Below are 286941 nucleotides of genomic sequence, written 5' to 3'. Positions count from 1 at the left end.
TCTCATTTGAGGGGGAAAGGCCAGTGATATTTATTTTACAGCTGGGAGAAAGTAAACGGGGGGATGGGGGGGGTGGGGAGTGGGGGGTGGGGGGGGGTGGGGGCGAGTCCAGGACAATTAAAATATTGACTGAACAAGGGTGACATCTCAGACATGGGTCTTTTTTATTTTAACGCCTGCCCACAGGGGAATGAGCTGAGATCACCTGAGATTTCAGGAATACAGCTGAGGAGAATCTTCCTGCATGGTGACACCAGTACAAACCAAGAAAGGGCCACCCAGTCCGGTCTCATGTCTGCTCAGGACCACTGGCTTCCCTGCCAGAAGCCTGTGTTGTGTCCCCCCAGAGAGGTGATCAAGTAGAAATCCAGGCTCTGTTTCCCTCTTCCGAGGCTGCCCCGATGCTCAGCCCAAGATCTCTGCGCCAGCTTGTCCCTGGGTACCGAGGAGATGCGAGGGGTCTGGGGTGAGGAGGGCTGAGCGGCACGGAGCACACACCACATCCCATCGCTCCGGTTCCGTGCTGTTGCTGACCTACTCTGCAGCCCCTGGCAGCACCCGGAGATGTGCTGTGGGTTTTAGCGCCTGGCTGTATCCTTAGAGGGGGGGCTGTCACAGCTTCTGAGACAGGGGATGCGGGGGGTGGAGGGCTGTGGGGCGTGGGACAGCATGAGCGTTACTGCGGGCTGCGGGGCTGCGTGTCCCTTCTCCTGCCCAACGAGCGCCGGGCGCGGAGCCTGCCAGGCTGCTGTCTGCGGGGACCGGCGCGGGAGGGGGAATGGGGACAATTCCTGCTGCTGGCTGTGCTCTTGGTCCCGGGAGACATCCCAGCACCGGAGCCTAAGGAGCCCCATCTCTCAGCCCCGTGCCCGGAGGGGGACACACGTCCCTCCCCCGCGGGTCGCGGAGCTGCCCGGGAGGCTGCCCACCTCGGGGAAGGATGCTGCGGAGGGAGGAGAAGCTCCGGCACAGGAGCTGACAAGGCTGTCTGCTGGCAGGCGGCTGTCTCCAGGGTGGCTGCAGCACTGCAGCATCAATTAACCTTTGGGGGGAACTTCTGCCAGGGCCGCTGGGGCGCAGCAGCGGCTCCCCGGAGCCGAGCGGCGGGGCGCGGGGGTGCCGCAAGGCTCAGGGCCACGACAAAAGCCCGACAAGGAGCCAGCCACCTGAGCCGAAGTGCCGCTGCCTCGCTCCCCAGCCTGCGCTAAGTGCTTTTATCTCCTCTCCTCGTGTTTACGAGGGTGGCTCTCTCCTCCGCGGCGGCGGTGCCGCTGAATGCTAATGGAGAGCGAGCGGCGGCTGCCCTCCGCAGTCCTTGGCAGGCAATTTCCGAAGGGCCGGGGCCCCGACCTGGCTCTGCGGGGTGGGGTGGTGGTGGGGGAGCAGCGCACCCGCTGTCCCGCAGCACCGTACCCCTGCCAGCACCCACCCTGCTCCGCGGGGCAGTGCGCAAACAGTAGTTCTCCCCACCCCCCAACCCACAAACCCCCAAACCCAAGGGATCCTGGGCAGTCTGAGCCCTTGCTGATGCCTGAGGCTGCGCAGCGTGGAGCCCTCCCCATCGCAGCCTTGCTGCAGCCCGTGGGGAGGCCGGGCTGGTGGAGCTGGGTGGGGGGGTGGGGGTCTCAGAGAGGCATGCTGGCCCCCCAGGCCACGGTGGAATGCTGGCTCCTGCATCCCCCTCCGGTGAGCACTGTGCTTTGTGTGTGCTTGAGGCACCTCTGTGTGTCTGGGAAGATGTTTCTGGTCCGGAGGTTAGTGGGCAGAATGGTATGAGAGGGGAAGGGACAGACAAAGACCACACGGTTTTCAACAGAGCAGCAGGACCCGGAGGTGTTCTGTAGGGAGGAGTCTGGTCAGGCTTGTCCATGAATCATGTGTGTTCCTGCACACCACTGCTCGCCTCTGCTCTTTAGGGAGCACGAGACGGCTTGGTCAGAGCCCTCTGAGGGTGGTCAGGCATCAAAATCCTGAAAACATGGGCTAAAAACATTCCCTGCATGTTGACAGGGTCCCTCATCCAGGCCTGATGCCGTGATGCTGCTGTCAGTGCAAAGGGACAGCCAGGGTGAGTCCAGGCACCTCTGGCACATGCTGCTGTCACTTCAGATGCTGTGGCAGAGATGTGCCGTGCTTCCCACAGCCACCCCCAGCCAGGCAAGCAGCAGCAGGAACCCCCTCTTTCACCCTGAAAGAGACCGGCTCTTTCAGGTCCAGGGACACCATGTCAGAGGTTTTGTGGTAGGGATGCAGGATGCCCTGGGTCCTGTATCACCACTCCCCAGGGCAGCTTCCCCAGGAGTTATGGGCTGCTGCCACACAGCCAGCACTGTCCCTCAGCTATTGCCCTGCGTGCAGCTCTGCTGGGGCAGTGTCCATACATGTTCCTCAGGACCCATCTCCTCTCTGCAGTAGCACCTGGCTTCTTCCAGTGCCCAGCCTGAAGGTGCCTTCACAGACCTCACCTGAACCCAGGCCCTGCCAGGACCCTGCTCTTTCATGAAGAGGGCCACACTGGCCACTTTTCCTGTCATCTGACCCTGGCCAGCACTGTGACTCATTGGAAATGTGGTACCTCTGGGGCTAAGCCAATGGAAAGACCACCAAGGTCCCTGGGACCAGCCTAAGCACTGGTGTTTCAGTGGGAAGACTGCACCCTTTGCAGAGGGGGACAGTGTGTCCCCTCCCCTGCCCCACGAGGGCAGAAGCAGGGCTGGGCTCAGCTCCATGGTAAGCATGAGGGGAGCTGCCACAGTAGCTCTGCCCCTCCTGCATCCCTGGGCCACCAGTGTGATGATGCTGCATCCTCAGTGAAGAGCTTGGCTCCCATGGCACTGGGGGGGGGCATCACGCTTGACATCCCCTCTCTTGTCAGATGGTGAGTTATCAGCTTCGGGGCGGGAGGTGGAACTGGGGAGCAGGGGGGTGGCTGAGGGTCTGTGAGACTGCTACAGCGTAGTTTCCAGTACAGCTCATTCTTGCAGAGCATGGGGAGACTGGAGCTGGTAATACCCCCCTGCCCTTTGTCACCAGCAGCCACGGCAGAGCTGCCTAAGGTGGGGCTGGGCTTCCGCTACCGTGTAATTACTCACACTATGCAGATGTTTTCCGCGGGCCTGGTAATAAGCAGCTGAAAAGACAGCTCATTACTGGCAGTAACGAGGGAAAAGCAAAGCTGTCTTTCTGTGCAGCTCCACTCCTGGAGGTTTGTCCCCTCACTTTGTGAGTTAGGGGGTGCTGGCTGTTCTACAGACCCCCACGTACCCTGGTACCTCCTTGCCCCAGCCCTGTCAGAAGCTACCCCAGAGTCCTGCTGCTTGTGTTGCAGTGGGTGTCTCCTTCAAGGATGTATCTGCCAGGCTGGAAGCTGCCCATGAAACCTTGCTCTGACCACCAGTAAAGCACTACAGGGAGGTTCCAGTCTCTGTCTTGAAGGACATCAGTGCTTTGATGATGTACTGTGACATTTCTGATTGGATGTGAGTAAAGCTCCCCACACTGCTATCAGCCTGGGACAGTGCAAATGAGGCAAAGGGGACCATTAGGTCTCAGGACCTTACCTGAAAAATGGCAGATGCTGACTGGCACATGGCCTCTGTCACCATGGTGGGACAAATTCAGCGCTGACTGGTGGCAAAGAGTACAGACTACTGAAGTGCATATATACTTGGAGACATGATGTCTCTGGGGTAAGACTGTGCTCTGGGAAAGATCCTGTATTAAAGGCACCAGGATCTCAGGTAGGACTAGATTCCTTTCCCAAAGTGTTCATGGCAGCCTGATCTGTTCTTTGTCTTAGCTTTCCCAGGGAAGAACATGCTCCAAAGTCGACAGAGGATGTCACCTATAGATGGAAATTGCTTAGGTGGCTGTGGCAAGAGGGGAGGTTTAGGTTGGCTGTTAGGAAAAGGTTCTCCACTGAGAGAGTGGTTGGGCACTGGAACAGGGTCCCCAGAGAAGTGGTCACAGCACTGAGCTTGAGTTCAAGAAGTGTGTGGATGATGCCCTCAGCCCCATGCTCTGACTTGGCTGGTTCTGTGTGGAGCCAGGAGTTGGACATGATGATCCTTATGGGTTCCTTCCAACCCAGTGTATTATTCTATGGTCTACTCTTGCCCTAGGTAAGGTGATCAATTTTATACCCTGGAAGAAAAAATAGTCTGCAGGAGAGCCTTGGGCTCTGCAATCCAATTCCAAGAACTGGAATTGGATCTTAGCTATCACAGTAACCATCTCTATGGAAAGCCAACTGGCTTCCACCAAGTTCCAGGTCCAACTGAAGTCATGAGGTGAAGGGCAAGAACAGGAAGAGGCAGAAATAGCACAGCCTCCAATACATCAAGAGAGCAGCTTGGTGTGTATTCTTCTGCTCTCATCCTGTAAGACATCTGCGTTGGGCTGTACTTGGCCACATCAAGTGTTTGTCTCCTGGTTCCTGTTTTCATTAAAATGCCAAGCAGTGGGTTCACCGAAGCCTGCATCTAGTGATGTTTGTTCCTCTGTGCCTGTATTCTAAGGCAGATAAAGTTCCCTGCTCCTTAACTAGTCTCAACATCCATCCCATCACTGGACATCACTTTTCCTCCACAGTGAAGAGAGCTGAAACACCCCAAAATCTCTCTCTGGATCCTGGTGCTTCAGTAAGAGTGCTCTGAGGACACTGCAGGGGTCTGGTGACTGATGACAGGGAGTCTGGTACCTCCATGCACCAAGCCCATATGTTGCCTGATCTCAGCTCCTTTAAAGTGATGCAGTATGACATCATTATTACATCATGCTGCTGTCACACATGCTGGGTTTGCTCTCAGCAGAAGCTCAATTTCCAGAGGGTAGTATATCTTTTAAAACTAGGCTTAGCTAAACACTTGTCATATGAAGTTTATTAATGCTGAATACAAGCAACAATAGCTTCAGCTTCTTATGGACCTCATAAAGATCTGTGTGTGTGTGGCTTCCCCCACCAGCTCGGGCTGTTTTTCAGTCTGCTCCCCACACTACTCAGCAGTTGGCCCTTCTGCCACCTCTCAGGGGTAACCACATGTTTGCAGTGTATTCTGGAAATTCATGGTGTCACACATCCTTTGCCTTTGGAAGTCTGAGTATGGTTCCTGTGCTGGACACTATCATTGCATTTTGCTGCTGGCATTTGGAAATCTACCTTTCAAGGCTGGAAGAGCTTCTTGAAGCTCTGGCAAGTGATGTGCTAAAAGCCTTCTCAGCCCATGGACTGTCGTAGTTCTTCCATCTCTCCTTCTCCTCCCAGGTCTTGTTGTCTAATGCTTGTATTTCTAAGATGTTTCCTAGAACAGGGGTGCAGGCAGTGCTGCGTGGTGAGCTACTCGACTGCATGAGTAGATGTTCCTGTTCAAGAGCAGCAGGACTGATCCAGCCACAGTGGCCATTGGGATGTTGTGGGGAAAATGCTAGAGGGGCATTTCCAGACTTTGAAGGATTTCCATCAATGGCTTATAGGATTTATTGAGGCAGATGTGGTGTTGTCAAACACAGTCCATGTGCCTATCCTGCTTTGCAAAGAGCAAAACATCAGCCTGGCCTTTTCCACACCAAGTATGACATGGGGTCCTAAGTTTTATGTTTATAACCATGGAAGTGTCAAGTGTCACTGCTGGGCTGTGTCCAGACACTCACACAGCTGATGTCCTGGGCCTGTAGCTGTTCTTTCTGTACTGAAGTGTCCTCCTGTCTGTTTTCACAGAATCACTGGGGTTGGAAGGGGCCTCCAGAGCCCATGGGGTCCAACCCCCTGCCCAAGCAGGGTCCCTAGGACAGGGCACACAGGTCGGTGTCCAGACGGGGCTGGAATCTCTCCAGAGAAGGAGACTCCACACCCCCTGGGCAGCCTGTCCCAGGGCTCCCTCACCCTCACTGGGAAGAAGTTCTTCCCCAGATTGGGAGGAACTCCCTGTGCTCCAACTTGAGCCCATCGCCCCTTGTCCTGTCCCCACAGACACTGAGCAGAGGCTGCCCATGTCCCCCTGTGTCCCACCCTTCAGCTATTGATCCCCATTGATCAGATCCCCTCTCAGGCTTCTTCTCTCCAGGCTGACCAGCCCCAGCTCCCTCAGCCTTTCCTCACAGGGGTGGAGCCTTTCCCCATTTGCTATGTCACAGGGCAGAACCCTTGAGATGCTGTGAAGTGGCAGCAGCAACGCATTTTCACTGTTCTCAGCTATGACTCTGTTTCACGTCCCTTTTAAAATTCTCCCTTATGAAAACTTGCTGGATGTGGAAAGAGCTCTTCTCACTCTTGTTTTGGCAGTGGAACGGATGGCAGTTTGGGGGAAACACTAAAAATATCCTCGAGTCCTTTCTGTGATCTCTGGTGATTCCTGTGGTTCCTGGTGGTGCTTTCAAGAGTGTCTGATTGATAAGCACTCCATGCAATCACGAGTCCGGACACATTTTGGAGTGTTTACAGATGTGGGAGATAGCCTTTGATTATCCTAAATATCAAGTTGAGGGCTGGACTTAGTTTGATAACTCTGACTCCATCAAGGTCCACCATATCAGAGAGTCACAACTCAGCCAAGTGTTCATTTCCAAGGTGCTTTGGAGGATCATCTGCACAGATTTGTCTATTATTTTTAGGAGGGGATGGAGGATAACACTGATTTTGATGGCAAAAGACCCTTTATAAGACACTTTCTAGGTTTTGACAGATAATTAAAGAGATTAAAGCCATTTGGTTTTATAGGAAAGGTTATTTGGGTCTTTTGCAAGTGATCTTTTGGGATATCAGATGTGAAATGGCTTCTTAGAAAATTGTTGCAATTGACAGTTGACTCCATTTCATGGGTCTTTTAGTCACAAAATCACTGTCATGTTTCTGGTTAACACTTCCAATTATCATTAGATTTCTGTCTGCTGTGGAGAGTGACCTGCAAATCCAGGAATCTCTATGTTCTTCAATGATATTAATGAAGAAATATTTCCAATGAGTTTCTCCTGCAAAGCGATGGCTTGCTCCAGTTTGCTGTGAGTTAGGTGTCAAAAGTGCCTCTGAAACACCTTTTAAAGCTGTGGTCAGCAGAAGAGCCTATGCTTCAGAAGGACACTCCAGAAAGCAGCACGTGGTCCGTACGGCAGGACATCCATGTGAGTATCCATGTGAGCTCGTTACCTTCACCTCCCGCTGCTACCAACGGATGTAGATGTCTCCATATGGGGCACTGAAGGTGGAAGAGAAGGGGGGGGGGTCCTGAAAGATCCCCAGCTGTTTTTCTGCTCTTCCACACCTAAATGTCTGTTAGGTGTGTCCTACAGATATGTAGACCCTTGTTTTTTGTCTTCCAGCAGTCGAGCAATGCCCCTAAGCCCACCTCTTGATTCCAAGCAGCAGCCATGAGTAGGACAAGGGATCAAAACATCATTTTCCTCCCTGCCTTGTGAGGCCCCATCAGCATCTCTAGTGCTGTGGCATTCCCTTCCTGCAGTCTGGCTGCAGACACGCTGCTGGTTGGTGGTTCCTCCAGGCAGATAGAGGCTGCACTGGTGTATGAGGCACTGGGAGCACGTAGGCACGCTCCAGGTCATACAGGGACTTGGTTTTCAGAGCCTGATCCTGTGCCCACTCACTTCTTGGTTACCACAGCTCCCTGGTGCTGAGTTTGTTGGTTTTCTCCTGATGGCCACTGGCTGCAGGCAGAGCAGAACCTTCCCTCAGTGTCTGTATCTGACAAGTTCTCAGTTACCAACAGTCCCCTCCCCGTACTCCTCAGTGCACTCCAGAGCATTGTAATGGCTTAAGATGATGAATACTATGCAGACAACACACCCAGCTGTCCAAGCAGACAGTCAGTGGAGAAATGAAGATATGCCTGCCTAAGTAAAAGTTTGATTAATTGCATTAATTAGGCCCTAAGGTATGGTTCATAAAATAAGAGTACAACTGGTGTATTGGATCGGGGAATTGACTATGTGACAGGGAACAAACAGTGGTGTGAACAGGAACTCTTCTCTGTCTGGAATGGCGTGATAAATTATCAATTAAATAATGGAGAGTGACAAAGTTGCAGCCTGCAGTAGGCGACCTCCCAGTCCTGGTGCAGCCAGCCTGGGGGGGGTGACTTGGCAAGGTCTGGTGGTCTCCCAGTCTGGCCATGCAGGTTTTATTCTGTGCTGCTGCCAGCACAGAGTTGCAGCCAGTGTCTTGTGGGGTCAGGGTGGGTTGCTGCAGGCCAGGGGCTACTGGACTCTGACCAGGCTGTACCAGAGCCCTGGACATGCTCGTGGCTGCTGTTTGCTTCCTGCCATGGCAGCAGGACCACCATCCAGTGGGCAAAGTGGCAAAGAGGTGTTAGCGTGTCCCCAAGACACCAGCTTTGCAGCTCTGATGGGCCACACCCTCCCTTCTCAGTGTGTCTCCATCCTTTGGTGTCACCACACTTGCTCACCACAGTGCTGTCCCACTCAGAGACTCGTGGGGTTGCTCAAGCTCAAGGCCCAGCAGCATTTCTCTCCCCCTCACCCCCCAGATCCTGGGACTTTGTGCCAGCTCCTTGTGTGCACAGCCCTAGCTTCCTCATCCTCTCTCTTGCCCTCGCTGCTCTGAACGACGGGCACCTCACCGCTCTTCCTCCCCACCCTGCTGCAGCTCCGTGGGGACTGGCCTGCTCCCCAGACACAGGCTCATCCTCCCAGGTGCAGGCAGAGGAGAGTGGCTACTCTGTGTTTGGGGTGTGCTCCGCAGCCTCCACCTCCCGTTTACCACCCCAGTGGTTCAAGACCTGCACCAACATGCGGAAGAACTTTTTCACAGTGAGGGTGACGGAGCAGTGGAATAGGCTGCCCAGGGAGGTGGTTGAGTCTCCTTCTCTGGAGATATTCAAGTCTCGTCTGGATGCCTGTCTGTGTAATGTGAGATAGGGAGCCTGCTTTGGCAGGGGGGTTGGACCCGATGATCTCTTGAGGTCCCTTCCAACCCCTAAGATTCTGTGATTCTGTGAATCCCAGGGCCTGGCCTTGCTCTCACTGGTGTGTCAAACACTCAGGCACTGCTTTCTCTCCTGCCTCAGCGACTGCTGACGTCTGTGTGCCGCAGAGGCAGCTGTGCAGGAGGAGGCTCTCCTGATTCCTCGTTACCGGTTGTTATTAATGATCCTGCCTTTCCATGAAGCCAATAGCAGACCGGGACAGATATATCCCCTGCCCCAGAAAGCTTTGGAGAGACGCTGCCTCCCCGGTGGCACCAGTTCACAGTTTCTTCTCGGAGAAGGTTCCTTCAGGATTATTTCCACCAGCTCTCACTTTCCACAGCATTTTCTCACATTCTGCGTTATTTTCTGTTCCAAGATTTGTTCCATTATTATTTTTAGTACCACAGAAAGGCCTCGGCCGAGATCTAGGCTGCACTCTGACAGCACAATACCTACATGTAATGAAAGAGCAGGCTTGTTGCCAGCGCCCTTGGCACACATGATAGGAGGAACCCCAGGGGAACTTCAGCACTGACAGCGACGGCACAGGAGGTGGTGTGGGCTGAGCGGCTCAGCTCCTCTACCTTGGGGAACGATCACTGTAAACAGAGGGACCAGAGGAGGGGGAGAGAGGAAGCCCAGCAGTTCCACTCCCATGAGTGGCTGAATGAAGAAGCTGTAACCTGGCCATCAGTTGTGTTGTCTCCAGAGTGGGTGTCCAGACCACGTGAGACGTTGCCTGGGCACTTCTTTTGTCCTATCCCCTCAGCAGAGTGGGATGTTGGGAAAGTGAGAACTCTCTGGTGCACAGTGGCTTCTTCATGGCCAGATCATCATTAGGAACATCACCTCTCACCTCCTATCTTACCAGACCTCTCAGTCATCCATCTTGCATGTTCAGAGAGGACATACTCAGACAGACCAACTCTGACCTCAGTTGTTATACAGAAACATGTGTAGTCCAGAGTTTACTGAAATGGAGACAGTCTGTTTCTCCCCTTTTCCCTCCCCTCCCTCTGTTTCCACTTTTCCTGAGCTCCTGTGCTCCCTTGCTCTGGAGGGAGCATGGACAGTGAATTGTGACAGACCAAGTGCATGCATCAGTGTTTACTTTGTAAAGGCTTAAGAAGGACACACTCTTACCATAACTAAGCAGAGAAACAGCTCCTGTGCTTATGGTTGCCGTGCTGCAATAGGATCAGGAACAGGAGGAAAGCTAGAGGAAGACAAGAACTATAGTGGTGGGATCTCATTCACTTGGGTCCCACCTCTGTGCCTGATGTAAACACATCTCTACCAGTTATCTTAGTGACTGAGATGCTCACAGTATTTGTGTGTCCCTGTTCTTTGTGGAGATCACTCTTCTGTACCATTTTTGGAATTACAAGTTGTGGATTACTCCCTCCCTTCTCTTCAGCTTCCTCCAAGTCCTTTGTGTGCCCCTCTCCCAAGCTAAGCAGGGCTGTTATTTCTGGTCTGCTGTCTCCTATCACTGGTGGGGAGACCATCAGTGCCTTGTCTCTGCCTGGCTCTGACACAATTTCGGCAGGTTGCTCTTTGTTCCCTGGCACATCAGTTACTAGTGGGGATATTTGTGCAGTGGCATCCTTATCTTTTTCAGTATCAGGGAGTTTCTGGCACGATAGCTTGGAGAAGGGTGGCTGTTCCATGAATCTCTCTCCTCGTCTAGATGGTTGGGTTATATTAACTGTAGCACAGGCTGTAGATGAGATGCTGCTTTCCACAAAGTGTGTCCCCATTAAAAATTAACACACAAGTAGATTATCTTTCCATTTTGTTTTGAAAAAAACCCAACCCACTGCAATTACAAAGCCACAGTTTCTGTTAGAGAGGCTACACTCTCTAATTGTTGTCCTTGTCTCATCAGACTTCTTGCATAACAGGGCACAAAATCTCACCCTGACTTTCCTACTCAGTGAAACTGCAGTTGAGCTAAAACATGACTTTTTGAAAGATGCCCAGCCTAGAAGTTTTGGATGAGTCTATTTCCAACCACAGACAATCTGGTAAAGCATCCCTCTATTCAGCAAATGAACTAAGCTTTGAACTTGCTCTTGGAAACATGGAGAGCTACTGGCAACAGGCATGCTACAGCAAGCAAATCTATAGTTGATTCATCTGTCTCTCTGCTCCTGCTTTGGGTCCCCCTAGTGAGACAACCGGCTGGAAATTTGATTGGTGTCATCACAAAAAGTGGTGGATGTTTAACAAAAAGCTGTGAGAGCCCAGCTGCACTTGGCTCCAGCTAGGACATATTGCCTCTCTGTGCTCCCCTAGACCAGAGGTCCCCTTCTCCTCGAGGTTCCACAAGCAGGCATGCCCATCTGTGCCTGTTCACCAACACCCAGCGCTTTGGGACTTCCTACAGGGCCCTGTGACACCTACTGCTGCTGTCACTGCATGTGGCTGCCCTCCAGAAACTCACTGTCAGCCAAAGCCCTTTGGGGGAGCTCTCCTAATAGCCACAAGAAGCCCACCCTTGCTGCCACAGGACATCTGGCAGCCACGGTGTGGCTGTAGCTCGCGCATCCTGAGAGCAGTGTGGGCTCCCCCACGCACACACACGCTGGTGGGAGCTCTGTGCGTTGCCTTGCACAGCTTCTTCTTCACCTCATCTGTTGACAGCTTTCAGACAGGGCTGTATACAAGCCAGGCAGCCTCCTTCACCTGCCTCAAACCTCACTTGGGACAACAGCAGAGGGTTGCCACCGTAACCAAGTGGCCACACACATCTACCCTTGTTCCAGCCTCCCACAGGACTCCCCGTGCCTCCAGAGAACCGGTGACGAGTGACAGGCGTGGGCTTTGGGGTCTGGTAGATGAAAGCACATCTCCTAGCCTTATCAACCCCTCACTGCCTGTGTTAGCCCCAGAGGGACCTCCTATGCCAGGGCACTTTTTAGGTGGCAGACCAGATGAAAAGAGCCACGATCAAATGCAGCAATCCCCACCTCCCTTGCCTCGTACACGGCAGCTGGTGGATTCGTTGTGAAATGCCATCCACTGTCCTGTTTATTCCAGATGAAAGTCTCCTGCCCAGCAACTCTTTCCCCAGGAAGAATACTTCATCTGTGTAAGACAGAGGCAAGCAGCACTGAAACTAAACCCTGCCCTCTCATCATTGCTGAGGAGTCCAGCTAAAACTGCTATAGCATCCCTGGTTTACTTTCCAGGAGGAAAAGAGATCCTTCCCGTGGCAGGGAGACAGCTCTGCCAATGTTTCCTTCTCATACCTATCACTGGCAGTAATTTCAGCTGTGGCAAGATTCATCAAAGTTAATCATCTGACCCTCATCTACATGAGATAATTTTTCATCGAGCAGAATTTGCCAGTAGCCTCAGCTGGCATCACGCAGACCAACATGAGCAAATCACATCCTGTTCCAGGTCTGGCTTTCCAAATCCCAAGCAGGGAAAGAGAGTAGCGGGCGTCAGATCCTGAGGAAGACCTAGATTCAATTCAGTGCTTGGTGCTCGGCCATACGGCTGCCTCAGGTAGCTCTGCAGTGAAAATATGACAGTCCCAAAACTTCAGGAACACTTCTGTCCCCGAGCGGCTGGCGTCTTGCAGAACCTTCTGATCTGACAAGTTTGCCAACATCCTGAATGGTGAACATCTCATGGGGTAGGCGGTTCTTGGGAGGCTTCCATGCATCTTCTGTCGTCTCTGAAAACCTGCCTGAAAAAAAAAAACTGGTCTCCTTCTGGCTTTGCATTCAGCCCAGCACCGAACCTATGGAGGCAGGTTCAGTTGGAAAGGTCCCATCTCTGCAGGGGTTTTGAGCCAACCTTCTGATTTGATGTGAACAGTATGTACGAATGCCACTGAATGACATGTTTCCATGATAAAGAGTGTGGTGATGAAATTCTTCTGCGTGCCAAGGATGGAAACAAAAAAGTCGGTGGGCAGCTGCAACACATCACAAAAGCTGGAAAACAAAACCCTTTCTGATTCCCAGAGCAGTTCTTGAGGTACTTGGAAACCTCAGGTTCCTGTGAGGGACCTGTACTCCCCAGGTACAAGCAGACAGGCACCGTCACTGTATTAAAGCTGAGCAAATACTCCACATAGAATATGTTCATATAGGGAGATATTGTTCAAATGACAAAGGCTGATAAATCATTCTCTGGAGTTTTTCCTCTTTGTTTGGCTTCTTCCCATTGATCCATTGGAAATCGATGGGCCTTTGCGTGTGGGAATCCATAACCCAAGAGTCCATGCACCGATGGCTGTGAGCAAGTCATGTTCTCAGGTAACACACCATTTGCTTTGGGTGTGCATTAGCATTGTTCTTCTGTGAGCAGGAGGGTAAAGAAGGCTCAGGGTGATTTTTGAAGTGGGGACAACAAAGCTGATCTGTGTCCTCATGTTAAAGCAGGTCCCAGACCCATCCTGGAGACACGGGTACCACTCATGTGTCACCTGTGCCTGATCCCATTGGGAGCTGCAATGACTCGATAGCTCTCAGGCTCTTAGGGACCAAGAGCAGTCAGATGAACACATGGTATTGATGCAGGTGATAACTTCTGGAATGGAGTGTGCACCTGGGGGTTCGAGAGTTTAGCAGACACCTGAGGAGCTTGCTTTGTCTGCTCTGTCTTTGATCTTCACCCCATAGCTCCCCGTCTCCAAGAGAGGGATGTCAGCCCTCATGGTGGCCTCAGCACAGAAGGATCCTTTCTCAGCCTGAAGGCCACTGTGGTGGGTTGACCCTGGCCAGTAGCTAAGCACCCTGACAGCTGCTCACCAGCATCCCAGCAGGATGGGGGGAGAACAGGAAGAGCAAAAGTGAGAAAATTCATGGGTTGAGGTAAAGACTGCTGAAGAAGTGAAAAGAAGCTGTGCACTAGCAAAGGGAAATAAGGAATTCATCCATCCCCTGCCCATTGGCAGGCAGATGTCCAGCTGCTTCCTGGAGAGCAGGGCCTCAGTACACATGGCAGCTACTTGGAGAGGCAACCACCATAACCACAAACATCCTTGCTTCATCCTCCTTCCCCTGAGCTTTTACTGCCAACACCTTATGGTATGGAATATGCCTTTGGTTAGTTGGGGTCAGCTGTCCTGGCTCTGTCCCCTCCCAACTTCTTTCCCACCCCATGCCTGAGAGCAGAATGGGAAACAGATCCTCAACACAGTGCAAACACTGATGAGAAATAGCTGGGACACCAGTGTGCTATCAACACTCTTTTAGCCACAAATCCCAACCACCACCATACAGGCTGCTGTGAGGAAAGTTAATGCCCTCCCAGCCAGATCCAGTACACCCACAAAGCTTTAGCTCACAAAGCAGCACTGTACCTGGGGCATCACTTTCTCTCCAGCACAGAAAAAAAGCTTTGCAGGGCTCTAAAGATGCCATGTACAGAGACAGCTCAATCAGGACCACCTTCCCCTGCAAATCTTCTATTGATCCAAAGGGACGGACAGCTTGAGACTGGAAGGAAGAGCTAGTGGCTAGAATGTGCTTCAGTTTAGGAGACCAGAAGACCTCCATTTCATTTTGATGTCCTGACAAATGGTCACTTACCTTCCCTGTGCCTCATTTTCCCAGTGCTCAGGGCAGAAACTAGCACTGCTTGTCTCCCAGGGGTTAGTGGTGATGCAGGGACGTCAGGGAGGGAGATGGGCTGTTTGAAATCACTTGGTGCTGGCTCTGTTGCATAGATATTGTGTCGTCTCTCCTCTGCCCTTGTTTATCTTTGAGCTGCTTCTTCCACAAGATGTAACCTCCACCTGGATAGGGGCTGATTTGGTTTAAGAGTCACGGAAATTTCCCTGCAGATCTGTGCCACAAGATGTGATGTGACCCTGCACAACACACGGTTCAGATCTCCTTATTTCCTATAAAATGGGACTTAGCTCCATGACCCTGAACTAAACAGCCAGAGACACGAGCAGAACCAGAAGGGAGCATCACTGCTGCTCTCCTGCCACTTTTCTGGGTCGACATTGACTTACACACATTCCTGCACAGGCATTCAGCCATCAGCCAGTCTCACTCACCAAAACTCCTTTCCCAGTGCCCAAATGGAGATGACTGAGCCAGGTTTTGATTTACTCAGTTCCAGGAGGTGCACGGGGCAGCCCTTGTGCTGCCCTACAGCTCCAGTGTTGGGTTATACTGCACCAAGCAAGGTGCTTCTCAGCTTTGGGGGTCCAGAAAGCTCCGGAGTGAGTAACCAGCAGCTCTACTGACCTTGTGTTGGCAGGGGTGGGTGACATCCCCTCCCTGTGTCCAGCCAGCAGCTGGATGTACATACAGCTTTGGGTAATGAACTCACCCATGAGGGCTTCTCATTGTGGGGGATGTGCCCGGGCAGGCACAGGGGACTCTGCTACTCTTTGCTCTCTGGCTAGCCAACTCTTTGTCAGCCTCAGCCTTTCTGAGTTTGACCCATGCTTTCACACTCTTACCCATTAACCAGCTGTAGTTATTCAGCACTTATTTCCTCCCCCTTTTTTTCCCATTCTTGACTTTTAGATCAGTGCTACTTCAGGATTCAGCTGCTTTGGTTATTTGCTGTGTTTCCTTGCCTTACTTTGTACTTGTATCCTTAAGATCATTTCCGTAAGGAACTGTCAGCAGCCCTTGTTTCTGTCCCCTTAACCCCCTGGGAGCTCACCTCCTGGCTCTCCGAGGCTGCAGGAGACATCTCTCAAGCCCATTGTCTTTCTCTTGCCACTCTCCTGCCACTCTCCTGCCACTTCAGAGCTGTGAACTCTCCCAGCTGCTCTCACCCAAGGTGCCTCCCACTTTCTGTTTGCAAGGATCCCACATCAAATATATGCAGCCTAAAGCTAACAGATGTTTTTCCAGCCCATCAGCTCAGTAGGAAACTGAGCCACAGATATTTTTTCCATCTCTTGCACCACCAGCACTGAAGATTCTCGGGGATAAAAGCTGAGCACCCGCACAGCCCTTTGCCCTGTAGTCCTTCTATAAAGGTCTAGGCATGCTATTTCCTGGAAGATGCTGTCTTAGGATGCAGAGTTGAAAATATGTAACCTCAGCCATCCTAGACATCACTTACTTGTCTGATTACAGGTCTCTCTAGTGCTTCTCCAGGACTCCTGGACACATTTCCAGCTGAAACTGAATGCTACCTGACCGTGCCTCCCCACAGCTCACTGAAGAAAAAGGGATCCTCTTTACATCTTAGCTTAGGTGCCTGGAAAGAACAGTCACACTCATGAAGAACCACTGTTATTTTCCAGAGAGGAGCTGTGACTTCTGTGGTAAGACCAATCCATGGTGGATATCTCTTACTGGTCATAGAGGAAAATGTAAAGCACAGCAGAGAGTCCTTCTTAAAGGCATGGTGGTATGAGGGAAAGACCTGGAACTGTGCACTTCCAGGGCAGAAAGAGCCACCTCGTTCTTTGCAACAGCACTGGACCTGCTGTGGAGGGAAACCTGCCTTTCTGGCCCATGTGCATCAGCCAGCCAGCCAGGACCAGTCCTTCCTAGAGTGCCCCAGCCCACATCCTCACTGCCTCTTCCCAGCCCTGGCACCGCTCCTCTGTATTCGAGAGGGGAGCAAGAGGGGAAGGATGGGTGTAAAATGGAAACATGATGGTCACTTTTACCTACTCATAAAGGCATGGCTGCTCCATGGCCATCACCAGGGTCTGCACATGTGTGAAGGGTAGGTTGCTCTTTTTGATGATTCACCAGAAAAATGCACCCTCCCAGCTCCCGCCCCTGTAGCCAGCCCAGCTCTGTAGAGCTGTGAGTCATGCAAAGCAGCAGGATTTTATTCCTGTCACTACCACCTCAGTTCAGACTGATGCACAAGGGAGTTGGTGGGTTGAGTAAGAAGGTGCCATTTTTATGGCACATTTTTGCTCTCCAGACAGGAGCTGGACTTTCCTCACAGTCTTTTTTTACAGCATCTCAGGGTATAAAACTCTGAGCACAGAGGGTCAGGACACATTACGTATCAGTGAGGGGGATGTACACCAGAAATAAAACAGTCGCTGCCTTCTCTCATCTCCTGCCATCCCCTAGAGAAACCTGGACCTCAATGCTGGTATGTCTTGCTGCAGAGGTCTCCAGGAAGACACACAATACATCACGGAGCAGAGGGACACCTTCAGCTGTCAGTAGAGAAGGGAGTCCACAAAGGAACTGTTGGTGGGAAGGTGAATTTGGAAAGCTCTCCACAGCCACCTGCCTTTGGTGAAATACAAGCAGAGTTCCATGGGGATCTGGGAGAAGTAAGAATCCATCATCTGCCCATCCAAATCTACACATTCTCCAGCCAGCAACATCACTGTCAAAGAAGGATCACACTTAACTCTTTTCCAACAGCTGGGGAGTCTTTCTGTCCTGCCCTGTGGATCGCTCATCTGACTTCAGAAACCCAGAAGTTTCTTGTCAAAGTAAGGGACTCACTCACCTGGTCTCTTTGGTGAGGATGGGAGACCTCTCACCTCAGAGATCAGTTTGTCTCAAGCAGAAGAAAACACCAGCAGCTGCTTCTCTGGCTGTAATGGGAGCTGAGGCATCCACCTGTGATTTGGGTGAGGAGCTACTGAAGTTTGCTCGGGTAGCTCGTGGCTCTGTGGTGTGAGGGATGGGCTGCTCTCCCTTTTCCTCCACAAGCAGCTCCATGCTGCTTCTGCCCCTGACCTGGTCATATTTCACTCAAGAGGGCAGAAGCAAAAAGTGTCTGTGTAACAAATTCAGCAGCTTAGTGCTTCTTGAAGGGATTTTTACCCCTGACATCCAGAAACACCCCAATGCCTTTTCCAGGCCAGCCCTCATCTGACTGAGGGACCAGCTCGGTTTCTGGGCCCAGTGTTGGGAGATTCTCACACCCTTTAAGTTGACTGAGGACATGCCTAAATCAGGGTAAATCAGTTTTCCTGTAATTTGTGTATATAATTCCTAGATGTTGTGTTTTGCACAAACATGGTTTCTGCAATCCAAGAGTGGGCCAAGGCAAGGAAACAACAAAGAAAAGGGACCCATCAAAGCTTTGTTACTGAACAGAAAGGAAACCAATGGCTTCTCCACCCACATCCATCACAGACACAAAGAAATGTTCATGGGAAGGGACATCTGAAGAGTTCCAGTCCAATAAACTCAGAGCTGGAGCAAGGGCAGTGCCAGACCAGGTCATCTGTGGTTTGTTCTATGTGCTTTTGGAAAGCACCACTCCTCTGGTGACCTGCCCTGGGGAAGAAACACCCACATGGAGAAGACATTTTCCTACCAGAGTGTCTCAAACAACTTGTGTCCATTGTTCTTTGTTTTGATTGTCACTGACTGGCTACCTTCTCTCCTCCACAGGACTATACCACTCAGTGATGCTGAGGGAGTCCTTCTGCCTGTGTCCCGGTCGGTGTGTGTGCAGCTTCTAATGGCATCTTACTATAAGCATTGGGAAGCCACCAGAAAAAGCCTGTACTGACAGTCTCACCAGCCAGGCACTCAGGAGTCATGCCCTGACTGCAGAAGTAAGATGTGCCCAAACACTTAATGGGAGAGGATCCTACAGGCAGTGTTAAGCAGATTGCTGCTGGCAGCTCCTGACAGTATGGCAGGGCCACTTGAGTCCTGTCCAGTTTGCCTGTATCTGGGAAGACATTGTCAAAACCAAGGGCAGCTGCAAAAACAAGATTGCCAAGTACCTGCAGCTGGAAGAGTTTTGATGCTGCTGGGACCAAGGACAGGAGGTTCTGCAAGTGGCATTTCACTAAATCCTTCACTGAGAACACAGAGGAGAGAAAAGTGAGAGGAGAGGAACTTACTTTCTGGGGCTGGGCATGCATATACAGGCAGAAGAAGTGGCTCCAGACATGTCCCATTTGCTTATAGCCCCATGCATCAGTATTCCCCCTCCTGCTGGGTCTCCTTGCCCATGGCAAAAGCGGGCAAGAAGCTTCCTTGTGCTGGATAATTGAAGCCATGTGCTAGCAGTCATTATTTGGAGCTGGAGAGGCTGAGAAAATGCACGTGCTTTCTTACCTATTGGGAGGTGCAACATCATCTCCATCCAGAGGTGCTGGGACGGACTAGGGATTCTTGCAGTGAACTTCACAAGGAGTTCTGCAGCTTCCTCAGATCAGCTTCCCTGAGTTGAGAAGTGGTTTGAATGGTTGCCCGTGAGCACAGTAAAATTGCAAAGGTTTCCCCCAGAAAGTGTGCAGAAGACGTGAATTCATTTCCTAACACATCTATTTTTACTGGAACCCTCTTCAAAACTGTCCAAAATTTGTCATCAACCAAAAGGATTCTGTTTAAATACAGCTCCTGGAAAAGGTGGGTACTCATAATTCTGCAGAAAGAGGCAAATGTCACATTGAAATCATGCCAGCTCCCACTTATTTAATAAAAAGTGTCAATCTTTCTATTTAAATGAGCTCCTATCAAACATTTTGACCACTAACTGTTTATCCCACTGGTGCCCATCACATAAGCTGAGGTGAGGACACAGCACAGAGCCTTGCCTGCCCATGAAATCGAGGAGAGATGAGGAATTCCCTACCCCATGATAAAATCCCACCCGCTGCCGAGGAAGGCTCCTTGCTCAGACTTTACAACACTCCAGCTTGTGCTGAATTCGGGCACCGCAGTTCTCCTGCTGTGATGAGAAAGTGTCAGTCTTACTCCAGGCAAAGTAAAACTGGAAGCTTAGTGGAGCTGCCAGGGCCTGTCTTGCCACAGGAGCGATGCCTGGTCTGGAGCATCATGGTGGCAGCAGCGGGCATGGGGTCAGGCTGAGATCCCAGCCAGCTCAGACACGTAAGGGTGAGTTAGATGTGGGTGGGAGGAGGCATTTCTTTCTGTGCTGGGGAATCAGTCTGGCTTTATTTCACCTTAAGACAGGAAGTTATTTCCCTAGAGCGCAGACCAGTGTGATTAACCCACAAGGTCTCAATACAGTGGATGAGATAAGGAGAGGCAATGGCTACAGGCATTAGGAAGAATTTCTTTCCTGGCTGGGTGGCACAGCCCGGGGTCGGGTCACAGAGATGTGGGGTTTTGAAGACCTGGCCAAGGAATGCCACATCTGACTGTCCAGAGTCCTGCTCTAAGCAGAGGGCTGGATGAGAGACCTCCCAAAAGACCAGCTCTCTTGCAGGTTTTATTTCATGTCTCAGTTTGGCAGACTCTGTTCCACTGAGCTCAGGTGTAGCATCCTCTGCACGGGCTCCTGTGAGCAGGCAGACCTTGGGAAAACACCGAGCTGTTGATGTGCAATGCTTTTCGTTGGGGGGGGAACACACCCAGGCATGTTAAACACTGGAAGCATTTCTTAGCCTGCAGCCCGTGGCCTCACAATGCTTTGAAGAAATACCTTTCTCCCTGGGTCAGCTGAGATTGCCACAGCTGGGTGGGCTGTGGGACAGCAGCCCAGATCCACGCAGGACCATGGTGGGTCTTGACCTGAAGCCAGCTGAGATGGACCCTTCTCAGACCTCAGCCCCCACCCAGGCTCCCAGGCCAGTGGGTTGAATCATGCTTTGCCTTCAAACAAGGACAAATGAGGTGGAATTCAGAGAAGAGCAACAGGAATGATTATAGGGGTGGAGGTAATGGCTAAGGAGGAAAGGTTGTGAAATTTAAAGATGGATAGGTTACAAGCCTACATACAGAGACATCATCATCAGTCATTAAGCAACGCAATACTTCAGCCAGGGCAGGCTCATGATTCAAGACAGACCGGTCTCCAAAGTGCTGTAGCCCAGAGGACCAGCACAAGGACAGGAAGAAGGAGCCTATCCATGTGTGTGAGCACCAACATTTATTTACACATATACACACACACAGTCCAATACAACAGCTCCTATTAAGAAGGGAAATTCTGCTCAGCACTGGGCAGTATCATAGGGGCACCAGGGAAAGGGAACCTCAGGCATTGCATCATGGAGACTGTCTAGAAGCTGGAATTGACTTGGCATGGCAACGACCAGGCAGAGAAAGAGTCAGAGCCCTGCTGCTGAGGACACTGAAGTTAGACTGGACAAAGAATCAGCCAGTAGACAATGGTGAGTAACCTGCCACCGACCGGCAGCCGGACAGAGTGATGAGGGGAAGGCTTTTCCAGTGCAGATTTGGCAGGAGAAGGGCCAGATTGGCCTCTGGTGTAATCTTCACCTCTCTCTCTCTCTCTCTCTGAGAGGTGGTGTGCCAAGGCCTCCTCACACCTTCACACAGCGGAGGGCTGGGCTGCGCTCGCAGTGTGTTCACCCAAAGTTTGCAAACCGCGAATGTCACGCGGCGAGGCGGGGAGGGAGGAGAAAGGAGAGCAATTAATATGCAGCTGGTGCACGGGCTGGGCTGAAAGGAGCTGACGATGACCACCCGGAGCTGACGCTTAGAAACGCGTAATAAAAGCTGAACGGATGGCTGAATGCAAGACCCAGCAAATCAAAACAGATGCAATAAGCTGAGGCCGGTGGAACCAGCAGCCAACAATGACAGCAGAGCCCACGGGCTGGGGGGGGGCACGTGGTTGGCACAGAGAAAGGAGGAGGCCAGAGAGAAGCGCAGATGAGCGCTACCAAGGGAATGAAAAGCCTGCTGTTTCCAAAGCCAGAACAAACAGCAAGTGTGCTCCTGCCACACATGACATTGACAGGGGGAGCTGCGTGGTCCTCCATGTGCCTCCAGGAGCCACCCGGAGACAGGCTGCTTCCAGGCTCGGCGCAGTGTCCTCCATCATCCCTCCTGCCTTCCTCTGGGGACAGCTGCCCTCAGCTGTGCACTGCTGGGGGGACTTCAGGGGTTCCTCTCCCAAAGGGATCCTGCCCTGGAAATTCCTCTGTCCCCCAGCCCCCAAGTGCTTTCTGCCACCCCTCTGTCCACCCCTTGCCCAGTGGGGTTTGTGGATTTGGTCACTGGGAGAAGGGCTGCAGTTGCACAGCCCTATCTCAAACACCAGCTCGTGGCTTCCAGCTTGGTTCTGCTGTGTGGTGGGATGCATGTGAGGACTTAGGTGGGGAAGGAAAGGTACACACTGCTGAGGCCTCCTGTCCCTTGATGTGTTGGGGTGTCACACTGTGGGTTAGCACAGCAACTGACTCCATGAGCCAAGGACAATGTGACAGCACATTTCCTGAGAGCTGATTTTGTAGCCAAGGGTGCAGATGCCCAGCCCAGAATCTCTTCTGTTGGTGACATCCACGAATCCATGTAGGACACGTATGTGCACATGATTCATGTCCAATATCTGGGGCAGCAGATTTATGTACCTGCTGGGCAATGTGTGTGGTTTTTTGTAGCTGGAGCAAATCTGTAGGGGGTGTAAACCAGCACAGGGCTTCTGCAGAGCTGCCTTGCTTTGCAGAAGGGAGAACCTGGCCCCTAACTTCCCATGCAGGGGTGCAAAGGCTTCCTTGCAACACGAAAAGGACAGCAAGGCAAAGGCTGGGCATATCTGCACTCACACGATCTCCAGGACCAGTAAACTTGCCTTCACCATCTCAGGCCATATAAAGAAGGAAAAAAAACCAAACCCAAACAAACAAAACCAACCCACCTGAAAACCCCCTTTTGGCTTCTGGCATCTCACTGGTGTGTCTGTAGCTTCCCCTGTGAAAGGCCATGAAAGACATTCTTGCGAAGGGCAGGGCGGTGTTCTGAGACCCTTCTCGCTGCTCCCAATGCACAGCCCAATTTAGAAGAGTGTTGCTTCATCTCCCCAGCTCCTCACAGTTAACCTGTAGAGCAAGACAGACTCTGCAGTGCTGTAACAACCCATTAGACAGCCAGTCAATCATATCAGTGATCACTGTAATGGTACCTGCACCAGTGGAGGCTTCCCCAGCAGAGCTGGGCACAGCGGTACTCCAGCAGGTCCCCCCAGCACCTACCAAAGGATCAAAAGAGATTAAAGGGGTAAAAATAAAATACTCAATCTGACCTCTCCTCCAGATGCCTCTTCTTGCTGGTAGGAGCACCTTGACGATGCTGGGCTCATGTCAGACACTGCCCCTTCCAGCTGGTGCTCAGCTGTCTGGGCAGCCACTGTCCAAAGCCTCACCCTTCATCACCTCTCCAGTACCCTTTCCACACAAAGCCAGCATCTGACTGCAGGATGTGCTGAAGGAGGGGTCTCTGTCTCTGTTCCTGGTGTAGGGTTTCTTACCACCTGATCCCAGATGCTGTTGTGGAGACTGCAGGGATTCTCTCTCACTCACTTTGGCATTATGGCACCGTCTGGCTTCTCTGTCCTTTGACATTTGGTCGTGTCCTGTCCTCAGAGTGTGGTGGATACAGGGGCCAACTTCAGAGTTACCTCTTGGTTCCAGAGAAGATGCACTGTGTGGCAAATCCCTCAAAAACTAGCAGCAGACAGCTTTAGAAAAGCCTCAGTAGATGGTTTTGTATCTTCTCTGGCCTGAAGCCCTCTGAAGAGGTGTCTCCCACAGGCTTAAGCTCTTCTCAAGAAGTCTCAGACTAACTAAATTATAAATATGTGAAAGCAAGAGTCTCACATACCCCCAAGGCTCCCAAAAAAATCCCAAACCTTGCATTAAAATCAGTGAAACCAGCAAACTCTTGATGCTTCAAACAGAAGGCTTTTCTGGAGGGGAAACCTTGGGCCTTTCCATGTTCCTGGACATTGTGCAGGGGCAGCTGGATAAAACCCCGTGGACTCTGCCACTCAAAATGATCTGTTTCTGCTGGCCTTAGAACTCATTTATCAAAACCACACCGACTCTGCACTGTGCCAGAAAATCCTCTGTTATAGATATGGCAACAACGTGATCAAACCTCCAGTACCCATGGACACCCCCATGATCCACCTGCCATGGAAAACTCGGGTACAGGATGGGTACCTCTATAACAAGGAATATGGTATGTATAGAAATATGTGCAGGCTTCAGTACACAATAAATCAGTTGAGAACTCCTTAGTGTTTAGAGACAACCAAGCTCTGTTCTAGTCAATCAATCTGTTGCTGTAAATATTATTAATGCCTGGCACATGGATTTATGATGAAGGCTGGAGGGATGCAAAAGAAACGTTTGTTGGGGGGACTTTTTGATGACTGTGCTGAAATACCATGCAGTTGTGAAAGGAAAGCTAAACATAATCATCATGGTTATTTATCAGGGAATAGAGTCTTCTTCATCTCTTTGTTGCCCATGCATGACACCTGGTCTCTCTCCTCTCTCCTTTTGCCTTGAATGGGTAACAGCACACCCAGCACTGTGGCAGGACATTGTCACATCATTCCCAAGACATGTAAGGTCATCTAAGAGATGTGGGGTCTTGGTCTGTGTTCAGAACCTAAAGGCATAAATCCACCTCAGTGAGATCATCTGCATGTCTCCATGCAGGGATGGACACATGAGGACAGGAAAGGGAGCGGTCCCATTCCCCAGCCTTTGTTAAGCACTGTGGATGTGAAGCTCAAAAGAAACTTCTACAGAAGGTCTGTATGAAGAGCAGCTTATACCAGCATGAGCATTTCTGACACTGCCCATGTTTGTGAACTGATGCTCTTTCACTGTTCTCTTCACAGTGGTGCAACACCCAAGCTCTTCTCATGCCAGACCTGCTGGTCCCTTTTCCACGTTGCCACCACCAGCTTCCAGCTTGCCCCTGAGCGGCAGTCAAACTGTGGTATGGTGGTTCCTCCTCAGCAGCCAACTGTGAGCTGTCTGCAGTGTGGAAGAGCCAAGACATGATGTTAAGAAATCTTTGCCAGAAATGCACAGGAGATCATCCCATCCTGTGGGACACGGTCTCCAGCCTGCCCAGCATCCCCATGGACACGTCTAAATAGAAGCATGGAGAAGCAAGCACAAGATATGTCACTGTTTCCACAGCAGGAAGAGCTTATGATGGTGGAGAAGAACATCTCAACCATTCCTCCACTGTGCCAAGCAGACCAGCTCTAGGACCACTGCTCCAGCATCAGCCTTGAGCTGCGCTCTGCCCCTTCAATCCCAAGCCCCACCTTGCCTGGGCCAGCTCTCTGCCTGCTCAGCCTCCTCGTTTCCCTTTACTGCTGTTTTTGTTTTCGTTCCACAGCTCGTTTTCTCGGTCATCCATGTCTCTGTGCATAATATATCACACCCATGTGTCCGGAGGAAAGAAAGATCCCCTCCAACCCAGCAGCCCTGTAACGGATGGACCTTCCCGATTTGCAGCGAGCTGACAGCTTGTGAGAACAATAGCTTGAATTACTGAAAGAACTTTTCCCACTGAGTTAATCTGCAATGGATGTAGGTGACCTTCTAAAGGCATCTATTAATCAAAAAACCAGTGCCCATTCATCGTGCTAGGCTGAGCCCTTTGGGGGAGGGGGGGGGGGGTACTAATTTCCCTCTGAGATAAATCATAATTTGACAATAATCATCTGCCCTAATCACTCTGATTCTTGCCTTTAATTATTTGTACACACAGCAAATCCTGCCCGAGAAGCACAAAGGACGACGCCAACCATGGCGTCTGCGCTGGCGATGGGGAAGCACCATCACTTCAATCACTCTGTGAGGGGCAGAGCACAGGATGGAGTTTCGCTTCACCCAGCTCTGGTGTATCCTCACCCAGGGTGCAGGGACCAGGCTCTCCCAGAGAGGTGCCACTGCCTCCAGCCATGGGCACAGCAGTGGTCCTCAAGCCCTGGGACCAGCGCATCAAAGAGAGGGCTGCTGGAGAGGAGGCAGTGTGAGCAGAAGGGCTCTGAAGCTGTGCCAGTGGTCTGAGTTGACACTGCCCAGGCAACACCCATCCCCTGCATGCTTCCCACTTGGAGAGCTGTAGGAATAGTGAGGCTGCAGAAAAGGTGGGGTTAATCTCACATCAGTGCCCCTTGGATGCTGGGAGGAAGGGCTGTGTGCTGGGAAACTGGGGGGACTGTAGGTGAGAGGAAGGAGGGAGGGAGGAAGGGAGGGAAGTGAGGATTGGGTGGCCTTGGGCTGTGTGTTTGCCTGTGGCTGGTGAGGGGTCCCTGCCTGCGGTGAAACCCCAGCTTGGTCTGAGGGCAGGTACGGCAGGCACTGGCACCCCCCTGCCCTGGGAAGCTCTCAGGTGGTGCTGGAGTGAGGACGATGCCTGGCTGTGCTCTGCAGACCTAGAACAGGCAAGAGTTCCACTTCTCTGTGTTTCCTTTCATGCTAGCCACCAAACTGCAGGTGTGTGGAGCCAGGTCCCATTCCTGCCTCCAGCAGTCGGTCCCTTTGCACAGCTACCTCAGAGACATCACGGTCCCCAAGGCTTCTCTGATGCTCTGCTCCCTGCCAGAGACAATGGTACTGTGTCCCTGGGCACCCGTAAAAGCAGAGGGGATTTTGGCAAGGATCAGATGAGGTTTTGTGGGGTAAGAGAATAAACAGCAGCAGTGTCAGGATTCACCCATCACCATGGCTGAATTTGGGGCAGGTAGCTGGCTTTCCCCATGACAGCAAGGTCCTCTGGGTGTGACTGGCTAGAGGCTGCTCAGCAAAACTCTTTTTCAGTGGATTCGTGGGATGAGACAAACCGTGCATGTTGTCCCTGGGAAAATAGGACTCCTGCTTTATCTCCTTGGGAAGAAATTCTCTAAAACTGGAAACAGCCAGGAAACGCTGCGCAGCACCTCATGGGAAGTGAGATTTCTCACTGCACCCATCTCCTCTCCCACTGGTTTGCGCCCACAGCATCTCCCACACTGGGGGCACCAGCTGGGTGCACCAGCCCCTTGCCACCAGCCCCCCATGGGAAGTGCAGCCTGGAGATGCATGTCCCAGTGCAGGTACCCAAGATGGGCTCTGGTACACAGCAGCATCACTACAGAGACAGACACACTATTCACCCTCTGTGTGTGGGCAGGATTTTTTAGGCCTCCTAAAAGCCAAGCAAAACTGGAGTCAGCCCCCAAAAGCTTCCCAGTGCTACTGGGCTGACTTGTAGTAATTCCCTTAGCCCAGGTCAGTATGATGTCTTGCAAGCTATACCATGGACCTACAGCACCATATGCTGGTCTAGTTTAGCATCTACACAGCAGTACAGCCTGCCTCACTCAGTCCCTGATCCCTAAAAGGCAGAGGAAAGCTGGCTGCCTGGTCTGGGCCTGGGGAGGGCTGTAAATGGTTGGCACGCTCCCTACTCCCTGCAGCAGGGCCACCTCTGAGAAGGGACCCTGGCAGCACTGGATCAGGATCTGTGTGTGTGCTGTGCCCAGGAAGGAGAGCAGCTCCCCAGGATGCTCGCCCAGCTGGTGGGCACAGGCTGCCTGTGGGAGCAGGGGCAGGCTGGAGGGCAGCCTGTGCTGGGTGTCCGGGCGTTCGGGCCCTCCCTGACCTGCCCCTGACCTGTGCTGTGTCTGCCATGCCAGAGCCCAGCCTGCAGGAAAGCTCCTCACCACTGCCAGTGGTCCTGGGGGCAGTGGATCCCCCTCCTTCCTCCAGACCCCACCACTGCCCTAGGACTCCATGGGGACTTGTAGCTGCCCCATGGCGAGGCCAGCTGGGGCCAGCTTTGGATCCTGCCCCAGCAGCGCTCAGACCTGCCAGACTCAGCTCAGCTCATCATCCTCCCCCAGATGAGAGGGATGAAGTGACCCCGAGCAACTCTGAAAGTAACCACATTAACATTGAGCTGGGGAGGAGCAGGCTGGTTCCTGAAAGTCTAATCTGTGGGACTCCCTGCCAGGAGAGACCTGGTGATGAGAGCCAAGGAGGCAGAAAAAAAGACTGAGCACAACTGACGAGAACTAACGGCACCACTGAGAAGAAGAGGCACAGTGTTACCAGGAGCCTGGTACCTCTGCCTCCTGTTTCTCATCATGCAGCATCCTTGGGGCTGTCTGGCATTGACTGGGGAACCCTCACAGGTTCAGATTGCAGTGCTTATCTGTGGGGCAGCACAGCATCACTGAGGTGTCTCCTGCCATGGGGGACATCTCAGAGCTACTTGTTCCTCTGGAACAATTCTGGTAGCAGATCCTGAGAGTCTGGGGAGCATCTTGAGCTGTTTCTGAGATGTCTGCCATGGTCAGCTCCTACTAGACCCCTAGGCAGCTCTAAAACACATTCCCCTCTACAGCAGCACAGCCCAAACCAGGAACTGCTGGAAGAAACCTATCCTCATGCTTTGCAGTGTACCAGCTCCTGTCCCAGGGTCTGTGGGGGCAGAGATGGAGTTAGCAATGACCCACCCAGACTTTGCACATGTCTCATCAGGTCACCACATGCTCCAGCTGCCATTGCTTTGCAAAGGAACACGTCTCCCCGTTCTGACTGAGCCTCTCCTCCAGGCAGGTTGTGCCCCTGCGTGAGAACGTGTTTAATACGCAGCAAAGAGGGAGCTGACCTTGAGCTCCCACAGCCCCCGCTGCGTCCCTGTACCTGCACATCAGGTTTCCCACTAAGCTAGGGGAGCTCCTGTGGAGAAATGGAGACATTGCTTTGCCCCAGAGCCTGAAGATGGAAGAAAGCAAACCAAGTGCACGAGGCCAGCTAACCCCATGCAGCAATTAGCTCGGATGGGTGTGGAGGAGAGACTGAGACAGTGCAATTTATGGAGTCCAGGAGAGCGACTTCTCTAGGGGCACTGATTACGCACCATAAATACCTTCAAGGTAATGACATAAATGGAGGGAGTGAATTATTCACCAGCGCAGACGATGGGAGGGCAACAGGCAGTGACCCGCATCGGAGGAAAGGAGGTCTGGGAGGGAGGAAAGGTGGGCAGCAGGAACAGCCTGGCTTGGGATGCTCTCCTGTGAGTCTGACACATCCTCAGCCAGGCCCACGTCAGTCCTGGTGCTGCAGGGGCTGAGGCCAGCCTGTGGCGTGCTTGGGATCTCCCTGCCTGCGTGTTCCTCTTGGCTTGAGAGGGTAGGGGAAGTTTCCTGCATGGGATGGCTCTGACCCTCACACTGAGCCTGCTGCTTTCCCAGGGCTGCAACTGAGCAGGGAAACAACTTCTGCAAGAGACAACCATGGCTGCTCAGCCCCACATGGGCAGGGATGGATGGGCACCAGTGTGGTGCTTGTGACAGGCAGCAAGCTGGGCAAGTCAACAGGAGGGAGCTAGAAGAAGCTGTGGCTTTGACATGGAAAGAAGCAGGGTCTGGAAATGCAGCCTCCAACAAGAACATAGCATCATGGGCTAGTTGAGGCTGGCAGGGAAGTCTGGAGGTCATCTGGTCCAGCCCTGCCATCACCCAGATCACCAAGAGTCAGCTGCCAGGGTCAGTGACCAGATGGCTTCTGAATATCTCCAAGGATGGTGACTCCACAGCTGCTGCAGGCAACCTGTGCCCATGCTCAGTCACCCTCACAGTGAAAAAGTGTTTCCTGACGTCCAGAGTGAACCTCCTGAGCTTCAGTTTGTGCCCATGGCCTCTTGTCCTGTGACTGGGCCCCCCTGAAAAGCTCCTGGCTCCTGTCCTTTTTGCACTGTCCCCAAGGTATTTATGAACATTGATAAGATCCCCCTTCTTAGCCTAAAAGATGGAGATTTCCTGTGCACAGACAAGGAACCTTCTGCATGCTTCCAGGGTTATTTATCTGTCTGAGTCATGTGTGTCTCCATGGAAGGGTGATGACCACACTGAGATCACCCATATGATGCCTAGGAAAGCACTGTGCTTCTGCCAGTGCTCTTGGCACAGGCTGGAGTTCAGCCCTACTCCTGCTCCCCTCTGACTCTCAGCAAGGTGCCTCACACCTCCTCAGACTGGATTTCCCAGCACCTGCTTTTGTTCTTACTGCTGCTGGATCACAGCCTCATGCCACCAGGGAAATGGAGGGAAGGTGAGAGTAGTTCTGCTGTCCTCTTTTTCATAGTGACCAGGGAGGCAGGGGTGCCTTCTGCATTCTCTGGCAGCCTGGCACTCCCCTACACCCATCCTATGCCTCGTCCCTCCCAGGCTGCCAAGAGAGAAAGGTGGTAGAGAAATGCTGTCACTTTCTTTCCTGTCCCCACCAACTCAACCTTGATCTTCTTCTCACCTTGCAAGAGTCCAGCCTGACTGTGTGTATGCAAACACATACACTCTGGCTTGCACCTACTGAATCTATTCACACAGGGCAGAGAGATAGGAAACAAATGGCTGTGTGGCTCCTGGAGATCTGTCTCTATCAAGCTTTCCTGTCTGTAAGCAGCACCCAAACCCTAGGAACATGTGAGGAACTCAGACTTCTGGGCATTAAACCAGAGCATGTCCCTCACAAAGGGAAGATAACAGCCTGAAACCATGTGGAAAGTGAAATGTTGCAGCAGGCACCATCTAGGCACCTCTGATCCAACAGACGGGTTGTCATGATCAGGTGTGGAGGGGACCCATCGTGTTCACTAGGAGACCCACTTTGATCTCTGTAGCCTTTTCTCTCTGCAGGTGGGTTTGTTTTTATCTGCATCTGTCTTGGGGGGACTCTGCAAATGCCTGGCCATGGCCAGCAGGCCTGGAAGGCAGCTATGGGTCCCCCAGGACTGCTCATGGGGTCAGGGTGGCCCTGGGGTAGTCATCATCAGCCACCCACCAACCCCACTGCCAGCAGAGGCAGATGCTGGAAGAGAAGCAACCTGGGAGACAAGTGGGTCAGCTCGGGTGGTTCTTGCAGCCTCTCCAGAAGCCACTGAAGAAAGAGTGCTCTGACCTCCTACCACATCATGAGCCAGGGCCCTGTGTGCTGCCTGAGCCATGCTGGGCCAGGGACACACACAGGGCGACATCTCTTGCATTGCTCCTTCGAAGCCACATGCAGGAGGAGGCACGGGCTGGAATGGGTTCCAGAGCAGATTCTAGAGCTGGCTCTGTGACCCACAGAAACCACAGGGCCTCTGGTTCTCTCTTAGCACAGACAGGTAGCCATGGGCAGGGCGCTCAGCCTGACTGTCAGAAGAGGGAAGGTGAGATGGCCAGAACATTGCAGCTTGGCAGCCCTGGGCCAGCTGCCTGGCCCATGGAGAAGGGCTGTTGAATTCCCATTTTCTGGACACTGCAGTGGCAGGAAACCAGTGATCCCTTAGACCCTGGTCAGTTGTGTCCTGCACTGGCAGAGCTGGCATATGTGTCCCAGGCACTGGTGCTGTACGCAGAGAACAAGGACATGGGTCTGGTCCAACGTGGGGCAGGCAGCTTTACAAGCCAGAGCAAGAGGAAAAGCAAAGGAAACCGCCTTCTAAATGTGGAATAACTGGAGGCTGGCTCCAGACCCTCAAGACAAAGCTATAAATCTCCCTAGCCCTGCTGCGAAATCATCAGACACCCTGGAACAGCCACACGGCGTCACAGTGTCCTTGATCTCTGTTTTCTCTGCCATCCCTCCCTTTCATCCCCACCACCCCTGGAGGCACGTTCAGTCTCCTGGTGACTACAGCTTCTCAGCCTGCTCCAGCGCTGCTTGCTCCTGTCCTGCTGTGTTTTATAGCTGGCTGGGGCAGGCTGCAGTCACTAATAGCAGCGGCCTGGCTCCACGGGAGGGAGGGAGGGATGGAGGGAGGGCAGGCCCTGCTGAAGGACACGGGTTCCAGCAGGACAGGACGTGCTGCACCAGTTTTGGTGGCACTGGGGAGGACTGGCCTGTGTGGGGAATGCAAACTGGTGTTTCCCCTGGGGCTCGTGTTCGGTCATGAGGCTGACAGTGGTCTGGCACGTCCTGTCATGTGGTGGGGAGTGGGTCTGAGGTCATGCGTGACCCACAGCGGCGGTGGCCATGCAGCGTTGCCCCCAGGCTGGCTGTGGGTCACAGTACCCGTCCTGACAGCTCCAGACCCGTCTCTGTTTGCTGGGCTTGGATTTTCCTGGCAAGCTGAGATGAAAAGAGGAATTCTCCAGCTGCCCTGGGAAGGGAGAGCCACGCTGACTCCTCTTCCTAATGCGGGGCTGACACCGAGACGCCCCTTGGGAGATGGGACCTATCCCAGCTTCCCCACTGGCTTGAAAGCCACTCTGTTTTGAAGCCACAGACTGTCCCCCCCACTCCTCACCTCCTCCAACAACAAGCAAGGAGACAGTCTCAAAGGCTGCCCAAACCACATCCAGGCAAGGCCCTTGCCTGCTTGTCCCTGTTTGACCGTGCCCTGGACATCTTTGGGAAGGGAGGGAACAAAGCAGAGAGGCCATAAAGCCGTTGCCTTGCTCTCCCTGGGTTCAGCTCCACGGAGCGCAGGCAGAATCAGCACATGAGCCACAAAAAGTTTGGGCCACATTTGTCTCCTTTGTGTCTCTGGGTGTGCTGCACAAGGAGCAGGGGGAAGAGAAACACGTTGGGGCTGTAGCTAATGCTGGAGCTGAAAGAAATGGATCAATTCACCCCTGAACAATTTGCAATGCAAAGGGAGCAGCTCTCCTCCTGGTTTACTCCTCCCCACGCACAGGCACACATACAGCTCCTCTTTCCCTCATCCCTGCCTTGGGAGAAAAGTGCTCTGTTGCCCCAGGACGTGTAGAATACTCCAGCCCACTTGCTCCCACTGCTGACTGCCTGCTTGAGGATGCAAATCCCTGGCATGGGCACCCCGTGCCTGTCCACCCTTTGGCACAGGGAGTCAGGAGAAGTGAAGGCGGGGTGCCAGGGCAGGGGTAACCCCAGCACAGTGGCAGTGCTGCCCGTACATAGCTCAGCTCTCCGTGCCTCTCCCAAGGGTGCTTGATTAATTAGTAAATGGAGCCTAAACCTTTTGGTCTCCATCGATCTTATCTTTAAACCCTGCAGACAACAATTCCTCAATCGATACCTCATTTAATTGCTGCCACCAGGCTGACAGCTGGGGTTCTGGCTGTGCAAGCCTGACTGTCACATGGCAGGTTGCCAGTGCCACCTTCTAATCCCAAACTGATTTATCCTCAAGCAGATCCTCCCCTTCTTTCTTCTCCCCTTCCCCCCCCACTCCTCTTTCTGCCCCTCCCTCCCTGGGCAGGGGGTAGTATGCATCCCGGGCTGTGTGCATCCCTCATGCAGACATCACACCTCTGTGCTCTGGAGCGTAGCTGTGACCCAGCTGTCACGCTGAGGAATGCCTGAGCGTGAACATGCAGCTTCCACGCACGCTGCCGAGCCCTGCCACTGCCAGGTCCCAGCCCCACGAGCAGAGCCCTGCTGTGGGGGGTGGACCTGGGTGTCACACACAGTGTTTTCCAGACAGCTCACACTGGGGGACAGGCAGACAGGCAGGTCCTGCCCTGTGTTCTCCAAGGCATGCTCCAACTTGGCCTCCATGCATCCATATGGCAGCGCTGTCCTCTGCTGGGAGCCAGCATAGAATCACAGAATCACTTAGGTGGGAAGAGACCTTTAGGATCATCGAGTCCAACCACAGCCTAGCCCTGCCTAGTCCACCTCTAGACCATGTCCTCAAGCACAACATCTACACGCCTTTTAATCACCTCCAGGGATGGTGACCCCACCACCTCCCTGGGCAGCCTGTGCCAATGCCTGATAACTCTTTCAGTAAAGAAATTCTTCCTGATATCTGACCTAAATCTCCCCTGGGGCAATTTGAAACCATTTCTTCTCATCCCATTGCTTGTTATCTGAGAGAAGAGGTGGACCCCCACCTCTCTACACCCTCCTCACAGGTAGTTGTAGAGAGGGGTAAGGTCTCCCCTCACCCTCCTTTTCTTATGACTAAAAATCCCCAGCTCCCTCAGCTGCTCCTCATAGGACTTGTGCTTCAAACCCTTCAGCAGCTTTGTTGCCTTTCTCTGGACTTGCTCCAGCATCTCAACGTCTTTCTTGTCGTGAGGGGCCCAAACCTGGGCACAGCACTCGAGGTGTGGCCCGGAGCTGAGGGCAGTGGAACGATCACTCCCCTGCTCCTGCTGGTCTCACCATTCCTGGCACAGGCCAGGATGCTTTTGGCCTTCTTGCTGCCAGGGCACTCTGCTGGCTCAGTTCAGCTGGCTGTCCACTAACACACCCAGCCCCTTCTCCTCCAGGCAGCTCTCCAGCTGCTGCCCCAGACCTGTAGCACTGCCTGTTGTGATCAATGTGCAGGACCTGGCACTTGGCCTTGTTGAACCCCATATATTCAGCCTCTGCCCATTGATCCAGCCTGTCCAGGTCCCTCTGCAGAGCCCTCCTGCCTTCCAGATTGGCGCTCCCACACAATTTGGTGTCATCTGCAAACTTACTGAGGGTGCCTGTGCTGTTCTGCCCCAGGCTGCCTCATGGAGTCAGGCATCCCCTTCCCAGTTAAGAGCTCAGCTTGGGGCTGCGGGAGGTATTTCAAGGAGGTCAGTCTTCAGTGATGGGGTTCCACCCATGGCTGCTCTCTGTTGGCTCTGGCTCAGGTTTTGCTTGTGTTTTGGTCATGTTTTCTGCTGTAGTTTACTGGTGGTAGTTGGTGCATTTCCTTCAGTGGCAGATATATGAAAGCTGCAACCCCAATCTGTGAGTAGTGCTTGCCATCAGCACTTCTTCATGGTCTCTCTTTTTGGTGATGCTGATTTCTCTGCCCTTGTATCCTTAGGGAGCATTAGAGTGTGACTTGGCAAGAAACAGAGCTTGTGTGTGAACACATCACCAGCAAATGGAAATCGTGCCTCAAAATACCAGCCACAAGTCTGGGCTCAGCCCAGCAAGCAGGTGGATGCCTTGCTTTCAGTGATGCCTGTGTGATCAGCCCACCTGCAGCTCAGTCACTGAGACCCAATACAGCCCTGGTTGTGGTCACACCACCTTCCCAGCAGCATTACCTACAAATCCATGGTGTGAACCACACTGGAGATCCATCCCACTGCAGTCTGGGGGCCATGATTTTCTTCTTGCATACTCCTCATGAAGTCATTTGCTCCATCCCCAGCTTTATGCAGAGACAGCAACTTGTCCAGGCTCTGCTGAACACATCTTGGAAGGCTTCTCAGCTCAGATGCAGCAGGACTGCATGGTCTGCCAGCTGTGCTTCTGGTCGTGAGTCAGTGCCTGGGGCTGATCACTCACTTCCCTGAAGTCCCTGGAAGAAGAAGCTGTAGCAGAGAGCAGCTTCCAGACCTGCCTTCCAAAGGGTCACTTATCCACTGAGGAACACCAGTGACATTTTGGGTATATACCTGTTCTTACAGCTTTGAATTCCTCCACTCCATGGTGAACCAGCTGGTCTTCTCCAAGCAAGAGGATTTTCAGAGATGTAAAATAAATCATGGGAAAAACAGCTCCACTATTGTCCTTAACCAGCACCCCCTTTTTGTCCCTAAGAGGAGATGGGTCTGGGGTAACCCAAATGTCTTCCTAGCATCCAACAGAGAAGGGGAAATCTTTTCAAGGTGACCATTTTGGTACCATTTAGTCTTCACAGATCAGCCCCGAGGAACTGGTGCACTGGGAAAGCCAGAGGAATATGCTACCTGCTTACAGGGACAAATTCCACTCTGGTGTCAAGGGGTGCAAATGTCTTTGGCTCCCCTGGGCTAATTCAGGACACGGTGGCTGCTGCCAGGGGCTGGTGTCTCCTCCAGCCCATGGCAGGTGGTCTACATCACATCCCACACATCTACTCTTCCAGTTTGCTCTTCTCCTGTGACAGCTACTCCAAGGCAAAAATCCAGATTCTGCTCTTGGTGCAAAGCCCTGAGGCTGGAGGACATGGCAGAGGCCAGGCTGAAGGTACTGGTACCCAGCTCTCTGGGCCACAAACTGTTCCAGAGCCCCTGAGTCAGGACAGAATCCCACCTACATATCCAAGGTGTCCTACCACTGAGCTTGAACAGTGTCTGTGCAAGCAAGGCTGTGCCACGACGGGGTGCAATCTCAGGAGAAAGTCTGCCCTGTCCCCAGTCTCCCAGATCCCCAGTGAGCCATGGAGGGAGGTGAATGCTCAACAGCTCCACGAATGAAGGCTGTGAGAGCTTGTTGTCATGTCAGCAGGAGTGGGGGGGGCTCAGGTTATCAGCAAGCAAGTTGTCCCCACTGGCCTCTGCTGCCATCCAATAGTCTGTTTTACCCAGGACTGCTGCCTGCTGCAGCTTGCTCATGCCAGGCTGGAGCAGAGGGGATGCAGGCAGGCAGTCCTAGTGAGAGGGGTGACTAGAGGAGACCCCCGTGGGCAGGATGGGGCTTGGCTACCTGTGCAGGCAGCAGCAGGGGAGCCCCAGTCCCCGCAGTGATCCGCCTTGGTGTGAGAGGGTGCCTGACTCATGCTACTGGGAGATCAGCACTTGGCCCTGAGTGTGCCCCAGATGGTTTGATGCCAGGGTGTTTGCACACAGCTCTGCCATTTAATGGGGAGAGAACGCATAGCTGCTCCCAGCTGAAGCCATACACTAAAATGCTGACAGACTGTTTGTCGAGACACAAACATTGGCAAATGGCCCTGCTTGCCATATACTTAGAGTCATGGCAGAGAGGGAGGCAACCCAAGAACAGGGATGTCTCTGGCAGCAACTGAGAGTCCTCAAAGAGCAGCTCAGTGCATGCTTCTGGGGAAAGGGAAGTCACTTTCCTGGGAGATTGGAAGCATCCTTTTCTTAATGGCTGGAACTGGGATGCACAGGCTCTTAAAATGAGGCCAGGGGTGCTGGGGGCAGCTGGGTACATTCCTTCTGCAGCACAGTTTGGGGGATGGAGCATCTCTCCATCCAGCCAGGACAGTACCTCTTTAGTCCCTCAGGCTTGGTGCTTTCAGTGGTACTTCCCCAGAGAAAGCCAGGCCACCAGCATCTTGGTTGTGCCAGAGACTCCTCACAGAATCACAGCAACACAGAACGATGGGGGCTGGCAGGGACCTCTGGAGAGCATCTAGTCCAATCCCCCTGCCAGAGCAGGATCCCCTCAGTCAGGCTGCACAGGACCTGGCAGGTGATGCAGCACGCAGGGCTGTGATGGTGCTAAGCTGTGCTCAGCACCTTTCAGTAGGGCTGTGCCCAGTGCTCTGACCAGCTGTGTGACATGGACTGGAGGAGGAGGGGATGGGGGTGGTGAAGGTGACGATGAAAATGAGTCAGAGCTGGGTGGTGTGGGGCAGGAGCCAGGGACCAGCGCTGTGCCCAGTGCGTGGGACAGGTCTGCTCGCTTCAGGGTCAGGCTGTGACCTTCCCACAGCGGTGCCATGAGCTTACAGTGGTGCTGGGAAGGGAAGAATTGCTCCAAACAGCACCTGGGAAAGCCAGCTCACCTTACTGAGTTTACATCCCAGAACAGCCAGCTCTCAGGCAGCCTGGGTAGGAAGAGGTTCCTGAAGGCACTGACCTAAAGAGCTGTTTACAGCATCAAACTAGGGAAAGCAAGCACTGCTCCTAGGCCCATCTGGCCAGATTTTGGTCTAGCTTGATTATGCCAGCACCTGTCTCATAAGAGGCAAAAAACTGTAAGATGTCCCTAGTTGGAAGAAACTTTTGAACCTAATTGTTAACCCACCTGGGCCTCAGTACGAGATGAGTGACTTCTGCAAACAAGGAGCCCTGTGCTTCCAGAACCTTTGCCCTGCAGAATGCTGAATAAAGTCCCAGGGTGGGGCAGAGGGACACCCAGGGACAGAAAAACATGACCCCTGTGGGTGGGGGCACAGAGGAAGAAGGGTAATGAGGCAGGGAAGGAGCTATCACCTGGGAAGCGTTACTCTGGGGCAGCCTGACGTGAAAGGAATTCGTAGTTCTAAATTATTACTAATGACCACATCAAAGATGGCAAAGTTTGGGGTCAAGGTTCAGTGAACTAGTGAAGGACCCTTGTGGTTTGATCCTCTGCCTTGAGGATCCAACATGTACCAACTTCATAGTGAGGGTAGGAAGGATGCTGGGGAGTGTCCCTTTCAGCAAGCCCCTGTGGAGAGGGTGAGGTGCATCAGCCAGTGGCACGAGCAGCTCAGCACTAGTGACCAAACTGTGCAGTGGCACCCACTGACACCCCAGCCTGCAGCACCATCGACTGCTCAGGGCACCCACCTGGGGCCATGAAGGCTGGAAGAGCCCAGTAACTGCCTGCTCAGAGCAGCCACCCCCTAATAAGCTCTGTCACTGCAGCCTAGGACATCAAATTCAGCCGGAAGGCTCAGCGAGGCGATGCCAAAGGATGTAGGGTAAGGCTGTTTGTCTGTCTTATTCTGTGCTTCTCCTGGGGCCTCCTTGGTGCTGCCAACTTCAAAATACATAATTTAAAAAATAATAAACAAAATAAACCACACAATGGAAACTTTGGTCACCTCAAAAGCCAAGAGTTTCTCTCGTGAGAGTCACCGTGGAAGACATGAAAAGGGCTTGCTGACAGGTGGAGGGATGCCTGTTGTGATACTGAGGGGCAGCCACTCACCCTGGGCAGTGTCAGAGTGCGTGTCAGACACCTCACCCAGCTGTCCAGGTGACTCGCACAGGGGAAAGCCCTCTAAGACAGGCCCTGCATCACTTCTGGCCATCTTTCTCACCCACACCCTGCACTGGGTTTGGGATTCCTGGGGAATTTCTTGCCCACATCAAAGGAGGGGTGACAAAAAAAGGCCCAAAAAAAGGGGGTATCTCAGCCCAATGTGGACACCCCAGGGAGCAGCTCGCCCATTGCAGCTCCCAGCCCACTCCTCCTGCCCTCCTTGTGCCCCTGCCCTCCCCTCGGCCAGGCTGCCCGCTCAGCCTCCACCCTGCAGCTTGCACACGCCAGCTGCTCGCCCTCCATCCCCCCCCCCCCCAATCCCCCCCACCGAACGACCCGAGCGAGACCCGCCCCTCCGCAGCCCCGGGAGGGGGAACGGGCTGCTGACGGGAACGTCTCGCTTCAGCGTGATCTCCCTGACCTGCAAAGCCCCGGAGACGGCTCTGCGGATTAACCTCCTCCTGCCGATGCTGAGCTTTCCTCCCCGCCTCGCCCCCTTTCTCCCCACTTCAGAGGTTTCCCCGTGCCGGGTAGGGGGCTGTCTCTCGCCGTGCCTCCGCTGCAGCCTTTTGTGTCACCTTCCCCATCGGCCTGCCCTCATCCAGATGTTCCCCGGCGGCTGCATCCCCTCCCTCCCGCCGCTGCGGCGGGCTGGGCGGCTGGCACCGCAGCCTCCCGGGGGATCCCGTCTCCTAGCAACGCTCCAGCCCAGAAGGTAGATGCTGAGCACACGTCTGGGCCGTCGGGCCGCGGGGCTGCCGGCACAGGGCAGAGGGCAGCTGCTGCCTGGAGGGGAAGGGGATGTGTCATCCCCCACCCCACCCCACCCCACAGCACCTCCTCTCTCCCCTGTCCCTGGGAAATGGGTGAGGGGCACGGGAAGCTGACCACCAATGTGGGGTACCGCAGTCCACCCCCACTACCCTGCAGTCCTACCACCCTGCCTGTCTTTGCCCACCACTCCTCCAGCGCTAACAAGGTCCTGAGAAGGTGCTCAGACCACCCCCAGCTCAAGGGGTACCAGTGCCTCCTTCCCAACACCTCCCCCCTAAAAAGCCCCCGCTCACAGAACCAGAGTCACCAGGTTGGAAAAGACCTTTGAGATCATCAAGTCCAACTGTTCCTGTCCTGTGCTGTCCTATGGTGGATGAGAAACTTCCCCTGAGCCAGCAGTGGCTCCTGCAGCTGGGAAGGGTGATGGGATCCTGGGCTCCATCAGCAGAGGGGTGGCAGCAGGGACAGGGAGGGGATTGTCCTTCTCTGCTCTGCCCTGGGGAGGCCCCAGCTGGAGTCCTGTGTCCAGAGCTGGGGCCCAACACAAGGAAGATGTGGGGCTGTTGGAGAGGGGTCAGAGGAGCCACAGAGATGCTCGGAGGGCTGAAGCAGCTCCCCTATGGAGAGAGGCTGAGGGAGCTGGGCTGGGTCAGCCTGGAGAAGAGAAGGCTGTGGGGGGACCTCACTGCAGCCTCCCCGTCCCTGAAGGGAGCAGAGGAACAGGAGGGGAATCAGCTTGTTAAAGGGCAGAGACTGGCAGGACATGGGGGATGGATTAAAGCTAAAGGAAAGAAGGATTAAATTGGATATTAGGGGGAAGTTCTTTCCAGAGAGAGTGGTGAGGGGCTGGAAGGGGCTGCCCAGAGAGGGGGTGGGTGCCCCGTCCCTGGGGGTGTTCAAGGCCAGGTTGGATGGGGCCCTGGGCAACCTTGTGTAGCTCCAGGCGTGGAGGTTGGTGTCCCTGCCTGTGGCAGGGGGTTGGAGCTCTGTGACCCTTGGGGTCCCTTCCAACCCAGACCAGTCTGGGATTCTGTGACTCCATGCTAAACCAGATCCCTGAGCACCTCATCTACTGGTCTTTTAAAGACATCCAGGGTCCATGACTCAAACCCCTCCCTGGGCAGCCTGTGCCACAGCCCCACAACTCTGCCAGGGAAGAACTTTTCCCTCCCATCTGCTCTGACCCTGCCCTGGGGCAGCTTGAGCCCATTGCCCCTTGGCCCATCTCCTGTCCCCTGGCTGCAGAGACCATCGCCCACCTCTCTGCACCCTCCTGGCAGGGCAGTGGAGGTGGGGAGAAGGTCTCCCCTCAGCCTCCTCTTCTCCAGGCTCAACACCCCCAGCTCCCTCAGCTGCTCCTCAGTGGATTTGCCCTCCAGCCCCTTCCCCAGCCTGGTTGCCCTTCTCTGGACTCGCTCCAGGACCTCCATGTCCCCCCCCCCCCGCAACCCTCCGCCCGGCCGGGCGTTAGCGTGGGCTCCGGGCCGCCAGGGGGCGCCGTTCGCTAACGCCCGGCACGGGAGCCCGGGAAGGTGGGGGGTGAACACAGCGAGCGGAGCGGTGCGGGACGGAGCGGCTCCCCCATGGCCGCGGGGCCATGTGCCGGGCAGCGGCGCGGTGGGGCCGCGGAGGCGGAACGCTCCAGCTGGGCGCCGAGGTGCGGAGCGAGTGCGGGGGGGGGGGGGGGGGGGGGGGGGCAGCGCTCACCGGGAGCCGGTACGGGCTCTCGGGGTGGGCTTGGGGTGGGACACACACACACAGAGGGCTGCTCAACCCCCATCGTCCGTGCGAGGCGGGACCGGTGCCCCCGGGGTTGGGGGACGGGGCGGGGGGGGGTGTCCCGGGGCTGTGTTTGCCCCCCCTGTGCTGCGCCATCCCCTGTACCGGCAGCAGGCTGGGCAGTGCTTGGGGTGTTGCAGGGGCTCTCCGCCCTGCCCCCCCATCCTCCCAGGGGTGATGGTGGCCCCCGGGCTGGGAGAAGCCTGTCCCGCCCCGAAAGCCGCCGGGAAGGGCTTTCCTGGGGGATTAAGTGGTGTTGTGCTGTCTCCAAGGGGCTGCAGGTGCTCCTCAGGCTGCTCGGAGGAGGGCTGGCTGCGCGGGCTGGGGTGGTGGCTTTAGGCCTGGCAGAGGGTTTGCTGCGAGAATGGTCCCTGCTCCTGCCCGGCTCCTTCCTCCTTCAGCGCTGTCTGCAGCTCGCTTCTGGGTGGCAGGTTCAGCCTGGCAGCAGGGGACAGCCTTTCTGCGTCCCTCCAGGGAGGTGTAAGGCCCAAGCCAGAGGAGCAGCATCCCTGCCGGGCTCCTTCCTTTGCTGGGGTGTGGGTGAGAGGTCCCTGGGGCAGGGGGGAGGCTGCGAGGCAGCATTGGAAAGATGTGACCCCGGGCAACCCCAGTTCAGCCTGGGCTGGTGGGTAAGGGTGGCACTGTGAAGTTTCCAGGCCTTTCACGGCAGCGTGGCAGGCATGGGATGCTGAGGAGCAGTCCTCTAGTGCCATCCGATGTCTTCAGCCTCCAGTTCATTGTCGGTCCCTCTGGGTAGGAAAGGAAAGCAGACAGAGCTTGCCTGTTGCTTAGAGCTGAGTGTGTCAATGGACTTTAGGGCAGAGAGAGGGCAGGTTCAAGTGCATCAGAATATTTGGTAAATCAGGTGATTTTTTCCCTGAAATATCTTTTATTTTGTTAAAAAATTAAAGGGACGTGTTTTTCACATCTTCAGAACTAAGTGCTTGTCTGTGGGTCTGAGGTGATTCCATTTCCCAGGATGAAAGGCTCTGGAGTAAAACAAATAACAGTAATTGTCAGAGAGAGTGAGTACTTCTGGTTCTTTCTGCCTGGCAAAATCTGGCACCAGTATGGTAGGAAAAAGGGAGAGAAGGTTTCTGGTTTAAGTGGGAGGGAGAGAGCGGTTCTGGGGTTGTAGCCTGGGCTGGCTTCAGCCTGCACCCTGCTGTTGGCAAACCGAATTTCACTGCTGTGAGGTCAAAGGCAGCGCTCACCACCATCCTGGGACTCCAGTAGCCCTGGGCTGGACGTGATGGTCTCTTCCTTCCTGGTGTTTCCTGCCTCCCCTGGGCTTTCCCTGCCCAGCAGCATCGCTCACCAACCTGGGCATCTGCTCTGGAGCAGGGCAGGCAGACCAGCTCCCTCTTGTACTGCTGTGTCAGTGTGTCCTGCCTGATCCATAGAGGGACTGACTCCTCCTGCCCCAAATACCTTGTCCTCTCTTGAAGGCAAGCACTGAGCAAGCAGCCACTGTGACAGGTCTGCAAAGGCCAGGGAAACCTGTCTCCAGGTCTGAGGCTGATGTACAATCCCCCCAAGCCCAGGGTGAGCAGCAGGGCAGTTTAATCCCAGGCAAGGCAGGCAAAAGGCCATTGTGGGTGACTGATAATTTTGAGGTTAAAATGGGGATAGTTGCAAAACAAGCTTTTCTTGGGGTGGGCTGAGCTGTCAGGGTAGACCAGAAACACACAGCTCGGGTTAGGATCAGCTGAGGGGGCAGCTGCAGTTCCCACCTGAGTTGATGGCTGCCCCAGGCTGCCTTCTGCAAGTCTGAGTTGAAGAAAAATACCCACACCTGGCAGGGAGACCATTCCCCAGAGGAGCTCAAAGCTCTCTGCACAGGGACCTGGGACCTGGATGGTTTCCTACTGCCTCCTTTGAGAGCAGCAACTACAGGGAACAGGACTTTGAATGGTGTCCTGAGACCTGGTGCTCTGGGTTTCCGTTCCAGCTCAGGGTCCTAAGCCAAGAAAACTGCCTGTACTGCCAAGGCTGTGTAGGAAACTGGGAGCAGGCAGGCACCAGCGGGCCTTAACTCCTCTGCAAACAGCAGCCAGGCTCCTCTGATGAGCCATGCTATCTGTGGCCTTTACTTTCTTGCTTCTCTTTGGAAGACCCATCACGCCTGGCTTAGCTGCAGCTGGCTGGCTGGTGGGCTGTGAAGCTTCTGAAGATGCCAATACAAGTTCAGTGATGATCCTTAGTCACTTCTTTTGTCCTCTCAGCCCTCTGCTAGTGGGCTCAAAACCTGGCTGAGGGAAAGTTGCTGAGGTAGGAGGGATGGAGCCAAGGTAGGGGGCTGGAGGCATTTGTGGGGGGGGGATGGCCTCAACAGCAGGGACCCTTGAAGAAGTTTACAAGTATTGACCTTGTTCTGGCACCTCAGCAGCCAGGCAGAGCAGGAATCTTCATATGGTTTCTTGCTCAGGGATCATTTCTTGCAAAACCCTGGATCAGGTGGAAGGGATCAGCTGTGAGGTTTGGGCACACATATCCCATGGGCTCCTGGAGGCAGGGCACTGCTTCTAGCAGTCAGGTAGGCTGAGTGTCAGCAGCAAGTCTGGCAGCTGTCTGGGAGAGGGGGAGCAGCTCTGCTTTGACTGGGGACTGCTGGTCCCAGCTGCTGCCCTGCACAGGATGCTACAGGACTGCACGTCAGCCATCTCCCATCAGGCTGGGAGTGTGTGCGTGGACAAGCTGCACCCCTCTGTATTTACTCCTCCTGCTGTGGTGACCAGATGTCCTACTCTTTAGTGGTGTTGTCCTACTTTCAAGTAGGTTAATCTATTTTTGCCTGGCCCAGAGTGTTGGGCCGTCCTTAGTTGTGACTTTACCTTTCCACGTCCTGGCTCTCCCATGGAAGGGGTGGATCTGCAAGTGGGGGTCCCAAACCACTTTCTTTTGCTCTGTTTCTCTAGAACTTTGCACAGCAGCCAGCCTTGCAGATGGGTGGTGGGCTTTGGGGTCTGCTGTGGGGTTTTGAGCTCACCTTCTTAAAGATGACTAGATACTGGAGGTCCTCATAGGAAAGGGATGGGTTTCTGGGTTGCTATAAGGGTCTGGATGTTCTTGCAGTGGCTGGAAGCCATGTAAAGGTGGTTGTTCTTGTTTGCATGTCTTGTCTTCAAGCACTCTCAGGGTCTGGAAGGGATGTGTGAGCAGAGAAGAAAAGAAGGACTTTTAGGGCCGTGAGCAAGCTGGGGACAGGACTGGAGCCTTGTCCTGTAAACTGAAAGCAGAGGGCACCTAGAAGCCCAGGTACTGTAGGGAACCAACTCCAGCTCACAAGGCTTCCTCTGAAAATACCTTCTTTGGTTTGTGAACCCCTACTAACACTGGTCTCTGCTGGCTCTTCAGAACCATTAGTTCATTTACCCTTTGGCTTTAGTTTGAAAAAGTGTCTCCTTGTTCAAGCTAGCTGTGGCATGCTGAGGTCTGCATACCTGGAGGGTCTCTGAGCTGCCCAAGGTGGACTCCAAGTGTCCTGGCACAGATGCAAGGCTGTGGAAGAAGGAGTTTGTGGGGAAAAAAACAAGGGAGCTGAACTCCAAGGCCAGGTAGCTGTGCTGTAGCAGGGAGCATACAGGGTGGAAGCTGATGGCCAATGAGTTTTGGACCAGTGCTGCAGTTTATTTATGGCCTGCTTAGCAATCTCAGGCAGATAGCGTGGGTTAAGGCATCTCCTGTCCTGGATTGACAGTACGGATCCAATTAGCAGCAAAAGCCTCTAATTATTTGTCCTGAATTGCTCTGATGGTTACCAAGGCTCTGCTATCTCCTCCTTTTGTCTGTGTCCCAGCTGGAAATGCCCCAGTGTCCCTGCATCTAGAGCAGCAAGTGTGATGTGCGAGCAGAGTCAGCACAACCTAATCAAAGGAGACAGGTCCTGTGAGTTAATGAGGGGATGGACCTGCTTCGTTAACTTTGGGGGGGTTCTCTAAGCTCTGTCCTGAGAGACAAAGGGCTGGGATCACACGTAGCTAAGATAAGGCTTGTGTGAGGAATTGCTGTGGGAGAGCTGGATGGAGGGGCTGCAGACCATGGGGAGGGAGCGGGGTGGCTGTCAGAAAGGATTGGAAAGCAGGAGGTCCCTTGTATCTGTGCAAGGCAGGCACGTCCATCACTGAGTGCAGCATCTATGCCTGGACCAGGTCACTCCTTCCCATGTTTCATTCCTCCCTTCAAGGCTGTACTGCCAGGAGAGCCCTCAGGGGTCAGGAGAGTCCTCAGGGGTCAGAGATGGCAAATGGTGTCGTCTCTCTGTCCAGTCCCTGCTGCCCTTGCCTGGTCTCCAGGACTCCTTGTCTGCATGAACCATGCGTTCTCCTCTGCTTCAGCCCCCAGCCCTTCTTGCTACTTATCTTTGCCTGGTTCACTAGTGACCCAGTGCAGAAGGAACAGTTGGCTCTGCTGCTGGCAGGCTGCAGTGCATCAGCCTATGGAGCTGACCATCCTGGGGAAAGGACTCCAGCTCTCTGGGAGCTGGGGCTGTGCAGCTTGGCAACCCAACAGTGTTGTGGCAGGTTGGCAGCTGAGGGGGAAGCCATGGGCATGAGGTGGGGTTACACTGAGGGCTTCTTTTTTTCCCCAGACATGTTACAGCTGTGGATTCTCAACAAAAAAACCCTCTTTTAAGGTGCAAAAAAGCTTTACAGGGTGCTTATTACACCCTTCTGCTTGCTCTGGGTGCTCACTGTTCAAAAGAGGAGTCTCAGCTGTCTGTGAGAGAAAAATGTGTCATTTATGTTCTTAGTAACCTTAATTCTGACCTAAAATGACAGCAAATAGCTCTCACACAAGACAGGGCAACCAGCCTTCCTTCCAAAGCAGGATTTCCCACAGACACTATTCAGCTCCTGTACGAGGGGTCAGGGTGAACTTCCACTGTTGTTTGCAGGGTCCAAATCCAGGTTTCATGTCTTTGTCTTGAGATGCTGCCTGAAGACCAGACAGGTTTTGGCTCATCTTGTGCAGCTTTTCTCCACAGACTGGCCTGGCACATCCCCTTCTGCTGACATGACTCTGCCCCCAAGGAAGGGACACAGGGAGGATCAGCACGGGTACCCACCTTGGGAGATGCTGGGAGCTCCGGATGCACCTCTCTGACCTCCAGCCAAGAGACGTTCAGACAGCACTTGTCTGCCAAGGCCAGAGTGGGTCCAGCATGGCTAGGAACCAGCTGACACATCCTCAGTGTCCTTTCCTGCAGGCCAGGGGCGTGTGTGCCAAGCTGAAGCCAGAGAGCTCCCTCCATACAAATGGGGACTGGGACAAGGGGGGGGGCTGTTAATGCACAAACACTGTTTCTTTCCTCCCCGCTTGGGAAGTGGAGCTGTTGAATTTTAAGCAGCAAAGACAAAACCCTGCTGAAGAGGCCTCTTCTGTGCTTGCTTGGTAAAATCCCTGCTGGCAGTTGTGGGGAGGTCCAGGGAGATGCCAGGCTTGGCCTTACTAAGGGCTCTGTTGTTGCCTGCTCTAGTTCGTTGGCCTTTGCTCTGGGAGACGGTTTGCCCAAGCAGCAACTATTTTCCCCAGAGCAGCTTCCTCGTGAGCTGTGCTGTGGGGAGGGCTGGTCCTCTGCCAGGACAGGCTGCTGGCGTTGGCTCTCCCACCAGCCGGTGCAAGGGCTGAGCAGGCCGACCTGCCGTGCTCTGAGGACCTCCTGTATGGCCACAGACACCTCAACATGCCCCTGGAGGGGCCAGGGGAGAGAGCAGACAGAGAGTCTTTGTTCTCCTCTGGCTTTTCAGGGTGTCCACACCTTGGTACCCCCTGAGGAAGGGCACCTGTTTGCCTGCCAAGGTCTCTGCTCTGCCTGGCTTGGGACACGATTGCAGCCTGCCTCCTGTTTCCCACCCTGAGCTCAGAGCACTGGACCCTCTTGCCTGTGTTTTTCTCCTTGAACCACTTACTTTTAAAATAGAGCAATTATCTTCCTTCAAAAAGGAGCTCATTTGATCCAATCTAGGGCAGACTGACAGCACAGCAGCATGCACAGCTCTCTCTGGGAAGCACAGTGGTGTGCCCAGCATGGCTGTGGGCATGGGTGGTCGTGTCTGTGGCTTAGGGTGGTGGTTGGGGAGATGGCTTGGGGTCTGAGAAGGGGCATCACTGCAGCTGAGCAGTGAGGCTCCTCAATCTCAGTCTTTTCTTTGTAACCACACACATATCTGAGGGGTGCAGGCTTGGGTTCTTGGCAGCAAGGCCAAGAGGTGAATAATTTCAAGGCTATATTCTGATGGGTTTCACAGACTCTGAGGGCCAAACTCTGAGGGAACTCTAGATGAGGATGCTTACCTTTTTCCTGGGTCTACGTGATAAGAAAATACAGATATTCAGACTTTCACCTACATTTATATCAACAAGTGATAGATCTGTGAGGAAGGCAGGAGCTTTGAGAGGTGTCCTGGTCCAAACTCATGCCTGTAGATTGGACCAGTTCTTATGTAGGTCACTGCCAACAGAGGCAGTGGAGATCTTTTGTTCACAAACACAGATGACATCTTGTCAGAAGTCATAGAATCACAGAATCACAGGGGTGGGAAGGGACCTGGAGAGCCCATCGGGTCCAACCCCCCTGCCAAAGCAGCTCCCCAGCTCATATTGCACAGGGCAGCGTCCAGACAGGGCTGGAATCTCTCCAGAGAAGGAGACTCCACACACCCTGGGCAGCCTGTCCCAGGGCTCCCTCACCCTCACTGGGAAGAAGTTCTTTCACATGTTGGTGTGGAACTCCCTGTGCTCCAACTTGCAGCCATTGCCCCTTGTCCTGTCCCCACAGGCACTGAGAAGGGGCTGCCCATTTCCCCCCGTGTCCCACACTTCAGATATTTATAAACATTAATAATGTCCCCCTTAGTCTTCTCTTCTCAAGTCAATATCATACAGTACAACAGAATGAGAATCCTCCCTCCCCTCCCTGAAGGGATGGACAACAGGGCAGGGATTACATAAAACAAGTGTGGGTTCACATACACTGCCAGATGACCCCATCAGATGGCACAGGGGGACAGGGATGGGGGTCAGTTCCTCACAGACTGACCTCCTTCTTATCAAGGGACAGAAGGGCCATTCCTCACCCCCTTCCCCTGCTGCACCCTGGGGTCCCACCCATGGCAGACAGTCCCTCGTGAACATCTCCAACGTGAGTCCTTTCCCAGGGGCTTCAGCTCTTCCCCAGTTTACATTCCTGCATTACACAGATCCTGTGATCTCCGCTGTCTTGGGATCCTTCTGCTGCCTCACCAGCCTACACCCAGATGTTGTTTAATTAAAAAATAAGCAGGCAGGTATTCACAAGGAAAAGGAAGCTAGTTTATTCTTTTTGTGTCCTTGGTGCTCTCCTGACGTCTTGTCTGGGGATTCTAAGCCTTGAATTTGAATTTTTCTCTTGCAAAGCCAGTCATTTTAATTGGGAACAAAGGCATGGAATAGCAAATGTCCTATGCCAAGCAGATGCCATCATGTTAGAGAGGAATGATGCCTGCTTTCCTCTTTCCACTGCCTGATCACAAAATCATAGAATGGTCTGGGTTGGAAGGGACCCCAAGGGTCCCAGAGCTCCAACCCCCTGCCACAGGCAGGGCCACCAACCTCCAGGCCTGGAGCTACACAAGGTTGCCCAGGGCCCCATCCAACCTGGCCTTGAACACCCCCAGGGATGGGGCACCCACCCCCTCTCTGGGCAGCCTGTTCCAGCCCCTCACCCCTCTCTCTGCAAAGAACTTCCCCCTAATACCCAATTTAACCCTTCCTTCCTTCAGCTTCACTCCATCCCCCTTGTTCTGCCATCATCTACCCTTTAACAAGCTGATTCCCCTCCTGTTCCTCTGCTCCCTTCAGGGACTGGGAGGCTGCAGTGAGGTCCCCCCACAGCCTTCTCTTCTCCAGGCTGACCCAGCCCAGCTCCCTCAGCCTCTCTCCATAGGGGAGCTGCTCCAGCCCTCTGAGCATCTCCATGGCTCCTCTGACCCCTCTCCAACAGTCCCACATCTTCCTTGTGTTGGGCCCCAGCTCTGGACACAAGACTCCAGCTGGGGCCTCCCGAGGGCAGAGCAGAGAGGGACAATCCCCTCCCTGTCCCTGCTGCCACCCCTTTGCTGATGGACCCCAGGATCCCATCACCCTTCCCAGCTCCAGGAGCCACTGCTGGCTCATGTGCAGTTTCTCATCCACCAGAATCCCCAGGTCCTTCTCAGCAGGGCTGCTCTCCAGGAGCTCTTCTCCCAGTCTGTATCTGTGTCTGGGATTCCTCCAGCCCAAGTGCAACACCTGACACTTGGCAGTGTTGAACCTCATCAGGTTCACCCGGGCCCACCTTTCCAGCCTGTCAGGATCCCTCTGGATGGCTCCTTTCCTTCTGTTGTGTCAACAGATGTGCTGTGAGGTTCAGGTGATGTGGCTGTAGTTCATGTTCAGTGTTACCTTCTCAGTGACTACACATGCTTTCCTGTCTCTGTGCTTAGCCAGCCATGATACAACCATAACCCATGTTGTGCTGTGGTTGGGATGGGCAGGAGAACCAAAGAAGGACTGATGTAATGCATCCAGGGTGACATGGAAAAGCAGCATTAGACACTGATGTAGTGCAGTGGAGAAGAAGAACAAGCCAGCTAGAAGCTGGAGGCAGGGAGCCTGCCTTCATATCAGGGTGTTTGACTCTGGACACAAGGCCAACACAGACTGCGAGTGTTTTGGCTGAGTTTTGTTTCCTTTCAGTGAAGCTGGAGCTACAACCTGCATCACAGAAGTTGGGGACCTACAGAGGAGTCCCAGATGAGCTCTGAGGTACCACATGTCCATCCAGGCTTGACAAACCATGGGAGGAGACTGCAGGCATCTCCATATTCCCCGAGCCAGCAGAGCTTCTCCATCTGGTGCCTTTGGCTGAGGCATGGAAGAAAAAAAGGTAAATTTTCAGAGGTTGGGGCTGTTCAGTCTCCACAATTAAAGTACTGCAAAGCACTGTGATCATCAAGCCCACCCCAAGTGATTGTCTTAAGCCAAGCTTGGGAGATCTGAGTGGGGAGCCAAGGCTTCCTGATACACAAGACCCAAGCTTCCATGGACACCCTCTCCATGGATCAGCTGGGGCTGGGTTTAAGGCATAGCCCAGCTGAGGAAGAGTTTCCCCTGGGGCAGACAAACCAGGACAGGACTTCAAAGGCCTTTGAGGACTTCATTGCTTTGGACTGTCCCCACATGAGTGTCCAGCTTTCACCCCCAGATCACAGACCCTTCACACACAATCCAGGTTAACTTTGTAAACTGAATTACTCTGTTGCTACAGAGCAAAGGCTGTGGTACAGATCCAGCCAGGGCTTTGCTAATATCTGGAGGCATTTAGTGTCAATCTTTTCCTTGGCATGTGCCTTCTGGGGCATCTTTGACCAAGGATTCTCCACTGCACTCCTCCTACACCAGGTAAACTCAGGGATAGTGTGTATTTTTCACACTGGAAATGGAGATTTGCAAAGGTGAAGTTAGTGGGAGAGGAATTCAGAGTGGTGGGGAGGGAGAGGAGACACCAGGGAAGCTGTAAAGCTGTATGACACCCTGGGAACATCATCATTGTTGGAGCTGCCACCCCAGCTGCTCATCTAGTAGAAGCTGCTGGAGATTTGCAAGTAAACAAGGGACAATGTGGATTGAACCTGACACCCCATCAGATTCTCCTTCTCTTGGTCCCTGATTACTCTTCCATCTTGCACATAAGGTGACCTATTGTATAAATATTTAGTCACCCTGTTGGAGTCGTTAATGATAAACGGAGAAGCAGCTTCTGAAAGCTGCCTGTAGGTCTGGGCACCCAATTTCCATTCATTTTAATGAGAACCAGACATCCAAATCCCGTTGGGTGGCTTTGAGCATCTCAGGCAGGAAGCTTCATCTGACACTCCCCCTTTCTCCCCGCTCTGCAATCGAAGAGAGATTTGCAAATACCTCACAAATCCTGCGGATTCCCGAGTCGCCCTTGTGCCGTGCTGCTCTCCTCTGCTGAGGATGCTTGGCTGATAGCTCCAGAAGTATTTATAAGAAGTTCATTTAATCCATCCTGTTCTTTTCCTCCACTTCTCCCCCCCCATCCCCTCAACCCAGACCCCAGCATGGTGAAACAGAGATGCCTGCATGACCCCCCCCCCAGCCCACGTGGGTTTTGACAGAGCAGCTTTGATGCTTGAAAATGACAGCTGCGCCGATCAGGTCTGAAATGAATGATTGAGTTATCTGACTGATTAAAAACCTGCTGTGGCTCAGAAGATCTGAGAGCAGGCGTGCGTGGAGGGTGTGTGCTTGTGTGTGTCGGGGGGTGCACCGGAGGAACAGCCGGTGAGACGTGACAAACACCCAGAGCCACTCGGAGCGGCGGCTTCTTAAGCTCAGCATCCTTCCCAAAGCTCAAAAGCTTCTGCGCAACGCTCAGCAGAAGCTGAAGCTCAGTGTGGCTCTGGGGATAATGATTGTTTAGACAGACGTCAGCAGTGGTTTAGGAAATGGAAATCGGGTTAAAAGGAAGTGCAGTGCTTAGCTGAGTCTCAGCCCCATACTGTCCCGTGGCTGAGGAATGATAAAGTCTCCTGCTGAAAGCGTGGTTCCCATCCCCTGTGCTGCAGACACATACCTGGGTGTGGAGTGGCCCCAGGGATGGCAGCTCTGGGGGAACATGCCCTCTGATGGAGACCTCTGAGCCCCAGTGAGATTATCTGTAAGTGGCTGGAAGAACGGAGAGGGAGTTTGCTTATGGCTGTGCCCTTGCTGCCACCAGTGGATGTGTCAATATATGAGGGCAGTAACAGCCTTTCCAGACAGGTTTGGGCTGGGGTGGGGTTAATTTCCTTTGTAGTAGTTTGCAGGGGGCTGTGCTGTGGATTTGGGATGTGAACAGTGTTGGTAACACCGGGCTGGTTCTGTTACTGCCCAGCAGCACTGGCACGGAGACACGGGCTGTTCTGCCCCTCCCACCACCCCACCAGCGAGGGGCTGGGGGTGCACAGGGAGTTGGGGGGACACACAGCTGGGACACCTGACCCCAGAGACCCAGGGGATACCCCACCATATGATGTCAGCTCAGCAGGTGAAGCTGGGGGAAGGAGGCGGTGGGGGGATGTTCGGGGTGATGGGGTTTGTCTTCCCCGGTCTCTGTTACTCTGCATCCTGCCTGCCCTGGGAGTGGGGGTGAGTCCCTCCTCTTGCTGAGCTCCTGTGTGCAGCTTTACCTGTTAAACTGTCTTTCTCTCAGCCCCTGAGTTTCCTCAGTTTCCCCTTCTGATTCTCTCCCCCATCGCACCGGGGAGGGAGGGAGCGGCTGTGGGGGGCTGAGCTGCTGGCTGGGGTTAAACCACGACACAGACCCCTCTCAGCTTCATTCTCCATCCCCAGACAATGAAATGGCTCTTCCCAGTCCCTCACAGGAATTCAGCTCTGTTAGAGGATAAGCAAAATATCTGGAAATTAAATGAATGAAAAAAAAAAAAGGAATGAAAATGTTTCTTTGCAAATGAAACTTATTCTGTCAGCTCCATCATTTCACAGCTTCCTCCAGGAGTTTCACACAGGCAGAAAATCAGGCCAGAAAGGTTACAGCTGTAGTTCTTCCTTGCAAATGGTCTTGTTCTGATAGTTTACAGAAATTGATTTTTTCCTAAATTGCTTAACTACTCTTCATCCCCCTACTTGCAGAAGATCAGTATCTTCCCCTGGCTCCCAGCTCAAATGAGACAACACGTCAGGCTGTTACTAATTGCTTTATCAGAAATAGTTTTGCTTTAGTCTCAGTCCAGGCAGTGAATGATTTGTTCTTTGCCCCTTCCAAGTGCCATCATCCCTAGCAATGTCAGGTGTCTGGAATGGCTTCAGCCATGCAGTTTTGTGATCTCTGTCCCCGTTCCAGTGGTTATCTCAGCAAGATCAAGTGCTACAGCTACCATGCTTCTAAGGGCATACACAGCTAGTGGTAATTCCATGACATCTGTGTTGTTTCCCCATCAGCATCCCATAAGTCCTTACTTGACATCCATCCTAGCAGCCCAGGAGCACTCGGAACAGAGAAGGTGCTGAGATCTTCCTTGCAGAGGTTGATGTCACTGCAAGCCTCATCGTTGATAATTGTCCCACTACAACCCAACACCTTCCCAGATGTCTGCTGGACTTCTGGTCCCCATAGCTTCCAGCCATACCCTATCTCTTGAGCTTAAATGAAACATCAGATCATTTAAATGGCCCTTTCCATCATCTGAAACCTTGCATTTATAGACAATATCATGTAAATCAGGTTTGGCATTCCAAAATCTGTTTTAATCCTCCTTCTCATATCCCAAGTCTTGGATAACCAGAGACAGACCACCTGCCTGTGGTCCCTAGGTTGGATCCAGACTGAAGATCTCTATGTGCCTTACAGGTGAGGATGGACAACCAGGCTGATGTCCGTGGTTGAGAGATGCTCTGGGATGTGGGTGCTGTAGCTTACCTTGGCCAGACCTTTCTGCCATCCCATGTCACTACACGTGATACCACAGGCTGAGCAACCCCTGACCAAGCCAAGGCCAGGGCTCTCTTCCCACCACTGAAGCATCTTCTCTTTCCCTGTCTTGGGTTGTCTCAGGTAGCAGCAAATTCACCCTCCTCTGTTCTGTGCCCCTTCACATCAGTAAACCTGCCCACAGGCAGCAAAACTCCTTCTCAGGCCCAGCACCCCAGGGCCCAAGCCCCAAACAAATACACCTTCAAGGAAACACCCACTTCAAGCTCCAACACGGTGTTGTGTCCTGGGCTGCCAGCCCAGCAGGTCAGACAGCCCCAAAGGAGCAAGGGCCCAGGCAGGCTGAGGTGGAATCACTGCTGTTCAGCAAGATCAGGACCTGCCAGGGATGTCAGGACCCTACAGCACCTGACTGATGTGAGGAAGCATAAACTATGTCTCTCCAAATGTGCAACTCTGCAGCCTCCTCCCTGCACTGTGGTCACAGAATCACAGAATCCCCAGGTTGGAAAAGACCTTTAAGATCATCAAGTCCAACCGTTCCCATCCTGAGCTAAACCAGATCCCTGAGCACCTCATCTCCCCTCTGTTAAACACACCCAGGACTGGAGACTCAGCCCCTCCCTGGGCAGCCTGTGCCACAGCCCCACAACTCTGCCAGGGAAGAACTTTCCCCTCCCATCTGCTCTGACCCTGCCCTGGGGCAGCTTGAGCCCATTGCCCCTTGTCCCATCTCCTGTCCCCTGGCTGCAGAGACCATCGCCCACCTCTCTGCACCCTCCTGGCAGGGCAGGGGAGGTGGGGAGAAGGTCTCCCCTCAGCCTCCTCTTCTCCAGGCTCAACACCCCCAGCTCCCTCAGCTGCTCCTCAGAGGATTTGCCCTCCAGCCCCTTCCCCAGCCTGGTTGCCCTTCTCTGGACTCGCTCCAGCACCTCAATGTCCTTCTGATGGTGAGGAGCCCAGAACTGGACCCAGCACTTGAGGTGCTGCTCACCAGTGCCCAGTCCAGGGGCACAATCCCCTCCCCAGACCCACTGGCCACACTATTTTTGATCTAAAACCCACTATTTTTGATCATGGATGTCTGTCAGTCAGCGCTGAGTCCTGGGCACCTCTCAGTGAGTCCTGCTGATCCAGTCAGAGTGTGGGTGTCTCTGGGTAGCCTGCACACCCAGAGGCTTCATCCCTCAGGCACGAGGCAGAGTCTGTCATCACAGGCTGTATGGATGCTCTGAAGACAAATTCAGGGTGCCAGGGCTGTCAGGACCCCCTGTAAGAGGTAGACTGAGCAAATGGATTTGGTTGAAGTAGGAAGGTGACTCCTCTCAAGCATGGATTTGGCCACAACAGCAGATGGTAAGCTCTGTGTAATAACAAACGTCGTCAGTAGCACCTTTATATGCATCTGAGCTTGGAATGTGGGGAAGTGAGTAGAAAGGAGGTTGTGCAGTCATCCCATACATCAATGTCAAGATGCCCAGGCAATAATCAGACACCAGAAATTCTCATTTAAAAAAACATAAATAGGAGATGGAGGTACTGAGACAGACTGGCACAGGCCTGGTTACCCAGGGCTGTCCAGACAGTGAGCTGGAGATGAGGCCTTCCTAGGTTTCCAAGAGCCAAGCAGTGTCAGATATATGGAGAAAGCCATGTTCTGGCACATGCATCACCTGGGTGGTGGAGACCATGCTGGAGATGCTGGTGAGGTGGGGAGGTGTCACTCTGCAGGTCTCCCTGGAGATGAGCAGAGCTTTGCCTCTCTGGGACAGCACGTGGGCCAAGTGGTACCTTAGGGACACCCCCCAGACAGCAGCAGTGGAGCTGTGGGCACCAAGGGCTGCTCTTCCATTCAGGTTCAAGCTGATCTGCCCTAGCACAGGTGTAGCCCTGCAGACTGCCAGGTCAACCTGGACAAATAGTTCCCTAAACAGCTTCATAACGAAGTGAAAGAAAATCTGTGTTCACAGAACAGCTTTCCAGCCTCGGGGAGAGATGCTGAGGGACTTGTGCTGCTGCCAATAACACAGCCTCAGAGTTTCTAAAAACGACAGATGATCATTTTCTGTTACCAAAAGTATTGCAGTGGATTTGGTTTAATTCTGTATCAGACCTCAATCCGACAGATAAAGGTGAATTGATTACTGAACTCAGAATTAATGGTTGCTTAAATGACCTAATTGCATTTGTTACAAGCAGAATGTGCTCCTAAGGTGGTAAGGCATATGCAAGGCACTCTAAAGTGGTCAATTTTCCTAAGTTGAGAACAATTACAAGCAAGAAATGATTGGGGGAAAGACTGAGATGAAATAATGTGTGTTATAAGTGAGGGTTGTTTAAGAAAAACTTTGATGGATGCTGTCTCCTCCACAGCATGAACACGATTTTGCAGTCATCAAAGATATTCTCAGCTAAGAATCTATCATTGTTAAGGAAGAAAAAAGTGGGAATAATAAGGGTAATAAAAACACAAATAGGAAAAGGGATTGGATAGCAAAGGCTATGAATTAGCTGTGATGTAATGTAGGGACCTGGAAGGTGGATTTGAAGGAGCGGTCAGTGAATATCCCAGAATCCCCAGGTTGGAAAAGACCTTTAAGATCATCAAGTCCAACCGTTCCCATCCTGAGCTAAACCAGATCCTTGAGCACCTCATCTCCCCTCTGTTAAACACACCCAGGGAAGGTGACTCAGCCCCTCCCTGGGCAGCCTGTGCCACAGCCCCACAACTCTGCCAGGGAAGAACTTTTCCCTCCCATCTGCTCTGACCCTGCCCTGGGGCAGCTTGAGCCCATTGCCCCTTGTCCCATCTCCTGTCCCCTGGCTGAAGAGACCATCGCCCACCTCTCTGCACCCTCCTGGCAGGGCAGGGGAGGTGGGGAGAAGGTCTCCCCTCAGCCTCCTCTTCTCCAGGCTGAACACCCCCAGCTCCCTCAGCTGCTCCTCAGAGGATTTGCCCTCCAGCCCCTTCCCCAGCCTGGTTGCCCTTCCCTGGACTCGCTCCAGGACCTCCATGTCCTTCTGGTGCTGAGGAGCCCAGAACTGGACCCAGCACTCGAGGTGCTGCTCCCCAGTGCCCAGTCCAGGGGCACAATCCCCTCCCCAGACCTACTGGCCACACTATTTCTGATACAAATATGATGCTCGTAGCATTAAGGGCTGTGAGGGAGTGTGCATGTGTATGTATTGATAATATTGATAAATGCTGCATGGTTTTTTAGGTGAAGGTGGCAAAAGAATGTGCTCTGTTATGGCAAGAGAAGTATCCAGCCAAAGACTGATAGCTCTGGAGAAAAGCAATCTGATGGGTTCCTGTGTTACAGACATGAAGGAAAGCTGGAGTTTCCACCTCTGGAGACATTCAAACCCTGTGATCCTGGACCCTGCCCTGGATCACAGGGGGTGGGACTGGATATCTCCAGAGGTCCCAGCCAGCCCCTGTCATTCTGAGATTCTGTGCACATCTAGGCAGTTAAATAGCATGTCCTACATTGCTGTGGTTTAGGAGTTTTCCTAATTCAGGAAAATGTTATGACACATGTGAGGCATCTAACACAGATCTACTGGCAATCCAGGAAAAATGATTAGTACTCTGTTATAGTTAGGAGTGTCTCAGGAGTGAAAAGGACAAGCACACCACCCTGCTCAAGGGATGGGAGGAGGTTTTTCTGTGAATCCAGCTGTTGATTCGCTCAGTCCCAGAAGTAGAGTGATTGATAACCCAGTTATTTGGAGCCCTGCTACTGGATGTATTCTTAGAAACTAGAACCTCATTTTCTCATGCTGCAAAATGTCACTTCCCAGGACTGGCTGCACAGAAATTGGATTTTGTTATTTGCCTTCAGACCTGAACAGTACAAAAGACTGAGGAATACTGATCATTCTTTCTTTATTTTTTAATTAAAAAAAAAAATATTATTAAAGCACCCTAACCTGATAATTTGTTGATTAGAAATACATTAGAACTGATCAGAGGCAGGAGCAGGACAGACTTTTGTGATGAGCAAGGTGCATCGTGTCTCTTGGACAAAGAAACCTGGAGGGAGGTTAATGGTCCCACACCTGGCTGGAGCTGGCTGCCCATGGCCCTTGTCCATGGCCATGAAATCCATTTCATGTGTCTCTCCAGCCCAGTAACCTTCATTCACACTTGTGTTTGTTGGATAACTCCTGAGCATAGCTGCAGGGTGGCTCATTACATGGTTCATTACCAATACTATCCCTGGCAAACAACCCCATGCGCTGTGCTGTGGGGTATCCCTTCTGCAGGAATATATGGCTGTGCTGCTGGGCTGCTCCAAGACATTATTTCATCTAATGGCTGTGCTTGGCTGTTTGGATGTGTGGCTATATATTGTAGTGGTATTTTTAATTTGGGTTGTAGGGGATTTGTCTGTCTGCTTATTAAGCAGTGTGCATCCTCTGGAACAAGCTCTCCAAGAGGCACGGAGGTCTAGGGGGCAGTTTTCTCCAGGGAATCCAAAATCCATTCCCTGTCGTGGAACATGGCTCTGGGACAGACACCAAACCCTTCTGCTGCTGCCTAAGGTGCAGCTCTTGGTGCTGCTGTGGGTGCCTGCAGTCCCCTGATGCTGTGTGCACGTGGTGCTGTGGGCACTGTGAGGCACAGGGCTGAGGACAGTCAGGTGTCACAGCAAGCAGAGCTCAGGTGAGCATCCTGGGCTGCGTGAGTTGCCAAGACACAGATGACCCAGTGCAAAGGTGCTCCAGGTGAAGGATCCTGACATCTCCCCAGCCAGCTCAGGCTGAGAGACCATAAGCTTGTGCTGCCACTGGGCAGCTCGAACCCACCACCTCTCCTGAATGCCCACGGACACCTCTGTGGCTTTAGACCCACCACACAGCCAGGAGACAGCAGCTGTTTCCCTACAGCACTGGGTCTGCAAGGGAAGTTGGGGGGCCCTAAAGCAAGAAAGGTTTTGTGTCCCCGTGCCCCCCACCCCTCACTGCATCCCCAGCCATCTCAGCGAGCCAGCTGCCTGTGTTAGTGTGCAGAGAAAACTGTTGCCACTGCACACAGGAGCTGTCAGGATGGAGAAGCATTGGCTGTGCCAAAGAAGGTCCCAGTGATGGTGAGCTGGAGCATGGTCCAGCCCACCGTGGTGGGGTGGCTCTGGGGCTCACAGAGCAGAAGGACAGCAGGGCTCTTCGGTCCTGCCCTGGGCTGGGATGTGATGGGATATGATGCAATGGGATGCGATGCCTTGAGCCTGCAGCAGGTGGGAGTGCCCAGAGGCATGAAGCAAGCTGACCTGCAGTGCTGGTGTCTGCGCTGGGCTGGGTCCCGGAGGCATCTCCAGTGTCTGTGTGTGGAAGCGCAGCAGTTGTTCAAGGCAGCGTGAGTATTTGGCAGGATTTCAACCCAAAACTTAGAGCGGGTATCAGCCTGAAGGGTGGTGATTTGCTCTCAGGAGGCAGACCTGTCCCCCGGCGCTTTGTGGGTGGGTGTGGAGGTCCAAGTCCAACCCCCCCGGGGGTATTGCTGGCAGTCCCCGTGCAGCCCCAGCAGAGCATCCAGCCCGGTCTGCTCCTGCTGCTGCTCCTCCGGGGGCTTCTCCAGCCAGGGCTGGCTTCCATTCTTTCCCTGGGTCCATTCACCATCGCTCCCAGCCTCCTCCCCCTCTCGCCGTCCCCTCCCACCCTGCCTGCTGGATCCCCAGCAGTCTCTTGACACCTTGGGGGAAGGCTGGGAGGTGTAACCATCGCCAGCGAGAGAGGGAGAGCAGGAGGAAGGGAGAAGGAAGCCAATAACAGGGAGGTCTAGGAAGGTGGTGGAGGGGGAGGGACGGGGCCACTCCTCCTTCGGTGGGACTGCAGATTATTTTGCATGGATTGTTGAAGAGAAAAGGGAGCTGCGTTTGTGAAGGGACCAAAAAATCAACAGCTCGTTCCTCGGGTAAGTGCGAATGTGAGCTGCCCTGCTCACACTGACACGCGGTGCTCCATCCCCCCCCTCCTATTTTGCTTAGTTATACCGGGTTTAGGTCTTTACGAGGATTATTTGGTGCATCAGCTGTGTGCTTTGGTTGCTAGAGAGTGAATCTCCCTGTGATGCACGCGTGTGTGTGTGTGTGTGTGTGTGTGTGTGTGTGGAGAGATGCCCATTCTCCCTATAGACGTTGACACATTTTTCCAGCTTTCCCTGTGGTGTCTTCTTTGAGATGTGACACTGAAGCATGCTGTACCCACACACACACACACACACAGACACAAATGGTGTTTGCTGTGACCGATTTTAAGACCCGCTCATCCAGGCGATTATTGCCACGGCCAGGCTGAAAATTAAAGGCAGACTCTGAAACCACAGTCCTGGGTGGTAGGGGGCTACTTCTCTTTATCCTGAGCCTGACATGTTCAGTATTATGTTTTATAACAAAGCTACATTTAAAGATCAATTCGGCAGTGGTTATTGCATCCAAATTACATGGTTGTCATGGAGATGGTACAGAGAAGCTGAAGTGATATGACTGCATCTGGACTGGAGTGGGGCTCCGCCGCCGCGAGATCCTGCCTTGCCTCCTGTGTCTTTTTGTCTCTGCTGGGTTACAGTTTCTGTTAATCTTGAATGAAACGGTGCTGTATGAGAGGATTTAGAGGTCGAGCTGCTGGGAAGGGTGTGTGTTGCCCCCGTTCTCAGCTCTGTCATTAGCACGATTGTTCTATTAGCATCCGCGTCTCCCTGAATTTCTTCTGGAGGAAGAAGGTGTGAGAAGGACAGATAGTTTTCAGAGCACAGCTAGGGCTGGGAGTACTTTCTAAAAAGGTACCTGCCATGTCCACACCTCCCTGCACATGTTGGGGGACAAAAGGGAAAGGATTCTCTGATTTATCCACGCTTACCTTCCATTTTCCTGCCTCAACTTTGAAGGCACAAGGAGCCAGTCACCTGCTCATCAGTGTGTCAGAGGATCAGGATTTGGTTTTTTGTTATTATTTTTATTTCCTTTGCAACTGGTAATGTGAACGTGTTGGCAGTTGGGAAAGAAAATCCATAATTTATGAGAATGAATTTTTCCTGCCTAAGGCTAGCTAGAATACAAAGAGTGGATCTGTGGGAAGGGCATGTTCTATGTTACAGATGTGTGTTTCTCCAGCGCCTGGGAGTAAATCACACTGTTGTGCTCATCTTCATTATTTTGGGTGTTAGGCTGGCTCCAGTCAATATTTAATCTGAGCTCATTGTGTGCTCACACAATAAACGTGCAATTTGGAGCCTAACTTTACATCTACCAACCGCCTTGGGAATGCATGTGGCATTGTCTCCCTAAATGCAATTTCACCCTTTTTCTGTAAGATCCAGCCTATTGTGAGGATGTAAATATAGTAAAAGCCACTGGTGGAAACAAGCCCATCAGAATGGCAGTGTTTCTCTAATTGTATCACTAAACATAAGAGACAATTACTAGGATAAACAGAGCTTTGTAGCTGTTGGATCAGGGTAATATTTGCATGGGGTTCCAGGCCTGTATTACAGTAGCTACTGTTACAGCTTAAATTCCCCCCCATGCCAGCAGATAATGTTTTTAGCCAGGAGAGCAGCGTGCTGTCATTAGATATTTTGGTATTAAAGGTATGCTAAATCCCCATGTCCTTGTCAAATTTTCCATTGCCACTGCTCCAAAGTGTGGGATTCAGCTGGGATTTTCTTCAATGTGATTTTTCCTGCACAAGTCCAAGCAAACAATGGGTAAAGTCCAAAAGTGGGCGGCTGAGCCCGGAGGGGAAGTCAGAGAGATGGCTGATTCACAAAATGGATGGTCCTCATTTTGTCTCTTTCTTCCTAAAAGTTAGGCACAAGTGGTGTTCAAGTGAGTGCTTTTCCCTGGAGTTCCCTTTGGACCTGTGAAGCTGGAAACCAAGTAGTTCTGAATTAATATAGAGCTGTCTCCTGTCCCAGCATGTTACCAGTCTTCAGTCCACCCTAGGGCATGGCTGTGTTATTCTCTTGGGAAACTGAGGCTCGGTGTGGTCAAGTGTGACAAGGGGACTGTGGCAGCACTGGGAAGAGGATGCAAGCTCCTCCCTCTGAGCACCTGTCCAGTTCCACATCCGGATGATGTGGTCCTGTCTGGGGGTGTGGTGGGAGGGTGGCAGTGATGGGAAGCAGTGCTGGGTGATGGAGACGGGGTGGATGCAGTAAGGGTGCTGTTTGCTGAGGACAGTCATTAGAGCTGCACAGTGGGTGGCAAGAGGGAGTAGAGCAGTTTTACACCAGCTTCTGCTGTGTCCAAGATGAGGACAGGCTTTTCTGGCCCATCTAAAGGATGACTGAAGTGAAGACCTCTCTGGTGTCATCATTATGTGACCCATCACATGGCTCTTCACATGGAGTTGAATACTTAGTGCTTGGCAGGAGGTACCCACCTTACTTCTCCTTACAGTTGCATCCAGCTCTAAGTGTGAAGCCTTTACAGGTGTCTTGGCTCTTTCCCCACTGGTGCTGCTGACAACTCATCACCCATGCTGTAATGCTCTGTATTGCTCTTCTTGACTCCAGCCTATGTCCCCATCCTTCCTCTTCCCGCCATCCCATCATCTGACACCTTTTTGTCCCCTTCCTCCATGTTTTTTCCCACTGGTGAGGATCTCTCCATCCCATGTTGCCACAGGGTTCAGCACGTGCCATGACGGGTATGGGCTGTGCCTGCCACGAGGCATGAGTGTGTCAGGCCACCACCTGAAAGAGACTGGAGTGAAAAGTCTCCTTTGAAGTCTGGAGTGTCCTTTCCATCTGTGGAGCTGCTCCATGTGGTTCTGCCCAAAGCTGGAGCTGGTTCTCGTTGCCAGTAGGTAATGGAAATGTCTGTGTGTGGCCCTGCTGACCTGCATTGTAGCTCCAGGCCTGGAGGTTGGTGGCCTTGCCTGTGGCAGGGGGTTGGAGCTGTGTGACCCTTGGGGTCCCTTCCAACCCAGACCAGTCTGGGATTCTGTGATTCTATGGGGTGGTGGTGTTGCCACAAGGATGCTCTCTGGGCTGCTGCCACCAAAGCACTGGCTGTGTGCAGAGTTATGTCTGCTGAGGGAAGAGGCTGCTGTGAGGCTGTGTGCATGACCTGCTGCTCTAAGTGGCCACATCTCCTGTTTACTCTGTTGGTTGACAAAGTCTGTGCCATGGAGACATCTCCTTGCCAGATTTTCTGGCGGTGAAAACGCCTTCCTCACCCTTTCAGCAGGGAAATCCCTTTTCCAGGGATGTGCTGAGACAAGGCCCACCTGAGTTTCAGTGCATCCAGGCTCTCAGAGGTCAGATGGTTCCACAAGGAGTGGTACCTCCCATGCATGAGCCTCATGATACTTTTCTGTGGTGGTTACAGTGCAGGAATCATAGGCAAGAGGGACAGGGTCAGTTCTGTCTCACTGCCTCCCTTGTTTCCTCTGTGTGACCCTGGGGAAGTAGTTGTCAGGCTGGTCTTGCCAGTGGAGAGGTACTTGTCCAACCTGGACAGTAATTACATCGCCCTTCATCCTCACTGCTGTGCCTTTGTCTTCCTGCAGGAGCTCCAGGAGATGACTGGCTGAGATACTCAGGGAGGTCCTTTCCTCCAGTCCATGATTTGGCTTTCCTGAGCCTGGGCAGTACCTAGTTCTGCCCAAGTCCGAGGTAGGGATACTGGTAGCTCCTTCTCCAGTGCAAGTGCTGCTCCAGTCACTGTAGTGGATGGAGTGATCGTTCCCCTGCACCAGGCAGGAGGACAGAACATAAGAAGCTGCAGGCAGCCTGAGCAGAGATGGTGCAACTGAGTCCGAGCCCCTTCTTGTGCTCTCCAGGCTTTTTCTGGGCTCTGGGATTCAGCCTGCCACTGGATACATGGTTTGCCTCCAGTCTCTGTACCACCACTGCTTATATGTCCTCCATTTCTTCCTCTTTCTCCTTCCCAGTGCACCACATCCTTCATTTGTGGTTTTTCAGCTCTGTGGTACTTGAGAAAGTCTTGGAGGACCTGGCTGGTGGCTGTGGAGGAGACAGGACTGGCAGGTGTCTTAGGCTGTGGGCTGCAGGGCTGTCTGAAGGAATGGCTGATCCCCACGTCCTGGGCAGGAGTAGAGTTTGCACTGGGACCCAGAAAAGGAGGCTGAGGGCTTCCTCACGGTGTCACTCTGAGATGTCCCATGCAAACTGGTCAGGGTGTCACCAGCGTGGTACCACCAGCTCAGGAAGGCCTTGCATCATCTCCTCCTGGGTCCACTTCTCTGAGGCATCCTGAACAGCTCCCAAGCAAGTAATGCTGGTGGGATGCCCTATCACTGCCTTGGGACACCTCCTCAGGGCTCAGGGAAGGGGCAAGGTTTCCTCTCAGTCAGCACGGGCACAGGGTTCATCCCAGCATTTTCTGCCTTCCTTTGTAGCATGGGACATGGTTTGGTTCTGAGGATCACCTCTCAAAGCATCCCCCCTCCTTGGCAAAGCTCTAGGCCACTGGTTTTGTACCTGCTGCTCTACAGCATCGCGAGGCTCCATCTCTCCTGGAGCTTGGAGCATGCTGTGAGTGTGCCAGGGAGCGTGCTGGCAGCAGAACCACTCTGTGGTCTTCTGGATGATGTGCTTGCTGGACTGAGGAGCTCACAGCTGGGTTTGGTGGCTTGTACGGTCACTTCCCATCTCACATCCCCCAGGTAATGCTGCTGAGCTCCTCATCTCTCTGGGGCCTTTCTGTCACTCTGTGATGGAGAACCACCCCCCCCCCCCCAAAAGACAAAACCTGCAGATCTGCATTAGGGGAGTAAATCCTGGTGCTGTCCCCTTTCTGAACATGCCTGATCAGCACTGAGCAGGAAACCTCCATCAGACCCAGGTGATTGATATGCTCACAGTTCTCCAACTGTCCTGAAAAGCCCAGAGAACGTGATGTGAGCTCAGCCACCTCTCTAGCTTCTCCTCCCCTGCCTGACAGTTGTGTCTGTTATTTTCTTGATATGAAGAAACAAATGGGACAGAAATCTTTCTTTTTTTTTTCTCTTTTATATCCTTAAAACAAATTGTGATAGTGTAGGGTGTAGGGAAATGCTGTAATACCCAACTAAAAAGCAGGGGTTCAGTTTTTATGTTCAATTTCAGTTTTCTGTATCTGCTTACACGCTGCTAAGCACAACACTCAGTTCTAATGACCTCTTTATTTTTTACACTTTGGGGATTTTAAATCCATCTCTGCATCACAAATGCAGGTAAGATTTACCTGACCCACAGTCGTCATTTTGGGCCAATGAACAATTTTCCCCCCAAATTTCCCATGGTTCTGGGAGGAGCCTCTCCGAGGTGGAGAGGGAAATCCTTGTGGTGCCTTCCCCAGTATTGGAGCTGGATGTTCTGAGCCCAGCTCAGAGAAACATCCATGTGCTGCCCCAGCAAGCAGCACCTGCTGAGTGTGGCATCCCACTCGCAGAGCCCTCTGCCCACTCTGAGCCTGGCAACTTGATGTTGGCTCCTGCTGGGCCTGTACAGAGGAGAGAGTGGCACCTCCGCCACTCCACCCACATCCTCTCCCTGTCACACATCCCCAGGAATCATCATTTCCCCATGCAGATGGATCTGGCAGCCTTGGATGAGGTGTGGGCTCAGCGTGCCATGGGGTGCTGCTCCTGCCAGGCTCAAGGCTGGGTTGGATGGGGCCCTGGGCAACCTTGTGTAGCTCCAGGCCTGGAGGTTGGTGGCCCTGCCTGTGGCAGGGGGTTGGAGCTCTGTGACCCTTCCAATCCAGCCCAGTCTGGGATTCTATGGCTATGAAACAGGCACTGGGTACCCAGAGAGTTGGAGTGAGTGGAGGCAGACTGGGACCCTGGTATTTGGGGCACTTTCTAGGAACAAAAGCAACCAGGTTATGGTCACAGCCTGCCCAAGCAGGACGTGGGCATGGGAGGAACAGAGGTGGTTTCTGGCCAGAAGGGGATATGTGATGCAGGGGGATTCTGCTAAATTAAATATATATATTTGTCTTTGCTGGTACAACAGAAGCTAGAGGAACAGGCAAGAGGAAAGCCAGGAAGCTTTATTTAATTAGATGATGAGGCCCCAAAAGCTTCAGACTCATAAAAAAAAAAATGAAATGATTTTTGTAATTGAGGATGGGGTTTCTGCCAAGTGCTGCCTTAATGAGTATTTAGGTTTTGTCTCATAAGATAGCAACACCAGGCAAGGGCAGCTCTTCAAGCCACCCCTCACCAGAGTCTTGAGTTAGCTGAAGCAGGAGCTGTTGTCCTGCAGCTGGGAGTGTTAACCTGCCTTTCAGGGAAAGGGCATCCTTTGTCTTTTCAGGGCTGTTTGTCCAGGTTTCTGGGTTTTCTCTCATCCTTAAAGCTCTCTTTTTTCTCCAGGTCCCAGGAGGCAGCTTTCTCCATTTCATAGGTGGGGAAACTGAGGCAGCAGATAATCATAGGGTTTTTTTTTTTCCTTCCAGAAATAGAGAGAATTAATTTGCTGTAGCAGCTGGGGCATCCTGTGATGGCTCCTTCCTAGCAGACAGTGGGATGGGTGTGTGGCACTGCTGGGCCATGGCCTCACTGTGTCCTGACAGTGGCCTTTGTCAGGTGGCCACGCAGAGGGACAGCCTGGGCTGGCTCTGTGCTGCCCCGAGCCTGGCCCAGCTCTGCTGACTGTCTTCCCCTGGCAGAAGAAATAGGGTGCCCCTGACCTAGTCTGGTCCAGTTGCCTGAACTGGGATGGACCATGTGGGCTGCTGGGCTGAAAGACCCTAAGCCACCCCCATGCCAGGACTTTGGTGTGCTAGGCTGGACTGGGCCAGGCTGGGCTGAGATTAGATGAGATGAGCTGGGTTGGCTCGAGGAACCCAAGTATGAAGGCTCAACTCTGCTGTTATGTGATGTCCTTTGCTCTCCAGCTCTGCCTGCTCAGTGCAGCTGAGCTCTGCCAAGATGGGTGCTGGTGGAGCTGGGGGCGGTGGGGCTCCTGCCACCTGCAGAAGAGCCATTGCTATTGAGAGTGTCTTTCTGTGGCTCCCCCATATCATGGTGACCCACCACTCTCCACCTTCCCACCCGCAGAAATGAAGCCTTCTCTGTCCCAGCACTGCTGCCCCTGCTCATCTCCTCATACAACCCTCAGGCTCATCAGCTCCCTGTGCTCCTGCCCGAGGAGCCTGGTGGGAGCTGGGGCACTTGGCCACTCTAAGATGGGGTGTCTTGAGCCCAGCAGTGGAGGAGGTGAGAGCTCCCAGTTGCCTTTCAGAGCAGAAAACATCCCTCCTGCCTGTCAGTCCAGCCCTCAGTTTTAGGCTCTCTCTAATTAGACATTGTTTTGAGAGGATTAAGGCAGGTAATGAGTGGTTTTAGTAGGCAGCTATCCGGTGTTACAGGCAGTGTTTCTCAGGCACTGAAAGCCTCTGCTCATCACTTGTTAACCCTTTGTAAACCTTTCACAAATATGCTTTATAATGAAGCACGACCTGTTGGTTTGCACCCCTCCTCCTCCTCTCCATTGGGTCGTCCTTGCTGTTGGCTGCTTCTCCTGGGCACTGCCAGCCCCTCAAGCAGCACCGTGCCCACCGTGCCCACCGTGCCCATGGAGCCTGTCTCATACCACTCCTGTCTGGGACTGTGTCTGCTTATGCACTTTGGAGTGTCCAGGCCAAGCACAGCACCCAGGCACTGTGCAAGGGTGTTGGATGTGTGTATAGGTCTGGCAGACACCTTGCATGGGACACTGTGATGGGCATTATCCCTCACCCCAAAATCATCTGACTGTCTTGACAGAGCAACACACTGGTATCCCAAACTTCTGGAGCTGCCTCCTTTTGCCTCTTTAAGCTCTATTCTCCAGGCTTTCTCCAGTGTCTTCTTGTTTTTCTGAGCAAGAAGGGGGAGAGTTGGGTGTTCAGATGTGGTTTCAGGAAGCCTGGGTGTGAGAACTGCAACATCCTGGTGGGAGTGTTGGCCCACAGCTGCCTGGGCACCAGGAGCAGAGAACAACCCCAGGAGAAGCGTGGGAGCTTCGAACGTGCAGCATCACAGCAAAACCACAGCAGGACAGCAACACCTAAAATGCAGATATGTTACTATGACCACCATCAGACCAAGAAAGAAAGAAAATGGCCACAGAGTTGTAGCAGCTCTGGTTTGATGTAGGGAATGTTCCCATGGCAGAAACCTGTGCTTTAATGACCTAGATGTTTTTTGTGAGCACAGGCAGAATGCCAGGGAATCCACTGCTCTCCAGATCACAGCAAACTGTAAGGAGTGCACTTTGGTGAGACCATCCCTTTAATTTTGCAGGCTATAAACCCCAGAGATCCCCAGTCTCAGACATCCAACATGCAGCCTGCATGGCTGCCTCAGGCTGTGTGCTCCCACAGCAGGACCTACCCGCTGTGCTGCTGGGCCATCCCATGAACCAGGCTGAAGGCATTAATCTCCTGAACCCCTGCTTCATCTTTACAGCACACAGAATTCTGTCAAGTCCCTCTGGCTGATCTGTGTGTCAGTGAAGGATGTAAATCATCAGTTCCCAAAATCGCTGTGTGATGCTGAGATGTGGTGTTGTCTAAGGGGCAGGAGAAAAGCCTGGAGAGCTCCATATTTTAAAAAAAGACCTGCTGCAGCCTGATGTAGCCACTCTCCAGTTGCCTTGTCACAAGATCTTGCATGTTGGGAGATTAGGAGAGCCTCAGAATCCAAGAGGTTAAATGGTTAAAACAGTGCCTGATGCAATTGTATCAACCTAATGGTGCTTTTAGCTCTTATCATTCCCTTCTGAGGAAGCAGCAGTCCTGTCTCTGTAAAGCCCCTTTACATTAGTGTAGGATCCTGCTCCTGTTGGTGTGGTTACCCAGAACATCCATTAAGGGCAGGTCAAGTCTCTGCACAGGAGCTGCAAAATGGCCACACCAGGGTTTCAGCAGTGTTTCCTGGAAAACATGGTCATTTTTCAAAGTGACTCAGCTTCAGCATCTCATGCTGCTCAGGGCATCCGTACTGGGGGAAGCCCGTCTGAGGATCACAGAGTCACTGAGGTTGTAAGAAACCTTTAAGATCAATGGTTTGGTTGTTTTGGGAAGTGATGTTTCCTGTCGCTCCCAAACCAGAGAGACTTACCCAGAAAAATCTCAGCAGTTCTTTCTGGAGCACCTGTTTTCTGGGAATGAAAGCATGGCAACACGACTGGATCTGCTGTGGAAGGGTTGTGGGAAGAAAGAAGATGTGCAGGTTAAGGGAGTGTGGTCCTTTCTCACTGGCTGTGCTGTAAGAGCAGAGCCTGTCTGCCAGGACCTGTGTGTGGAGGAGGGTTTGAAGCCTAAAAGGGACCAGGGATGCTGGGAGGAGGCTTGATTTCTGGAAAAAGGTGTGTGCAGTGTAAACAGCAGCAGCTGGGGTTCTGTCCCAGGCTGTGGAGCTCTGGCCAGTGACACCAGAGTGTGGTTTTCTCTCTGTGATAGGGACTGCTGATGCAGATCAGATGCAGCCTTTCTGCTGACTCTGCAGAGGGCCTGGGGGCTGAGCTCAGCTTTGGGCAATGTGAATCCCACTCAAAGCAGCTTTACCATGTGGTCAGGCAAGTGCTGGTGAGCATAGTTCTGGCTACTGTCTCTGGTTGCTGTGTTAAAGATAATAACTTTCAACATCCTCACAGAACAATCAGATCCCAGTCTCTACATTTGGGAAATAAATATTAAATTGCCTTCCCAGCAATTTCATTGGCTCTCTGCACCCTGCAGACTGGGACGCTGAGCTAGACAGGCAGCACATTACTACAGGTTTGATGGACCAGCCAAAAATGCAGGTGGGCCCCAGATCTTCTTGAGTGGGAGAAGGGCAGGAGGGTGGTCATGCTACCTGCAGGACATACAGCTTGGCCAGATAAGAGCATGAGCGTGGCTGCAATGTGGAAGAATGATGAACTGTCAGTCCATCACACCTTCTTGGTGCTTGGCAGCCAATAAGTCTTTTTCAGAAGTTCAGTGATCATCTGTTTTCTTTTGGAAAAAGAGGAATTTCTTCACTGACAGTTCCTTTGTAGGAATGTTTCCTGATGTTTTAAAAGGGGATTTTTAGTCTCAACCAAAGGGAAAATGATGGGCTGTAGAACCAGTGAGCTTACAGGAAAGGAAGAATGGCTTCCCTCACTCCTCCCACTCCAGTCAGACTGAGATGCTGAGATTTTTCTAGAGCACTGTCCTATCTGTTCCCCTGTAGTGGCTTGCTGTCTTTAGGTTGCCTTCCCAGATATCTTGCTTTGGTCCTGATGACATAGTGTATTAGATATGCAATATTAGTCCCTTCATAATAGATTGTATTTTCATAGGCTGTTCCTTGCAGGACCTCTGGGCAAACGGCTTTGTGCCCAGGCAGAGAGGTGACTTCAGTGGAAGTGCCACGTTTCATGCTCTGACATCCTGGGATGTTAGGCAGGGAAGTCCCAGCTCTGGTGCCTGTCAGAAAATCTTGGCTGATAAGTGCATCTCAGTCAGACGGGGGTGGGAGGAGTGAGGGAAGCTGTTCTTCCTTTCCTTCACTGGGGTGAAAACAGAAAATCCCCACTAGTATGAGAGTTACCCAGGTCCACAGTGGACACAGCTTAGTCCTATTTTAGGCTTTGCTTGCTGAAGCCTGTTGGAGGGCTTAGTTCTATTTGGATGATCTTCTGGCCTTGTCCATCAGTCTTTTCTAGACTTGGTGCCTTTGGGGCCTGAACTTCTCACCTCAGGGCCCGGTAAAACTATGGAGGAAATCATACTGGGAGTTACTGAGAAACACCTAAAGGACAATGCAGTCGTTGGTCACAGCCAGCACAGGTTCAGAAGAGGCAGGTCCTGTCTGTCCAGTCTGATTTATTTTATAACAAGGTCATCCAGCTGGTTGGCCAAGGGAAACCAGTTGATGTTATTTTGATTTCAGTAAGGTTTTTGTTACTGTGTCTCACAGCATCTTGCTGGACAAAATGTCCAGCACACAACTAGACAGAGCCACACTGTGTTGGGTGGGCAACTGGCTGAGGGGTTGGGCCCAGAGGGTGCTAGTGAATGGGGTTCCATCTGGCTGGCAGCCAGGCACTGGTGGGGTTCCCCAGGGCTCCATTTCAGCCCCAGGTCTCTTTAACATTTTCATAAACCACCTGGACACAGGACTAGAAGGTGTCGTGAGTAAGTTTGCAGATGACACCAAAGTGGGAGGAGCTGTTGACTCTGAGGGTGGAGAAGCCTTGCAGAGAGACCTGGACAGAGGGGAGAGCTGGGCAATCACCAACAGCATGAAGTTTAACAGGGCAAGTGCTGGATTCTGCCCCTGGGAAGGGGCAGCCCTGGCTGCACATCCAGCCTGGGGGATCAGGTGCTGGGGGCCAGCTGTGCTGAGAGGGATTTGGGGGTCTTGATGGACAGCAAGATATCCATGAGCCAGCAGTGTGTCCAGGCAGCCAGGAGGCCAACCCCACCCTGGGGTGCATCCAGCATGGCACGGCCAGCGGGTCCAGGGAGGGACTGTCCAGCTCTGCACTGTGCTGGGGCGGCCTCACCTCAAGTCCTGGGGCAGGTTTGGGTGCCCCAGTACAAGAGGGAGAGTGTCCAGAGGAAGGCAACGAGGATGGTGAAGGGTCTGGAGGGGAAGTCTTAGGAGGAGAGGCTTGGTCCTGCAGGAGTGGGGATCTAGGGGTCAGAAAGACCCCACTGACTGCTCTATTACTAATGAGACCTTTGTCTCCTGTGGTCAAACCTGGAAGCTCTGGCTGGCATTTTAAAGGAGCCTCTGCTGGGAAGATTACAGGCTGGAACAGTGGGACATTCAGGTCCTTGTTCACCAGTTTCTTCAACCTTCCCTCTCAAGCTCAGGCTTCTCCTGGGGAACACACAAGCTTGCTGTCCCCATGTTTAGGCAAACTTTTTGGTGAACTCTTAAGCAACCCCTTCCATGTCACCAAGGGCCAATGCAGGACTCCCTGTTTCACCTCCACAAGCCTGAGACAGGCACTTTGTTTCCCCTGTGAATGGAAGAGCCAGGTCTGCATGATGCATGCTCAGGGCTAGAAGAAGGCTCAGTGCTGGAGGTGTCAGGACAGGGACAGGAATACATGAGAAATGCTAAGTACATTGGTTTATTTTCCCCCTTTGAATAACCACAAAAGAGTGCAAACAGGAAAGCTGTTAAGGGTTTTTAAGTCTCAGTTTTATTGTTTTCTGCAAGCAAAAAACTGCTGTTGTTTCCCCAAGATGAAGTTTTGCAGGAGTCGTTGGGATCTGAATGTGCACTAATTGCTCTGGGGACTCCAATAAAAATTCAAAATAAGAAGCTGTAGGATCTGCCTTCAAGAAGAAGTATGTTCCATGCACACTGAGTTCTGATTACCCCAAGGCTCTTTTTTTAGCGTGTAGCTGGTTTATTTTAGTCTGTGGGATATGCTCTATCCCCGGCCTGTTTTCTGCATTGGAAGTGAAAGATACAGGAGCTGCAGTTCACACTGTCAGTGGTGGATGAAAACTACTGGGACAGTACAATGCCCATGAGCAGTGACTGTCAGTAGCCCAGGGGCTCTATAAGGCACAACACTAGTAGCCCAGGTGAGTGCTGGTATGCCGTGGCACAGGCAGGCTGGCCCTGGTGACTCTCATAGATGGTTCTTGAAGCCTGTTTTGGGGCTCCCACAGCACCACACTGTCCCTTGTCTATCCCAAGGCCTTCCTAAAGAGAAAAGTTTGGGGATGTGGATTGGAGTGACGAGTACACAGACCTGCCCCCCATGGTGGGTGTCCAGTCCTTCTCTGTCTGGACAGCATCTCTGCATCCTTCCAGCCCCCCCCCCCTCCCTATGCACAGAGCAGAGCTCTTCTAACAGGTTTCTAGGAGCATGTAGATCAAATAACCACACCGTGTGTTCCATTCCTGCTCAAAGTGGAGCGGGGGGAACTTGGGACACATGGTTTATCACAGCAGAGTCCATTGCTGTAGGTGATTTAGCCCAAGGAGCCAAAGGGCTCTCCAACAAAAGTGACCAAGGCAATCTTTGAGCTCTTGTAAAACCCATCCAGATGCCCAGAAAACAGATTCATCTCGTTAGTGTTTCCCTCTCTAAGGAAAGCAGAAGGCTTTTCATAGCAGGCTGGCTGCCAGGCAGACAGGGGCAGGCCCAGCTGTAGCTGCGTGTGGCTGCGGTGTCTGTGTGTCTGCATGGCATGGATTTCAGCACGGAAAAGGGCCAAGCAGGAAACATCTGCCTGTCATGGCTTTCTGAATTCTGCTGAAGAACTCTTCCTGACACGAGAGCTGATGCCTGAAGTTGCTTCTCACTCTTGTAACAAGAGAATGGAAGGTGTCTTACAGAAACCAACGTCCTCAGACTCCTGCAGCCGCTTGGCAATGGCCTGGGAAAGGGTTCTGGAATGAAGGCAGCACTGCAGAGGTGATTTCCCCTGCAAACAAGGTGTGAGGGGGTGCCTCCAGCCCTGAGGACAAAGGTAACTCAGAACAAGTAGGATTAAGGGTTCCTGACTTGGTTGCCTGAGTGTGTGGGGCTGAGGGCTGCTCAGTGGGTGGGGATGCCAGTCGCTCCTCACTGGCCATGTCCATGCTGTATTCACACTTTGCTGGGCAAATCCCTTCCTGTGGGGCTTTCTCAGGCTGAAGCAGCTTCCTCAGCCTCTGCCTGCAGCTCTGCCTGGCAGAAACCAGTCTGGTCAGGAGTAACCCTGGGCACTGGCATGGGCTGAGGACCGACCACTGTACTTGCTCTGCTGAAAAGCACCGTGCCAGCAGTGTCCAGAGCAGGCCAAATTGCATGGGACTATGTTATCAAGGGTCAGCCAGCAGCTTATGGCAAGAGAATTTTCCCCTCTATCCAGGGCTTTTGTGAGACCATCATGGCTGGTGCTGGACCTCCAAGTTCAAGACATTCACAAGCTGAAGCTGGTCATGGGATTACATGTGCCTCCATGCATCAGCATGGGCCAAGGGACCGGTAGCACCTGAGCAGCAGCACAGACATCTTCTGTCTTCACCCTCTTGACAGTCACCAGCTTCATGTACCAAGATGAAATGTGGGCCAAGCTGCTGCTGTGTCCAGCTTTGAGCACAGTCACAGGAACTCATCCCTGTTAGCACCAGGACGTCCCAACACACCCACCACCTGACATCTTGGTGGAGCACAGTGGTGTTCTGGGTGAGGCCTTCTGCAATGTTGCTGAAAGACCCCAAAGGATCAGCCCTGCTCTGCATCTTCCAAACTTACAGGCTGCACCACAGGTGGCTCCGAGGTCCCTATATCCTCCTTCCACTGGGGTCTGCACCCCAGCATGTCTCAGAGCAGGCAGCCTGCCTTGTCATCCCTTCCCCTTCCTGATCCTCCTGATCTTGGCTCTGAGGTTGTCAGATGAGCACAGGGAGAGCTCGCTTTCTCCTTCACCTTGGGAGCCATGTGAGCATGTGCCCTTCCCATCCATGTCACCCCCATACCCCTGCTCACCCCTGGAACAGCCTTGCAGTGCCAGGGTGTGAGGACAGAGCCCTCACCTGGGACCTGCTGCACCATCTTCACCAAGCCGGAGGGAATAGGGTGTGGAACAGCCAGGCAAAGCAGGGCTGCAGCATGAAGCAGCCCAGCTTGGCATGGGCTTGAGGAAAAGCTCATGCTTGACTAAGCAAGAGGAGTCTTCTCCAAGCCTTCCTGTGCTGCAGCAGCCAAGTGGTTACACAAAACTGAAGTGGGAGCCTTTCCAGTTCCTAACGCAGCAAAGAAAATTAAAATAAATAATTTCCCACCAGCCATTCAGCTTCAACAAAAGCTGGGAGCCTTCCAGAGCCAGTCCCTGAAAGAACTGCTGTGTGCTTTCCAACCCCTCACACAAACAGGGAGAACTCTGCAGCATCTCTGCCCAGCTCCTCAGGACTGGGGCTTTCCTGCAGCGGATGCCAGCCTGGCTCTGCTGGCCCCATGGCAAACCCAGACATCACCTCAAAGCAGATGATGGGGCATTTCTCTTCCCTCCTGCCCCAACTACCCCTACCCCATGTCCTCATTGTCCAGGTGTGGTGCAGGACCCCAGGGGCAGAGAGGGGGTAGAGCTGGAGTTGGTGGCTGTCCTGCATCACTGTCCTCTGGCACTGGGGATGTAGAACATGGTGGAGTGGTGTGGCCAGGACTCTGAAATTCAGCCCAAACCCTTTGGCTGGTTTAGAAAAAAAAAAGGACCCCAAAAAGCCCCATTATTCATCTCACATTAAGAAGAAGGCCAGCAAAGCTTTGCTGGAAATATTTGAGCCTTGGCTCTGTGTTGCATGTCTGTATTCATAGAATCATAGAATGCTTTGGGTTGGTAGGGACCTCAAAGATCATATAGTTCCAACAGGACAGTACAAATTAGGCCAGGATAGGTTTTCAGTGTTACTCAAGGTTACAGTGTCTTCATGCTCAGGACAGTCTGGGTCGTGCTGCAGGTACATTCCCTGGGAATGCTGCATTGGCTTGGCCCTGCTGGTGGCTTCCTGGGAAGCCAAGTGCCTGGGATGGATTCTCTGTTCTGAACTTGGTGGGAAAGAGATTTGCAAGTGGTTCATCTTCGTTTTGGGTTGCAGAAGAACAAGCAAGAGGAGACTGCCCACATGTGAGAAACTGAGGGCTGCCCTGGGGACTTGTTCTGACCTTCCCTGGGGGGCTCAGTTCCCACAGGTGGGGTGCTAGGCTGCAGAAGGCTGATGTGCTGGTGTCCAAGCAACTCAAGGCTGGCCTTCCTCTGCAGAGAGAGGGGGCGAGCTGGAGAGAGGGTGTGAGCAGATCTCTCCACAGGGACCTCACAGAGCTGTCTGTGCCAAGCTCCTCCATGGTCTCTTTCCAGCCCTTGGAAAGCAGGTGGCACATCAAGTGCCTGGTCCACCCTGCCTGAGACAGATGCACAGGCAATGGTGTCCTGTCTGTCTGTCTGTCTGTCTCCATCAACCACAGCAAGCCTGGCCTGCTGGCTCAGGCAGTTGTCTATAGATGACATGCCATCTGTGGTGACCAGACATGCTCCTCCAGCCTGGAGTCACCTCATGGAGAGACATCACTGTCTCCCTGCCAGTCATCATTGTCCAATACGCTCTGCACAGGACATGTTGCTACATCAATGATGCTGATTGTTCAGATTTCCTTACAGGTAGCTCAAAGAGCTCTAACCTGGCTCTTGGGTTGGTGTTGGGGTTGGGGAGGACAAGGCAGGTTTCTCCATCTGTGCACCTGACAGATGGAATTGGATGTTTAGTGGGCTCGTGGACAAGTTTCTCCTGAAACCTGCAGCTACCCTTTGCTGTGCTTTATTTGGTGGGGGGTGTGTGTGTGTGTGTGTGTGTGCTTCATAAAGGAAGAAGTCAGAAGCCCTTTCTATGGATTTCTCCTGCACTTGCCCACTGCACTGCTGTGGCTGAGAACCAGGGAGGGCCAGAGCGTGCAGAGGAAAGAACGCTGCAAGTGCTCTGCAAAGAATGGGCTGTGGGGAGGCTCTGGGAGCAGTGGCAGTGTGGCAGGGCATCCATAGGGTTCTCCTCACTGGCCTGGGGTCTCACTTTCTCTGGTCTCTCCTTCCAGGCAGGGGTCCTGCTGCTGTCAGGAGCACCGAGTGCGATAGGGGCAGGGATGCTGGCCGCGCTGTGACCGCAGGGGATGCACACGGATGCCCGCGGAGAAGAGGTAAACCTGCCATCGCTGCCTTGAGGAGGGACCTGCCCCAGCTCCAGACTGTAGCATGTGCAACCCTCCAGGTGTGGTTCTCCCCAAACCCCTCCCGTGCTGGACCCACCATGTCTCCCAGCTCTGCAGAACAGGACACAGAGAGCAGGCCAGATCCTGGGTCAAGACTGCCCAGGCTGTGAGACTGGTGCAAAGTCAGCATGGGATGGGGCTCCCCTGGGGATCTGTCCTGCTCAGCCAGCAACTCAGGGCCACAGCAGGGCATTTGAGGTTGCATCCCTCCTTTCCCTTGCTCCTTGCCCATGTGCAGAGGAATCACAAGCAGGGAGGAGGCTGCTGACATCTCCATCACCTCCGTGAGGTGAGGGCTTCTAAGAGCAGAGGCAGTCACAGCCCAGCACCTCATGTTAACAAGAATTAGTAGATTCCTGCACTAGGCAACCAATTAATGATTTTACTCCAAATGAGAGCTGCAGCCCAGCAAATCAGATCACCTAGAGCCCATCACTGACATCTGGGCACCCCCTGGGCTCCTCAGAGGTGCTGTGTAATCCCTTGTTTGCAGAGAGGGAAGCTGAAGCAGGGAGTTTAGATGATCTGCTGAGACATGAGGTAGGAACAGAAGCAGTGGGAGAACCCAGGGGGGCATCTGCCTGTGGTAATTGATTAGCCATGCTCCCTGTGCAGGTGGAGACAAGTGTTTTAAAACAAAACCAGTTGTTAGCATGTCTCAGCCCAAGCCCCATACGGAAGCTCCTGCTTCCAGAAGAGATCACTTCTGGTGGCATTGCGGTCACTTGACTGCAGCTGCAGGGGCTACAGTGGAGAAACACTTGCACAGCACTGTGGGGCTACAGCCCATGGCTCAGCAAGGTGCTTGCAAGACTGGCAGACCTTGCATTGATAGACATGTTCACCAATAAGGTGCTTTTTTATCCCAAAGCCCCTCGTCTCATTTGGTGCAATACAGCATCCTTCCTTCACCCTACAGAGAGAGCATCCCCAGGTATACCTGCTGAGGACACTCTAGCCAGAGCCTGAGCTTATGATGACACCCTTCAGCAGTACCTGTGTGTCAGGGAAAGCCAAGCCTGGCTCTGGCAGACAAAAACTCGACAGGAATGTGGAGTCAGCAGGGAGAATCACACAAGTTGGCAGAGCACAACTGCTTTGAAGTGTTTAAAAAAAGTCACACCTGTCTCTTGTTTCCCCTGTTTTGGGCAGGCAGGGTGTACTTGGGAAAAGCACCCCAGTAGCCAGCCTGGGAAGAGAAAGCATCTGAGCCTGATTCCTGTCCCCAGCACCAGGCATCTGCCTGCCACCACAGCGGCACCAACAGCCTGCAGAGTCTGGGTGCCCTGTGCTTCAGGCTGGGGCTGGCTGAGAGGGGCAGGAGAAGGTGGGTGCCCAGGCCCCTGACCAACAACAGCAGCAGCTTTTCCTCTCCAGATCTTGCCATGCTGGGTAGTGAGCACCAGTCTTTGCAAAAGCAGAAACCCCCAATGTGGTCCTTCTTAGCTTTGGTATTGAGGGGTTTGAGAGGGTGGGGGGTGTTTCCCTGTGCCCTGCTTCAAACTGCGACCCTCCTGACCTGCTGCCAACGAGTCTGCACCTTCCCAACAGCCCTCGTGGGCACTGGTGACAAGGTTTCTTTTCTGTTGTAGGTAGTAGGGAGCCTGAGCTGAGCACGGTGAGGGAGCCTGTAACCACTGGGAGAACAAGTGGAATATGAGCGAGAACAGCCACTTCCCATTGTCTGTTGCGGGCTGCCAAGAGCTGCATTCCTCGGGCTCCCAGCCGGCTGCACTGGCCTGCGGTGATGGAGAGGAGCAGCTCAGCCAGCCCCCGGAGCCCGCCAGCAGGAGACCCGGCCCCCAGCGCGATGCTCAGTCCTCCCCAGCAGCCGAGGGGCAGCGCGGGGGCCAGGGGGACGAACATCTGGAAGCTGCGGCAGAGCTGGGCGGGAGGCAGGGTGAGCAGGGGCTGGGAACAGATGCTGCCGGCGACAGTGGCCCTGAGGACGGGCCGGTGCTGGAGAACGGTGTGGTTGCAGAGCTGGCTGCGGAGAGGGAGCAGATGCCGACGCAGCAGCAGGATGGTGACATGGCCAGGAGAAGCAGCGTGGATTCTGAGGAGAGGGGCTCCCTCAGCCAGGAGATACCCAGCGAGGGCCTCAGCATGGACCAGTGGCACAGCGCTCTGGGCTTCTCGGAAGCTCTAAGCGCCGAAGAGCAGCTCGGGTGAGTGTGCAGCCGTTGTAACGTCGGCTCAGAGCTGGTTTGTGTGTGTTGCTTCTCAAGCCTCCTGGATTCCAGTTTGCTCTGTGTGTAACTCATCGGTTTAAGGGACTGCAGCTGCTCACGGGGCTGGCTGTGGCTTTTCACTCCTTTTCTCTCTGGGCTTCTCACGCTGCTTTTCCCTGTTACACATGCAGAAAAGCTGTGATTGGAGCCAGTGTCATCCTGCAGAGTCTCTTAAGCAAAGTGGAAGCTTTAGGGATCGCAGGAGTGCTGGTTGTGTCGCTTTGGGGGTGCCCCACTTGCGAGTTGGAGCTTCAGCTGTGACACAGCAGAATTACCTGAGATAACTTAGGACAAGCACGATAGCCAGAGGACAAGGAGGAGTGGGGCTTGTCCAGAAGCCTGCTGTACCCTGGAAGTCCCTGACAGCATGGTTTGCTCTGGCAGTCCCTGAGCTAGCAGGTCACAGCTTGGTACCCCAAGGACTGTGCCATTAGTGACAGAGGGCACAGCACAGAGCTTTGTTCCCTGCTGTAGGTGTTCCCAGTGCCAGGGTGGCACAGGCATAGCAGGAGAGATGGGACAGACCAGTGTCATCCTGCTCTCAGATGCCTGAGGCAAACCAGCATGTGTGCAGTGCCTCTCGGTATGGACAGCCCATTGTCACTGGCTGGGGGGATGCTCACACATCCACAGACCATTTCAGGCCTCTGCAAGAGCCTGAACTCCCTGGGGCTTTGCACATTGGGGCTGAAGGGAAATCACCTCCCAGTTTCAGTCCAGTGCAGGCTTCAGACTGATCTGTCTGTTCAGCGTGCTGTCTGGAGTGTCAGCAGAGCAATGGCAGAGCTGGGAAGCCACACAGCACGTGGGCTGACAACAGGCCTTGTCCCTAATTTGTTGCAACCCTGTGTTGAACAGGCCTCCCTGTAAAAAGGTGCAGTTTGGGTTACCCAAGGTCCCCAGCAAGAAGAAGCATCACTGATTCAACAAGCACAACTGCAGATACTGAAGGGTGTCCAGTGAAGGCAGCCAGTGTCCAGAGAGCGAGGGGAGTGCACCCCCAGGTGGGTCCCAGGGGCTGTGGGAGCTATGCAGTCAGGGCTGAGGTGCCTCCAAGTCTCCCAGGTTGCAAGGGAATTGTATTTGCTTGGTACGTGGCTCCCTGACAGAGATCAAGAGTTCAAGATGAAGCTAAGGGTGGTCAGTGAATGCTGATGCAATCACTGGAAGTGCAATTATTTCAAGGTACTAGGGCATGAACTGGGAGAAGTGGCAGGCTGAGGGTTTGGAGATGATGCAGCCTGACTGGGCTCTGCAGGCACAGCCCATGATCTTACCCTCTAAACATATTCAGTTGTATAGCAAATAAGCCTTTTGGCAAACCTAGTGCACAAAAGACACATCACACAGTGTATTCAGAGGCAGAAGGGCAGCTGGAAAACTTCAGGGACAGAGCAGAAATCTGGGAAACCACTTACTGCCTCGGGACTGTGTTGGCTCACCGTGCTTGCGTTCCTCAGTGCTTTGACTGCCTATCTTCCGGCTAAGCAGCACAAACACGTAGCTGAGCCAAACACAGCATGGAGCTGGGCTGTCCTGACCGTAGCTGACTGTCTGACTCTCCTAGATCAATGTGGGACAGGACTAACAAAGCTGACAGATGGGCCGAGGCACCGAGAAGTCGCTGTCATCCCGCATCATCTCCGAGTTTCCCCAGTTCTTTCTTTCCTCCCCTTCGCTACGTTGCTGTTTCTGTTCTGACCTATTCTGGGTAAAGGAGAATCTGGGGTTTCTCTGTCTCTGGCCTGATGTTTTACTGATGAGCAGTCAGCTGTTCATTCCTGGGGAACAAGTCACTTGTCATCATCCACATGTCGCTACTGCGTTGCTCCTGTGATGCGTTTTGTCCCTGCATCCTGAGGTGCTTTACAAAAAGGGTGTTGGGTCTTGCTCTTCCCACTGAACCAGTGGAAAATTAAAGGGAGAAAAGTCATCTGGGGTTGCTGACTCTGTGGTGGGTCTGGACAAAGAAGCCATGGTTGCCCTGCTGAAGGGAGATCAGTGCATCTGTGCAGGAAATGGTTGTTAAAGAAGTCGGAGGAGTAAAGCCAAAGCCTCAGTGCTTGGCCTGCAGTTTGTGTTTTACCCTCTTTTACCCCCTTTCTAGTTCATCCAGTGGCATCCATTAGCATGTCAGCACACCGATTGTCAAAGCCACATTCTCTGATCTTTGTGGCTGGGTTGCCCAGAGTTCTTTCACCAGAGGACCCCAACATGGGCCTCGCTGATCTCAGGGAGGTCACAGCTCTGCAGTCAGAGGGCTTCACCAGTGCATGATACTCTCTACTTTCAGCTCCATGCAAAAAAAGTCCAACTTGTTAACAGAGGAATCCCCATGTCTGGCTTGTACCTGCCAGTGTGGGACTGCTGCCTTTGCCCACACATTTCCTCCTTCCCCAGCACTCCCTTGGAGCACTTCAGATCCCATTAAATCAAGTTGCAGACAAGCCTTGCAGAAAGCCCCCAGCGTGCCGGCGAGGCAGCCCTGATCTCTATCACACCCCTCTCTGACAGGCCTCCCCACATCCACCAACACAGAAAGCTGGGTTCTACTTTATTACAGCTAATTAACCAGCGAGAAGTGAACTGGAGACAGCTCGGTGCATAAACCCCGGTGCGGTGCAGTAACGCCAACCAGCGGGTCTGCGGCTCCACACGCCTTGCTGGAAGCAATAAACCAGCATCTCAGAGCTGGCTGGGGAAAGCAGCACAGGCAATTAGATACAGCGTTACCTCAACAAGCTTATAAGACCCTGTGATTACCATGTAAATAAATACATAGCTCCTTATTCATGCAAAGCAATTGCCTCCCCCCCCCACCACCACCCCCCGCCACCAACCCCAACGTGTAATCAGTACATGACCCTTCTCTGAGGGGAGGGGATGCCAGGTTCATTCACTAAAACAAGGCCTTTCACTGTCTCCCACGTGGGCCTGGCCTTGCTTGAATTAGGTGCAGTTGGTGGTCCTGGTCTGGTGTAGGCTACAGAAAGTCTCTCTGCTCCATCTTCTCTGGGAGGATGGAAAGGGAGATGTGTTGGTGCCCACTGATCCATCCAGAAACTCATCTCCCATGTGACCTTTCTGGTGCATTGGCAGGGACACAGACCTTTGGTTGGCTGCTGTATGACTTTGGGCTCAGGGGATAAAAAAAGGGATGGAAAATCCAAGCTCTGTGGTGTGACCAGCTAACTGAAATGACTGTTCAGTGTGGTGGGAGAGTGGGAGCTGTCTGGCTTGGGATTATGGCACTGTGGGGCCTCCCAAGTAATATACAGGAGGTGCAGGGCTTGATGGCTCTTGATGGGCTCGATACCCAGGAGTAGCCAGGAGAATGACTACAGGCACAGCTGCAGAGCACAATGCCCCTGGAAACATTCCAAGCACCCCTCCTGCATGGCTGTTCCTGCACAAAGATGTGCTGGTGGCAGCAGGGAAGCGATGCAGGCTGAGGGGAGTTGTGATGGCTCAAAATGCTACTCATAACTTATCACAGACTCACAGAATCACAGGGATGGGAAGGGACCTCCAGAGCCCATGGGGTCCAACCCCCTGCCCAAGCAGGGTCCCTAGGACAGGGTACACAGGTCGGTGTCCAGACAGGGCTGGAATCTCTCCAGAGAAGGAGACTCCACACCCCCTGGGCAGCCTGTCCCAGGGCTCCCTCACCCTCACTGGGAAGAAGTTCTTCCCCAGATTGGTGTGGAACTCCCTGTGCTCCAACTTGAGCCCATCGCCCCTTGTCCTGTCCCCACAGACACTGAGCAGAGGCTGCCCATGTCCCCCTGTGTCCCACCCTTCAGCTATTGATACCCATTGATCAGATCCCCTCTCAGTCTCTTCTCTCCAGGCTGAACAGCCCCAGCTCCCTCAGCCTTTCCTCACAGGGGAGATGCTCCAGGCCCTTCATCATCTCTGTAGCCTCCTCTGGACTCTCTCCAGGAGATCCCTGGCTGTTTGATCCCAGGGAGCCCAGAACTGGACACAACACTCCAGGTGTGGCCTGGCCAGAGCAGAGCAGAGGGGGAAAAGCAGCTTCTTTCTCCCCAGGTTTCTCCTGGGCTGCAGCATGAGGTGTCCAGTCCTGACAGAGCAGATGATGTCAACGTCTGCTGGAAGTGGGGAGAGAGCTTCAGAAACCAGGGGTGTTTTAGGCAGGGCCTTGCAGCCTGCTCTATTCCAGGAGGGGCTGAGCTCTCTCAGCTCATCCCAGCACAATGGGTAATGTGGATCTGACTCAGATGAATTCTCCCAGTGTGGGTTCCTGCTGAAATGTGCAGTGGAATGAATGGCCCTTCAGTCAAAGGCAAATAGTCAGGGTTGCTGAGAGTCACCCATGCTTGTCTGGTAGCCAGGCTTGTGTGTTCACCCATTTTGTAGCCTCCTGCCCTCCTTGTAATGCTGTTTCTGAATCCCACAGGCTAGCTGTGAAGCAGCATGGAGCAGGAGGGGGCTGGATGTGTGTCCATCACCTTTTACATCCCTCTCAGTGGAGAGAAAACAACTTTGTAGCTTGCCTTGCACTTCCAGGGGTCCTCATCTAAGAACAAAGGCTTAGGGTACAGTGTATGAATTGCTCCCTAAAAGCTTCTGCTTTTTCTCCACAGTAAAAGGGATCAAGGACATTTGCTGCAGACATCCAAAGTTAGATGAAATGGCCTTGATCTTAAGGATTTTAATGCTTTTGAAGTAGCCATAATTGGAGCACTTGAAGGGAGATAGAACCTGCAGATTAGATCCATTCTGGCAGAGGATGCAGTGGTAGGTGTCAGATGCAAATGTCTTCAGTTCAGAGGTCTGGCTTTTTGGGCATGAAAGGTTGGCTGGGCCCCTGGGATTGCTCATCATGAACCTTTGACTTTTTCAGCTCTAGACCTTTGTTATAAAACTGGGAACCAGGCTGGTTATTCCACAGAAAAGTCCCAGTAGTCACAGCATCCCTTCCTGCCTCTTCCCCTGCCCCTGAGCCCCAAGTGGAACAAGCCATTACCTTGACAGTATTTTCTACCTTTTGGTCCAGGTTTGCTTCTGGAGATGCCCAGCTGAGCTGCAGTGAGGATGACAAGGAACATTTTCAGTTCAAAGACATCAGGGATGGGTTCAGCTCGACCTTTGAGAAGATTGTTGAGTCTGACCTTATGAAGGGTACATACTACAGCAGCTTGGACTCTTTGGACGTCCTCTCTCTCACAGATGAGACAGACAGCTGTGTCAGTTTTGAGGCCCCACTCACACCATTGATCCAGCAGAGGGTCAAGGAAAGCCCAGAGCTCTTGGAACAGAAACTGGCAGCCCAGCAGAGAGAAGCCCTTCACCACATGGCTGCTGACAAGCAAGAGCAGGCAGCAGCAAAGCCAGTGGAGGGGGATTTTGGGAGCCCGCTCAGGCACTCCATCACCAGCAGCAGGTCAGAGAACGTGCTGAGCCGGTTGTCCTTGAAGAGTATCCCAAATGGGTTCCATGTGGAAGGGTCAGAGGAAGATGCCACCAAGATCATTAACTCCATCAGGTAAGGCACGGGGACCTCCCCGGTCAAAGGGCTCATGGGGTCTTAGTCCAAGAGCAAGGCTCAGAGAACATGATAGAGAAGGAGTTGGGGTTTTTTTCCCTTCGTGCTTCCTCTCATGTGCTGTCATGACAGAGAGGACAAACAGCAATAGGAAAAATTTTCCCACCTGCAGGTAGGACTGCAGCTGGGCACCAAGGTTTCATGGCATTAAACCAGCTAGTCTCCAGTGGTCTGAGTCCTCCCTCTTCTTAAACCCAGGACCCCAACCTGCAGGTGAGTTGCAGGGTCCTGTAGGAACCCTGTGAGTCCAAGAAAAGCCAAGGGTTGGCATTCTGTGTTCTCACTGGCTCTGGAGGGCACCACCATTTGTCTGGCTGTTCCCAAATCCCATCTGTTCTTACAGCAGGCAAAGCCAGTGCTCTTCAGGGCAGGCCACTGCCTTGTCTGCCTGGCATCCACAAAAGCCCTCAGAGGCAGCCCAGCACACTCTCAAATGTCCTCTGAAGTTCAGGGAAACCTCAAGGTTTCACTTGGCACTGGGTGCCCCTGTAGAGCTTTCCCAGAGGCTCTTCTGCAGGCAGTGAGGAGATCAGCAGAGACTTCACTCCTCCAGACCAGCTCAGACTCAAACCATTGTCTCCAGGAGGCAGCAGCTCATCTGCAGGGCAGCTCCTTGCAGGAGGAAGCCAGGCAAGGAGCACCCAGGTCATGCCAGAGCTGGAGCAAGGCTATATGACTAGCTAGGTATCAGACCTTCAACGAGTCACACTGCCCCAAAAATGTCCAAATAGGTGTCATGATGATGCAACTGGTCTTGAGCAAGAAAATAGAGATGCTGCCCTACCTCATGGTCACAGTGGGGCTGCTGTCTGTGGAACAGCTGGTTGCAGTGCCAGCCAGCAACTGGGAGAGGAGCGGCCCTCCAGCAACAGCAGGTCTGCTGCCAGTCCCATTGCATGACTTGTACAAATGCAGTTTCTCATCCTCAGCAAATACTCTGAACTGAAAAGCATACTGCCTATCCCTAAGATTTCCTGATGGTCTACAGCTCTGAAAGAGCATGGCATCCCTTTCCATACCAGTAGAATGAAAGAAAGCCTGAAAAGAAGTCAGGACTGTTTGCTTTGAATGGATACATCCTTATTTCTAAGGGAAAAGCCACCTTCTCTTCAGTCTTTTTCTAAAAACTTGAAATGAAATTTGACCTGAAATGAAAAAGTCCAATGTCCAGTTCACAAATCATCGAATCCCAGACTGGTCTGGGTTGGAAGGGACCCTAAGGGTCACAGAGCTCCAACCCCCTGCCACAGGCAGGGACACCAACCTCCAGGCCTGGAACTACACAAGGTTGCCCAGGGCCCCATCCAACCTGGCCTTGAACACCCCCAGGGATGGGGCATCCACCCCCTCTCTGGGCAGCCTCTTCCAGCCCCTCACCACTCTCTCTGCAAAGAATTTCCCCCTAATATTCAATCTAAACCTTCCTTTCTTTAGCTTTAATCCATCCCCCTTGTCCTGCCAGTCTCTGCCCTTTAACAAGCTGATTCCCTTCCTGTTCCTCTGCTCCCTTCAGGGACTGGAAGGTGCAATGATGTCCCCCCACAGCCTTCTCTTCCCCAGGCTGACCCAGCCCATCTCCCCCATCCTCTCCCCATACAAACGTGTTGTTCTCTCCTCACAGTCTTTGATTAGGACAGGAAGAAACGTACACCCACCATGCCTGTGACTTCCCAGTCACGTTGCTGCTCCTTGAATTGTCTCTTGTTCCCGTGCAGCGACGCCAGCCTGAAAGATGCGCTCTCAGACTCCGACTCGGACATGGGCAGCACGGAGCAGCTGGACCAGGGCAGCACAGACACGCTGGTCAACGGCTGCCGGGCGGACAGCGAGGCGGCCAAGAGGCTGGCCAAGCGCCTCTACAACCTGGAGGGCTTCAAGCGCTGTGACGTGGCACGCCAGCTTGGGAAGAAGTGAGTGGAGACGGGGTGTTTAGCTACAGGGGGCTTCGCTCAGATGGCAGCGTGGTCAGCAGAGACACAGGGGTGGTGGGGAGGATCTAGGAGAGCACTGGTCGTGCTGGGAGAGCAGGGCAACTGGTCTTGAGGACAAGCCTGCTGTTATAAGGATGGAGGTTTTGGGGTGTTGAAGATCCTTCTAGTTGAAGCAGCTCCAAATCCAACCCCAGGACACTCTGCAATCTGCTTGTGTGTATTGGGCATTAACTGCCACAAGCTGCTGTTCACCACAACCAAGAGCTTCCTGTGTTTGGTAAGGGCTCCACCAGGTGCCCGTAAAGGAACCCCCAGGCCCAATGATTTGGGATCCTGACCTGGATTTGCATGGGGCTCTCTGCCAGTTCACAGGTTTTGAACGTCTGCACCCCAGAATATTCTTGCTGCAGTGCCTCCTGACCAAGTCTTTATCAATTGCATGAAGGGGTTGATGGAAAGCACCAGACGTCTGAGCACCTCAGCTGGTCATTTCCTAAGGCAGAAGGGAGATGAGGGTGTTTATCCCAAAGTGGGAGAGTCACAGAGGTTACAGTAACGAGTGCAGCAGTAACAGATTATATCAGGATGCCAGTGTGTGTGAGGACACCAATCCCCATCCTCCTTCTTCTGGGTTAGATACATATAACCTGTGTTGCTGGGGTTTTTTTAGGTCCTTGAACTGTCTCACTCCTGTCCAGACCAGGAGTACACAATTGTCCTCCTACCTTACCTGGGACACAAATGATCTCCTAGAGAGGCTCTTTGTGTCACCTGGCAGCATCCTTGTTCTTCTCTTTGGCTGTGGTTCTTGGAGCAGGTGCAAGCATCATTCTCCTTTCTTGAAGATTTGCCATGACAGCTCACTGGGTGGGAGGGAGTTTCATGCAATTGGTCCCTGAGGGTGCATCTGAGTGTGTCCCTTTGCTAGTTCCTGCAGTCCTCACACCTTGGGAAGCAGCTTGGTGACCCACAGCCTTTAAGTGAAAAATTCTGGTTTGATTAGTTGGGTTTTTGGCATCAAATCATTTCCCAGCACAGTAACTGGATAGAGCTTCAGGCTCTTGGACCACACAGGTGGATTTGCAGAGCAGAACAGGAAGAGGGATGAGGATAGGTGTGTTATAAGTTGGTCTTGCTCACTTCAGATAATGTCAGACCAACCTGCAGTGGTGGGAGCAGAGTAAGTTTAAGTGATGCTTTCAGACCAGCTGAAAGGAGGTTGGCTGGTTAGGAGGGTTAGTCAAAAAAGTAAGATCTCATTTTAAAGCTTTTTAACTCATTTTAACCACTTTATTTTTCTTTGTGTGAATATTGGCAATTTTCTCAAAAAGATAAAACCCAAATCAAACCCCAAAACTGGGGGGTGATCAATCTTCCCAGGCAGCCTTGATGGGAAAGTGTGGTGAAGAGGAGCTCCCACTCACTTTCATCTGCCTTTAGATCTTGTTAGGAATGTAAATTAGGGTGTAGCACCCAGTGCAGGCTGTAGAGACATCTCAAAAGCAATTCAGCCCACCCAAGGTCTGTGTTGGGCTCTAGACATGCCAAGTCTTTTGGCTTTAGGGAGCCTTGGGCAAGTCCAGTCCCTCAAGCCCAGCTTAAGTGAGCAGAGTCCGTCACTGTTCTCCCCTGTTGCTGGCTGCAGTCTGTGGCAGTTGTTGCTGTGTCCCCAGTGCTCAGAGTGCCCAAGCAGGTTCTCAGGAGACTTGGTAAATAGGTGCTCAAACAGAAGGAATCAGACATTCTCTGTGGGAGACTACAACTGCAGGCATGAGGTGGGACCTGAGCTGTGGCAGGGAGAGCACTGGCAAGTTCCCAGCACTGGCACAGCCACTGCACAAGGTCTTCTGCAGACTTGGAGCCAAAAGGATCCCAGAGGAGGCCTGGGGCTTACTTGGTTCTGCTTGTCCTTTGTCATAAGGATGAAGATGCAGTGACATCTCCTTTCACAAATGTGTTCATCTTCTTCATCAGCTCACCTCACCTTGTTGTAAAGTTCCAGGACAAGTGGAGAAGTCTCCCTGGGAAGGCAGCAGGAATCTGCAGGCTGGTCACTGTGGCACTACCTCAGACAGACTAAACCAGGGGCCACAGGGCAACAAGTACATGTTCTTTCCCAGAGCTAGCAATCCCAAATACTGAGATTGTTTTGTGAGTGTGAGCCCTCTGTGGCTTCCTAAGACTTTGAAACAGTCTCCTGTGCAAACTCCAGCACCAATACTTATGTGCTGCCTCTCCAAACTCATCCCACACCTCTCCCCTGGAGCTGTGATGCTGCTCTGCCTGATCCTGCTGTGTGTTGTGCTTCTGAACAGAATCCATTCCAGAGCCTTTGTGGTGTTCATCTCACAGCAGAAGATGAAACAATGCTTCAGGAAAATCAATGAGTTCTGCCCATAAAGTGTCCTGGGGTGAAACTGGCTGTGCAATGCTTGGCAATAGGCTTTCCATTTTATGGGGAGAAGAAAAAGGAATTGTACCCAGCAAAGGCAGAGCATATTGACATCACCTCCCATTTCCTGCCAGCATTCATTGATTATTCTTGAACTTCTGCTACCTGAGTTGTGTAGAAATTAAGAGCACCCATTCTAGCTTTAAAGACAACACATCTCCAAGCATCCTTCAAAAATGTGGCAGGGGAAGGGTTTCTGGAGAAGCATTCAGGGGTGACCAGGGCCAGAAGGTCAGCTGAGCTCTGCTCCAGCTCACAGAACTTCCATCTGACACATGAGCAAGGTGCTGTGGTGAGAGGGTGGGAGGGGAGCCCACAAGGAGGGGGGAGTGGGAATATTACAGGAGGAGGAGGGGACATGCCTGGCAATGGGAGAGGACCAGCGAAGGGAGGAGGTGCCCCATGAGCACAGCACATCCCTCATCCTTTTCCTCCTGGCTTGTTCAGGAGCCAGCTCTGCCTGGCTGACAGCGCAGCAGAGGGGCCCTGGGAGCCAATGTCTCCTTCCCAGGTGGCTGTGGGCATGTTAGGGCCCTTTGGAGGTCTCCCAGCAGCATCTCAAGGTAGGATAAGTGCTCCTGGGTCTGGGGTTGTGTCTGCAGTGTCTTGCTGGGAGTGTGGGCTGGCCAGGAGGCAGCAGTCTGCTGTTCCTCTTGTAGACAGTGTTTCTTCTCTGATGAAAGGGCTGACTACTCCCTCTTTAATTACAGTAACGAGTTTAGCAAGTTGGTAGCAGAGGAGTATCTCAGCTTCTTTGACTTCACTGGCCTGACCCTTGACAAAGCACTCAGGTGAGCTGGTCTCTGGCACTGCTGCGCAGGGCCTGGGCTGGACAGCGCGGAGCAGCGCGGTGGGTTTCTCCTCGGGGCTTCCTGACCCCAGGGAGGCTGTCTGTGTGCTGGCAGCTCCAGGCTGTTCTTTAACCTTTGCTTTGGTGTCACATTTGGCACAAGCTACTGCCACCAAAAGTGGGCTTCGACAGGAGGGCCCCCAACCTGCTTCCCCATGGCGGAGAGCAGCTGTCCCAGGAACCCCACCTCCTACAAAACCCAGAGCAAATGGGAGCAACTTCTTCCCTGGGGATGGACAAGCCATCCTGGTGCCATCAAGCTGGAGGCAGATCAGATCTTGGCTGACAGCATATTTCCCCTCTCAGTTCAGAGCTGCCTCCATAGACACCTTCACACTGTGCCTGCAGGTGGGCCAGGCCAGGGGAGGACAAGGCCCTCCCAGCTGCTCTGAGGAACCCCTTTACATCCCTCCTTAGCATGGGTGGACCTGCCCAGCAGATTGATCCATGATGACTTTACGCATCGCTTTCTCTTTGCAGGAGGTTCCTAAAAGCATTCCCACTGATGGGAGAGACGCAGGAGCGGGAGCGGGTGCTGATCCACTTCTCCCGGCGGTACTGCCAGTGCAACCCAGAGGAGAGCACCTCAGAAGGTACCTGTGTCTTCCCTTGCACACTCACAGTGCACCCCTGTCCCTGAGCCTGAGTGTAAAACCAGCCAGCCCTGAGCCACACGCACTAGGCAGGCAAGGGTGCAGCTCCTCCCTTTCCCTGGGGTCCTGCCCTGCTGTACTGGGATGGACTGGGGACACTGGGTGCTGTACACACGCCAGATGAGTCCCCTCAGGATCTGAAGGTCTGAGCCTGGGTTCCCAAGGAGCCTTGTCCTTGTGAGGTGTGATGAAGGGAAGCTCCTCAGCTGTAGCCTTGGCCACACTTTGCATAGCACCAGGGGAGGAGGTGAGTGGTTCTGAGAGGCTGCAGATTACAGCAGTTGTGGCTTGCAGAGTGGTTGCTGGCAGTGGGAAAATGAGTGGCTGGTGCTCATTCAGCCCAAGACCTTGTCCACTGAATGGAAGAAGACACTTCCATGCAGATTGAGGAATGCCACTGGCTTGCCACACATGGGAACTGTGTTCCTTGCATCTACAACTGGTACAGGGGAGAGTGCAACTGGGTCAAATTCTGAAGCTGCAGAGTTTCTCAGCTACTTTCAGCCCTTCCCCATTGTTTTTTTCAAGAAGTGGGATTTTCTTCTGACATTTTTAAATGGGAAGGGTAATTCCTGGTACACATGTGCACACATGAGCATGGCCACCTACACATGTGCTTACAGAGGTGCCCCCATGGGTGGAAACCAGGCTGCTGTGAGCTGAAGGAAAAAAAGGGAAACAACTGATCCAAGAAACAGTGAGAGAATAGGAGGCTTTGGGACAGCAGTCAGCCCAGAACCTCCCATAGATGCTCCAAAATACACACTGGGAAGGCACACTGACCTGAGCCCAAAGCTGCTTATTTGAAAGGGAAGGAAGCATCTCAGGAATTGATTCTCTCTTGAAGGGGGATGTCCATCACACCATGCCCCCAGCACTGTCAACCCCCATAGAGAAATACATGATATTCCCAGGAGAAGTCCTTCCTTCCTCAGAGATCATGGTTCTTCCAGGAAAGGGAGAAGCCCCTGGGCTCAGTTGCCTTTATCCTGGGATTGTGCTTTTGGTTGCCTTTAGCTGGCAGTGTTTAGAGCTTGACCTTGAGCATGGGGTGCTCAGGGCTTCCCACTGGTCCACACAAATGATGCCTTTGTTTAGCAGCTGATCAGGATGGGGACAGGCCATGGGGATGGCTCTCTGTGGCTGCACATTTCCCCCCACAAGAAGACACCAGTGTGACTTCCCAGCCAGCCTGGGGGTAAGTCACATTGTGACCCTAGGACACCAGCTCACAGGGCAGCGTGCACAAGAGAAACCAGCTAGCAGCATCATGTCTGGCTTGGTCTGTGGAGAAGTCCATCACACCAAGTCAAGAGCAGTGCCAATGACCAAGGTTCCCCTGCCCCCTCCCTGGTACTCTCTAACCCCTTTGTGGGTCCTTGCAAGGACCAGTTCATGTCCCAGGATTCATTTGCATCTCACTGTTGTGAGGTAGTGCATGGACACTAGTCTCCTGACCTTGAGCAGCTTCAGGACACAGCATGGTTTTGAAATCACCAGAAGCCACTGGGCTGTCTGGTACAGAAAAGGGTGTTCTGATGTCTCAAATGGAAGGAAAACCTCCCATGAGTTTTATCAAGTCAGAGGAACAAAAATGCTGCGCTCATTTGTAGTAATAATGTTTGTTGAATAACTCAAGAACTTCACAGGCTTCCTGGGAATGATGGCTAAAGACCCCAGGACAACCCCCTGAGGTGACTGTGCTCAAACTGGGGATAAACTGTGTGCCAGGGTATCTGCTCCATTCTGCAACAGCATCATCACAAAATGGATATGGAGGAAGACTCAGTGGCAAGTCTGGTCTCTAGAAAGCCACTGCCAGGACTGCTGTACAGCCAGTTACCTGGAGACTCTTTCAGGAAAAGGGAAAATTTGAAAGGAAAAAAGCATTTTATTTTTTTAACTATCTAGTGCAGTTGAAAGGAAACAGTGTTCTTGAAAGGCCCCAGAAGTAGCAGCTAGCTTTAGTTTTGCAATGGGTGGGCTGCCAAGACAGCAACCAGTGAAACCACTTGGGAAAGGGGATGCTCACAGCTCTCTGCCTTGTGTTTCAGATGGGATTCATACGCTCACCTGTGCCCTGATGCTGCTGAACACAGACCTTCATGGACATGTAAGTAGTGCTCAGAGCTGCATCCTTCCTCTTCTCCTTTCCAGAGCAGAGGGCTGTCCCCTTGTGCAGGATATGTTGCTAGAAAACTGAGATAGGTTGGCAGAGAGCACACTGAGGCATATCTCCTGCTGACATCAGTTACCTTAAGCACAGGGAATGCAGCTTTCTCCCCAGGACCTGCTGCCTGCATCATCCCTGTCCCAGGAGCTCTCCTGGAGAGTTCTTTGCCACCAGACTCTGTGGTGCTGGCAAACAACAGCACCAAGTGTGGTGTAGACAACTGAGGTTCCCCTCATCCCAGAAACTGCTGCAAAGGAGTCAGTGGTTTCATACATGCCTAGATTTGATCTTTGCTTCCCAAAACACAAAGTAAGTCCCAGCTGTTCCCTTTCCCCAGGGTGTGACAGACAGGGAGTTTCATACCAGAGAGGCCTCTGGACAAAGAGCAGGGTGAGCAGAGCTCAGACCTGGAAAGTGTAGTTGGAAAAGAGCAGAGGCTGTTAAGATGATCTCTCACCACCTTTTAGAGGCTCTTTCAGGTGGCATAGGTTGGATTTGTTCCTGAAAGGTCAACCAGAGTGTAGAGAAGAGAGCAGAGTGGGAGGGAAAATGACTGCAGAGGGGAGATTGGTCTGGACATAGGGACAGCACCACAACTGAGTACCCTTGGAGACCCCTGCCAGGGCATACACCTGGGAGCATGCATGGACTCTGGACCCTGCTTGGTGTTGTGGGAGGCTGTAGGTACCACTGAGCCAGATCTCATCCCTGCTGTTCAAGCCTTATGGTGAGGCACAGGGTGTGGCTGTGAGCCTCAGGGGGTTGTGCCCCCTTTGCAGGGTTAGAGGGGCTCCTCAAGTCTTGGGTCACTGAAGTGCCTTCTTTCATAGCCCCTCCTAGAGCTCAGACCCCCAAGAACTGGTGTGAAGATGGAGAGGGCATGGAGAGATGACTTGTTCTATCAGCCTGCACATCTGAAACCTACACCCCTTTTTGCTGCCCCACTGCCCTGCTGTCCAGGCTGTCATCAGAGCCCTCTTCTGCCTCCAGCTGGAAGCAATGTGTTGTGCATCTGCAGAGGCTGGCCCTGAATTTCTTCTGTTCATTAGCCTGTTAATGAGGGGATAGTAGGCCATAACTTAGCTCTTTGTTTGCATAGTGGATTATAATCACCTTTGAGAAGACCCTTTTTCTGGGGAGGTGGGAAGAGGACACTACATGAGTGCTCTTGTGTTGTCAAAGATGCAAATGCCACCAGCCTCAGCAGTGCCATTCTGACAGCCCACCTCAGATACTGCCTTCACCACCGTGGCAGGGTTTGAGAGCAGCACCCAGTGAAGGGATTTCCTGGCCTCTGCAAGAGCATCCTTTCCAGATGTGCACTGCCTCATCTGTGGGGAACAGGCAGCCTATGAGCAGGCTGGGCCCATTCCCACCTGCGTGGCTGCCAGGCAGTGTCTCTGCATGGGGTGGGATGGCAGAGGGGATGGCTTTTGGAAGGCTCTTAGCCAGCATTCATCCTTCAGCCAAATGCAGCCAAGGAGATACTTTCACCAAAGCATTTCCTGACCAGAGAAAGCAGCACAGAAGGCAAACCATGCAGCTTCATTCCAAAGTAATTGGATTTTCTCTAGGGTTTTTTAAATTAAAAAATCCAAAATATGTCTCTGGGAAGACAGAAATCATTGACAAGGCCAAAACCCCCCTAAACCTCCAAAACCTTACCATGTCTATTTTTCATTGACAAGGTGGCTAAGAGGCCTGGTAAGAAGAAATGGTGTCATGCTAGCCAGGCAAAGAAAAGAATAGCTTTCTTTTGACCAGGTGTAGAAACTCCTGAGCTTTTCTTTGCAAAACCTTCTCTTTATTTTTCCTCATGTGTAACATTAATTTCTTCTTCTCCTTCTCCTCCTTTTTTTTTTTTTTATTTTATTTCCTTCCTTCTGCTCCTGGAACTTCTCTTTCTGCTCTTTAACCCTTTACCAGGTGGTAAGTGCAGTCATTCTAGTGTTTTGCCTCAAAGCACTGGCATTTCACTTGTTTTTTTCTGTATTAAACCCAAAAAAGGCTTTTTTTTTTCCTTTGTTTGTCTGGATTCCTGAGTGGTTGTGCAGTGTCCTTCACTACTTAGCAGCTGATATGCATCCCATGAAGTTCTCTTTGTGTAAAGAAACCTCTGCAGCATACCTGGGGTTGTGGCAGTTGATCTCTTCCCCCTTTTCTGTTCAAAGTGCTGTCATGATATTGCATATCACTTTTAAGTTTGGTTTCCCATGTGTGTGTCTCAGTGTTTTGCTGTGCCTTGCCATGGAGTGGGGAATTTCTCTGCCTAGTGAAGGGTGGTTGAAGTGTGTCTGTAAAGGGGCAGGTCCCTGCAGCAGTGTCTCTAGGTAGTTCACCACTCCAGTGACCATCACAGGTACTGAGCCCAGGCTTCAAAGTGTTGAGACCGACTTTAAGACACAAGGTTTGCACCTGGGGCTGCTGTGGTTCTGCCTTATTACTGCTGATTTTCTACACAGGTGCACTCAGGCTCTGTTCCTAAACCATTTAGAAAACTTGCTGTCCTTAAAAGGAAACCCTCCATTTTCACAGAGCCAGCTGGGTTGGTCCTTAGAGGCAGCAGTCACCCACAAACACTACCAGCCTTGTCATACAAGCCAGGTTGTTGCAACTCTCTGCCTTGCTCTCCTGCCCTCCAGGAGATCTTATGACAAAGTAAGTACTCCTCTGCTCCACCCCAGTCCCTTAGAGACAGAGCTTTGGGATGACCCCTTATCTACCCTCAGTGCTACCCCTCCTTGGGGTAGAAGCAGCCACCTCCTCTCTCTGCAAAGTAATTCGGTGCCTTGTGGTCCCAGGCAACACACTGACCTCCAAACCCCCTCACAGAGGTTTGTTTCTGGATTTTTTACTGCAGTGCCTCACCCTCCTTCCTTTCTCCATCCACAGGCCACTGTGCTGATGTCATTTGTCTGTAATTGACTGGCCAGCAAGTGCAGAGAGGTGTCCCTGCAGCTCTGCCACTGAGCACAAGGTGGCAGTAGCCTCTAGCTGTGGGCTCCAGGTATGGGCACCAGCCGTGGGGCTCCCCTGTGAGAAAGCAAAGATGGCTCAGCCTTCTTCTTGTGCCACACCATGTCTCCAGGCATTGCAAATTCGGCTCAGTGGTTTATTCCTCCTTTTCTTCTTCTTTCAAGGGTGCCAGCTCATCTGGAGCTGGCACTGACAGGAGGCGTGATTGAGAGTGTCAGGCAGAGCTGCTCAGAGGCAGCACCACAGCCTGTGTAGCCAAAGAGGATGTGTGCACACACAGATGGCAGGTATGGGGGGGCTCTGAGGGCTAAACCCAAGGCCTCACTCTTTCCTGGTGCTTGTGCTTGAGGAACAGTCATCTCCTGTGCATGTTTGTGGGCAGGGGTTTCTAGTGTCAGTCTCTTTATGAAGTTATTTTCTTGCACAGAGGGCATGTCCTGTATCATCTGCTGCAGCATCATCACTTCTCAGGGACCCAGCAAGGCCCTTCTTCTTCCTCTCTGTCCTGAGAGCAGGGTCCTGGCTCTGCTGTTCTTAGCCATCCCCCCAGATCCTTCTGGCTGGCCACCTTGATGCAAAGCCACCCCACCAGTGCCAGGATGCTGTTGGGATCCTTAGGACTGCTGGTGGCAGCCCGTGCTCCCCTCTCACAAACTGTTGTCCACTCTGTGTGATGTCATGGTGCTGCCTGTCCTGAGAGACTCCAGGGTTGAAGGCTGCAGTATGACATACCCCTGGAGACACCTGTCTTTCCTTTGTGGTATCACACTCCCTTTTCTGAGCTCCCACCAGCTCCTCCACATCTCTGCTCCAGTCCTTTGGAGAGGCAGGTTTGCAGGAGGAGGCCCCTCAAGTGACTCACCTGACTATGGTGAGGGGTGAAGGGTTTGGGAAGATAGATGCTCCAGACTGGTATCAGGATGACAGGTGACCTGGCAGCATCAGCACCATCTAGTCTGGTGACAAGTCTGTTCCAGGCTGTGAGACCCTCCTGGTGTATGTGTGTTGCCCTCACATCCCACAGCACTCAAGCAGCCAGATCATTTCTCATTGTCATGGCAATCAGAATACAGGTTTCCATGAAGGACCAGTCATTGCCCAGTGCTGGCTGTCTTCAGATGCTGACACTGCTCACAGAATTTCACACATGGCAGGCTTGGAGGCTCATCCAAGCATTGCAATTTCAAGGTAGTCTGAGTCTTGGTTGAGTTTTGAGACTCAGCCCCTGTGCCAGGACTAACCTGGAGACCAGAGGTGAGATCAGTTGGCAAGTTTGGAGCATGAGCTGGAGAGGTTGTTCTTCTAATGGAGGTATTTTGCCTCCACCATTACAAAAGGGCTCATTTGAAACGTTTGGGTGCCAAGCAAACAAAGCAAAAAGCCTCAGTAGAAAATCAGCACTGAGAGCCTTTCAGCTTGGAGCTCTTGGAGCAAGCCCAGGGCTCACCACTACGTGTAAGAATGTTCTTTAAGACAGTCTGATTAAAACCCAAACTGTCCACAAGTGTAACAAGCTGCTTCTTTGCCTTCCAGAACATTGGCAAAAAGATGTCATGTCAACAGTTCATAGCAAACTTGGATGGGCTGAACGATGGGAAGGACTTTGCCAAGGATTTGCTGAAGGTAATGTGATATAAATAGGCAGTGGGATGCTGTCATTGCTAATATGTGCCAACTAGTGCTGCTGGGACACTCTGAGCCCTTGAGTCAGCATTTTCCACAATTGTTTCATTAGAAGAACTGTAACCCCCATGGAGAGATTCTGCTGATCTGCAGTGAGACACCAGAGCTCTGTTCTCTGCTGGTGTTTTACCCAGATTTGTGGCATATCTGTCCTCTCCCCCCCGACAGCTCTGTGATGCACCAGACAATGAACAGAAGCAGGTTCCTCCCACCCCTAAATGTGACCACCTGGCACTGATACTGATGTATTTTGATGTGGTGCTCCAACACTAGTTCAGGACCATGGGATCTTGGTGAAACACCATAAAGTGGGTATTTTCCCCTTCCACATGGTTTACCACCACCGTTATCCTCTGCACCTGCTGCAGGTCCAGCAAGCTGACCTGGATTTTGCTGCATGGAAGAACATGGAAATGACCAGTGCCACATCAGGGGTGTCCCACCATGTTTTAGACAGCACCCCCACCTCCACCTCCCAAGAGACCTCACTCTACTCCGTCCCTCAGCATGCTCAAGGCCACCTCCACATTCTGCTTTCCTTGCCCATTCCTGCTTTTTCCTCAGTGCCCCAGGGAACCCACTGGAATTCTGCACTGGAGGAACTGAAGAAGCTGATCCCTGAGGTCATTCACCCATCCCCTGCTTCCCAGGGCAACATTCCAGCCCCCGCTGTCCTTTTCCCTTAGTCAAGACACTGGAGGTGTCTTGACATGCCCAAGTCTTCTGCCACCCTTTTGTAGGCCAGCATTCACCCAGGGCTAGGCACAGCACCCAGAATTAGCCCCAAATGCTGTATACAGGCTCCTGGGCAAGGCTGGCTGCCAGCCCCCTGTGCTGCTGACGTGTCCAGCCAGCCCTTGCACAGCACATAGACAAAAAGGGGTCTAGCAGGACAGCAGTTGTCCTGGTGAATAATTCTCCAGGAGAGTTCAGCAAAGAAGGTGTCTCTCCAAGGACACAGATAGGGTGTGGAGGAGGTGGTCTCCACCATGCACACACGTCTTCCATGAGAGACACAGCTAATGCCATGTTCTTGTTTCAGACACTGTATAACTCCATCAAGAATGAGAAGCTGGAGTGGGCCATGTAAGTATATGTTAAACATTTGAGAGATCACGTGTCTTTAAAAGTAGCTGGCAGGTCTTGAGTCATGTTTCTAGCCTTGGAAGCTTCCAGAACCATCCCTTAAGTGCTGAAGTCCCTTCTACAGGCAAGTTGGGGTTTTATGGCTTAAACACAAAAGCAGATGGAGAGATTGGTGGCAATCTGTGGACACAGGGTCCAGAAGGTATGATCTAAAGCAAGGTAATGCCCTCTTTTTTTCTGTTACAAATGCTGGTCCCTCTCCAGGTGCCTCAGAGGTCTTTCTACAAGGATCTCAATATCTGGGGTTTTTTAGTGACTGAGAATTTCCATCACTTCTGGAAATAGTGTGAGAACCCCTCTCTCACAAATAGAGAATCACTCAGGAAAGAATGAACCTTATGAGATCCAGCTTCCTCCTCAAAGTATGGTCAACACTGAATTCAGACCAGGATGCTCAGAGCTTTGTTCAGTTTGATTCTGAAAACCTCCAAGGGTAGAGAACGTGCAGCCCCTTTGGATCCATGAACCCATATTTAATTATTCTGAGAGTGACTTTTTTTTTCATCCATTTAAAACCACTGGGGTTTTTTTGACTTATGCCCACTGTCTCTTGTCCTTCTGCCATGTGCCACAGTGAGGAGCCTGGCTTTGTCCCCTCAATAACCTCTTCATACATATCACACAGGCTGCTGTGAGATCCCCATAAGCCATCTCTTCTCTAGGTTGGACAAGTCCAGTTCTCTTAGTCGCTTCTTACATTGCAAGTGCTCCAGCCCCAGCATCTTGGTGGCCCATGCTGAATTCTCTCCACCTTTTGGATACCCTTCCCTGTCTTGGGGGCCCAGTACTGTTTGCTGTATCAGGATATGATGTCATGAGTGCAGAATAGAGGAGGATGGTCACTTCTCTTAGCCTCCTCCCTGTGCCTCTGTTACACAGCCCAGCTTGCTCTTGGCCTCTGTCCCTGCCAGGACACTGCCTGGCAGAAACTGTTCATCCTGCTGTGGCCCCAGAGTCTTTTCTGTGGAGTGGCTCCCCAACCAGCCTTCTGCAGGACCACCCCAGGGCAGTACTGGGGTGCTGCATTTAGTGATGCTTCTGGACCTTTAACTGGCTGTCCCTTACTTCTCATTTCTATGTCATCCACATGCTTGGTGAGGTGCACTGTCTCCTCCAGGTCATCATTTGCTACCCTGAAACAAGCCTGGGAACAGGTCCCTGGTGTCCTCCATGACAAGGTCATACAGCACCTTCACCCTGCCTGCCCCCCACCCCTCTTATCACCCCCTGCCACCCAGGACACAAGCCAGGAACCTCAGCAAGTGGTGTGCAGCTCTCCCCAGCCCAAATACACCCCCCTACCCCCCACTGCTGCCACGGGGAAGCCCATGACAGAGCCAAGCTAACACAGCAGACTCCTCTCCTCTCCCCTCCTCTCCTCCCTCCCTTGCCCTCAGACCTCTCTTGTCTCCAGAGGGTCGTGAGACTGAGAGTCTGGGCCATTATTTCCATCACCTGCTCTTCTCCTCCTATTGCCCTGTCCAGAAAACTTGTCTGGAGCTGGTTTGATCCCACCTCCCCCCACCCAGCTCCCTGGGTCCGGTGCTGCAGAGACCCACGGATGCAGTGCTGGCTGGGGGCCGGTGTCTCCGTCGGTGTCCCTGGAAGGGCAGCGGGTTCTTAGGGGAACCACACAGGGCCGATTTCACCTTACACATCATCTCCCGCGGCGGCTGTGTGAGCGGGAAGCGGCAGCCACGCCGGCTCCGCGCCGGGGGATGCTGCGCCGGGGGATGCTGCGGTCGCGAGAGGGAGCTCTGCAGCTCCGGAGGGGCCGCTGCCATGGGCTGTGTGAGGGAGCTCAGCAGAAGAGCATCAGCCCTGGGTGCAGGCAGCATCCCCCGGGCCTGCTGTGCAGCTCCAGGCAGCAGCCCCTGCCTGGCCTCCTCCACACACCCCTTGCCACCCCTCATTCACCCCCACAGCAGCCTGGGACCTGCTGGTGTGTAGGGACAGGTGGAGAGGCTGCACCTCTCAGCTCCTCTGCTCCCCGACATGGGGAACCTGGTTTTCACTGGGAGGTGTGGAACTGAGTCGTATCCTTACGCAGGCAGGAGCCTCTTCTTGCTGCTTTCTCTGTCTTCTGTCCTTGTCCATCCCAGGGGATGAAGTGCCCTTGCTCACAAAGCCCAACCAGACAGACCAGTACACAGCCATCATCCCAGCAGCAAGCAGGAGCTTGGAGGGGTCCCTCTGGTGCAGTTCAGCCCCACTAACTGCCTGCCCAGGCATGGTGTCTGGGCTCTGCCTAAGCCCCAGGACTCCTGTGGGTGCTGAGGGCTGAGAAATCATCCTTCTCTTCCAAGAGGTGTCTGATGCTTTGGCCATCTTGCTGTCAATGTGGAAGTGTGGTATGTTACTGCTCACACCCCAGCTCGTGGATCCATCCCTGGGTCACTCCTCAGCTGAGGTTTGGCCCTAGTCTAATCTGCAACCTCAGGTGACCACTCACAGCATTTAGACACTGACTGGTGTCACACAGGGCAGAATTACCCTGTTTGCTCTCCCCTCTTCATGTCTCAGGGCACAGGGAAGTATCATTTCCCATACAAGTTCTAGTTTCTCTGTGCCAGAGTAGATTTTCCTCCAAATAGGAAGATCCAGGCTGGGTGGAATCAGTGGACATTCTCTGAAGCTGTGCAGCCCTTACTGTCCAGGGTTTAGTGCAAGACATCTGAGAGGAGATTTCCATTTTTATGGAAATGACCAGCATATTTTGCTCTCTGCCTGTTCACCCTGAGGATGCAAATGGGGAACTGGCATATCACCTGTTCCAGGGTTTGGTTTTTTTGATCAAGTGACCTATCTCCCTAATGTCTGCAGAGCTTTTGTTCCTCAGAGATGCAGAGGAGACCTCTCAAGCTCTTTCAGAACTTAGGAGGCCACAGAGACTGCATTTCAGAGGTTGGGAAACCCCAGTGATACCTGGTCTTCAGCAAAAGGCCCCCTTAAGCAGAATTACCCTGTTTCCTCTCCCCTCTTCATGTCTCGGGGCACAGGGAAGTATCATTTCCCATACAAGTTCTAGTTTCTCTGTGATTTTAGGGCACAGAATTGGAAACTACCCCAGTGAAGTGCTTGTATTTCTCAGCAGTGGTGTGTCTTCAGTTTCCTGGTGTTCAGACAAGCACCCATTCCCTTACCTGCTTTGAGTAACCTCACAGTGGGACCACAAGGACAGCTATCTACCAGAAACCCTCCTCCCAGCTGTGTCCAGCTCACCATCATTGATGTGTTACAGTCCCTGCATCTCCTTTCATTCTCTTTCTATGGCTAGTCATGTAATAAGTAACTCTCTTTAACCCCAAAGCAGGCAGGGCACACTCAGCCAACCCGCATGTCCTCACCTCAATCTCTTCTCTGGCTTTGTTTCCAAGTGATGAGGACGAGCTGAGGAAGTCTCTCTCGGAGCTGGTAGATGACAAATTTGGAGCCAGTGCAAAGAAAATGACCAGGATTGTTGACAGCAGCAACCCCTTCCTGGACATCCCCCAGGCGCTGAACGCAGTCACCTACAAGCACGGCGTCCTCACGCGCAAAACCCACGCAGACATGGATGGGAAGAGAAGTATGTGTCAGTGGGACAGGAGGAAATCAGAGTCACAGGGGTTGGAAGGGACCTCCAGAGCCCATGGGGTCCAACCCCCTGCCCAAGCAGGGTCCCTAGGACAGGGCACACAGGGCGGTGTCCAGACGGGGCTGGAATCTCTCCAGAGAAGGAGACTCCACACCCCCTGGGCAGCCTGTCCCAGGGCTCCCTCACCCTCACTGGGGAAAATGTGCCCCAAGCAGTGCCAGAGCCTTACCCCAGCCTTCTCTCTGGTTCTCCTGCTGAAGGCATTTCCTCACCGCATCCCAGGGGAGACAAGAGAGATCCCCAGATCCATGAGTGCCAGGGAACAGGAAGGGAGGGTATTTTGAGGCATTTGTTTTCAGAAGGCCTCAGCTTTCCCTTCTCACTGCCAAGGAACCTGACAGTGCCTGTCCCACACAGACAGACCTGGTGTCCCACCTTGTTCATGGGTATAATCCTGAATCCCACACTCTGAGCAGTGGGGTGAAGCTGGTTCCACAGCAGTTGTCCACACCAGCCCTGACCTTGGGAACAGTCTGATCTGTGAAGCTTTGTCCATATTCTACCACGTGCTGCCACGTGCTGGCTGAGCAAGCAGATGCCTCGTAGCTCTTCTGCCAGCATGTGGGGTTACAGGGAAGGTACAGGAAAATGTGTTTGGGAAAGGTTAATGATCAGAGATTAATGAAAACTTGGATAACCCTTTTGCTAATTGATATGGTTAGACCAGTCACTACAGCTGATTAGAAGTCTTGAGTAGAGATGTCCAGGCTTCCTGCATTTTCTTAATAGCCCATGCATGGAGGATCAGCTGTCTCGTGTTAATGTAGATGGCTCCCCTCAACTCCCATCCCCTCTCTAGTTTCTAGCAAGCTCTCTGTCCCCAAGTGTCTCAAGATGGCTGGTGGTAAAGCTCCCTCCTCAGTGGAACAGAAGCTGCCTTATACAGGGTATGTCTCCCTAACTCATCTGAAGCAGAGGAGTTCAGGGGATGTCTCTGCTTGTTAAGCGTTTAGCCCAAGGAAGATGACCCTGGGTTTGGAGGAGCAGAGACTTCCTGTGTGTGTCTGCTGGTACCCACATACCAGCTCATCTCTGGTTTTGACTTGCTTGTGTTCCCACTGAGAGGCTGCATCTCCCAGCTCAGGTCTCTCAAACACATGTCCCTGGTGACAAGCCACTCCTAAGCAATAGCTTGGAGAGGTCAGAGGTCTGGGCATCAGTGCATGCCTGCAGTGGGTCAGAGAAGGTTTGGTTTCACCAGATATGTAAAGCTCCAGCAGCAGTGTCAGAGCAGACATGTATAATTAAATGTTCTTCCTTTTTTAGCTCCCAGAGGAAGAAGAGGTTGGAAGAAATTTTATGCTGTGCTTAAAGGGACCGTCCTTTATTTACAAAAGGTAACCATGGTGGACTAACCCATTTGCTGTTTCATGCTGCCTCCAAAGCAGTCACACTGTCCCAAGGAGGAGACCCATAGGGTCCTAATGCACCCATGGACATCTACAGAGCTCCTCCAGAGAGCAGCTGGAGGATGCCATCATCTTTGGTGGTGGTGTTCCTGGTAAGGAGGTTATTCACAACCTCAAAAGAGGGCTGTACAGGAAGTATGAAAGAGGGAACACTGAGGCAAGATACCTGCAGAAGTGTCCCAGCAAGTAGGAGCTGTTGAGAGGGTGAATGAACAGGTAATATGGAATAGGTGAAATAGGATGTCAGTGAGACTTGCAATAGGAAGCTGAAGAGGTAGAGCATCAGATCAGCCTTATCCTGCCCACTGTTTTATTTGCTGGCATAGGTCTGATTATGAGCAGCTTCACTGAGTCTTCTATGGACCATGCTTAAAGTTTCTCTTCTCCTTCAGAACCTTGCTGAGCTGGGTCCTTCCATGGGTTGCCAAGTGACACTTTCTCTAGTCAACACAAGTTTAGATCCCAGTTCCTCATGGGAGGCAAAGTCACCACAGAAGAGCTTCCCTGCTATAGCATTGAGCTCTCTGCCTTGCAAGACACTTGGATGCTAGGAGGATTTCCATGGATAGTCTTTATGTGGAAACATCCAAGGAGCTTGGTTAGGGGCTCACCTGGGTGCCAGTGTGAGCCAGCCAGGGATGCCAAATGTCTGTTAATCATGCAACAGCATAACCCACTGAACTAGGTCTGAACTACCCTGGTAGCACATGCTGTGCAGTAACCCATTGAACTCACCTTACTGGAACAGCTCTCCCTGTGGATAGATGTTCCTACGTACTGTGGTATTATCTCCAGAGCAATGAGAGTAAACAAACACTGGATTATATAAGGAAGGCAGAAAGATCCTGAGGGCAGCATGGAATTATGACTCAGAGCTCACAGCACACCCCACTGATTCCTGTGTTGTGCCAGATCCTATGGCACATGTCACAAAGCCAACAGAAAGCTGGCAGCAGCTGTTCATGATTTACAGTATGGCTTGCTCTTAGCCAAGTGGTATTTTTACAGCCTTGCCACTGGCTCCTTCAGCTGAGGGAAGCTGCATCATGCAGAGGAGCCCAGATCTTCTCCTGCTCTCCAAGAGCAGCATTCTGCAAGTCAGTGGCACTCTTCTTACATCTCAGCCTCATGTCCCAAGTCTCCACCAAAGAGGTCCCCATGTTGTCCATGGCTGATGCATGAGGATTTAACTAGTACAGAGCTACCAGAGATGGTTAATTTTATGACAATATTTCTAGAGGGAGGAAAACCAAGCAATTTCATCAAAATCACAGGGACTATTTGGATCTAAATGAATTTGTCATCATGGAGGTCCAGGCCATGTCTCTCGAGGTCAGTCTGTTGAGGTGTATATTTGGGATGAAATACACTTTCAGGACAGATTTTTCTTCCTGTGCTGGACCAAAATCCATCTTAGTGATGATTTCCTTGACTGTATGGACAGCACTAGAAGGAGCCATGAAGCCAACACTGAGTGTCATTGCTGTTCATGGGGCAGAGGGGTTGGGTTTTCTTTGCTGTACAAGGCTATCAGCAGCAACTGTCCAGGCTGTTATATTAACATAGTCAGTATTATGTTAGTACTAAGTGTTTAAAATATAAAGAAAGAGTGAGGATGAGATTGACATGGCAGAAAGACCAGTGTTCTTTAGGTGACTTTTAGGAGGAATTGGTTAAGAGACTGAGGGTTTTCATTATGGACAAGGACTGAAGAAGCAAAACATGTAAGATCTGGCCAGATTGTGACATTGTCTGGTCAATAGCAGCTCTGGCTGATGTGTAATCAGCAGGAGGGACTGGAATGGCCAAGTGTGTCCCAAGGAAGTAGCATTTGGAACAACAACTAAAATTAACCTGAAGAAAATTTGGGGAAAGGATTTGGCTAAAGAGGGGTTTCTTAGTCAGGAGCTGCTGCCAGACTGTATATGGTCTTCAGAGGATTCCTTGGACCAGGCTTGGCTGTAGGCAGTGTCTGTCGAGCTTGCAGGGACAGGACAGGAGGATGAAACCATGAGGACAAAGCCCTTGCCCTGACACTTCCAAACTTTCACAGCACCGTCACAGAGAGTGGATCCCCATCCACCTGTTCTGTTGATTCTTAGTGCAATTTCTTGCCTGTGGGGTGGTTTGTAGAACAAGGGATTGTGCAACACAGGAAGGAAACGGTGTGCCAGCCTCCCAAACTCTCAGCGGAAGATGTCTGCAGATAAACATAAGGTACAACCTGGCTTGAGCACAAATCAATGGGAAAAGATTATCTGATGTGAAGATAAAGGAGAAAGTATCTACTTCCAGACCCATCTAACACCATGGAGCACAGGTTTGTCTTTGCCCAGTTTTTCACTTAATCTAGGCTTTGTAGGAAATTCCTGTAAATTCAGTAGGAAACTCTATTCAGTTTGGGTTTGGGGAGCAAGTTGAGTAGAAATAAGAGAGAAGGAAGGAAGGGGGAAAAGAGGGCCTGGGGAGGTAGATGTATGGAAAGGAGGAATGGCCAGAAAGGGAGAGAAGTGGACATGAGATAGGCAGAAGAGTAGGTGGGTGGACAGGTAGACGTCAGTCTGTCAGGAGCGATTCAGGCAGCGATCACAGACCTGTGATGCAGAGATGTCACATGTCACTGACTCTCATTGTTAATCTCTGGATTAGCATGTTCTAGCACAGTCTGCTGAAGCAATTGCTTGATCCCCTAAAGGGATGCAGCACTCTCTTGAGGAAGTAATGCAGGTTTGGGAGCAGGGCGCTCCCCCGCTGCACTCTGATCTGCACTGAGCACTGACTCACCCTATGGCCTTTGGCAGCTTACTTCACCTCTGTGAAATGGGGATAATAACCCTTAATCACTACACATAGAGGGGTGTTGAGTGGGATGATGGGAGGCTATAAAGTGTGAGGTGCTTTTATATGGAAGTGCTGGAAAGGGTGTGGGTCTTCCTGCAGGGTCTGCCCTTGCAGCCCCAGCCGTGGAGTTCCCATCACAGCCCTGAGCCATGGATGCTGTCCCACACAGGCAGACCTTTGCCCTGGTAGTGCTACTTGGAGCATCACATTCATGACCAGACAGCAGTTAGTTTTCATTGTTAAATGGTTTGTTTAGGCTGGTAGATGTGGGCTGAAGAAAAAAGAAGAATGAGGAAAACCCACTCACAAGCCAGAGCATGAGAAATCTCTGTAGCCCCATGTTTTTGTTCACATTGCTGCTCAGGTGCTGAGTCCAGAGCAGAGGGCAACAGGACCAACTCACCTGGCTCTCTTACCCCATCTAGCTGCCCTGTGGAGGGAGGCACAGAAGATAGATAGATAGATAGATAGATAGATAGATAGATAGATAGATAGATAGATAGATAGATAGATAGATGGATAGATAGATGGATAGATAGATGGATGGATAGATGGATAGATGGATGGATAGATGGATAGATGGATAGATGGATAGATAGATAGATGGATAGATAGATAGATGGATGCATGCCTTTTCTTGTCAAAACAAGCTCTGAGCTGGGGAGCTCATGTCAGTTTGGGTCTCCCACCACAGGGAGTGTCAGTAAAGGATGAAAGTGAATGAAATTAATTTAGAGAGACTCCAAAACAAAGGGTCCATACCTGGGCTCAATTCCTGTAGACGATATCCCCAACACTGACCTTGAAAACTGCTGACACACCCCCCCACCCTACCCCTGGAGAAGCAAGGGGAAAATGAACCTGTCACCAGTAAAGGGTAACTGGGGTGGCAGAGCACAGTGGAAAGGACCCACGTGAACAGTACAGGACACATGGGACAAAAATTCAGCAGCCTTGTGACACCAAGTTAACCCCTTTGCCAGGAAATATGTGGAGGGATACCACCGTGCCCAAGGTGGGGTGAGGTCAGTGGTACTATCACATCATGGTCTGTAGTTCCTCCAAATAGGGTACTAGTTAGGGTTTAGGATAAATCAGTGTCTTTGCTATTTAAACCAGATTCCCTGCCCTGAAAGTGCCTGTGTTACTGTTATAGTTTTGGACTCATCTCCTCCCCAGCAGCCTTTATGCACACACTTAAACCTACATCAAAGCTCAGGAGGGGAAAGAGGCAGAGTGTGGAGAAGCTGCTGGAGGCTCTGGGGCAGGGCTGCCAGGCTTTGCTGGAGGGCAGTGGGGTGACTCTGCAGAGGGAAGCTACGTGGTGTAGCCTGCACCACAGTGTAAGTGCTGGTATTGTGACAGCTCTAGCTGCACGTGCGTGGCATCAGCCAGCCTTGGAGCTGTTTGTAGGCGGTGCCTGGCTAAGAGCACACAGAGGACTGGCAGATGTGTGCCCATTGCAGCACAGGCATCAAGATGAGCCTCCAGCAGCGTGCACACACAGCCTGCTTCCACCAGCAGCAGGGCAGAAGGTAGAGAGAACCTTCTTGATCCAACCTCACACTGATTTACTGGGTGCGATGTTAGAAAAAGAGGAAGACTTGGCTTTTCCTTACACCTACACTGATGCCTGTGAGCCTGAAGGCAGTAGAGGCAACACAGGATGGTGCCTTTCGAGGTGAAGATCTGCATTAGTCAAACTGATCTGCAGCTGTGGCTGTTTCTCCTTGCTGCATGACATTAAACCTGGCTGTTTGCACTGTGTTTTCAGGAGGTTTATCTTGAAATAAGAGGTCGTGGTTATCACAGTCAGATTTATTCAGATCCAAAGAGCTTCAGGGTTGGAAAAACATCCAGAATTGGAAGTCTTTCTGTAGTATATGAGGCCTGAGCATCAATGTCTTCCTTAAGCAACTATTTTCTCCACAAGTGGGATAACATTTTAGGTCCTTATAAGGCAAAGCATTTTTCTTTGTTAGCCCATTCCTCTGACTACTGAAAATCCCACTGTGGGAAGGTAATTTATGCAACCCTGCAGCTCAGTCCACCAATGTCACCCTGAATGTGGGGTGCCTGCAGCACCTGCCCCTTCCTCTACTCAAAAGCCAGGTGTTTTCTTTGGGGTTCACACAAAGAAGGAAATTGCATGAGCCAGGAGCCCATCCAGACACTTCTGGGCCTCATGGCATTTCTGTACACAAGGCCAAGCATCACGTGCTGATGAACACAGTATGGCAACCACTCTGCTGGATGGGATGATTGCTTCAGAAAAGGAGGGAAGGAAAAGCTTCAGGGGTTTATTTCCCATGAGAAGCAAGGGTCTGGGTGAGTCACATCCAAGGGTGGGGGAGTGCTGGTCCCTGGTGCTCCAAAGAGCAACAGCAGGGACACTTTTCTGACCCTGCAGCAGAGAACAGTCTTACTGATCAGGGTTAGCAACCATGAGACTGGAGGGGCCGGTTTGCACACACCCCACAATTGGACTGACCCCCCTGTGCTGACAGCCAAGCACGGTCAAGGAAAGCAAAACACAAGAGCAAATGTCCCCTAGGTTCCCCCTGTAATCAGCAGGGCAAGGCAGACCCTTGCAGGACACCCTGTCCTAACCTGGCCTTGAACATGTTTGGGGTGGGGGGTTAGCCAGGGCCAGGTTTTCTTACATCCACCTGTATGTATCCATCCACACGTCCTTCCATCCTCCCATCCATCTGTCCACCCTTCCATCCCACGACCAAGCCGGACCAGCTGTTGAGCTGGCAAGGGTGCAGAGTGGGAGGGAGGGTATCACTTGAAGTGGCTGGGAGCTCAGTCACTGGGAAAGCAAAGGGTAAACACAGGATGGACCCAACTTCTTTTCCTTAAAAAGTGCTGTGCCAAGATCACCCTCTCAGAATCCTGTGCCTGGTGTTTTCCATCCTCTTACAGAGATCTTGCTGCATTGCCCACTTCTGTGTCTGACTGTCCTTCATCAGGGAAAGTAAAGCAGGAACACAGGGAATGCTGTTGCTATTTGCAAGTGCCAGTCTAATGAATTACAGGAGAGATGGTGCTGAAGGGGCACACAAGCTAAAGAGAGGCCAAGCCTGGCTTAGCTGAGCCACGCTCAGGCTGGCCCATTGGCTGCAGGTACACTGGTACTCCAGGGCTGCTCAGGACGATGCAACCCTAAGCCCAGATCCTCCACCCCACAGAGCTGCAGCACCAGGCCAGGCACTTGCTGAAGCCTGCCAGCGACCGGCAGTTGCACCCTGGCTCCAGCTCTGTTCTCTGGGTGAAGCTCTGCAGAAGACTGGCCCTGTCTTGTGCCTTCCCCCAAAGCCTCAGGCATGTGCCGTGTTGGCGATAACTCTGGATAATTACGCTTAAAACTTTCATCTCCTCCTTCCCATCTTCCCACTGAACTTAATGATGGAAGAAAGTTGCCAGATGTTAATTATTATCATTATCAGCTCCTAGCATTTTCTGCACAAAGCAGAGCTTTCCCTGGTCTCTGTGATCACAGCACAGGGAGGAGGGGCAGGTTCGTTAAAGTCGCCGCAAATGTTAGTGTTGCCATTATCCAATTAACGTTCCTCTTCGCAGGACGAATATAAACCTGACAAAGACCTCTCTGAAGTGGATCTGAAAAATGCCATCCGTGTGCACCACGCCTTAGCAACCAAAGCCTCTGACTACAGCAAGAAGTCCAACGTGCTCAAGCTGAAGACAGCAGACTGGAGAGTCTTCCTTTTCCAGGCCCCGTAAGTACCAGCTCGTCCCGTGGAGCTGCATGGCCACATCACCACACATTCTGGGACAATTTAGGGTCAGGCAGGTACTGAGAAGGAGGGCTGAGGGGAGGGCTGCAGGGCTGTGCAGAGGACTTGGTCATGGGGTCATGGTTTTGACCTGTGTGTCACTCCTGGAGATGCTTTCTTGTCTATCACCAAGGTGGGGGGATGAGTAGGATGGGCTGGGATGGAAATGGCTGAGTAACTGCTTCTGTAAAGGGCTTACTAACTTCTGTTGTTGGTCTGTGGAAGGGAGAAAAATCTATATGGGGCATTGAACTAAGGAGCTGGTGGTTCCTCTTCTCAGATTTTGATGGGGAAACTGTTTAAACTCATTAAAGAATCCTCCCCAGACAGGCTCTATGTCCTTTCTTCCTTAGGCCACTGCAGAGGAAAGTTGCTCTGCTATTAAGTGTCAAGTGTGATTGAGTCATCTTCTGCCTTTGTTTCTCTTGCCTCCTGCTGGGATAAGTTATATTGTCTCTGAGTTGGGCCGGGTGCTGAAGCCTGACATCTGAATTGGTGCACTGAAAACCCAATTGAAGGCTGGGGGTAGCAGTGCCTGAAGTGATCCAGTGAGAGACCCTTGGCAGTGTCCCATCAGTAACACAAAGGAGGGGTCCACCCCGCTCCATGGGAACGCTGCTGCATGGCTCCCACACTCCAAAAAGCAGGATACCCTCAGCCCTTGTGGCCATGCTATCTCTGCCCAGCTCCTCAGGGCGTGCAACCAGGGTGGTGGAAGAAGGCAAGGCTGCCAGGGCTTTGAGAGGCAGACAACAACCCTGAAAACATCAGGGCACTGCAGAGGGGTCAGTGTTTTCCTCTGTTCACAACCCAGGGTGGCACAGAAATGGCTTCAAAGCAAGGCCACCCATGGCCCTCCTGAGAGCGGGTGGCTCCAGGCCTGTTCTGAGCTGGCTGATCCTGGGTCAGGAGCATTTACAGACACCCCCCTCTCTTCTCCTCTCCTCCATAACAGAAGTAAGGAAGAAATGCTCTCCTGGATCCTGCGAATCAACCTTGTTGCTGCCATTTTCTCTGCCCCAGCCTTCCCAGCTGCAATCTGCTCCATGAAGAAGTTCTGCCGCCCACTCCTGCCTTCATCCATGACCAAGCTGTGCCAGGTAATGGGTGACAGAGGGTGATGGAGGGGTGCCCAGTGCTCAGCTGGGGGTACTGCAAAGGGGCTCAGCCTGACCTGCATGCTGAAGAGGCTGAGCCCCTCTGGAGTACCCCCAGCTCCTGCCTGGCAGCTGCACTCAGGCGCTCAAGGGAGTGGAGTGGGCAAGTTGGACAAACTGTGGCAGATGCTGGTGTCTGGCTGCTGCTTCCCTGGCAGTGTCTGTAAAGCAACCCTGCACACACACACACACACACACACACACACACACACACCCCTACCTGCCTCTGTGTGGTGATTCGGGCTTGTTTATCGCTCTCTGCCCACCACATCCCAGCACCTTTCTGTTGCTGGGCTTGAGGCAGCTGGTGCTGCTGAGCCAAGCAGCAGGCTGCAGCACTGCTTTGTTTCACAAGTCTTCTCTCAGAAGCAGCACCCTGTTGTTTCTCAAGCTGAAAAGCCACTAGCAAAGCAGGACTCTGAATCCCACTCGGTGGGGAAGGTTTTTCTGGAATGAAGGGGCAGGGGTGCACCAGCCCATGGCTCAGTGAGCCAAGAGCAATGGGCAGCTGCCACCCAGAGAGAAGCTTCTGTTTGCACTTTCCAGGGAAAGGCCAGCACGCCTTAGCACTTCCAAAACATAGGGACAGCCTGGAACATGAGGGCAGAGATCCAGCTCCTATCTGCTGAACCAGATGTGGCCAGATGTCACCTTTCTCAGAGCCCAGATGGGGAGGGTACTTGTATCTCAGTAAAGAGCAGCAGGAGCAGCTCTTGTGGCACTGATGGTTCTGCCTGGCTGCTGAAGGACACAGAGCATGTTACAGTTTTGATGCTGAAGAAGCCCAGGTGCCAGAGAAATCTACTCTTGGCACCTGACCTACCTGAGTTTTGATCTTACTCAAATACCTGTGTTTCAGCTGCTCCTTATCAGATGAATTTGCAAATGTACCACATGCCTTTGGCTCCAGCAGAGGAGTTGAGCTTCCCTCCTTGCAGGCTCAACAGGCAGGCGGTTCACTTGGATGTTGCACTCCTACATGGTAACACCTGACACGCTTCTCTCGGCAGGAGGAACAGCTGAGGTCTCATGAAAATAAAATGAAGCAGATTGCAGATGAATTAGCAGAGCATAAATTACATCCTGTAGAGAAGAGCCTCAAGTCAAAAGAGGCTGAGGAATACAGACTCAAAGAACATTACCTAATATTTGAGGTAAAGGACCTTTCATCTTTTCTGTGATAAATGATAACTTGGCTGATGGAGGAGAAGTAAGAACTCTGGAATGAATGCTGGGAGAAGGTGAAAGGAGAGAGAAGGACGAGGGCCGACAAGCTGGGTGGGTGTCTTGGGGCAGCAGCAAGCCTCCCTGTTTTGCTCTGAAGCTAAAAAAAAGAAATAACAGACATTTCCTCCCCTCTGTGATTTCTAACCAGAGGAGGGGAAAACTGACAGGAGAAATAAGATCTTCCTTTACTGTGCTGAAACTTGACATTTCCTCAGGTCCCAAGTAAGAAACTGGTTCAGTTCTCGGTGTGCATCAGTTTTTCAGAGGCATTAGTAAAGAGCTGGAGGAATCCCTGGGAGAATTAACATTGTTTTGCTGCCACCATTTCTGTAAATAAAGCTGAAACCAGTGTTACAGCTGGTTGCAGACTCTTTGAAGGTGCATGTAGCTAAATTTAAACTCCCTGGAAAGCCTAAGAAGCATTTAATTGTGGGAGAGTATTTTGTTCCAGCGAGACTTGAGCAGAAGGTGTGATCCCTGCCACACAGGTGTCAGTGGGAAGGGGCTGCTGGAGGCCTCTAGCCCTGCTCCCAGCAGGAGTTCAGATTATCCTCATTATTAACCTGGGCTGAGTGTGTCAATTTGTGGCCAAGAAATCTCCAAGGGTAGAAATGCCCCCACCTCCCATGTACGTGGGGCTGCACCACCGTGTGTAGCACCCAGCCCAACTCCAAAGCCACAGTTTCTGGCTGCTGGTTCCCTTGTCTTTGCACCAACCCCTCAGATAGCTGCTTGCTGCTGCCTCCATTTGCCAGATGTCTTGTTCTGGATGCCTGCAGAGAAGCCTCCACCTGAGGCTGCCTTCACATTTTGCAAGGAGACGCCGGCATTTCCAGAGAATAATTCGTCTCACTTGTCTTGGGAGATGTGCTCTGGAAATGCTTGTTTCCCTGTGCTGACAAAGAAGCAAGTATAGGCTGCCTCTGAGATGTTAGGGGAAAGGGAAAGTATTACACAAGCCTCTGAAAGAGGTCCCATCCAGCCTCATAATAAAGGTCCCAGGCAGAGAGGAGGTGCCTTGCTTGACACTGTGCTCTGTGGGCAGCAATGGGGGCACAACTTGGCAGTAATGAGTGAACTGCTGGATGGGGACAGTGTCAAGCTGAAGTGTTTGAATCGACTGAAGGGAGCTCTTCAAATCGGGAAGGAGCAGCTCTGTTGGTCTGGTTTTGCCTCCAGTGTCCACCTTATAGAGAGTGGCAGTCAACACCCATAAAAGAGCAACTGAAGAGTCTTGCTCAACCCTCCCCTTTCTCCTCAACCCTTTCAGTGTGGGTTGACTGGTCTTTGCATAGACCAGGCATTGTGCTGTGGTTAAGCAGTAGTTGTTGGGTGTGATTAGTAGGATCCTGATGGTATAGAATGGGTTTTCCTGCAGTAACAGGTGGCACTGCTGCTGCTTTCCACACATGCCGTGGCCTGTCCTTGTTCCCAGGCTCTCTGTTCCCTCTTTCCCTGCAGAAGAGCCGCTATGAGACATACATCAACCTGCTGTGCATGAAGATAAAAGTCGGGACAGATGACCTGGAGAGAATCGAAACCAGCTTCTTCAAGGTGGAAGCTGATGACATGGCTTTGAGGAAGACACATTCGAGCCCTTCCTTGAGTCAAGGGCACATGTCTGTCAGCTGTAAGGCAGGAAAAGACATTTTAGAGCAGAACACTTAACAAGGAACGCGTGCCCAGAGGGGATGAACTGGTGATGCTTTGCGCTCCTGGACTAGATCGACGAGCACAATTTTACCTAGGAAATGAGACGAGCAAAACCACAGCCGTGTAGGACATGGTGATTGCTCTAGTGAAAGAATCAAAGAAGCTTTAGTTGACACTCTCTGGCAATGCTGTGGCATTTCAGCATCATAGACATTCCACCTCTTCTTCATCCCCAACAGCACCGGTGGCTTTTCCCCCTCTCACCGCAGCCTGCACGACAAAGGGGCTTCTCCACGGGCCAGGTTGCTCTTTTCTCTCCTCCTCTTTCTCTCCCTCGGTCCCTGGAGTACCCACCAGTACATGTCCTCAGCTCCCAGCAGTGCAGGAAACTCAGCCGAGCCCATGGTCTGTGGCACCACCAGCGCTCCCAGCCCAGAGGAGGGCACAGAGGGGACAAGGGACATGTCCCCTCCCCTGAGAGGAGCACCGTTCGACACGTCGCGACAGGACAGGTGGCACGAGATGGTCACTGACTGAGCAAGAGGCGTCTTCAGCATGACACGTGGGAATGTCACCTGCCCACAGCAGAAGAGGCCTGAAGTGCCCCCGTCACCTTATCCTTTTTATATATATATATATATATACATATGAATATATATAAATAAATATATATATATAAGGAAACTTTAACGTGGGTTTTTAACCTCAGTGTGAAAGTGAAGGCAAGCTGCCTGGGGAAGACACATGGGACCGTGGGGGGGTCTGATCAGCCCACCAGGATGTTTTGGGAAATGCAGTAGCCTATGGATCTTCTTTTTTTTCTTTTTTTGCTTTTTTTTTTGCTTTTTTTCCCTTTTTTTTTTTTTCTTTTTTTAAACTCAAATGGGAATCCCACCTGGCTTTGCTGTGAGACATCGCTGTCCTGCTCCTGCTTCTTGAGACAAACTGGCCAAGTGGCTGCTTTCTTAGCATCCATCTGCCACTTTGGGTTCGCAGCACAGTCGGAGCCGTGCGTCAGACCCCGCTGCACCCTTGTGTGCAGGAGCACGTCCACCTGCCCGTCTCCGCTGTGCTTCCTCCATGCTGCCCTGCACACGCTATATGCTCTTTCCAATGGGGACCTGTGTTTCTGTTCCTTTCTGCTGTCTGTGATCTGATGATTTACTGTTGTGCTAGAAGTGATTCCTCTGCATTCCAACGCCACGACTGTCCTCTTGCACTTTATTTATTTATCCCACTCTTTGGTTTGGTCCTTTATCCCAGATTGCTTTTCTTTCCCCTAGGTGCATTCATGATAACCAAGTTCCAGTTTTGAAGGATCTTGTAGCTGCTAATTACAGTCATTTATTGTTTATATTTTGCAGCATTTTTTTTAAACAAACCAGATTTATTTGGACCTTCAATGTTTGAGAGCCTATCGATGACTGTTTTCCATGATGGTTCATGAACTAAAAAACTCTGCCAAACTTTGTCACCTCTTCTTTTGTCTGTTTCTTTGTACAGTTTGATAGTTTATTTGAAATGATGCACTGAGAATCATGTAAAAAAAAAAAAGAATAACAATAAAGCTGAATCTGTTGGTAAAGAGAATTGGCCTGAAGGACAGTTCCACCGTGTGATGGATTGGTGCCACACTTCATGGCACTGGATGGCCAGGCTGACCCTGATCTCCAGTAGACCTGCTGCATGAAAGCCAGGTTCCTATGGATGGACAGCACCAGAAAATTGCAATGCCTTTCCATGAGTGGGCTACCAGTGCTAAGAGCACTGGCATCTCCATGCTTTGGATGGATGGCTCACCCGTGGAGCAGCTGTGGACAGATGTTCTGCTCTGGGGACAGATTCAGGTCACTCTTCCCTTCCTCTCACCATCCCAGGTTCGTCTGTCCACATGTAGCCTGGAGGGTGATGGGAGGAGAAAGACACCAGCCTCTGCATTGGTGGTTGGAGATGTTCTGGGAAGTGTTCCCAGAGGAGCCCATGGCTACACTGAGTGTCACGGCTGCTTCTCCAAGGCGTCGTGTGCTTTGCTGTGTCAGGTGCTGGACAGACAACCCTTGCTCTGAAGACCTCCAAGATGCTGCTACTCACATGAGGTGTCTGGTGCCCAGACACACACACAGTGGAAGTCTGGGGGAATGCCTCTTGCTCTCCAAAATCCTATGAAATATGTTGTGCCTCAGCCTGTCCTGCCTGACCATCCCCTGCAGCAGGCAGTGACATCCCCAGTGGGTTTAAGGAAGCCACCAAGAGCACCTGGGTCCCACAAGGTGGAGGTGCCAGTCTGCAGTCCCCTGTTAGGAGTCAGTTGCAGGGAAAAGCAGGATCTTGCACGGTCTCCCCTGGGCACCAGGAAAGGACCTCAAAGCCATGAGAGTCCATACCCATGGGCGTGGAAAGGGGCAAGAGCTGATGTTGAACAGCCCTTGGCAAGACAGCTGAGAGGGTTAAATTTGCACTTACTGACAATCAGCAGTTTGTCCTGATCTGCAAGTATTCACCTGAGTGCCTACTCATAGGCAGCTGTGGTGAGCATCCTACCTACACAGGGGCACTGACAGCCCCCCCAAAATGCCTTGTTTGACCAATCTTCAGTCTCAGCTGCTGATCAGGAAGAAAACTGAGAGGTGTTTTTTTTTTTTTTTCCTCCCTCTTTCCCTCTCTGGATATAAGAAACTCAGCCACCCACCATGAAGAGAGAAGAGCAGCATCTCAGAGGAGTTAAGCAGACACATCTTTTTCTCCTCCTGGAGGTCCCCAGATGCACTCCCTGCTCCAGCCCTAGGCTGTGCCAGGCCCTCCAGCAGCAGCGTGGCCGTTCAGGGTTGAAGACAGCATCCCCTGATGGTGCTGCCTTCCTGGCAGGCCCCTTCTACTGGACACAACTTGACACCAAACTCATTTCAGAGGGTCATATTTTTTTTTGGGGGGGGGAGGCTTTGCAATCCCAAAGCCAGGATCTAACTCTTCTCTCTCCTGCTTGCCAACGCTCCCATGTCAGCAGAGCAATTCCTTCCCCTCTGGGAAGGGTGGCAAAGGCATCACATATGTGGAGCAGAGCTGGCAGGAGGGCTCAGTGGCTCCACCCACCTGTGAAAATTGCTGTAAAATATTTACAGCCAAAGCCTAGGAATACACATGGCTGGAAATGAGGGGTCTAAAAATAAACCACCCAGGGAAAAAAGGAGAGAGCTGCAGGCTTCCTACAGAGGCAATTGGAGAGAAGATTGAAGTAGCGTAACTGCCTCCCAATATAGAACATAATTGTGGGAGATTCGAGGGGCCTGCTGAACAAGACATCACCCCACGGAACCGTGAGGCTGCTGTGGGTCTGAGCTTGCAGTGTCTAAGCAGATGCTGAGCATCACAGATCCCTGCTAACCACAGAGCAGTAAAACATCTGCCTGGGCAGGGCAGAGCTGGGCAAACCCACAGCTCCTTTCTGAGGGACCCAGGAGACCATGGTGGTGATGCCTGGGGTGGATCAGCTGAGGTTTGGCCACACCATCACTCTGCAGCCCAGCCCAGAGGGCAGCAGAAGGAGCCCCAAAGGCTGCAGCCTTCTTGTAATGCAGATGCTGCTGTGCTAGCTCAGCTGGACTTCTCCATGAACCAACCTCACCTGCTTACAGATGCTGAGGAGACCCAGGCAGGGAGATGGGGATGCTTGGGAAGCCCAAAGGAGCCCCATCTTTCTCTTCCATGTGGCTGCTTTCCCCTGGGATCCTCCCCTTCCATGACTTACCACACATGTCCCTTCCAGGGGAGAGTTGCATGGTGCAGCTGCTTTCAGCCAGCAAGGCTTGGGGCTGCATGTAATGTGCCCAAAGGTTATATGGCACATGCCACCCAAGTCAGGGCCTGACCTACTGCCTTTGTTCCCAGTCCTAGGCATCCAGACCACCTTTGCACATTGCTGCTGGGGTCCCAGGGGCCCCGTGGCAGGAGGACAGGATCCTTTAGCCTTTAACCCTTTGGGAATCAGTGCTGAGCCACGTCTATTCATGGGGAAGTCCTGCTCCATATGGCCTGGTTTGAATCCTCACAGCACTTGCAATGGTTGTTAGGAGTGGCCTGTGCCCCAGTCAGGTCAGCTCCAAAGCAATGGGCATTCAGGGGGTGTTTGGGCAGAAGAAGCTGAGGCTGGCCTTCAGCATGGGCATCACTGTGAGTACCAGGGACTCCTCTCCTGGCTCTGTGCGTTCCTACGGGATCCTATGGGATCCCTCTTCTACGTGTTCATCTGGGACTTTTGCACACCACTGAGCAGGAACAAGGAAGGAGGGTCTGGGCTGGGCTGAGCCACGGGCACAGCCTCAGGAGCAGGGCTTCCTTTCAATACACCGTGACATGCAGAGGCTGCCCAGAGACACAGGCTTGCCATGGAAGAGCTGACAAGGGACCTGCTTGGTGGGTGGGCACATGTTGCATGGCAGCACAGCACGAGCAGAACTGGACCCAAGACAGCTCCACTCTACTGAAAGACTTGCTGAAAGTGATGCCAGCACGTGAAGCTTGTACCATGTGTCCTGGCCTTGTTTCCATGGGTGGGGTGAAGGGGAACCTCCTGACCTGCAGGTGGAGAAGGTATACCCAGGAGATATGCAGGTAATATCCACTCAGCTCAGTGATCCTCTACTCCTGAGCCCAGCAGTGAGGTTCAAATGTCCATGCCAGGGAGAAAAACACCCACTTCTGGGTCTCTGCAGGCACAAAGATGTTTACAGAACCAGAGCACCATTCACATGAGGAGAAGCTGGGAGAGGTGGGACTGTGCAGCCTGGAGAAGAGAAGGCTCCGGGGTGCTATCCATGTCTGTAAATACCTGAGGGGATGGAATGAAGAAGAGGGAGCCAGACTCTTCTTGACAGTGTCCAGTGAAAGGACGGGAGGCAGTGGGCACAAACAAAAAAGATGGGAAATTCAGTCTGAACAGAAGTCATCACTGTTTTGCCTTGAGGGTGACCAAGCGCTGGCAGAAGCTGCCCAAAGAGGTGGAGTCACCATCCCTGGAGATACTGAAAACCTGACTGGGCAGTCCTGAGCAGCTGGCCCTGGGTGAGCTGGTTGAGCTGGACCAGACAACCTCAACAAGCCTCTTCCAACCTCAATCAGCCCCTGATTGTGCCTGTGGCGCCTGTCACAGCTCCCCATTTACCCCCCAAACTGCCTGAGATTAACGCAGCCCACAGCTTGTTATTTCTTATTTTATTTATAATATAAAAAAATGTTCAAGTGTTAAACAGTCGAGAGTTCTGACATTCAGACAATCCAGAGCAAACTTTGACAATCATCTTATGACAAATTAGCAGAGTTTTCTATCTGACTCCATCAAGGGTGAGGAATAGAGGGTTTAGTTACTTTATTGCTAAAAGTTAAATGAAATACACTGTCAATTGTTGTATTATCTTCTCAGTCACAGCTTCACCATGCATCCAATCTACAGTATCTGAAATGCAAAGGACATGCAGAAGTAAAAATATAAAAAGAAAAAGTCAGGCTACAATGTAAACAGGTTTGCTGCAGAGAACTGAGGAGAGAGGGGCACTTCCAGGGGGGATGCTCTGCCTCCCGCGCACGCAGGACTGTCTCTTTGCGCCACAAAGCCGATGGCCAGAGCTGCTCCCAGTTCGGAAACACGACATCATCCGTCATCGATGGCACGATGCGGCGGTGACAACGGTCTTCACAATGTACGGCACGGTGGTATAGAACAGCATGCTGGCTGCACTGCCCTGTGCAGGGCCCTTCCTGGCCAATGCAGAGGCAATAAGTGGGGCCAAAACTGCCCAGGCTCCTGGCAAACCCCAGGGCTGCACAGCCGGCAGCTGCCTGGCACGGTGTCCAGGGCGAGCCACGGCTGCGCCGTGCCGCAGGGCCGCGCTCCAGGTGTCCTCCCAGCACTGCCTGGGGCGCGGCCGAGCACGGCCTACAGGACACCGCAGCCCTGCAGCCCTCTGGCACCACGGCACATGGTGCCACGGCCAGCACCGCGCCGCAGCTACGCTGCTCGGTCAAGGGGACACCGCGGCCAGCGCGGCACCTGTACGGCAACGCAGCCATGGGGCGCCACAGCTGAGTGGAGACCGCTGTGTTGGGACCAGGGCCCGGTGCCAAATGCCTGCCAGTGGCTTCAGCCAGCTCGATTCAGCTGTACCAACGGGGCATTGTTCCACCATGTTCGTACAGGCCTCTGCCTCCATCGGCAGCAACCCTGTGCCGGGCCGGCTTCAGGGCCAGCAGCTGAGAGCTGTGCGGCATGGGCTGCTGCTGTGGCACGGCTTTTTCTCTTCCTACCCATGTGGCAAAAGAAACATCATTTCTGCGCTTCAGTAGGGCGCCGTTGGGCTTCTTTTTCTCCTGATTGAAGCGGAAGTACAAGTATTTTACAGGGCAAGACAGATCCCCATTAGACATGACAATGGAAATGCTCCCACCCATGTCCTTGATGTGTGTTTAAACGATACCTTAAAGAATAAGATCATTGATAGCAGGGTACAGGGCAGAGTGGCGAGGCTGTTGTCTTCCGATGGAAGAGCGCCCTCGTGACAGGTTGTCTCCCGAACAAAAAATCTATGATCTTAAAAATGCTACTGAAACAGAATCCTCGGCATGAATCCCAGCACTAGCATACAGCAAAAGGCACCACGATAGTTTTGTTTTCTATTTTTAAGTAGTCAAAAATTGGCCCACTTTTTGTTTTTTAACTTTATTGTTTGTTTTCTTTTCTTCTTCTTTTTTTTTTTTTTAACTTTTTTTTTTTTTTTTTCTCGGAAGCTGTAAATCAAGACATTACATATAAATAGAGGTTCCCTATAAAAAAGTCATTGCCGTTAGCTATTATAAGACAACTTTGCTAAAATGAAAATAAAACTTTTTTATTTGTTATATTTTTCCCTCTTTTATATAAAATAAAAATATTTATTTTTTGTGTTTGTCTCATCTCCCTCCTCAGCCTCCTCCATGCGGGTTTACGTCAGCGGGGGCGTGAGTCTGGGAGGCGCCTAGAGAGGATCTGGGTCCAGTTTGGGCGTCGTGTGTGCCAGGCTGCTGCGCCCGCTCTCCCCGTGCGCGCTGTGCCTGCCGCAGGAGTAGTGAGTCCGGCTGTCACCCGGCCGGGGGAGCGGGGGCGACTCGGCATGGGCCGCCTCACTGTTCTGAGTGCTTAGGAAGGGCGTGCTCTCGGCCACCAGCTCCTCGTCGGACTCACTGTAAGAGGCGCTGCTCAAGGAGAAGGAGTCCCGGACGGCTCTGGCTCTGTGAGGGACGTGCCCATTCAGTTTGGATTTTTTCCACCGCCTGTTGCTGCTGGCTGTTTTCTTTGGCTGCTCTAGCGCTGTGACGTACTCCTGCGTTGTCTCGTACTCGTCATCCTCCGTGATGCGGAAGGGGCTGGAGGGCAGGCTCCCCATGCTGTCGTTTAGGTAGGTCTTCCTTTGGTAGTAGCTGTCATACCTCTGCGTGTCCTGGAAAGGGAGCTGGTACCGCCGCAGGAGGGGCTGCTGTTCCTCCACGCGGAAGCTGATGGGGGCCGCCGGCGGCAGGGAGACGGCGTGTGCCGAATTGGGGGAGGTGATCTCGAAGGTGGGCACCTGCGCGGCTATCGAGTAGTGGAAGTCCACAGGTGACAGGCGTGCTGGTGTGGTCAAGGCCGATACGTACCTGAAAGAAGCAACACTTGTTTGGACACCGAACCACCCCAAAAACCTCCAGCTGCACCCACCCCCTGCCAAGTGCCCGGCACAGAGACCCCCACAGCCCTCCTTGTCCTGGAGCTGGGCATCTCTCGAGGACCCAGGTAGAGAGACCCTGTGCCACTGCACCGAAGGAGGACTAGCTACTAGCTTTGGTGGGTGCATGGGCACTGTGCATCCTGGAACTGCCTCTCCTGAGGGACTCAGCATGCGACTCTGACCTTGCATCACCGCGACCCTTACAGCATGTCCCAGCAGGGTGAACCAAGGCTGCCTTGCCTCTCAGCTTTCAACTCCCCCCAGAGCTGCCAGGCTCTCAGTAGGTTCCCAAAAAGCCCTTCCTCTACTCAGGCCACAGACAGGAGCATCCTGAGCATTGCTTCTTCTGGCTTAGCAAAAATCTTGTGTCTCACAGAGGCACCTGCCACTCTAGTGACATTGGTGTAGCAGCTCAGATCTGATCTAGCTCCTCTCCAATGGCCCTTCCTTTAGCATCACCTCTTTCTAAGGGGCAGATTTCCCTTCCTCTCGACAGTGCCAACTGGTGTCTCTTCTCAATTCAACCTCTCATGTGGTGCCTTTTGATTCAGATGCCTGTAGGGAGCGGGGTCAGCCTGTCAGGATGGACCAGGGACAGGAATGAGAGACCAGGAGGTGCTGCTTCTCTTCTGTGCCCCATGGACAAGCCCTGCTGCCTCTAAGGGTAGCTCCTCTTCACTGGCCATGTAGCTGCCCAGCTTCACCCATGGCTACCCAGGAAGGGCTGGAGCAAGGGTGGAGATGGGCTTCTACACCGTGAGGAGTCAGACTGAGGAAGGACCCCTGGAAGGCTGGGTCATACAGGGACCTGTCCCAAGGCTGTGACCACATACAGCACCCCTGCTCACCAGGTCACCCAGGACTATGCTGAGGATGCACATCTTTTCCCCATACACCTCAGGGCCCGGTCCTGTTTGAGCTACCAGCCCACCAAACTGCCTCAGGGTGTGCTCTCAGACATTTTTTCACCAATTGCTGACTACAGCCAGGTATGTTCTGCTCATCTCACCCCCGTGCTCCAAACCTATGTAGCCACCAGGTCAGCAGGGTGCAGTGCTCACTGTTGCCCCTACCAGAATGGCCTCCTGGGCTAGTGGCTTCCTCTGGTAGGATTGGAGCTGGAGTTTCTCCAACACCACCAAGGGACTGCTGCTCTAAGGCTGGGCAGAGGCCAGCAAGATTTTGTCCATTGTGGCTTGCCTCTGCTGTGCCCGGGCAGCACCGAGGTGTGGGGTCTGACCTCTCGCTGTGCGGTGAGTCCCGCAGAGAATCCACTGAGTCCCGATACTGCATCATGGGCCGCCGCGAGTCCTCGATGCAGAAGGTGGCCCCACGGCGAGCCCGTGCCTCCACACACGCAGGGCTGTTGCATTTACTGGTTCCCACTGAGGACAGCATTATCCCAGACTGGGAATCTGAAGTCAGGCTCTCCGTCCGCTCTAAGCTCCAGGTGTGGCTTTCATGTCTGTGGACCAAACCCCATACGGACAGTGAGTAAGGAGTCCCCACCAGGGTCTGCTCCAAAGAGCCGCGTGCAGGCTGCACCGATGTCCCCTTCCTCTCTGTCACTAGGGCACCTCTGGCCAGGGCTGCCCACCTTCCCAACCCTGCCTTTGACTTGCCTTTCTTCGCTACTTCTGGGAGGCAGGGTTAGAAGTTAAGAAAGGCAAACCAGTGCATGGTGGATATTTACCACTCCGCAGCAGGGGACGGGCAGGACAGCCTCTGGAGGGAGGCCAGGGCGACCCTGCCTTGTGCTTGCAAAGCACTCTGGGTGTGGAGCAACCTTGTTCCAAGGCAGATGTGCCACCTGCATTGACAAGTGACATCACCTTCAGAAACGGGGCCATAAAGGAGCCAGAAACAAATTCAAAATGACTTTGTGATCAGCAGAGAAAAGCACAGCAAAGACAGACCTAGCTGGTTGGGTTCCACTGGTTTATAAAAGACTTTGGCAGCAAAACACTTTAAGGTGCTAGACAAACGCTATGATGTGCTGGCTAGACCTTGCTGGAAACTTGGAGCTCCACCTGCCCCAGTCTGAGTGCACAGATGACTCTTGGGGATGTATGGGCCATGTGCATGCCAGGTGGTTTGCACGGTGGCCACCAGGCTAAGCCTTCTCCATTGCAGAATCTATTAGAGCAATGGCTCTGAACCCCCAAACTGCCCCAGATAGAGCTGTGCTGGCAGAGGATTTTGGGTGGGGGGGTGTGGAGGAGAGCAGGCCTCTTCCCAAGAACCTGATAATTATTGATGGCTCCAGGCACATGCTCATCCTCACCCACCACACTCATTTATAACTTCAAACGACACCCTCATTAGAGGCGCTGATAGAGTGAAATGGAGCCCGATTATGCCAGTAGTTTGCCTCTGGCGTGACTTCAAGAAACACCTGCTCACTGCACTTGATTCAGGAAGATTAGGTGGCAGTTAGCCAGGACCAGAGGCTGTGTGAGGCAGGTGCCTTCCCACAGCCGCCATGTGCTGATGCTGCCCTCCAGACACAGCTTCGCGTCTTCAGGAGGTGCATGGAGATGGCCCCAGGGTTCCAGGACTTTGAAGTGAACGTGGAAGGGCAGAAAGGGACAGCTCTGCAGGTATGGGAGCTTCTGTGTGTCTGGCTCAAGCTTGCACACACCTAGCTAGGGCTGGGCTGCGGCGTGTGCACAAAAAAACCCCGCCTGGAAAATGGTCTATCTCACCAGAGGTAGGATTTCCCCAGACAAAGGCAGTCACTTCCAGCCCAACAAGTCATTCTTGGCTCCCTCTCTGCTTGTTGGAGGTCTAGCCAGAGGAGTCTGAGGAAAAATTCACCTGAAAACCTAAGTTTGATGTCTGAAGTTGGTCTCACAACATCTGAGTACACTGAGGGTACTGGATGAATACCTGAATCCTACCAGGACCCACCTTCGAGCTTTAGCTGAAAAGATTCATTGCTTCCTGGGCGGATGGAGACAAACACATGGGGCTAATGAAGTAAACAGCCCAGGACATCTATGGCTCCATAAAGCCAATGCAATGGGATCTATACGTCATTGATAAGCTATAGATACACATCCCTGTGCCTTGCAGCCATGTTTCAAAGAACTGTGGTCTCCTAGGGTAACACCATCACTTACTGGAAGAAGCACAAGGGCTGGGTAAGAGGAAGAACCTGTGCATCAAATCCAAAACAGCACAGGACTTTCCCCAGAGTATGTGAAGGCCTTGTCTGCAAAGTAGAGAAGTTCTGTCTGTAATTTAAATGCTCTGAAAACCTCTGAGAACTTCAGCTTCCATGCTGCTCTTCTCCCTGCTGGCTGTTTTGAAATGTAAAAAAAATTATGCCTCATCCCACGTAGCACGAATGATTGGTCCTTTCCTGATAGCCCCAGTTTTCCTGAGAGCTTAGAAAGACTTCCAGTGAGAGAGGTGCCACCACCTCAGAGGCCGAGATCCCAGTGCAGCTTTCTGGACTGTGATAAACTGCATGGGACTGTTTCTCCTAGTGAAAAACTGTGACCCCCAAGCCAGACCCTAAATTTGAGGAACCAGCCAAAACACTTGTGGTGTTTTGTGAGCTTTGCCTCCCACAAAGGAAGTCCACTCTAAATACATCCAGCATGAAACAAATAACCTGTGTGTGCTTAATAAATTACCACAGGTGTCCAGTGGGGCTGCAGACACAACGTGCAAAGCTTTTCCTAGACACATCCTCCCCTTTGTGTCATTTCCTCCTCCATGTGAGCTGCAGGTCCCTTTTGACACCTCTCACTAACTACCTGTGCCAGCGAAGACCCACAGTATCCCCGTGGTCTGTTCATGTAGTGACAAACACCACAGAAAGTGAGATGAAAGAAAAACTTTTCACTGACTTTGAATCTCACAGCATTCTAAGGCAAACATCAGGAGGGAGTTTAGGGGGAAATGGTATGCATTACCTCTGGCTGGAGGTTGGAGTGGCTGTGGAGCAGTGATGAGACGGGGAGCAGGAGTGACTTCCTGAAAAGGTCGTCTCTGTTTCCCTCCGGATCACGTGCTCAGTGGCAGAGACATTCTTAGAAATATACTGCAAAGTAAGAAGAATCACACAGATCAGCCTCCAGCTCGCCAACGCTGCCGTGGCAAAATTCATCTGCCTTGATGATTGCTGGTGGGATCGGATGAGGACCGAGCGAACGCGGCAGCTCCGCGCCCAGGGGAAGAGAGAGGGAGGTTGGAGGGTCTTCTCCACCCTGGCCTGGAGAGTCTTCTCCACCCTGGCCCTTGGTACACTGGCCATTGGCATGGGGACTGCAGAAGGGTGTGAAGAGCCAAGGGGTTCCCCAGAGGACAGTGGTACCACACGCAGTTACTGAGCAGAACATCATCTCTGCTCACAGAGGTTATAGACCTTACAGACACATGAGATCTGCCAGAGACAGGAGTCCTACAGAAACACCAGGTGTAATCCAAATATTTATGCTGAGATATTCTTTCATCTAACAAGAAACACTGCTTTTCACAGGGACATTAAGCTCTCTGGGGGAGTCAGCACTTTGGGGCCAGAGGGCTGTGGTTCTTAGAAATTCCCTTTCCCTCTTCCTCCATGGCTGGGATTCAACCTAGCTAAATGTTAACATCCAAAGGGTGACCCAGCAGAGGCTGTAACTGATTCATTGAACTAATTACACCAGTACCTTGCATTTGGCTCTGTCACACCCCCCTTTTTCTGACCCCTTCCCATGCCTTAGTCAAGCAAGTCACTTAAGCACAGTGATGGTCCTACTGAACTCCTGGACTTCAGGGGAATCTCATGTGGCTGAAGTCACAAGAGTGGCTGAGCAGCCTGTCTGGATCCTGTCCTGAATTCTAACATCATTCCCATTGTTGTGATGCTAGTGATGCTGGCACCTCACCAGGACATCCCACCTTGCCCAGGATGCAACTTGGTGGGCTAATGTGGTGCCAAGCAGATCACAATCAGGTGCTTCAGCATGACATGGACATCACAGCAACTCCAGTCACCACCATGCTGACCACATTTGTCACGCTGCAAAGTGGGGCTCGATGGGATAGCTTAATAAACAGGAAACATCAGGAACATCTTTCTTAGAGAAAACAGGACCACACTTGATTCATCAAAACAAGCCCACCCCAAGTGCTCTAATCTCATCCTGTGCTGCAAAGCAAAGTCACATTTCCCTTCAGATGTTGGTTTTGGAAATGTTTCCATGCAGAAACTCATCTTTTTGTTCAAGTTTGTTAGTGTTTTGCTCCTCATGCACATGCACACGGGTGTGTCAGCATACACATCCACACCAGGCCGCTGGTGGAAAACAGGGACTCAGTAACATGGAGACAGTCTTACATCAGCCATTTGGATTTCCTCAGGATCCAAACGTGGATGGCTTGGCCCGTTGGCAAGGCTCCTGTTCTGATGGGCAGGGCACATGTTCTGCCGTAAGTGATTATGCATTTGCTTTCTTTGTTTCCTTGAAAACAGAAAGATAAAAAACCCTCTATTAGGAAGACTTATCTCATGTGGCTCTCTGCCCCAGAGACAACTCAGGCACACAGATGATAAAGAAGGCAAGTCTTGGACACACTTGATATTTCAATGGTGTTTGTGGAAATCTGCACATGGGAAGAAACAAGGCATTCAGCACATGCCACCTTCTGCTGCTGTTAAAAAATAAAGGGAACATTTCTGCTCATGGAGAAGAAGGGTACAAGGTCCCCTCTTGCAAGACAAGGTCCAGCACAATGCAGTGAGACCAGGGGCACCATGGCACTGGGAATGGAGGAGGAAAGTGGGGAGTGGGAAAAGGGGAAGCAGGTCCTTGTGTCAAGGCACCTGACCTGTCCTGCATGGAGCATAAATCAGCAAAGCCTACCCATGCACCCAGCAGGGCACCCACTCCACATGACCCCCCGTGTCCCAGGGAACCGTGGTCTGAGATGAGGTGCAGGATATGTAGGTGCTGTCCGAGCAGGACGTACAAGAGGTTCCCAAGCATCTTGTTCCCTTGAGATTGCTCTGGAAGTCACTGAAATGCATACAGCTGAGCCCACAGCTCCTGCACCACAGCCCAGTGTGCTTTTACTGACAGGAGATGGGAAACACAGCATCACCTGGCTGGGTAAATGGTGCCCACTCGGGGATAAGCAAGTGGAAAACATCCTGCTCAGGCTTCACTGTCCTCCTCCATGAGACCTTCCTGAGAATGCTGTAGAACAGCAACTCCTTAAAACAGTATTTGGGTGAAGAACATGAAAGTGTGAAGCATGAACACTACCACTGCCCACCTCTGTCCAGTTACTGACTGGTAACCAGCCATACTCACTTGGTTTTACAGTAAGCTACCACACAGACGATGCCCACCACAAGCAAGGCAACACAGATTCCTGTGATGGTTAAAACTCTCTTCTGGTAGAGCTCTTCTGCTTCTGCAAATGGAGAGAAAGAAACCAGTTGCAAATGGACTCCAGCACCGGGGACACATCTGGCCTCACAAGAACCAGACTGTGTGTGGGTAAGATGGAGAATACCACTGCCCATCTCACAGCTGCCCCAAACCTGAGACCAGCTGGCCCAACCTTACTCACCCCTCCAGAGACCTGCACTCCTTTTGTCTCTCTGCGTCTTTGCCCTTGCTCAGCAGCTCATCCCTTCTGCCCTCAAACACGCTTCTCACTTTCTCTTTTCCTGCAGCATATCTAGGTGACCAAGCTCAAAAAGCCCCATGACTCTCCTCTTCCTTCCAGAGATCCCCCCCTTCTCAGTAAATCAGCCTACCAGGGAGGTTCCCGAGCATCCCCCGCTCACCACGGACACGCATGCCCTGTGATGCTCTCATCACAGGCTCTCTGCTCTGACGGACTCAGAATGCCTTTTCCTTGCAGCAGCTGCATGCCCTGGAGCTTGGCTGTGTGCTAGAAACCACCCAGCAACCAGCCCTAAAGCATGTAGATGCTGAAAGGGACATCCTAAAACAGTCAAATAGCAGAATGAGGATGGAGAAGTGACAGCGCATTAGACAAAGGAAAGGGAATGAAGTAATTAAAATACAGTAATCGATTACAGTTATGGATTTTTAATGACACCCTAGGAATCAATCAATTCCATTGCACCAGGTAACTCAGATGCATGCATAAAATTCAAGCAGCATGCTGCTGCTTCTCTCAAATTCCACCATGCCTCCTGGACCAGCTTTCAGACCAGAAAAGCCAGAGTCTTGCACCCAAACCCAGCCCATGCTGGAAGTGTGGCCATTCATTCACGCTAACCAAAGCTCCAAGGAGATGCTAGGATGTCGCTTGACATGGGTGTAACTGAACTGCACCTAGGCAGCAATTGCAAGGATGCCTTTTCCTTTGTGGCTACACTAGAGCTGGTGCTCTTCTTGGTGACCTCCAGCAATCTCCGCTGACATCAGCGGAGGCAGTTTGGTTCTCCAGCCAGATGACAGCAAGAAGGGTTCTGTGCACAGCTGCCATGAGCATTTCAGTTCAGCATCTATGAACAACGTCCTCATGCACTCATGTTATGTGTTAATGTTAAAGTTACTGTGGTCTGTGCCTTCTTTAATACTCATTGTAATCTTTTTTCATATAGATTAGGCAACAAAACTCGTGCCATGGTTGTTGTGCCTGGCATGGTTCACCATACTGCACTAATTAGCTTGAGTGGACTACAGAATGTGCCTAGTGCTACCTGACTATGAAATACAAAACCAGAAGAGAAATAGGCCTGGTCCCAGAAACCCCCAGGACTAGGCCTCAGCAAAAAAACAAGGTGGAGGCAATGAAACACTCCAGATAACTAAGGATTTAGACCAATTTTGGCTTGCCATTTTAGGAAGGAAAAAGCAATTTTGGAAGAAAAAAAAAAAGGTGTTAGGAAAAAAGCTTATGTATTTCCAAGGCTCAAAATGGTAAAGAAAGATTTGCTAAAACAAGGGCTGAGAATTACAACCCTGGCGTGAGGATGCAAAAGGCAATCAGCAGAGCTTGCTTCCTTGGGAGCCTCTGGCATCATGAGGCACTCAGGGTGTTTCTATCTTGTCCCCCCGTTCACTAGAGGTGCAGAAAGCTGAGGCTCTCCCAGATCCATCTCAGTGTTGGTGTGAACCAGGAACAACAGGTCACGGACCTCATTTGAGCTAAAACTTACTGAGCAGCAGCTTCATGTGCCAGCTGCACCTCCTCAGAGCCAGGGCTTCTGCGGCCTGGGGCCTGCCTGCAGAGGAGGGTTTAGCTGCTGGATGACCTTATGCTCCTCATGTTTTACTACGAGGAGCCAGGTGGAGCTGGCATGGGGGAAGAACTCACTCTGGGGTTAAACACCTCCTTCAGTGACACGTTTTGCTTGCACATATACCCCCATTCCAGGCATCAGCAACATGGCAGGCCAGTTTTCTTGCTCTTGCACACCTCTGGAGCCTGGATTCCAGCTGTACAGGCTTCAGACACATGTTTCACAGGTTTTATCAGAATCAGGAAAACCAGCTAGGGCTGTGTCCTGGCTATGAATGGCACTGGGCAAGAATTTTGCTACTACCCAGGAAAACGTACTTTAAAAAAATACTAATTAAAAATCCAGGCTGGGCAGGAGTTTCAGTTTTCACCAGGGTCCCTTCCATCAAGCCAATTTTTTTCAAAGATTCTTCACCAGCTATGATTTTTGCTACAAAGACTGTTTTTCCAGGCACAAATTGTTCCATTTGAATCATGGGGGAGGTAGAAAGAGCAAAGCCATCAAAACTATGGTGTTTTGGGCTTTTTTTTCCAACCTCTTACCTAGATAACTTTTTTCTCCTCCCAAGGCTCAAATCACAGCCTTTATTCTGGTCAGTGTGAGATCCCAACTCTGGCATGTGTGACTGTCCTCAACCCTCACCTGAATGGCATAGGGAGTGTTTCAGCTCGTCAGAGATGCCAGTTTAGCCTCTCCTCCTTGCACTGACAGCCCTGCTATGTGAAGCAGTGAAGTGTGAGGCTGTGCATCCCTGCTGCAAAACTACAAATTTACCTTGGCTCCTAACATCTCATTAAAGCTGATGCTCAGTAACACAGTATCTTCACATTGCACAAATCCATCTCAACAGTGAGAGAAAGGAAAACAAGAGAATTCACACTATGGTTTTGTATCTGAGAAGACAAGATCCCAGGGCAGGACTTGTCCATTTGTGTCTCTATGCCTTACAAACACCATGTCTTCATCAGCAGTATCGTCACTCTACAGCAGCAAACACTACGAACAAACCATGTGGTGCCACACAATGCTGAGAGAATCACAGTCCAGCCATGGGTGTCACAGCAACGCATGACAGTGAGAGACGAGTGACAGAGGAGAGACGACCACAGACTGGGAACGGGATGTGTGAGGTTCTGGCATGACACTGAGAATGGATGAGGAAAAGAACAAAAGGTCAACAAAAAAGGGATGCCAAAAATCCTCAATTTTAAAGTTGGTTGAAGTGTATTACCATTAGCAGCACCACTTTCTCTGAAACACCCGACCACAAAACCACCCGTGTTCTACAGGAGGGAAATTCTGGGGGATACACACCAATCCTGGTGGGTCAGGCATGCAAAAGCCAGAGGAAACAAATTTCTCCAGCTTCAACTAGTGCACATCCCTCCCTCCTTCCCAGGGACCCCAGAAGACCATTTTAGATACAGAAGTGAAAGACTGGTGTCCCCAGTCTTCACGTGGAGCATCTTTGTGTGAAGATCTACTCTGGCTGACATTGCTGGGTCAATGTTTTTAAGTCAAATGATAAAGATAAATCTCTCTGCTCTCATCTCCCTGCAGTCAGCTTGTACACTCAAGGGAAACCCGCCCTTAAGGATTTGATTTCCCAGGTGCTTACTCAAGAGGTACTTGATATATTTCTAAAAACAGACTGAGGAGAATGGAAGAAAAAATAATATGATTATGAACAACTGGGCAGGAGCGGGTAATTGCTCAAAGGGCATCTTTTAAAAAGCATTTAAGTTACTGCAGTCTTTCCCAAACTTCAGCATGATATTCAACATTACAGCCTCCATGGCATACTGCTGATGTCCCTGGGCTCGCTGTTCTCTGGACTGTCACTCAGAACAATTTCCTCTTAGCTGAGAACTGAAATAAGCAACAACTCTTTGGGAAGAGGAATGGCAAAGCTCATCCTGACCCTTTGTGGGATCCAGCAGAGGTTTGGATGAGTCTAGGATGGCAGTTTCTACAAAAATCCCTGATCTTTCTAAAACTTCCCTTCCCATTCCCAAGGACTCCCTGCTGGCAACCTTTTGGCTGGTCACAGTGTCAGTTAAACACACAGAAACATGCTGAATGTGGAGACGTATGGGAGTCGTAACCTCCCAGGCATGACACACACCCCAGGCTGCTGCGTGAAACAAAGAAAAAAGTGCTGCTAAAAATACACATGCATTTTGATAGGTTTGCATTTAGATTGTTGCTTTGGTTTTTGGTATTTTGTCGGGTTTATTTTCTTTTCAATCCAAACATCTATCTCGGTGCCAGGGAAGAGAACAGAACAGCTGATTTTTTCATCATCCCATTAAAGCCATAAATATAATGTGGGCAGCTCTTAATGGCTTCTGATTAATAAATGAATGGTTGTTCCATACCCTTTAATTCAAATCCAAGATGCTCTGCCAATGCAGAAAGAAGACAAGGAAGAGAAAGAGAAAAAGAAAAACAGGTCTGTCAGAGATCTCTAATATACAAACACACACACTGTGCAGTTACAGGTTAGCTTCTCTGTAGGCTCAGCAGCAGTTACACAGAAGACAGTGTACGCTTCAGAGCATTTCCAGTTCCCACCAGAGCTTATACCTTACGTAAAGAAAGACCCAAACAAATTGCAGTGGAGGTTAATTATGAATTCTTTTCGTTAATTATGAATTCTTTTGGGATGAGCCATGTTTGTTAGTACCTGATATGGAATTCACAGTTTGGGCGGGTTGGGGGGGGAGGGGAGGGAGGGGAAAGGAAGGGGGAGGGAAGGAAAAAAAAGAAAGGATAAAAAAAGAAAAGGTACACTTGTTCTGAAACAACTCCTGACAGGTCAAAACACACAGCAGCTGCATGGACCTGGTGAAAGCTATCCATTCGCTTTCTACAGGCTTCACACACCCCGGGGGCCTGTGCACCCACGAGCACCGGGCAGACCAACGTGTGGGCACTTGCATGGGGTCTGCAGGTTTGCCCACACCATTCTGTTGCCCATGACCTGGAGTCTGCTCTGGGCTGCATGGCATCATCTGCCTGTCAGTCGCCTGGCGGCATGCCGACTGTGCACTGCTCCTGGCATACAGGTCTGCGGTCCAACCACTGGTGCTGTGAGGGATGAGCTGCCCGGGGCCAGGCAGCGAATCCCTCACAGATCTGAAAGTGCAAACGGCACGGGAAGTTCCCCTCAGGTCTGTCATCTCCCAGGTTTCACTTCTGCTGTCATTCTGCATCGTTTCAGAAACAACAAACATGCTGGGAATAACAGCACGAATAGGTGCATCTGCTGTGGGATTCAGATTCATTACCAGTGGGACTGCGGGTCATCTTGCAGAGGTACTGCTGAGTAGTTTACCTAATGAATCCACAGGGCAGTTATCCAGAACAGGTATCCTGAATTTTAGCCATTTTCCCAGTACAAGCCTCACCTAAAGACAGTTTTTCTTACATAAACATTGAAGTTCTCCATCCTTAATGCTGTACAGAACAGTGAGCTCTGCTGTTCCCAGTCACCATGCACGTAAGATGATTTGCAGCTTGGGCATGTCCAGATTTATTTACTGCATTTTCCATAGGGAACTTCTTTTTGCTGCACAGAAATGTTGGCTTTCTTTTGCAATGCTGTTCAAAGTTTAGATGGGGAGGGGGGAATCAGCACTACTCAGTATGGAACATGTAAACACGTTTTCTAAAGCAGGTTCTTCTCTTCAAATCAATGTTGATGTTTGGGGTTGGGGGTTTTTTTGGGGTGGGGGGGGGAATTTAGGTGGGGTTTGGAGTGAGTTTGTATAATTTAGAGCTGCTTTCTGCTTCACATCTCACGTCTGTGCAAAAGGAACGGCAAACTCTACCATGCATCTCACAGTCGTTTGGTACAGGTTGCAGTGACATGGACACAATGTGGTGAGCAGCAGAGAACTGGACAGAACACATTCATCCTAAACCTTCTGGATATCACACCCAGCCTTTCCATTATTCCCAAGGCATTTTCCTACCATTACACTCACAGTTTCACCTGACACTATGGCAAATGTGTATAGTAATACATTTCATTTCATCCATCTATGTATCTGTGTATCTATCTATCTATCTATCTATCTATCTATCTATTGCCATGCTCTTGATCCATTTGATAGCTGCATACACCTGGTACTGCCACATCTCCTCCCTGTCCTGGGATTTGCTGCAACATCTACAGCTATAAATGGATGCAGTTCCAAACATTTTAATGGGTTTGGGGTTTTTTGCCTGTGCAAACAGAGGTGGTGAGCAGGACCTGAGGAAGTTTAGCTTTCACATTGTTCTTCCTGACTCAGAGCTGCAGCTTTTTGTGACTCCTCAGCCCCATGGTGCAGGTATGGCCAGCACACACTCTCCAGCAGGAGAGAAGCCACACAGCCATGCAGCAGCTGGAATATTCTTGCCTACCTATGCCTACAAGCCCACCAGTAGCTTTGCAGATAGATGACACCTTAGCTCAGCCTATGCTCCTGCATCTGATGTCAATGGCCCCTCAACAGCTCTCTATCATCATTTCAGGCTGAAGACATTGATTTTTTTGAGAGGTTGATCAGAAAAAGTAATGTATATTTAAAAGCTCAGGGCTGTACCTGCTGCTAAATGAAGATGTGTGATGTGTAGTCCCTGCAACAGTTCAGTTAACCTGCAGTTACATTTCATTTCATTCATCTATCTATCTATCTATCTATCTATCTATCTATCTATCTATCTATCTATCTATCCATCCATCCATCTATCTATTTCCTGCATCTAATGTCCAGATGTCTGTATCAGATGTCTGATAACTGCCAGTTCATCAGACTTGGCTGCTGGGGATGCCTGGAAACCTTGGGCAACAGTCCCCTCTGCAGCCATCAACCGTACAGAGGGAAGCACAGGGTCCAGGTAAGGCATCCTGCCCCTCCAGATGGTGACTGGCTGATAGCAGTGGTTGCAGTGGGGAGGTGCATTGTACCCCAGGGTTGTGGCAGAGGGAGCCTTTGGGCTAGCTGAAATGAAATGGATTAATCCCATCTGTAGAGACAAATCGACACATGCCAGGAGTGCTGACAAAGTGTGGCAGTGGTCTCCAGAGGCAGCACTGAGATGGCTGCTCTAGGCTGAGGGGATGGGCATATTCTTCTCACATCATCAACCTGCTCTCTGAACTCCACAAATGCTCGTTGTGGCAAGAAGTTAGGACAGAGCATCCAGAACTGCTGTGAGACCCCCCCAGACTATTTGAAGCGGGGACACATTTTTTTGGAAAATCTCATTCCAGAGGTGCCTGCTGAACCTTTCTGAAAATGCTGGACTTCAGCAGAAGCTATTCTTCCTAATGAAGCCATCAGCGTGAACTTAACTGTTTACTGGCTCTTCTATGCATTACTTTGTGCTATTTACAATATTTCTTATACCTAAAAGCTAAATTAGGCCCTTCTGTGTTGATTCCAAAAGAGACCAGACCAGCATTTTGGGTTTCCGACAGAGAAAGGCAGTGAGCATGGGAGGATGGAGGAAGGGAAAAGATATGTAAGAGATGGCAAAAACGTTTCATTTTCACCCACTTTGATCCAGCTGCAACACATTCAGGTAGGATCAGGGTTCAGGTTGGATCCCATCACCCAGACCTGTGCCACTCAGCTGCTCAAAGCAGGGCTTGCTGAAGAGTTGTGATGCGCGGACCTCACACTGAAGTCCCCAAGGGCTGGCGTCCAGATGGAAGGGACAGAGGAAAGAAGGGGTGGGATTTAGGTGCTGGCTGTGGGGTGAGTACTCTGTGGATCCAATGCCACAGATTGTGTCGAGCAGTTGTTTCTTATCAGTAGATGGAAGACCAAGTCCTACACTTCCTCGATCCTCAGTGACTTTGTGACTATGTTTTTCTCTACAATGTATTAAAAGATGAGCAGACAAATATCCTCCTAGGCATAAGATGTCTCTCACAGAACCGTAGACTTATGGGATGGTTAAGAAAGATGAATGGCTCGGTTGGGCAATAAGTGGGATCTCTGAGCACAGAAAACCTGCAAACTTTCCCCAAACTGCATAGCCATTTGGCTTCTCCAATCCTGAATGCAATTGGCCTCCAGAGTCCAAGCAGCTGTGGATCAGCATGTAATTAACTTCAGGAGATCCCAAAAGGTAACCTGTGCTGCTGTCCAGGGGAGAGGAATAGCTCTGCTATGACAAACCATAAATGCCCTGTAATTACCCAGCCACACCACAGTGTAGTCATCAACCTGTAATTAAGCGGTCAGTAGTTATCGTGTCATTGAAGGGAAGCTGCAGAAGGCCTGTGGAGTTTGAAATGGTGCTAACTATTGGCTTGGGGCTCAGATCAGTAGGAGGTGGAGGAGGAAACAGAAAGGTAGGTGAAAAAAAGAAATATTCTTCCACCTGTCATTTTCATATTGCAATCAACAGGGAGAACAGTGCTGCTGAGTAAGTGAACTGGAGCAAGAGGAGAAGCTGAAACCCGAGACATTCCATAAGCAGGCAAAGTGGCACATTTATCCTCTGCCTATGGGGACACCTAAGTGCTGTGTGTGGAGTGAGCACCCAAAGACCACCTGAGGTTTCACTCTACATGTCAGGGTGATGAGCGACACTCGGCCCGATGACTTCGGGGTGAATGGGGCCATCCCTCAGGGAAACAAGAAGCCCCTTACACAATCAAGCTACACTGCTCTGCTTCCACTATGGTGTAGTCAGCAGCACTGGAGCTGGTTTGTGTGCCACCATGGCAACACGCGATGCCATTTCCAGCCCCAAAAGCCCAACACTGCTGGTGGAAACAGTTTGTGCTTTCCTGGCTGGAAAGGCTCTATGAAAGCAATCTCCTTGCAAGGAATAACTGATGGTAAGACCCAGACAACTGACCCACAGCGTGTTACAATAGGGCAAGAGTCATGCTGCTGAGATATGACAGAGATCACACCCAGTGATGGTGTGGTGGATGCTCAAGAACAGATGGTTTGCCTCCTCTGTGGCTGGAAGGAATCTGTAATGTGCAGTGCTGGCACACAGCAAATCGTGTAGGAGACAGATCTAGCACACTAAAATGTTGATGATTACAGTTTGGGTGTCCTGGAAGACATATCAATCTGGGAACTTGAAAGATGCTTTTATATCAGTGTCCACTGCAAACAGACCTGACCAGAGGACTGCAAGACCCTGATTTCTCAGCTCAAGCTCTTCTTCTCTGTGTTTCCAGATGACTACACTGAGTCCTGTGCAACAAGAGTAGATGTCTTTGTCTCCTTCAAAAGAGGGATTTGATGCCTGAAGAACTCTTAGGGGAGCCCAAAGTTGGGGAAAAAACCCAACCTGCTCCCTTGATGGATGGCAGAAAGTGCTGCACTGTGCCTCCAAAGCAGACCATCAGGAAGAGTCCAACTGTGAATTAAAATTCAATTTGTGAAGAAACCAAGAATAAAACATGGGGTAAAAATGGAGAGTATGTTAGATTACATTGTATATGAATATCAGCTCTATTCCAGGATGCTAACAGGCAGGCTACAGGCTTCAACTTTAATTAGATCATAAAGTAAAAATTAGAAAGTTTCACTAAAAAAGAAGATGAATGTTATGACATTTGTCCTTCAGATCAGTGACAATTATTTTGGGAGATGAATAAATAGCAAATTTAGGATGAAATTTCAGATTCTACAGACAAGAGACAAGCATAAACATAAAACTTCATCCAAAATGTCTAAATTGTTCCATAAATCACAAATGGCAAGAACTGTGCAGCTTTAGGCCAGGTATAAAGTCAGGATGTTTAACTTTCTGTAACTTGACTTTCAGCATCTCAGCTCCACCAGGAATGAAACAGTTGCCAATGTATTTTACAAAACGTTTGCACCCAGCCAGCCCAAAGCCTGGCAACTTACTAGTAAACTTCCAGCAGGGTTTTGCAAAGACCTGAAAGGTTTCTTATGAAGAGAGAAGATAGAAGGAGATCTTGATCTGATGTAGAAGAGGCAGCTATGAAATACAGGTGCCAGCATAGCTTAAAAAAAGAAGAAAAAAAGGTTTCTTAAAAGGAAGGATGATTTTGGATATGCTTCTGTCTTCTGGAGGGAGCTGCAAAACAGAGTTGTGCCTGTGGACCCAGGAGGCAGCTGACAATTGGGTGAGTCTCCAGGGTACCCACCAGAAGCTCTCACATGAGGAAGGCTCCCTGAGTCTTGTGCAGTATTGCTGAGCCTCACACAGCCTGTGTGCCAGCAGAGATGGGGATCTGACTGCAAAGGCAAAGTGGTCCCTGGGTATCAGCACAATGGATTCGTTTGGGCTGCTGATCAACTGTTTGATACAGAAGTGTTTTCCCTAGTGCATAGACACCTAGACAGAGACACATCTGTGGCTCTGCAGGCACCAGGGCTCCAGCAGAGACACCCCACAGTTAAACCTATGAGTTTGTACCCAGCATTTCTGGAGGATGAGGCCTCTTGTCCTGATGGCAGCACTGGAGTTCCATTAGCCACATGTTCATCCTTGGGTACTGAACGCTCTGCAATGACTGTGAAGGGAGCCAGGGTATGGATTTGGTCTCAACCCCCTAGCAAAGATGTCTAAAAGCTCACTGAAAAATTAATGAGGGCCTGGCTGCACTATTGCTGCAAAGAGGGGGGCAGGGAGGAGAGGGGTCAGAAGGCAAGTTCATGCCATGAACTCAGACTCAGTAGGGCAAGTTACTTCTTGCCTGCACTTTGCACTCCCCAAGGTCAGGGTCAAGGAGGATTCCTGCTTTAGGTCGCATTTTGGAGTCAGGATCTCCCAGGCACCTGGATTCATCAAAGTTATACCCTCACTGCAAGATCTAACTCCTAAATCAGCAAGCAATACGACTTTACTGTTACATACAGACAAAATCATATGTATATCAATTACATCTGCAACTATAATCATATGGAGACATGGAAATATGAAGACCTTGATGAAAAATTAAAAAGATTTTACTAAGATGATTTAATGACTCCTCACCCATGGAGATAATCCCCTGCATTCTCACCTACCAGGGCACTCCTGTTTTATTTAGTAATTGCAGACTGTTCCCTCTGTTCACTGCCATTAACTCTCCTTCAGTTTAAATGAAAACTGCTTTAAATGTTTCTTTAATGTTCTCCAGTTATATTGTACAGCCTCCATAAGACTTCCCTCTTACAAGTCAGGTAAAGCCTACAACATGATCTCCTCACCTTGGTCTGCCAGCCAATTCCTTACGTGTGGCTGGAGGAGCATGCACAGACACCAGCTGAGATCAGTGAAGTTCCATACAGAAAAAAAGGATTTGACCAGGCTTAAATCAGCAGATCTTAGGTCAGATATGTACCTGTAAACTATTTTAACCTCAGTGAATGTGCAGTTATTTGCTCTGACCCTTTCCTTTCCTTTCCTTTCCTTTCCTTTCCTTTCCTTTCCTTTCCTTTCCTTTCCTTTCCTTTCCTTTCCTTTCCTTTCCTTTCCTTTCCTTTCCTTTCCTTTCCTTTCCTTCCCTTCCCTTCCCTTCCCTTCCCTTCCCTTCCCTTCCCTTCCCTTCCCTTCCCTTCCCTTCCCTTCCCTTCCCTTCCCTTCCCTTCCCTTCCCTTCCCTTCCCTTCCCTTCCCTTCCCTTCCCTTCCCTTCCCTTCCCTTCCCTTCCCTTCCCTTCCCTTCCCTTCCCTTCCCTTCCCTTCCCTTTCCCTCCCTTCCTCTAGGTTTTCCACTTTGATGAAGCTGGGACAGGCATATTCTCCTAAAACTGACCTACCTATAATGACATCTAAGTTTCCCTGTGAGAGTTTCCCTGTGCTTGCTGGACCTATGGGCCAGTGTTTCAGAGACCCTCACCTGTGATGCTACACCCCCAGCAGACTGTTGCCCTGCAGGCTGATGGTAGCCAACCATCTGCACACACCTAGCCACTGCTGTGCACAATAAACACGCTGCCTTAGATCTCACTATGGGGTGAACCTCACAAGGAAACAGGAGGCTCAGGCTAAGGCAGGCTTAGTGTCAAGGGCAGGCTTAGGGAGCTGACGCAGAGAGTACCACAGCTCTTCTCAGCAGTGGCACCTTGCTAGCCCAGAGCAATGCTGTCTGTTTGCACTGTGCATCCATCCTCTCACCTCAGTAGCTGTTTTAGCATGCTGCTTTTTAAACTTCTTTTCTCCCTCCAGCTTCCCAACATGCTTCCCATTACGTCTGCATCATGGTGCAAGCAAAATAAAGTGTACACTCCTGATGAGCAGACAGGAACCAGCCACTGAGACACTTGTTTGAATTCTGGGGTTGCAAACTCGTACCAAAAGCAAGTGCCTTTCATCTGAATAAAGGCTGAGCCTGGACAGGCTGGGAGGTCTCCAAGCCCTCCCAATAATACAGTTCCTAGTGAGCTCCTCTGTACCAATCTGTTAGAAAATAGCAAGTGTGAGCACATAGAAAAGACCCTCCATCTTTAACATTTGCTCCTCATTCTCATGCAGTAGGGTATGTACCCTGAATGTCTGGCAATAGGCACTTGGACATAAGGTTGTAGCAACACAGGGAAACATCACGTCTAACAAACCTATCTAAATACATCCAATTTTAATCTTTGTGATTGCATGGCTCCAGCAGGTATTTTGGACAATCAGAGAAAAAGAAACCTCCAGAGCTCCCTGTCAAATAAAAATAGCCTGAACTCACTTAAAACATGGGGAGTTTTACCTGAGCAAAATCTGAGGAAGGGTTTAAACCAGTGTGATAGGAAGCTTCTCCCAGAAGGGAGATGCACAGCATCTGGCCTGGTGCTGGGATGCTGCACCCCCTCCATCCCTGGCTCAAACTCAGCAAAGTATCTGCCATGTATTTGCAGAAGAGGATCTTGAGTTTAGTTCACTCTGCAGAGCCCCTCACTCGGCCCTGGGACACACCTCCTAAAAGCCCTGGGATACACCTACTAAAACTCATACTGTGACATGTCATATTAAAGAACCTGAAGAATCTAGAATACCTCAAATGTCTTTAAAACAGCACCAGTGTGGGTGTCATTATTTACTATTTAAGTAGCTGTCAAGTGCTGGCAACGTTCTCAAAACATGAATCAGGACAGAGCTATTTTCTTTCCAGTGGAAATACCTGAACCTCATTTAATCTGTTTCAGCTTTTGACCTGTCAGAACTCATATGGGATGAAGCACTGAGTGAGTTATAGAGCAACAGCGATTTTTTTGCTGCGGCCTAATTATTGATTAAAGCAGAAAGTAAGTGTTTGCACAGCCCAGTCTCAAGTGAAATGCCTTTCCTATTCAGAACAGCAAGTTCAGTGCATGCTCTTCTGCAGCCTTGCTGCTACGTATGTTACCCAGTCGTGACCTGAAAGTGAAAATGGCTATAAACACGGATGAATCATCTCAGACGATTTTTATCCAAGTTCAGACAGGTAACCTGGATTGTTAAGCTGGTTTTGCCTTACTATCCTGTGGTGAAAGCAGAACTGAGTTAAGGAAATGTACATGTGTTGGTTTTGCAGGTCCTCTAACACGTGAATAAATTTTAAACAAATATCATACCCATAAAAAGATGGATTCTGCAGGCTGGGGAAAAACACACACTGTTTACTCTTGCCATTAATGTTTCCAAAAGGCATTTTCCTGACGTAAAACTCATTTTCATCCCTGTTTTGTTTTTGCACCATGGCAGCAAAAATGCTTAAGCCTGTTGAACATCACGTCATGAGACATGCTACAAATCATCTTCATAGGGTGAGCACCCCAAGCGCTGCCTGCAACCAGGGTCCCTGACAACATGGGCTTAAAATTAGCCTTTTGCATCAGTTTAAAGATCAAAAAAGAACTTTCTCTTTTTTTGCCATTTAAAAAAGAGCTTACTTGGATGTTTTAGTCTGAAAGAATAAATCAATTGAGGTTTCAACTTTGGAAGCCAATTTGGAACAAAAGGCAATGTAAAAGCATCAAGTTTTTCCAAGGGCCTCACATTTACATCTTGTCCCTACAGTCTGTAGATGGAGTCTGGTCCAGCACTGGCAGCTGTTAGCATGTGCTAATGGCACTCCTGCTCTTGCCTGCTCAGGGTGAGGGCTGCAGGATTTCTTCCAGAGCAGTGGGAGAGGGGGTACTTCGCAAGCAAAGAGGCATCATGGAGAAGCATTTATCCTCTGATTCCCACTAACCCAAGCCTCTTTTGTGGCTTTTTTAAAAATGGCTTTTCTTAAAGTCACTATTTGTGGTGCCCAGAGGCAGCATGGAGGCAGGATGGGTCACAGAGAGGGTCACTATGGCTTCTTACCTGCTCTCTAACTGCATTCTTTCAGGTCAGTCCTTACCCAGACCAGAGTCCCACTGATGCTGGACACATGGTCTGAGTATGGACCTGGAAAAACTATCTGCCTTGAACAAAATAAGCTAATGATATCTGTAAGTCAGGCACCTCTGGAAACCTAGAATCCACAGGAACTGAAGACTGGGAAGCTCTGGAGTATTCACACCCACTGAATATGAGGTTAGAGGATCAGTCTCTGTAGTTAGACACAACCTCACATGCAAGCTATCCACCTCCCTAGGAGAGAGGGGAACTCCTCTGTGTCCTGGAGGGACATAGCCAGAGGTGCCCAGTGAGCAGGTTTAGCCCGTACCCTGCATGGCACAGAGGCATGGGAAGCCCCCAGACAGTGGCAGCCACCAGCATGGCCTCTGGGGCTCCAGGTGTGCCCCTGTGCCCCGTCCAGCCCTTCAGGGTCTGTCTCGAATCATCTCACCTGAACAACAACTGGTGCTTGGGTTAGTCTCTGCAAGCAGAAACACAACCTCACCTCAGTGTAAATACCATTACAGCCCTTGCTGTGACTTCCTTGGTTAGTACAGAGAGACTCACACCCCCCCAGCCTTTCATGGGGAAAGGTACATCTCTGGTACTGCGCAACATCGCCCACCTTGAGACAGTACAGACACAGCTCCTCACACAGACTGTTCTCACACAGCACACCACATAGCCTTGTGCCTCATTTGCACTTTGCATGAAAAGAGCAAGCAACATTAAGTTCAATCAGAAATGAAAGTAGAACCCATTTGAGCAGATGGGGAGATAACAAGAGCCCCCCTTCTCCTCTTGGATACGATCACAGCTCCTCTTGTGACCAAGAAGAGCTGGGAGCACACCGAACAGGAAGGGGGCTCTTGGAGAACAGAAGAACCTGCTTTAAGGACACGACACAGAGCTACAATCACCAAGGAGAGAGAGAAGTAGAAAGAGACATACTGGAGAAGCTGACCATTGCGAAATGCTGACACCGGTCTCCTGTGAATTCGATTGGACACCTACCGGAAGAAAGAAAACCAGAAAGAGAGAAACAAGATAGCAAAATGACACCCAAACAGACCAGACTGAGGCCCCTTCTGATCCCTTCCACAGCTCCTATCCATCTGCTTTCAGCCTTCACCCTTACCTGCATCCCTAAGCCCTAGCCCAAAGCTGACATCAAGAGCCATCCCTGACTAGACCATCTACATCCACCGCTGTGCCCAGGAGGTTTTAAGTAGTGTGCTGCATTTTTTGTCTTCAAACATACTTTGCTTAGGATCTGGCATGTACAATCGCAAAGGCAGTTTCTCCAAACATCTCTGTCCGAAGAATCCATTTGGACATCTGGAGGGGAAAAGGGGAGAAATCACAGAACATGTCTGGCACCATTCTTGAGGCTAAGGTCAGAAATAAAAAGTGCATTGTGATGAATGGAAAAATAAAGGCTTTACGCACGTATTTACGCTTTGCTTTAACCAGGCACCTGCGACATCAGCATTCCAGCTCTAATTTTGGCCTGGATCTTCAAGCAGCCAGCCAAACCCCTCCTTTCCTCTTCCTGCCTCCTTCCTTCTCACCTGCTGGAAGCACCAGCTGGCAGGAAGACTGAAATGGGCTGGATGCTACTTTCAGAGACGGTCTGTGGAGCTGCTATCTAGACAAGACTGTCAAGAGGCCCCACAGAGCAGTGAGCAGCTGCTCAGGCGACAGCAAGTGTGGTGTACGGCAAGCATCTTCCTGCTGTTACCCCAGAAGTACCCGCAGGATGTTCCAGGGAAAAGGGTTATGTTGCTGTTAGAGAGAAAGCATGTGCAGAGTCTCTGTGTTAACAGAGAGAAAGGGACAGAGAAGAAAGCTGAATGGAGCAGGTCTGACATGCTGCCCAGCTGTGAGGCTCTCCCATGCAATAGGCTGGGATGTGCCAGCTCACGGGGCACGGGTTACCTGTCAGCGTGATGCTGCAGTGGCAGGGATGGTGCCCTGTGGATGAGGGATACCAGGCACGTGGATCACCTCCCGAGTAAGCTGCCTGGAGCAGCTCTCAGGCTGGGCCAGGTTTGAGGAACACGGTGACCTGGTGCAGTGGGAGCTGCTGAACCATGCACAGGTGCAGCAGCCCCCACATGCTCTGCACTGTGGCTTGTTGCAGCTGTGGGGGCACCTGGGGAGCAATGGGAGCTCTGCTCAAACACCTCTCCCCCAGACACTTTTCTCTCTCTCCCTCACTTCATATCTTTTCTTCTGGCCTCCTTGCATAGTCCCTCAAAGTAAATCCCTAACTTCCTTGAAATCCCAGCTCTTACTTGCCTGTCCCACAAATCCCTCCCTCTCCCTCCTCTGAGCTTAAGAGTGTATTATCGATAGCATCTTAGCTCTGTTTTCCAACTTCCTGGGGTAAGTGGGGCTGCAGGCTCTGCATCTTGTACATGACAGACCTTCCTCGCTCTCAGTGGCCACCCACAAGCTCACACTGTCCCTGTCGTGATTTTGTCCCTGTCAGTGTTTGGCAGGTCCCAGCTGGGCAGCAAGAAAGGGACTGCAAGACACCTCGACCAAGAGGATGTGGACCAGAGCCCAAGCCTGAGGTTGATGCCTTAGCTCCATGCCAGCCCACTGTGAAGGACAACAAACATCCATAGCAGCTTCAGCACATTGCTGGACAACTAGTCCCAACCTGTGCACGTGCTGGGGTGGAGCAGGGCAGGTCCAGGTCCATGTCCAGGCTCCACACACTCACTGCCAGCCCACATGGGCAGCACAGATCTGACCTTTCACACCTCCCAGAGGAATGGTTCTGTCTCCTCCGAGCCCACGGACACAGTGAAGGGGATAAGGAATCTCTAATATGACCAAAGCTTTGTGGTGTCAAAGATCAGGTCCGTACAGCTGCTCAAGGGCTCTGGCAGCATTTGTTGTTATCGACAGGTCTGTGTCCATGTGGCACATTGCAGATAAGCACCTCCAGCAGCAATGAAAAGCAAGTCAAGAAGAGAGAGGATTTGCTGCTTCTCTCTACTTGCTTTAGGAAACACAGATGGTTGTGGGTTTCTTCAGCAACTACTTAGTTCCCTTCAGAAGATGATGTAGAAATTAAGGTCTTCCCTATCTGTTACAAGCAGAACCCCCTGACTTTCAGTAGTTGTCCCTCATCACGGACACACACTGATCTGGGACAGCAGGAGGGAACCACGGTGTGCACAGGAGTGCTATGGGGTCTCAGCAGTCACATCTCTGTGCAGAACAAGGGTGCACAGGCCCATCTGTCAGGCCTGCAAAGGAGAGGCACTTCTGTGAGCTGCAGGGCTCCTCTCCAAAAGGGAGAGGTGAGATTCAGCCAAGACCTGGGGAAGGACTTGGGAAGGCACCGGGTGGTAGGACAAGGCGTAGAGGTCTCCCAGCTGTGGGGCAGGGCTGGTGCTACTCTCCCAATGCACAGACATCTAATCCCTGCCTGTAGACCTGCATGTTGGTCTCTCCCAAGTAACAAGTCACAGGACAAGAGGAAACGGCCTCAAGTTGTACCAGGGGAGGTTTGGTTGGATATTAGGAAAACATTCTTTACCCAAAGGGTTGTCAAGCACTGGAAAAAGCTGCCCAGTGAGTCACCATCACCGGAGGATTTAGAAGACAGGTAGATGCGGCGCTTCAGGACATGGTTTAGTGGTGGCCTTGGCAGTGCTGGTTGGACTTGATGGTCTTAAAGGTCTTTTCAAACCAAAACAATTCTCTGGTTCTGTGATTAACACTCACAGGGGAAAAGGCTGAGGTGTTTGTTGACACACAGCCCTGCCAGAGGCTCCTAAAGGAGGCCATCCTCCTATGGGAAGACCTGCTTGTGCTCAGAAGGTAGCCTGAGCCTGAATGCTGGATACCTAGAGGGGACCTGCTGATACACCTCTGAATGCAGCATGATCCAAGTAGAATACATAGCAAACAAAAGGCTGCAAGATCTCTCCATCCCATCTACTGTCCTTCTCCACTTTAACACCTCAACAGCAACAAATCTGTACATCTTTCCCTTAAAGAATACATCTCACAGTTCTCCTAGGCAGGGACAATGTCCCATGAGGGGACATTTCACCTGCTGTATGTCTCACAGAAGCAAGCTTTGGAAGCCCCTGCATGACTGGCTTTGGCACTTGATTTTTTTCTGGTTTTCACTGCAGCTTTGGTAGGTCAGCACTCAGCAAAAATGCTGGGGGACCAGCCTCACTGCCTATGACCAAACCTGTTTTCTGTGCTACACAGCATCTAGCTATGCTAACACCTCCACAGAGGAGTGTCCTGGGCTATTTGTGCACCCCAAACTGCTTGGGGACAACTTAAGGGCATGGCTTTGCATGAGGCTTCTCTCCTTAGTCATACCTTAAGCTTCTCTCTATCCAGGTCACTTTGGAACTGCAAATTGGACTCCATGGTCAGAAGCAGAGGAAGCTGGTGCTGGTAAGTGGAGTGAAGAAGATACCCTGTAGTCAACCAAAGAGCTCAAGGCTGAGGCAGGTGGGCTATGCAGATTCACAAGGACAGCCCCAGAGAAGCACTGACTACAGAGAAACCTTAAAGAGATTGCACTGGGGCTTGAAAAAAGCATCCAAAATAGGTGTCCTCCTGATCCTTTCTGAGTTTTATTCATCACTGCAGATAGAGTCATGAACTGATTCACAGGATCTTCAAGGGTGTCCAGATTAACTTGCCATGGGCTGCCCATTTGCCTGGGATCTGAGATTTCCTGTATGTTGTGAGCACGCTGAAGAGCCTCAGGGGTGAATGCTGAATGAAGAAAATGCCCTGCCCACCTCCAAAAGGGGTGCTGTGTCCTAAAGGAGCTAAAGCTGCCTGAGGCACACACTCACAAGAGGTTGGCCATGGCTGGGACTTCCATGGGACTGAAGCTGTGTGCCATTAAGCCTGAAAACTACAGGAAAACTGGTGGAGGAAACAAAAACCCAGAGAAAAAAATAGACGAGAAGTGAAAAAGCAAAACAGAAAAGTGTCAACAAAGCTTTGATGCCCTGGCAGCTACCATACATCCCATCTTAGATCTCTGCAGTCAGCCTAGCGTGGGTGGGGAGAAGAGATTTCTAGACAGGAAGCAGTAGATAACTGTCTTTTCTGTGTCTGGGACAGCTCGGGCTTTTCATCTTTATTTACTAGTGAATCAGCACTGGGAAAAGTGACAGAAAAGAAGCCCTCATGAACACCAGCACCTTCTGTCACCTCCCAAACTAGCATGCAAGCTGTCAAGACACACGTGCCACTCTGGCATTCCTGGATCCTGATTCCTCAGAAGTAAGACTGCTGGCAGCAACAGTGACCAGGAGACCTTTGAAAGCCTTCGGTGCTTATGGTTCCTCCCCTTTAGCTGGCTCATCCTCCCAGGCTGGGGAAGATGATTTGCTGTTTATTATTATGGCAGCTGCAGATGTGACTTCTAGGCAAGAAATTTCTAGTGTGCATGGCACATGACTCTCCCAGGCTGGACAGGAAGAGCGATGGAAAGCAACCCTCCTGCATGCAGAACTGACTGCCTCTGGCAAGGGCTTGTGGTCAGCTCTTCTTCAGTGGCCAAGCATATGGCCTGAGGGACACACCTGAGAGTAAAGGCTCACTGAGAGCTGTGAGATTCCTGTACATTTGACCCTAGTCAAGAAGTTTTGTCTGGTTAAATCAGCAAACTAGGGTCAGTCCTGCTTTAGAAAGCTCTTGCAAGGACTACAGATGGTGGACTACTCCAGTTCAGACTTACTGGTCCACTTGCTGGTGGCACAAAAGCCCAACATGTCTCTCCTCAAAGGCCAAGGGAAGTGAACAAAGCCACCTCTGTAGGAATGGTCTTGGGGAAGCACAAGGCTGCACCAACCTTTTGCAAACAGCACCTTGTCCCCTCTCTAGTCTGTGTGGAGAACCCAGGACTGCCCTTGTTTAACTCCATCCCTCTGTGCCTAACTGGGGGCATGAAAATTAGAAAAACCCAGCCCCAAAGCCCCCAGTTTTCTACTTGCCAATGCCATCAGTAAAACTGGTCTGGGATTTCCTGTCCAGATCCTGTTGTTGCTGGACCATTTCTTCAATACTGACCAATTCCTTGAGACTATTTTTACCCCATTTCAAAAACATCCACAACGTTTTGCTCGTGGGTTCAGGATGAATTGCAGTTAAATATTTGCATGGTAATAAAAAATGCAGTAAGATGGTCAGCCAAACAAAGCATCTCAGAAAGAACAAACCAAAATGGGTTGAATGACCCATTTCTATCTTGTTTGCAGAGCACTTATGAAAACTGAGAAACTTTGACCTTTTGCTCTGAATCAGGGTGGACCAATAACTACTGTGAACTATTATTTTCTCCTATCAATTTGCAACATAATTATTCTGATGATCCTGCTGCAAGCAAAACTTTTTCTCCTCAGGTGATCTAAATCTTGCAAGGGTTTCCTTTGCTCCCCCAGATCTTAATTAAAGTATGCCAAATTTGGCAGCTCTCGCGATGTTACCAGAGGAATGTGAATGAGCAGGTGCTTCAAAATAACAGGATAAGGAGAAGCTGTAGCAGAAGGACACAATGCACTGATATAAGCAAATGGAGAAACATTTTGAGCTTATTTGTGTGAAGGGTTGAAAAAGAAGACAGTTCTGTCATTGTCCCCTGACCAGTCCCAGATGATCGTGCTCTGGAGAGCCACAAAAGGATGGACTCCACAGAACCACTGATGGGAAGAAAAGACAGCAACCAGAATAAATACAGAGGCCTTATCCAGAGCATCTAATCAAGGCATGTTTGCTTTACAGTAGACTCCAAACAGCAGGGACACCCACTTCTGGGCTCAGTGAAGGCAACAGTGCAGCTGCAGCGAAGCTGTGGGAGCTCACTGGGATCTGCACTGTTGTCTTCACCAAGCCATGGTGTTGCAAGGTCAAACTCCACAGCCTGATGGTTCTCAAGGGTCTGCTGTAGTTACAAAGGACACATTGGAGAGGATGCACAGATGGGCCACTTGAACCTGAAAAGGTACCTGATCTCATCACCCAAGATAAACAGCATGCACAACGCAGTGAATGAGTCCTGGCTGGTTCAGGAGGTTTGGAAGGGGATGTGGGGGTTTCACCCCTTGCTCAACCCTGTGGGCTCCTCATTTCCAAGGATGTTGCAATGCAGAAGGGCTTGTGTGGCAAAGTGAGGTACTCCTGGTTGTGCCATGTGCAACTCACGCTGACCAAACCAGTAGAGTCATGGTGAGGGACAGTCCAGCTCCTGACACCACAGGCGAGCGGAGCAAACTGTGCTGCAAGGAGGACCACAGCCCTACGAGATCAGCCTGATGTCCACCCCTTTCAGTGGTGCTCTGGAAAAGCACAGAGGAGCTGGAAATCTGGCTAACCCTTGAGAATGATCTTTCCCTTTTTCCTGTGGAAATCTCCAGGAAAAAATAGACATGGAGGAGCTAAACAAGTGAGCTTCTAGAAGTGAACAAAAGATTTTGCATACTGCAACTTGTTAAAAATTTTCTCTTTCCTCTTTTGCTTTGTTTTGATTTTTATTCTTTCCATGATTTTCACTTTTTGCATGAGGTGCTCCAGGCTTCTGACCTCACTCTCTCCCATATTACAATGCTGTCGGCTCAAACCCAGAGAGTCTGTTCACTTGTCAGCATCTGCAGACCCTTCAGCCTGACTCTTACAAGCACAACTGGTCCAATATCATGGGGGAGTGTTGTTCTAAAGCTCTTTAAGTCGTCTGATACTGTGCAATTTAGACAGATCCTGGCCCAGGGTACCAGACACTTTCATTACATCACCCACATAAAGAGTGACAAAGTACCTTTAAGTGGGCAGAGGACAGTGTAGCAATGAGACTTGGCTTGCTTTGTTTGGCTGGGAAGACTCCAGCTGGGAAGAAGAGTATTTCTGCTGTGGCAAACAAGCTAAGCTAGCACAGCTCTGTGGGGCACTGCACCCAGCAACAAAAGACTAGAGAGCTTCAAACTGCTCTGCGTTGTGCCAACAACCCGATGGGCACCAAGAGGAGGGTAGACCCAAGATCAGAGGCTGCCAGGCATCACATGTGCTACAGTCAGCTGAACTCAACAAAACCAGTCCCAGCCCACCTCCAGGCCTTGAGACTTGCTTGTGAGCAACCAACCTCCAGGCCCTGAGACTTGCTTGTGAGCATCCATCCTTCTGTAGGCACTGGAACTGGCTCTACTCAAACTCGCCACTTCCCGACAGCCACGGTGAGAAACCAAACTCATGAAGCCTCTCTGAGCAAAATGGTCTGGAGAAGGGTCGAGAAATTCTTCCTGTCAACAAGAGCCTGGAACTTTTCAATTTACCAGGGCTGTTGGGTCAATTCTGTGTGGGGGTGGCTCGATGGATTCCTGGGTTTACCCTGACAATTTGGAGAATGTCACACTTCTCCCATCTAACATCCAGGTGGTCTGTTTGCAGAGTCAGCATAACAGCACATACTATATCATATTCAGGTTCCTTTTGACACTAGCACATCTAGAATTTGCTTCAAATTGAGGATGAAATTATGCAAGCACACCATCCAAACAAGGCACAATTTCTGGAGCAGCTCCAAGTCTATTCTGGACTCTTCCAAAGTCTAGCTGAAGTGTATTGAAAAGGAGGCGGTGGGTTTGCAGGCAAACACTTTGTTCCCCAGAATTTAAAGGATGAGGAGGAACACATTTCTGGGAAGCCTGTTAAAAATCATGATAAACGACCAGCTGTGAACTTAGGTGATATCTTTAACAAATCAAGCATGACCCATGTCAGAAGAAATCATCTGAGAACCCAGCTGCTGTTTTCTGACTCCAGAGTACCAGGGGTAACATCTGTAGGAAGGATCTTCTATGCCTGTGGGCAGCTGCAAACAATGAAATCCACTCCAGGACACCAATTACAGGATGGTGGCAGGTAGTGAACAGGAGGAACATTCTCAAACTCCCATTTCTGGTAGCTGGTATTCGAAAGGCTGGTAACATCACCAGGGTGCTGGAATCTCCTTAGCACTCAGTGAAGGAGGACTGCAAGCTGGCACCGGGTGCCAGAAGACCCCCCAAGGCTCTGCTGACTCTGATCAGAATATCAGAGTTGGAACAGCACATGGACACCTGTGTTTTTCCTGGTTCAAGGTGCTCACACTGGTCTTTGACATCAGGTCTTTGAAGTGGTCGTGTGCAGAAGGACCCACATCAATATCCTCTGTGCTGTGGCTGCAGATCCAAAGCTGTCTCCCATGTTATAGAGTTCAGACATACAAATCAAAGCCTGCATCTTTGCATCCTCTCATTTCTCCTCCAAATCTGTATCGTTGCCTCTTCCACAAACCACAGTTGCAGGTCTCGTATCTCGGTGCAACGAGCACGTTGTGAAGCATTTCAGCTTTGCACTAGTTTACAGACAAGCAGCTGTGAAGTCCATCTGTCCATCAGCAGCCTTCCCCAAGAATCATCCATGTTATCACAAAGCCATTTCGTTGCAAATTCCAGGTTCACATGTTCAGTTGAAGTGCTTCTGTGTTCCCCAGCACCTAATGGTTGCCTTCTGGGGTCCAGAAACTCTAAAATGACACCACTTCCAAAGCCATGATTTCTCATCTCCACTCTTACAACTTAATGATAAAAACACCAAGGAGAATGAACATCCAGATGTAACCTCAAGCAGTAAGATCAAAAATTACTGTCCTGTGTGGAAGACACTTGGGTCTCCTGGGCTCCTGTTAATGCAGAACCATCTTTCATGGCAGATGAATAGTGACAGTGCAGACCTTCAAAGCACCTCATTTTGGTCAACAATTTACTCACCCATCTGGTTTTAGCAATTGGTATTGTGGGACTCATCAGAAAAGGAAATTTTACCATTTGCAAGCATGGAATTAAGGCTCTTGGATGACATGAAATAATTATATCTGTTCTGGATGGCACACAAAATCTTAATGGCACCCATCACTGGGCTTCCCCTCTGTTCATCAGCTGTCCTAGTGGCCTGGTTTGAGGGCAGCCTGCTTCTTTGCAAGGCTGGAATTACTTTGGTTAAAAGAGTGTATCCACTGAAGATGCTTGATAACTATGATGTGTATCCTTCTTTGGGAAAAAATGGAGCCTTACCATTCTAGCTGTGTGTGGCAGGGGTTCAGGTAACACTTGCTGCTATTAGAAATTGGCCCAGTTTGAAAAGTCCTGATCTGCATCCAAGCTCTTCCCAAAAGAAATAGCCCTGAGATCTGTGGTTTTGGCACCACCAAGTTGCTTAGAGAGAGAGAGGTTGATTCATACACTCCTCTAGGCTCCGAGAGTTGAGCTTTTCCCAGAGTGGGAAGACTGGAACTGCTGGGGCTGCCTGGTGCTGGACCAGTGGCTGTGACTTTGATTCATCATCTGGGGTTTCCTCCATGTCTCCCATGAGGAACACCATCAGGATGAACTTTCTGTGCCATCAAGAAGCCACTGGCAGAGACAGTGACCTTAATGCACAGGTACAAGGGGCGATCTTACTTCACACGTATGGAAGAAGTGGAGGACCACAGCCTTTGGCTTCTGTCCTATACAGCTCATTCCATGTCTCTCCAGGAGCCCAGGGGCTGGTAGAGGTGTGCTTTGGGCACCTAAATCTGACTGGCAGCCAGACTGCACTTGTCACACAGCCCCTGTTAGGTGAGCTGGAGATGTTATTGGGCTTGTCAGCTGTGATGGGTTTGAACCAGCAGTGAAACGGTCTCACATCCCATTCCACACCCCTCAGACCATGCAGCTCCACTTTAATCTCTGCAAGAAATGTCATTCTAAGGATAAATTAGGATGTCTCCCTGCTTGGGGTTTTTATCAATAATTGAAGGGGAGAAAAAAACTACCCACAGCCTGCCATGAAGGGGCACAGATGGGTGAACAGCTATGTGCTAAACACACTCCTGTGCCCATCAGGTCTCAGCAATTACAGAGGAGAGAGGTGGCTGTGCAATTGGGTAAGACCTCCTGCTCAGAGAGGAGGATGTGTCAGTGGGGGATGTGGAGCTCTGACCAATCTCAGGGAGAGCAAGAGGGACCCCAACCTTCCCTGAAGCTGTAGAGGAGAAAGGGGAGAAAGGGAAAAGAAACAGCCAAGACAAAGGGATTCTCAGAGTCAGGAAAAGCCAACAGAGGCACTCACACAAAAAAGAAAAAGCCAACCCTCCTTCCCCACTCCCACCCCTCTAGTCTCACTTCCTGAACCTGCACAGCTCAAACTGCAATTGCCAGGAGAACTTCAGAAGTACCCCTCCTCCTGCCAAAGCACCAGGGGTATTGTCTCCCCCAGCCCAGTACTCTCCATAATGACACAAGAATACACTCACTTGCAAGACAGCTGGTTGATGCCCTCGATGTAGTAGCACACCCCACCATTGACACAATAGGACTTGGCTGTTTCGTTGCATTTTCTTGCGTGCCCAGACCAGGAGGAGAGAGTTGTGGTTACTGCAGGGGAAAGAAACACACACACACACACACAGAAAGGATATACTGTTATTTCCTTTGTTGGGCAATTCTGTTTTCTTAGATGATTTTAAACTAGTGCATCTGCCAAAGTAAAAACCCCAGAGCTACAAACCTCAGCCCCTGCCTTTACACCCACGTTCACCTCGCCAGGTTCTGTAACTTGACCTTTCCTGTCCCAGCAAAAGTGGCCAAGTGAGTGAGGAGTTGAGGACACGCCTCCCTCGAAGCAACCAGCGTGTCAGGACAGCGTTTTTTTGGCAAGCTGCAGGGAAAAGTGCCCCTTTCTCACCTCTCCTTGCCCTCCCCTTGCACATGCATGCAGCTCTGCCCCAGCAGGCAGGCAGGAGGTTAGGGAGATGTGCTGCAGAGTCATGGTGACATGCTGCTGAAGTCTGATTGCCATCGTGATGCTGGACCAAGATCCAGAGATGCTGCAGGGAACATGTAACTGCTCCACACCTCTGCAGGGAGAGTAAGCTTTCAGAGCCAGGGGGTAAGTGCTGTTATCAGCCCCAGAACAGGTCCAGAGCAAGCAAGAGCAGCTCCATCTCTCCTTCTTTTATTCCTGTGCATGTCTCTGTCACGCCCCAATGGGGATGCCTTGAGAGACCAGTCAGAAGTTCAGCAGTTGAAGTCAACCAGCCCTGGTCCATGCTAAGGTGGAGGCAGCCAGCATGACTCAAGTTTCCTGGGATACAGATGTTTTTCCAAATTCAGATTTCTTTCTGGAGAAAAGCTTTCCAGCCACATAAGGTGCAAACAAAACTGATGGTGCTCTGCAGAACTTCACTGCAGTTTCTGTCTCTGAATGACTCAGACAAACCTACAGCCCAAAACAGAGTTCCTACAGGCAAGACAAAGGTTTCTAGGGAAGGAAAACCTTTTGTTGCAGCAACTGATACAGGTTATGAAAGCAGACCAGCTGCTGGGACTGCAGACCCATCTTCACATTGCCAAAAGAAGGGCTGGGCACTTGAAAGCATCTGCATTTTCCAACTAAAGAGTCAGTCTCATTGAAGATAGCCCCCCCTCCTGGACTATCCGCCTTGCTAATACCCTAATACAGTTACATCTCCACCAGTGTGGCTACTACCTACGTTCCAGCACCTTTTACACTGTACTTGAGGTTTCTGAGGAGATGCCCTCCTCCACCCTGCTTTCCAATGCACAAACACACGTCATGGAGAGGTCAGGGACTTCAGACCACCACTGAAGACTGAACCCCTCACGGACACAGGAGTTGAGGAAGAAGGCTGGAGCCAGAGCGGGAGTTTGTCAGAACCACTGGAGAAGCAGTGAAGCAAGCCAGAGCCTGCCCTGGAGGGAGCTGGGGCAGCTTCCCACACCTCAGGCAGCCCCCCAGGCTCAGAGGCTGCCCTGGTGCGTGTCCAGCTGACCCTGGCTGCAGCCCACACTGCCAGCAGCAAGGTCTCCACTCAGGCTGTAGCTCCAGCCCAGCACCTTCAGGGCACATCTGGGCACTCCCAGCACCCTCAGTCACTCCCCCTCGGGTGATGCTTGGCACAGAGCAACCAAACAGGCTTGTTCTGTCTCTCTGGCTTCTAGGACTCTCCAACTGCACGGGGTACACACCTCCCTGAACAAGGAGTTCCCTCTTGGGGCTGTGCACAGCAGGAGTATCCCACCCTGATACCTGCACAGGGCTGGAGGCAGAGCCAGGCAGAGCTCATTCTGCTTGAACCAATGTATTATCCAAACCCATTGTCTTCTGCTCCCATAGGGGAGTCAACGCCTTCCACTGTCTGACTTCCACTGTCTGATGGAGCCAGTGTTGTGCACCAAGCAGAGCTATTTCTATGCTTTGCCTTGAATAACCATCGCCTCTGGGGCTGTCTTTTCACAGCTAGACAGGGCAGAGTGACTCTGCAAAGCAGACATGGCAAATACTTCAGTGAAGACTGAAAATGCACATGGCCCTGGGACAGCAAATAGCTGCTCCCCTCCTAGGCATGGAACGCCAGCCAGCTGGGAGCCAAATGTGCAGAGTGAGATGTATGTACTGGAGTGTATGCTGGGGTTTTGAGCAGACCACGACTTGACCAAGCAACCAAAGCAGTCCTTGCAAAAAAACCTCAACTATGAAAACTCCCCAACTTCTGTAGGGAAATGCAGAACACCCTTCCAGATTAATGGGGACAAGAAGCCAAAGCCTTTGTAATGGCTTTGTAGGAAGTCTGTGTAATTTATACCTTCATGAGACAGTAGCACTAAGGCCAGTGGAGAGCTGTGGGTTAAGGACAGAGGGGCTCCAACTGTGTGTACCAGCACCTGGCCGTGCTTTGCAAGGCCTCTCCTTTAGCTACTGTTTGATTCAGCCACTTAAACCTGCATTAATGCCATTTTTAAACTGATCATGGAAATAGACCCTAGCCTGTCAGCACACAGCTGTGCCCCAGAACAGTTGGAGCCAGGCTGTGCATGGGCATGGGAAGCAGGCGAGCGGGAGCTGCCTGCTTTGCTCTGCAGCAACCTGTGGGCTGGTTGGGCTCATCTTGTGGCTGCAGAGCAACCAAGAGCCTGCCAGGGAAGTGCCAGGGAAGTGTGGGAATTGCCAGGGTGCAGGTAGACAGTCCCCAAGCACTGCCTGGCCAGCATGCAGCGTGGAAGCTGCTCCAGGTCTCTCACAGGGCCAGCTTTGCTTTGGAGTGCCTGCAGGTTTCTCCAGCAGTACCTAAAACTGCACAATGAGCAGGTCTCTGCTAAGGCTGCAAGCATATGGCACCAGGGCAGAGGGCATTAAAACTTCATGACCCAAAGCACAAGTGCAAACTGCAAAGCATGTGGCCGAAGAACAGCCTGCAGGAAGCTGTCACCCCTGCAGCCATCAGATGGACTGGCTGCTAGTGAGTGGAATGATCGATCTGGCAAAGTCTCCTCTCACAAATCCTACAGGAAAGGATTCTGGAGTGATCCTTCCCACAGCAAGGGAGGAGCAGAGAGGGAGAAATAAAAAGAACCTGGAAACCCCCCAGTAGAAAGCCCCTCAGATACAGAGGTACCCTTTCCACCAGAAAAGGTGGGCAGGAAGGCTCAGTGCTGTGTGATACTGTGATCCCAGCATGGATTGCAATGCTGACCAGCTAATGACCACATGAGATTCTAATCCAATCTAAACAGTTTTCTTCCTTTTCAACAAATAAAGAGGCTGAGATGAAGGAGGCTTGGAGCATGCCTGCTGTGTGCTTCTTGAAAGAGAGCTGTCAATGGAGATACACCCGCCAGAAAGATATGTGGCTGAGCAGTTCTCCTGGAATCTTCTTGTTAACATCATTATCTTTTACATCCCCTTTTCTCCCAAAGAGGCATGAAGTGCTTTAAAACTGAGTCACAGAATGGTATTGCCACGGTCCATTTGTTAGCAGCAGAGATGCAGCACAGGGTGCAGAAGGAGGCAGTCAGCCCAGCTTCCTGTTGAGAACACGTTATAAGAACATAAGCTGAGCAGTACTGGTCAAACCAAACCCCTGTCTTGTCTCTGGCAGTGTCCAGGAGGCAATGTGTACAGAAGAGGAGCAACACAAGCACGTGATGATAATTTTCCTCTGGCCATCTAGGGATGAGCAGCTCAGAGACAACCTAAGCCAGCTACAGCAGCTTTACATTCAGCAGCCTTTGGTGGATTTCTCTTCCATGAATGTGTCCAGCTGCTGTTCCAACAGATATAACCTTGAAGGACCCATAATCTTGGTGACAAGAGCTCCAGCATTATATAAACAGTGTGCAGACACATCTCCTTCTTTTACCCTCCTCCTGGCTCTGGTATTGGACAAAATCGCAACCATCCCCATTCACTTCCCCGCACAGCCAGCACCTCCTGCCCTAGCTGGAAGGCAATAATCTCCTCAGGAGCTCCTTACCTAGAGGCTGACCTGGCTGCTGTCCTTTGTGCCATCATGGTTGGTTCTGGTTTTCCCTTTGGAGCTGGTGAGACCATCCTGCACACACCCCACCCTGCTTTGTTCTCTGTTCCATTCACGGTAATTCCTAACGCTCATTTGAGTTTTGGTGCACCAGATAGAGACATTTACCTATTCAAACCCTGAAATCTCACTCTGGCATGGTAACACAGAGCCTGGAGCTTCCCAAGGTGCCTGACTGCTCTGGGATGCTGCAGCAGTTCATGAGGGCAGTAGCTGCAACTAGTTAGGGAGCAAGGATGGGGGGATCTGCCAGTTCAGACAGAGGGATGCAACATGTCTCCCTTAGAAAATGCTCAAGTTTGGCCCCCTCTGACACCATGTGGCTGCAGATCACAGACAATCAACGAGAAGCACGAGGCCAAGGGGAATTTCAGAGGGTTTCCACCACACTAGCAGGGTAATTCCCAGTTCACAAGTTCAGCTACTTCATGTTTGGCTGTATTCCTCCATCAGCCTGGGCCACTGGAAATACCTTTACAGACATCGACCTTGTCCTGAGTCGTCAGCAGTTCAATGATGGATGTGGGTAAAGTGAGCCTCACATTCATTTCCACTTGTGCATGTTCATTCACCTGCACCCTGAACACCACTCAGGTCTGCCTGATGATCCACAAATGCTTCCCCACAGCTATTTTACCTTAGATGCCACATGGTACCAGGCAGATTTTACTCCCTATTGGATGGTGTGGCAGAATAAGTCTTTCATTCAGCCTCCAACACAACTCCATCTATCCCAAATGACTTGGAAAGTTGTAAAATTACTGAGATAAATGGAGATCTGAATAAGCAAGGGAGCAGTTTTGGGTGCTAGCTCCAATCTGGGTGGAAAGGGTTTGACATGAACTCAATGTCGGTTGATGAGGGGCTTGGTGCAGGAACATCCCTCATGTACCAACTGCCTTCCAAAGTACTTCAATGAATTAAGGGCAAGAAACAGGGAGCATGGATGGGGCAAGAAACGTGACATTAGACCAGCAGGAATGAGCATGGTGCCCCTGAGACAGGGAGCCCTGCAAACACACAAAGCTCCTGAGAGGTGGGTGGAAGCCTAGACCTGCTTGCCCACCAGCAAGCCAGATCTCCAGCTGGTCTCAGTGCCAGGGCTGAGAACAAAGCAGAAGGGAATAAGGTGAGGACAGGGAGAAGAGGGCTGCCTTGTGATGGATGTGACTGCAAACCGTCCAAAGCCACGTGTTATCACTGCTGTCCTGGTCAGTGAGGACAACACAGCACAAGCATGGGGGATCCGAAGCACTGTAGTCATAGAATCATAGAATCACAGACTAGTCTGGGTTGGAAGGGACCCCAACAGAGCTCCAACCCCCTGCCACAGGCAGGGACACCAACCTCCAGGCCTGGAGCTACACAAGGTTGCCCAGGGCCCCATCCAACCTGGCCTTGAGCACCCCCAGGGATGGGGCACCCACCCCCTCTCTGGGCAGCCTGTCCCAGCCCCTCACCACTCTCTCTGCAAAGAACTTCCCCCTAATATCTCCACTAACCCTTCCCTCCTTTAGCATACAGAGCATCTGCTTGTCACTGCTCCCTCAGGTTGTTCAGGACTAACATCAGTGGCTGGGCAACAGAGTGGTCAGCTGTGGGCACTGAGGGTGCCATGAGGACTTCCCTTCACACAGCCTGTCTACACAGAAGGGCCATTAGTGCATTAGTGCATGGGTTCATGCCCAATTCCCCCCCCACATGTCACTTAACCTTTCCAAGACAGCTCACCAGCTTGCTCTCAGGCAGCTGGTGAAATACTCCCCTTGCAAAGAGTTAATTAACGCAGCTTGGACTATAAATTATAGTTAATTTTTCACAAACTACAGCTACTGTCGAGGAGAGCAGGGAGACAGCAAGAGTTTCGGGGCTCCTTTTTTATATAAATAATGTTGAATGGTGGGTTCATAGAGTACAGACACTTCACTCTCTCAATATTTAGACATTCAGCTAGACAGATGAACTCAGCTGGTTGGAGAGTGTATACAAATTGCCTGGTCTGTATATGCCTCATGTACTTACTGATAAAACACAGAATTGCTGAGGTTCCTCTCAACCGAGTTCATCCAACTGCTTGTCAGAAGAACTTAGATGAGAAGGTGTCTGGCCAAGCTTTTCCTCAGTCGTAGTGCTGGAATCCTGGCACAAAGCACACTAAATCCATGATTTACACTGATTAATACACTGAGGGACTGTTGATCCTAACCATTCTGCATGTTGCAGGTCTCTGTACGCCCGGAACGACACTCTCTGCTCTTCATGAACCTGATCAGAGGCTGGGTGCTCCCTGCTGCTGTCTGCACATCAAGTCAGATGGCCTCTGCAGAGTGGGGCTCACCTGGCAACGGCACTGGGCCCTCTGGAGCTCATAAAAATTCTGCTCCTGCATGTTTATCCATTTGGAAATGACCCAATAATTACCCCTGCACTTCACTGAAATACTGGAAATGTGTTCCTAGCTCCTGAGGGGATCATGAGGATGAATAGCTGAAGACCAGAAGTTCATCCCAAACTGCAAATGCCAGACTGCAGGACAGTCATCTTGGAGCATCAGACAACACAGGGGGCACTGCCCACATCTCACACCCACACTTTACACATTTCACCAAGGAGCAAGGTTAAAGGTTTCTGAGTGCCCAGGGACTGCCTGTTTCCACAGGACAGGTAGCTATTGCAGGGGCAAAGTCCTGCGTTACTACAAAGCTTCTAGTTGCTCCTTCAGATGTCTCCTGTCTTAGGAGGGAGCCCTTCCTATGTTTCTCTCTACCCCAGAGGTCCCAGAATGCATGTGTTAGCACTGCAGCATTTTATTCTCCCAAATCCCCACCATCAATTGTAAGAGCAGCAACATGATACATCAATGGGGGGATTTGTTCAACAAGCTAAAAAGCTTTTTCAGGGCCAGTGCCAGCAGGAGTGCTTTGCAGGCGGGACAGCTGAAGCCCAACAAGTGAAGCAACATGCCAGGATCACACAATGGAGGCAGACAGAGCATATCTGGTACACAGCTCACAGCCTCGGTTCTCCCAGAGGACATCAGCTCCCACCCTACACCTCCCAACATATGGCACATCTTTGGCAATGCCCTATCCTGACATGGCATCTAGAGTGGTAGGTGTGATGGGGACTTAAAAAACACACAGCAGGCAAAACAAGCTGTGACCAGGAGGTCGTGCCAGCTGACACTGTTCTCTCTGCAGACCCACACACGTGCCCCTCACGGTGCCATGCCTGCCTGCATGCAGGCTCCACTCAGTTATCACCCACTCCTCCAGCTGCAGGCTTCACATTACCCCTGCAAAGGCCAGCCCAAGGCTTACTTTTAGTCTAATACTGAACACTGCTCTGCCTGCACAGCCCTTGGGTGACAGCCTTGTTTTCACTCTGCCCGTGCTCTGGGCAGGCTGGGCACCCTCATCCCAAAGCAGCAGCACGACGCGCACACTCGCAGCATCACACAGTGCCTCCAGGCTGGACTGACTGGAGATCAGCCAACTCAGGCACAGGTCTGCCATGGTCACCATGACAGACAGACTGGACTTGAAACAAGGTTTTGGGGAACTGGCTGAACCTTAATTCCATGCTAAATCTTACTGGGGTATGTGCTGCAGCTTAGCTTCAGTGAGATGGGACCGGATGGGACCTACAAACCACATCAGAGTAAAGAGATCACTGAGCTGTTGTAATCATGCCTATCTCACCTTGGGGAGAGGAAGTAAGGAAAACATTCCCATCTCCCAGCCATGCACTGGGGGAGGTATTAAATGGGAGAGCCTGAACAAGTCTAAACCAGTGAGTCTGTAACCAGCCCAGTGACATCACTGAGATGACTGTGATGGAATCCAGGGACCCAAACTGGTGTGTGGAGAGTTCGACTTTATGTAAGAAAGAAGAGATGTTCCACCCTACCCTCTCACAGGGATCTCTAAAGGAGAATCAAGGAGAGCTTGTGGTGCCCAGCAGCTGAAGCCTTTTACAAGGTTCTTCAAGAAATCAGCTTTGATAAGGGTTTGGTATCTTTGTCCAGCATAAACCTCCCATCTCAGAACACCATATGGGTTGCTCTGAGACTTCTTACACGTTTGCCTCCATTGAAATGCTTCTGAACTTTGATGCTGGTTCCTGTTCTGTCTGCCAAGCTCTGCCTGGCAGAGTCTGGCTCTGGCCACAGACTCCCTCACCTTGTCAGCTGCTTCATGCTGCACAGTGACAGGATCACCTTACCATTCCAAGTACTCTGGATGTTGAAATGAACATAAAGGACCTTTTTTCTCTGCATCAGGGCACACGATCAAGTTACCCCATCCCTGCAAGTCCCTGCCTGTGAGCTGAGACACCGTGACCACCCAACTGCACAATCTGTGACAAACGGAAGACAACATGTTTGATTTAACACTTTTTCACTGTGGATGAAGCTACTGCAACTATCCTGTGCTTCCTGAGCTCAACAGGAAGACTCCTTGATACAAGTAACAGGCATGTCTTCCCTTCTGAGCCCCACTGCTTTCTGAAGAAAGCATCTCCAGGGCTGCTCTTGTCTGACAATGCTAAAACAGAAGCATACACTCAGAGGAAGATGTCAGGCAGTGCTACCACGTCAAAATAATGCAGCAGCATCAAAATACTTTTCCAGACACCAGATTTCTTTTCTGAACCTGTCCCTCAGAGTCTGGCTTGACCACGTGGTCCAAAGATGGTGTTAGAACTGACACTACACCCCTATGACCAGGCTAGCAACATATGCCAAATGGCTCCAGCTCAGCTGAAGGTGTCCACGCCACTAAACGAAGCTGAGTGGTACCCAGTGCCAGGCATTCACCATGTTGTGAGGGCATCAGGAACTCCAACTCTCTGTCCCAGTGGTCCCAGGCCTCACCCCAAGTATAGGGTGTCATCCACATGGGCTGGACAAGGTTGCAAGGCAGATTCGAATCCAGACAGCTCTCAAAATGCAGCACCATCAGATCTCAGATCTCCAGATCGTGCTGCCTTTGGTTCCAGATCCAGACTGGTATCAGGGCAGTCTCTACACCAGAAACATCATTAGATCCTTGGGTTTCTCCATAGTGTCATGAGATCTGTGAGGCCTATACCAAACAGTGCCCCTGTCAGAGGGAACCAGAGGTCCTGCTCCAGCCAGCATGCAGTCAAAAGGAACAGCAGGTGTGACAGAGATGCCATGCACATCACTGTAACAATACAGATGCTTCCAAGGACCTGTGGTACCAATCTGCCTTCCTGCAATCTGTAGCCTTGTGTCGGGTGCCAGCTGGGCATGGGAAGGTGCTCAGATGGAAAGCAGGGGGACAAAAATATACACTTCCAGAAAAAGTTACCCAGGAACAGAGGGAACACCTTGGAGGGCTGGGCTGCATTTTGAGTGCTGTCTGGTGTGCAAACCTGCCTTTTTTCAAGGATGCAGCCATGCCCAGAGGTCTGTGGCTACTGGAGCAGAGGAGCACGAAGGCAGGGGTGACTGGGATGTGGCAGGATTTGCTAGCAGCTACACTTAGAGATGGTAAGAAAGGCTTTAACAGTGCTCCAAGGGAGAAAGATGTAATACTCCACCCATTTTCCCAAGGCAGGAGTAGAAAAGACCTGAGCATCCAGGAAGGCATTGGGAACTCCAGAGGAAACACCAGTTACAAATATATATGCCAGGAACAACCATGGGTTGAGGCACATGGAGCTACACAGCATGATGGGTTCCACCCCCTTGCCCATAGGGACTGTCTGGGCCATGGAGATAACACAATGAGCTTCCTGAGGAGCAGGGTCCAACACCATTGCCCACCTTGCCCAGTAAGATGCCTGTGTCTTGGCACCATATGCCAAACAGAAGCCACCAAGAGCTGTGACCAAGCTGCCTGTGTGAGGAAGTCTCTCCTCCCCAGGGAACTGTAGCTACCACCAACTTTCCATGGTGGTTTCCCAATGTGGTATTTAAAACCCAGTGGATCATGAGAGGTGGAACAACCAACAGGTGCCAGACATGTTTTTGAATATGAACACTTAAAAGAAATGCAAGAATCTCACAAGAAGGAGTTCCTTGTGAGCTTTCCATATAAGCACACCTCACACCACATTCATTACCTCCCCATATGCTATACACATGTGCAATTCCACAATAGATCATCAATAACCATAAAAAAATCAGGGGTACTACGTATGCCTTTGAAAACAAATCAGAAACATCATAAAAAAGGAATGTAAAGGAAAAAAGACAATGACAACATTAACTCTGGAGACTTTACCTTCTCTCCACATCATTAAGAAAAACCCAGAGAGGCAAGGATGATGTTCCACAGAGGAAAGATGTTTTTTTCAAAAAGAGAAACTTCTGTGCAAGCCACATGGCATTTTTCCAGCCTCCTTTCCATAGCTGAAATTTGGCTTTTAGTGAAAATATCATATATCTCATGTGATGCAGATATGTAGCACGGACCTGTGCTGATGAACACAAAGGGAAAATCCCAAGGAAGGGAGGCAAGGCCATGGCATGAAAGGAGCTGCATCTCAGCATGATGTCCCCCATGCAGTGGAAGGTTAAGCATAACACAGAGTGAATTTTAAGTGCAGTCTTCTAATCAGAAAAGCTTTTAAATGATACCTGGGCAGCCCCTGCTGTGGCTGCAATTGGATTTCCTTTAAACCCGTAAGAGACTGAGCTTTCCAAGGAGGAAAACCTGCAAAGTGGGATTGTGAGCAGAGAGGCTGTGCTGTCAGCTCTGGGTGTGAGCAGCTTGGATGGAAACACAGCACAGGTCTCAGAACAGCTGCCTGGACCCCTGCTCTCCAGTGCCTGTCTGCCCCACGGGATCCCCACGGGCTGGGTGATGTGGTGTCTCTGACACAGAAACAGTGCCCAGCGCCAGAAAGACCTGAGCACCTGGTTTCTACACCTACACTCGTACACACACTTTGGTTTTTAATTTAGCGTGCCCAGTTTCTCTTGGATTTGTGATGACTGAATAGGAGGGGACACTAAAAAGCACAAATTAAATCAAATTAACCTTTTGGGGAAATCTATTCTTGCTCTCTGGAGACTCAAGAAAAATGTGGCAGCAGGGCAAAGAGGTATTTTCTGCAATTTTCTTCTGACTTATGCTGAGAAGATCCACATCTTTTTATTTCTTGTATTTCCTATAGCCTCCTTTGGTTTTCTCACCTACCCTCAAAAAAACTCAAACCCAACCCCAAAGACCCAACCCCAGAACAACACCACTTCCCCAATTCAAAGGCTGTAACAAGCACATCTTACAAGTATCAATGAAGTGAGGCATTGGAAGAGCCAGGAATGCTTAAAATCCAGCTGCAATTAAAAAGTAGCACATTCTTCAAGTTACTGTTACAGCAGTTACCCAACTTCTCCCTCTCTAAGACAGACACTAGCAATATACATCATGTTTTTTGAAAGATCAGTGGCTTTGGGAGAAATCAAAGAGCAGTAGTGATTAAAGGAGATTCCAGGAGGCAGTAAAGCATTTATGCAAAACAAATAAGGGGAGAGAATCTGTATGAGGGGAGCGGGGGGGAGAGGTACTTACACTCTTCTTCCATAACAACTATTTTAGTTTCTGAGGCTGGTAAGACTTGTGGTGCTTTCGTTGTTCCTAGGGAAATTAAGGTAAGAAAGTGGTGAACAAAATATCTGTTCTGAGCAGAGAAGAGCCGGCTTAACTACTGCAGGGAGGAAGAGAAGAGCAGGCGGTGCTGGGTGGAGCAGGCTGGGGGGCTACTGATGGGTTAGCACTACTTAGAGTACTCCAGGATGGGTAACACAGCAGGTCATCAAGTGCCCTGCAAGGGATGTCAGGGGGCACATCAGTCCCCTCACCGCCAAGGGCCTCGTGACATTTGGGTCAGTCATGAAACAAGGCAGGAATGGCTCAGGATTCACTCAGCAGGTGATGAGTGGGACAGTGGGAGGTTTTCTTAGCCCTGAGGGCTGTGAGAATGTGAAGAAGGGGTCACAGGCCGTGGCAGTGAGAAGAATGTGGAGCTTAAGAAAAGCTGCCAACACCTGAGGATCCTCCGTCCCACCGACACGTGCCGTGCTGCGGCACAGCGTAACGCTCCTGCAAGAGATGGAGGAACAGCAAACAGCCATGGGCTGTGGCCCAAGGCAATACAGGGGCCAAGCACACCTCCTCTTTAGAAACAAGGATACTGGGACAGGCTGGTGTCACCAGCTCCACTCAACCCACTGACAGCAACAGCTCCTTCCTTCAGAATCAGAGCCCCTCGCACCCTCTGGATGCACGAAGGAGAACGTGCCAGGGACCTATGTTGTGGTCAGAAATGGGTAAAGACCACCAAAGGGTAGAAGGAGAAAGAGTTTTTTATAATAGATTGATTTTCCCCACAGTGTTTATAGCAAAGTGGGGGGGTGAGGGGGTGGGATGGGGTGCGCCAGTTAAGGAGGCGTCTATAAAAGAAAAGAAACAGTCACATCTCAGCTGTGCCCTCATGCCCACGTGATACCAGCATTAGATTGCTCACTAACGAGAGCTGGGAAATGGGACATTCATATAATATACCTCAAAGTAACAGAAATCTGAAACCAGCACCAAAGCCCAGCATCTCCTCAGGAACTAACACCCTCCCAAAGCTTTTCAAAGCAAAAGCATTTGTTTCTGAGCTGTGCACCTTGTGGAAACCCCAGGATCGCAGAGGAGAGAAGAGGGGATGGGTTTGACTGGGGGATGTTTTCTAGGTGAGAAGGGGACACTGCACCCCAGCCACTCTCATTCTAAAGAAAAAAAATCTCTTTCCAGTGTGGTAGTTGTGGTGGTCTGCAACAGATCTGCCTGGCCAAACAGGTGCTCTTTCAAAACTGCTATCACCCAAACAGTGGTGGTGGACCAGAGCAGTAAGTACTTTGCAGTGGCAGCACTGCCTCATCAGCTGGTTTTTACCAGCAGATGAATCCCAGACCTTCATGTCCATGGGCCCGAGGGTCTCATGTATGAGCTCTTTCTCTGCCAGACAGGGCTTAAGAGGGCTCAGGACCCTCTGTCTCCAGCCCCTGCACCTCTGGAGGCAAATGGCATGTTGGGCTGAGGGCACCTGCTGCTTCATGACAGCTGATCTCAAGCCTCAGCGGTTCAGGCCACCTCTCACAATGCCATGTCTCTACATGGGCACCCAGAGATGCCCCCAGACCTCGTGTCTCTGTGTCACAAGACAGCTCAGGGCCTTTTGCAGCCCTGGCTTCCACTGCCTGTATCACAGCAACGTTACAGGACCTCCAGCAATACTCCCAAGCCGTGTCAGGTCAGAAAGTGTGTTTCCAGGAGACGGCCCAGAGCATCACTCCCAGCCAGCCTGTCTGGAATAGGCAGATGCACCAGGCTCCCAGGGATAGGGCAGCAGTAAAGTGGCAGAATATAATGCAGCAGAACATACAGAGAGAGCAATAGCTGGAGTGAGCTCCTGGGGAAAACAAGAAGGCTCCAAGGGGAAGTTGGCTCACATGTCTGCTCTGATTGACTGTTACAGACTGCCAGAACTTCACAGAGCAGTGATGAGGCTTATCCGCAACGTGGTCAGCGCTAAGGAGCCTGGAGAAGAATGCAGGCAGGGACAGAAGTCAGCACACATGTGGATTCAGAGACGAGCAGGTGCCCTGGGGATTTTTCTGCTGAAAGATATCACAGAGGAAGGGAGCTTGAAGAAGTGATGAAAGCTGTCAAGGTCCCAAGCATGCCCAGCAGTGATTGAAGAAGGGGACCCCCAGACAGTGAGTGCCTGGGCACAGATGAAACTCTGTGTAGCTGCAAGGAGGTGAAACAAGAATGCACAGGGGTGACAGAGCTGCAAAGGCCTACCACAATCACTGTCATCTTGTTTACCTTTGCAAGGGACTACAACTAGTATCCAGCTGCTGTCCTGACAGGTTGACCTGCCAACAGCAGCAGCAAGGTGTGAGCAGCAGAGGGGCTGAGGGCAGGTTTGCAAGGCAGCTGAGGACACGGGCTGGTGGGGCACTGCTACAGCAGGGCACAGACAGCAGGTTATCTCCGGGGTCTGCATACCTTGCAGCCCACAGTGCCCACAGCCAAGAGGTACAGGCCAGATCTTTGGGTCTCTCTGGCTGCTTTTCAGGTCTAAGCACATTTCTGGGTAACTCTGGTGCATCCTCATACCCCTGTGACCCCAGCAAGCACCCACCCTTGCCAGGCAGCACACCTCCTCGCAGAGGAAGGGCCGAACCACGACAAGCCTGTGAGAAGGGGCAGTTCCACGCTGCTCATTTCCCTGGAGCCATGGGCAGCGTGTGGCATTGCAGCCCCACAGCAGGGCTGGGCAGTCACACTCTTCCTCTTGTGAGAGGGGATTGCTCGGGATGGGGCTGGCTAAGTGCAGGAGGCAGATGGGCTCCGGTGCCCGCGCACGCTGCGTGTGGGGAGGAGGGGGTGGCACGCAGCTCCCAGGCAAATGGGAGCAGTTTCCATCGAGATGGGGCAGCCAGAGCGTGAGCTGGGAGAAAAGGGGGGGCACTGCCTCAGCTGGCATACTCCAGAGGCCTCTGCTGCCATGGCCAGGAAGGAGCACAGCAGAGGAGCACGGCTGACTTCGTAGGCGTGAGCATGAAGGTCGGAAGGTCTTTCTCCTGGCTCTGCCAGCACGGGGCTTCCACTGCAGGGAGGGGGCTACGTACCACTGCAGCTTCATGGGGTGAACAATGCAGGGCTGCACACCCTGCTGAGGCAGAGGTGAATAGAGGAAATAATGCCAGAGAGCATCAGGAGAAAGTCACCTCCCTTCATGTTTGACTCGTGCTGATCAGAGCAGAGCAACAACAGTGGGTCACACCAAAGGGCTGCAGAGCCCAGGCTCCTGTGGTGATCTACTGTGAATGGCAGGAGGAAGAACCTGGGAAACAGCTTGTACAGAGCCACCCCTCCCCTTGCTGCACTCTCTTGGCTTCTGGCATCCACTGTAGGGACTTTCTGAGCTGGAGGGTGCATCCAGACCATCATCTTAAGCAATATAATTATCACGAGCAAGATAATAATAAAATCACCTAACCTCAGACTCCATCCACTGAGCTCTAAGAGATGGAGCACACACTCTAGGATGAAAACCAGAAGCAACTTCACTCAGCTACAGTTTAATTACTTTTCTTCTGGTGAGTTTTTCTTCTCAGAAATTCTTTTAAAAAATAAAACATCAAGCCCACCAGATTTCTTCCCTCCTTAAACCTTTTAAAAAAAAATACATAGACTGCAAGTTTATTTAAAATTTAAATTAACCACATTGCCAGTGACAGATAACAAAGATAAACATTTATGCTAAGCTGCATTTTTCTTATCTCTGAAGATTGTTTTACTCGAAACCCTGAAAGCATGAAACAAAATGCAAGACAGGTCATGTGTAGAACCTCCTGCTTGCTGCTTGAATGGCAGACAGCTCGAGACATTTGCTGGCTTCTTCACTTACCACTTTTCACATTCAGGCTGCCTTTTGCGGTGTCTTTCCCTAAAACGTTCTCGGCTTCGCAGCTGTACTCCCCAGCATCTTCCAGCTTCACCTTGTTGAACTGCAGTCTGGAAATCTTTCTGTTGAAAAGTACAGCAGACATTTCTTACTCGACTGCTAACCATCCTCATCAACCGACAAAAATTCCTGGTCCTGGTAGGCTGCCCATTTCCTCACTCTTTCCTGAGAGGATGGGCTGCCTGAGCTCATGGTCAGGATTTGGATGAGACCCTTCATGTCCACTATGGTTTCCTAAAGAAGCAATTCCCTCTGGACCTGCCTCTCTTAGTGTGGTGCCATGGTTTGGTACGACACCTGCTCTCAGACACAGTCTTGCAAGGGGTGGAGATGGAGGGTCCCAGCATCCCAGCACACAGACTCCAGCACTGGAGAAAAGCTGCTCTGCTGACAGCCAGGGGGATCTGCCTGTGAGGAGATCTGGAGGTGACACACACATTTGGCCTCTTCCTCAGCAAGTGGCTGAGTGGCCCAGGGCCTCACTGGCTGTGTTCAGCAGTGCCATGCACCCAAACACAAACATGCACAGGGTGAGGGGAACTCAGCCCCTTCCAGCCTGCAGACCAAAACCCTGTGGTGTGACCTAGACACCTAGCTTGGAACCTCACCCGGGCCAGCAAGCAGGGTAAACACTTAGTCTCCCCCAAAATGCACACCTCCAATGCACTGCAAACATGCAGGGCTGACTGTGCACAATCATTTTATCAGCCAGAAGTGCTTAGGAAGAGGAACAGAAGATGTACAAAGTGAGGGCTGCCTGTGTCACCCATGCAGGCTGCTTCCTGGGAGAGGGACCTGCCCTGCAGCAGAGCTCTGTGGCACGTCAGGGAAGATGAGCATCCCTTTTCTGACTAGCTATGAGGGATGTCTCATTCTCTGGGATGTTTCTCTAGCAGGCAAAACCTTTTGTTTCCTACTTTACAAGAGCCTTTAACACCCACTGAGTACCACTCGTGAGACCACAATGGGACTTCCACATTAGGCCCTCGGTTTTACCAGTTTTCCCTCTGTTTTTGCTGTCTTACCAAACCCATCCTATGTATTCTTGTGAGAACTTTCTTCTTTCTACCCCAAGCTTTTATCTCAGGTCTGTGTCATACAGTCAATTTATTCAGAGACTCAAAAACACTGCCAGCTTTAGAAAGAGGTCCCAGTGGCCTATGCCACTGAAGACAAATACAACTCCTTTTATGTGGGAAATAATCATTAGCTTTGGACATATTTGCAATGTTACATGTGTCATCGGAGATGGAATTTTCTTTGGGCTGTGCAAATCATCATCCATAGGAAGTCCTTCACTGGCATCTTTTTGACACCCTGACATGCTGTCCTACTGGGACCCAGGGCGCAAGGACACACTGTGAACATCTCACTAGCTATATTAGTAAATTAAAAGCACTTGGAGACAACTTGGTAGAGCTCCCAGGATACAGGCACTGCCCTGTTTACAGGATGCGGTCAAGTGTTCAATTGCCCAAGTTTAGGCCCCATGAGGACCAATTTTTAAATGAATGTTGACAATATGCAAAGATCTCTTGAACGCCTCTAGTCCTAGGCCTCCCCTAATCCACTGTGCAAAGCCCATTCTTTGGGTCAGTATTTTCCAACATGGGTTCCTAGGCAAGCAGAGTGGTGCAAAGCTGCCTCAACTCCCAGTGCTGTACATGCCTGGAGCTACACAAGGTTGCCCAGGGCCCTATCCAACCTGGCCTTGAACACCTCCAGGGATGGGGCACCCACCCCCTCTCTGGGCAGCCTGTTCCAGCCCCTCACCACTCTCTCTGCAAAGAACTTCCCCCTAATATCCAATTTAAACCAATTCAAACCTTCAGTTCTGCATCTTGCTGAGGGGCTGTGATGGGTGCCTGATGGAAGCGTTGGGCTGCAGTGCCCAGCCCAGGGCCACACTCCCCACTCCCTCACACTTGGCAAAGGGGCCAGGTGAGCTCCTGGTACTACTGTGTGCATCTCCAACAAGACTATCCCCAGCCATCGCTTTCCCTCAGCTGCCTCAACCCCCTGCTGACAGAACACAGCACTGGTTTTATAAACCACCACTGCAACAGGCTTAGGAAGGCTCTAGCCCAAAGTCCCAGAGGAAACACCACCTTCACACACTAGCACGTAGCTGCAGCGCTGTGCCATGCAGAGCTCAAGCACCAGTGAACACGCTGCCTTCAGCTGCTGCAGGACAGGTATCTAACGATAATTGGCTGCACTGCCATCTCCCATGCACAGCACGTTTCACCGTATGTCATAGCTGGAAAAATCCACTATGGCATTAAAATATCACCTATGTATGTGATCTTTTACAGATCAAGGGTTTTAAGTCCCAAAGATACAAATTAGTAAGTGATTAGTGACACAAAAGGCTAACAAAAGGGGACACGCTTGACAGATTTATCTCCAAGAACAGGATGAGAGACATTTGGTCTTTTACCTGGAGCTGGGGAGGGATGTGAGCAGAATGAAAAGCAATGCTGGCATTTATAGCACATCAGCACCAAGGTGAAACCAAAGAGGATTATTTTGGTTTAATGCACAAGACTGTCGTACTGTCGAAAGAGCTTGGTTTTGTTTTCCATCACTGTCTGTTAACTTCTCCTGGACTGTAAGATCCCCTTGAAAAAACCATCAAGAGGGTTTTTTTCCTTGCTTTTCATACCCTGGACCAACGGTGCAGCTATTCCCAGTCTCCACACTATGCTATATCATGTCAGGCAACAGACTTGTGGTTCAGGAATGAAGGGTACAGACAAGGATCGGGTTTAATGTGGAGCACAGCCACAGTAAAGAGAATTTCCCCATTTGAGGAAGCACTGAAACAGAAATACCTTGTTCCACAGCATGTCAGATGTGTCTTAATTCACAAGTCATGGCTGTGCACTACAAGGACTGAAGGATGTAATAGACTCTACCTTCCTTCATCTCTGTGGTGCAGAGAAAAAGATGACCCGTCTGTCTCTGTCCTGTTTTACTTCCTTCAAGTGCTACTGAAATATCTCAAAACTGCCTGAAAATGGGTTTTCCAACTTTGGTTTTCCCCCTGTTGCCCCAGGTACTTTGGCCACTGGAGGACTGTGGCACATTTTTACAGAAACCCCAAGTAGCAGCACATGAGGAATGACATCGTGCACAGGAGTTACGTTGGGCACAGGAGTGAGTTTCATGTCAAGTGCCCCTCTGCCCTCCTGGGCAGTGTGTTTCCTGGGGATGCCACCCCCCAGAGAGCCCGCTCACAAGGGTGCCAGAGGATGCCATTCCTCTGGAGGAAGGCACTGCCCTGGGGTGTTTTCTCAGTGAAAGGGCCGGGGTCACTGGCACATCCCATCACTTCGCTGCAGTGCAACTCTGCTGACATTTCTTTACTCCAGGGGAAAAACTGCCTCATTGTCTTTCCTGGCCCTCAGCGCCTATGACTGAGCCACGCACTAATTATCTTCTCTAGTGCCAGCAGAGGAATAAGCCGTGGGGAATATGTTGTCTGCAAGCTCTGGGGGATAGGATTCACAAGGAGACCTTCAGCCTGGCCAGAAGACAATCCCCCAAAATACCTCTCTGGCCAAGAGAAGAGGATCCCACCAGGGCAGTTGGGAGCAATGGGTAAATCACCCTCTGCAGTGCCAATCTCCAGACTGCAACGGGGAGCAAGATCAGCCCTTGGCCGGGACCTACACAAAGATGCTGGCAAATTCTGGCTGGGAAGGCTGGCCTCATCTGCTGTAATTTAGACATCTCATAGTTAGACATCTAAATGTGAACTGGGGCCCCGAGGCTCCAGTATAGTCAGAGGAAAAGCAACATGCTCTTCATCTCAGCCAAGGGGGAGCTTTTCATGACAGGAGTCATGTTCCCACCAGCACTTCAGTCAAGATTGAATCATCTACTGCCAAGTGGAAATAGGACTGTCTTCCCAGGTCACCTCCTTGCAAAGCCATTCATCTCAGAGTGTGTGAGCAGGACAGCAGCAGCCACAAGCTGCCTCCAAGACACCTACATTCCCCCAAGGACTCGGTGTTCCCTATGCAAGTCCAGCTGTATCATTCAGAACAGAAATAGCTCTAGGATTACTACTGTTGTAGTATTTTATCAGTCTCCTGAAAATAGGGTAGCTAACAGATAAGTAATAAAGAAGTCAAGGACTTAACTGATGCAGGGAATTTGAAGAGCACGCCATATGTGGCCCCTAAATCATCAATGCAGAACACTGCACATAGTAAACACACCTGAGATCCCTGGGAAAGAAAACTCCCAAATGTGACCCTGGCAGAGGACACACTCGACACGCTGCTGTGGTTTCCTCTTAACTCCATTCCTCACTGTTTGCACAGGGTGCTGGTGGCAGGAGGCATGTGGATACTGCAGAGTGCAGAAAGACCAGCGACTGCTGTAAGGTGTACTGCTCACACTGGTGCCAAAGATGGAACTGGTACCTGTGTGCTGGCCTGGCATGCTGCACCGTGGTGCATTTGCCCTGAGCAGGCAGGTTAATGATTGGCAGGAAGATTCAGGATGTCCAACTCTTTGGCTCACGGTCAGCAAGTGTTGTCCAGCAACTGCAAAGTGTCAGGCAGCCCCAATGTTGGGACAGGGGCTCTCAGTGCCTGGGCCCTGGGAAACATCCCCATCTTCCCCAGCACACAGTGGGATAAAATCAAGTGGAAGAGATCCTTGCAATGCCAGAGTGCAGATGGCCACGACTAAGCACCTCTGTCAGAAGGCTAGAGGAGGCAGCCAGGAGCATCCTCTCTGCACAGATGGAAAACACCCCCATTGCTTCCCAGCCCTTCAAGGACAGAGCAGCACAACAGAGCTGGGCAACCGGCTCTGCCTTGCAGCACTTGAGACAAACAAGTGGCTGTGTGCTCACTGCTGTACGCTCTGGGGCATGACCTGCCCAGCACAGGGTTAACTTCAGGAACAGCAAATGGGAAAGGGAAAGAAAAGTGTCCTCAAGCAAAGCAAATCAAGTAAGAGGTGTAAGGACAGGAAGGTTCAGACTTTTCAGCTCAACCATCATCATCCCTTCTGCAGTGGATGAAGTCATCCTTCCTTTTCCCTAACACCATCATCTGCCCCGCTCACTGTCTGACCTGCTGGGACTGTGGAAGAAGTAGGCATGAGAGACAGCTCATCTCATTGCAGGTGCCAGGACAGGACCAACCATCCCCTGACCCCCTCTGCCTGCTTTCTTGTACCCACATCCCCAGATGCTAAAGTGCTGTTCTGACCTGAGAAGCAGATTTGCCCTTTCTGTGCCCAGCAGTGCTCCTGTGTCTGTGTGCCCAGGCTTGGGACAGGCTGATTTTAATAGGGTGACTTGTCCAGTCCTCAATTTCCAGAGCTGCCCTTGACACTGGTATCAGAGTGAGAGCTGGGCTCCCTTTGGGGTCATGCAATGTCAACAAAAGGGGAAAAGATCGATAAGTACACTCCAAAGAGCAGGATCACTTGCACAAGCCCCCTCCAGCCCCAAATTCAGCCTGGGGCTGCATCACTGAGCTGCTGGGGATGTTCTCACAATAGGAAGAGGTGTAGGGCAACAGCAGCAGTGTACTGCAGCCACACACCTGCCCCTGCCACCGACTCTGTGGGCGCTCCCAGGGCCTGAAATCAATAGATACGTAGAAGCCGAGTTTTGGGTTAGGGCCTCTGCACACACCCCATGTCAGCACCAGGTCCCTTGAATTACCTGTCCTGGAATTCAAGGCAATTGATCAATCCCACCACAATGCCAGAATCTGAATTTCTTCAGTCTGTTCTACCCATTCCCTCATCCAATTAGTCCTTATCTCAAATTCCTTGAGCCCCACGTTGGGCGCCAAAAAGGACTGTGGGAAAGGAGTGTGGGGGGAAAGTGTTTTAAGATCTGGTTGTGTTTGTTTTAAGATCTGGTTGTGCTCCCAACTCCAGTTTTTCACTGTTCTTTGTAGTGTAGTTTAATAAACTAGGTAGTTTCTCTCTTCTTCACTGGGTTGAGTCTGTTTTGCCCATGTCATTGCTGACAGGATGATCTCTCCCTGTTCTTATTTTCTCTCCTGAGCCTCTTAATATATATTTTCTCCCCTGTCCAGCTAAGAAGGGGAGTAATAGACTAACTTTGGTGGGCGTCTGGCCTCCAGCCAGGGCTAAACCACCATAAGTCTCCATCTCTGGAGACATTCAAACCCCATGGTTCTGGATGCTGTCCTGTGCAGCCTGCTCGAGAGGACCCTGCTCTGGCAGGGGGTTGGACTAGATGATCTTCAGAGGTCACTTCCAAACCCCACCATTCTGTCATTCTGTCTGGGGGGAGCCCAGAGATGAGCAGAGCCAGGCCACAAATACTCAGATCAGGAAAAAGCATTTGGGAGAATAAAGGTCCTGGGAAAAGGATGGGACCTTCAGATGGACAGAGCAGGACCCCTCCAAAAGCTCTGCAAAACATCCCCCCATGGTGGTACCCAGCACTGTGCGAGAGATTCGGTTACAGCTTTGGGGTTCCTTTCTAACTTTGGTGCCTTTGGGCATGCCACTCTTTTCTTCCCAAGGCATTTTTCTGCAAGGGGTACACGTCTCAGACCCTGACACCGGTGCCTACGAAGTTCCAGGGGGAGCTGGCAGACTCATGCCTGTGGGTACACAATGCACTGTCACAGATGAACTGCCTGCAGCCTCAGCCTCCCCCGGGCAAAGCATTTTACCTGGAGGAATGGCATTTCAGCTCACGTGTCAATGAGTGTTTTCAACCTAAACTGTGACATTTTGCAACTGCAGTGGGCTAAGGTCTGCAGGGAGAGATTTGGGGACTTGTAAGCAGACAACTTCAGTGGGAAAAAAAAACCCCACACAACATTTCAGGACCATAAACTTCCCTCCACCTCAAAGTTTGCACACACCAGCAGCGGAAGCAGCCTGGCATCTGGCCATAACCTGTGTAGCCACTGTAACTCACTCCAGTTTGATTAAATGCCCATTCCCTGAATCTCTTAGGAGCCTCAACTTGCAAAGTTCGTGGATTGTTCTATCTCAAGACCCAACTGCTTCTCCTTTCAGTTCTCAAATTCCCTGGTTCAGTCCCAGGTGCACTAGCCAAGATGATGTCCATCATCTCCTTTAAAACAACAAACAGACAAACAAAGGACATGCTCTCCTTCACAACCCCCTCCAATAAAGTGCCTTCATCAGCTAAAACCAAAGCCCAAATATCGGACAGTTATAACAACATCATGAGAGTTAGCAAGGCAGAAGCTCCCCTGGTGATTATAACAACACCGGTGCTTGAGAAGAGTCGTAGCTTCAAGGCATCTGGAATTGCTCTTGCAAGACCCATTGTCAAATGAGCTTTTTCCTTTGTTTAAAAATGTCAGCCTGAAGACCCCTGCCAGAGTGGTGGTATAGCCTGCTTGGGTTCACTCTGGCTCCCACAAGGTTTCAACAGTTCTCTTTGCCCCTCCTTGTCTCCAGGCTTAATTAGGAAATCATTTATCTTTATTGGCACTCTCTTTCCCCTGCTGCTTTGGCATTATTTTTTTTTTTTTTTGCCCTCATTCCAGAGCAGTGAGCTGTACAGGGGAGACCACAGCCCCATTCATTGTGGGTGGGGAATAATCTACAGCAGGGAGCTATACAAGGAAGACCCCAGCAATGAATCTGCCCCAACTAGCACTGCCTGAGGGACTACTGTACAGAAACAGGAGAGGAGGGTATCCCTTGGCTCCACTTACAGGCTAACAATAGGGATTCCTGGTGATACTGAAAGTAGGACACTACTCCCAAGGGATGTCATATGGTCAGCCTGTCCCAAACTGAACTGCCAACCCTCTCCAATCTAATGATACGCCTACTTCATCACCCCAGCAATCTCCATTGGTAACAGAGCACACAAAGAGAAGAGGCTGTAAGGACAGCCACAGCTAGGAAACTACCAAGCTCTTGGACTCCTCCTGACTCCAGCTGGAGATCTACATGTCTCAAGGTTGAGCCCTGAGCATGGCCTGAGGTGGGGTAGGTTCTCCACACCTCCTCAAAGAGCAGCTCCCTTGGCTTTCTCCACAACTGGAATTTGACCATTTGCCAGGACAGTCAGGGAGTCAAAGCTCAACCTTAACTTACTGGGAGGCAGCGACTGTGAGCAGATCTCAGCCATACTGAGCAGAAAGCAGCATTGCTTTGGCACTCCGCTGTGCTGCTCTTCCACTATGGCATGCAAGTCTTTCTGGGTCATTTCTCCAGGTTCCACATCAACTGTGTTTTATTTCAATTGTGCTGGAGATAAAATTCCAGCCAATAATTTCTTCCACCTTAAAGAGAAGTTTCCTCTTCACGCAAGCCAGGCTTGCCTCAGCCTGTTACTAATTACAGATGGAACATACAGTTCAGAGAGGAGGAATCAGAATTGTTCCCCTCCCTCCAGCAAATACCAATCGGGGAAAAAAAAAATTACTCCTGTGCCTGATGGCACCAAGAGTCTCACCGGTGAGCTTAAACAACAAAAGGAAAGATGATTGATGGGAAAGCTGAAGACCTGACATGCAGTTAACTGCTTCTTTCCTCCTTACACTTCCCTTTTTTTCCAAGAGATCTCCAACTCTAGGAAGGCCAGTGGGACCCAAGAGGAAACCCAGGCAGTAGAGAAGTGACTCACAGAGGGCAACCAGCTGCTTCTTGTCTCTGATCCTAACCCTCTGCGTGTTGTCTAAGGACTGACGAGTTGCAGACACAGTGTCCAATGCAGAGCTGTGCCTAGTTCTGCCGGGGACTCACGGGGCCAAGGGGAACACTATGGACCACACCTCCACATCCTGGCAGGGCTCATTTTCCTGGATCCAGCAGAAAACTCCATTAGATCTGTGGATCAAACTCCTAAAGAAACAATCCTGTGCACCTGCACAGGTGCTGCCTTGTCCACAGAGGTTTTTTCCTTGTGTATTTTCTCTATGAAAGTCCCTCCCCAGTGCTCTATTTCTGGCCCTCTGGAAAGGACACTCTACTCTGAACTGAAAGGAAGAACAGAGGATTATCTAGAGACCAGTGTTATCTAAAGTGGAGCCAGATGTGTAAGCCCCATTATTCTTGTATTAATCATCATAGAGTAGGACTCCCTTTCCGAGCTGCACAGTTTAGGATGCTTATCCTTCCCTGGAGTCCCCTCCTAACACACTGGAAGGAATGATACACACCCATATCCCATGTCCGGTTTGGGGTCCCTCCACTAAACTTAGCCCCACTAGCTACTTAACAGAGATGTGCAGATCCAGGAGGGCTTCCTTGACCCTCAGGTGAGTATTCACAAAGGGTATTTTAACGTGACTTGCACGTGGCCCAGACCGAGCAGAGGCAGGTCTGTTCCTGTGCCCTTGAGATGTTTTCAAGCAGTGACACCTGGCAAATGCAGTGGAGAGACAGCTAAGGATGCCACATTGGGTGTGCACAGACCCTCCAGATCTACTGGCAGAAGCATTCCTGCACTGATGACTGTTCAGTGAGGGGCAAATGGTCATCAAAGGGCTATCTTCTCAGAGCTGCCCCAGCTCAACAGCTGCTGGAGTCTGGTCTCTGTAGCCAGTCCCCAGCCTAGCGACTTCTCCATGTGACAGCACATCTGAAAGGCAGCAGGGAGCTGGGCAAGGATGGGAAGTGGGGGACGTCTTGGTCTGACACCTTTCCTGTTGTGGAGGAGGCAGGTGCTCAGCTCTCTTTAAAATGTTTATCCTTGGCTTTATTTTGCCAGCAGGAAGCACTTTTAGCACGCACACGTCTTTGGCCTGTCACTGGCAGGCTGCGAGCCAGTGTGTTGCCATGGAAACTGGTAAATGCAAAATTATGACTTGACAGCGGTGTCCTGAGGAAAGAGGATCAGTGTTCTTCCATATGTTCATGTCCCTGACCCGGGCAGTGCGTGCCCCCCCTGCACCGCTGTGGGTGGGATGCCGTCCTGTCACAGCTTCGTGCTGGACGTGGGGTGCCAGGAGGCAAACAAGGGCTGTGATCTCTGGGAGACTGGCTGGGAAATGCTGCAAGAGGCGCCTCCTGCCATCACCAGGATCCCTCCCCAGAGAGTTCTGCTGGGTGCTGGGGCCGATTTCTCTCCAGCTCCAAGGGAAACAGCTCTGCAGCAACCCTGTGATACCTCAGGGTCCCACCAGCTAGCTGCACGCCCACAGGGATGCCGTGTCCACACAGTGTGGAACAGCACCCCTGGGGCATCCCAGCTCCAGCACCCACCAGTAAACAAGACAGGCAAGGGCCACGGAAACACAGAGGGCAGCAGAGCAGAGGCAGGCACAGCCCTGCCCCGACCCTGCTGCCTGCCCTTCCTTTGCAGTCTGCATCCACCAGGCACAAGCCACTCGGATCAGCTGGCATTTCCAGCCAAAGCCTCCCACTGACCACTTCTCATCCCAAAGCAGCCACAGCTCCCACAGCTGTTACAGAGGTAGCCAACCTAACAGGACTGAAATTAAACTAGAGCACAGAACAATGACATACTCTGAGCACTGACTGATTTGTCTAACTGATGTTGTAGTGGCTGCTAATTTTAAAAATGAGTCCTCAAGTCCATGATGAGAAGAGGTGAGCTGCTCTTCACACTCTCAGACATAATGTACATTAGCAAAGAGTTTGTATCAAGTTTTCCAAGGGCTCAGGCAGCTGCGTTGAGTTTGCTGCTGGCAAGGTCAGGATATGTGAAGCATAGCCATGATTATGGAATAACTTTACATTATATCATCATCATATGCAAATATTTGGCCTTGAAAAATATCACCAGGGAACCACTTAAGTCAGTTTCCAGTGACAGCCCTTCAGTTCCTTCACTGGGGCCTGTGTCCCCCTGTGCTTTGGTGGTGCCTGCTGGAGGCAGGCCTGAGAACAGCACTCTCTGGAGCCAGCTGCCCCAGAACTTTGCTGTGTGGGGAGTCTGGGCAGCCACCATGGAGCTTGGCCTGGGTGGAGCAATGCAAGGTCTTGCATTAGACAATGCTTCGGCATGTGGCTATGGGACCTGATCAGGGTGTACTGTGGTGGGCTCTTGCATCCTTGCAAACACCTTAGATGCTTTCTAACCCACTTACATTCAGGAGAGAACAAAGCAATTCCTCCTACACTTCTTGGCTGGGGGGGTGAATGCTGACCCTGAAGAGCTTCTGCATACAAACCCCTATTCACACAGCAGGATCCACCCTGGGTTACCTGAGCAGCCTACACTCAGTCTGCAGCCATTAGGGAAAGAGTTATCTCCCAAAGTCACCAACATCTCCCTACAACAGGTCACCAGGGGAGAGCCCAGTCTATGAACCCAACGTTTATCCTGTGGGCACTTTACTCCTTTCTTTGCACTACCCTGGAGGAAACTGGGACTCTCACTCACACTCCCCATAGCAAACGGGCTGTGCATGGTCCTGCCACTCCAAGGAAGCATCTCAGTGCTGCCAGGCAGTGACTCGGAGAGCACCTCACCACTCCCAGCTAGATGTGCCCCAGACCCAGACACAGCATTAGCCAGCAGAGGCAGAGCAGCCCTGTAACATACTTACTTCCCATTCCCATACTTGATCCGGATGTCTTTGCTCTTCTTCAGCTCTTTGCCATCTTTAAACCATTTGTAGGAGGGCTGAGGGTTGCCAGCAGTCGCTTCACATTTCAGGGAGATCTTTTCACCCACGTGAACGTTTGGGCTTTTCAGTTTCTTCAGTTTGGGAGGGACAGCTACAAAAAGAGAAACCAGACAATGTGAAACCTGCCCCTTCCAGATGCTGTACACCAGCTGTGTAACCCCACCAAGCCCCCTCCCCTGGCACAGCGCTCGCTGACCCCACTGCTGTGTGATGGCTGGAGAGGGGCCGCAGGCTAGCGGGTTTCAGGGCAGGATGGGAGCACGGCCTTGGACACATCCACATGGGGAGCAGGGAAAGCTCCTCCACGTCCTGCTTACCCTTTTCTCCTCCCCACATGGCCAGACTCCACGGCTGTCCCTAGCCATGCAGGCAGGGCCCATGTGTCTGCTGCCAGCATCCTGGCCTGTTCTGCCTGCCCCAGCCACCAGGTCAGACCCAGGGGTGCAGGAGCTCAGTCTGTTTGGGTTTTCTCTCTGCACCCTGCCATTGCTGTCGATGATTACTGACACCCCCATGGCCTTTGCTGCTTCTGACAGGCATGGGACCATTGCCACAGCCCCATGAGCCACAGCCAGAGCCAGGTCATGGGGAATGGTCCAGGTGTGTGCTATGGATGCTCCACGCCTGCTGCTAAGCCAGATGATCATCGGGCGTGTGGTGTGAGCTGCCTGTGAGGGGCTGTGGTGAAACCCTGCACAGACGAAGGAGGGGAAGGGGAGGGACAGCTGTTCTTCAGGTTGCAGTTAGGAAGGTGAAAGAATGAAGTTATTTATAATGTCCTAGGACCTGCAGTGTCAGACTGGCCAGCAGCCTTTCCAGCCTGAAGCCTGGCACTGCATGTCAGATTTCCTGGGTGTTTCAAAGAGGTGATTTTACCGTGCACCAGTAACATTAGGCAGAGAAAGAGACGCTTCTTATCAATCCCTTCCAGGCTTTATATTATACCTGACAAGACTGGATTGGCAGGCTTGCAATTTTTCTTTCAACTGACAGCTCTGCACTCTTCCAGCTCCCTTTTTTATTCTCAGCATCAACCTCAGAAAAGAAAATATCGGGTTGCTGAGTTTGCCTTGAGAACATTGGTAACAACCATTTCCACTTGTCTAAGATGTGTTACAAATTGTGATGTGATAAAGCCTTTCTCTGGCTAATACACAGCCATCTTTTAATTGCCCAGTGCATTCTGATCTTGAGATATGGGAAAGCAGTCAAAGGAGGAGGAACTGGATGGGTTTTCATTAGAGCAATCACTGTTTTATAGACCTTTGTACACCTCCTCTCACTCTTCATGCCAAGTGAAGTTATTGTAGGGTGGTTTTATTTGAAGACTGTTTTCATTGGAAGTGATCTTATACAAAATAAAAAGCACAGCAATCATGAGGCATGTGCTCCCAGGGTAGGAAGCTCTGAGAACTCTCATATTCCTGTATGTTCAAGGGCATCAGAAGCCAAAGTGGCCTTGATCAGAAAGAGACAAGAATGGACAGATTAACCCAGGGTCACTATGATTTGACACAGACAGAGCAACTTCCAAACAAAACCAGCCTCAGCTTTCCCCAAACTTCAGGAGTTCTGTGAAAAGCCAGGGTGTTCTGGGCTTCGTGAAGCCAATATCCCTGATCCTTGCCTGGAAATGGGTCACCCAAAGAGCAGGGAGGCAATGAATGGAGAAGAGAGCTTGCCTCTTCTCAGAACACTGTGCACAGAGAGCCAGGAAGGTAAACAGGACCTTGCTTTTACAGGGGTCACTTTGGGGAATAGAGAAATAGACTCTGTCAAATATTTATTCTGTCTGAATGTGCCTGTCAGTTGGCTCCTACTGCACTCTGAGGTCACCCTGTACCATGCCAGCAGTATACATGTGCCTTAAATACTGGGAAGGTCCTGACCTTGGCATTGATGCATCTGCTTCATATTATTTCCAGGTTTGTGGTTATGAAGCAGGCAGTGTGGCCTGGGAGAAAGATCTGCCAACCCTGCCCCTCTCTCTCCCCAGAAGATGCTGGCAAGAGCAGAGTAAAGCTCAGAAACCTGGACAGCGCTGAAAGAGGTCCAGGACCTTCCAGGATCTCTATTTCCCAGTTCCTTCCCATGGATATGAATCACATCTCACCCAGTACTGTGCACCTCTTGCACCTCACACCCTTGGCCACCAGTGGTAAATTAGAGGGCGTTCCTTAAGAGGCAGGTCCAAAGCCACCTACGATGGAGCTGACACTCACACAGGACAGGGTGTCTGTTTACACTGCACCCCTCCAGCACAGTCCTGCCCAGACAAACAGAGGAAATGGTGTTTCCCCCCCAAGATAGCATGTCTTTGCCTGTCTTACTGCAGGAGGGGAAGGGACTGGGCACTCATCTCACGTGCCACACTGCATGGACTGCACTTCCCTGGTGGAATCAGGCAGGCCAGTGAAAGGAGAAGTCCATTCAGCAATATTTTTGGGCTGTGTCTGGCAAAAGCACTGTGCACACAGAAACAGAGCTGTGCTCCCCAGTGCCCAGCACATATTGCTGCCTGGCTTCAACAAGTGTGGCTGAGTGCTTGGAGAGCAGCATGGAAAGAGCAGACACTGCCCCAAGCCTGGGGACACTGCATCCAGAACCAGGCACAGGCTGCTCCGGTCAAAGGTGAAGCCTTGGGTTGCTGCAAAGGCTGGAAAGTCTCTCTTCATGACTCCTGCATCTTTTAGAAAAACACAGAAATCCTCATTTAGAGCCATTAAGTGCTGATGAGTCTGCTTAATGCCAGCCAAAGACCTTCCACGGGTTTTTAATTCTTATTGTTTAAACTGCAGCCTTTATTCCTAGCTTGAATTTCTCTAACATTGGCTTCCAGCCAACAGATCTCTCTGCCTTCCTCTGGTAAATTTGAATCCCATCTAGCAGCCAGAAACCTCTTCCCTTTTTAGGTACTTGTAAACTTTGAATGAATCACCTTTCAACCTTCTCCAGCAGTAAAGTAGCTTGAGAGACCAAAGCAGCACACAGTGCTAATACTGGAGTATGTCAAAGACAACATTTCACAGTTTGGTTCATTTTCAGCTTTAACATTTACCCATTTCCTACCTCTGCCCTGTCAAAACCACAGAATGGCAGCTCAGAAGGTCATGAGCTTGGTTCGAACCAAGGTGTGGATACTAAAAGTGCCCCTTTTGGGTCACTTTGATCTCATCCATGTTTGGTACTTTTACACACATGTTGCCACTAGCCTCATACATAACAAGATAACATGCTATCCTGGCACGCTGTCTCAGACGTATACTGAGTTGGCTCCAGGTCCAACTTCCCCACATTTCTACCCACTCCTGTCTTCCTGGCCTATTCTGCACAGGTTACTGATGCTCACACATGGCCAGTGCAGCTTTTCCCTGAGCCAGAACACCACAACAGGATCATCCACGCCACCCCATCCACCTAGTGCAGATTGAGATGAAGCTGCCACTTCAGCTCCTCATTCCCTGCACCTCACAGCTCTGGTCTACCAGCTTGTAGTCTGCTCCACAGCTAATTTAGCAACACAACGCTCAGCCACCGCTGCCTCTGGGTTTATGAAAACAGGGAGGGTTTTGGCTGTGCTTGTCAGACTGAGACGACAGGTAGCTTCAAGCCATCACTTGGGATCCATGTCTGTTCTCACCTTGAAATCCCATCAACCCCTCTTCTGTCCCAGTTTGAGTCCTGTCTCCATGGGGGTGAAGACCCATCAGCCCCACGAAGCCCAAGCGGTTGGACAGAAGAGGAAACTGCTCTCCAGACAACCACACTGAAGGTATAGCATGCTGCAGAAAGGAAGGTTTAGTCCTGGTAGAGCTGAGACCAACAATCAATAAGGATTTTCTACAGGTTTTTGCTCAGTCTTAAGTCAGACAGAGCCTAAGCAACCATTCCATCCCAGCCCTCATGAAGTGCCAGGGCAGAATCAACAGATGAACACGGTTCTGTTTCAAGAGCCATGTTGCAGGAGAGATTTGCCATCCTACAGCAATCTCAATGTCTACTGCCAAGTTACTACCTTCTCGTGGAGAGGAGAGGGTTACAAAAGTCTAAAACCCTGAGCTGTAAATTATGCCATATGAATTGCTTGAACATCCACCATAAAAGGACTTCTATGTACACACTGCTTTAATTAATCCACTTCTGATTACATTTGATAGTGCATTGAAGTACCTTGATGATAACAACACCTCTTTTACTTCTGGTACCTGGAGCGTGCCTGAAAGTGCCTTAGAGCCTCAACTCAAAACACCATTAATCATAAACAGGCAGAGTGCCCAAACAGTCCAACAATGGAAGAGCAACAAAACCACATCCCACCCACAAAGCATCACACATAAACAACCTCTCGGCAGCATAAAGCAGAAGCAAGTCATCCCAGGAAAGTTGCTCAGTGAACTCTTGAACAGCCTCAACAAACCCCTACTGCAAGGCCATGCCTTGCTTCCTGTGGGACAGCCTCCAGAGAGGATGCTCTGCAGACACATCTGGGATGTCTGAGCAGCAGACATGACAAATGGACACGACTGGTCTTCCTGGTCTCCTCCAGAAGATGCAGTGCCAGCCATGGGAGGGTTCCCCCACTCCAACTGGCACACAGGGGGTGGAAAAGCATTTGGGTAGGTGGAGAAGCAGGAGGACAGGTTCCTTCTGTGTCAATCTGAGCAGCTAAGAGAGAAAACGACTTGAATTCCCATGGCCATGGAAGATGGAGGCTGAAAAGTTCTTTCTCACAGGAATGAGTGGGGGGGGGGAATGCAAGGAGAGTTAGGACCTTCCCAGATGGTGCCTTGACCTGCCTACATTGGAACAATAGCTTTCAGCACAGTCCCCCGACTGCAATCTTCCCACCCCAGAAGGGGAGGGGACCACACAGGTGATCTCCTGGGAAGGGGCTGTACTTCTCAGACTGCACAAGCCACTGGCACCGGCTCCATACAGGAGCTCCCAGCTTCTGGGCTACTGCATGGGCATAGAGAAACTGTGGGTACATCAGCATCAACAGGGATCTGCACACCTACACAGGGACACCTAGACACCCAGAAGAGGCGACAGGGACAGTCCGCGAGGCTTCCAGTCTCCCTGCCATTGAAATACAACATCTGGAGTCATGACACCTGCCCAAGCCACAGCTCAAAGGCTGCCCTTCCCTGAGCTCCTTCTGGACAGTGTCCCCCACTTTGCCTCACCCACACGAGCTCAGGCCTCTCCTTCTATGTCAGGCACCTCAGATGGGACAGCTCCAGTCACCTCAGGCAGAAAATCCCAGAATTCACCCTTCCACTTGGGAATGTTTTGCAGCCTTGACTTGCACCAGAGTTTTGCAAAGATGACAAATCCTTCCCAAACAGAATTTTTCCCATTTCTGTCATCTCTACTGCAAGGTGAGGACACGAGTTCCTGTCACAGGGCATCAGTGTCGGTCTGGAGACCAGGAGTACCTTTGGTGGGTCAGCATGCTCTGCATTGGGCTAATACACCTTACTTTCTGACCAACACAGCCCTGCTGCTTCTGGTATGCTTGCTGCCTCTATTATTTTTATCAGACAGTGCTCCATTGGCCTGTGTTTGCTTTGGCCTTTGTCTGACAAGGAGACAAATCTGAATCTCATCAGCAACATCAGCTCTGCCCACCTTGACTCCAACCATTTCAACACTCTGCACATGCACATGTCAAAGAGGGACCTGCTCTAAAGAAAGCTCCCTCTGGCCAGAAGGAATGGAAGCAGGGGTTCCACCTAGAAAAAGAAAGACTTGCTTATCACCTCATGGGCTTTAAGCATCTTCCCTCCTTTTCATGGGTTTTTATAGAGGGTAAAATGCAGTCACTGCCATGCCCCTCTGCAGCTGGGACAATGAGGGAAGTTCAACTCTTTGGTGGCAGAGACACAAGAACTCCTCTGAGTCCATGAGCTGTCAATGCAGCTGAAGGACACAGGGTTGTACTGGACTAAAGATGTACCTGAAACACAGGAGTGAGTGAAATGAAAGTTCCCAGCTTTACTCAAAAATGGACACAATCTCCACAAACCACACAGAGGAGAGAACCTCAATGTCAAGCTGACACAGCATCCTATCCCAACCACGCTGCAACCCACTGGTGGGTAACTACAGGCTCCAAATTGAGAATACAAAATATAATATAGTATCTGCAATATCTTTATGCTTTGGGCAACTTTTAGTTCCAGTTTATGCAAAAAGGATGCTCAGACTTTCTCACAGCTGTCAATGTGACTGTTCTTGCACACTGCAGGAGCTTGCTCTCTCTCTGGGACCTGGGCAGGGGTAAACCACAGTGTCAAGCTTAAATTCCCAAAGAGCAGCATTCTGCTGTGGCCATTATTAGGCCTCCTAAATAACACGTAGTCATTAAAATATCTGAGGGGAGACAAAGAGCCCCTTCCAGTCCCTGAAGGGACCTACAGGAAAGCTGGGCAGGACTGTTTGTAAGGGCAGGAAGTGACAGGATGAGGGATGATGGTTTAAACTAGAGCAGGGGAGGGTGAGATTAGACCTTAGGAGGAAGTTCTTCACTCTGAGGGTGGTGAGACACTGGCACAGGCTGCCCAGAAAGGTGTTGGAGGCCCCGACCCTGGAGACATTCAAGGTCAGGGTGGATGAAGCTCTGAGCAACCTGCTCTAGTTCAAGGTGTCCCTGCTCACTGCAGGGGGGTAGGACTAGATGGCCTTTGAGGGGCCCTTCCCACCTAACATAGTCTGGGATTCTATGATTCTCTTACTGGATCTGTGATAGCAGGGACTCCATGTGAGCACCAGACAACATGTCTGGCTTTGGCTGTTTGTACCTCACCTCCACAGTCCACAGGCCTATCTGTGCAGTCACTACAAAGATGTAGGTTTGATGAGGGTTGATAACCTGAAGATCTCACTTGTGTTCAACATCTTCATCAACGACCTCGATGAAGGGAATGAATGTTCCCTCAGTCTGTTTGCAGATGACACAAAGCTGGGAGGAAGTGTTGATCTGCCTGAGGGGGGGAGGGAGGCTCTTCAGAGGGATCTGACCAGGCTGGACCGATGGGATGAGGTTTAACAAGGCCAAGTGTAGAGTGCTGCACATGGGACACAACAACCCCCTGCAGAGCTACAGGCTGGGGGAGACTGGCTGGAGAGCTGTCAGGCAGAGAAAGATCTGGGGGTGTTGGGTGACTGCAGGCTGAACAGGAGCCAGCAGTGTGCCCAGGTGGCCAGGAAAGCCAATGGCATCCTGGCTTGTATCAGACATAGTGTGGCCAGTAGGTCTGGAGAGGGGATTGTGTCCCTGGACTGGGCACTGGTGAGGCTGCACCTCGAGCGCTGGGTCCAGTTCTGGGCTCCTCACCATCAGAAGGACATTGAGGTCCTGCAGTGAGTCCAGAGAAGGGCAACCAGGCTGGGGAAGGGGCTGGAGGGCAAATCCTCTGAGGAGCAGCTGAGGGAGCTGGGGGTGTTCAGCCTGGAGAAGAGGAGGCTGAGGGGAGACCTTCTCCCCACCTCCCCTGCCCTGCCAGGAGGGTGCAGAGAGGTGGGCGATGGTCTCTGCAGCCAGGGGCCAGGAGATGGGACAAGGGGCAATGGGCTCAAGCTGCCCCAGGGCACGGGCAGAGCAGATGGGAGGCAAAAGTTCTTCCCTGGCAGAGTTGTGGGGCTGTGGCACAGGCTGCCCAGGGAGGGGCTGAGTCACCTGCCCTGGGTGTGTTTAACAGAGGGGAGATGAGGTGCTCAGGGATCTGGTTTAGCTCAGGATGGGAATGGTTGAACTTGATGATCTTTAAAGGTCTTTTCCAACCTGGGGATTCTGGGATTCTTTCCAAGGATACAGAAGACATATTTGTTGTCTGCCATGCCCCATGCTGCTGTGTTCCCAGCAGGAATTAGAGGGATATCTTTGTCTTCCCACTTCAGCAACTGGAGACACCAGGCATGACAATGCAGGAGCCATTCCTCCAGATCCTAGAGGGTCTGCTGAGGACATCCACCCACCTGACTCACAGACAGCGATGTGAGTAGGACACAGATGACTGCAAGTATGAAGATGCTGAAAAGACTGAGTTCAGCAGAAGGGTCAGAATGAAGCTTGGAAATCTTGCTGGAGCTAGAATGACTACATTATTCCTCCCTGTATGTCCCACAGCATCCTCACCAGACAAGTTCTGGGTTCCTGTGGGCCCTCTACCTCAGGGACATGAAAGTGCTACAATGCCAACCCACACTATATATACAGATGTGAGTTACAACAATCAGTATTTCCATGACCATTCCCATTCGCCAAAGAAAATAGACTGGGAAGTCCCAGGCAGGTTTGCTGATTCTGGTTTGCTCTCTACAGCATCCCTCTGGCAGCTCAAACCACAGGAAAAGGTGCCATGAAGCCAGTACGTTCACTTTCCTTTCACAAATACTGGCTCCACTTATACAAAAGAGCAACTGTTAAATTCCTCCTCCTTCGTCTTTCTCTTTCCCACACTTAATATTTACTTATTCTTCTTTCAAGTGAAAGTTTTTAAATTGGTGCATGATCTGGTCCAGAGCCCTAGGCTGAAATCTCAGCCCCGCTGAAATCAATGAGCACTTGGCCACGGGGCAAGGACATCTTCCTAATACCCAGGCTTTTCACCCAAATATTTAAGACAAGTCTACTTTTGTCACAGGCTGGGGAGCAATGTTGGAGGTCCCCATGCACATGGCTGCTCAAACACTTACCTGAACAGCACAACATCCATCCACAAGCAACACATGTAAAAATATCCAGTATTAAAATCCAGGGGTAAAATGCTTGGATTTGCCAAACCTAGTACTCTACGAACACTGGCTGGTTTGAAAACAATGTAATTGGAGTAGAATTGCTATTGTGTTTGTTTGTTTTGAATATTTTTGGCCAGGAAGTTGTCCTGGAGGTATAGTTGAGCATAAGTGGTCTGGTGGAAAAATGTCATTCATTCTGTTCCTATTAAAATCAAAAACAATAGCCACACAAAGACAGCAGCGACAATTTCTGCTCTTCATGCCTCCAACAATGTGTTTTCAACCCTAAAGGCAACATCTTGTTTGTACCCAATTGATTCTGGGATCGTATTTTATATAATCAAATATATCTTTGAACAAAGATACATTTTATGAACTGCTCAATTTCCAAATGACCTTGGAAACAGCAATTCATAAAATATAGCTTTATCTCTATCTTCGCAATCAGCTAGAAAAATGGCCCACCCATACTCTGTGGACTGACAGTCCAGACCCAGCCAGCAAACAAATTACCCAGAGCATCCAAAACTTTAAAATACATTAATTCTTTGTTTCAGCCACTGAGCCCTAGTACCCTGGTAAAGACCTGGGTGGCATCCATCATCTGTCAATCACCAAAGGAAAGTGTAACCCTCACCCCAAGAGGCAAAACAATCTAAGTTAGCAAAACCCCTTGTTTCATTAAAGGTTTGTTGTGAAATCTGTACATTAAACCATATTTAGGCTCCTTATGGCCACAGAAGAGCTCAAGACTACGTTTCAAGTTACAAGGAAGGATTGGCTGATGTACAATGGTCATTAGTGGAATCTCATCAGTTCTAGGGAGGGAGGAAAAGAGCCCATGTGGTGTTTTACAGCTCCATCAACACAGGAGGGTTTCTTTAAAACATGGACAAAGAAAGGTCAGTTAATGAGCAGCTGAAATTCATTCTCCAGAAGCTGCCCACGCTGCCTGGGCTCTCCTAGTGACCAGAGGACAGAAGGGGACACACCATCACGGACTGGTGGGAGCACTGCAGGTAAACTGGCCAAAAACAGAGTCGCTGCAATGCCACAGGTACAGGACAACCCCAGACACCAGCTACCAAAGTCCTTCAGATGCATCAACTGTTACGAGAAGGTACCAAGTCTCTGAGCCCAGTGCTTGGTCTACCAAGGAAACCTTCCTCAGGTTTCCTTGGTAGACACAGCCCTGTCTTGTGCCCATGAAAACTAGGTGTCAAAGTGAAGGACCCTCAGCTTTAGACAGAACAGCATGTCTGGACACCTCTTCCCTCCCCTCTCAACGTACTGAGTTTAAAGATGTCATTTCAGGTCAGGCAGAGGACAGGCAAAGGTCAGATGTGGCAGCCCAGCTTACAACATATTTTGACCTTCTGGGGCAAGTCCTGGGACAGAGGATGTTCTGGTGCTTCAGACAGGCCCAGGTGGAAGCAGGGCACACAGGAAGCATCAAAGCACAAGGCGCTTCAACGTCTGCACAAACACATTCAGTGAGCAGTCTCTAATATTGGGGGGGAAGGGGGGGATTTTTAACTTTTAACCTATAAAATCATACACACCAGCATTCCGTGACAAAGGCACTTGCAGTCTTAATTGCAGTATTATTTTTTTTTTCCACATCTCTGCTCAGTTTGAAAGTTCAGCATTGTCTCTGGCAGGGCTTTGACAGATCCACCAGAGGGTATTTCCAAAACACAAAACTCTGTTTTTATCGGGATCTCCCCACAAGAGACCCTGGGGCTTGCATTAAAGACTTGTTTGTTCTCTGTAATGTTATATTAGAAAGATTAAGCATTTTTCTGCTGGTTCAAGACATGCTTTAAAGCACTGGTACCAAAAGAACCTCAGACAGTGACCGCGGGTCTGTTTTTCATCCAAACACAGGAAAAGGAAGGAAAATAAAGCTCATCCCCTTTTCCAGAGAGGGCAGACACCTACATGCCCAAACCCCACTGAGCATGGGAGAAATCACCACCCCACATTTGAGTGACTCCCAGATGCCACCCCACGCACCCCACATCTCTGGGGGAACGACGGGTCCCGCTCCCCTCCCACACCCTGACCTCCCTCTCCAGATCGGACCGACTCTGCGCACGAGGGGACCCGACCTGCAGCCAGGGGCAGGCAGCACAGAAGGGGCCACCCTGCTCCATGGGCTGCAGGGAAGCAGCGAGCTGTTAAACAGCGCTTGGGACTCCGGGCACTGCCCAGTGGAGACACTAACGCAGCATGTCTCCTGCCTTGTCCAGAGCGCGGCTTCCCAGCATTGTTCTCAATAGCTCTGGACCCCCACTGAAGCACAGTGATGGGTGGCTCACACTGAAAATGTCCCCCAACTGGGCTGATTTATGGCTGCCAGGAGTCTCAAGGATGTCAGCTCTTCCTGATTAATTTTTTTATCCTTATTTTCCCTCGTTTTATATTTGAGCATCACTTCTTGCAATATTCTTCGGAACTATTCTCTGGAAAGCCATACTGGCTAATTTTTGGCTTGTAAAATGCTCATGAGCTGATTGTGGCTTGTACTTAAAAAAAAAATATTTCAAAAATCAAGCAAGGCTGGCTCATTTTGGTTGGATAAAGAGATTTTGTGGCCTCCATTAATTCTAGTCCCTGACAGCAGTAACAGAGCTCTTATTATCGCAAACATACAGTTGCAATTTTAAAATTTGCTTCCTTTGACTCTTCGTTAAAGTTTAATCAACAGTTTCTGCTTCCACAAACATCTTGGCAGAAAGTTCACTTTATAGGATGTTTCCAGGCAACACGTAAGAGGGAAGGTAAAGCAAATTGAGTTTTTGGTGTGAGCATCCATCCTTGATGGATGCCCAGCCACTCACTCCAATGAAGGATTTGGGGAAGAGCAGCAAAGAAAGGTGAAACACAAACCATTTTCTAGGAGATACTGCCAAAGACAAGCAGCCAAAACCAAAGATGAAGCAGCAAAATGTGGGTGAAAACAACAGGCAATACAGTGGTGGCCCAGGCAGAAAGACCAATCTGACTTAGAAACAGGTAGTGGTTTATTGGACCTGCTCTACATCTAGATGCAGATCACAAGGTGGGAACTGTTCACCAAACTCTCCAACAGATCCTGCACAACACAAACAACTTAAGGTGAAAACCAGAGTTCTGAACAAAAGATGGTTGTTGAGCAAAAACCTATTAATAGTGCTGGGTTTTATCCCAGAAATGTTGCGTAAAGTGTGACAATTCACATCACTTCTCTGTGCTTCCATTTCCTCTCTCAAAGATCTCACTTAATATATTTGGGGCAGGGACTGTCTCTTGTTATGACTCTGTGCTGTGAATAGCACAACAGGAACAATGCTGCAGTCAGGACCTCTGGATACCACCATAAATGCCAATTTTAAGCAGCAGTGAAAACAAGCAGGAGGAGTTTGGGATCCAAGGAAGACCTGAGAAAAGACAAGGTATGGTGTGGGATTCCTCTTGCATTATAAGCATGGATGGTTCTCATCTCCATACAAGAGTGAGAGGGGAAAAGAAAACAGTTGAACTAGAAAAAAAAAAAGAGAGAAAAAGAAAAGCATCTGTCTGTCCAGGCATTCCAGCTTAAGCAGAATTCCTCCAGTTGGTCCTTCACTTCTACACTCTCACTCCTCCTCCCCTTCATGGGATCCCCAAGCCATCCTTGAACAGCTCCATGCAAAGGAACCAAATGGCCCAGAAAACAAAGAAATGGATGTTCAGGGGTCAGAGACAAAGTATGGAAAACCTGATGGAAAGAGTGGGGTCTCTTCTGCTGGGGAACATTTTTGTAGGAAACACTCAGTCCAACTACCCTGTGCACGTGACCTTCTAATAAACATGTAGAAAGAGCAGAGATGCTGGGGAGCTGCCTTGGAAAGGCCTGGATGGACCTTTATTGCCTTCAGTGTCTACAGAACCAACATGGAAAGGCCCAAAGACAGGGTTCAGGGGGACGAGAAATCACAGGATTACAAGAATAAACTTGGAAGAACCCTTCACAAGTTCAGCAAACCACACCCCCACCAGATCCCCTCTGGCAAAAGGCCCAGAGTGCCTGCAAGAAAGGCTGCCAGTACAAGGGCCCACCAGTTAGCAGGTGATGGGGAACCCAGCCACATCATCATCAGCTGTTGAGACCTGTGAGGCTCTTTTGGGCCCCAGGTGCCAAAAAGATGTTGCGCCTGTTGCCAGAGATGTAGCCCATCTCTCCCATTGTCTTTCAGTCCCTTACACTGCCCATGTTTTCTGTTTTGCTCTCCTTGCCCATGCAAGCTGCCACCAATCACAAGTAACCAATATCAATCACACTCATCCTTTCTGTCTCAATTCACTTTGGGGGTGGCTTTTTACTTTCCCTTGCAAAACCAATGATCTTAAAAATCTTGAGCATCACTCTTAAGCCCCCACGTCATACTTTTCTTACGCACTTCTGGAGATGCTGCCTACCTCCCACATCTCACTGAAGAGCTCCAGGCAGCCTTGCCTTCACAAATTCAAGAGGGCCTGAATCACCTTCTCAGAAAAGCACCTGCATATCATTGGCACTTCTCTGGTTTTCTGCAGTTTGGGATGGTGCCTGAGGAGCTGCACAACCATCCACAGCTCAGAAATAGGCCAGTGCTGCTTTGAGGCTGCTGTTCCCTGGTCACGCTCTGCCCTTGGCTGCAGGATCTCAAAGCTGAGCTCTGTGAAAGGTGAGTGGCTGCTCTTCACCCTCATGCCCTGCCTGTCCCTGCAGTGGCAGCTCCTCTATGTAATGGCCAAAGCTGAAAGACCAAGAGAAGAAAGCCTCCCTGCTCACTGAGATGATGCTGTTTGTAGTCATGGGACCTCTGTACACGTTCAGAGAAGAAATCCATCCCAGATCTGCTTTTATAACAGTGCTTCTGAACTGTTATATCCCCAGTAATTACCTGAATCTGACCCAAAGCCAGGGAGTCATGAAGACTGAACATCACAGTCAAGCACAGCCCAGCCTACTATGCTTTCCCACCCATTTTTCAACTTGCACCCCTCCCTTTGTAATTTGGTGGAAAATAAATGTCTGTCCACAATATCCAATAATGAACTGGGAGCATCTTTGTGTTCATGAACGATGGACACCTCAGTAAGGATCACATGTCAGCCCTGCCACAGGAAGCATGTTCTGAAAAGCTTCCCCAGGTAACTGGAAACAAGCAGATCCCAGTTGCCAGGCACGCTCCCAGGCTACAGAGGTTCTCCATGGGAATGACAGCAGAGGTTAACTATGGGAAACTCACCATGAAGGGCAGCAACTGGCAGGACTTCAGCTCCCAACACTGCGCTCTCCTTCACTCCGCTGACAATTTGACACACTGTTGTTTATCTGAATCCATTGTTCATGGTCCTCCCCACCCAGCTTTCAGCCCATGTGATACTCTCCTGTCCCTACCAACTGGAATTAATTTGGGGTGCTAGGGCTCTATCAAGAGATTTCACTGCAATCTCAATGCTGGTAAAGCATCACCTACTTTTGTACATTTATCAGACACGTGGGTTAAACAATCAAGCTATCACATTTTTCTGGGGCAGCTGGTTTGCAATTCCTGGCTCCCCCATTGCTGCTCTGAATAACCAGGTAATTTTGAGGGGAGATCCTGGCCAGCAAGAAGTCTTTAACAAGACAAACCTCAAGCTAAAGCATTTAGCTGAACTTAGGTTGGGAGAAGATGGCTTTTGAAAGACTTCCAATGGTTTGTTTGCAATAAAAGGCTGAGGAATAAATCATTTCAGCCCCAATGAATCCTCAAGCAGCCAACTGTTAGTAAGGCAACTCCAGTAGCAAAGAACAGGGGAAGGCTTCGGTGATGCACAGGGACCTGTGACAGGCACAGAAAGCAGCCAGACAAGACCACCATGCTGCAGAGGCTGCCAAGTTGGGTCACACCATGTTACTAGCTAGACAGGGACCTCCACTTCATGGCTGTGAGTGTTGCTTACTACTTCTGAATACCTTCCCAGTAGGGAGATCTTCTGCACTGTCTCAAGGACAGAGCTGTTCTTCTGTCCCAGTGCCCAGAGGATTACAACCCCCACATGCGTTTTTACCCTGGTTAACCCAGCTGACAGTGTGCCTGTGCTTCATCCACATCCCTCCCTTCTGCCAGCCCTGCTATGCTCTTGCCCTCAGTGACAACATCCAGGTGACACTGACATACCTGGTGGAAAGCACCTGGGAGCAGTTACAGATGTTTGGGGTTCTACCTGTGGCCTCAGCAGAGGCATAAAGAAGAGAGTGTTTCATTTATGCAACTTTCTGTACCTACAGGGTGTCCCTTCTCCTCTCAGAGACCTCAGGTTTCAATCCAGTGGGGTGCAAGGGTTTCCACGGCTTCTACTCCCAAACACAAAGGTCCTTCCCCTACTCACACACTATCCTTGCAGGAGCCACAGCAACAGTTCACATGGAAAGCACTTGCAGCCTTGCACAAGCATGTCTGGGGGCATGGGACCTCCATCCCCAACAAGAGCTGGGTTGGGATCCACCACCACACCTCTGACCCCCAGAACAGCCCAGCTGTGGGCTGCAGTCAGCTCCCCATGGAACCTTTTCTCCCACCCCTCAGGTCTGGCACGGCAGAGCCAGAACAGCTCTGCAGGGGTGGATCTGAGGACAGGGAAGGAACCTCCATCCCCAGGCCTGCGAGGGACTGCAGAGGGCAGGGTGGCCAGTCTCACAGCTCTCAGCCAGGAGCACAGGCTGTAGTCTGCAAGCAGAACACCATAGCCACAGGCAACTCCTGCAGCACACAGCCCCAGCGCCTCAGCCAGCTCACGTGGGCTGCCAGGGCAGAGGAGCTGCTGACTCAGGGTAATTCATCAGGCTGCTCTGACAGGTTCTGACTCGAGCAACTAATCCAAGCCTGAACCAGAGGAAGGGAACCATCAGCTCGGCTTGGTCTCTGCAGCATCGCTGTTCGGGGTGGCTCTTGCAGAGGGTGTGGAGAACCCCTAAGGGGTCTCTTCTCTGAAGTGGCCACCCTTTTCTGGGTACACAGAGAGCTGGAGGGCACCCGCCTCCTCCCTGCCACCCCCTCGCCTCCTTTGTGGCACTAACTGGAACCCAAGGTTCCTGATGCCACAAGAGCTGCAGTCAAGTGCAGTTGTTCAATCAAGTCCATCCAGCAGCATGGTAAGAATACCAGCCCTTTTTCTGCAGAGTCAGAGGGTTTAAGGCAGGAACCTGGTGCAGAACAGTTCTTTCCCTTTAAATTCACACCCTAGGCCAAGCATGTTTTGCAAGGAGTCTCCCTGTGCAGACAAGCCCTGAGGCTTCAATGCAGAAAAATGTCCCTGCTGGGGAAGCACCCAAGATGTTTCCAGACCAGGGCCCTGAGAACTGCAGAGAGGTGGCTGTGAGCCTGCACATGGCAGAAGAGACAGGGCAAGAGACACGTGGCACTCTGTTAGCATGAGAAGACAGCAGCTATGTACAAGAGATGCTCGGTGTCTCTTCTGACCTGCAAAGACCATGAAGAGGCTGGAAGGAGGAAAGGAGACAGATGCCATGCATTCAGCTCACTTGGAAATCAGGAATCTGTCTTCTTCTCAGGAGTGGTTATACTGGATTAAATATAATGAGTTATCCATCTACAGATGTGTTTGCAGCTGTCTGCTTTTGCCCTGTGATGACAAAGGAGAAGAGAAATTGGAGACTGCCAGAAAATAAAGCAAGTACCACACCTGGGGCTTTATGGGAAATACCAGATTATCACAGTTCTGGCAATAAAACCAAGACTGTTGGCAGTGCCTCAGATTACTACTGCCTCTTTTTTTCCTTTCTACCCCCCCCAAAACGAACAAGGCACCTACCTAACCCCATAACAAAACCAGAGCTGTGACTCTCACCCTCCCTCTCAAACACTGACTCAAAACATTCCCAACACAAAATGTTACAACACATTGAAATGAGTAATGGCCCTGCTAACATGAGGCTTGTTCTTAAAATTGCATGGCCTACCCACATTTTCTAAATATAGGATAGGCAAGGAAACCTCTCCAGAAGCACTAATGATTCAACCAACCAACTAAATACATGCTACGTGGACTAAGATGGCTTTGACAGCTGTTATCAACGTATTCCCATTGTACAACGTATCCTTGCCACTCCTGCTTTCCCTTCTGCCTACCATCAGCAGGTAGAATGGATTCACTCCACCACAGCAAGGAGCAACTCCCTGAAATGAGCCTTAGGAAAGTCCTAAGCAACAACAGCAGCATTGGAGCTGCTTGTCTGCAGGTTTGGGAGTGCAGTCTTATGCCTGGAAATCTGCCAGTAGAAGAGATAGAAGTGTTATTGAGAAAAATTAGAGCTTGAGAGGTCTGTGGAAGCTGAAGTCACTTGCCCTGGGAAGGATCTGCAGCACCTACACCATCACCAATCAGTAGGACAGATCAGCATCCATGACCCTGCTTTGACAAATGGCCTAGAGAGCAGGGAGCACTATTAGGCATCAGCATGGGCTGTAACCAGCATGCCAGTGCTGCAGAGCCCAAAACTGGGGTGTGCCTTTACTGCTGCTTTCCCAACAGTTGTGTCCAAGCAAGCGCCAGAGAAGCTCACTCAGCACATCTTCATGCAGCAATTTTCTGTGCTGGCTGCAGGGCAGACAGCACACTGGCTGGGTGAGGACCACTTGCCCATGGCAACCTTTTTGACTTGACAGCTTTTCTTTGGTTATCAACAAACCTCTTCATTCTCATGCCTGAAAGTGCACAACCACGAGTCAGGAAAGCTGAGTCAGATCCTCAACCTTGTTATTAAGGAATGGGCTGCTGCAGTGCACCACAGGCACCACCCATCACCCCCTGCCTCCCACAGAGAGCTCAGGTGTTCATTTAACCATCAGCTGCAAACACTCCTCCAGATTTTTTACCATTGTCTCCCCCAAATATCAGCATTATTTTTCCAAGATGTCCCTCCTGACATCCACCCACTGACACTTCTTCAGGGGGTCCCCCAAACCAAGATATTCAGGAGTTTACCAGGTCTCTCCCTTGATCTAAATATGTCCACTTCAGGTGTCAGAGAGGTTTCCTTGTTCTGAAATGGTCTCACCAGCCCTAGTGCACAGAAAGGGGATGCTCAGGGCTCCTCGGGGTGGGCAGTGGGAAGGACACCCAGAAATAGGTAATTTGTCTGCCTACCACCTCCCTGAGATGACCTTTTCTTGAGGGAAAGGTTCAGATTCTGAACAAAGACTATTCATATGTGGAAGGATTGGGAGAGGTAATCCAGGACTGAGCATTTTCTGCTCAGGGAAATGTTCTTTCAAGTAGAGAAGTATGAACATTATTCAGATGCTGCTTTTGGTACTGAGTCATCATTTCATGTAAGATCCAGGAGAATTTCTGTTTTGGACTGAATCTCTGTTTCTTGATCATATAACTGGCATCTTTGCAATGCTGGGACCTCTTCTGCAATGCAAGCTTTAGCTGCGTTTGTTACCAGCAGCCATCCAGAGAGTTCATTTTAACATTCATTAATCGTGACTCTCATGCAGACTCTCAGCACAAATACAGAAACCTAATCTCATTTATTGACAAATGTGAAGCAAAATACACTTCCATGCCAAGAAGAGATTCATCACATTCCTTGTCCTTGCCCTTCAGGCAAAAGCCTGAATAAGCAGATGAAACACGCATGATCTCTGGAAGGGCAACAGGCTGCTTCTTGGGTAGCAGCACTCAGGCAGCCTCATGGGCTTTGAAAGACACTCTGCCCAGGCCCAGCACCTTGACCTATGGATCCAGGACCTGTCACCAAGACTTTCTGGATCTGAGTCACTTCAACACCTCAGTCCCTTTGAGGCAGCCGCGCTCCACAGCACAAGGTCTGCAGTTTGGCTGCTCATGGCAGAAGCCACACAGCCTGGCACTGGGGTATCATGTGATGCAAACTGCTGCTGCTGCACAAGCTGGTGTGTGCATCAGTGGCTGCACAGCATAGCTGTGAGCACAGCAGCAGCACCGGCTGGCTCTGAAAACCTGCTGCCTGAGAAAGCCCTGCCTTGCTTTACCAGCCATCTACCCAAAGGGGAGCAGTGTACCAGCAGTAGCAGCCACTGGAGCATCTCTTCCCCCACCACCATTCCTCTCGCCTGCAAACCCTGCAGTGGAGGCTGAGCAGGTGAGGTTTTGGCTTTGCTTTGCAGTGCAGCTGAATGAAGCACCTCTCCTTCAGGGAGCAGTGGGTCAGCATGGGCATGGCCAACACTGTGCTGGCTGCTGGGAGATCCTCCTTCCCTCTGCCTGTACCAAACTCATCCTTCCTCCCTGCCAGCTCTGCCCTACTCACCAGAGCTGGGACATGGGCACAAGAGACAGACACTGGAACAACCATGTGGTGCGTGGAAGGAGGATGTGGCCATCTTCACGGGAGCAGGTAGCACCTCAGCTCCCTGGGCAGCTTTCTCCCAAGAGCACCAATAGCCTCTTAGCTCTGTGCTGGAGCTGGAGCTCCTTTGCTGATCTGGCTTATGGAATGTGGGAGCACTTTCAATAATCTGGCCAACACCAAGTGCTCTGAGTAGACTCCACAAACCCGTGCCTGTGCATGCACCACTCCTGGAGTAAGACCAGTTTGCCCTCAGAGCAAGAAGGCTTCTCTCCAGGTCAAGCTGAGACGTGGGAAACAGCTTGAACATGAAGAGGTCTTTTGAAGCATAGACAGAGCTGCTGAGCATGGGAGTTCTGTCAGTCGCTTGACTGGAGGAAGAGATGTTCAAGCACCATGTAAGGAACAACAAGATCAATATCACAGCCTTTTCCAGAGTAGTGAGTGACCCAAAAATCACACAGCCCAACTCCCCTGAGAGCTGGAGTGCATCAGGAACCAGGGGACTCTCAGAAGTGCCATGGACTTCAAAGCAGAACAAAAACTTCATGTGAGCACAAACACATGTACACATGAACACACACACAGAGAGCTTCAGAACTGGAATAGAGGCCTTGCCTTCAAATCAAAAAGCTGTTGAAAGTGAGAAGGTCAGATGCTCAGCTGGTACATGTCACACACACCCCAACAAAAATAGGGGAGGTAGGTCAGAGAAACATCTGCTGAGAACCTGGATGATGGAATTTCAACCCGATTTCACCCTCAAATTAAGCAAATGTGCAAATTCTGACACCAGAATGAAGTTTCTCTGAAGGGCTTCCAAACATCAGTCAATGATGCAGGAAATCTGCTTCAAATTTTTGGGGTGTTTCTTTTAAAACAAAAACACTAAAGCACCTGACTTTAATGCACTTTTAAGGTAAACTGCAGTTTACTTCACTGCTTCCCTAAAGAGTACTTCCTCTGTCCATCTCACACGTTTGTAGCTGTCTGTCTTTCTGAGCTGCTAGCCACTGAGTCTCAATATGCAGTTATCCCTCTCCATCCCCACCAGGCATGAAAATTCAGCAAGAAAAACTGGGCTCTGACATTCACATGCAGTCAAAAATTTAAGGGGGGAGTAAGGGTAAGACAAGTTGTGGAAGAGCTCCAGGAACATCAGACTCCTCAGGAGTATGACCACCACCATAACTGAGTGGAGACAGCCTTGTGTGGCTTGGTGCTCTTCTCTGCAAAGCAGCTCTCCCTCATTATTGAGGAGCTCTTATTTTTCCAGACATGCCTGAACTAAAGTCTTTTATAAGGGCTGAATACTGAGTCTCCTGAGCCTAATTACCAGAGTTATTAATTACATAAATACTTGATTTTTACTATTATTACTTGTATTTGTTGTTAAAATCTGTAACATCTTGAAAATGCAGCAACATAACACTGCCTGTGTCAGAGGAGAGACTACCCCAGGTCACACCAGCCCAAAGCACACCTCTCTCCCTGGAGGACAGCACAGGAGCCAGGATCATGTCCCATCCAGCAGGTCACACTCATCTTGCACTGCTCTGGATGCTCTCCTGGGATGCTGAGGGAACCTGCAGGGTTGCTCTGATCAAGCCCTTGGGAGTCTGGTGACAGCTTTCCCCTTGGGCAGAGTCACATCTCCCAACCCTGAGTTCTGCTGTCTGGAGGCCAGTGCAACAGGCCAGGTATGTCCATGCCTCTGCCTGGATGGAGAGGTCTTTGCCTTCCCAAACCACCTCTGCTGCCAGCACATCCCCCCACCTCGCTGGTGCTGGCTGATCCCTGGAGGGTGACCAGCACGTGTGGACAGAACCCACGGTGAGGAGCCTGACACATCACCGAGCCAAACCTGGGAGTGGTGGGTGGCTGCCCTCCAGCCTCATGCTCAGGGACACGAAATGCAGCTTTCCCAAAGGGAAGCTCCAGGTTATCTCACTGCTTGACAGCACAGATGGGACAACAAGCCTTTGCTGGGAGTTCACAGTCCTGCCACTTCTCAGCCAAAGGAAATGGCCCAGATTTACAGTACTAGGTGCAAGCTGCAAGTTCAGCTGCTCTTGGACTGACATTCTTCAAGCTCTCTTCAAGAAACACTTTGGCTTTTCATGGAGCTTTGCTCCCAGAAGAACACAAGCACATCCAAACAGCCATGTGTGATCTACAGCTCCACTCACTGCTCACTGTAAGAACGTGGCCCCACTATAACAAAGCTCCCAGTGACTTAAAAAGTCACACAACCCCCATGATAAACTTTCCTTATGCCCCTCACTGGAGTCCAAGGAAAATGAGCAGGGGTCAGAGGAACAAGGGGCTCGTTTTCCATCCTCTTGCTAACTCTGGAGTCATGCTGTGGAAGGGGTTGGGTTTAGGTCCACACACTCACCCTACCCTAACCTCAACTTCTCCAGTTGGCTGTGTGTTCACACACACACACACGCTGCATTATCACTCAGCACTGCAATGAGCCTGGATGGAGATGAGGGCAGCACCGAGAGCAGGAGGCTGGCAGTCCAGCTGCAGGAAGAAGGATGACAGGGCCATGCTCATGTTCATGGCAACACAGTTTTGCTTTGCTGCTTTGCAGCTGGAGCCTGTCACACTAATAAAGGCAGCAGAATAAGGCAAGGGCATGACCTCAAGGGTCAGCAACCAGGCTGTGCTCAGCCCCTCTCCAGATGTTCCTCCTCTCATCAGAGACTGCCTTTCCCTGGCTACTTACATCCACCTCCATAAAGGGATTGAGAACGGGATGCCCAGGGCTCTGACTCACCAGTTTTTGATCCCTACTGGGATTACATACCATTCTGCGCCATCCTGCCTCTCTACCAGGGGGGTTCCTAGCCCCCTAATCTGCCTGAATGGAGAGATGGGCCATTCCCCAGTCCTGCTAGGTCTCTCTGCCAGAACCCTCCTGTTTGTATTAACACCTGAGACCACGAGCCGGTGGCGGTGGCTGAACAAAGCCATGTGCTCGTTTATCAATCCTCCCTCCTGTAGAACCAGCAAGCTTTAGCGAAAAGACCAGAAGGCAGCTGGAACATATAACCTCTTCCTTTACCCCAGTGTGTGAATCACTGGAGTTTGTGAGTCAGACCCCCTCTGTTCCCAAAGCCGAGCGAGTTCCTGCATGCTGGCGGATCCCTGGTAGCTGGCCACACGCGTGCTCCCAGCCCCATGGCAGTGGCAGCGGCCGCCCCTCAGCTTAGCCAGTGGAAATGTGCTGTGGAGAACACACATGTGGACAGACCCTGGAGTACAGCTGACATCTGGTACCTTGTGCGTCTGGGTGTTTATAGAAAACAAAACTGCTACTGTAGGATATCCGCTGTAGGTTATCCTCCTTGTAAACAAACCTTTTGGCTAATATTTCTAGGAGCTCCTTAGATCTGGAGTCTTTCCTACAAACAGACGACTAGGAACAAATCGAGCACGAGTCAGGAACATGTTCGCCTTGCGGTGTGGACAGAGCTTGCACAGAGCTACAGGTGAAGCAGCTGCACGACAATCAATTGTCCCCAACAGCCTAAGCAGCCACCAGAAAGCCTGCACCTGGCATCTCCAAGGGACTGCACATCCCTCACCAAACTCTGTATTAGTGTGGCAGCACCCCAGGCTGGCAGACCTTGCTGACCTGCTTCTGCTGCGACCCCACCTGTGCCCAGAGGCACACATCCTCCATAAGACCTCTGGAGTGCAATGCCCTTCTGCACAACCTTTCTACCAAACCCTGACTCATCTGCAAACTGAAGTCAAGCTGGTTCCTACTGAAACATGAGACACTCTCTGCAGACTCCTCACCTCTCCAAGTAGTTTTCCAGCATTTGCCAGGGGCAGTTCAAGAGAAAGGCACAATTCCTGCTTTGCCTGCCTTCTTAGCACTGACAAACAACAAAAACCTTAAGCACATGCAATATTTTACTCAGCACAAAGTAAAAAAATAAGAGAGAATGCCTGGAATTGCTGGGGAATTGAACCAATTAAATGCTTTACATTTCTCTGGTCTTTTCTCCCCAGGTGACCTCACGGAAGTACGGATGAAGCACAGACTGTTTCCAGTCCCACAGACTGGACCCACGCTTTGCTCATCACCTACACCACTACCAAGGCTTCCTCCAGCCCTTCTGCTTTTCCTCCCACCTGTCTTGAGGCTGGCATGCTGGCCTCCTGATCTATGGGCACAGCTCTGGCATTCCCCACTCCCCCCATTCCGCTCTGAACTTTCCCACTGGCACCAGTCCATTTGTCTCCCTTCTCCCATTCTCTCAGGGTTTGGGAGGGCAGTTCCTATTTTACACCCCCAGTCTTCCCTCAGTGTCAGTCCTCTGGCTGCCCCAAGCCATCCAGCATCTGAAAGAGTACCATCTTGCAGCGAAGAAGTTTCCTTCTGGACATGAACTTTGCCAGCAGTGAGGGAGCATCACATACATTTATTTGCTGGCCTGTTGCTACACTCTGCAGCTCACGTAGTCCCTGATGGGTGTGCCTTCCACGTGTGTTGGGTGGGACACGGTCTGTCTGTCTCTCAATGCGTGCTACGGGCAGCTAGAAGAGGAATCCCGGTGGTGCTTCCTCATCGGTGAGCACCATCTCCCTCTGGAGGCCTTCACAGGCTGTTCCACTGGCTGGTCTGCAGTTGAGGCACTGGCTTTAGGAGAGCCACATCACTGGAGGCATCAAAATGTGAGCCTGGGTTAAAGATAGCCTTTGTGCACAGAACAAAGCCGGCGCTTCCCGGGAGATCAGCAACCCTCTTCACACATTCACAGAAGCCAAAAATACCGTGTTAAAAGTCACAGTGGAAGAATCATCTCCTCCTCTGAGTTTGAGAGACCTCAGGGAAAACCTAGCACCCTATATGGAACGTCAATGCTCTTTCTTCAAACTACTGTTTTAGTTGGGTCTCCATCTAAGATGTTTTTCTGCTGCTCTGACCCACAGGCAGTGAACAGCTGTAGACACAGGGAAATTCCTCCAGACCAGCTGGCAGGGCTGGGGAGATCACCTCTGGAAGTCAGGGTGTTTTCTGTGCTGGAGCTGTCCTGTATCTCCCTGCAGAGCACACCATGAATGGGTGCCTGGGGGTCGTTTCCCCTGCAGACACTGATGAGCAGAAGGGTAGAGCAAGACTTTCAGTGTCCTGTAGGTAACAAAGGTTGTCCCTCAGCTTGTGGAGACTGATCAAGGATGCAGTGTGAAGAAGGCTGGCTTTCTGCCCTGTTATCACCCCAGGTCTCCCCTTGCACTGGCCATCTGAAACAAATCTTCCTGTCTGGCTCTCCTGAGAGTCTGCTTAATATTGTTGTAGACTCCTGTTCTGCCTCCTGGTTTCAGAGGGGTCAGCAGACCCCATTTGCATGGAAATACTACTACCTCAGGAAAAAGAAGAACACAGATTGCCCTTGCAGTGCTCCACCAGCTGCCTGACTGGTGCCAGGGCTGGGTTTTTGCTTGAGCCTGAGCATAGTGTGGCAGCCTGAGGTCCAGTCACCATCTGAAGAAACTCAGCTGCCTGGAGTGAAGGTCTCTGTAGCAGGACTGGGGCTACCTGCTCAGAAGTCACTGGGGGTAGAATTATTTTCAAAAAAGTCCTTTTGGGGTAGCATTACTGTAGTGTCCCTTAAACCATGTGGCAAAGATGACCCACAATGGGGCAAGTTGTTCACAGGTTCCACCAATCCCAACCAACCCAACCCAAAGTGGGATTCGGTTCAGAAACACCACAGACAATCAAGTGATGGACCCATGGAGCTAACAGTGGACAACCCCCTACAGCAGTACAAGGCAAAGGGGTGACCTGGATCTAAGTAATCCCACAAGGAATGAATGTATTAAGAGGTCTGTTCATGCTGTGCAAGCCAAACTCAACAGCTTTGGTTGAGCTACAGATAGGATCAATGCAGTCATCCCCAAATTCTGCTCTGTTTCCATTAGTAGAGAGAAAGGGGGGGCAAAGTGTATGTTTGTGGGATTGATACGTGACAAAACACCCCTGCACTGCACCTCAGCAGAGGACTAGGTTGTTAGCATGATTAACTCCAGGCAAGGGGTCTCTGTTTGGATGCGGCACGAGATGTGGCCGGACCCCTCAGCTCACAGCCGGTCCCTTCCCCACCATGCAGTCCCCACAGCTCCAGCACAGCCCACGTGGCCCAAGGCAGGGCGTTCCTCCCTTGGCAGCCCCAACATGCCTCCTTTCCCCACTGTGCCCAAGCCAAAGCCTCTCAAGCTCACTGGTCCTTCCATCTTGCTCCCAGAAAAGAAGATGCCAGTGATGTTGGTGCTGCCCTGTCCTGCCTGGGCAGTGAGGAGGCAGGACTGTCCTGCTGATGGCTGAGAGACACCCCTCAGTCCCTGCACACTCCAGAGCCCCTTCAGCAGATCGCTCATCATCAAGCAGCTGCTGCCTCTGCTTAGTGGTCTCGAGCTCCCTGTCCTGAAGTGATCCCAAAAATCTCCTCCCCAAATTCACAGCAGCAGCTACGTTCTGGTGTCACAGTTAGGAAACCATGCATGAGATCAGCCTACCACAGCATCAGCACCTGCTGCCATCGCAGCAGCCCTGGGGCAGAGCCAGTGGAGGAGCCCATGCGCTGGGCACAGCGGGGTGCTGAACGGAGCTGGGTCTGGACTCAGAGGAAAGGACAGGAAAAGGCAAATCCTCCCACCAGTGATGCCAGGGGGAAAGCAAAACAAACCCGTTCAGGGTTTGCACTCACTAGCATCATGGTAGTGGGACCAAGAACAGAACTGCATCCAAGCAAGCGAATAGCTGAACTGACAGGCTCCTCCAGGACCTGGGCTGGCTTGTAGCCCCTCTTAACACTGATAAAAGACAAAGTCTGACAGAGTTGCCGCTCTGCCCAAATGCATTGCCAGATAAACTACAGATAAGAAACAGCCCAGGATAATCCCTTCCTGATACCACGAGAGAGAAAGAAATACCACTGTGCAGCATTACCACCAAACCTTCTGAATCTCCCCAAGAGAGTTTCTCACACTGCCCTGGCTCACACTCCCCATTTACTCAGGAATCAAACTTTATCAGCTAAATGCAATCTATTTATTTTATCCTGGCAATGTCTTAAGTTCATTCAGCAAGAAACAGCCAGATCTCCTCAGGAACAGCCCAATTTCACTAATAGGCATATCAGCAAAGACTGAAAGTTTACTACAACTCAACATAGTTACCTCCAAAAGCAAGGCTGTAACTTAAATCTGATCTCTTGAGAGTTGGTCTGTCCCAAGTAACAGTCCTTTTGATCCTCAAAAATAGCAGCTTCTGACATTTACCTCAGAAGAAGCAAGAAAACAACCATCCAAACAGCAAAACTTGATGCACCAGAACCCACAGAGAATTAGCACAAACCCCCTCAATTACCATATCACTGTGACAGGAACTGAGCGCTGCTGTTTTTGAAGGAGTACGTTGCCCTGAATTCATGGGGCTTCAGATATTTAATAATAGTAATAATAATAAAAAAAAGAAATCAAGAAGAAAGCAGACCTGTAACAGCATGAAATATGAATGAGATGCAGATATTCGCACACTTGCCTGGCAAACGCTTCCCTATCATTTGCACCCTCGTGCAACCCATGAGTACGTTCCTTCTGGCTTCTCTCTTCTTCCTATAAGTAAAATTTGTTAAAAATGGGAAGTACCTTTTCCTGGGTCAGGTTCTCTTTCCCCTTTTTTCCCTTCTTTGTTCTTTTTGCTCTTCCCTTTCCCTTTTTTCTTGCTCTCAGACATTCTGCACAAGTGTTTACAGTCTCAGCAAAAGACAGTCCACACCAGATCTATATGCCCCAGGACTGCTACTCCAAATGTTACTTGCCAGCTGCAACTTCCGACTGTTCTTATATTGTTTCTGACACAGACAACACCCACCACTGGGTGGAGAAGCAAAACTTTAACCGTTTGCTCACTGCACCCAGTTGCCTGAAGAGATGCACTGGGTTGCAGTGGGAGGGCAAGGGGAGCAGTGCTACAGGGTGGGAGCAGCTGGCCTGAGCGTGTCTTGGACACGTGAAGTCTAGAGGTGTTTTTTTCCACTTACTGATTCTGTCTCTGGCTGAAAACACATTCTGACCAGCCTCTGGAGCATCACAGAAATGTTTTGGGGAACACTTGGTTCAGACCCCAGTGCTATGGCAGTAGAGCCTAAAGAAAAGGGTAGAGACTTGCAAGATATTCTCCTCCTGCTTTGACCCTGGGATTAAGTTGGCCTTTCTCCCTGCATTGTTGTTCCCACCATAAATCAGAGTGACTTCACCTGCCCTTTCACCCAGCTCCTTGCTGCCCCAGAAGGTCTTTCCAAAAGCAAGGAATAGTCGGGAGAGCCCTTACCTGCACTTCTTGTATCTGTCCTCCATCACTGGTGGTTGATTAAGGGCATGTCACGTCTGCTTGGGCATTAAGGAGCCCCTTTTCCACAGGTTCAACGTGTGATGGGAGACCCAGCCCTACCTCCTTCTGAAGGGCAGGCCAAGCTGACATCACCTCAAAAGCTGATCAGAATCCCCAGCCGGAAAGCCCCACAGTGCTGCCAAATCACTCCCAGATGCAGCTAAGGGCTTCAACGGCCAGAAGGGCCATAAGCTGGAAGGCACTGGCTAGCACATTCGATCCAGTTATCCATGAATTAAATCCAATTCCATGGCCATTAGGAAAGCACGTTGTCCAGAGAAGCACTTCTGCCTGTTGTGTGGACACCAAGAAATGAGCAAGCTCCCCCCCTTGGGATCTTCTCCCAACAGTTAATCACCCTCATTGTTGAAAATGTCTGCCTGCTCTCAAGTGGAATATCTGGCTCCACTGACTAGCCATTGTTTCTTATTCTTGTTTTCTCCTCTAGATTATAAAGCCCTTCAGCAACTGGTGTTTTCCCCCATGGAAGTACTCACACGCTGTAATCAAGTTATCCCTCAATCTTTTTTCTGATAAGCCGAGCAGATCAAACTTTGCTCTGCTGCTTTCTGTACGGCATTTTCTCCAGCTCAGGGATCGTATCTGTGGCTATCCCATTTTGCAATATCCTACTTAAGCTAAGAACACAAAAACCAGCCACTATTCCATTGTCTCTTGTGTACAGAGGCAAATACAGAGGCAAAATCCCTACTGCCATCCCTCCCCAGCCACTTTAACCCCCAATAGTCACATTTGGGCACCACTCTTCACAAGGAAAATGTGCTCCCTTGTGTTTCTACCACAGCTCTTACCCAGTGGCTGCAGAGCCCATCCCCAGCTCTGTAACTGGGAGGAATTCCTCTCTCCTTCACAGCACCGCTCTCTGTGGTGCAGCCTCATTTTGTTTTAAAGGAGCCAACATGCCAAGCTATCAGGTTACTCTCTCTAGATTCTTTTTTCCCCCCAGATGCTTGAAACCTCACCAGTCTCTGTGTCACCTTGCCAATTCTGTGAGCACGTTCACCTCCCAGTTGCTGGTGACAACAATCTCACTTGAAACACTTCACAGGGCAGTGACTGCTTGCCAGAAATGACTCCTTGGTACGTGCTCCTCAGTCACTTCTTCACCTGTGAGGTACGCTAGAGTACTTAAAACACTACTTTGCGGTTGAGCAGAGGACATCACTGCACTGAGTACCTTGTACACAGCCTTAGGAGAAGCTGAGAGGTATCTGCCAGAGAGCACCTAAGCCAACCTGCCAGATGAAAGCTACCCAACCTGCTGATTTGCAGACTGAGCCTAACATGCATTGTTGTAACATCCTCTGTGGCTTCTTGGTTGCAGGACAGTAGTTGCCCATCCTAACACTTCTTTTCCAGATGCAAGATGATGGTGGTTACCAACCAGTAACTGAGCATCTTCTAAGTCATCATGAATGATGATTTCTGTGGTCACAGTTTGGCTTGTGTCCATATTCCTCTGTGCTAGTATGTTTCTAGAGTCCCTTACTCATGTAGCTGTACTCAATGGGCACTTTCCCATCAGATGTCTGGATCCTGCTGTCTACACACTGTAACTCCAGATGCACGTGGGTTGCTACCTATGTTTCTCTTCTCTAGATCTGTTACACTTATTATTGCTCCCAGTTGTTGCTTTCATTGCTACCAAGGTAGTACAGCCACTAGCTGCACCTCATCCTCTTCCTTGACTCTGAAATCTCGACCTTTTTTGGCCTCTGCTCAAAATGCTCCTTGTTCTTACTCACATCTTCCCATGAATGCTTCAACACCCAATCAACTTTACTTGGTTTTCCTCAGCCTTGGGAAATCAGTTCCTTTGAATTCTCAGGAGTGTCATATATATGTATATCTATATCTATAGAGATACACACACACACGATTAGGACTCTCATCTGCTGGCCCATTGGAATGAAAACCTCACTGTGGTCACTGGCCCCATGTCAACCAATAGTGATTAATTCAGCCACCAAAATCAATAATCCAGCACTTCCCAGACATAATCAGGTCGAAACAGAGTTCCCTTTGCTTTAGTGTGATAACTGTTAGATCTACAGAGTTTGGAAGGGCTTTGATGTTTTACTGCTAGCTGTAGCTTCCTTGCCAGCACGTGTCTCTCAAATCAGTGCATCTCATAAAACACACATTTCCCTCCCTCCTTTCTTTTCTTCTGCAATTTTATTTTCATCTTGAAGTATCTTTTACCACAGGTTCCTCTGTATGAAGGATGTGGGTTTTTGCTCCCTGTAGTCTTTTCTGAAGATAAGCTATGGCTCTTCCTCCCCTCCAGCCAAGCAGTGCCTTCACTAATGTTAAAGACAGGAAATCTGTTTTCTTAGGATCACCTTCCTGAAGTGCTGATGTTTAGCAGAGCTTTATTACTGCAGCTAAGATGATGCTCTACCTTTTTTTCCCACCTTTTTTCAAAGTAATGAATAATCAAAGACTCCCTACTGCTGAACAGAGGGTGAAACTATGTACAACAATGCTCAGCTTCAGCATCAGGAAATGAAAAAGTACAAAGCCTAAGAAGCAAAAGTGGCAGTGTCTGCCCTAAACAGCCTGGGACATGTGCTGGGAAGAAACATCTGCAACACCTGATCCAGGTATTTTTGCACCTTGGCAGCAATCACAGTCTCACCTGAGACACACGAATATTATATGTGGTTTAATTTTTGCCTTGGCAGGTGCACATCTCATCCATCTTGTTACCTAATCTGACTGGGGAGGATCTGCCCCTCTAGACCTAATGCTAGCATCACACACTTATGGAAAATGCTCTCCTGAAGAATTCTGACGTGCTACCAACCTCTGGTTTCTGTATTCTTTACAGTTGCTGTACAGCTTTCAGCCTGACATGCAGGAGGCATGTAATTATATGGGAGACTGAGCCATGCCTTAAGCACAGCAGCTAAGTCTTGCATGAAATGCCCCGTGCTGATTTTACAGCACATTGCCACACTGCAAGCAGCAGGGTGAGATAACCAGGCAGAGTGGCCTTACCCCAGTCAGAATTTGCCTATGTGCCAATGCAACAAGTTGGGCTCCTTAACAATCCCCAGGTGGTCAGAGCTGAGATCAGGTGAGAGATCCTCCCCACATCTTCCCCCACACAGTACCCAGTGGGTGTAAAATTACTTCTTTAAACAAAAATCCCAGACTGGCTTGGTGGAGAATGGAAACCAGAGCAAAGAGAGTCATGCTGCTGCCTTCCACTCTGGCCTCTTTACTGGGAATATACAAGGCCCCTCTCCCATGCAGAACAGCAGTGTAATCTCCAGGGGAGAACAGTGTAGCTTTCAATGGAAGGTCTGCATCTAGGGAAAAAATACTGATACAACCTGATGGAGACTACAAAAAAAAGCACTGACCCATCAGTGTTACTTGATGTTCACCAAAAAACAGGTGGCAAACACACTCCAGCTCCTCCAGTCTCTAAATTTCAGAAGCAAAGGCAGGCACACAACACCCCCCACCCCAAACTTCTGAGTCTGTATTTATGGCAGAAATCTTGGGAGCACCATGACCTGTTTTAAATCACAGTGTTTGCAAAAGCTCTTGGTATTGGCTTAACTTTCACTGGCACCAGCAGGAGTTGGGCACCAACTCCTGAGGAACCTCAGTATCACATTCCATGGTCCATCCTGTCAGGTCCTGTTCAATAGTGGAGTCAACCCAAAATTGGTGGCAGCCAGAAATACTTACACATTATTTCTAGGGAAGTATAACAGAAGAAGACACGGTAGGACTGCACCTGCCAGCATCCCTTTGGCTTACCAAGGCAATCTGCTGACCACCACGTCTCCATGACCCTACAAAATTCTGCAGGCTTGACAGAAAGACTGCAGCACTGTGAAAGCAAGAAGGCTCAGGGTTCTGACCCACCTCAAGCTGGAGGGATGCAGAATCCCACCAGCAGCTTCTGTGAAGCAAAACTACTGAAAATCAGCACAGCCTCCCATCTCTGTTCAGACAGCTTGGCCATGACCAGGGTGAAAAACAGGCCCTGGGGGTTATCCCCTCAAGACAAGCAGCTTGTGCCAGAAGAAAAGATGTTGGCACTTACTGGATCATCAGCTCAACAAGAGCTATAGGCTCATCTGTTGGGAACAACAAGCTGGGAAAGGTTGTTTTAAACTGAAAATACCATCCTGATTTTTGTTCCTTTTGCTGCCACATCATTTACAGACATGTAGGATAAAGAGAAAAAACACACAAGTGATGCTGTTTAGTTGCCCAATAAGGGCCCAGAAAAGTTCCATCTGACCATCACCTGATGTTGCACAAATGGCATTTTGCCATGCTGATGTTTCACATCTGCACACGCCCAAGTCCAGCCTAACCTCCACTGCACATTCAAATGCAGCTCCCAAAACAGCACAGGTCTTGTGGATGGTTGATGAGACCTGATCCAACCAGACCAAGCAAGGAGTTTCCCATTTCATCCTTAACAATGAAATCCTCATCTTGGCACGATGCATCACATAGCAGTTATGTCTTCTAACCATAAACATTTTTGCCCACAGAAGCGAGCTTATGGTATCAACTCTTACTGAAACTGAGCTCAACTGGCTTCTGAAAGCAGGCAGGAAGACAGGGAAGCCAGTGCTGACTTGCCTCCTGAAGACATCCTCACCCTACACATTCACCTGAACACATTCAACAAGCCCATCTCTTGGATGCTGATGACAGCAGAGTCACTGCCAGCCCTTGTTTGCAGCTGCTCCAGGTGGGTCCAGATCAGGGCTAGACAAGGTTATGCTGCTGGAGAGGATGCTATGGGGTGCCTCACCCAGGTCCCCTTTGTGCATGGGTGCCCTCACACAGCAGCAGGACAGTCACTATGCTTTACCATGTGGACACTCCTCATGACCATGGGTGCTTCTGGCCCATCACAGCCATGGCAGACAGGTGGTGCTGAGCAGGCTTCATCCTTGCTCAGGATGTGGCAGCACCAAAGGCTTGTGTGTGACCAGACTTGAAGTTATTGGGCTTTAAATCACAGACTTAACTTTTCCTTCCCACAAATGAGGCTCCAAGGCTGCAGAGAACAACCCAAACTCACAAACTGGTCTGGGTTACAGCTTCAGTTATTGTGTCTGTGCCCACAAGCCAGGCCTGACACCTTAAAAGTAGAAGTCAGCTTCCTGCTGAGCCAGCTGCCCCAACTCTCAGAGCCTCTGAAATCCTGGAATCCTCCTGAACACTTTTCATCCCATCTGCCATTTCCTTCAAAACTTCCTCTTTACTTCCATAGAACCATAGAATCCCAGCCTGGTCTGGGGTGGAAGGGACCCCAAGGGTCACAGAGCTCCAACCCCCTGCCACAGGCAGGGACACCAACCTCCAGGTCTGGAGCTACACAAGGTTGCCCAGGGCCCCATCCAACCTGGCCTTGAACACCCCCAGGGATGGGGCATCCACCCCCTCTCTGGGCAGCCTCTTCCAGCCCCTCACCATGCTCTCTGTAAAGAACTTCTCCCTAATATCCAATTTAAACCTTTCTTCCTTCAGCTTTAATCCATCCCCCTTGTCCATCTCTTCCCCCTGTCCCTGCAAGGAAACCAATGAACAGGGTGTCCTTCCCGGAAGCAGAAGCAGAGCCCATGTATGTGTAAAAGCTGTAATGAGAGGCACTCCAACACCTCAGTTGCTGATCTAAATGGGTCTAAGAGTGATCCTCTGCTAAGTACTATGCCAGGCCTGCATACAACCAAGAGGATCTATAAGGAGGTACCACTTACATGCGGTCACTCTAACTTGTGCATCCTCTGATCCATCACTACTACCCCTCCCTGTCACAGCATCCATCTATCCACCAGTTCTCCAGACCTACAGCCTAAAGGCTGCTTCCCAGACCCAGGGGATGTTTGCAAAGATAAAATGCATCCAAATACACAGTCACCTGCCTAAGACAGAAAAGGCACATTGTTGGTTCCTCCACTCAAAAGATAACTTGAACAGAAGAACAATTGGACAGGAGATATGTGACAATCTGGACCAAGAACAGCCAGAAGCTGCTCTTCTAATCCTCCTCTTAGACAAGATGCTGCATGTAGGACATCTCAGGTGTGTAAGAGCTCACAAGGCTCCATGAAGCAAGAGGACTCCTGGGCTCATCTCTCCATAGGTGTGGTTTACCTTTGGTTCTGTGCAAGCACCAGAGAGTGCAGACGCAAGGTCCAACCAGTGACATATCCACCAGATCCCACTACTTGGAAAGGCTGAAAACACCTGAGCTCTGCTTTACAGAACTGTTTCCAAAAGTAATTGGAGATTACATCTCTACCTAAATGAAAGGTTTCTTCCCCAGAAACCTCTTCTGAAACCTTAAAAGACCAAGAAAAGCAGATACAGCATCACTGCAATGCTGTGGGTGGAGAGCATGATGGATGAGTACATTACAAAGGGCAGGTGCTGTTCTGTGTTGTATTTGCCTGGTTAAAATCTGCCTGAAGAAACAGAGTAATTGGATCTTCTGTATTTGATTCAGTGGAGGGGGTGCTATGGGTTAACCCCAGTGGGCAGCAAAGCACTACACAGCCACTCGCTCGCACACTCATTCCCACCCCCAGTGGGATGGGGGAAGAGGAAAGGAACAATGGAAGCAAGAAAATTTGGGGATCAAGATAAAAATAAAGCAGCAATAATTGTTTTCTAAGTGAAAGATAAATAGAAGAAGAGAGAAGAAAACAAAACAAAAAAGTGATGCAAAGGCAATCACTCAGCACCTCCCACGGGTAAACCGATGACCAGCCAGTTCCCAAGCAAAAGGTGGCTAACCCTTTTACTGCTGAGCACGGGGTTATCACAGAGTCATAGGGGTTGGGAGGAGCTCCAGAGCTCATCGGGTCCAACCCCCTGCCAAAGCAGGGTCCCTAGGACAGGGCACACAGGTCGGTGTCCAGACGGGACTGGAATCTCTCCAGAGAAGGAGACTCCACACCCCCTGGGCAGCCTGTGCCAGGGCTCCCTCACCAGGAAGTTTTTCCCCAGATTGGTGTGGAACTTGCTATGCTCTAACTTGCAGCCATTGCCCCTTGTCCTGTCTCCACAGACCACTTGCAAGTGCCATACAGCATCAGGTCATCTGCCCAGCTGTGTTCCCACACAATCTACTGCACACTAGTCCATCCATTCACTGGGCAGGCAGGGGGAGGAACAGGGGCAGCTGTAAAGTTAGGTCATTTTCAGAACTGTTTTGGTCAAAAATTTAAAACACAACATTGTACGACCTAGGATGAAGAAAATTAACTCTATCATTGCCAGGCCCAGTACAGAACAGCATCAAAGAGCCCATTCAAGGAGGGCACTGATGTTCACATCACCTCCCATGCCCGTGCCATGCCAGGGAATGCATCGCCCCTGGGCAGGGTCTGCTGGCACTGGCACCACAGCCATCTCTGCTGTTACTTGCTTCAGGTGGTCAGGGCACAATGGAGCAGGGCCATAGCTGCCAGCTCCGCTCCTCCAGCTGTGAGGAGAAAGATGAGCAGTTGGAGCATCTGCTGTTGTCTCTGCCCATGAGAGAAAAGAGAGGGGGAGCTCAGGCAGCTGAAAGAATAGCTACGTACTCTCCCTGGATAGGGACAGAGAAGCCAGGTGATATTCAGCATGGAAAGCAGGCTGCAGAGGCGATTCTTCCAGGACATGTGAGGAAGAAGGTGCAGAGGCAGGTCCTTGGTGATTCCCAGAAATAGCCCAGCACAAAAAAGCCTGGATTGGCAGCACTGACTGCTCAGCCAGGAAAGACCAGCCTACATGGACTCTAGGCAGCCCTCTGTCCCACACAGACATGGGAGAGCCAATCTGTGCCTTGGCCCAGGCTGCCTAGGACCAGAGCTATGCAGAGAGCACAACTTCTCTAGTCCAAAGACAGAAGACCCCAAGGAAGGGCTTGTGACTTCACAGCAGGAAAGAAGCAGCAGCAGCACATCCGCATTGTTATTTTTATCCTTCCCAAAGGGCTGCCTATTGTCCAGGTGTGAGACCCCAAAACACAAGAGGAGCCATCCCCAGACTTTGATTCACACCCTCTTCTCACAGCCACTCCATGTATTTGGCTCGCTCAGGTGAAAGGCTTCACCAGACAGACCATTCTCATTCTGGGGTCATTTCCAGTTCACCTCTGCCTTGCTCACTAGCGCACAGTCGGGGCCACAGCCAGCCCAAGGAGATACCACTGGGTGCTGCCTCTTCCAGTGGGTACCTGGGAGCAGGGAGCTCAGCACTGCCCTTGTCACGAGGGGTCTACCAGAACCGCTGCTTCCCACACAGGTCCTTCTCATGCCATAATCCTGCCTACAACTGTTCTCACACAAAGGTAGAACCTGTGTTTCTTGCAGCTTTTAACCCAGATGATCCTTTTCTGCTCCCTGTCAGAACTCTCCATCTTGCCTTTCATTCTCTTGTCTCCCATCACATCTCTCCAGAACCCAGCGCTGGTCCCCACACCACCACCACCAGCACGCCGTGGAGCGAGGGGTGCGACTCTTTGCCTGTGCAGCGTTCCCCCTTTCGCCCTTGCCAGGCAAGTGCTTGACGTGGCCACTCATCCCTCCATCAGTCCCCTCCACCTATCGCAGGCTGTGCTGGCTAATTGGCACTCCAGGCCCCGGCAAGGCCCGCGCCGCCCCGCAGCACACAGCGAAGGGTTAGCCGCTCTCTTCCTCAGCCCACTAATTGTGTAATTATGCAGAAATGGCCTGTCTGGTACAATCTATTTCTCATACTCCCCTGTGGTGCTTGTTGCTTACAATGCTCATTATTCCTCTAAGTATTTGCAGACCTTCACCCTCCATCATGTTTCCACAAATTGCAGTTCTATTAACAAGGGAACAATTCCTGAAGTCCTTGCAAACATTGTATTCATTTTCTGAACTGCTCCCTCCTTTCTGGTCAGGAGCAGATCTAGAGTTGTCTCCAGTCTGGCTCAGACTCTCCTGCTGTCTCAGTTCACCAAAGGTGCCTTCAGTTGTGAGCATGCCCCATGCAATTCACCCCTTTGCCAGGCTCCTGAGGATAGGCTGTGCAGGACCTCAATATGTGGAGCAAAGGCAGGTGTGCTGCCCCATGCTGACTGCCTGCACACACCTCACCCTCTGCTAGGGTACGTGTTGCTGGCACTTTGCTACTCAGTCCATCCCACAAGGACGAGACAGTTGGGCTTTTGGCTTCATGCAGGACTTCTGCCTTATGCCAGACTCATCTGTAGAATTAAACACCAACTAAGGTCTGTTCTTCAAACTCAGCTTCCTGCCACAAGCACTAGGTCTGAGCTGAGAGCATTCCACTGGAGAGACAAGGAGCCCACACATGTCAGGATGCAGCCACCATCCCCTGTTTTCATCTACCTGATGTGGTTGGCAGTCTGCCTGAACACAGGCAGCACCAGCCCTTCCCACCATGGACCTTCTGAGCTAGAGGAAAGCTAAGAGACATAGACCCAGCTGGAGATACACTTCAGTGTGGCACAGCAAGGGACGTGTAACAGATGTGAGCCACTGCAAGGGACAGGGCATTAGAGGCAGGTTGGCAAGGCTCTTGATCAACCACCAAGCTCTCTGGGACTGTTGCTCCTCTATGGTGGTGCTGGAGATAGGGGATGGCTGTAGGAGGCCAGGCCAAGCTGGTGTAAATCAGCAATGGATTGGAAGGAGCTTGAGCACAAAGGTTGTCCTATTGACCAAGACCCAATATATCATGAGACATCCCTGTCCTGACTCTCCTCTCCGTCCTTTCCCAGAATCCAATTCCCAGTTTCTCTTCAACTTGCTGGTGCTTCTCCCTCACATTTTCCTTCCCACCTCCAAGCAGCCAGCTTGGTCCTGTGACACCCATGTCCTGGGTAGGCACCAAGAGAGGAGGTACCAAACAAGCCATGTAACTGACTCATCATCCATACAGCTGGGAAGTGATGCACCCCTTTGGAAAATCTGGGGAGGGCTGGGCAAGGTTGGGCCAACGGGGGGACCTCATTGCAGCCTTCCAGTCCCTGAAGGGAGCACAGAAACAGGAGGAGAATTAGCTTGTTAAAGGGCAGAGACTGGCAGGACAAGGGGGATGAAGTGAAGCTGGAGGAGGGAAGGGTGAGAGGAGATATTAGGGGGAAGTTCTTTCCAGAGGGAGTGGTGAGGGGCTGGAAGGGGCTGCCCAGAGAGGGGGTGGGTGCCCCATCCCTGGGGGTGTTCAAGGCCAGGATGGATGGGGCCCTGGGCAACCTTGTGTAGCTCCAGGCCTGGAGGTTGGTGTCCCTGCCTGTAGCAGGGGGTTGGAGCTCTGTGACCCCTGGGGTCCCTCCCAACCCAGACCAGTCTGGGATTCTATGAACACATCCACACGATATACCTTGCCTCCAAACACTGCTGTTTCCATCAGAAGTGTCTCAGTTATCTCTAGGCACCTGAGGTCCCACCACTGGGACCATTAGTTCCCTGGCAAACCATGTCCAGAAGAACCCAAAGGACATCCAGACACATAGAGGTGAAGTCTTGCCTGCATGTAAAGTGTAAATCTGCAGCATCAGCCCTTCAGCTGCTCTGCTCCTTCATTTCATGTCCCACACCCATCCTGCCCCAGCTGCCTCCATACCTTTTGCAGCACACAGATCCTCCTGGGACCAGCCCTATGGGCAGAGTTGCTGTACCTTGTGCATCACCCCTCACAAACAGGTTATCAGAGAACAGCAGAACAGGGATGGCCATGCAATGGGCACGCTTTAACCAGCCCAGGTGGTCAGCTGGGACATAATGCATCTTTGATCTCTTCTCTCTGCTGGCCACAATGCCTATATAACCTGTTCTTCTGACCCACCCTCAGATCTGTGCATCTGACCATGCAGGTGAGTTCACAGCAACAGTTCCACGCTGATCATCTGTCCTTATCAGCAACAACCATAGAAAGGCCTCAAAAGAGACTTAAGGGATCTTTCTACAAAAATTAATTGGGGTTTCCTGCAGAGCTGGATGCCCTGGGCAGTCTGGCTATCAGTGACATTCAGAGGAAACTCATGTCAGGCTTAATTTCCATTCTGAATTTGCAGTACAGCTTCTGGCGTATTTGACTCATGCCACAAGACACAGTGCCATAGGAAAGAAACTGGTACAGCTGCTGATCATGGTAATAGACCAAGTGTGTTACTAAGCCTCACAGAGGGTTATCTCTGGCGTAGTATTCCACAAGAGAATTTAAATGTCCCTATAAAATTTAATTCTAACCATCTCTCTCCTACATATTTCTGAAAGGGGGTCCTCCCAGGAGAGGCCTGGTGCTCTCTGCTTTTATTAAGTCTAGACATTTCATAAAGCAGCCTCTCCTTTTACTGCCCTGGCTTCCTCATTGTGAGAAAAAGAGTTGATAAGGCTTCACAAAAGGAGAAGAGGAGAACACACCAAGAAAACCACAACAATTTGACACCATTTGGTCAGCTCGGTTGTAGATCTCAGCAGAGAGTTAATGGAGGAGAATGAACATGCTGCTTAGTCAGACAGGACTCCTCCATCCTCCTTTAATGACAGACCAACTGCTTTTGTAACTACCCCCCACAGATATTAAAGCTGAGAAAAATCCTTCTCATAGCAAACCACAGAAAGAAAAGAGTTGAGGGTTTTTTTTTTCTGGAATGGTGTGTCAATTAACAGGATTAACTTCTTTGAACTAGTCTGAAGGCTTCTCAGGCAAGGAGACCACTCACAGATACACCTGGGTGAACTATGCATTGCAAATAAATTCACTGAAGAATTAGCTATTTCTTCCTGTTTGTAAAACGTTTCTTAGCTGATGTTTCTTAGCTGACCAGCTAAAGATTCCGAACGCATCTATAAACATCTGTGGAATAGTTTACAGGAGGAAATGTCAGGCTCTGACGCAGGTCATGTGTCGTGATCTACGCGATGTCCACGTGATCATCAAAGAGCCAGTTGTTGCAATCACACACATAACCCTGGGGGCTTTTATCTGACCAGCACAGGTAAGTGTATCAGTGAGGAGAGAGCTCAGGGCAAGCCAGAACCCAAGGAGACAAAACGTGCTCGCTTCTGCACTCACTCTGCCTCCCCTGCAGCTATCACTTTTATATATAGATAAAATATTGGGTGGCTTTATATATGTATACAAACTTGCACTATGTAACAGAGCACTTTGGCATCTCTCCTGCTCAGAATGCCTGTGTGCTAGGCAAAGCAAGGTCCCAAGTCCTGCCAGTTCCCCCTGAGCACCAAGCGCAGCCCCATTAATGATGACCTACAACTCTGGCAAATGCAGTGCTCAAGAAACTGGCCAGGGCGCCCAAAATCCCAGCCAACCTTGTTCAGCCTTTGCTGAATGCTGTCATAGACCAAGCTTTTGACAGCACTGCAGAAAAACAAGCTGTTGGTGAAGCCTGCCTGGCCTCTCTTGGCTTCACTCAGCCGCACGGGAAGGTTGGTGGTGGAGGCCCTTTGCAATACACCACTGTGAGCACGGCTGAAGCTGAAACAAGCAGGAGGGGACCCCAGGGAGAGGGCCAGGGTCTCAGTGGAAAGCACCACAGGCATGATTCAAGCGCTCAAGCAGTGGAAAAGTGCTGCATGAGGTCTAGGACTGACGCACTGGAGATTAAGAGGGTGCAGGGCAGTGCTTTCACCATCCCTTTCTGTGGTGTTAAATGTCCCCTGTCTTCACAAATTCCCCTTTTCTTTGCCTCAAATTTCCATTAAATCAGGTAAGAGTACACAAAAATTAGTTCTTTCCTCTATAGAACATGCAAGCAGACATGGCAGAATCTCTGGCCAAATAGCAGGGTTGGATCTGGTACATCCCCCCAACGTGTGGGGGGGAAAATTCCCTCCCTTTCCTCCACTCCCAGAGCCTTTGCTTTAGGAGTCTGTCTGCAATTCTTTGGTCTAACATAATGAAGTGTTTTTTCTGCCTTCTGTGCCATAATGAAACGATAATGACCTTCTCTGGCAATCATTCTGCCCTGAATAATTTGATCCATAAGCAATGGAAATGCTTGTCCCATCTGCCTCTGTTTAGAGCACGGTCAAGATGTTCTGCTTCTCTTCTCAGCAAAGACATCAAACTTAGAGTGACCCCACCACTCAGTACTGTCCTTTGGGGTCCCCAAAGGTAAGCTGGTAATTTAAAGGCAAATTCAGTGCAGATGACAAAATTAGTAATGCCCATAAATAAGCCAATGGTGCTCTGAGACATCAGAGAGGGCACAGAAAAGCTGTCCCATGCGTTCCTCCATGTCCCAAACCAGGAGTGAGATTCCCACGGTTCAGAGGCACAGGGTGACAGGACACAGCTCAGAGCAGTCTCTGTCCTTCTGGGGTCTTTCAGTCTCATCCATCAGGGAGCAGGAGCCAGACAGAGCAGTGCCTGTGTCCTCTCAGCCCTTCGGCACTCTCCCCTAGTGCCACCCCATTCAGAAACATCCAAGAAGCAATCCATCTCCCACTGGCCCTGGAGACATCATCAGCCCTTCCTGCCTGTCACAGTCCTCCTCTGCTACTCCTGGGTCAGTGTGGCTAGGCCCCCCTCACAATGCCTGCTACACCTAGGACTTGTGCTTCCCAAGGGAATTCTTCTCATGGTAAGTCTTGTGTGACACCAGGACAAACTCACAACGTGACATTCTCCCTGACAAAGTTCATCAGGGAAAGGTGAGCAGAGCCAGGAGCACTCCTTGGCAGATGGAAGGAGCACGTGTCACCTAGCATCCACATTCACTGCCTCAAGCAGAGCCACTGGAAGTGACAGAGCAGCAGGAACTTCTGGGCTGGGGAAAACTCAGGTGTTGGGGAAGGACAGCAGGGAAGAGATGAGAGCCACACACATGTCATCCTGGATGGAGGACCTATGCATGGCACAGCTATTTCTCATTATGCCCACAGTCCAGTGACACTGTTTTCAAAAGCAGCAGCCAGTTCTGGGTGCCCACACCCAGGCACCTGGGCTCCTTCCACCACCTCTGTGTTTGAACAGTGACCCCAGTGACGATCCCACCTGAGACTGTTCAGGGTAACTGTGAAGGATGAATGCCTTTGGTTGAAAAGTCTCTCTGCCTGTTACCCTTCTCCAGCTCCCAGAAGAAACAAGACATGGGTATCTTCCTTCAGTTTTTCATGTCTCTCTGGGAACTGACATACTCTGACCCATCTACAAACACCAGTTGCTTGCCAGCACTCACTGTGCCACACATTAGTCCCTTTATATACCTTAAGGCTGAATAGTGCAGCCTACAGTGGGATTTTTGTATTATTGTTTTTAAACTTCTTATCTGGCTTTCTTGGCTGCCTGGACAGAGATTGCAACAGGTCAACCTCATGCTGAGAAGCCACATTTCTCAGTGGCTTACCTCTGCTGAAGACCTGGAAGTGACTCCCATGCATGCCTTGGCTCCAAAAGTGAGGCACAAATCAATGACTGAGTCCCAGGATGCATTACTCTTCTAGCTGCTTGCTGGGGCATCATCCATGTGAGATTTCTGAACTGTTGCAGATAGCCCAGAATGCCAGATTTCATGGCTGAGAAGTTAAGCTGCTCAGGAGACTACAGTCCTACTGGGGAAGGTTTTTTTTTAGAGCTCCACAATTGAAAACCACTTCTCTCTCACTTTTATCCTGCTAACAGCACTTTCTACCCCGTATGTCAAGTTGTCACAATTCACACTTGCCAGAAGCTGCCTGACCCTGCTTGGGTGGTGGCAGGAGTAAAGCAGAAGAAACATGGAGCCAAGTACTTAACAGAATGGGGATGTTCTGGGCAGAGATGGGGGAAGAACACGAGACTGGAGAGCTGTGCACTACACCATGGTTCCAGCTGTGCTCCTTGGGTCTTCCCAGAAGAACTAGTAAATTCATGCCCCGGAGGAGCAATGACAGAAACCATGATCCATCTCCTGATCCACAAAACTCACCAGTATGGGGTGGCTCAGCTTTATCCAGACAACCAGTGCCATTTGGGTGCACCCCAGCCGTACTACCTGCTGACTCCTTATGCCACTTCAACATCCCCATATGTCCATGGAGAGCACAGATCCTCAGCACCCTTAGCACCAGCTCTGCAGGCAAAGCCATGGAGAGGCACGTCTGCCTGTGTGTGTGTGTGTTTGTGTGTTCCTCCCTGGCCTGAGTGGTAAAGCATGAGAAGAAACCTTGGCGCTAGCCCAGAGACATCTGAGCTTAGCAGCAGCATCTGACGACAGATGTGTGTCTTGCAACATCGCTACTGAAGTGTCTTTTCCTTTCAAAGTAGGAATCATTTTCCTTCACGTAATAGTCCAGGCAAATATAATCCTATTAACAGGGCTATTAAACTAAACAATACTTGGCACGCCAGCACCTCAAGAAACAATCCACCAACACCGGCAGCTTGTAAACAGCCCTGTCCCTAAGGCAAAATGGGCATTTCCTATGCCCAAGTGCCCTCCTAGCCAGCACACTCCCACCCTGCTGCTGTCTTCATAAAAATTGTCTTCCCTGAGACAAGCGGGCTGCTTTCCATCCCACTCTCCCACCCTCTAAATTGACTTCACCCCCTAGCCCCATTAGCATTCACTCAAGCTTACACCAAGACAAGGCTGGATCTTTGTTACCATCTCTTCAGTGTCTCTAGTCTCTTGGATTTATGGCTATTTTGCTCTTACACATACCAGAGTTCCCAATCCAGTCATACCCAATTTGAAAGTCTAGGCTGCCAATAAAAGTCCCTCCTCCCAATCTGGCCTCTCCACTGATGTAGGCCTAATTCTCACTTCAATTCCTCAAGGATGCAGCTGACCCTCCTCTGTCCTTGTTTGCAGCTGTGACAGGGATTGTGCTCTGGACAGAACTGCCTTGGGAGGCCAGGATTGCTGGGATGCCCCACATGCAGCCCTCAGCACCAACTCCAGCTCTGTAAGCCTGGACATGGCTATGGTTTCCACGATGCTGCAGGAAGCAGAAGAGCAAGGAGAAGACTTTGGGCTGGGGAGCCATTTGGTGTTGCATAAAGACTTTCAGCAGCACGAAATCACACACGTGCCCACAGATGTCACGTGGGGCACGAACTGCGATCAGCAGAGGAACCCACAGAGACTAAACACCATTGCTGATAACCAAATACTGTCTTCTCATTGCTCCTCAGAGCTACGCACACAGCAGGTCCTCAACAGATTACATGTTATGTAAACCACTTGTCTCCAGCCTCCCAGTGCTACTGGGCTTCACAGGCTGTCCCAAGGAGAAAAGATGTACCTGCCTATCAAAGCACTGATGGTTTCCTCCCTCTGCAGCAAGCTGAAAACAAGACTAGAGCCATCATCTTTCCTGGCCTCTCTGCCCACACCTCACCCCCTGCCTCTGCCTCCACAGATGTGCCCAGAGTGCCACTCCATCACCTCACCTGTCCTTCCCAGCATGATTCATCCTTTGGCCCCTTGCTAAGCAGCTGTTCTTTCCATAGGCTGAGACTAATTGTGGAGGAGTCCCTGGCAGTGACCATTTACCAGAGGGGTACATTTATTTTTAGAATGGATATTAGGAGAAAATTCTTCACCCACAGGACTGAAGTACCAGAACAGGTCTTCTCCAACCCAAACAGTTTGATGATTCTATGATCATGCCAAGCACTTTTGACAGTTCCATGAAAAGAAGCAGAGGGGTTCATCCAAATTACATCCTTGGCTACATCAAGTGCTAGAGCTGGGGCTTCCCAAAGAGATGTGCCACCCAACAACCCTGCTTTGGAAGGGGATCAGCTCCAGTCCCTCCACCTTATGGAAATCAGATTCCCCTTGAAGCTGGGAAGAGAAAATCTAAAAGTCACTAGTCATTTTTCAACTCCTTTGTTATTGTGTATTACCTCAGAAACCCTTGCAGAGTAAGTAATGCAAACAAATGAAGAGCAGTTCCCAAAGAACTGCGTGGATCTCCACAGAATCCCAGCCAGAAAATCTAGACTAGAGAAGATGACCTATGAAGCTGCACACTGAGGATTGCTCACTGCCACTGGACTCTCACACAGTCCAGCTACTTCAGATCTTCTCCCAGCCAATTTGGCTTTCCTTGTTGCTCTGCTTTGTGGGGAAGGTTTTGATTATTGCAGATTAATATCTCCCTCATCTGCTTTTATGGAGCAAATGTATTGAGCATTACCTCTCACACAAGAGACTCCCACACAGGATGAAGCAACGGCAAAGGGATCTCACAGGGTTTCTTGATCAGCCACTTTCTGGAGGCTCTCAGCTGGGCAGGGTCAGAGATAACGCTAAGATGAGCGGTCCAGCAATAAAACACTGGAAGAGACCCAATAGGATGAAGATCTACAGATCTGCTCCTATCAGAAAGTACAATCAAATTACAGGAATTCACTCAGATAAACAAACAAACCCAAAACGTGTCCAGATATGTGCTGGGTGCTTCAGTCCAGTGATGAACAGACCAGATACGGCTCCAGCAACTTAAACTGACCACAGCACTTTTCCCTTCCCCTCCCCCGCCACGAATTCCTGGAATATCAGGCATTCTGTGTTGGTCAAACAAACACTATTTATTTTATTCTTACGTAAAATTGTCCGGGCTCTGCAGATATAAACATAAGTAAACATCACCTCCTCTGCCCAGCGCTGGGACACACGGTAGTGTCACAGAGGAGGAGGAGGAGGAGGGCCACGGTGCCTGCACTCACCTCCCAGTTCTGACAGACTTGCTCAAGCAACTTTGCAGTGGTCAAGCATCTTGGGTTTTGGTCTTCATCAGACCAAGCACCTAAAGCCAATTTCACTTTAACGTTTATCAGCACATCCCAGTTTGCAGGGTGTCAAACTGCAGCACTCCCAGCAGCACTCCCAGCACTGACAGCCAGGCCACTTCCATTTATAAAGGTAAATCATTTAAAATATTGACAGCAATATTGTGCTTATTCACCCAGGAAGATAACGAGACAGTTTTCCTAACTGAAAGGCTGAGCTAGGCTCTTGGTGACAGCAAGCAGAGGACAGAAAGCAGCACAGAGCATTACCAAATGAAAAGCAGCAAGTGCATATGCTGGAGTCAAGAGGCTGATTTATTTCTCTTTTAGCAAAAGCATTCAGAAACTTACATCTTTGTCTTTTCACAGATGGTGCTAAGCCAGATTGTCCTGCTGTAACCATTATTGACAGCGTCATTGAATCATCTCCATTAATTCCCATGAGGAGGCATGGGTAATTCTGGAAGGCTAGTGCAAGGCAAACCCCAGTGGGGCTCATTTAGTACTTTATAAACATTTTGGAAAGCTGAGCTCCTGCTTCAAGTCTACAAAGCCAAAGATCATCGCTGTCCAAGGTTAAGAAAAAAAGCCCCACCTAGGTTTCTGCCAGGAAGCTTTATGCAGCTTGGCTCCACCTTACAGACAGCACTTTGGGAGCTGCTGAGCTTCACTGGGGATGTGCATCCAAGACACATCTTCCCACAAACACCTCAACCCCAGGAGCAGGGAAAAAACATGGGAAAAAGTGATACTTGCAAGTGACAGCACAATTCTTCGCTGTGACACCATTTGCAGGATGCAAAAAGAACACGACTGAAGAACCAGTCAGCACAGGGACAGGTACAAAACAATGACCAGTGAGAGCACATCTAATTGCTCTCAAGTGCAGACCAACCCTAAGAGAGAGCAATTTCTTCCAAAGCATCTTCCTAGAGGTTATGCACTTGTGCATTTGTTCTCTGAGCATGAAGTTACTTGGGCAAAGGGTGGGAAACACATAAGAACTTATAATATATTTGATATGTAATATATTCAAGTCCCTACTAAAAGAAGCAGACATTTCTGATACCCTCTCACCACCTCACATGAAGCCAAGGGCTGCAGAGGCCACGAAGCACTTGGACAAAGGCAGACAAAGAGCAGAAGGAATGTTGGAACAAGTGATTTTCCATTGGAATTTGCCTGCTCCCTAAGGCCATTCCCCAATCTTGCAGGGTTTGCAGCTCTCTGAAAGCACTGGGAAGCAAGCACCCCATTATGCCTCATAAACCTTAAGGATTTTTGCCTCCTCTGAAGCACCTTGCTACTGGGATAATTTCATCATCCAAAAATATGAGACCTCCTAATGAATTTAGATGCAATGAGCCATTGCAAAGCTCCCCTCTATCAAACCCTGTGTTATGGCAATGGGTAAAACAATTGTCAGGGCTAATTTTAATATATGGTAGAAGAGGCAATAGCATAGTGGAGGGGAAACTATGAAGTTCTAGAAAGAAGCCTGATGTCTTTTCTATCACATTTCACTGTTACAACAATCAGTGCAAACTGAAATATTGCCATGTGGGGCCAGATTTTGAGGGCTGCATCCACTGAGAGCAAGACAGTCAAAACCACCCTTTTATCTACCCTTGGTCTTTATTCACATAGCAATTAAACAGATGCTCAGACCTCAGAGCAGCATACATGCCTAACCATGACAGGGAGAAGGTCCCTCTCCTAGACCTCTATTCAAAAGATGACTGGAACTCAGACTTAAGGAAACCCAGTTATCACTGGGATTGGAGATATGCCTGCTGGAAAGAGAGTGGGGGCAGACAGTAATTTCTGGGGAGAGCTATATTGTTGTGGGGATACTGGTTTATCATGGGAACACAGAACAGCTCCAAAGTTTCTCTGATTTCAGGTGGGGCTGTATGGATCCAGGGTGCATACAAGGCACACAAAGGGGCAGCATATGCCTAGTCCCACGTCATCAATGATATTTCAGTGTGGGATGGGGATGCTTGAGTCCCACCAGGTCTTCTGGCCTGACAGTGCAAGTATTTTGTAGACCTGCAGGGACTCAAGCATCCCCATCCCACCCTGAGACCACATGAGTGCACGTAGTGGGGAGGCACAAGGCGTGCAAGGGCACTCAAAGGAGAGGTTAGAAAGTCTGGCTGAGAGGTACTATGTTTAGCACACAAGGGAAACAAAATCTGTCCCCATAAGGGGAGACCCACCAGTACCTAAAGGGGTCTATAGAAAAGATGGAAAAGGACTCTGTCAAGGAAGGTAGTGACAGAACAAGGGGCAATGGGTTTAAACTGAAAGAGGGGAGATTTATGTTAGATATTAGGAAGAAATCCTACTCTCTGAGGGTGGGGAGGCCCTGGCACAGGGTGCCCAGAGAAGCTGTGGCTGTCTCAGGATCCCTGGCAGTGTTGAAAGCCAGGTTGGATGGGGCTTTGGGCACCCTGGACTAGTGGAGGATGTCCCTGCTCATGGCAGAGGGTGGCACTGGGGGGCTCTGACTTCCCTTCCCACCTAAGCCATTCTATCAGTCTATGGTTCCTTGGGTTTCAGTCCCCATCAGCTGCAGAGCCAATCCGGAACGCTGTGTAAACCAAATCAAACCTGATTTAAAGCACTGCCAGCAGATCTAGCCCAGCACCTTCTCCCTCTAGGGCAGCTTACAAACACCAAAAAGTCCATCCCCCACAACGATGGAACCTCTAACGAGCATTCTGGCAGCAAAACTCTAATTAACTATCTACAGCAGCACTGGCTGATCACAGTGGCAGTCCCAGGAAGTTTTCAGCCCCAGCTTTACACTGCCAAAAGCACATTATGTAGGCAGATGGAGAAGTTCATGGTACCTCCACTAAAGGATGGGGCTGCCTCAGAGGGTCCTGCAGGCTGATTCCTCTGAAAAGGCTTGGGAGCCTGTCTGAAACACTTATTCACGTTGTGAGTTGGAGGTATGGCCACCACTGTGTTTAGGGGGTTGCTGCTCTGGATCTATGTCAGGTGGGGTGAGAGATGGAGAGCTGGTGCAGGGCTCTTTCTTGATCTCAGTAAGAAAAGCCCAGCAGTAAATCCCTTAATTAAACAGTTGCTTTAGTAATTAAAGAGAAACACTGACAGCAAGTAAATGTTACATCTCTTCAGGTGCTGGGAGCCCTGCATTTGGACAGACCCCACATGAATTTTCCTACAGCACTGCACAGATCCTGTCTCTTTTGGTCACCTCAGCTAGTGTTTTCTTAGGAGAAAACACCACGTGCACTGTCAAACAGAAAGGTCGTTCCCCCAAGAGCCCCTCGCTGCACTGGCAGATACAGACAAGGCCACACAGGCACTGGTGGAGCTGCCCCTGGGCTCCTCTGTTTCCATGAGCTGGCTGAGCCTGTCCTGCACAGCCCAGCTGGAGCCACCATGGACACCAGCACATGGCCCTGGGCATACTCAGGGTCACACTCATGTAGACCACTGACTTCTGCATGCAGAGTGGCTCCAGGTCAGGACCACAGCGTTCACCCCTTAATCTGCGTGAAGATGAGGAATGGTAAATCACAGACCATGTTAGCAACACACAGGCTTCCCAAGCACGAAATACGAGGTGCAACGGGGCATATATGGCTGATGGAAAATCAGTGGCTCCTCCAAGACACCTCCCACAGGGCTCCCAACACAAGCCTTGGTGTAACCAGCCGTGCCTCGGCGGGGTTTGGGGCAGCGCTGCCGTGTGCTGCTGAGCTCATTTTATGAGGATTGTGCTGCGATTTACACGCTCTTGGGGAATTTTATTTGTCTTTGGTTGAATATTCCATCTGCCTAAACATGCCCAGTGGGAGCTGAAGATGCCCACAGAGTTCTTGTAATGCTACACCTGAGTGACAGTGCCCGCAGCTCTGCCCCAGCCACCTCCCATCCCGCTCCTGCTTGGCTGGCAGCGGCGGATGGGCCTTTGCCTCTGCACCTGGGCTTGTGCAGCACATGTGCCCACTTGCTGTGGGTGACAAGGACACGCAGCTTGCAGCCCCAGGTCCTTCTCCCTTCCAGCAGGCATCACTCCTCAGCCACCCAATGCAGACCTGCACTACACAGCTCAGCTGGTGCCTCTGGCACAGCCTGCTGAGCAGTGAGGTCTCTCTTCCACCACCCAAAGCAGACACCCCTCCTAGGGCAGAGCAAAGTTTCAGGGAGAAAGAGGAAAACTAGAGCCAGATCCTGAGGTTTTAACTGTATTTGCCCAGGCCTAACAACCACAGGAGCAGCTTAACAAGTGCAGAACACCCAGCAGAGATGGCAGAGCAGCTCAGCAGCCTCTCTGCGTGGGGAGAGATCTGCTTCCCCAACCCAAAGGCACAGCAGCTGCGCTGCTCTGCCTCTGAAGTTCTAACAAAGCCTTTTCTTCTTGGAAGAAGCCAATGGCAGTCTCAGACCTGCATTCACTGGAGTCCTAACAACCCCTGGGTCCTCAAAACATGTAAACTGAAAGCCTTTTCTAGCAAGGGCAAAAATGTAGCATGGGTGCATGCTTGTACAGCTCACAAATGATTGACAGCATTAAAGGCATGCTACATCAGTACTCCAGAAGGAAGAAAAAACAATTTATAACTGATCATTCAAATATACCTGAGTCATCCCCTCCTTTGCATAAAAATCACTTCTAATCCTGACATCCTGGGCAGAGCTCTCTGATTCACAAGCATCCCTTTTGCAGTCACCGCAGCCCTGAGCACGATTCTTCAGTTCCAGTCTTACTAAAGGAACCACACTACACTTTGTTCACATTTCACCACCTCCTTCCTCTCCTCACAAGAATTTCCCCCAAAGGGAAGCTGAGCTGCTGCATATAGCAACAAGCAGAAATTACCTCAGATAATCTGGGCTGGGATCAGCCACCAAGACTGCATTCAAATGCCTGTGGATCATCAGAGCACACAAGAAAAACAGATTTCTCATCACAGCACCTAAGTATCCAGCTGTGGGACACAACTGATGCTCATTTCACTCACGCTCATTTCACACACTTCTATGCAGATGCTCATGCTCCTCACAACAGAGTGAACCATGCAGAAGACACAAATGCACACCAGTGACTGGCTGAGATCAGTGTCTCTTGAATCAATGGGACTTCCCAGAGAGCATCTGCTTCCCATTGGAGCTGGTCCCTTCGCTTTCATTCACAGAAAGTTTAGAGCCCTCTGGGCATGCCTTACCTGGAAAACGTGCCATTGGGAAAGCACTGAGAACGTTCTGCTGCCTTTTAAGGCAACTGAGCGACTGGAAGCAAGAAGCAGCCAGCAGCAGTGAGCTGACAAGCATCTGAGAATCACCATTTTAACAAAATTCAGGAGCAGAGACTGTGATGTTATTCCCCATGTTCCAGCCAAAGAGACTCTAAATGCTTCCGAATACAATGAATACAAAAGCATCATGAGCCCCAAACACACCCCATCACAGAGACCACAGGCTTGTAGCAGAGTATTAGAGGACGGGGTTTGACAGGCAGGCATGCTGCAATTATTTTTGGAGATGATGTGGTTGTTCTTGGTGCCACCACCAGAAGCAGCATCACACATGAGTCCAAAAGCAGCATTGAGCACTGCAGCCATTGGAGGTTTGCAATGGAGGTGGCAGCTTGCTACAAGAAAACCCCTCCTTCCCCCAAGCTGGGCTGCAAGGGAAATGGGCCTTTCCCAGACCCCAGGTCGTCTGACTTCACTGCCACAACCCCAAGCCCTCTGAAGCAATGGCCAGCTGACCAGAGAGCACCTCCATTCCAAGCCTCTCTGCTGCCTTAGATGGGTGCCCTTGCTGCTTCCAAGGAGATGTCACATCCAGGGAGTTGTCATGTATAGAAGCTGCTGGAACAACTTCTTCTAACAAATGGAACCCTTCCCACCTGGCTGCTGAGCATGTGCTGCAGCCAGCACTCACTCACTCACTCACTCACTCCATGAGAGAATGAGTCATTCTGGGGAACAAACCCCCATGTCAAACTGGGGGGCTGGAATAACTGGGGTCCCTTCCAAGCCCTGACATTCTGTGATTCTGTGATGCCCTGTGTGATCTCTGGGAGCCAGATCAGCTGTGCACAAGGCAAGGATCTGCTTACAGTGAGTCGCAGCAGGGCAGAGCAGCACCAGCTGACCTACAAGCAGCCCCACAAGTGGGACTGTTCACCAGTGCAGGCTGAAGGCACTTTCTCATTCACACTGACACTGCTCCAGTAAAGAATCAGCCAGGTACAGGGGGCAAACACCATCAGAGCCCACTTCTCCTCCTTCTTTACAACCCTTCAGAACGGGTGTGTTTTATGGAAACCAAGGGGTGGTACAGACACCAGCTCAGCCAGGTGTGAAGCATGAGGGCTCTCTGCTTGCTGACACACTCAGGTGAGGTCTTCACTGCACACAGCCAGGGCACTGCACAGCTCTAGAGCAATTTAGTCTGCAGCCTTGAGTCCTTCCTGAGGTACACGATGCCATGCGATGCGCTGCCACAGCCCTGCCCAGAGCTGCTACACCAGGCTCCCTCTGCCCCAGGGGTGCTACCCCAGTGCCTGTCTCCAGCCTGCCCTGTCCCTGCTGTGTGCACCCCAGCCTGCACAGCGGGCCTTGCCCTGCACAGCGAGCACAGCTCAGTGTGTTTGGCTTCCCCAGCGTGGCGCAGGGGGGTGGCACAATGACCTTTCTCATGAAACCCCATGGGAAACAAAATTCCCTCTTTCAAAACTTGGTCATGTCTCAACTAGCTGCTTGGCGAGTAATTTTCACAGGAGGAGGAGGAGGAGGGAGCTGTCAGCTGAGACCTGTCAGTGACCAAATCCCACTACCCCCCTCCCCGTGCCACGGAGACAAGAGGAAAGCACTTGGCAAGGCAACTGCCAGCACCGCTGCCCCGCTGCCAAGCCACCCCGGCTGCCTGCTCCAGCGGGCTCCTCGGAGCGACACGGGCAGGAGGAGCTGGCAACCGTTGTGGCAGGCAGCAGGGGAGGGCTGGGAAATCAAAGAAGGGCCATTTCCACACATTCCCGTGCCTGGAAGCAAGCAGGAGCTTGTGCCCAGAAGCGCATGTCTCATCCAGCCTGCCCTGTTCGCACAGCACAGCGCGTGTGCCCCGTCTCTCCAGCGCACACCAGCCTGGCCACACAGGCAGCTGCAGTGCTGCTGGGTGAGCTGCAGATTGTATCCTGAGGTGTGAAGCTACCAAAAGATTAAACCTTTCTTTTTAAGGTTTAAATCTTAAAGAGAAAGGGGTGGGGGGGAGAGGGATGGTGCCTGGCTCCTTCCCTGCCTCCAGCCATCAGTGATGGTAAAATATTTGTCTCTGTCAGGAACCCTGATCACAGAATTTGTAACCCTGTAATAGCAAAGCTCATGGTTTATAAATGCAAGAGGCAGCTTTAGGGAACGCTGGAAGACAGGAAAAAACCTTCATGTCAGGAGGTTGAAAAATTAAGCAGCAGAAACGATTACCTGTGTAAGAGAGGTCTGTCTAAGGAGGGGATTTCCCAAGGCATGACACTCAGCATGTTTCAAAAGTGTATGTTGAACAGGGTATAAAATCCTTCTTGGCAGTCAGATAAATGCATGCAAGGCAAAATCACCACCTCCAGCTTCATCTGAGCCCGTGGCATGTGGATGCTTTCCTACCTGGGAGAATCTGCCCCTTCGAAGTCACGCTGACATACGAGGAGCGAGAGGCAGGAGCAGCCTCACGTTCCCCTGCTGCAGCTAAATAAAGCAAGTTGCCAAGCTACATTTACTGCTCTCAAAGTATGTTGCTGAACATGATCCAGGTAAGCATAGATGTTAGCCACAACCATTCATCCTCAGCACTACAATCCACTGGTCATTCACACACTGAGGCGTCTCCTTTGCCAGGTTCTTGGTGGATTTTGTCCCACTCCTTCTATCCCTGCATGCAGAGTTCAGAACAAGAGCACTCCCCAGCCTTCAAAGGGCCTAGGACCAGATTTTCCTAATCATCCAATAAAATTACAGCCTCTTGTGCACCTTAGATCAATGCTTTCCTGTGTAGAGGATGAGCAGCTTTACTGATCCTTTACAACACACTTGCAGAGGTTTGTACTAGACTTTGAGGGGTTCATAGCCCAAAATTCTGCTATGGAGGGGAGAACATACCCTTTAGCTGTCCTTTTTTATTTTTTTACAACTCTCTTGAGTATTAATTACCTGTTTGCAGCTTTTATCTTTTTTTAATGGGTTCTTTTGGGAGACAATTACAACAAACAGAAGGAATTCCTATGGAGTTAGAGCCCCTCTTTAAAAGGTGCCTTGAAAAGCCTGGTGAGTGCTAACTGGGGGGTTATGGAAAAACTACCAGCAAAACTTCCCTTCCAGTCAACAGGCATAGTGATGAGATACTGACCCTATAGTGAGGGTGGCAAGATCAGTCCCTTGCATCTCCTGGCACTGTAACATTAAGGTTCATGTAGATATATACTGAGTCAGTTTTGCACCGGGTCTCAGCTCTGCTCAGAACACCAGCATCCTATGATGCAGGCTCAAAACTCTGTCCTCAGCATCTCTGCTCAAGTCCCAGAGGTGTGCATCCAGCCTGGGAAGGCCCACAGCTACACAGGCAGACTTCTTAAAGGGCTTTAGCTGCTTGTGGTGATGGAGCCGGGCACCGCACCGCTGCAGAACCACATGGCAGGATCATGACACAGTCAGGACAGCCCAGGCAGGGAGCCCATGCAGCTAGTGCAGCAAAACAGGTCCCTGCATGAAAAGGGATCACCCTGAAGGGAAACCTCTGATAATGAAATTATTAGACCAGGCAGTAAAATCCAACTCTGTATTTTATCAGTCACCAGCCCTCTCCAGGTATAGAGAGCTCCTCCACCAGTGCCCAGGTCAGGTCTCAGGTTATTAGGAATGGAGTGTTAAAATTTTCTAAACTTGACTGAAAATCTCCAGGAAGAGATTTGGGAAGCAGTTTCCAGGTGGTGATAATAGGATGATTTTTCTGGAAGCAGCACGGGCTTTACTGCTTGTCAGGAATAAAGGACAGGGATTACCCAAGGCCTGGATACTTAAACATGAACAATTTAAAATTTAAAATGGAAAAAATGGAAAATTTTGAATTAACAAATGGGAAACAAGTTTAAGCTCTCTTCAAAACATTGGCTGTCTTCCACAGCACAACTCAGCATGGCAAGTTCTTTCCCAAGCCCCTTCTCCACCCAGGTCTTTGCTTTCTCTTCATACTATGAAGTCAAGCTCTAAGCTTGCCCCCTTCAGTTCACTCCATTTACTGTCCAGAAACCAGAGAACAGTGCAGGCACATCACTTCCTACACAGTGTGAGATTCCCAGGTCTTTTTCCCTGCAGGCAAATCTACCTCAGAATCTCCTCTGGCATCTTCCCTGTCTTTTCTCACTCATACCTTCCTCTCCTAAGGACCCCAGAGGACACCCATAGGGGTTTCTAACAAGCAGTTCCACCAGCCAAATTCAGAGAACCATCCCCACCACCCCCTCCAGCACTTCCAGATGTTCTTCACATAACCCATGTGCTGTGAGGTGGGGAACAAAGTGGAGCTGGAGTGTCACTAACCCTCCTGGACTAGGAGCACTCCCACCTGAACACCAGGACACTTCACCACAGCCAGCCAAGGCTCACCTCTGGGGAGGCAGTCAGCAACATGGACAAAAGCCTTCCTGCCATCTTTTTCCTTCTAAGCTAATGTAGGAAACCAGAGTGGTGTTTTCTGTACCTCCTACAGATGAGAACTCCCAAAAGAGGATCAGATACTCTTTGTGAGTAGAAAGTCATTACAGAAGAGCCAGCCAGTTACCAGTGGGGTGACACTTTGCAGAGACAGGACCTGTCTGACACTTGCAGAGGGTGCTGTTTGTATCCAACCATTTCTGAGAGCGCCAAAATGAATCCCCAGCAGTGCTCAGAAAGCAGGCTAGTAAGCAACCTACCTCCTGCCTAACACACTTGGACCTGTCCAACCCACCCTGGAGCTGAACTCAGTTCAGTGCTTTGCTTACCCAGCCCTACCAGGAGGGCCAGTGTGAATTCCCCTGGTGAGACTTGTACCAGGGACAACGGGACTCAGAGCCTCTTCAAACCCACTTGATCTCATCCACCAGGAAACTTCTGATGCTGAAGCACGTTGCACTAATTGCAGACAAGCTGGTTATTAAACACACGCAACCGGCGCAGACACCGTGTCTTCACCTTCTGTAATGGATCTCATGACACCCCCCAGGGAAAAAACTCCTGCACAAACAAGTACCAACAGGAGAGGAAAGCAGAAATAGCTGATTTGGGTATGGGTGATAACTACAACTGCATAAAAATATCCCCTAAGACACACTTAAATAACTTCACATGATGTGGCAGTTCTGGCTGAGCAATTCCTGTGCAGTGGTATCATCTCTGTGCTTGTAGGAGAACTAAGAGCAGCTAAAAACCTAAGGGCCAAATGGACCCAGGAGTCAAAAGGGCTGAGTCTCTGTCCCTTCTCCTGTCACACTCTCACTGGCACTGAGTTGGGCCCTAGGCAGTCAGTGCTAGTTTTGCTGGTGCTTCCTCTTCCTGGCAAGCTGAGCTGCAGCTGATGCTGTCTGCTGGTCCAAACCAACAGACATTCCCTCATCACAACTGACCCACGATTTGGCTTGGGACAAGAGACTCACCAAGATCTTTGTATGGGAAGCAGTAACTTCCTTTGGTCTGAGCAAGAGACCCCCAAACTGAGGTACTGCATTGTAGAAATGCTCTATCCAGCTCTCAGGAGGACAGCTCTGTAATACCTTGGGAATTTCTGAAACTAAGTGTGCCCTTTGGGCTGTCCTGAAGAGACACGTCCTGCGCTATTGCTTATCACCATCCTCCTTCAAACTGTGTACTCGTGCTCTACTTGACAAGCTGACACATCTCCCTGAGCAGCAGGGCCTGAGACAGCCCCCCTGAGGTGTCTCCCAGCTCAGCAGAAGGTGCACATGGTTCCCTTTCTATTGACATCTCTGCCAACACACTGAGACTCGTTCTCTGCACAGGTCTCCTGCAGCCAGCCTGGAAAGCCTGGTGGAAACAGGCAATTGGACCACCATGGGCTGCCAGCACTGCCCTTGGGAGATGGCACCACTGGCTCAGAAGGTCCTAGCCAGGAAACAGGGCTAACCAGGCGTTACAGTGACACGATGACTGGGCATACAAACATTGCAGGCAGGAGGCCTAGCAAGTGGGCAGTCATCTGAGCTCTCCTGGAGTCAGCACACTGGGCAAACAGGTATGTGTTCTCCTACAAGCTGCTGCAGAAGCCAGAAACAAAGGACAGGCCTGGAAACAGGGACAAAGTGTCTAGAACCATGGCAGGTGCATTATCTTGTGTTAAGGGTGAGCTGGTAGGGTTGAAGCACAGACTTTGCACCTGAGCAGCAATGTCACATCCCCCAAACCAAAGCACATGTTCCCCAGGCCCTTGAAAATGTTTCTGACACATGACTTAATGCTTTAACCTAAGCTATGCTTTAGATTGGGATAAAGCTAAGCTTCCCTGCAAGATGACTGGGTGTAGGGCTATAAAGGGTTTAATGCTGGTCCTGCCAGTTTCCATTCAAGACAACCATGCTTTTTTTCAGTCCATACAGTTAGGGTTCTTCCCCAGTGAGAGTCACAGGACCCAAAGCCCATCCTCACACGTGTTGTGGTTGAGAAGCTCAGAGGAGGGGACTAAACCAAATACTTAGAGCCCAGTGACAACCAGTTTGTAGGCACCTCACACTGATCTACCAGACTGGGAATGGAGGTCTAGATAAACAGCCAAGACTCTGTACAGCTTCATATAACTCGGGTTTGCCTCTTGGAATAAAAGTTTGTCAGCCTGGGGAGAAATAAAGGAAGCCCCTACCCACCTCACCATCTCTGAAATAACCCTTGGTTGGGGTTAGGCCAGTCTGCATCTCTCAGCAGTTCTGTCCAAATTCTCTGCTGCCCACAGCCTGTCTGAAATGTCTTTCCTACCTGAGTCCCTGTGCACTGCTGTATGCCTTCCTTGCCTAATGTATATTCAGTGGAAATGGCACTGGCTTCATCTGTACTTTCCACTCTATTGTTCTCTAATGACCTGCTGTAATTATCCAACTGAAGCCTTCTGGCAGAGCACAAAGTCATTTCTTAACTGGCTCAGCCTGTGTCTAGCAGGCTACTGACCCTAGGTGGAAGCACTTTCTTCTGGTGAAGTGTCCTCTGAGCCAGCAATTCTCCCAGCAGGGAACATCCAGCAGCTCTGGGCTGGGTTAGAAAGGACCACCATTGCATTAGCATCAGAGAGAGAGCTCTCCCAACTGTGCCTAGAGCTTCGCACCCTGAGATGGAGAAGGACAAAAACACCAGCTTCCCTGAGAGAGGGAAGAAGGGACAATGATGAAAGTGCTTTCCAAGTGCCCTACTACAGACAGGCACAATCATGTTCATACAGGAAGTTTCATTAGCAACCTGTTAGCTTTGGTGGGGTTTGGTGATTTATTTGGGGTTTTAATAAGACATGTGGCTTCTTTCTAGACTGGTTTTTTTTGGCTTCTTCTGCCAGTGAAGCCAAAAAACCCAGGAAAAAAACCCAAAACCTTATAAAAAATGGTATTTTTCCTCATTTCCTTTTCTAAAGCTGCTGACATGAGGTGGACCAAGAGCAATCACCACCCTGTCCTTAATCCCTGGTTTCAATACGGGAAGTGACAGCCAAGTCCCTGGGAGCACAGAGTTAAATGAGCTATCTGAGCAGAGGGCACACTCATCTCTTGAAAGCCAAGAGACTAGAAGGAGGTTGATCCTCCACTTTCTATCCTGGGAAAACTGCTATCATTATCAACAAACACATGGTGATTCAGGGATTGAAAGAGCCCATTAGAGAGAAGGTTGTTACAACAGCTGCTCATTGAACTTCAGAGTCCTAACCACTGCAGTGATTGTGTGGCACCTCCAGCATCCCTTACCCAGGAATCTCCAGAGACAGATTCCCATCCCCAGGCTGCACCACCCTCCTGGGGAAAAAGAGCTGTGGAAGGCTTATGGAGCACCCATCAATCTGGCAGCACAGGGATGGATAACCACAATGCTCACTTCTGGACTGCTGATCACCATATAAGCACAGCCCTCCCTGCTCCCCAAAAAAGCAGCTGCAGCCTCTTCCACCAGAGCCCACAGGCTCTGGCACCCAGCCCAACCTTTGCATTGATGGGGGGGGAATAAGAAATGCTTCAGTTTTCACAGAGATGGAGAGAGGATTAAAGCCTTTTGTGAGCAGCAGTAACCCAAACCAGAGGTGCCAGACAGAGATTTGTATGTCGTGGCACCTAGAGCACAGAGTGGGATACTAGCAGCAGATTAGGATAACTTCACGTGCCAGACTCACGGAAGGAGAGTCCTTCCAGTCCAAACATGCTTGAACTTGCTGATAAACCCCTTGCCTTGAGTGGATAACCACCAAAGCAGGCTGGAGCACCGGGGCCGCGGAGCCAACGCCAGGCCTGATAACAGGCATTTAGTATTTATTAGCGCAGGGTTACGAGCCCCTCTCACTACACTTCTACCTTTGCTAACAGCATCAGCCCCTCTGCAATCCCAGGAGGAGAGAGGCCTTTTCCTGGTCAAATGGTTTGTGTCAGGCTGACACCAGACGCCTCTGTGTCTCCCGGAGAGGAGCGGTTTTATGGCCAACTGCCAAAGGAAGTTTATAACCTGTGACTGGTACCAGCAATCACTAAGCCTGACTGAAGGGAAGGTGTCCTGATCTCAGGTCTATGATTATATATGTCAGGAGAAGAGCTGGCTGTATTATCATGCACACTGCGTTAGGGTAGCTTACACTATCACATTAACCCCTCATGCTCAAGCCATGCTGTGAAGAACATCTGCCCTGCCAGGGAGGATGTGCTGGGAAGTGCCTGTTGCTGCTGTCCCAGCCCAGGCAGCACAGTGGACTCTTCACATAGTCTCCTCTGCAACTACATCCTTCTGGCTTGCTGTAGGCTTCTGTAGACTTCCACAGCTTGTGGTGGAACAGCACTTTACATCTACTGAGCAGTCTGGAGCCTGTTCACTGCTGACACCAGCACTGAAGCACTAGCCATTTTACACACACACTGTCATCATTCAGTGATCTCATCCTTACAACCAAAGTGGCACCAGAAGTAACTGCATCTCTTAGAGGAAAAAGTAATAAAACTGCAGAAATTCTCTTTATGCCAGAGTTGAATCACGGTCAGATTACCCAGCCCATGGTCTATGGATCTAAAGGACCACACTTCCTAGAGCTTAGTGGCTTCACAGAGAACAGGATGCCACACAGATAGGAAGCTGGTGAAGGACTGAAAACTACAAGAGGCTTTCAATCAAGGGCCAAAGAGAAAATACTCTAATGGAAGAGAAAAATCCGTTGGAGTCACCACGGCGAGTGAGAGGGGCAATACTGTCAAACTCACTAGCATACTAGAAAGGAGAATGCTGCCCAGTGATCATCAGATGTGAGGACACTCACAGCCAGCAGTCAAGATCTGCAGGACAGCCTGAAAGGAAGGAAAGCCTTCTGGCTTTCAGGAGGGTGGTGGCAGGAAGATGGACGTTTTGGGGACTGTTAGCTCCTGCGTGTCACTTGCCATGGTAGATTGGACTTCCAAAGCAAGCTGTTGGCATGCAAGAACTGCATGTAGTAGTAGCCTAGTAGCACAGGGGTCCCTACTGCTATTTCAGGCTCCATTGTATCCAAGATGAAAATTACTAGATGCTGGATAATCACCACTGGCCTGGATATCTTCTCACACTGTGTCCTCACCTGTCACAGCTGAGCACCAGCTGGCTTTTGAAGAAAACTTTACAGACAGTAAAGGTAATACTTCTGCCTAGCCCTTCACTGGAAGATTACCTGTTGTGGCTTTGTGTGGCTGGGTTCTGGTGGACCAGGGGGAGCTGGAACAGTGGCTTCTGCAAGAAGCAGCCAGAAGCTCTCTGCAAGCCCAACAGAGTAAACACCAGCTGGGCTCAAGGCCAGACCTGCTGCTGACCAAGGCCCAGCAATGGTCACAGCGCCTCTGGGAACCACATTTAGGAGAAAAAAAACCACAGGTAGCTGCTTTGTGCCCCCAGAAAAGGGAGTGAGAAGGTGTGAGGAGCTGTGCAGGCACCAAGGGCAGGGAAGCAGGGAAGGAGGCACCCCAGGTGCTGGGGAGAAAGATGCCCCTGCAGCCCCTGGGGAAAACCATGGTGGAGCAGGTGTCCCCCCACAACCCATGGAACATGATGAGGGGAGCAGAGACCCCACCTGCAGCACATGGAGAAGCCCCACACTGGAGTGGGTGGAGATGTATGGAAGATGCTGTGACCCGCATCCCTTTGGGCTCGAAGGGACCCTAATGATCATCAAGTTCCAGCCTCCTGCCAGGGGCAGGGACACCTCTCACTAAACCAGGCTGCTCAAGGACCCATCCATCCCAGCCTTAAACACCTCCAGGGAGGGGGCAGCCATGTGGAGGGCTGGGGAGAGCACAAAGGTGGAAGGCAACATGGGCAATGCTGCGGAGTCTTCAGAAGGGTTCCAGGAAAGCTGAAGTGCTGATTTCAGAAAAGCAAACCACCATAAGCTCTGAGCTTTGGTATGGATACCTTGGAAGGCTGAACTGCAGAAACAAAGAGAACTCCCCCAATCACAGGCCTTGCACAAGCTCTCTTGCTGCCAGGGAAAAGGAAGGGACCAATACAGATGACTCATGAGACCCTTGTTGATCAGGAGGAACTGACACTAGGTTAGATTACAGTAGGCAAGAGTTAAAGGCAATCTCACAAGCACAAAAGGACCAAGGTGAAAAGCAGTTTGCTTTGGAGGAACAGTGAGAGAGGGGAACTGTTCTAAGCCCATCAGTTTGGAGAGGGAGACATTGGATGCCCATTGCTCAGAGTTGGAAAGCCATCAGCTGTCTTGGATACATGCTGAAGGTCACAAACACCAGTGCAAGAAATGCAGCCATTATCAACTGCAAGAGGACAAGATTTAACCCTCAGGCAAGGCCAGAGCACAGCAAGGAGTACTTTTGTAAGTGGAGGGTTTCCAATGAGGTGTGCCTGATAAGCCTTATCTCAAGTTACTGAATGACACAGGTTGCTGGGTTTTGAGCTCCAGAGACAACTAAGCAGCCTTAGAAGGCCACAGAAAGTGCAAATGAAGTGGTGCTTTACAAAATTGAAGAAAGTCTGGGCAATTACAGAGCCACTGCTATAGTTTTCATTACTTTAAGCACTAGAGGCAAGCAAGGAAGGATACAGGAGTCTCCTCCTGCAGCCTCTCTGGACAACCAGGCAAAGGAATTCACTAGATAAGGAAAAGCAACAGTTATCACTTCTTGATGTTAGTAAGGCACTTGGTAGGTCTTTGGAGATAATGTCCTAAGCAATTTAAGGAAGCTTCAAACAGCAGTATGATAGGAGAACATCCAGCAATAAAACATACTCAAAGAGTAGTCAGAAATGGCTTCCTGTCTGATGGAAAATGCATCAAGGGAGGATCCACAGAGGTGGATTTTGGGTTGATTCTAATTAGTCTTTTTAACTACAGCCAGTTAACAGAAAAGAAAGAAGATGATGCTGGTACAGAAGAGGCTGCCAGGACAGGCTTTGGATTCAGACCAGTCTCAAGAACTTGGGAGACGCAGTTAGAAAATAAACATGAAACAACTGAGTCAGTGTGGATACACCATGGGAGACCTCAGCAGGACAGTCAGCCCCACAGGCAGAGAAAGATCTAGAAGTCATTGTCACAGCCTGGACATGAGTCCGTGCCTACTGATGTGTGTGGGGAGGAGGTGGCATGGGTACTACACATTTTAAATATGTCCACAGACAGAGACCCCTCATCCTCTCTAGGCAACCTGCACCAGTATTTGGTCTCTCTCACAGAAGAAAAGCAGTTGATTTTGTTCAGATGAAACCCCCTGTGTGCCCATTGCCTCCAGTCCTGTCACTGGACACCACTGAGCCCAGCTCCTTCATCTTCATTCCCCCCCATTAGCTATGCACACACATGGATGAAGTTCCCCTCAGCCTTTTCTTCTCCAGGATGAAGAGTTGCAGCTTCTCAGCCTCTCATATCATGGAATCACAGACTGTGTTAGGCGGGAAGGGGCCATTAAAGGCCACCTAGTCAAACCCCCCTGCTGTGAGCAGGGACACCTTGAACTAGATCAGGATGCCTAGAGCTTTATCAAGCCTGACCTTGAATGTCTCCAGGGATGGGGCCTCCAACACCTCTCTGGGCAGCCTGTGCCAGTGTCTCACCACCCTCAGAATGAAGAGCTTCTTCCTAATGTTGCATCTAAACCTTCCCTGCTGTAGTTTAAAACCCAGTGCCCCTATCACTACATGCCCTTGCAAACAGTCCTTTCCCAGCTTTCCTGTAGGTCCCCTTCAGATGTTCCAATCTCTTAAGGACTCGTGGGTTCAGTTTGCTTCAGTGCTCTCAGAGAAAGTCTTCCTGACTTTTTGCCTGGTCTCAGGCCTTTGGGAATGCTGAAGGCTGGTCTTGCAGAAAAAGACTAAAGCAAAGGTGGCCCTGAGTACCTCAGCCTTTCCATGTCTTTTGTTACCAGGTCCCTGTCATCCCTCAGCAGCAGGTCCACATTTACCCTAGTCTTCCTTTTGCTGTTTACATATTTGCAGAATCCTTTCTTGTCATCCTTCCCACTCCTCATCACATTCAGCTTCTGGTCACTCTATCCCTGCAAGATCAGACAGTGGCTCTATATTCTCCTTAGCTCACCTGCCCCTGCTCCCACCACTGTACACCTCCCTTACACATCTGAGTTCAGTTACGAGCTCCCTGCCCATCCATGCAGACCTTTGCTGGATTCATCTCAGTTCTATCCCTTCAACTCTGGTTTATGTAGGAACACCTGCTGCTTCTTCAGGTCCTCACCTAGGTCTCTTGATGGGGAATAGCTTTGTCACTCCAAGCTACATTGTCTAAAACTAACCTCCAGCCCACCAGCTGGATTCTTCTGATGTCATACAGGTATCACAGACCCACAGAATCACCAGGTGATCATTGAGTCCAACTGTTCCTGTCCTGAACCAGATCCCTGAGCATCTCATCTCCCCTCTGTTAAACACACCCAGGGCTGGGGACTCAGCCCCTCCCTGGGCAGCCTGTGCCACAGCCCCACAACTCTGCCAGGGAAGAACTTTTCCCTCCCCTATGCTCTGACCCTGCCCTGGGGCAGCTTGAGCCCATTGCCCCTTGTCCCATCTCCTGTCCCCTGGCTGCAGAGACCATCGCCCACCTCTCTGCACCCTCCTGGCAGGGCAGGGGAGGTGGGGAGAAGGTGATACTCAGCTCTGCATCACAACAGACCTTCTCCTCTCAGCCTGTTGTGGCAATGGCCTGTGTTTGCTGTGTGAGTGGAGCAGAGGGAAGAAACCACAGAGGAAGCAGCGGTAGCTCAGTCTCCCCTCTTACCCTATTCACCCATTTAAAGCCTTGCTGCACAACATGATATGTTTCAACACCTGCAGTGATAAATAATAGCACAAACCAGGAACAATGACTCAGTCATGTTTATTCTCCAGTGTTCCTTCATCTCCTTGCAGCCCACAATAGGGTTCGTTAACGAGTGGTAGAACATGGTCACAAATTGCAGCGAACACAAACGCCCCGTCAGTGTTATTGCAGGCTTCATTAAAGATGATCCTCCGCATTTCAGCAACAGCCATTCAAGGATCTGAAAGCATTTACATGCCTCTGCCAGCCAAGTGTCACACTCCATGTGTGAGCCAGATGTTCACAACATGGCTTTACAAATGAGGGAAGGAGGTTCACAGGACTGACTCCAGACCCCTTTCCTCCCACTGAGCAATCCACTGCCCACCAACTACTCATAGGGGAATTATCCAATTCCAGGCAAGGCAGGATACCATTATGGGCTCTTTGTTCCCTTGCATTGTCTCTATTCTCCTGCTCCTCCTCTTGTATTTAAGATTCTAGGCCTGGAGGGGCACCTCCATGTGCCCACTGTAGCATGGCACAGAGATGCAACAGCAGTGCAAGCAGCAGTGGCACCCGAATCTGGGCAACAGAGAACTCTTGCAGAAGATCTCCAGCAGCTGCATGTGACAGACCAGGTCCCTTACAGACAGAGCAAGCCCAGTTAACTCACAGTAGCAGCAAAGCCAACTAAACCAAACCTCTCTCACATTCCAGACATCCCCCCTACAGAGCAGGCAGTGCCTGCACTTGGCAGGGACCCGTCTGCCTTCAGAACTTTGCTCTTCCAAGAGCCAAAAGGAGTCAAGAAAATGATTCCCACTTAGCAAACTGACCTTTTCAAGGTGCCCAGCTCCTCCCTTTCCCCCCAGACCTTGCTAGCTGAGCTGGACAAGAGAGTCATTTACAGCTAAACACTTGTGTTTGTGAAGCCAAAGAGACTGCAGCATCTCTCCTGCCAAACTGCTCCACCAGCTGGATCTCTGCATCATCTCATCTTGTCTCAATTAAGGAAAAATCATGTGCTGCTCCCTTTAGTGGCAACCTGAGCACATACAAGCATTCTGTCCCCAGCTCAGCACCACTGCAATAGTTAAGAGGCAACATTCTTACAGAGACCCACTCTCTGGCACCCACAGCCTTTTTCTCATGCCTTTGGCATATCCAAACCTACCTCAGTTGCTCTCTCTGAGGCTACTGCTCTGCAGCCACAGGTCTCACCAAACCCAAGAGGCTGCTTACAGGATCTGTAGAGCTTCACCGTCCTCAGTTAAAGTCTAGTCTGATCTGAGAGTGACCTCAAGGTAAAAGCACTGTGTGGCCACAGTCACCTGAGCTCAGCCATCACGTGTGCACTCTGCAACTGGCACTTGCTGATCAAATAAAAGCAAGTTCAGGAGTTAACAGCAGTGACACAACAGCCACCAGCCACAGCTTCAACCAGCATTCCAGCTCCTGCATTCGTCCCAGGGGCTGCAGAAGGTTGTTAAACCCACGTCTAGTCACTGTGAGCTAGAAACAAAATTGGGTATTACAGCTTCATGGATAAAAGCAAACGGTGCTGGGCACAGAAAACCAAGGGAGGCTGAAGTTAACACAACCATTGCCTTTCTACTAACTGCAGACCATCAGGTGGCACAGAGGAAGACCCAGGGCTCCAGGTGAAGAGAAGTAGCATGTGTACAGAGAGACTGTGACTGCCTCACAACTGCAGATCCTGATGCAGGCAGAGCAACAGCTCTGTGCACCTCACTCTCCTTGTTTTCAAACAAGAGGAAATACAAAAAAACAGCTGAAGTGGAGGGGGAGAGGGAGATCCTGTGTTTCTTGAAATCCCCCAGTGTGCTGGTTTTCACTGGGATAGAGTTAGTTTTCCTCCTATTAGCCAGCACAGGGCTGTGCTCTGGCTTTGTGCTGGAAGCAATGTTGCCAGCACAGGGATGTTGTAGCTCCTGCCCAGCAGTGCTGGCACAGAGTCAAGGCCTCTGCTGTTCCTCACACCACCCCATCAGCAAGTGGGCTAGGGGTGCACAGGGAGCTGTGGGGAGGGGACAGAGCCAGGACAGCTGGCCCCAGTGACCCAAGGGATATCCCATGCTATGAGGGCACACACAGCATATAAACCGGGGGGAAGAAGACAGGAGGGAGGAGGTTTGCAGTGTGCGTCTTCCCAAATCCCTGTTATCCCTGAGGGAGCCCTGCCTTACCAGGGATGCTGAACACCCACCTGCTGATAGGAAGGAGCGAACAAAGACCTTATTTTGCTTTGCTTTAGTGTACAGCTTTTGCTTCACCCATTACACAGCCTTTATCTCAACCTGTGAGTTATCACCCTTTTGCCCTTCTCTCTTCCACCCCACTACAGGAGAGTGATTGAGGGGCTTGTCATGCTCAGCTGCCTACCAGGGTGAAATCACAACACTCAGCTTCCTGGTTTCCCTGTTTCCCCCACTACAAGCAAAAAGCCTGCCAAGGAACAAAACTTTCCTGGCCCAGGAGCTCAGTCATGTGTGGAGAAGCAGAGCCTGGCAGTCCCTTGCAGGGCTGGCTGGTGCACACATACGGACCCAGCTGCCTGTGCAACTTGCCAGCCCCTTTCACCAGTTCTAGGTCGTGACCTTGCAAACACTGACCCAAAGCACACAGCTGACTTTCCCCTGCATGGGGCACAGTAACATAATTGCCCTTCACTCCCACTCACACCAGGACACAGGCCAGCACCAGCTCAGAGAGGAAGGTGCAGGCACTGGGCAGGTGAGAGGCAGGCAGGGCGCTGGCACCCCCCATCCCACCATCAGACACAGGGAGAGCCAAACTGACAGGGCTTGTGCCTCTACCTTACCCACACCACAGCTGCCCAGGGAAGGGGGAGCATCACATCACTGGTGCCAATCTCACCAACTCACCAACGCTGGCTGCTTCTGTTCACACTTCAGTTCACTCTGGCTGAGGAGACCAGCTCCAGAGCTGGCACATCCACGCTGGGGAAGGGAACCGAGGTGAAAAAGGACAACAAAGAGCTCTTTCCGGGGCTTTTTGAAGCCCAGACATGCTTGTGCTGGGGAGGGCAGCAGCATAAGCAGAGCCAGCATCACCAGCACACCTGAACACCAAAAGACCACTAATCGAGCCCTCACCCTCTTTAAAGGAGGTGGGAGGGGTCAGAGCCCAGGGAGCAAACAAGCCAGGAGTGGGTGTAATTAGTAAGGTGATTAGCAGCTGCTGAGCAGGCAGGGCACTTAAAAAAAAGAACACACACCCCCTCCCCCCCCCCAAACAAAGAAACAACCGTTTAAAAAACCATTTACCAGCTCAGTCAAAGAACAGTGGTCTCCACTCAGCTGAAGATCATGCTCCTGACAGCAACCAAACTGGATATGGGAACCCAGACTGAGCTCCCAGGGATGGCTGTGAGGTCACAGGCTGCAGGGAGGGCACCAGCCTCCCCCCAGCAGGGAGGGCAGCTGTGAGTAGAGCTGTGTGGGGTGTGAGCAGGTAGATGACCTGCTCAGCCGAGTGGCACAGCTGCGAGATGAGGTGAAAGGCTGAACGATGCCCAGAAGCATTAGGGAGGCTGAAAAGGGGATAGATCAGCAGAGCCAGCTGCTGCCATCCATGCAGTGGAAATGGGAGCACCCAGCAGAGAGCACCCATGATCAGGGAGACCTGTATCCTGCCCCTGTCTGGTGGAAGCCAGAAGCTTAAATGAAAGGGGTGAGTGGAGGGAGGTTCACAGCAGTGGCAGAAGGCAAGTGCTCTCCCTGCCTGCTTTGCCTCCCCAGATGCCTCTGAGAAATAGATATGAGCCTGTCCTGGATGATGGCCAGTCTTCACAGGTGTCCTCACACAATAGATTTGGGGCTCTGGAGCTTGAAGGGAGGGTAGGTGGAAGGATGTGGAGGTGAGGATGTGGTGGAAGGTCCACCCAGGAGGTTGTCTAGGGTGAGAAAGGCAACTCCATGCCTCAAGACCACTGCCACCAAGAAGGAAAGAAGGGTAGCTGTCATAGGCAACTCCCTTCTGAGGGGAACAGAGGGCCCCATGTGTCAGCCAGACTCTACCCATAGAGAAGTCTGCTGCCTCCCTGGGACCCAGGTCCAGGATATTACCAGAAAACTACCAGACCTGGTTTGACTCTGTTACCCCCTCCTGATAGTTCAAGGTGGCAGCAACAAAATCACTGAGAGAAGCCTGAAGACTGTCAAAAGGGACTTCAGGGCATCGGCTCTGTGAGTGGAAGGAGTAGGAGTACAGGTGGTGTTTCCCTCCATCCCTTCAGCAGGGAGGGGGACTGAGAGGACTCAGAAAACCCACCAGTTAAATTCATGGCTGAGAGGCTGGTGCCATCCCAGGAGTTTTGGGTTCTCTGACCACAGAGTGGTTTACTCAGCACCTGGCCTGATGGGTGCAGATGGCTCCCACCTGTCCCAGAGGAGGAAGCAGATCCTAGCCCAGGAGTTGGCAGGGTTCATTGAGAGGGCTTTGAACTAGGTAGGAAGGGGGATGGGGAGAGAATGAAGTTCACTAGAGACAAGGCTGGGGGCACAGTGCCATAGCTGGGGCTAAGGTCAGTGACCCCACTGAAGTGCATCTTCACTAATGCACACAGCAAGGACAACAGACAGGAGGAGCTGGAGGCAAGGGTAGCAAAAGCCTGGACATGGAGAAGAGGGGAGATTTAGAGGGCAGAGTGAGCAGGTGTGGGAGTGTGGAGCCTCCTTGGGGGACACAGACCACAGCAAGAGGAAACTGGCAACAAGAGTTGGTGGGGAGGCCCCACAGCCCTGAGGGAAGCCACAGCAGCTGAGAGAAGGCTGTGGAGACCAAGGGAAGGGCGTGAGACTGAGGGAAGGCTCTGCAGCCCTGAGGGAAGGCCACAGAGTCTGGAGAAGGACAGGACATTGGCGTGTCTTACGTTGGAACAGCACACACACAGCAAGGTAGCAGCTGCCACAAAGAAGCCACTTGGTGTGTCAGACAACCCTGAGCAGAGAGGTTCTGCTCCATGGAGCCTGCCCCCCCCCTTACTACATGGCTGGGACCCCTGTTCCACTGTGCATCTGCCTCTGAAGCAGCAAGGCTGAGCCCAGCAGCCCCAAGCCCAGCTGTGCTGCCAGAGCCATTCCCTCACCCAGCCAGGGCCCCACAGGGCAGCGTGCTGGGCCCAGCTGTGGAGGCAGAGAGGATCCCCAGAGGCTGGGGAAGCTCCAGCCCCTGCAGCACACTGGGGCAGGGCTGAGGCCAGGTCAGGTCCCAGACACAGGGCACAGGGGGTGAGTGAGAGACAGGCATGGGGAGACGTCTGTCACCTGCTGCTGCTCCTGGGAACAGGGGCAGAGGATGAGTGTGCTTATTTAATGCCATTTAATTCTCAGCACTACAGATATTTAAAATAAATTAATTAAAATGATCGCAGTGCCATGGCAACCATGTGCCCACTGCAGGCAGGAAGTGTTCACCAGAGCAAGCTGTGGCTCCTTCAGCCTCACCACAGGAGCAGGAGATCACGGCTGCGGGACTGGGTGAGAAGAGACCAAACTGGGTAAAGTGGAGGGGGCACTGTGTGCAACGTGCTCTAGTGACAGGGCCAGCACCTGATGTGCTGACTCTGAGACAGAGCAGGACAGCAAGACACGGAATTGTAGCACATCTGTGATGCACCAGCTCCCAAGAGGGAGAGACAGGTGGGACTGACTTCTGAGCAGCACTGCCCCGGCTCCTAACGGGGCTGGAGGGCAATGTGTCTTCTAGGGGGACCCATAGCACCCATTAGGTCCCTGCAGGACTTATATGACATGCTGACTCCCAGCCAGCCAGGGCTATCATGGGATGCACTAGCTCCCAACTGATGCCCTGACTGCCAGCAGGATGCATGTGATTAACTGACCCTCAGCAAGGCACTTGTGACCCACTGGCTCCTAGTGGGGCTGAGCCCCGTAAGATGCACCAGCTTCCAGTAGGACACAAGGGACTGATTCCCCACAGGATCTGTGCAGTGCCAAGACTCTCAGCAGGACACACCACCTCCCAGCAGGATGAACACAGGCAGCACAACTCCTCCAAGGGCAGAGCCACTGTGCAAGGTACCAGCCACCACCAGAACACGTGCGGAGCGCATGGAGCGCTAGCAAGGCAGAGCCACTCTCACCAGAGCCTGTGTGCTGCACCACCCACTTCCTGTCAGCACACACACTGCCTCAGCTCCCAGCAGGACAAGGCCCACCAGGGACACATGAGCTCCCAGCAGGACACACCAGTGATGAAGTGAGTCCTGGCAGGACACTGGGGCTGCGCCAGCTCCCCGCAGGACACAGGCAGTGCGGTGGCTCCCAGGGTGTGTGGCACACACGGTGCACCCATGAGTTGTTCACCGTGATGGGTCCCAGCAGGACACTCCCAGGGCACCAGTCAGTGCAGTGACTCTGGGTGTGGCGGGTCAGCGTGTCAGGCACAGGTTGTGTGTGTGTACCACGTGCGGAGAAGCACCGGTGCCCAGGAGGGCAGGTGCCAAAGGTGAGGCACCAGCCCCGAAACACACGCCCATCCTCAGTGGGACAGGATGCTGCAGCCGGGCGCAGCGGGGACGGCTCTGGCAGGGAGGTCCCACGCTGGGGCAGGCGAGCTGCGTGCTGGGGGGACGGGGATGCCATAGCAGGCTCCCAGTGCCACCTAGTGGGGGACAGGAAACGCTCAGGGGCCACCCATCCCTGAGCCCGGGGTGCTGCCGGTGCTTCCCCCACACCAGCCCATCCTCTCCCACCACCCTGCAGCCCTGGGGCATCCTGCCAGCTCACCTCCCGAACGTGCTCGTCCCAGAGCCTGGAAGCTGCACTGTCCCCCTGCCACGGGAGGGCAGAGGAACTGACTCCAGGTGCAGTTTGTTACTCGCATCCTGTACAGTCCTGTCGAGTCACGGGCTTTCCACCCTGCACAGGCTCTCAGAGAGATCTGCTGAGAGCAGAAGCTCCTGCCCAGGGCCTGCAGCATCCAGAAAGCACCAGAGCCACCACTCTCCCCAGAGGATGTTTCGAGAAAGCCCCCCGAAAAGGCACAGGCACCTTCCAAGGCTGACGCTGAGGATGCTGGATGCATTGTCGGTCCACACAGCCACCTGCAGATCACCCTTCGTGTGCCCCGCCTGTGGCACACGCAGTCCTGTGTGTGTACAAGAACCAGTGCACTGCAGACACGGCAGCCAAGGAGAACACCAGCAGGGCAAACAGCCTGAGGGACCACACAAGGTTTATTTCATAGGCTTTTCCCCCCCCACACCAAAACCAGAGCAGAGGTTCTGGGAGATGTAAACAGCAGATGGGGCCAGAATGGTGTAATACAGATTGGGTGAAGGTTTACACATGGAAAAGCTGAAAATGAGTAACAAACACAATTCAGCGTGGCAGGGGGTGGGGTTGAGTGGATTTGCAATCCTGGAGCACGTGAATCTCCACCCAGAAGGTGACTGTCAATCTCTTCAGCCGTATCTCCACTCAGCTACAGCCGGTGAATCAGTTGGCATTTTCTTCCATTCCATGTGCATCCTCAGTCTCTTCCTTTCTCACACATCCTCAGCCTGAAAACAATCCCTAGGATATTAAAGAGAAAACCATGACACCTTGTGGAACAGATGGAGCCTTCTCCAGATAAAGGCACCCTCCTGAATCCCGGTGTGTCACCCAGCAGGTCTGCCCAGGGTAGCACAGCCCCAGCAGAACACGGAAGGCCCTAAAAAGGAGCAGTTCCCAGTGGATGCCCCAGGTTCACCTACTGACCAAACACAGCCCCTTCTGTGTGCAGAGGATCAGCTATCAGATTTTTGTTGGCCTTAATCACGATTAAGCTGAGCATCTTTCCAGGGAGGTTTTTCCAGGGAACTCAAATCCCTGCAAAAATTAAATCGGCTGCAAGATGCTCTATTATCCTCCTGATCTACTCTGAGATGAAGGCAGAGGGTGAGGCTAGAAAATCAGGCCCATCAGAGCCCTAGCTCTGAGCTAGGCTGGATCCCATACAGATCTACAGTAATAGATGAGACTAGTCTAGAAATGGGGAAAGAGGGAATACATTTGAAAAGAGATGGCCACAGAATTCAAGACGGCAGGAGGGAAGGAGCTAACAAAAAGTCCTGCCATTAAGAAGGCTCTTAATACACTCCAGGGCCTGGACAAGCTAATGGGTTGGGCACACCTCTCCAGTCATGAACCCAGTACAAAGCCAACTCCAGATAAGCAGCTGAGGTATGTCCAGAAAGGCAAATGACGTCCTCATGGGGTGCCACACTCCTGAGCCTCTCCTCACCTATAGCAAAAACCTTGCAGGGTCCCAATGAAACACCAGCTGGTCCCCAAGCACTTAAACTGTCCTCTTCCCATGAACTCACCTCCTCTGCTCTCACACGGCCCAGCTGCCAGCCTACTGCCTATTTTAAAACCAGGAGAATGTGGGATCAGAGTAGTCAAGTGAGCTGTGGTGGTCCAACAGGCCTCCTCACGACTAGTGTCCTCCAAGAGCTGCCCTCTGCTCCCAAAGCAGCACAGTCTGAAAGAAAGAAAGAGATTGGGGCAAATATCAGTCTCAAAGCTGAACTCCTCCAGCTGCTCAGGATCAGATCATTATTTTAAGAGCACTTACATGAGAGAAAGAATAGCTTGGGAACTGCTAAGGAGAGACTTGGCTAGGTCCTCTCCAGGTCACTGAGCACACGCAGGGCAGCAGAAGCAGCTTCAGGCTCTTGGCTCTGTCAAATTTTGGTGGCAAAACTGAAAAATGTGGTAGAAGACATTTTCATTTTGCAAATTTTGCCAACCTGCCAGGACAGGCTGGTGGTGATGAGCTGCAAAGGTCTGGGCAGGCAGTGAGGGGAGCTAGGCTTGGTGCCGGAGACGATGGCAAGTACATTGTGGGGAAGGAAGGAAGGAGGAGACTGGGAGAGAAAGGAACATAGCAGGGCTGACAGTTACCAAGGAGGGGAGAAGACTGCAGGAAGGTGTGTTTGGGTGTGGGATTATGAGATCCTATAAGAGGCCAAGAGTAGTCAGTCCCATCAGATTGTGAACAGCCCAGACGTTCCCAGCAGTGGAGCCCCTGCTGGTGTACAGCCTGTCCCCAAGGCAGAGAGAGGATGTGAAACACAATATGAAGCCAGCGTGGCTTCTCACATCCTGCAGGACAGTCAGAACAGCTGGCCTTCTCCTGCTGCACACTCAGACAAGCCCCACAGAACACCCAGAGGGCTGGCCCCATTGTGCTTGAATGTGACAGCTGGCATCTCCATAGGAAAGGATCCCTCAGCATGGCACATCATCCTCTGAATCCCAAGAAAAGTATTACTATCTCCCATCGGGCTCCAGAGAGGCTTTACAGGGTCTTGAGGAATGAAACAGGTAATACCAAGATGATTCAAGACGAGAACCCCACCAGACAGTGGCTCTAGATATTAGACCCTACACCGAAGCAAGTTTTGGGTCTCAGACCAGACCACTTTTCCAAGGGGAAATTCAGATCTCCTCAGCCATACTTGCCCAAGCAGTCCAGGGAAATGCTCATCAGGCAAGAGGAATAGCTGGGAATGACTGGAAGGTCAAATATTTTTGGAGGGTACCGAGGTGTTGCTAAGCTCCCTCTGGGTGTGCCTGCACTGTACACAGGCTTTGCTGCTTCTCTTGTTCCCAGGTCCCAGTCTCCCCTTGTCCATCCGCACTGCAGGTAAAGCTTTCTGCACACAGGCTGTAGTATGGAGAACAGCTTGGCCTCTCCTAGGCAATGGGTCACTGCACATGACTGGACAGCCATACCTCTGGAGATCACAGGAATCTGGGACTGCTGAAACCCCAGGTGGTGCCTCAGAATCTCAGAGCTGGTGAGCACAATGAGGGGCCCAGAAGAGACCTGAAGATGACATCTCCAAACACTGTGGACTTGAGCCACTCTTCATCATGTGGCACAGGAGTCAGGGACCACTAACAGAACAAACAAGCTCTGTTCCACCACTGGAGGAAGCTCAGAGATCTGAACCTGGCCCATGGTACAAGTTCTATGGGGTCAGAGCAGCAGCCTGCCAAGGAAGCACCTGCACTTCCCCAGCAGGGGTGGGCAACTTGGTCCAGGCTGCAAGAAACAAGGTGTGTATGGAGCAATCCCTCCCCTGACTGTGCCTCCCCAGCTGCCCACAGACTGCTCCTACACACAGCTCCCATGCTGGGGACTGTAGCTGCCCTGTGTAACTCCAGACGTTACAATACACCAAGGTGTGAGCAATCCCTCCATACCTCATCTGGGAAGGAAAGCAATGCCTCCTGGAAAGATTTCCAAACCCAAGCTGCATGCAAATACCTCCAGTTTAATGTTACTTCTGATTGGCATGCTGAAACAAGAAGTGTGCCAGGCTGTCCCACCTTTTCTCTGCAGTGCTGGGAATCTGGGAAGAGTAGCCCACCTCCAGATGGGCAGCAGAGTAGCTAAACCTGAGGCTGATCTCCTCCAAACCAACGTGCCACAAGCCCACCACACATCCAGGGGATCCCAGCTGACATCACTTAATTTACAGAATCACCAGGCTGGAAAGGACCTTTGAGATGATGGAGTCCAACAATTGATGTCTATGTAGTGACCACCAGCCAAAAAGGATAAATACTAGCCTTTACCTGGGTACCTCCCTGCTCTGCAAATCAGAGAAGCACCAATGTTTGCACAAACACAGACAACTTGCAGTATTTTATTCTTGCCTGTTGAATACTGAGGAGCTGCTGCCAGGGTGGGCCCTAGCTCACTGCTTTCTGCCTATGAAGGCAAAGGAACGTGGAGAAAACTGCAGCTCAGCTTGAACTGTATTCTCTTCTGAGCATCAGTCACTCCCTATAATTAATTAGATCCCTAAAATACACAAGAAACTAAGAAAAACAACAGCCACAAGCTGACTGCACTCCATCAGAAAAGCTTTTATGTCTGTGCGATGAATAAACAGCTCTGACAGCAATTCTTCATCAGATGTCTGAGCATCAAGCTCCTTCTCCAGACCTTCTCTGGTACAGCTCTCAGCAAACGTGCTGATGGAAAACCACTGGCCACATTCACCCATATGTCTAAAATCCAGCCCAGAAAATCCAGGAGCAATTTCACCAAGGATGTACCACACGACCTGCTCTTCCTGCCCAGCCTGTGGGTGCTCCACAGCTCCCTCAGCCCCCAGCCTCCCCAAGGGAAGCACAAGGACGGCTTTGTCAAGGACAGACCAGAGGTCAAAAGCTGAGTTGATATTCCCCAAATCCCTCAGCCATCTGAGGCTGGAAAATAAACCCAGAGCACTGGAATGCAGCTTTCCCAGGTGTGGGGGTGACAGGCTCAGCCTGGCCCCAAACCAGTGCAGGCAGCTAACGGGCACGATTCATCTCCAGAGTCCCACCCACCCGGAGTCAGGATCTGGTGAGGTGGTGTGGTGCTGGCCCTGGTGCAGGGCAAGCAAACAGTTAGCCAGGCTATTTCTGCACAACAATGGTCCCTGTTGGGGAAAGCTTTTCGTGCCGGGCAGCCCACACTGCCAGCGCTTAATCAGGCCGCGCTTTGAGGAAGCCCGCTGTGAGATGACACAGATTGCTCCCTCCCTCAGGAGCTGGCGAACACCATGCTCATTGTGCCCATGCAACCCCTGCAAAAAGAGTCCCCGTTACACACAACAGCTGAGTCCTCTCCTTCCTCTGACAGCGCCCGGCCTCACAGACCTGCACAAACCAAAGGGGCTCCGTGCCCTCAGCCGTCCCACGTGTTGGCCCCTCTCTTGAATTCTCAGAGGTCTCCCAGGGCTGTGGCAGTGGGAAAGCAGGCAGTGACAGAGGGGATGTGTAGCTGTTCCTGCATCTCCTCTGCCTCCCGTGTCAGTCCTGTAGACAGTCTGAGCGTAGATGAAGCCATCTGCTCGGTGTCTGGCAACTTCAGGCAGGCAAAGGGCAGAGAAAGCCACACGTCCAGCCACCCGCCACCCAAGGCAACTGCTGGCTGTGCTGAGCAGCCAGAGCAGTGCCGGGGTGCCGGGGTGCCGGCTGAGGGCCTGCCAGCAGAGAGGGGAAGTGAGGACGGAGCCTGTTCCCAGGACAGGTCTGGAACAGGGCACCAGGATCAGACCAAGCAGCTCCAGATAGCCGAGACCTTTTGATCCCACTCCTTCAAGGCCTCTGTGACAGACCCAGCAGATGCCATGCAAGAGGCTCTGGTGAAGGATTGTGCTCCCTCAGTGTGCAGTTCTGCTAGGGCTCCCTCCCAGCGTGCTGGAGTTGAACAGTGTGTCTTCTCACGTGGGCCTAGCAGGGGTTCAGCAGCCTTATTCCAGCTTGGGTGCTAAAGCTGCTGTTGAGACACAGAAATCAGGTGTGCAGGGCCTCCAGACACACAGGTATCCAAACCCTCCTCCATCCTGGTGTCTCAGACACCATCACCACCACATGCCTCAAGACACTTCCACCCCTGGCAGCTTCTACCTGCGGGTCCCTACCCCAAAGCTCACCTTGCATCTGGGAAACGTTCTGCCCATATCAGAACTTGCCATTACTCTGTGCCCAAAGTCTCCCCTGATTTACAAGACCTCAGGTTGTACAAATGACTTTACACAAACTACCAATGTGAGTGTGAATGTCTCTATCAACCTCCCCAGCCCAGGACCTGCTCCAGGATCTCCTCAGTTACATCTGATGCTGCACCCATGAATGGGAGGCTGAACTGGAGTCCTCCAGATCCCCTCCACACTTATTTTGCAGATTATTTTCTCCCCCAAACCTAAATTTAGGGAGCAATCTCTCACCTGCAGAGAGATCTTGATCACCATCCAAAATTTCCCAGCACCTCCCACCAGACTGCTTCCAGGGAGGTATGGGGCAGTCTCTTGTGCTGCTTTTTGGGGTCCCTCCAGTCCTTTCTGCCTGCCATGTCTCCATCCCAGGGCACAGCTCTTTTCTCTCAGTTGGTCATTCTAAATCCTCCACTATCTCATGAAATTCCCAGCATTGGTGCTCATGTAAGAGGATACCAATCGCTTTTAACAAGATTCCTCATCTTCTAGCAGCTTAAAGCATAAGGAGCTTCCATGCTCCAGAGATTTCACCCGTATGGGTGAAAGTGGGGATCAGGAGGACTAGAGAACTGGACTGCAAAATGGAAATTGCTTGTGCTATGGCAGAGCCTTTGCACACCCTGAGGTCCCTGTCCAGACCCAATGAGCACTGCCTTATTGTCTTTTATTGGCCACTCATTAGCATCCCTGCATAGGATATCTCTGTAACCTGGATGGACATCAAGACCACTTTGCATGGCAGATGCACAAGAAATCAACTGGAAGTTGCCCCAAGGTCTTGACAACACTGAACAGTGATAGCTGCCCATCACTGGCTTCCCTGTCCCTGGAAAACACTCACACCATGGGGTGGAATGAAAACAAGAACAAGTGCACTTGGTTACTAAATGTTCCCTGACTTCACCTCATCATCTGTGCTACTGGACACACACACAGGGGAACAGGTATTGTTTCCAGGTAGGGTTTCAATCAGAGATTCCCCTTCTCAGTGTCTGTGGGGACAGGACAAGGGGCTCAAGTTGGAGCACAGGGAGTTCCACACCAATCTGGGGAAGAACTTCTTCCCAGTGAGGGTGAGGGAGCCCTGGGACAGGCTGCCCAGGGGGTGTGGAGTCTCCTTCTCTGGAGAGATTCCAGCCCCATCTGGACACCGACCTGTGTGCCCTGTCCTAGGGACCCTGCTTTGGCAGGGGGTTGGACCCCATGGGCTCTGGAGGCCCCTTCCAACCCCTGTGATTCTGTGATTCCCTTTCAACACGAGTGGCCACTGCAGCACAGCCAAACATCCCAGCTCAGGCAGATTTCTCCTCAACGCTGTGGCAAGAGCAGCCTCCACCCTGAGCAGGTTGGAGCTGATGTGGATTGCGTCAGAAGACCATCACAGCCCACCATTAATAACAGGTGCTGCCTATTACCTTAATTAAGACATGGGTGATGCTAATCACTTTAACCAGTTCTTAATTAGGACATGACAAAAATTTAGGCATAGGAAAAAAGCCTGCCTTGAGACACCAGCCTTCATCCCCTCTACCTGTGTTTCCTCTCCATGTTTTTCCAAGCCCACGGGGAAAAGCCACACCAGGATCAGACCAGCAGCTGTACAGGAGCTGGCATACCTCATAATTTCCTCCCTAGCTGAGCTGGCACCACATCAGAGCTGTCACCAGGTCTCTCCTGTCCCACTTTCCTATGACTGGATATCACTACACAGGAGCAAGGGCCTTGGAGACTCTGGGACTAACACGCGCCGTTTTCTAGGACAGCATGTGCCAGTTGTGAGCTCCAAAGAGCATGGTGAGCACAATGGAGAAGCAGATCCTGTCCAGGGGAAGTTTACAGCACCACCAAAATCAGCTTTAGGCTCCTGCTCTGTCCTTGCCACAGCAAACTACTGCTTCTGCTGAGCCTGCTGGCAGAGCTTGGTCCCTCCCAGGGATGCTCTTCCTCCTCTAGACCCTCTGGAAGGAAAGGACTCTGAAGGTCCTCACTGCAGGAAAGCCATCTCATGAAAACCCTTCTGTGCACCTTGACCTGCCGTGGCTTCCTGACCTCTTGCAGTCCTGCATCACATAGGGCTGAGACAGACCTAGTGTGAGTTCCCAGAGCCTTCCCACACCTCTCCCAGGAAGCCCAGAAGACTTGTGTTGGGAGAAGCTCCTGCTCCTTCCCAGCACCCTTTGTCTCCTATGGCAGGATTAGAAGGGCACAGTTTGCTAAATGCTCCTTCTGAGACAGCCACCCCACCATGGGCTGCCCCTGCCTTCCCAAAAGAATACCTCTAGGGCTTGGGGGGTTGCTGGGTTACAAGAACCACAGGAGAGCAAAGGGTGACCGCTAAAGAAACATTCATCCAAGTCCTGAGGCTTGGTGAGCATCACTGAGCACCACAGAAGACTCAATGCTGCTATTGTCTGTGGCCTCTTGAAAACCATACGGTAAGATACAGTAATGCCAAACTACTACTGCACAGGGGTCTGAGCATCTGCACTGTCACGGTGCTGCAGACTCCTTCACACTGTGTCATCTGGCATGAAATGACTCCTGGTCACAGTTCAAGAGCTGGCATGACTAAGAACCCTTCTCCAATGGCTCCAAGTTGGAGCACAGGGAGTTCCACCCCAATCTGGGGAAGAACTTTTCCCCAGTGAGGGTGAGGGAGCCCTGGGACAGGCTGCCCAGGGGGTGTGGAGTCTCCTTCTCTGGAGAGATTCCAGCCCCGTCTGGACACCGCCCTGTGTGCCCTGTCCTAGGGAGCCTGCTTGGGCAGGGGGATGGACCCCACGGGCTCTGGAGGCCCCTTCCAGCCCCTACAACTCTGTGACTGTGTGACAGAGGTAACCAGTACCAGGGGCACAGGCTGCATGTTGGCTTATGTGCCACAGAACAGTCTCATTAGCCTGAGGGGTTTGAGGTGAGCCATGGCAAGAAACACCCAGTACCCAGCGGGACAGGAGGCTGAGTTCCCCCCATCGTCCTGCAGTACAGCAAACCACATGTGCTACACACACAGCAGAGCCAACAGGCAAGAGGAGCTAGAACCACCTGCCTGAGCAGCCTCCAGCAGGAACTCCTATCTCCAGCAAATAAAGCATTAAAAATGAAACAGATCCAGTAATGTGCAGGTCAGCCCATCCCTCACCCTGTCCTCCAGCAGCAGGAAAACAACAGCCAGCTGGGGCTGGCAGCTAAATGGGTACCTGAATGCACGTCACAGCCTGAAATCCGTGCTCAGTGGGACGAGGCCTTGGCATCTAAGGCCACTGACAAATTGCTCTGTCACCTTGGAGCTTTGTCAGAGGCTGTGCTGGCCATGAGTCTGCATGGGGAAGCAAAGCCCCTTTGCGCTGGGCAGAGAAGCCCAGAAGCACACCAGGACTGTGCTGCCTTCAGCCCTTCCTCCCAGGGAGCCTGTGCTTCATGACCTTGAGGTGAGCCACTCCGAGAGCCAGGCTGGAATCATTCCTTGTCATAAACTAAATAGCCAAAGGGTTCAGGTGTCTCTCCTCCAGCAGCTCAGCACCCCTCAGTTGGTCCCTCAGATGTGCTGCCCCTGTCCTGTTCCCTCCCGCCGAGCAATCCCCTCCCACAGATGCTCATGAAAAGCAGCAGGAAGCAGGAGAGACATTTCCACGCTAGGAGCAGAACAGGACCGCCTCCAGACAGAGCTCTGGTGTGCACCTCTCCCTGCAGACCCCCTGGGGACAGCTCCCAACCCCACAGCAGGTTTCCAGCCTTCCCCGTTCCATCCCGTGCCACGCATGAGGGAAGCCGTGCCAGCTGAGACATGGGACACAGGGCACCCACCCTGCAGCTTCTGCCTCTGCAATACACAACCCGGGTGCAGGCACCCCAAAACAAGCCCCCCTGCATCCTAAATCCTTGCCTGCCAAGACCAACGAGCCCTGGGATTTCTGAGTGGGCGAGTCCTGCCAGACACCACGGGGAGCTCAGGACCATCTCACTGCCAGCCGGGGAGCTGGTTGCCCTGGCTGGTGGCAGTGGTCTCTCTGCAGCAGGCTGAGGGCAGCTGGGGAAGCTCTCAGCCTCCCACCTGCCCTCAGGTCCCTGGCTTCTCCTGAGAAGTCTGCCAGTGTTCTGTCAGGCACTGCTGCAGCCTGACATCCTTGGAGCTGTGAAACCAACCTGCTCTGACAACTCCCACCCCCCAGCTGCTGGTGCAGAGACACAGCTGGTAATGCAGCCAAGGACCTGCCCAGGCCAGCAGGATGTTTCCAGAGCCATTAGTGACCAGCACGGTGGGGATCAGCATTGTCTCTGTTCAGGAGCTTCACCTCCTGGCCAGGCAAGTCAAGAGGAACCCACAATGTCTGTGAGACCCTAGAGGTTCCCATCACGGTGGACTGCAGCCTGTTCATCCTGCACACAGCCTCATCACACTCAGACAGCACTGAGGGGCCAGATGGCCAGTCAGGATGGACGATGCTGCTCAAAGAAGCCTTGGGACAACAGACTTTAAGCTCCTGATAGTGGATGCTGGTACCCAAAACAACCATGCCAGGGTCTAACAACCAGAAGTAAGTTTTAACTGTGAGAAACCTTGGGTGAACCTGCAAATTGGGAAATTTGTGTTCTCCTTGTTGCTACTCAAAATAGTGAAGAACTGAGAGCTGGACACCCTCAAGCTGGGGAGGTGGACTTCAAGCATACAGAAAAGATACTAAATAAACACTGGGATGTTTTCACTCATCTGCTGGTGGGATGAGCTTTACTCATTCGTATTCTCAGGCTTGTCTCAGTCACCATAAAACTTCTATAAGGAAACCAAGGTTCATGTTCAGCCCCACAACTCTGGGAACTGCAGCTTTCAGAGGAACCTTTGTGAGCAGCCCCATCACCATTGTAGCAACTCCTGAAGTGACTGCTGAGGCCACGAGCTCCTCTGTACAGCCCAGCACCCCTGACCCAGGACAGGCCAGCCACACTTAGTGTGATTTCCTTCACCACCATAAATCCCTTCTAATTCCCTCTAACCCATTCCTTGCCTCCATCAAAGAGCAGCTCCCGCCCTGCTTTGCCCAGCGGGGATTAGTACAGCCCTGAGGAGCAGGGAGCACAGGCAGAGTGAAGGCAGAGCAGGGCTGACCCTGCCTGTGGACCAGCCTCTCTCCCCATCCCTGCACCACTGCCCTGATTCTGTGGCCAACCTGAGCCCATCACAAGCTGTGAGCCTCCTCTGCTCTCTCCCAACCATCTCAACTCTCTTCCTGTCTTCTTGCTTGTTTCCCAACCCAGTCCCAGGCACCATGCCCCCCTGCTTCTCCTGACATCTTCCAGACCCACACGCTGGCACCCACTGGCTCCCAGAACCTCCACCATGTCTCTCACCCAGGAGGCTGAAAGCCTGGCCACTGCCTGCAATGCAGCATCTGCACACAGACCTGGGAGCTCATCCCTTCCCCTGGGAACAGGAGCAGGAGAGGCTGCTCCACCACGGGGACCTGGTACTGTTCACACGGGAGGTGGTGAGAGGTGGTTCCATGCTCTTGTGCTCTAACCATTCAGAAGTAACCTTTTCCTTACACAGTCACCCCCAAACCCTTCCTCCATCTCCCAGACTCTCCCTCCTCAGACTGCTTCTGCAGCATCCTCTCCAGCAGGACTGTGGGAGCACACCTTCTCCACGGGCAGGGGAACAGCCCTGGAGAACAGCCTGAAATGCAGAGTGGTACTTGCAGCTCCCCCCTGCAGTCCTGTGACTCCAGGAGTCAGAGACCCAGGCACAGCCCAAGTTTTCATGCCAGCACAGCCAGGCTGTTGAGCATAGAGAAGATGCCAGACTAGCTCCTGTCTCTCCCACTAGCACAGGGAGGTTTGGGCCTTCAAGGACTATGCTGGAAGCAAAGCACACACTGGGCCTGAGGCTGGGATGAGCCCAAGCTATGTCAGGAGCCTCAGGGCTGGTGATGGCCCAGCACAGCATCAGGCTGGGCTGAAGCCTGGAGCACCCAGCTACACCAAAGAGGTTACCAGGGATATTTGGAGGCACACCACATTTCAGGGGTGCTTCAACATCACAGTGTACTGATCCTGACCAGGACACCACTGTGCATCAATGAGTTAGTGATGCATCTGCAACCTGAGTATGCCCAGGGCCATGTGCTGGTGTCCATGGTGGCTTTGGGCTGGGCTGTGCAGGACAGGCTCAGCCAGCTCATGGAAACAGAGGAGCCCAGGGGCAGCTCCACAGGTACCTGTGTGGCCTTGTCTGTATCTGCCAGTGCAGCGAGGGGCTCTTGGGGGAACGACCTTTAGAAATAGAGTTGTTTTCTTTTAAGAAAATATATCATGGCTTGAAGGACCAAAGGGAGAATTTCCCTCCAATGATGGGACCTCCTCTGCACCATGGGAGAAGTCTAACTCTCCAGGGTCTGCTGCACAAAAAGCAGGATGCCCAGCACCCCAGGATGAGTAGATTCCCTTACCAAATATATTCCTTGTTCTGGCTCACCAGAAGTGCCATCTGACTGAACCAGTTGTTGGGGTTTTCCTGTTGGGAGCTGACTTGCTCTCACCTCCACCCAGTGCAGAATGTGAAGCAGAGAGGAGACACACGTGCTGTCTGCGGCCAGCACGGGCAGCATGCAAAACAAGGGCTCAGGGTGCACAGGACTAGTGGCTGGAGGCGTTTGCAGGGGACTGGAGAAGCAGGAGGCTACAGGAGGCATGGTGTGGCTGAGCCAAACCCTGCAGCTCAGCACTGCTCGCAGCCTGCTCATCCCTGCCTGCTGCTCCCTGGCTGCGGTGCCAGCGCATGGCACACGGGCACACACCCAGCTGCAGGGCCCAGCCAGCATGTCCTGGCCAGAGCCTGGACCACTCTTTAGCCATTGACCAGCCCTGAGCTTAGCAACAGCCAGTCCCAAGAGGTTACTGCTGGATGATTTCTGCCTCCTCTGGCACGAGCACACAGACAGAGACACTCACTCACTTCCCCAAAGCCCTTGGTCCAAGAGAGGAGCATCCCAGGGCCACCCGTGCATCGTTTTACACTGCAGCTTCTACTGCAGCGTGATGCAGGGCCCAGCTGAGAACACAGGCACGGGGGGTCAGAGAGGAGAGGAATAGCTGCATCCACCCATAGCTCCCCACAGAGACCCACGGTTGTTACACCTCACTCACCACCTCACACTGTCAATCAGGGATACCCACAGGTAACACTATTACTGCTGCAGTCAGTACAGCCCCAAGGGGCTCCAGAATGACACCCACACACACACACCCAGAACCAAAACCATGGGACAGCAATGTGCCTGCAAACCACTGCCCACAAAACCAATTCACCTGAAGCTATCCCTGCTCCTGAGAAGGGAACTGGAGGAAAGCAGCAGGGTCTGGTGGAAATGCACAGCCAGGAACCTGCAGGAAGAAATGACCTCGGATTCTCCTCACTTCATGTACCATCAGTCCTGACTGTCACTGACAGACCTGAACTTCCCCAGAGAGATCAATCTGAGGCTTAAATGGCTTTAAAATTCTGCCTTCTGCCTGACAAGCAGTTAATATGTTGAGTGAGTGTTAATATGGGGCTGACCTTGTGCACAAGGTGAGGCAGGCCAGCAGGAGAGATGGGACTGAACTGGCATTCTTCTAAACCTTGGTTAATCTCCAAGCCAGCTTCAGTTCTAGAAAGAGTTACAATTCATGAAAACCCAAGGAGGACCCTGTTGGGAGGTGGCAAGCATGGCCTGAGCCATCCCTTTGGAGCCCAGTCACCAGAACACCTTCCCCTTTCAGTGGCACGTGTCCCACAGCCCCAGCTCTGATGGGGAAGGGCAGGGGTGGGACATGCTGGCAGACCACCAGTGGCTTTAATTTCCAGTGCAGCACCCTAGAAAGCTGCTTCCTCACAAGTACAGGACATTTCTTGAGAAGTATGAAACATATTTTGGATTTCCTATCTCAGCAGTGGGATACAAGTGCACAAACCATCTCCAGCATGGGGATATGAAGGACGTGTGTTGGGGTTGGTACCACAGCTGGGCTCCAGAGCCAGCAGCATAGGCAGATCCCTATCCTGCAAAGCACCAGGCTGAGCAAGCCACTGGGTAACAGTGCTGCTCCTGAGCAGCCTGCCTGCTGGGGCATGGAAATGAGTCAGCTCCAGCCTCAAAGCCATTGTACCCATGGTCAGTTCAGGCCCAGGGACCTTCCATCCTGCTATACTCACAGAGCCCCGTGGCACAGTGCTGGAGAGCACGTTGCTACAAAATCCTCTGCCAGGCTGCTAGGGTCAGCCAGACCCTCCTTTGGGTGACAGCACCAACCCATGGACAGAAGCCTAAGGACAGAGCTCTGAGGTCTCACACTTGACCTCCACAGCCAGGTTTCCCAGCCTGGGGGGGCTGTTACAGGCTCCAACAACTGGGAAGGACAGAGCCAACCTGGGAAGGACAGAGCCAACCTGGGTGCAGCCCTCACCATACCCATGTCCAGGCTGAACGTTGTCTGGCATGAACCAGGCTGTGGGGCAGCATCCTGGGGTGACTGGCATTGGGTCAGCAAGAACGAAGCAGAGCAGAGGACCTGTACCAGCCCAGCCTTTCAGCAGACCCTCAGAGAGGAAGGTGTTTTGCAGTGGTCAGACCTAAACTGCTGCTCCGACTCTTCCTCCCCACGCCAGTATGGGAGTGGGGATCTCAGCAGGGCATTTGCTGTAATGAGTTCAGCTCCAGCAGGTAGAGCTCACCTCACCATCTGCCCAAGGTTTCTGTAACTCAGTCCAACAGCTCCTGGTAACTCTGAAGGGCCTTGTGCCTGTGCAGACTGCTGCTCTCAGAGCTCAGCAGCCACAACTGCTCCCTGACAGGCGTCCCAGGCTCCCCGAAGCGTCTGTCGTCTTATTAGCAGAGCACCCACTTGGGATTTATTTTCCATCCAGAATTTAAGCTGAATTTATGTATTAACTAAAGACTATTAGTGCCAAAAATAAGCAGAATGCCACTTGCTCAGCAACAGAGGCCTTAGGAGAGACCATGTGGCACAGCCTTCCCACCCAATCGCAACCCCAGAGAGGCTTTTTATAGACACCCTTGTCTGGAGTGCCAGTGATGCTGGGCTTGCTGCAAGTGTCTGACTGCAGGGGGAAGGGAGGGAAATATCCCCACATCCATGGGCAGGGTGAACTGGGGACTCGTTTAGGAACAGGTAGTGGCAGGGCTGCCCCATCTCCCTGCCACAAACACGCATGTGGTGTGCAGCTGGTGCAGCATGGATGCTGCTGAGTGTCTCAGCGCAACATTTCAACCTCAAGGCTCCTCCACTTCCCTCTGAGAACAACTGCTGGAGTGAGAAAAAAGGTCACCCAGCACGGCACAGCTCCTGATGACAGTGACTGGGCTGTTTCCCTGGTTGTCCCTAGGGTATTTTCCCTTTGAGAGCACCCACCCCCCACGCCAATCTGGCTCAGCTGCCAGCAGAGTGACACTGATGCCACTCTGTTGTGACTCTGAAGGTTTCTACAAGCACTGTGGCCAATCTCTGCTGCCAGGGGTGTGAAGCCACAGCAGCAACCACAGCACTGCCAGCAGTGCCAGGAAGCCTGCACTGCACGGGACAAGGCACAGAGAGGTCAATGGCAGAAGGAGGTCAGCCTGGAACAGCCTCTTCCCTCTCACTCCTGCCTGCCCTACCTCCCTCCTGACCAGCCTCCTTGCACACCTTCCTGCTCTGGTAGCTCTCTGCAGCACAACCAGTACGCTGGGCTGGAAAGGGACTGCTTTGGGCACGATGCAGCATGGGGAAGCTCACAGACAGCCCATGGCCATGGCTTGGGCCAAAGAAGCGTCTGGAAACACAAGTCACCAGCTTGCAGCAGAGGTCAGAAGGGCTGGAGCAGGCACGGCTCATCTCTACAGACCTCGCTAGCCCAGCAGCTGCTTGCAGAGGGCTGAGCAGCAGCTTCAGGCCACTGGCCAGACCAAAAGCCCCAGGCAGGCTGCTGGACTCCACTCTCCTGCTTGCCCAGCAGGAGATACACAGCTGGTTACTGGCCTCCAGCCTGACTGTCTTCTGCTGATCTCCAGCCCTGGGACCCAGCGATTCAGCCAGTTCCCAGTCCCCCCTACTGCCTGCTCATCCAGCCCATACATCGAGAGCTGCCTGGGAGAGTCTGAGGGGAGGCAGTGTCAAAACCTTACTGAAGTCCAGGCAGACAGTGTCACTGCTGTCCCCTTGTCTCCCCAGGCATCATGGAAGGTGATCAGGTTGAACACAGTAGTCTACCTCTAGGCAGTCTCAGACTTCTGAGACTTTTCACCTCATAAATCACTGATCTTCCTCCAGAACTGTCTGGGTCTCACCAGCAAACTCCTGCAAGAGACCTAGAAGAGATGCTCTCTTTCCCAGAAAGTAGGTCCAACCTGCGTGTCCTGCTTATTTAGTGGCACCAGACAACTTCATATTCCCACTTCTCATCCAAACACTGAATTTCCAGGAAATTTCCTCCAAAAATAGGTCTAAACAGACAAAAAAAGGTCCTTGAAACACCTTCAAGTTTTCCAACAGGGTGCAGCCTCAGAGAACACTGCAGAAAAATGAACCAAAGCCATCATTAAAAACATGGTAAGGTTTTCCTAGCTCAGCTGCAATTATTGCTCTAAAAGCTGAGGATGTATGATAGCAAAGAGCATGTGTGGGAGGGAGGAGAGGAGAAGGGGGAAAAGAGAAAGACAACAGCAGCATGGAAGGAAATTCAACACTGTCAAGTGAAAGCCACAGTGACAGGCAGAATTTATTTCCTTGCAGAAGGGTTTCCCATGTCATCCATTGCAGAGAGGAGAAGGAAAAAACCCACATTATTTTGAGGAACATCCACCATGAAGGTAAGACTTCAAGGAGAGGGATTTCCCTCAGCTGCTGCAGACAGATTACCCCCTGTATGCCATTCCTCCAGCCTCCAACAAAAGCAGAGTTTATCCCAGCATCAAACCCCGCTGCTAGCCTCATGTGCTGAAAGGTGTGTGCCACAGGAAAGATCTCCACATCTCCAAGCCCCACTGCTGGGCAGGTCTCTGCCCCAGGGACATGGATGTCTTTTCCGTGGGCTCCACACTCCCCCACCTCCCACCCAACCTGGGAGCATCATTCCCCTGGCAGGTTGTGACCTTTTTAATAGGACATATGTGGTCATCCCACACAGGTCCCATCCCATCCACCACTGTGACCACTCTTCACATCCTGGGAAGCTGTGTCATGCCATGAGGCCTCACCTCTGGCAACAGCAGGGCTGGCAGGAGGAGACCACTGAGCCTGCTATTCACACCCTTAGCCCCAAGAAGGCAGAGGCAGCAGCTCTGTTACCAGCTCTGACTGTGCTGCTGGGGTCTCAGGAAAGGCCCCTGGACCTGCTCACTCAATAAATCCTGGGTGAGACAACCTGGGCTCTGCAGCCTCTTCAGGCCAGAGGCAGGGGCCTGGCAGAGCCCATCTGTGCCACACTGCAGACCTGACCTGGCACCCCACGGGCCTTCATGGGCTACCCAGAGCAGGGAAGGGCTAGGGGTTGGTCTTCTGGCCTTGGGATGCAGCCTGACCACCCAGCAAGGGCAAAGGGTGGGAAGTTCCCTGAAGGCAGAGTGATGGGACCGGGCACTGGATTTCCAAAGCAGTGATGGGAAAGGAGACTCTGTGCTGTGTCCCTTCCCAGGAGGTTCACATGATGCTTTCAGTACATCTTGTGCAGCATGAGGAGACACTCCAGATCAAGATCAACGCTACCCACAGAGCCTCAGCATCCTGCACCCCAGACACGAGCCCTGACAGGTCTGTGCAGGGGCAGGGACCACACGACCTCCCCCAGAGCCCAACCTACACCAAAACAGGCACAGCCACATCTCCCAGTGCTTCAAGGTCAAAGGGCAGAACAAGACCTCTCTCCAGGCGCAGAGTTGCCTGGCTCTGTGGCCCAAGAAGCCACCTCCAGCTCCAGGAGCTGCTGCTGGCAAAGGCAGCCCAGAGCTCAGCACCAGCACCCAACATGGCAGTTGAGGGTCTGCAGCCGCCCTGGGCTGCCTTGGTACCAGCCACTGCAGGACAACCATAGCCACTCTCCCCACAGAAAGGTTTCAAGAGGTCACAGGTTCCTAATGGCACCTTCCAACATGCCTGTCTGTCCTTCTGAAGACAGAAACATCTTCATGTATTGGTGACTGGAGGTTACCAGCTCCCCTCCTAGATGCTTTAACATTTAAATATGAGGTTTGCTGGTCCCATCAGCCAGTTTCAAAGCTCACCATAGAAAGGTATTTTCTCCCCTGATCAAAGAACTACCCAGAGTCTCCTTCCCACAGCAGCACAGTTTCATTCAGTCACCAGATCACAGTTGTGGCACGTGCTTTCTTGGGACATTCAGCTGTGTTTCCCACAGGTGCAGAGACCCCCCAGGCAGGATTTCCTCCAATTCCTTGCCCCTGTGCTGTCCTGGTGTGATACCTCTGGTCTCTGTGCTTTTGCTCTGCTGACAGAGCAGAAGGCAGTTCAGCCTGCCATGCTTGGGAAGGAAGGAGAGGCCTGAAACCATCTGTGACCTGAGGCAGGAGGACTCCTGGATCAACTACCTCAGCACAGGCAGATTGTGCAGCTATCGTTCACCAGGGAAAGTCCACGGGAGTAAATATGCACATGGACCCTGCCTGTCTGAGTTGGGTCAGCTCCCAGGAGCAGTTATTGACATGCAATATCCCAGAGCATGGGGGAATGGGCCCTGATGGCAACTTGAAGAGTCATTTCAAGCCACAGAACACAACCCTAATCTCTCAGCTCCACACAGCTACTGCCGATTTGCAGCATGAGCAGGTCAGCCTCACCTGAGCCTCACCTGAGCATCCTCCCACCACAGCGTGCACCACAGAGCTGCCCATCCTTCTAGCAGCCTGGGAAATCCTCTTTCCACACCACGCAGCACTAAGTCCCCTCAGGGATTCATGCTTGCCACCAGCATTCCCAGCTAGTTCTGAACATCAGCAAACCAGCCTGGATGCCAGAAACCAGCATGTCACCGAGAGATGGACTGACAGGAGTCGCCTCCCCACACGTCACAGCCCCCCCAGGCAGACAGGGTGTGCTGCTGCACATCAGAGGCAGGTGTGGGGATCACAAGGTTGTGTCTTCTTGGATCAGCACCTTTGCTGAGGGCTGAGCTTAGCTGGGAAATGTTCAGAGCTGGATGGTCACCAAGGACACTCAATACGCTGCTGGCCAGCACAGGCAGGTCCCTTGCAGACCTGTTACTACAGGAACAAGTCAGGCTCCTCCACCTGCAAACACCCACTCAGAACCTCCCTCCCAGCTGCACCCAGCACCACAACAGGGTCTGCCACCTCCAGGGAGCAGAGACCCAGGGGGATGGACTGCTCGGAAGCACAGCAGTGAAAGGCACTGGGGGGAGGGCAGGGTTTCAGTCACTGCCAGTCCTGCTGACTGCCAGCCCCACACACTGATGCAAACCCAGCACCCTGCCAGTTCCTGACTGCTTCCCAGCAGAGTGTGCAAAGCAACACCCTTCCTGCTTGCCAGGCAGGGAATCACGGTGTGGGGATGCTAAGCAGCTTTCCTCTGAGCAGTGGCGCAGATGGGAACCGAACCAAATCTGCAGGCACAGCCCCCCCCTGGCTGCATCGCTTCCCCCCAAGCACCACGCCACGCAAACACCTCTCTGCAGCGTGGGCACCCAGCACCACTGCACAGGGACAGGCCTGACATCTCCCAGGCAGCTGGTGTTTGGTGCTCCCCACCCACGCAGCATGTCTGTGTGCTAGAGCTGGGCGAGATGCTCAACAAAGCTCCTGCTCTGCAGCAGGGTCCAAGCCATGGAGATGAAGCTCCAGGGAGGGGATTATTGATGAATAACTGGAGAAGCCTGTCACCACCTCCCCGGGGCTGAAACCACAGCACCGTGTCAGCCCGTGCTGTGCCACTCCCCTCTGCAGCCCCTGCCTGCTGGCAGCAAGGCATGTGGGGAGATGCAGAGTCAGCAGCTGCACCACGCCAGGCTGCACACACACAGGCACAGCCTCCTGGCTGTGTCACCCTTCGTGGCTCCAGCAGCACCCAGCAGTGCAGCACTGTGTGAAAAAGGACCTTTGTGGGGTGACCCAAGCCCACTGCTTCTCATCACTCCAGTTCTTGTAAGTATAGGAGAATGGATTCCTGATTTCCATCCAAACCATCCTACAGCTACCACTACGTTCTACCCAGTGCCCAAAAAGCCTCAGGGCCTTTCCCAGCATCTCACCTATATCTGGTCCTCCCAAGCCAACCAGAATACCTCACCTCACCAAGGTTTTCCATCCTTGGCTGTGAGCCCACTGGGTTTTAGGGCATCATCGAGTCTGGGGCTCCAACAGCATTTGCCATGGCCTGCAGCTGCTGTTGTGCCAGTACACACAAAAAAACAACAGTCATTCTATAGACCTCTTGCATCCCCCATGCCAGGAAGACCAGCTAAAATCACAAACATAGGAAGAAAGGATGCCAGAGAGAATCCCTCCGTACCACAGACCTCCACCCTGGCTGCATCCCCATTTCCTGGCATCAAGTACACTTTCTGAGAGTGCTCAAGATCAGGGCAGTCTTGGGGTGGTGGGACACTCATCTGATGTGCCCCCATGCTTGGGGCCCAGCACCACTGCTGGAGGCTGGGGGAGCAAGGCTGGGTGTGCAGGTGCTGGAATGGGCATTGCCTCCTCCTGCCATGTATATGGAGCATACTGAGCCAAGCCAGGAAGAACCTGGCAGGGAAAATCCTCCACCTCCTTCTTGCTTCTCCAGATGTGTGGAAGTGTCTCCAGGACTCAGGCTTTCCAGTGCTCTAAGAAAGGGTGTCCAGGTCTTCTCAAAGCCAACAGACGCCATGTCCCCCAAGGACAGGAATCTCCACTTCATCCCAGCACAGGATGTCAATGTGCAGCTGCCCAGACAGGCAGCAGATATCCCATGGCCCTGTGAGAAGCCCTGATGTTCCCTGGGTCACACCAGCCTCACCAGGCAGCTCCCCACAGAGCTCAGGGCCAGCAGCACAAGAGACAACCTGGCAGTCAGGATGGGCTGCCCAGCAGGGATGCAGGGAGGAAGCAACTGAGACCCCACACAGCAGGGCACCACTCCAGGGATGCTCATGTCTTCATCTGGATTCCCAGCAGCAACTGCCAGCCTGGCTTAAGGTGGAAAGCAGCCCAGGGGAAATTTGGCTGCTCAAGTACCCACCCATCCTCTCCTCTGAATGGAGCCACACAGCTGAGGAAGGCTAGAGGGGTGAGATGGGAATCACAGAATCATCGAATCCCAGACTGGTCTGGGTTGGAAGGGACCCCAAGGATCAGAGAGTTCCATCCCCCTGCCACAGGCAGGGACACCAACCTCCAGGCCTGGAGCTACACAAGGTTGCCCAGGGCCCCATCCAACCTGGCCTTGAACACCCCCAGGGATGGGGCACCCACCCCCTCTCTGGGCAGCCTGTTCCAGCCCCTCACCACTCTCTCTGGAAAGAACTTCCCCATAATATCCAATTTAAACCTTCCTTCCTTCAGCTTCACTCCATCCCCCTTGTCCTGCCATCATCTACCCTTTAACAAGCTGATTCCCCTCCTGTTCCTCTGCTCCCTTCAGGGACTGGGAAGCTGGGGAAAGGGAAGGGGGGAACACCCAGAGCAGTGGGTCCAGCCAAGGGCCAGAGGCCCCATTCCCATCACTGCCATTACTCCCATCCCACTGACCCGCTGGGCAGATCCAACTCCCGAGCAAGGCATCCTGACCAGCCCACTCACAGTCCCTGTGGTGCTCCTAATGAACGTGCTGCTAATTGCCCTCAACACACCTCTGCATGCTGGGAAAGGCCACATTGCAGTGGCAGAGGCCAGCAGCAGAGGCCGTGCCTGATCCCGACCCCACCTTGGCTTGACCCAAGTGCAGCCCCCCGCAGACAGCCGAAGCGGCGGCTGCAGCAGGGCCAGGCCCAGCAGGGACGGGCTATGAGCCAGCCCAGAAAGCAGAGCTAATGCCAGTCCTCACCCTCCTGCCAAGCCACCTGCACGCCCCAAGACCACCAAGGGCATTTCGTCATTCCTGAGCCATCACAGAGAGTGGATAAGCAGTGATTGATTATAAAGAGCGCAAATATCTGTCTTTTGACCCAAACGGGCAGCTCTCCCACTAAGTAGTACTGTATGTCCTTCCACATGCTCTGCAAAGCTTTCCCATCCTCCTCAGCATTTCCACAAGCCTCTAGGCACACCACTGCCCATCCAGACCTGCCCTAGAAAACCAGAGCAAGATCTGCTTTCCAGCAGCCCTGGGGCCCTGCTCCCACCCACAGATCCCCGAGGCTTATTTCCAGCACCTGAACCCATTGGGAAGATCTTCCCAGAGTCCTCACCTTCATCATGAAGGCAAAGGACAGTTCCCTTAGACCAGGACAGAATGAGAGTGGGGGTCATCAAGGCTGGGCACTCTTTCATGAGCATGACACATCCCCACTCATCAAGCCTGTGTGTTCCACCCCAGAGAGACACTGTGCCAGGAGGACACCAACTATGAGGCACTCCTGCAAAACCAGGGCATGCTCTTGCCTGCAAGGATGAACTCAGTTGCCCTCCACAGGCCAGCAAACAGGAATACAGGAAAGGATGGTGCTGTCCTGCTGCAGACAACGGTGCATGGAGCAGGTGGGGGGACCAGTGAGAACAGCTGCGGCCACCAACCCCAACAAAGAGATCTTAAAGGACAGTCCTGGCCTAATGCTATGGGAGATGCTATGAACAGAAACCCCTTGTCCCTGGGCACCACAGAGTGGGAATGGACCTGAGCATCTATCTGGTCCCTTGTCTGCTGACTATGTCAGCAGCCTTTCCCTATCCACCAGCTGGGTCCCCTGGTCACAGAAGGAGATGATGTTGGTCAGGCAGGGCTTGTCTTTCATGAACCCATGCTGGCTGGGCCTGATCCCCTGGTTGTGACGTATATTTCCCTGTACACAGGCTATCATCCACAGTACCAATATAGGGATAAAAGCTTGGCAAGAGCTGGGTGACCCTAACATGCCAAGACACAAGAAACCCCCGAGCAGCTGAACACCAGTGCCTTAGGTCTCTGAGGCAGCATCCTCTGTCTGCCTCTGACCCACCACATCTCTGGTTTTCTCCTTTCCTTTTTCTTCCCTAACATGAACTCTCACCCTCCCCTGAACAGCCTCAGTGCTCTCTGCTGTGACCTTTACACCAAAGTTCTCCCCAGATGCTCCAAGGAGGTGATCCTGCCCATACCCAACTGCATCCTGGGTTTCCTTGCCTGGAGTTACACACATTATTTCCATTCAAGCTGCAAATCATCTACTCCCAGTACATCATGTTCTGGGGACCCTCATGTTTTCCTGCACCAGACCAGAAACCACCTCATTTGGGATGGAGCTGGACTGTGGGGGTTAAATGACAGCAGTGTTCACCCACCCTTCCAGCCAAGCTCTGCAGCACACAGCCCAGCATCAGGCTGCAGCAGCCAAGCACTGGGACCACAGTCATTCAGCAGAGAAAGAGCAGCACAGCAATTCTTCTTCCTTCTGATCTTTAGCCTACCCCTGCAGACTCAGTACTCCATCCCCAGATCTTCTGGCAGTTGGCAGATGTATCCACCTTCCCTCAGACCTGAGGAGGGACATGCCAAGAGGTGTTGGTACCTTTTAGGGGTTCGAGCGCTTTGCATCCAATTCTGTAGGTGAGCAGATGACTGGATGCCAAAGTTGCCAGGGAGATGAGCTTACTCCAGAGCCTCTCCTCACTGCACATGTCCACCTGGGCCTCTGCTGAGGCTGGGCATCCTCCAGCATCTCCACTGGACAGAGCAGCTCACAGAGAACACCTCCCTAGGGAGCAGGACAGAGCCTTCTTGTTCAAACAGCCCCACTCGCCCATGAAGGAGTGGCCCAGCCATTTGGGAGGCTGCATGTTTGCATCCTGGCAGCCTTCTCAGATCAGCAGAGAGAGGGGGATGCATTTACTGACATCTTTGCTGTACCCAACCCAGCTCCCAACTGTTTCAACCAACACTGACCACGCTGCCGCACCGCACTGAGCACGCAGAGGAGGACCTGCCAAACAGCCCTGGCACCTCCATCCTCAGCACAGGCACTTCACCACCTCCCAGCACTTCACCACTCAGGCTCCTCTGCAGTGAGAACTTCTCAGACGACCAGAGTTGCCCACAGACCTGCAGCCTCACAAACCTGCTGCCCACCCCAGATTTATTTCCTATACCTCCTCCTAGGCAGCCCATCTCTGCCTCTCTACCTCTTGTGTCCTCACCCTTGCCTGCTCGTTGGGAGTCCTACATCTTGCTCCAGCCCAGATCTCCTCCACTCTCAGCAGTGCCATGCAATGGGTGGGGAGGGGAAGGGAGATGAGGTGCACTCCAGCACCAGGATCCAATGCCCCAAATCTGGCCAAGCAGCAGCCACTCTTCATCAGAGCCATGCCACACTGTTCATGGGAACAGTGATCCTTCTGGGACAGAGCACCAAGGCTGATCCCTTGCAGGACTCCACAGCAGATTTTGGGGTGTGCCAGCTGTTTAAAGGCTCTGTCCTGGTTTCAGCTGAGACAGAGTTAATTTTCTTCCTAGTAGCTGGCATAGTGCTGTGGTTTGGATGAGAATAATGCTGATCCCACACTGATGTTTTGGCTGTCGGGCAATGTTGACACCAAGTCAAAGACTTTTCAGCTTCTCATCCTGCCCCACCAGTGCAGGGGCTGGGGATGCACAACAAGCTGAGAGGGGACACGGGCAGGACAGTTGACCCTGACTGACACAAGGGTCATTCCATACCATACGACATCATTCTCAGTATATAACTTAGGGGAAGCTGGCCAGGGACTGGACCACAGCCCAAGAACTAGCTGGGCACTGGTGGTCTGTGGGTAGTAGGCAACTGTGTTGTGCATCACCTGTGTTGTATATTCTTTTATCACTATCATAATCATCTTCCTTTTCCTGTCCTATACAACTGTCTTCATCTCAAACCACAAGATTTACCTTCTCTCTCCTGATTCCTCCCCCCATCCCACTGGGGATGCAGCTCACAGGCTCACAGCCCCAGCGATCATGGTGCCATTCGCCTTACACAGCCCAAATCAAGTGGGGAGCTCGGCTGTGGCAGAACACGTCTCTCTTTGCCTGAAGATGGGGTTTATTCCCTCTGTGCTCCCAAGCATACATCACTTTCTGATCCAGATCCAAACCCAAGTCGAGGTGTGGCCTGTGATTTACCCAGGGTGTTACGCTTCAGGGCCTGTGCCCTAGCAGGGCACAAAGACAGCCGCTGAGCAGCAGCTGCTGTCCAGGGGCATGGAGAGGCCCTAGATACAGAAAGCAGCAGTGCTGGGATTGTGCAGGAGCCTTTTTAGTCTCCTGTTAGTCATACAGATCCTTGGGGAGATGCTTTATTTAGTCAAATGTTTCTGAAAGGGGGACTGAGAAATTGGCCAGGCTGTGCTGCACGTGCCTGGGAGTGGACAACCTCCATTGTTCCAGGTATTGCTAAAGTCACTTGGACCTGCAGCACCGACCGAGCAGAGGTTCAGCTGCCAGTTCCCTGTCACGGTTGGCTCAGCTGGGAGACAAGGAGCTGACCCAGCTAACCCAGGTCCATCTCCAGGCCAAGTCCTGTGTGCCAGCTAACCGGGAGCAGGGAGCACCCAGAAACGTGCCACCCTTCAAGAGGGGGGGGAGGTGGGTAAGAGCTTTCTGCAGCGAAGTGACCACTCCCCATCTGCAGAAACTCACGGCAAGAGGGAAGCAAGACTTCGCTCTTCTGTGAACCTAAGGAAGTGTGATTTTTCTGAAGGTGGTGAGAAGTAAGTTTCAGACAGCTTTAATTAGCAGCGTGGCTTGTGAGAACACCCAGCTTTGCTGTTCCCTGCTCCACAGCTGTCCTGGGATGAAGGGAGAGCACCAGCACCCGCCCCTGGCTGCAGCCAACCTGCCCCCTTCCCTCGTGCCTGCCCGGCTTGAAGCGAGCCCTGTGATTTGCAGGATAGCAGAGAGGGTTATTTTTGCACTGAGCTGCTGGTCCAAAGTTGCCAGAATTATTTCAGGCAGCAACACCTACACTGTAATTCAGAGGGCTTCGTTTTCCCACGGGCACTTCAAAAATCAGGCCTCTGCTCTCCTCATAGGCCAGCTGTAACCAACCTGGCTCCCAGAATCAACACATCAAGAACTCCCAGCATCATGTGGCCACCACGTCCGATGCCACAGCTCCAGCACATTCCTGATTCCCACTGAGACCAAGGCCCCTTCCAACTGGAAAAAGAAAAAACCCCAAACCTTATCTCACAAGAAGTACCTGCTGCAACAACAGGTCCTCTGCCTGCACAGCCTCCTGGGGATCTGCCACCACCAGATGACTTGCCCAGGCTAAGCTAGCTCATCCCACAGGAAAACCGTGTGTTTGGTCCTGGAACCCTGCAGCATTTTTGGTGAGGTGCTCCAGGAGATGTACGAGCTCTAATTAAAGCAGCTCCCTGCATATGGAGGCAGGGAGACATTTGTTCCTCTGTGAAAGCAGAAACTGGAGCCCAGGCAGGTTCAATCCCCTCCGCAGATGCCCCTCCTGCTGCAGAATATTAGCAAACACAGCTTTTGCACAGGAAGCATGGACTCTCTATATAGCCCATAAAGCAGATAATGACACAAGGGACCCCTGAGGACCAGGAGGGTTATGACCCAGAAATGATCCCCACCATGTCATACAGTCACCCCCACCAGAGAGTGCCAGTGCCATGTCTTGCACCTATTTCTTCCTCCCTGATCTCTGCATGTAAACACAAAGAAAGTAAGAACTCATCCAAAATTAAGGAGCTAAAAGATGCAAAGAAGAAGAGCCAGGAGGAGAAGCAATAACTGGAATCATAATATAACAGTAAAAAAACCCCTAATAATACTCCCAGTGCAAAAGAATAGAGAGAGACAAGTGGGTGATGAGACCCCTGGATGCTAGGCCCAGGGACCTGTGTGCCCCAGCTGGGCTGAGATGCAGAGGCTGCTGGCCTCTGGGCTCTGCAAGCAGGGAACTCCTGGCACCCACAGCCTGCCCAGAAGTGGGGTGGTGATGGCTAAAGTGAGAATCATCCCCACCCCCCGGGGCTCAGCAGGGCAGCAGACAGGAGGCCTCCAGCAAGACCCCACACACATCAGCTGCACAGACTCATTTTCCCACTCCGCCTCCCGCACCCTGTGTACCCTTCCCTCTCCTGCAGTCTCCCTGGCTCTGCCTGGTGAGGGCCTGGTCCTGTGTGGAGCCTCACCACCCACTTGTCTCCTCCAAGCAAGCTGTGCAAGCAGCAGAGGCTGTTCTTTGGAGAGACACAGATGCTCCAACCACAGGCCTCATCCTGCAGCACATCCTGGACCTTGCCAAGCAGCGAGACCAGAGGACACACAGCGTTTTAGCCTGGGATGAATCACTAGAAAACAGACCCAGGCATGGAGCCAGAGCAGGGAGAAGACCGTCCTGCGAGGTCTCCATCTTTGGGAGCTGGGGATATCGGAGTGATCAGAGCCGCGATTCCCCCTCCACCCATTCCGAAGTGGTCCCAGCGCCCACTCCCCTGGCCATTCCTCGCCAGGTTGCAGCCTGCCTGTCCCCCAGAGCACTCCTCGTGCCTGGACACGTCACCTCTGCCAGCTGTCCACAGGCCCCCATCTGCAACAAGGAGAGGGAGCAGCCCAGCACATCCAGATCTCCCCTCCAGTAAGGAGAAGGCAGACCATGGCCTGGTTTCCCAGTCCACACACCTTTCCAGCATCTTGGGTGCTACAAATCAGAGGATCCTGCCAGGAATGTCACCTTCAGATGTAACCTTCCAGCCAAACCCAGAGCATGAAGTGCTTGGGGAACCACAAGTTCAGCAGGCCGAGGCTCCCGTTTCATCTTCGTCACTGAACCAAACCACAGTTATGACAGTTCCCGACCGCCAGCTTTTATTTTTCCTTTGCAATCTGCTGTCGAGCTCTGCTGAGGCGACGCTGCTGACAACCTGCAGAGTCCCTTAGCCAGGGAGCCTATTCAGACCGTCAGAAACACAGAAACAAAAGCATCAGCTCCAAGAAGGTGTCACGGGCAGAATGACATCCCTTAACTTGTTGGTACATCAGCCTACACATTAACAATTTGGGCCTGATCCAGGAAGAAACGGAGCAGTCTCTGTTCCTCTTAAAGTCATATCCAGCTACTTAGAGATGCACAAGTTCAGAATCCTTCTTGCTTTAATAATAAATACATTTTTAAAATGCCACACACCTTTTGCTGTGCTTTCACCTGCTGATTAGACCACAGTCCCGAGATATTCCCCCCTTTACCTTCCTTTAAACTCTGCAACAGCTATTCCACTGAATCCTCTATGTCCATGATGGCCCACATACGGCATCACATGAAATTAGTGTCTCCCAAATTAGTTTCCTCGTATGCAGACCTAGCCCATTTTCCTCAACAACATATTGTGATATGCAAGGTTCCACCTTTCTCCCAGGAAATGCAAGCTTCTAAATTTAGCTTTTGGATAACTAAAACCAAAGAAAGACAGGTCTGGCTTTCAAAATCCGGGGCCAGCAGCCCCAAATGGCAAAGCATTTACCCCAGAAACAGCTAGTTAATAACACAACAACAACAAAGCAGCACACATATGTTCAGTAGTACAAGTATTACTTGACAAGGCACCTTGCTTTTAATGAAACAAAAGGCCAGTTAACCTGATGAGGAAGTCCAGCGTGCTGTCATTGAGTGGGGAACCTCGATTCCCAGGAGATATGCCCTGCATATCCTCATAATCCACCTGACATGAGAGAATCAAATCCATTTCTGACAGCACAGCACAGCGCTCGGAGCTCTCCAGGTTCCCACCGGCCTTCTCCGGATTCTGTGACACAGGATCTGAGCGTTCAGGCTGGACAAAGGGCCAGCCTGGCATGTCTGTAAGCTCAGATCCCAGCCCTGGGAAAATGCAGTCATTGTCTTCACCCAAAGCCCCCACCGCCCGGCCCACCACAGGTATTGTCCCTGCAAGGGCAGCAGGGAGAATCCAGGCGCAGGAGGAGTAACAACACTCGGGCGGCACTTCCCCACTTCAGTAATTTCATCACTGCGTTTGCCAAGGTGGCGGGGGGATGCTGAGCCCGCTGGAGCCTTGCTGGCCCCGCTGGAGCCCCGCTGGCCCCGCTGGAACCTTGCTGGCCCCGCTGGAGCCCTTCTGGCCCCGCTGGAGCCCCGCTGGCCCCGCTGGCCCGGGCAGCAGCGCGGGGACATGCGCCGGAGACAGCCGAACGCGCCAAACCAACAAAAGAAACCCAAGTTCCCAACGCCGGGCCCTTATTTTGGAGGCGGCGAAACTTCACAGCACTTAGGGCTCTCACCTGAGAGCCAGGCCCCGCACACACACCCCCACCCCCTCCAGGCGCGGAAAGAGCCCCTCGCTGCCTCCGGTACACACCCCGGGAGGAGCAGGCGCTGGCGGCGCCGGTGCGCACAGAGTTAACGGAGCCACCGCCGCATGCCGGCAGCGGCTCTCCCACCCGGGGCTGCCTGCCATCGCCAAGGCGAACCCAGGGAAGCGGCACCCGAGGCGGGGGCGCTGGAAAATCGCCGTGACCGACAGCTCCAAGGCGCTGGCGCCGGGAAGCGGCTGGCCCCGGGCGCACCGGCAGCCGGGCTGCGGGCCCTTCCCCGGGGCGGGGGGGTGGAAGGGGGGAAGGGGAGCGGGACCTTGAGCCGGGCCGAGAGGGGACCCCGAGGCCGGAGTAGGGGGGAGGGGGGGGAGGTTAAGGATAGCGCGGCTGCGGCGGCCGAGCCCGGCGGAGCGCATCGCCCCCGGTACCAGAAGCGGTTCGCGATGCCGGCCGGGGGACAATCGCCGGGCACGCCGCCAGCAACGGGGGTACGGACCTGCCGCCTCGCCGCTGCCCAGGCCGCGGGCCAGCGCTCCACGCCGCCTCTCCATCATCGCCCCCCCCCCCACCTCCGCCACCCCCACACCGTCGGTTCCGGCGCCCCCCCCCCGCCCCTCACCACCCCCCCACCGCCGCCCCCCGCCGCCGCGGCGCGGCCCGTACCGCAGTCAGCGCAGAGGATCCGCGACACGTCCCGCTTGAGGTTCTTGCCGCTGGTATCGAGCGGGGCGAAGGCGGTGCGGAAGACGAGCGGCTCCTCGGTGGGCTCCAGGAAGAAGATGTAGCGGTGGTTGCGCTTGACTTTAAAGCAGGGCGCTTTGGAGCCCACGCTGATGAGCTGCTCCCGCTGCAGCCCGCCGCTGTTGAGGGGCCACAGGTCAAGCACCTTGACCAAGACCCCCCCGGCGGGACCGGCGGCTCCTCGGCTGTCATTGCCGCCGCCGCCGGCGGCGGGGGGGCCCACGGACTGCACCTTGCCCTCCAGCACCACCGCCGCCGTGTACGCCTGGTCCTGCACCGATTTAAGGCTGGGCGAGTAGCAGGCGAGGGAAACGCCGAAGAGCAGCATGGAGAAGCCGGGCGCCGGGTCGCGCCTCATGCCGCCGGCTGCCGCTCGCTCCCCGCCGGCCCTGCGGCGGCCGGGCTGCGGGGCTGCGGCGCGGCGGGCGCGGCGGGGCGGAGCGGCGCGGAGCGGCACGGCACGGCACCGCACGGCACGGCACGGCGGCACGGCGCGGCACCACACGGCACCGCACGGCACGGCACGGCGGCACGGCGCGGCGCAGCGCGGATCCTCCTCCGATCAGGGAGGTGGGATGCTCTCACAGCCGCCCCGTTCCCCCGGGATGCTGACCCTCCCCCCCCCCCCTCCATCCCCACCCTCCCGCTCCCCCCCCCAAAGGTGATTCCCTGCCCGGGAATCACCCGCACACACACGTGGGGATGCCCGCTGCAGCAGAGGGTATCCCTGCGTCCCCGCTCCCCGTTCCGGCAGGGCCTGGGGGGGCCCCGCGGATGGAGCCAGATGGTGTTGTCTCCATCGCAGCCATGGAGCCTCTCGCCAAGCCCCAAGCGTTCGCAGAGGCATAAACACCCCCCCCACACACACACACACACCCCTGCGTCCCCCCCAATCCAGATGCCACCAGAGATGTATTCATTTGGGAGCTGGCACGGGGCTTCCGCGCTGTGCAGGGCCCAGGAGCCAGGGGGTTCTTCCGTGCCCCGTGGTTTTTGTGGAGATGAGAGATTTGTGCCTGAGATTCCCTGCACACCTGAAGAACAAACACCTAGAGACAAATGGAGTAAGGTGACAGCCGAGGAGACAAAGCCTCCTTTCATGCCCTGAGCCCTGCTGCCTCTTTGTAATAAACAAGCGCTTCCCCTGCAGTGGTTTCCAGGAGGAGTCAGTTTAATCTCCAAAAAGTGGCTTATTCGGTGTTATTGTAAAAGCTGATCCTGAAGCAGCTGCACTCCCCCAGCCCCACCGCCCAGATGCTACAGCACGGCCGGGATCTGAGGCGCTCAACCAGCAGCAGATGATTCCGTGGCTGTTGCTGCACTAAATTCTGCATGGAAGGGGAGCGGCCATGCGCCCCTCACAGCGGAGGTGACCTGGGGGTGGGAACGCTGGGCTCGTCCTCGGCTGAGGCAAGGGGCCGGGATGCACAGCCCTGCCTGTGCCACGACAGAGACACGCACCCCCCACCCCAGCAGCCTTGCAGCCTCAAGGGAATCCTTCACCACACCCGAAACAATGACAAGAGCCAGGTCTCTGAGTGCGTCGGTGAGGGCAGAGGGGCACAGAGGGCAGGTTTGCTCTCCATTTAATGTGGTGCAGTCAGAATCATCAGGGAAAAATGAGAAGGGAGCAGAGCTGCTGTGCCCATGGTGGTCCTGCCCCCTTCTGCCCTGGCCCTGCTGCCCCAGGCAGGAGCCAGCACTGTCCCACAGCCCCAGCACACTCAGGCAGAGCCGTGGGGCAGCTGCAGCTCCAAGCTGCCAGCTGAGGCAACTTCTCCTGCCCTCTCCGGGGAGGCTGACAGCTCTCTGAATAGCTCTGCCATTGCAGGACCGTGATGCTGAGGAAGCAGCCCAGTGCCTTAACAGCTGGCTGGGAGACTGCCTGCGTGCATTTTCTGCTAGCCCTGGCTCTCTGGCTGTCTTGTTTCAGATGTTCCTGACAGCTTCCTCCTTGTGCCTGTTTGGTGACCATGCAAAACTGCAGAGGAGCACAGGCAGAGGCAGGAGGGACCAGAAGTGTTTCCCGTGGCAGAGGGAAGGATGGCATTGTGGATTCAGGAAGCTGCCTGGAGCAGCAGGGGAAGCACCTGACTTCTCTGCTTTTGACACAAATCTCTGTGGAAATTCCCCCTTCCCAAACATTTTGTTCAGACAGTAACACCAATTCTGCCCCGTGAGGATGGAGATACCTGATAGCATAACCTGACCTGACGCTCTCTTGCTCTGCCCTGCCCAGAACAGATGGTTTAATGCATGGCCATTTCAGTGGTTAATCTCTGCCCTCTCCCTGTTCACTGGTTGAAATCCCAGTGGGACCACAGTGGTTCAACCTTTGGAAGAAATCCAGCTCGAGATACCTGTGAAGGCTCTGGGGCAATTTTGAGAAGAAGCTTTTTTCTCATATTGCAGGGACATTTTGGAGTCCAGGAGGCTCACCCTCAGCAAAGGGCACTGGCCACATCTCCTTTTGGCAGTGTGTGTCCTGCTGGTCAGCCTAACTTGAAGACAACTGGCCTTCACTGCCAGAGATGCCTGTGCTTCTGTTATCATTTGAGAAATAGTTAAGGGCTACATCCCTTCCCACCTTCCCTGCTGCTTCTCCTATATAAACAGAAAATCATTCTTTTCTGTAGGTCCTTGGGCATTCTGACATATGAAATAAATACAGCAAGGGTGCAGCCCCCAGCCCAGTATGGACACTGGGCTGAAGGGGACGAAACCCATCTAACAGTATTTTTGAAATATCTCTCTTCAAGCACTTCACAAAACCTGTCCCTCATTCACAGAATAACAGGGACCCCAGGAGGTCTCACAGCAGGGCCAGCTCAGGAAGGTCACTCTGGGTCATGCCTAGCTCAGGCTTGAACCCTCTGGTGAATATGTTCCAGTTTTGACAACCTTCATGGTGAAAAAAGCCTTTCCTTTCTCTATTGGAAATTCCTGCCTTCCAGTTTGTGCCCTTTGCCTCTGGTCCCCACTCCACCTGAGGCTCTGCCCCTCTACCACCACTCCCAGGTGGCTGCCAGCAGCACCAAGATCTCCTCTCCTCCAGGCTGAGCAAAGCCAGCTTGCCAAGACCCTTCTTGTGCCTCCTGATATCCAGTCCCCAACCTCTGCTGCTCTCATTCCAGGCTGTCACTGTCTTTCCAGAGCTGGAGTGCCCAATCTCAACCGAAGCTCAAGATGGGATTTCCCAATGCCACATAAGGTGGGGGCATCCCTTCCCTCACCCTGCTCACCACACCCTGGCCCTACAGTGGGCTTTGTGAGCTCTGTCAGAGGCTCTGTTGAAGACCAGCAAGGAGCAAAAAAGAGTCCTTCCATGTGCTGGGTTCAGATGGCTGATCCTCACCCCCAAGTCATGCTTGAACTCTCTGCAGGTTCCAAGGGGACAGCTAGAGGGACAAGGTCCTAATTCACTCCCCCAGGGCTGGAGGGAATTTCTTCCAGGCGGATGCTGGACAGGCACAAGGAGACACCCCACCTGCAGCCCCTGGAGAGGCCCCTTGCTGGAGCAGGGTGGGACAGACAGGAGATGCTGTGACCTGCGTTGGAGCAAGGTGCTGGCAGGACCTGCAGCCCGTGGAGAGAAACAGAGACACAGAGATGAGTGAGGGAGAGATCCATGCTGGGGAAGGTTTGCTGGGGGAGGGCTTGTGACCCCATGGAGGACCAGGCTGGAGCTGACTATTTATCTTCTCCCCTGTGCAGCTGAAAAGGGCTTTGGTGGGTGTCTGGCCTCCAGCCAGGGCCAAACCACCACAGAAAACCATCCAGAAAAACCCCTTCTCTGTTGGCACATGACAACCAATGGGAAGAAAACTCAGGAGCTACACAGTGCCTTTCACATGGCAGAAAAGCTCCCGGGGTTCCCTCCGACCCCCCTGTGACATATTAACCTGGGTGTGTGGAAGGAAAAGCCACTCATCTCTCGAGGAAACACATGCTGCCCTCCCCAAGAAACTCATTCACTCCTTGTCCACCCACACGGGAAGGAATGATGAATGAAAACAAAACACAAACAGTTCATCCTTCCCTTCTCATCCCAGCCTTCCCATCAGAGGGTTTGGTCCCTGTCTCAGTACCCATTATGCAGGTTGGTCATTCTGATGGTGTGCCCAAACAGCCTTGGCTCACCACACCTCTCACACTCTGCTTCTTAGAGATGCACATCTGCATCCATCCCTATTTATCAGCAGTTCCAAGTTGGGAAGGGCTTCACACTGCTCAGGGGAAGAGGAGGCAGAGAGGAGACCACCACTGAAGAGCAGTTGCTCCATCCTCACCACGCCTGGGACAGAGGGCTCCTTGCATCATACCAGCAGACCACCACAGACAGCTGAGCATCCGTGGGGCAACGCTTCTTGTCCTGCAGTGGGACGCTGTTGGCCAGGGACTGTGATGGCCAGAAAAGCATCAGTGTGATTTTGCTGTCTCTAAGAGCTGCTGGCTTGTCCAGAGAGTGAACAGTGCTGGGCATGGATGCCAAACTGAGGACTGGGGGCTGTCACAGTGACAGTTTCTCTGAAGCTTTAGTGTTATAGGTGGTCGGGGATGCCAGGTCATCTGTTGAAAGACTGTTTCTCATGGATTCAAAACCAGTTCAGCCCTTGCTTTTGGAGGTGGCATTTCCAAGAACAGTTATTTGAATTTTCTCTGAGAAAGCAGCCTGGATGGTCCCATGACAGCAGAAAACCTCTCTGAAACAGCACAAGAGAAACTTCTCATGTGCAGCCAGTTCTGCTTGGAACCCCTCTACCTCCACCCCAATTTTTAGTTGAAAACTAACACCAACTAGGGGGGAACACGTGTGAGTTCTGCTCAACAGGAAACCACCACAATCAGTGTAACACAACACTGGTGAAACATCTTTCACACCAAGCTCCTGCCAGACACAACACCATGCACGATGGGAGCAGCCAGGCCCAACACAGGGGGAAACCTCCTTCAATATTGCATTTTAAGCTCAGAATGACACCTCAAATTCTTCATGGTGACTGCATCTCAGCACAGAGCAGAACCCCTGTGCTACCATGCATCAGCCAAGCGTGATGCAGGAGGTTTCTAGTGGTGGCAGGTAGTGCAGAGGATCCCTGTTACAGCTATCTGTGGTCAGCATCTCCCCCACCCTCCCAGACCCTGGTGGCTCTAGCACCTATGGGCAGCTGTCCATAGCATTCTGACAGCTGTCTATAGGTGCTAGAGCTACCATAGACTGAGGGTGTGACATAGACTGAGGTGTGTCCAGAGACTGAGGGTGTGACAAATGAAGCCGATGGCCATGGGGTGATGGGAGCAAGTTTGAACCTGGGAGGGAGGACGACAGGAGAGGGTATGTGCACCCAGTGAGAAGCTGATGACAGCATTTCCATGAAACCAATTGCAAAATGCATGTCACTGAGGTGAGCAGGGCTGTTCACTGTCCTCTGAGTGCTGGGGGCTGTCTGCACACTCAGGAAAATGCCCCCCACACCCCCCCCCCCCTCATTTTTGCCCCTTTTGTGTACTTTGTTGTAGGAATATGCTGAGTGGACACACACCTTATAACATCTGTAGGAAACACAGGGAAGGAGAACTTGAGATGCCACCATGTTACCATGGACAAGGCTCTTTGTCCAGCTTTGCCCTCAATCCCCTGTTTCAATGTTGTCTGCCACCATTTAGACAAGGGACCTTCTCTGCCTGACTTCAGAGATTCGGGAGACCAGTTCTGCAGCAACGAGCTGATGCTTGTCTCCCCATGGCTGGAGAAGGCCTGGGTTCAAACACATGGGAAAGCTCAGGAGCTGAGGTGGCAGCATCTCAGCCCTGTACTGAGAGGCACAGAGACCTCACGGTGAGATTAAATATAGTCTCCCAAAGCAGAAGAAGAGTGCTTTCACTGAGCAGATAATCAAGCCCTGGAAGGAATGATACCGTAGAAAGCTGAGATTTAAAATAAACCTGAAATGAGTTGGTGGATTTGGGACCAGTTTATGGAAAAGTTCTCACACCAGAGTAATCACTTGATGAAAACAGCTGTTTAATTAGCAGCTTCTGCAGGAAGCCAGGAGGAATGAAGAGATCATCCCTCACCTTGCCATTCTGCCCTTGGCGTCGAGGGCTGAGGCTGGGACAGGGAAGGCTGTACACAGGCAGTTGCAGAGGCAGGAAAGTCCAGAGATGGGACCCAAGTGTTCCCCTCAGGACTCCCCATGAACATGCACCTTCCCAGGAAGATCTCACCCTCCCCAAAGACAGCACCCGGGGCAGGACAGCACCCCGACATGGGCTCAAGCAGAAGGAGCAGAGCCATTGCAGGAGGAGGGCAGCCAGGCACCCTGGGTCCTCCCAAGCACACCATGTGCAAGCTCTGCTCTCACAGCCTGGCCAGCACTTTGGCTGATGCAGTGTGTGGGTGAGGGCTCTCTCCCAAGACAACTGCTGCAACCACGTCTGCCCT

General features: G+C 51.5%; 2 protein-coding genes across 2 annotated transcripts; one reads left to right on the top strand and one right to left on the bottom strand.

Annotated features, from left to right (window-relative positions):
* Positions 1-77531: 77531 nt before the first annotated feature.
* PSD2 (pleckstrin and Sec7 domain containing 2) lies at positions 77532-113278 on the top strand (the record flags this gene model as incomplete). Its single annotated transcript, XM_084268614.1, has 14 exons — positions 77532-78043; positions 83127-83615; positions 85391-85585; positions 88769-88849; positions 89389-89501; positions 91616-91674; positions 96244-96333; positions 97436-97479; positions 100917-101107; positions 102443-102513; positions 109012-109169; positions 110182-110326; positions 111394-111537; positions 113072-113278. 14 exons carry the CDS (start codon positions 77532-77534, stop codon positions 113276-113278), a joined length of 2499 nt encoding a protein of 832 aa, XP_084124740.1.
* A 6445-nt stretch (positions 113279-119723) lies between these two features.
* Positions 119724-280854, bottom strand: NRG2 (neuregulin 2; the record flags this gene model as incomplete). Its single annotated transcript, XM_084268740.1, has 12 exons — positions 119724-120925; positions 122237-122461; positions 124920-125047; positions 126329-126452; positions 127305-127407; positions 131596-131619; positions 142443-142501; positions 152821-152941; positions 164451-164516; positions 168349-168467; positions 179922-180093; positions 280419-280854. 12 exons carry the CDS (start codon positions 280852-280854, stop codon positions 120268-120270), a joined length of 2235 nt encoding a protein of 744 aa, XP_084124866.1. The 3' UTR covers positions 119724-120267.
* Between the last annotated feature and the right edge of the window lie 6087 nt (positions 280855-286941).

Source organism: Gallinula chloropus, assembly GCF_964237585.1.
Source record: "Gallinula chloropus genome assembly, chromosome: 10".
Lineage (NCBI taxonomy): Eukaryota > Metazoa > Chordata > Aves > Gruiformes > Rallidae > Gallinula > Gallinula chloropus.
This window is presented reverse-complemented; position numbering and strand designations above follow the sequence as displayed.